This window comes from Prunus avium, chromosome 2, assembly GCF_965620075.1.
Source record: "Prunus avium chromosome 2, drPruAviu1.hap1.1, whole genome shotgun sequence".
Lineage (NCBI taxonomy): Eukaryota > Viridiplantae > Streptophyta > Magnoliopsida > Rosales > Rosaceae > Prunus > Prunus avium.
This window is the reverse complement of record NC_142285.1, coordinates 30,361,687-30,616,378: the sequence shown is the minus strand read 5'-3', so window position 1 is coordinate 30,616,378 and position 254,692 is coordinate 30,361,687. Positions and strand designations below refer to the sequence as shown.

Below are 254,692 nucleotides of genomic sequence, written 5' to 3'. Positions count from 1 at the left end.
GGAATCGACCTCGCACTTACATATGCTATACTACCAACGGTTCGTGCACTTGCGAGTATCACAAGTTGAGGATGCAGTTTAATCCATTTTGGTGGAGCTAAATCTACGCAACAAGTTTTTGGCGCCGTTGCCGGGGATCGGTAACATTGTTTGATTCTATTTGGCTTTCCTACTTTATTTTTTTTTTCTTAACTGGACAATTTCAAGTTTTAAAGTTAATGACATTAATGGACAAGTTGTGTTTGTAGTCCAACAGAAAAGGACAATTGCCCAACAAGCAAGAGAACTGGGTTTAAGTCCCAGCTTACACAACCCATTGGTGCTTGTTGCTTTGAAGCATGGAATTGGACATATGTTGATTTTTCCTTTTCATTTTTAGTTTTTTTTTTTATATTTCGTAATCCTTTAATTCTGTTTCAAGTTTTTTGTGTTCGTTTTAGCAATTTATGATAGCTTAATAAAAATGGAGAGAGATGGCAACCTCAATCATAAGAATGGGGAGTGTGGAGCAGTGGGAGAAGTCGCGACCTCCAAATGCATCATGCTCGACCTAATCGCTTCAAGGGGGAGTATTCCAATCCTTTCTCTTTAGTTGTTTTGTTATTACTTCAGTAATTTTAATTTTCTATTTATTTTATTAAAAAAAAATTAAAAAATATTTTTTATATTAGCTGACTCGTGGTAACTCCAGTGAGCGTCTCCGTCAATACAGTGTCTAGGAGTTCTTTAGGCGACACCTTTGGTGTCTAAGAAGTTTGGGTTTTAAGTGGGACCTTTGTGACCCCTCCAACCTTCCCGGATCCCCTGGCTGTGTTTTCTGAGGCCCTTAACTGGTCATCCATGAGTTGCTTGTATATTTGTGTGTTTTTTTTCAAAAAAAACAAAACAAAACAAAACAAAAATTAAAAAATTAAAAAATTAAAAAGTTTAAAAAAAAATTGAAATTTGAGTTTTTATTTAATTTTCCTTGTAAATTGCAATTTGGAACTTCTTTGTTGTTTTTTTTTCTTTGTGTGGTCAGTTAGTTGTAAATAATAATAAATTTAAAAAAAAAAAATCAATTTGGAAGTTCTTTGTTTTCTTTTATGTTCTTTTTTTTGTTAGGTTAGTTTATTTATTTACGTGGTGTGGTTAGTTAGTTTATTTCTGAGTGTTAAAAACACATTTTTATTTCATTTCAAACATTACAAACAAAGAAAAAAAAAAGTAAAAAAAAACAAACAAAAAAAAACAAAAAAACAAAAAAAACATTCAAGTAAATTAAAAATAAAAACAACTTCTTCATCTTCATCTTCATCTTCATGGCATGCCTCTATTGTCTCTTACTTGCAGAATCTGCAGCAGCTCCACATGGTCCTCATTTTTTCTCTGCAGTGCTTCCACGTGCTGATTGGCACAGTAGAGCCGCTTCTGCAAGTCCGCCACCATAGCCTTCAAGGAAGTTATTTCCTCGCTCATCGCGGCACACTCCCGTGTTCTCGCCAGCAATCGCATACCCAAATTGGTAGCCGAGACCGCATGGAGAACAGTTAAATTATTGGACTCCTCCACCGCTGCTTTGTCAGACCTCTGTGCCACATGCAGATGATCTGTCGGTGTGAGCTTGCTGCCAATCATGCCTCCAAGCAGCGCTGCTCTGTTCGGCATTGCCTCAGAAAAGTTCGGTATTACCTCAGCAAAGTTTGAGGCCGTACCGTGATGATATGTGGAGTTTGGGAAGACATGGTTTTGAGGAGCCCTTATCTGCGCATTCGGTGGTGCAAGGGACAGTTCAAGGCTAAGATCATCAAGGTGAGTGCATGAGGATGCCATTGTTTTGTTTTTGGATTTTTTGATGTTTTCTCTAAATTTGCAGGAAGAAATGCGGGGTGCTCTTCTACTTCACCGAGATGAGTTTAAATAGACTTATGCAGATGAGGGAGCCGAAAGCACTTCGGATCTCGAGGGTGCTATCCTGTGCTCTTTTCTCTCGGATCCCTTCATTTCTGGCGCAAATTGCGAGCACGTTTTTTTTTTAAAAGGGAGCATGTCTACACTTTCACTTACTTTTGCCTCCCTGTTTTCTGATGTTTGTGTTTTTGCTTTTTCAGTTTTTATTTTATTTTATTTTATTTTATTTTATTTTCAATTATTTTCTTCTTGTTTGACTGGTTTCTTAATAATGTAGTTGGAAGAAGAGACAAAATTAAAGATGCGTCTTGGACACCTGGTGCAAGAATCCCAACTCTTCTTTTAAATTATTGTTTGAATTGCGTGTTTATTTCAGTTTATTTATTTATTTATTTATTTTGTTTTTTATTTAATTAGGTAGTATAATTTAAAACTCATAGGATATTCTTTGAAGGAGCTAAATTTTTGGTAACTCCAGTGAGCAACCGCAGTCTATACAGTGTCTAGGAGTTCTTTAAGGCGACACCTTCGGTGTCTAAGAAGTTAGGGTTTTAAGCGGGACCATTGTGACCCCTCCAACCTTCCCGGAACCCCTGGCTGTGTTTTCTGAGGCCCTTAACTGGTCATCCTTAAGTTTTTCTCTTAAAAGAAGAAGCAGTTATTTGTGTATTTACTTAACTAAAAATAAATAAATAAATAAAAAAAAATCTTGTTTGGGTCTTCGTGTTTTTGTTTGATTGTCGTTCTTTACATTTAGGGTCAATCGTTTCTTTGAGATAGCTAACGTTTTTATTTCCCAATTAAAGAAAAAAAAAAAACACACATACACTTTAAAATTAAATAATAAATAAAAACTGAAATCATTTCTTCTTGGCGCTCGGTGTCTCGACCATAGGAGCTTTGAGTTTGGCCCTCTGGCTGTCCTCTTCCGGGGCTTCACGCACAGCCTCTTGGGGCTCATCACTTGAGCTCCCAAAGATCGCAATCTTAGCTTGAGCGTAACTACTCTCGCGATCCGCTTGCTTGCGTTTACCCGGTCGGTCTAGGTCCTCCAGTTGCTTTCTCATGTCGCGAGAGTACAACTCTACCATCTTTGATAGATTTTTATTCTCGTCTCGCAATACTTCTAGCTGGTGTCGATTCACCTCCACAATCCTTGACCTCTCCCTTTTCAAGCTTTTTATAGCACTCTGACAGTCTTCAACCAAACTTCGCTCCGCCGCCAACTGAGCTTTAAGCACCTCTACCTCATGGGACTTCGCAAGTAGGCGATGACCCAAACTTGCGACACATGCTGTACTCTGCACGCTCAGTGCCAGGGCATCACTCGTGACCCGGTTGTCATCCCTTGTCCCGAACACACGTATATCTTTGGGAGTCACTAAATTTCTGCAAACTCCAATGGCAACATCGTTGTCCAGGAGTATTGAGTCATTGACAGTCACAGGCCCCCGTGCGGAGGCAAAGTAGGGCATCCATACTGGTGCTACTGCTTGGCCTCGTGTCTGAGTCGGTGGAGCTAGGTTGAGATCTAACGAAAAGGGGTAGGAAGAAGCCATTTGATTTCTCACTTTTTTTTTCTTTTTCTTGCTTCTTTTCTCTTTTGTGTTTCTGAGTTTGTGTGTTTTTTGTTTTTTGTTTTTTTCCCTTCTTTTTCCTTCTTATAGATGTAGTCTTTGACAAACAAACCCTAGCCGTTGCAGCGTCTAAGCGTTTTCTGAATATCCAGCGTTCCTCGAGTCCCACAACCTTCTCACTTTCCAACCGTTTCCAACTCATTTGTCACGACTTGCTTTGTCTGAACGGACGCGTTCAGCAAAGTCGTCGCGCCTTTCCATGAGCCCGTAATTTTCGCTTGTGGATCTGCGGCGCCTCTATGCGTCGACACGTGGCTCCTGCTTTCTGCCCGTGACTATCCATGAAACGACATCAGGGACCACATTCCCTCTTTTTAGAAATCCCGCTTTGCGCTCATAATTCACGTTTTATCTTTTTAAGAAAAAAATTAAATTTAAACGTGTGGGCTTCAGATTTCATGTTGGGTCGGGTTTTACCGTTGTTGGGTTAATTTCATTTTGGGTTGGGCTTTCAATTGTTTGGGTTTCAGTTTGTGTAAGACTATCTGTTAGGGCTTACTGTTTTGAGTGTTTTACTGTTTCGTGTTTTTTTTATTTTTTTATTTTATTTTATTTTATTTGATTGTTTGTTTTGTAATTTTTATTTTGTAATTGTTTTATTTTATTTTTGTATGTTTTGTGATTTTTATTTGCTTTAATACCCTTCATTTGTTGTTATGACATTGGTTGTGGCTAATTTTTAAACATTGAGGACAATGTTCATTTCTAGGTTTGGGGGTATTGGAGTTTAGCAAGTAAATTTGGTTTTTCTTAAAATTAAAAAAAATAATAATTGAAAAAAATTTTTTTTTTTTTTTTTTTGCTTGTTTTTATTTTAAGTATTGTTTTGTTTTGTTTTTGTTTTGAGTCACTTTCCGAACACTTATGATGAGATAGTGATAAATGTTTGCATGACTTAAATAAAAATTGGATTTCATTTTATTTTAGTGTTTTTTTTTTCTTTATTAAAAAATAAAAAAAAAATTTGGCATTGTTCTAGCATGATATGTTTGAAACCTTCTTTACACTTGCCATTTGTTTCATAATTTTCCAATTAAAGGATTTGCATGACCCAAAGAATTGTATCAAGCACAAATTAGACTTATATAACCATATAAAGTGAGCTTTTGAGCCTTGTACTTCAATTCATGAGTGTTATATACATACTCTTATTTTCTTGTCATCAAAGTTGTTGTTTGATCTCATTATTTATTGATTTGGTTGAACACTTAAAAGTCATTCATTCTTATGCAATTTGACTTCACGACATTTAAGAAGTGATATTAAGGCCCTCTTTGGATCGTTTGTGCCTTTCAAGCTAACCTTATGCATGCTTAAGCATGATTTTCCATTGTTAACCATTTTGAGCCTACATGTAAACCTTTTCTTTCATTTAACCAATTATATTTCCTCGCCTTAGCCTGAAAAACAAATATTTACCTTTCTAAAGAACTCATGAGCTTTAATTGGGATGTGTTTTTCATACTAAGTTTGGGAATTTCGAAGAAAAAAAAAAATCACACAATTGGTGAAAGAAAAGAGAAAAGTTGTGATTAAGTGGTGGTTGAATGAAATTTCATTTTTGGGCCTTCAAAATAAATTGGTGGTTGTTCAGGAAAGGAGTGAATCAATGTAAATGAAGGGTATAAGGAGTTTTGATCAGGTAAAAGAAAAAAATCTAATCGTGATGATTCGAAGTCTTGTAAACAATTATTTTATGCTCTTGCATTGCGAGTTCCTTGGACTTTGTATTATCCATATCCTTCATTTCTTACTCACCTTACACCCTTGGCCCCATTACAACCCATGTTAAAGACCTAAATTGATCTTAAATGTCATGTGGTTGAAATGCATTCATTTTTCTACTTTTAAGTGTTTGACATCCTTCTTGAGATCATATTAATGCAAGTTCTTCATATTTCTATTGCGAGTTAAGTCCCTTATGGTTTAACTCTATTCTCATGTTTATAACTGAGTGTGCATTATAGCCCTCTTCTGAGTGATTCATTTGTGAGAGGACAACTTTGGTGAGATTTGAAGTTGAACTTATGCTTTGTATGATTTTTGAAATTGTGTGAAAACTAAGATTGGGGAATTTGTTGCATTTGGCTATCACACTACTACACTTTGAGCATATTGTGTTTAGAACTTTGCCGCTTTGTAAATAATGTCTAAAAATTGAGCTTTTATTGTTAAAACGTTTAAGTCATGTGCATGAGTCATTTCTCTTCAGAAAATGTTCGGAAAAATTGTTTTAAGTTCTTTGTGTTTTTGTGTTTGTTTTTGTTTTTGGTTTTGCTTAAGGACTAACAATCTTTAAGTTTTCTAATTACTTTGTTTTACAGAGTCAGTAAAACGTTTGTGGGTATCGTATCTGTTAAACCCTCAGGAGACACAACTCCTCCTACTAGGGATGCCTAGAGGTTTAAAGGCTTGTTGCATATGCTAAATGCAATCGAGTTACCTACGAAAGTGGTTTAGTTAACTTCTAGTTTTGTTTTTAACTTTGTTTTGTGTTGTTTTGCTCGAGGACTAGCAAAATCTAGGTTTGGGGGTATTTGATCGGTTCATAATTGTATATTATTTCTTACCCTTCTAGCTTATGATTTGGTTATGTTTTTGAGTTAAACTTGTGCTTTTAATCCTTTTTGTGTTTATCTTTCAGTTAATTGAGCTTTAGGTAACAATGATGGCTTTGGAGAACATAATTCATGCAATTCAAGCATGTTAAGGCCTAATTTGGATGAATTGATGAAGAGCTTAAAGACAAATTCATTATGGCTACAGCCCCCTGCCAGTCCAGTTCCGTAGGTCATATTGCAAGCTTTGTTTCAGCAACCTACATAGCTCGGATGAGGCCACATTCTTCATGAAAGTTGCTCCAATTGGTATGTACTATAACATATCCAAAATTCAGCCCCATTGGATAAATCTGGAGTCCGTTACCTAGCAAACACAGAACCATGCTCAGGATGGATCTTATCAGCGCGGAAAATGAGTTAGCAATTTGTTTCGACCTTAACTTCTTCCTCCGACCTTGGATTGGCCCAAATAACATATGGCTGGAAAGAAGACATTCTGAACTTCAATTTAGAGTGCTTAAAGTCCTAATTTGATTAAGAGAAGCCCAAGTTGTAAGCCCTTGAAGTTGCTGGTCATGCTGACCTCAGCATGTGCTGGTTGGATGCTTGGTCATGGTGAGCTAGGTATGAGCTATCATTTCTGGTTGGAAGCTTGGTCATGGTGACATGAAGATGAGCTAGGGCTGCTGGTGGGATTTATTAGTGAAGTGCATCAACCATTTCAGATTTTATAATGGAAGTGTTGTATGCATTAGTGAAGTGCATCAACCATTTCAGATTTTATAAAACAAGTGTTGTATGCATTAGCCATACTTAATTCAGATTTTCAGCTTCCTTAGGCCTATATATAGTGAGGTTTCCCAAGCTTGTAAACACACCCCAAGGGGGGGAGCTCTCAAACACTTCTCTAGAGCTCCCTTCCCTTCTCTCCCTCAAATTCTCTTAGTTTCCCTTTGTAGTTCTCAATTGTTGTAATAAGATCATTCTATTAAATTTTCTTTGTACTAAATATCAAACACTTTTCCTTTCTCTTCTTCTAATTCTCTAAAGCTTTCAAACACATGTTCTTCCAAAATCCTCAAAGTTCTCAAACATCTCTCTACTTCCCTTCTCTTCCAAAAGTCTCCATGTCTCAAACACTTCACAAACACATTTCTCTTCCTTCCCTAAGTTCTCAAATTCTCCAAGTTCACAAACATCCTCCAAGTTCTCAACCACTCTCTTCCAAATTCTCAAAGTTCCTAAACACTCTCTTCCAAAATCCACAAAGCTCTCAAAACACCTCTCTACTTTCTTCTCCAAATCCTCCAAGTTCTTAAACACTTTCTTCTCCCTCCTCAAAGTTCTCAAACACTTCCTTTCTTCCTCAAAGTTCTCTTAGTTTCCTTAATGTTTTCTTAGTTGTAATTTATTTTTCTTTGTTATGTAAATTCTTTTCTTAAGTTTTCAAGTTGAATTAGTTTCCAAGTTTCAATTATGGTTTTTGTTCTTATTCATTATGCTTATAAGTTAATATGCTAGTTTGAATGATTGATCACCATTTAGGCTTGCATGTTAGCTATCTTGGTTTGAATTAAGAGTATACACCATGCTTTAATTCGAATTGAACTATGAATAGGAAGAGTATGTATGGACATTCGACAACAGGGATTAGATACATACTTGGTTGTTTAAAATGTTCTTCTATGCTTAATGGGTTCCTAATGCTTAATTTTAGGTTAGACAACAAATGATCAAATTAGGGAATTAGGAACACAAGGTTATGACCACACACCATGGCTTAATCATACTTTAGCTAGAATCAATCCATTAATCTAAATTGAACTTGGGAACTTATTTGCTTGAGTTACTTATTTCTTTCTTCCTTGTTTTATGTTCTTTGTTTTTGTTTCTATTTTGTGTAGGGAAACTAAATTGGATCATTCAATCACCAATCCCTGTGGAATCGACCTCGCACTTACATATGCTATACTACCAACGGTTCGTGCACTTGCGAGTATCACAAGTTGAGGATGCAGTTTAATCCATTTTGGTGGAGCTAAATCTACGCAACAGTATCTACTAGTGTAAATATTTTAAATTGACGATCGAATGCAATCATTGTATTCATAAAGGGTCAAGGAGTGTAGCTGTAAAAAATCATCAAAATCAGGGTTGAAATAACCGTTAAATCATGATTTTTGGTTTATAACCGTCGAAATGTTTTGTCCCATTCATTGATCTCTTAATGTTTATTTTTTCTGAATTTTGGTGTATATGATCTCGAAGTATAAACAAACAAGTTTGACGGTTGGATCGTTGAGTAGCTTTAAATTTATTTATTTTGTACGTATAACACTTAAGAAATTGAATAGTATATGTATTTATTACTAGCTTTAAATATTTTTTAAGACTTTGTGCGACCAATTGGTATTTCATCGCGCAAAGTATACTCTCAAAATTTGGGCGTGTACCAAAAATGGGAATTTAAAAATAATAAAAAAATTTCGACTTTGCGCGACCAATATATAAATATTCGTCGCGCAAAGTATACTCTAAAAATTTGGCGGGCACCAAAAATGGGATTTTTAAAATAATAAAAAAATTTCGACTTTGCGCGACCAATATATAATTATTCGTCGCGCAAAGTATATATTCTAAAAATTTGGCGGGCACCAAAAATGGGATGTTTAAAAAAAATATTTCGACTTTGCGCGACCAATATATAAATATTCGTTGCGCAAAGTATACTCTAAAAATTTGGCGGGCACCAAAAATGGGACGCGGGAATATTTTGGTCGCGCAAAAGTTTGGGCGACCAGAAATTCGTCGCGCAAAATTGAAAAAATTTGGCGGGCACCGAAAATGGGAATTTTTTTTAAATTTTTTTTTAAACACTTTGCGCGACCAATATATTGTTTCGTCGCGCAAAGTGATACTTTCTTTAAAAGCAAAATAACTCCTCCACCATTTTCTCAATGTCTTCTAAATCCTACCATTTCTCTCTTTCCCACTCCCCAAATCCTACCATTTCTCTCACACTCACTCCTCTCACTTAATCTCTCATCTCTCTCTTCACTATCTCTCTCTCTCTCTCTCTCTCTCACTCACTCTCTCATCTCTCTTTTCATCATCTCTCACTCTCACTCACTCTCTCATCTCTCTCTCACTATCTTCTCTAATTCTCTCACACTCACTTCTCTGTAAATTTTAATTTTTTTTCATTAATATGTGTTTTTGGAGTTAGTTTTGAGTTTATGCCAATTATTTGTCATTATTTTATGTTATTGTTTTGTTATTTGACAATATTTGTTTCTTTTTTTTTGTAGGGAATTGTTGAGGCTTTGATGGCTAAAGTTGAGGATTTGATATAAGAGGCTTGTAGATTTTATTATTGTACTTTGTTAATTTAAGTGTACATTTTGAATATTATGTATATTGGATAATTTGACCACTATTTTTCTTATGTAATTTTATTTTGAATATGTCAATTTAAATTAAAGTAATTAAGAAAAATAAAATCATACAATTAAATTAAATTTAAAAAAATTAATATAATGAAATTGATATAAGATAAATAATAAAAAAAAATGTCAAAAACCTTGCGCGACAAAATATTTCATCGCGCAAACTATTAAATTAGTTTATTTTAGTTTAAAATTTTCAAAAAACAAAAATTAAAAAAAATGAATATTTCGTCGCGCAAACCTTTGCGCGACGTTCACATTCATCGCTCAAAGTACACTTGCGCGACATTAACTTTCGTCGCGTAAAGTAATTAATATTCGTCGCGCAAAGTTTTCAGGATTCGTCACGCGAAGTAATTAATATTCGTCGCGCAAAGTTGTTATTTTCGTCGCGCAAAGTCGTCATGATTCGTCGCGCAAGTTGTTATCCTTCGTCGTGCAAAGTGGCTTTGTGCGACGAATAATTTTGGCCGTCACGCAAACCCTTTCTCCACGAGTTTTGCGCGACAGAACTTGCGCGACCAAAATTTCGTCGCGCAAACTTTGCGCGACGAAATTTTCCTTTGCGCGACCAAAAATCATTCGTCGCGCAAAGTGGTTTTTGTAGTAGTGTGAATTATTTTTCCCTAATTTGGAGAGATTGAAATAATTAGGTGTAATCAAATCCCCAATTATGGTAAGAATCCCCAATTTAATTAAATAAATCTAAGATTGATTGGATTAATTATTTGACCTAGGGTTGGAAAATATTTGCTTCCACACATGGTTTCAAAGAAATGGATTGAAAATATCTGATTGCATTACAATGCTCTATTTTCGATTCCAAATTCCATTTTCTTTTCCTTTGTTTCTTCAGCTCCAGACGCACTATAATTCAATGAAAAACTAAACAGAAATTTCCCCATGGCAAACCAACTTGGTGTTAGGACATGTTTTAAGATCAAAATACAAGAATTTGGCATAACACTAGCATGTTGTGAGTGGTGCAGAGAAGATAAACATGTTATAACTTAGAAGGATTAGTACTTATTCATTTGGTGGAATTTTGGCCGTGATGGATTTGGAACAACTCGATTAAAGTATGACAGGAATCCCATTAGCAGTGGGTGTAGTTGGCAATTAGTAGTATATGACAAGTTAACTAGTTAGTATCCGTGTGCATTTAGTTAGTACCAATTTATAGTACCTGATATGTATCTCGATGTTTTGTTATATCGAAAATGTACACTGGGTATTGTAGACTGGTACTTGTGCTAAACAATTATTTATCGTTAAGTAGTGATTATCTTGTCACTTAATGTCATGATATGATCCTATAATCATCTTAGAACTTATAGGTCTTTTTCCCCATCGACCTAGTGTCGAATTTTCTAGCAAGCAGAATCTAGATTGAACTGAAAACCAAATTTTTGTTCTAATGAATTTGACAGTGTATGTGCATTTAATGAATTCGCTAATTTGAATGACATGAATTTTTGATCAATATGTGAGGAGTATTCGAAATTGGAAACTACTAAACTAACAACTAGTTCATGAGTGACGAGAATTTGATAATCTCATTCATGTCCCTTGTTACACACTTCCATTATTATAATAAATTTGATAATTTGAAAAATGTAATAGCATAGTTTATATTTTTCTTTCACTGAAAAAACAATGAAACTTGTAGTGAAATCATTTGTGTGTGTGTATGTGGTTTTTTTTTTTTTTTTTTTCTTCAGAGAGCCATTGCAAAGGTTGTTGGTAGTGTTGGACTTGATCTGAGTTGGTTTGGTTTTGGGCTCAACCTTGACACCGAATCGGAGGTCTAGGGTTGGCTATTTTGGGACCATACACTGAGCCATTGCAAAGGTTGTTGGTAGTGTTGTGCTTGCTCTAGTGGTAAGAGGACTTGATGCTAAGGAGGTATGGGGTTTGAGCCATCATGGAGGTAATTTTTTTTGTAACATATGGTTTGTGAACTGTGACCAGTTTGGTTTGGGTAAACCAATCAATTTCAAAACATCAAACTATAAATTGGACCGAACCAACTAGTTTGGTTCGGGTTGAAACTAAATTAAATAAAAAAACAAAATAAAAACTAGACCAAACCAACTCGATCGGTTTGGTTCAGCCAATTTGTCAGGTTCTTGGTCTGATTGCCCACCCCTAGTTGTTGATATGTGATGTGGCCTTATAATTAGACTTCGCTCCAGAAAATTATAAATGTAAAATAAAATAAAAACCCCAAAACGAAATTGCATCCAACCCAAAGACAAATTTGGATCGGGTCACAAATTCTCACCAGCATTTGGAAATAATTAAAAAAACTGCAGTTCAAAATTACAACCAAGCATTTGAGATAGCAATGTGAACCAGAGATTAACCATGGAGATGCGCCGTGCCTTTAGCCGGAGGCCCAAAAAAGATGACACGTTCCTCTGTGATTCTTTCACTCTTCCTAGAAATCTTAGGCAACAACTAGGGTTTCAAGTCGAATGCTTAGACATTCACGGCCGGCATTAGCCAACTCGTATGGCTTAGATATTTCCACTTGGGAAGAACAACAACTTAACATGCATGTTATTCAGATTGGGTTGTGCTTAGTTCTGTAATGTATGCCCAAATTTGAGAATACAGTTCGTGCAAGCAAGGTGTTCGATGAAGTGATAGAGATAATTCGAGTGTTGTGGGCAGCACTTAATTGGAGGCTATTTAGAGTCAGGAGATATGGGATGGCTATTTTCTTTAGAATGCTGCTATTTTCACCCATTGTTCTATTTCCTCACCCATCTTATCTTCAAATTTTTAAAAACAAACTTATTCCTTTGTAAAATGACTTCTAAGCCCCCCTTCTCCCTCACGAAACCCCAACAGCCCCACCACCCAGCCACACACCGGAACCCCACCTTCTCTCTCCCTTTTTTTCTCTCTTCCCCCCCTCTCTCTCTCTTTTCAACAGGCAGGACCCACCCTACCATCTGTCTCGCCCCACGCACCAACCCTCCTTTTGTCTCCCTAGTTCTCTCCTCCCTCCTCTCTTTCTTCAACAGCCACCCCCTACGAATGAATTGATTCTCTATTTTTTTTTTATCTGTTATTTGGTATGATTTTAGGTTGAATAACTCAAAGGGTTGTTGGGTTTTGGATTGGCGGGGGGTTGAAGGCTTGAAGCATGCTTGAATGAAAGCAAGGGGCATGTTGTATGGACTTGGGACTAAAGGGGTGTCTTTCGGGATTTTTTCTGGAATTGTGATTGAAGAAGAAGAATGGGAAGATTTTACCGGGTTTGTTTGGTTTATCTTTTTTAATTCTTTGCTTAATTTTTGAGTTTTGCTTAAATTAATAATTAGAGAGTATTTTAGGAATAATGGTGTGTGGAAAGATCAGGTAGGTGGAAAAATATGAAGGGTAGGAATAGCAGCACTCTTTCTTTATTATAAAAAGAAATTTATATTTGAAACATTTCACCATATATAACTAACGTAGTCATTCTGGAAGGATTATACATCCATGCAGAGTAGAACTAGATGGAAAGAAACAGCACAAGGAAAAAACAGAAAGGTACACCAAATGCATATCCTAATAAACTGAGTTTCTGGGTCCCTTGCTCTTCCTCCTTTTCATGATTATCAGTCTCATCCTTCCAACAATCTCGAGGAACCACTCACGCCTCCTTGTGATCGCTACATCAGCAAGCACCACTCCCATTACCAACCCACTTCCAAATCCTGCCAAAGCAAATTTCCAATCAAGTTCAAATCCAGAGCCTGAATCGTTTTCTTCTTTGGTTGAAGGTGGCAGTTGAGAAGCATTAGGATCTTCACATTTCTTTGGCAACACATCTCCACACAATCCCGGGTTTCCCTCATATGAAGTGACATCGAATGTAGTAAGTTGGCCTCTATATGGTATAGGACCTGTGAGATTATTGTGAGAGACATTGAAACTTGAAAGGAATGTAAGCTGCGTAAGTTGTTGTGGGATCTCTCCTGAGAGCTTGTTCTGTGAAAGGTCTAACGATTCAAGCAGTGTTAAGTTGGCCAAGAATGATGGGATGCTACCAGTGAGAATGTTATTGGAAACATTGAGCAAGCGAAGGCCCTTTAGGTTCCCAATGAATTCAGGAATCTTCCCTTCAAATTTGTTGCTTGAGATATCAACGACTCCAAAGTCTTCTTGAATCTTCGAGTAGTATCTATAAACACCTTTATTTGTTACTTTGATTGAGAATTCATAGATGTAAGACACTGATGTACCACCGACAGGAAGAATTGAGATTGGGTCCATATATGTGCGTTGGCCTAGAGTGATGATACCTCTCATGGGATTTCCAGAAAAGATGTATTCAGATGGAAACTCGCCTCTGAAATTATTGTGAGACAGATCAAGAATGCGCAACTTAGGGAAATGAAAATTCCTTTTTTGTTTCCCAATCACACCATAGAACCCATTATGGTGCATTGACAAAAGTTTCAATTCTGGGAGAGTCCCCAACCAAAAGGGGAAAACATCATGGAATTCATTGTTTGACAGAATAAGAGATTCAAGCATCACACAATTAGCCAAACGCCTTGGCAACTGCCCCTGCAATTGGTTAAGGCTAACATCAAAAATCCTCAGGTTGCTTGTGTTGGTGTATGCTTGAGGAAGAAAGCCATGAAAAAAATTATTCTGAACATTTAAAACTCGTAGATCATCGCTGAAGTTTCCAAGACACGGAGGAAGCATACCACTCAACTTGTTATTTGACAAATCGAGCAACTGAAGAGCACTCAGATCACAAATCCATGGTGAAATCTCTCCAGTTAAGTTGTTTTCTGAAATTACGTAGGATAAGATGCTTGGTTGAGGTATCGGTAATGGTCCTTGTAGCATGTTATGGTTGAGTGCTAAAACTTGTAGGTTGACCCAGGGAAGGATAACAGGCGAAGATTGACCAAAGCCGGTAAGGGAGTTTGTAGAAAGGTCCAAAAGCTTCAAAGTTTCTGTGCTTACGTTCAACATCCATTTCGGCACTTGGCCAGCCAATTTGTTTCTAGAAAGGTCCAACCAGAACAAGTTTTGTTCATGTCTTAGGAAGTGTGGGAACTCTTTTATGTTGCAGGAATGCAATCGGAGAACCCTAAACTTCGGAAGAGTTGCATTCATAGTTATAGATTCAGTGAGCACTTCCAGTTTGTTATCAGATAGATCAAGAACGGTGACATTTTCTAGCTTAAGAATCTCCACTGTACCATGCAGATTATTAGACAGTAGAAAAAGGCTTCGGAGATCCATAAGATTGAATATTGACTCGGGAATTGAACTGTTCAATCTATTATGGGAAAGATTTATGTAAGCTAGCCTGCTAAGATTACCCAGCCAAGATGGGATTGGACCGGTTAGTTGATTAGAAGGAAGATGAAGATAAAAGAGCTGTGTGAGGTTTCTAAGAGAAGACGGGATGTAGCCACTTAGATTGATGTTTGCAAGGTCTAGATAAGTAAGTTTGGTTTGCTTACCGATCCAAGACAAGGGACCGCCATTGAAATTGTTACCAGAAAGTGACAAATATGTCAATTGGGTAAGGTTAGCAAACCAATCAGGGATTGGACCACTGAAGTTGCATGCCCTAACATCCAGCTCCTGTAATGAATCGAGGTTCCTGATTGAAGACAAGGTTCCTGAAATGCTGCTGCCGCCAAGCTTCAGCGACACGAGACGACTGCTTCGATTAAACTCAGGCAAATAACCAGTGAGATCTTGGTTAAATGTCACATCAAGAGTTTCAAGGTCTTGCAACTCAACAATCCTTGCCGGAAATTTTCCAAACAAGCCACAATCTTTGAGGAGGAGAGATGTCAAAAATGATAAATTTGCTATAGAATCGGGTATTGTTGAAGATATGTTAATGAAACTGAGGTGAAGCTTTTCTAGAGTGGTTAAGTTTCTAATGAGGCTTCTCAAATCGGATTCTCTAATACTCAACAATCCTTCATGAAATGGATCCAGATTGAGAGATAGATCAAGGGATGACAACTTGGACAACTGTGAAAGCTGGGATGGGACTTGACCAAAAAAGACAGAGGCAGAGAGGTTGAGGTACGTCAGCTGTGGAAAGTTCCCAAGGGTAGTAGGAATTTGAGAGTAATTGAAGTTATTGTGACCAAGGTTGAGCCTCTGGAGATGAACAAGACGGAAGAGGCTACTGCTGGAGTTGATAGATCCATAGAGACAACTGCTACTAAGATCAAGGCTGATCACATGACCCGTCCTCTTATCACACTGGACGCCGGTCCATGCACAGCAATTGCTAGTTCCTCCTTCAGCCGGGTTCCACGATGAAACCTTTGGATAAGCACAATTACCCGAAGCAGATTTGTCAATAGCAAAGCCCTGCTTGAATTGCAGCAAGGCGGCCCTCTCCTCATCATGGCAAGAATACTGTTTTAAAGAGGAAAAAGAGCTAGCAGCCACGACAAGATGGAACAAAAGAAGTTTCAAAAGCACACACATGGACGACCCCATAATATATGTTTTGGAACTTTTGATTTTGGACTTGAATGTAAAGAAAGAATTGAAGTGAAACTGAGGGATATATGCTCAAACTCTTGAGCAGTATATATCGCAATATTCTTCAAACAAGTTGAGGATAGAGATGTAGAAAACCGTGTGCCTTGCAATTTGCATAGACTTGTAGAACAAGTTATTGACTTTGAAGAAGACCAAGTCAAGTCCGCGCCCAACTTATGAAATGGGGTGAGATGAGAGGTTAATATGATCACATCTTTTATTTCTTGTCCTTTTCACGTACACTAAGTCAAGGAGTATTGACTACTCTGTTTCTTAAAAGTCATCAAGAAAACATGCAATAAATTTCATCTTTGCAACTTGCAAGGCAAGATTTCTAACTCTACTTCTATTAGTCTGGGGTTGTTTTGTCCTGTGGCAGAATTTTTATTTATTTATTAAAAATAACATGTTTTTACCAGGCCCGGCCCTGATCAGGGGACTGACCTGGGCCCATTATTTAGGGGGGCCCCAAAATTTTATTTTAATAATTGTTATATTATATTATTATAAACTGATTTAATATTTTTGAGAGAAAAACAAAAAATAGCATTCAGAACGACGACTTCTTCTTCTTCTTCTTCTTCTTCTTTCTTCTTCTTCTTCTTCTTCCTCTGCGAAATTCTTCTTCTACCTTACTTTACTCTTGGAATTGTTCCTCTGCGAAATTCTTCTACCTTGCTTTCCTCTTGGAATTGTTCCTTTGCGAAATTCTTCTACCTTGCTTTCCTCTTGGAATTGTTCCTTTGCGAAAATAACCTGGGTGATTTCCTATTTTTCTTGTAAGATGAATCAAAATTAAATAGACATTGTTTTCCATAATTTAGGAATAGGATATTGAGATGAATCTGAAATTTTGGAACAAAGGACCCATGACGAGAGTTTTAAAACAAATTCTTTGATATTGGCTTGACTTGCATTCTTGAAATTCTTTGATATTGGCTTGACTTGCATTCTTGAAATTCTTTGACTCACTAGTATGGTATCTATAGTTGGACATTTGTTTTCATTATTTAGGAATATGGAAGAATAGCTCAAGTCTATAAACATTTTGGAATAAATACTTTCTAAAAGAACCAATGCTTAGTTGATAAAACAAGAAGTATACTAGTGTTAGTGATTAATGTGTGTAGGGCACACTTTAGATTTTCGCCCTGGGCCTTTGAAAACTCAGGACCGGCCCTGGTTTTTACTTCCAAAATTATTTATGGTTCTTCTTCATTTGGTGGAACTTTGGACATGATGGATTTGGACGATGAATCTGCTGTCCTTAGGAGATGGTACGAACAAAACTTAATAATGGTGATGATGATGAATGTGCACCCCCCTAATAAGATGGCTGTAACTGTTAGCAAAATGGCAAGTCAAGGAGACAAGTGAACAACTCAACTATAGTATGATACGAATACCACTAACAAGGGGGTATATGGTTGGCAGACAAATGTATCGACAATGTATTGAGTATATAGGGTTTCTTACAACTTTAGAGTTCTTTTGTTTCTTATTTAAGCCAACTTATGTAGTTGTATTGGGATGTTTTATAATATTATCAATAAAATTCATAAATTCTATATATACTAAAACCCAATCCAACTGATCCCTGTAGCTAAGCACAGTGAATTTACGAAAATGCCCATATTTTTAACTATTAAGCCAACTCCTTTTCTTTGTAAGATCACGATTTTATCATTGGCTGATTGCTTTGTGTTTTCCCCTTTTTGCCCCCCTCTCCTTCGAGTCTAAGCATGCGCTTGTTCCTTCTTGAGAGGCGCATGGTTCTGTTTGAACTAGCTGGTTCGACAGCTTCAGGGGCAAAGCGGATATCAGGATATGTGATCGGAGATTTTCTTTTGTTTTTCCTCGGTTTTCTCCGAAACCAAACAAGGGATGCGACAGAGTATGTATAAAGTCTTCTGGTACAATTCAGCGGAGATCTCTAAAGGCGAGAAGTGTCATGCTATTACAGGAGCTTCAGAGTAACCAAAAAAAAACTAAAGAAGTAAGGAAAAGTAAACCTTTTTTGTTGTTTGGATTTTCCTTGCTTTTGTTTCCCGCGAATGGAAAAGGAGAATTGATTTTTTCTGGGATTCAAGAATCTGTTGAAACCCGAGAGTGGGAGGCAGAAAATTTGAAAAAGACTCCGGCTTTTTGAGAAAAGCACCAGAAACAACGAGAAACAGAGGCAGAGGAAAACAGAGTGAGAGAAGATATTGCTGTACGTTTACCGTCTGCACAACTAATATATATATATATATATATATATATGGAGAGAGAGAGAGAGAGAGAGAGAGAGAGAGAGAGAGAGATGTCTGTCTCTCTTAGTCAGTATGGTATGGTTGTGGTTCTGTGAACGTGAACTTGCAAGTGTTTTGCTCTTTTTTTTTTTTTTTTACATTTATTTTGGTTTGTAGAACTCCCTGGTTCGTGTCAGCTCCTATAATTGATTGCCTTTTTGAATTCAAGTGGGTCTGGGTTTCTTTCTTCTTAAAAAAAATTATTTGCGTGATTTTAGCTAATTATTTGAGTGGTTTTTAGCTAATTATTTGAGGGATTTCAGGTAATTATAAGTCGGTTAATAAGTGACCAAAGGGAAGCTGGTAATCTACTCCTGCGCTGGTGTTGTTGGAGTGCATTTGAGATTGCTTGGCACTGTAAAAGCGTTTTCAAATGACAGAATATATTTTCTTTTAAAGATTTAAAATAAATAAGTAAAAGTGTACATTTGAGTTATAATTGTACTTTTTTCTAAGAAGGCTTTTTTTGGGGGGGTGGGGGGAACCAGGAAAAACATTATGGGACGGATCTAGGAAATTTTATAGGGGTGGACTAATATTTTTTAATGGGAGATCTATTATATTACCTTTTTTTTTCTTTTTAAAAACAGATTTACATGGTTAATTGGCTATAGGCTAAAGGTTTTTTTTTATATGCAAAGAAAATGAGTGGTAGCACCTATTATTCAATTAACAAATTTTAAATTTTAAGGGAGTACACATAGTATATTATTAAAAACTATACATCTATATATAATAAGTATTTATCTAAAAAATTTACACATTTTAATATCCTTATAATGTTTCTTTATCAAATTGCAAGATGTTTTTGGACACATTACTGGAATACAGCCATTGGAACAAAAAATGGTTGGCAATGAGAGGCTTGAGAATAAATGTGAAGTCAACATTGAAAATATCAGGTACAAATTTTGACAAAATGTTTATAATTAAAATTTTAAACCATTATGCCTCTTTCTAAAATATTTTTTTCTCCACATCTAATCATTCAGAAAAGAAGATGTTAGAATAATCCTGTGGGGAGACACTGCAAAGACTTTTGATTCCCAGGCTTTACAACAATTGACATCGCTAATATTTGCAGCTTTTACAAGCTTGAAAGTTAAACAATTTCAAGGTATCCAATTTATTTTCATTTTTTTCTATTTATTTACACTTCATCTCAAATAAAAACAAATCTAATTTACTATTTATCAACATGTAGAGGGAAAACTATTCTCAACAGCAGTGTCTCAACATTAATTTTTATCAATCCAGATATACAAGAATTGGCGGCCTACAAAATGATGTATGAATTTTTATCATTTTTGTTTTAACATATAACTTTGTTTCCCCATTTTCCTAAATTAACACCTCTTTTTTATTATATAAAAATAACAATAACCACAGCTTTAATGACTCTACACATCCCATTAAAATGATGCCTTCTTCCGTCACTCAACTAATGACACCTCAACATTTAGAAGCTGCTAAAAAGCTATCTGTTCAAGAGTTAAATGTTTTTGACCTAGATACACATAAGGTAAATACACTAACTTCTTTCTTTAATCTCTTTATTATTCGTATTTTAACATACAATTTTATAAATTATTTAAACTAGATTTCACTTTATTTTTCTCTTATCACTATATATTTTATAATTGTTTTTACTATATTAACAAATTTCTTTAAATATGTTTTAGGACACTCCCATTTTATGCAGAGCAGCTATTACGTGTTTTGACACACGTAACGACTGGTGGTATAAAGCATGCCCATCTTGCTTTAAACAACTTAGAACTGTTGCCCACCATTATGAACTTTTGTGCCCAAAACACAATAATCAAATTCCTCTCCCTTGGTAATACAAATCTCAACAATTAGTTCATTTTATTTTTTCATAAAGTTTAAACACAACTACTTTAAATTATTAAAACATTACATAAATTTTACATACAGGTCAAAGTGGGCTTAGTGCTTGAAGATTCAACTGACGAAACAAATGCAATCATAATTGGAAGACCAGCAGAACAATTGTTTAGAATTTCTTGCAATGAATTGGTTGTTCAAAGAGGTTTTACCAACCAATAACAATTGCCAGATGCAATTCTGCAAACAAGAGGACAATTTAAAAAATTTCAACTTCGATTTGGGAGCATGAGAAGTGATTCCAACATAAATGATCTACTCATTCAAGCAATCTTCGATGACACATGCCACTTCTTGAACCAACATTGCAATCATTTGATAAAAGTTTGGCTACACATGACAAAGAAAACATTGCTTCCTAAATGGTTCCACCCATTACCCCGCTTCTCTCAAAGCAAATTCCAAGTGCATATTCCACAGGCTCAGCTGATCCTTCTACAACAGAGGTTACCCCAATTTCAAAAAAAAAGATATAAAGACGCTGTCAAAAGAGCTCTCTTTACCTTTCACCCATAAAAAAAACCAAAAAAGTTAGAATTTATATAACAATTAACTCATTTATATCAATATTTACGCATTTTTTAACATTTACCAATTTTTTTTTTTCCCTTCCATTTAGCATTTCTCTAAGTCATGTTCGAACCAAAAACAAATCTGAAGAAATTGTTGCTACAAAAAGCATGGAAGAAATTGTATCAGATTCTGATTTACTAATCATTGGCTTAAAGAAGAAAACAAGCGAAGACAGTTTGACAACCAGTTCTCCTACCCTGAGATTAGAGTTTGTATTCTCTCTTTTACAATTCACTCATCTCATTTAAATATATATTACATGCGTAATATTCAATTATTCATATCTTCATTCCTCACTCAATCTTTATATATTAAATTGTAACTAATTGTGTTGAATTTGACAAAATCATCATTTTTCTGATATTCTGATTTATACTTTGTTTTAATATTGGGTTCCTTTGAATTAAGGTATTATAAGATTATCTCTACTTATTTTATAGGTCTAAAAACCATTTAAACCACTATTGAATTACTTATAAATGAAATTTTTGCATGCTGAACGTTTGGGATTACTATCAAATTGTTATATTTACAGGTGAATTTTTTTAGGAAATGTCCGTTTTGCAGGGGAGACTCTACCCGTTTTTCAGCAGAAATGTCAAACTCTTAAGTAATTTTAACTTGAAATAAGGGCAAAAGACATTTTAGTCATATGTGCCTAACACATAAAAGAATTAAAAGCTTAAGGATTATATTTAAATCCTTTTCTTCAATTTTTCTTCAATACATCCAACCATAATTATTTTAGCTCTTTTCAACTTTTCCTTTAGATGAACACAGAATTTAAAATATGTTTACTTTGTGTTACTTCAATTGGAAAACCATCTAAAACTTGCTCATTAGTTCTCTTACTCCAACATTAAAGTTTGTATTCTCTCTTTTTCAATTCACTCATCTCATTAAAATACATATTACATACATAATATTCAATTATTCATATCTTAAAAGAAAAGAAAAACATTGAGTTCTTATTTAATTTCGTTACTTTGTGTTTCTTCGATTGGAAAACCATTTATAACTTTCTATTAAATTGATAAATTATATTATTCTTGTTTAAACATAATTCGATGTTTATGATTATTGTCCTAACTCAATTTTCCCCATTCATCAACATTAACACTTGCTATTTTCCCACTTTTTTTTTTTATAACAAAGTCAAGACCTCCATCAAAGAGAAGAAAAGTCATGAAAAAATTGGAAAACAAAGCCCAACCAATTAAACAACATGCTGCTCAAAACTATCCAAATTTTGCTATTTTAATAGCTGCTTCCCACTATTAACATCTCAATGTATATACAAACATGTATACTATTTTAACATAACAAGTAGTCTGTAAAATATGTTATTACTTCCTTTTTTGCCACTTATACTTCCTTAGTTAAGTATAATGCTACAAGTTAAATCTCATTGTATATATAAACAATCTTATTTTGTCTACGTAATTTCAAAACCCGCAGCATCGCGGGGGCTTTTTTGCTAGTTTTTCTCTATTTTCTGGTGGATTCCAGTTCTTCTTTTAGGATTTGACATTTGTCGATCTCTTTTATCGTATATTCATGCTTTGTTTGTTTGTTCATTGACTTCCAATTCTCATCAAACCAAAGTTGTCCTTCTATAACATTCATTGTAGAGGAAGTTCGCCTATTCATAGTGGGTGGGTTGTCCTTACTAACTCGGGGCATAGGGCGCGATTAATGCAACCTCACACACCAAATGGCAGTGACATTTTTTTTTTTTTTTCCTTTGGTCTGAAGGCAGTGAACAGATTAGACCATCTTGGATTTTGCCCACTTAATTTAGTCTCCATCATACGCAATCACTCTACCCCTGAACTAAACGGGTGATTATACTTTGATGTTTGGCTATCAAAATGTTGCAATATAAACCCTAATATTTTGGCTCTTGGGCATTCGATAAATTTTCCATTAATCTTGCCAATGTGATGGCATGTGTGGGCTCCATCGAACATATGCGTACCAGGTGGGCATAGAAATTAAAATTAGCAATAACATTGACATTTCTTTTGTTGAAAAATTATAAAGACCTTTTTTTTTCGCTAGGAGGTGTATCCAATTCATATTTATAAAGATTTTTTTTAAAGTGAATGACTTTAATAAAGTTTGAATTGGATACACTAGAGTCTAAACCTAAATTGAAACCTCACCCGACCAAATTTATATGATTTGGGTCGGGTCTCAACTCCCACCTGTACAAAACCGACATCCTTGCAGAAAAAATTTATTTAAAATAAAAGAAGAGAAACCCCGCCATTCAAATGACAGGGAAGCTAAACGGAGAGAGAGATGTATGATGAGAGAGCAAGTATGGAGGTGGAGCTCATAGAAAGAAAATGCTTAGACCTTCTCCAAAAAACGAAAACAACACCCTCGCTTCTCCAAATACACGCTTTCATGCTCCGAAACTCCCTCGAAACAAATGTCAATCTCCTCACCAAATTCATCACACCTGCGGTTCCATCGCCCTTTTCGCCTCTCATCAAAACCCGCTAGCTCTGATTCGACATGGTCCCCGCGTCTTCAATCACAGACCCAATAAAGATGACACATTTATCTGTAACTCTATGATCAGGGCCCACATGGATATGCGCCAATTCGCTGAATCTTTCACTCTCTATAGAAATCTTAGGAAGGACACGGGTTTCAAGCCCGATGGCTACACATTCACAGCTTTGGCAAAGTCGTGTGGTTTAGATGTGGCAATCTGGGAAGGGCAAGAACTTCATTGTCATGTTATTAAAGTTGGGTTGTGCTTAGATTTGTATGTGTCGACTTCATTGGTTGATATGTATGCAAAGTTTGGGAGGATGAGTTGTGCAAGTAAGTTGTTCGATGAAATGACGGAGACAAGTCGAGTATCGTGGACAGCTCTCATTTGTGGGTATGCAAGGTTAAGGAGGCTTTATGCCTGAGAAGGACTTGGCTGCATTTAATGCTATGATTGATGGTTATGTCAAATTGGGAGATATGGGCTCGGCTCGAAGTTTATTTGATGAGATGACGGATAGGAATGTGGTATCTTGGACCAGTATGATGTATGGTTACTGCCATCATGGTGCTGTACAATCTGCTAGATCACTCTTTGATGCCATGGCCGAGAAGAATCTAATTTCTTGGAATGTGATGATTGGGGGTTACAGTCAAAACAAACAGCCCCATGAAGCCTTGAAATTATTTCATGAACTGCAGTCAAATACGTCTCTTGAACTGGATGGCGTGACTGTTGTTAGCATTCTTCCAGCTATTGCAGATTTGGGCGCGTTGGATTTAGGTTGTTGGGTTCACAAGTTTGTACAAAGGAAGAAGCTTGATAGGGTAATCAACATCTGCACTGCGCTTGTTGGTATGTACGCAAAATGTGGTGAAATTACAGAGGCCAAAAGACTTTTTGATGAGATGCCTGAAAAGGAAACAGCTTCTTGGAATGCCTTGATAAATGGGTTCGCAGTAAACGGCCATGGCAAGGAGGCACTGGAGGTATTTTTAGAGATGCAGTGCAAAAAGTTTATGCCGAACAATATAACCTTTATTGGTGTTTTGTCTGCTTGTAACCATTGTGGTCTGGTAGAGGAAGGGAAAAGATGGTTTAAAGGAATGGAGGGCTTTGGGCTTATCCCGCAAATTGAGCATTATGGTTGTATGGTTGATCTTTTGGGAAGGGCAGGATGCTTGGAGGAAGTCGAGAAATTGATTGAGAGCATGCCTTATGATGCTAATGGAATAATTTTGAGTTCTTTTCTTTTTGCATGTGGCCATTCTGAGGATGTCAAAAGGGCCAACAAAGTTTTAAAGAAGGCAGTCAAAGTGGAGCCATGGAATGATGGAAATTATGTCATGCTCAGAAATGTATGCTAAGAAGAGAATGTGGAGTGATGCAGAGGAAATTAAGAGGTTGATGAGGAAGAATCTAGCAAATAAAGAGGTTGGTTGCAGTGTGATAGAGGTTGATGGTAGAATCAAGGAGTTTGTGGCTGGTGACAGGGTGCATGTGTATTCCGAAGCTATACATTTAACCTTGCGGCAGACTTGGAAGCACTTGATGGGTGATTTTATTGAAAAGGGGTGAATTGCTTCAGTGTGGAGAAAAAAAAATATGCATAACCTCTACCAACCGCTCCCCTTTCATCAGTCGTAATTTATGCCGAGTATACAGGGTAACCTGAAAAATATGTAAGGGCCCTTTTGAGGAACTTTTCAAATGGCAGCCGGGCATGGGGTTTATTGAGAAAGGGATTTGGAACTTGGAAGCTGCACGATACCTTTACAAAATGAGAATACCAGTTACAACTGCAGAAGGCTGCCCGAAGCCAACAGTTGGTCCCAAGCTCAAACCTCTGTGTCACTCTCTCTCTCTCTCTCTCTCTCTCTAAAGAATGGGAATGACTATGAGTTTCATGGAATTGGGAGGAGGTTGGTTCATTAATTTCTTTTCCATTTTATATAGATTGCATTTGGAGTTTTAGTTTTGTGTTTGTCCTCTCATTATCTCACAAACTTTGCTTCTCTCTCAAATTTGTCTTCGCAGTAGTTTTTTCTTTCCTTTTTAGAAGAGTCTTTGAATAATTTTATATAACATTTGTAATCATCTTGAGCTGGTTATTTGCATTATAGGGAAGCCATCCGCCGAGATGTTCAACTTTGCAATGGGCACGGTGGTGTCCAAGCAGTTCATAGTGAAAGATATCAGAGATTTTGAGATCTTCCACATCGCCATTGTTGATATTATCAAGTAAGCGTGTATAAGTAAACTGTTAATTACAATATGTACGATGTTAAAAATAATAATGCAAAATATCTTAATTTAACTCAAATCATCCAAACACTATATTGTGCTTTGAACTTTAATTGTAAAGAAAAATAATGAATACAAATTATAAGCAAAATTTATTAAAAGCTTCTAATCCTTGCCCCTTAACACTAACAAGCTCTCTCTAACACACTAACAATTAGCAGGCTGTATTCAAACAATGGAAAAAAGCCAAAGAGGAAGACAGGAAGAACCTCCTCATCGAATTTCTGAAGAAAAATGTGAAGCTTAGCAAGGTTGATGACACTACTACCATGATAACAGGAATACTAACACCTCCAACGGCTATGGCTGCTAAAAGAACCGTGGAGATTGTTCTCCAGCTGAAAATGATCGAGGCCATTCCAGACGTACTTTTCGTACCATCAGTATACCTCCAACAGTATCCGCAACCATGATGGCGCAACCATTTCAGACGCCCTTTTCATAATATCCGAAAGCAAGGTACAGCTGGATATTCCCACACCATCCCCGTACATCGTTCAATAATTCATTCACTCAAACATAAAGCAAGGTACATTCTGCAATGCCCTTCTGCTTGTACAACTGACGCCAGCAAAAGCCAATCTCCATCAGTTCTGCTCACGGAAAAAGTCCAGAAAACTCCTTGAAGATCAAATTTACTTTCAATTCCAAGACATATACAGTTATGTACATGAGAAATAATTTGGAAAAATAAAGCAATTGAACATCACCTAGCCGACAATCAACCCTATTTCCGCCACAAAAACAGTTCATTATACATAAGAGAGATGCTTAGAAGAAAGCATACACAGACGTCAAGTATCTGTCAAAACATAGAGAATATTGAGAGAAGAGAGTGGAAAGAGTAGAGAGAATGAGAGTTGTTGAATATTTTCTGATTTTCACTTATGTTCATTACTTACAATCAACACATATATATACAAGTTCCTAAGACATTAGTCAAGCCCCCCAAGTTAGGCAACCAACCAAGTTAGGCAACCAACCAAGTTAGGCAACCAAACTAATTAGGCAACCAAACTAGTCAAGCCCCCCAAATATTGTAGGTGCCAAACATAGTAGGTGCCAAACATTAATTGACTATTACTAGCCACATTAATTGACTACTAGACAACATAATTAACATAGACAAATTCAACATATGACAACTTCTAACATTCCCCCTCAAGTTGGTGCATAGATATCACCGATGCCCAACTTGATCAGTGAGTTGTGGAATACTCTGCTAGAAACTGCTTTTGTCAAAATATCTGCCAGCTGGTCTTCGGACTTGACAAACGGAAGCTGAATTTCTTTATTTTCAACTTTCTCTTTAATGAAGTGTCGATCCACTTCAACATGTTTGGTGCGATCATGTTGAACTGGATTGTGTGCAATGGATATTGCAGCCTTGTTATCACACTGTAGATGCATTCCTAATGTAGGTGCATATCCAATCTCTGTAAGCAATTTTCTCAACCAAAGAAGTTCGCAAATTCCTTTGGTCATTCCTCTGAATTCCGCTTCTGCACTAGACAAAGCAACAACATTCTGTTTCTTGCTCCTCCAAGTAACCAAGTTACCTCCCACAAATGTGAAATACCCTGATGTTGATCGTCTATCAGTGACATTCCCTGCCCAATCTGCATCTGTATAGCCACTGATATTCAGATGACCATTCTTAGAGAACATAAGTCCTTTTCCTGGTGCGGACTTCAAATATTTAAGAATCTGAAGAACCGCATCCATATGATCTTCACTTGGACAATGCATAAACTGACTAGCAACACTTACAGCATACGCGATGTCGGGTCGGGTATGGGATAGGTAGATCAGTCGTCCCACCAATCTTTGATATCTTTCTTTGTTAGTGGGTACTTGATTGGGATATTCCCCAAGGCGGTGATTCTGAACAATTGGAGTGTCCACAGGTTTGCAATCTAACATTCCAGTTTCTGCCAATAAATCTAGAACATACTTCCTTTGTGAGAGGAATATGCCTTGCTTTGCTCGAGCAACTTCAATGCCCAAGAAGTACTTGAGTCCACCAAGATTTTTCATTTCAAACTCCTTTGCCAAACATTTTTGTAGTTGAGAAATTTCCTGCTTATCATTCCCAGTAATAATCATATCATCAACATAAATGATGAGAGCAGTTACCTTTCCTCCCTTGTGTTTTAAGAACAGAGTATGGTCAGAATTACTCTGCTTAAAACCATAAGTCTTCATTGCCACGGTAAAACGCCCAAACCATGCTCGGGGAGACTGTTTCAATCCATATAATGCCTTTCGCAATCTGCACACCACATTAGCAGGAGTAGATGTAACGTATCCTGGTGGGATATCCATGTAGACTTCTTCTGTGAGTTCTCCATGGAGAAAGGCATTCTTCACATCAAATTGGTGGAGAGGCCAATCGAGATTTGCTGCAATGGACAATAGCACACGAACGGTGTTAAGTTTTGCAACTGGGGCAAATGTTTCTTCATAGTCAATACCATATGTCTGCGTGTATCCCTTTGCCACAAGTCGTGCTTTGTATCGTTCAATTGACCCATCAGCATTGTATTTCAAAGTGTAAACCCATCTGCATCCGACAGTCCGTTTTCCTTGAGGTAAATTCTCCAGTGTCCATGTGTGATTTTTCTCCAGAGCATGCATCTCCTCCCTCATTGCTTGAACCCATTTTGGATCCTTCAATGCCTCACTCACTTTGGTTGGAATATGAATTGCGGATAACTGGTGTACAAAGCCTTGGAGGGGTGCAGATAATTTTTCCGCAGAAACATAGTTTGCAATTGGATACTTTGATACCTTGCCATTATCCGGTGAATACCGAATTGGCGGTTTTCCACGATTCTGTCTATCAGGTAATTTATAACTAACAGTTTCATCAACTAAAACAGTAGATGTAGTAGAATCACGTACCTCAGGAGTATTCTCAGGAGATTGATCAGCTGGTACTGAGATGTGAGGGGGGTCTTCATCATTATCGTCGGCGAAGTAGGAAAAAATATTGTGCTCTCTGCTGTGGAGCGACCGGTCGCTGGGCTCCTGGCGACCGGTCGTTTTTGTACAGATTCGAATTTCAGCTTCAGCGCTTGGAAGCGACCGGTCGCTGGGCTCCTGGCGACCGGTCGTTTCTGGACAGATTCGAAACTCAGTTTCAGCGCTTGGAAGCGACCGGTCGCTGGGCTCCTGGCGACCGGTCGTTTTTGTACAGGTTCGAATTTCACCTTCAGAACTTCTATGCGACCGGTCGCTAGGCTCCTGGCGACCGGTCGCTTTTGGGCAGGTTACATTTTCTTCTGGACTTTTGGGATCCGTTTTGCTCCAATCTTCAAGTTCTTGAATTTCCAGGGCCTCCTTGCCCAGTGGTTCTCTTTGTATGTCTCTGTGAGGCGGAGAGTTGGACATCGGATCATGAAAAAACATTTCCGATTCCATAAAAGTGACATCCAAAGTGACATATGTACGACGACTGGAGGGGTGATAGCATCGGTATCCCTTCTGATGGGCAGCATAGCCTACAAACACACATCTGAGAGCACATGGATCAAGTTTGCCACGTTGATTCTTATGGAGGTGGACGAATGCTACACAACCAAAAACTCGGGGCGGAAGCATCTGAACGGAGGGCAAGGGCCCATGTTGGGCAAGTGATTGTAATGGAGTCCGGAAGTCTAAAACTTTGGAAGGCATTCGATTGATGAGGTACACTGCGGTGACTATAGCATCATCCCAATGGTGGCGAGGAACATGAGCGCCAATCAAAAGAGCTCGTGCTGTTTCAAGGAGGTGTCGGTTTTTTCGTTCCGCAACACCATTCTGTTGGGGAGTTTGAGGACAAGTGGTCTCATGGATGATGCCATGTATCTGGAAGTAAGTCTGAAAATCATGGTTGATATATTCACCCCCATTGTCAGAACGAAGGACTTGAATCTTGGTAGAGAATTGAGTTTCAATTTGCTTGTGAAATGACTGGAATATAGGGAACACATCAGTTTTATTTTTCATCATGAAGAGCCAAGTCATGCGGGTACAATCATCTACAAAGGTGATAAACCACCGGAAGCCAGAAGTTGTAGAGATAGGTGAAGGACCCCAAACATCAGAATGTATCAAAGCAAATGGAGCAACACTTTTATTTGTACTTGATGGATAAGAGACTCTGTGACTCTTGGCTAAGATACAAGTATCACATTGGAAATCAGTGGTACAGGAATTCGAAAACAAATCTGGAAATAGATGTCTCATATAGCCAAAAGACGGATGCCCCAAACGCCGGTGCCATAACCAAAGTTGTCGATCCTTCCAAGTCGATGAGTGCTTCACACTATGTGCCCTTCCCATACTGAAATCATCCACATAGTACAACCCCCCTCTCTTAGTACCACGACCAATGATCTCCTTGGTGAGAATATCCTGAAATAAACAAAAATCGGGATACATGAGTACACAACAATTTAGTTGCTCAGTAGCTTGGCCAACAGATATCAATTTATTAGACAACGATGGGACAAGCAAAGTATTTTGAAGAGTAAGGGATGGAGAGAGGCCAATGGTTCCAGCACCAATCACAGGAGAGGTAACACCATTTGCGTTGGCAATACTTGTTCGTTGTGGTGTGGTTGTGCTTAGAAAATCGGTTGGATCAAACGTCATATGATCTGTGGCTCCTGAATCAATAATCCAACCTGTGGAGTCACTTGTATATGATGTATGAAATACATATCCACAGTTACCTGAGTTACTGAAAGATGAAGAGTCCTTTTCTGATGTTGAGGTAGACTCTTCATGAGGAATTAACGTTACCAGAGGATCCGAGGTGACAAGGGCAGCACGACCCGTTCCTCCAGCAGCAAGTTTACGAGCCTTGAGACCATCCCACCAATCTGGATAACCATGTAGTTTAAAACAAGTTTCTCGAGTGTGCTTTGGATTCCCGCAGTGAGTGCAACCACTCCCATCTGTGGGAGCCTTGGGTCGAGAAGGTGGAGTAGTCTTATTGGCAGCTGTCTGTAGCTGGAGATGAGCAGTTGGAATTGGGCGAGAGGGTCGGTATGTTCCTTTTGTTACCAATCCTACTCCGGTTGGTGTTGGAGCTCCTAACATCACAGTTTGTCGGATATCTTCTCGTCGAACATGAGCATAAGCTTGCTCTACTGTAGGAAATGGACTCATTTGGAGCACATCACTTCGGGCTTTGTCTAGTCGATCATCCAAACCATCCAAGAAAATATAAACTCGATCTTCTTGGATGATATCATAGTATTTTTTGATATCCAACTCGCACTTCATCTCATTTGGACGGCGAAAATCGATTTCTCGCCATAAGCCTTGGAGATCATTGTAGTAAGCTTCAATCGAACCTCCCCCTTGTCGCATACGGGAGATTCGCCTTTTAAGATCATACACCTGGGAGGTGTCAGAGCCATCAAAGTAAGTTGTGGCTATTGCGTCCCAAACTCCTTTGGCCGTCGAGAATCTAATGAAGTTGCCAATTAACCTTGGCTCCATGGAGTTGATTAGCCACCCTTTCACGATTGCATTTTCTGTTCGCCATCGGTTGAATGTCGAGTCCGTCTGAGAAGGTGCTGGGAGTTCACCAGTGAGATATCCCAGCTTATCCTTGCCAGCAACATACATCTCAATAACTTGAGACCATAAGGCATAGTTGGAGCCATCCAACTTAATGCCAATTTGTGCAGGAGAGGTTTCGTAGGTAATAGTCGGGGTCGGGGTCGTATTCGATGTTGATGCTTGTATCTTCATCAACTCAGCCATTTGAGCAGCAAATTCGGTGAAAGTAGTAGGATCGGTGGTGCTACTTTCAACATGGGAAAAATCATCTTCTCCCATGATGGAAACAACAATTCAAGACTAGAGTCAGCAAGATCGCTGCTCTGATACCATGTCAAAACATAGAGAATATTGAGAGAAGAGAGTGGAAAGAGTAGAGAGAATGAGAGTTGTTGAATATTTTCTGATTTTCACTTATGTTCATTACTTACAATCAACACATATATATACAAGTTCCTAAGACATTAGTCAAGCCCCCCAAGTTAGGCAACCAACCAAGTTAGGCAACCAACCAAGTTAGGCAACCAAACTAATTAGGCAACCAAACTAGTCAAGCCCCCCAAATATTGTAGGTGCCAAACATAGTAGGTGCCAAACATTAATTGACTATTACTAGCCACATTAATTGACTACTAGACAACATAATTAACATAGACAAATTCAACATATGACAACTTCTAACAGTATCATATTTGATTAGATGTGTAGTTTAGCATAGACTTCCCATTTCTGTCAGCTAAGTTCTTAAAATCTAGTCTAATTTGAATCCAAGATAATTCAACTTATTATATGAAGACTGCAAACCCCATCTAAAGTATCAAATTCACTCAATCACAGAAACTTGCTCCAACTTTAAAACAAATTGGAACCAGATCGATCCATAAAGGGAGAATTTAATATGACAGACGGATTCCTCCAACCAAGAACTTACCTTTGAGAGTTTTGCATAGATGAAAGAGGTATTATTCAATTAATCAAAGAAACATGGAAAGGAAACAAAATCGAAACATACTCAAAACGATTTCAAGTCAAAAATCACAAATTAAATAAATAAAATCTTTTGGGTATTGGTTGACAGAGATGTAAGACTTAATGTTGTCTTAAACTTAATCATGAAGAGGTCAGAGTATACCTTCTCTGTTTGTGTTCTTGTCTTAAATCTAATCTAATACCTTGGTGGGAGAATTAGTTTCTTAAAAAATTTCACAAAACACTTTTATAAATTTATATCTAGATAATCAGTGGGTAATAGCCATATTTCTAGTAGTGTTAGATATTTCCATCTGGGAAGAACAACAAATTCACATGCATGTTATTAAGCTTGGGTTGTGCTTAGTTTTGTAACGTATGCCCAATTTGAGAATATGGTTTGTGCAACCAAGGTGTTCGATGAAATCACAGAGGCAATTCGGGTGCGGTGGGCAGCACTTAGTTGGAGGCTATTCAGGGTCAGGAGATATGGGATTGCTATTTTCTTAATTATAAAATGAAATTGTTATTTGAAACATTTCACCATATATAACTGATGCAGACATTCTGGAAGGATTATACATCCATACGGTACAGAGATAAATGGTACAACAAGATGGAAAGAAACAGCACAAGGAAAAAACAGAAAGCAACACCGAATGCATATCCTAATTAACTGAGTTTCTGGGTCCCCTACTCTTCCTCCTTTTCATGATTATCATTCTGATCCTTCCAATAATCTCAAGTAACCACTCACGCCTCCTTGATATCGCTACATCCGCAAGCACCACTCCCACTACCAACCCACTTCCAAATCCTGCCAAAGCAAATTTCCAATCAAGTTCAAATTCAGAGCCAGAATCGTTTTCTTCTTTGGTTGAAGGTGGCAGTTGAGAAGCATTAGGATCTCCACATTTCTTTGGCAACACATCTCCACACAATCCCGGGTTTCCCTCATATGAAGTGACATCGAATGTAGTAAGTTGGCCTCTATATGGTATAGGACCTATGAGATTATTGTGAGAGACATTGAAATTTTCAAGGAATGTAAGCTGCGTAAGTTGTTGTGGGATCTCTCCTGAGAGCTTGTTCTGTGAAAGGTCTAACGATTCAAGCAGTGTTAAGTTGGCCAAGAATGATGGGATGCTACCAGTGAGAATGTTATTAGAAACATTGAGCAAGCGAAGGCCCTTTAGGTTCCCAATGAATTCAGGAATCTTCCCTTCAAATTTGTTATTTGAGATATCAACGACCCCAAAGTCTTCTTGAATCTTCAAGTAGTATCTATCCACACCTTTATTTGTTACCGTTATTGAGAACGGAAAGATGTAAGACTCTGATACACCACCGACAGTAAGACTTGAGTTTGTGTGCATATATGTGGGTTGGCCTAGAGTGATACCTCTCATTGTATTTCCAGAAAAGATGTATTCAGATGGAAACTCGCCTCTGAAATTATTGTGAGACAGATCAAGAATGCGCAACTCAGGGAAATGAAGATTCCTTTTTTGTTTCCCAATCACACCATAGAACCCATTATGGTGCATTGACAAAAGTTTCAATTTTGGGAGAGTCCCAAACCAAAAGGGGAAAACATCATGGAATTCATTGTTTGACAGAATAAGAGATTCAAGCATCACACAATTCGCCAATGGCCTTGGCAACTGCCCTTGCAATTGGTTAAGGCTAACATCAAAAATCCTCAGATTGCTTGTGTTGGTGTATGCTTGAGGAAGAACGCCATTTAAAGAATTATTCCGAACATTTAAAACTCGTAGATCATCGCTGAAGTCTCCAAGACACCGAGGAAGCATGCCACTCAACTTGTTATTTGACAAATCAAGACACTGAAGAGCACTCAGATCACAAATCCATGGTGGAATCTCTCCAGTTAACTTGTTGTCTGAAATTATGTAGTGTAATATGCTTGGTTGAGGTATCGGTAGTGGTCCTTGTAGCATGTTATGGTTGAGTCCTAAAATTTGTAGGTTGACCCAGGGAAGGACAACAGGCGAAGGTTGACCAAAGCCGGTAAGGGAGTTTACAGAAAGGTCCAGATACTCCAAAGTTTCTGTGCTTATGTTCAACATCCATTTCGGCACTTGGCCAACCAAGTTGTTTCCAGAAAGGTCCAACCAGTGCAAGTTTTGTTCATGTCTTAGGAAGTGTGGGAACTCTTTTATGTTGCAGGAATACAACCCGAGAACCGTAAACTTCGGAAGAGTTGCATTCATAGTTCTAGATTCAGTGAGCACTTCCAGTTTGTTATCAGATAGTTGGAGATGGGTGACATTTTCTAGCTTAAGAATCTCCACTGTACCATTCAGACTATTAGCCGATAGATAAAGGATTCGGAGATACATAAGATTGAATATTGACTCGGGAACTGAACTGCTCAATCTATTAAAGGAAAGATCTACGTGAGCTAGCCTGCTAAGATTACCCAGCCAAGATGGGATTGACCCAGTTAGTTGATTAGAATAAAAACTAAGATAAGAGAGCTGTGTGAGGTTTCTAAGAGAAGACGGGATGTAGCCAATTAGATTGATCTTTTCAAGGTGTAGATAAGTAAGCTTGGACTGCTTACTAATCCAAGACAAGGGACCGCCACTGAAATTGTTATCAGAAAGTGACAAATATGTCAGTTGGGTAAGGTTAGCAAACCAATCAGGGATTGGACCACTGAAGTTGCATGCCCTAACATCCAGCTCCTGTAATGAATTAAGGTTCCTGATTGAAGACAAGTTTCCTGAAATGCTACTGCCGCCAAGCTTCAGCGACACGAGACGACTGCTTCGATTAAACTTAGGCAAATAACCAGTGAGATCTTGGTTAGATCTCACATTAAGAGTTTCAAGGTCTTGCAACTCAAAAATTCTTGCCGGAAATTTTCCAAACAAGCCACAATCTTCGAGGAGGAGAGATGTCAAAAATGATAAATTTGCTATAGAATCGGGTACTATTGAAGATATGTTAATGAAACTGAGGTGAAGCTTTTCTAGAGTGGTTAAGTTTCTAATGAGGCTTCTCAAATCGGATTCTCTAATACTCAACAATCCTTCATCAACATCAAGAAATGGAACCAGATTGAAAGATAGATCAAGGGATGACAACTTGGACAACTGTGAAAGCTGGGATGGGACTTGACCAAAAAAGACAGAGGCAGAGAGGTTGAGGTGCGTCAACTGTGGAAAGTTCCCAAGGGTAGTAGGAATTTGAGAGTAATTGAAGTTATTGTCAGCAAGGTTGAGCCTCTGGAGATGAACAAGACGGAAGAGGCTACTACTGGAGTTGATAGATCCATAGAGACAACTGCTACTAAGATCAAGGCTGATCACATGACCCGTCCTCTTATCACACTGGACGCCGCTCCATGCACAGCAGTTGCTAGTTCCTCCTTCAGCCGGATTCCACGATGAAACCTTTGGATAAGCACCATTACCCGAAGCAGATTCGTCAATAACAAAGCCCTGCTTGAATTGCAGCAAGGCGGCCCTCTCCTCACCATGGCAAGAATACGGTTTTAAAGAGGAAAAAGCGCTAGCCACCGCCACAAGATGGAACAAAAGAAGTTTCAAAAGCACACACATGGACGACCCCATAATATATGTTTTGGAACTCTTGATTTTGGACTTGAGTATTAAGAAAGAATTGAAGTGAAACTGAGGGATATAGACTCAAACTCTTGAGTAGTATATATATCGCAATATGCTTCAAACAAGTTGAGGATAGAGAGTGGAAAACAGTGTGCCTTGCAATTTGCACAGACTTGTAAGAACAAGTTATTGACTTTGGAAGTACACTAAGTCAAGTCTGCGCCCGACTTATGAAATGGGGTGAGGTGAGAGGTTAATAAAATCTCCTCTTTCATTTCTTATCCTTTTCATGTACACTAAGTCAAGGAGTATTGACTACTCTGTTTCTTAAAAGTCATCAAGAAAACGACATGCAATAAATTTCATCTTCGCAACTTGCAAGGCAAGATTTCTAACTCTACTTCTATTAGTCTGGGGTTGTTTTGTCCTATGGCAGAATTTTTTATTTTATTTTATTTTAAATAACATATTTTTTACTTCCAAAATTATTTATGGTTCTTATTCATTTGGTGGAACTTTGGACATGATGGATTTGGACGATGAATCTGCACCCTCTAATAAGATGGTTGTAAGACTGTTGGCAAAATGCCAGGTCAAGGAGACAAGGGAACAACTCAACTATAGTATGATAGGAATACCATTAACAAGGGGGTATATAGTTGGCAGAAAAATTAATGTATCGACAATGTATTGAGTATATTGGGATTCTTACAACTTTAGGGTTCTTTTGTTTCTTATTTAAGCCAACTTATGTAGTTGTATTGGGACGTTTTATAATAATATCAATAAAATTCACAAATGTTTCTCTATTTTCTGGTGGATTTCAATTCTTCTTTTAGGATTTGACATTTTTCGAGTATTTTCATGCTTTGTTAGTTCATTTACTTCCAATTCTCATCAAAACCAAAGTTGTCCTTTTGTAACACTCATTGTAGAGGAAGTTCGCCTATTCATAGTGGATGGGTTGTCCTTACTTACTCGGGGCATAGGGCGTGATTAATGCAACCTAACACATCAAATGGCAATGAACAAATTTTTTATTTTTTTTGGTCTAAAGGCAGTGAATAGATTAGACCATCTTGGATCTTGCCCACAACACAATCACTCTACCCGTAAAATATTTTGGCTCTTGGGCATCCGATAAATTTTCCATTAATCTTGCCAATTGGTGGCACATGGATTTGGTTCCTCCTCATCTGTAACTCCTTGTTAGGTGGGTTTAAAGTTGTACTCTGTCTTTTAACAATCTTGTAATACTTGTGTTTAGTTGGTGTTGTTGTTTTAGTCTCTGTATTGCAAGAACCTCATGGATGTGTTCTTATTGTTGTATCTGGGCTTGTGCCATATTCCTCAATGGATTCTATACTGTTTCGCCAAAAAAAAATGTGATGGCATATGTGGGCCCCATCTATGCTGATAGTAAGAGGTTAATATGATCTCATCTTTCATTTCTTATCCTTTTCATGTACACTAAGTCAAGTAGTATTGACTACTCTGTTTCTTAAAGTCATCAAGAAAACGACATGCAATAAACTTCATAATTGTTTTGTCCTATGGCAGAATTTTACCCCCAAAAAAAAATTGTTTTTACTTCCAAATTATTCATGGTTCTTATACATTTGGTGGAACTTTGGACATGATGGATTTGGACTAGAGGTGTCAAACGGGACGGGCCGGCCCAGCACGGCACGAGTCCAGCCCATTTAAATGAGGCACGGCACGGCACGAGCACGAATATTAATGGGCCGTGCTCGGCACGGCACGAAAACTTGGGCCGGGCCGGGATCAAAAAATAGGTCCAATGGACCGGGCCGGCCCATGGCCCGACATAGGCCGGGCTTGGCCCGAGCCCGCTTCAAGCCCAGGCACGAGCCCAAGCATGGCCCATTTAGCATTTTTTTTTCTTCTCAAAAAGTCAAAATGCAATAATTTGACATCTAATGTCATTGTTTATATGTTTTTTTCTTTTTTAAAATCATAAACATATATTTGATGTCTTTCATTTTAGGGAAATTACTTGGGTCCTTAGTTAATTAAACATACCAACTACAAATTAATTCAACAACATTGGACTTGATATCTAATCAATACATATGACATATACGCTTCTCTTATAATCAAAGCAAAACATTTCTTCACATAAAAAATAATAATTTGTTTAAAGATGAAAAGTTCAAGTGGACTTAGTGGAGTTAGACACTTTTTGCCCTCCGCCCCTTCATATTGTTTGGATGTTTGATTGATTAGTGTTTTCAAATAGTTCATAATTTCTTGCCTCTAATTATATTTTTAATGTTTATAATTTGAATTATCCAATGGAAAAAAAAAATCAAGTGAAAAAAATTCAAATTAAATGTGGTGGTTCTTGGGCCCGAGTATGGCACGAGCACGAGCACGGGCACGGCACGAGCCCGGCCCGGCCCGTTTAAAAATGGACATGGGCTTTGGGGCGGGCCGAGATCAATGATTTTATTAAATGGGCCGGCACGGCACGGCCCGATAAATTAAATGGGTCGGGCTGGCACGGCACGAAAATATTAAAAGCACGAGTTTAAATGGGACGGGCCGGCCCGGCACGGCCCGTTTGACACCTCTAATTTGGACGATGACTTCGCTGTCCTTAGGAGATGGTATGGTATGGATAAAACTTAATAATGGTGGTGATGATGAATTTGGACCCTCTAATAAGATGGCTGTAACTGTTGGCAAAATGTCAAGTGAAGGAGACAAGTGAACAACTCAACTATATAGTATGATAGGAGTACCATTAATTAACAAGGGGGTATATAGTTGGCCGACACAGGGTCGAAGCCACCTTTAGGACAGAGGTGGCCCTACCCCTCCAATGTTTTCTAAGTTTTCACCAATGAAGGCAATGTATTGTAAAATATTTAAAGAATTTTGCATGTTTGAAGTAATGGCCACCCTAATAAATTCATTTTGAGTAATAATGTGAAGTTATATTGGCTTTTCTTTGCTGATTTTTATATCTTTCTCTTTTGGGTTCTAGTAGATATTGATTTCTCTTTTGGAAGTACACTACATGAAGTCCACCGCCAGCTTATGAAATGGGGTGAGGTGAGAGGTTAATATGATCTCATCTTTCATTTCTTATCCTTGTCATGTGCTTTAAGTCAAGTAGCATTGACTACTCTGTTGGCGAGTGCTTATTTAGTTAGGATTTTGGTTACTTGCCATTTATTTAGTCCTATTATAAATGAGATTTATTTCCTATTGTAATTTAGATATATTTCCTATTTTATTTAGGGTTAACACATCTTTATACTTGTATAAATACCTCCATATTGGAGAAGAATAATAATATGAGCCTAATTGAATATTTGCCATACTTTGTTTGACTTGGTATCAGAGCCAGGTTCTCTTGTGACCTGTGCTTGCATTATCCTTGCAATTGAAGTTATGTTGTTGTTGCTATTACCGTTGACGCTACTACTGCTGTTAACGTTGCCTTTGCTTGCTTTGCTTTCAGTTGATGTGGTCGTGCTCCTAGCCTTTGCTTTGCATTTGTTTGCCCTTACTTTGCTTTTGCCTTGCCTTACCCTATTTTTAGGAAACCTTGCCTTTGTCGTGCTCATAGGGTTTCTGTATTCTACCTTATCTACTGCCGTGCTCACATGGTTTCTGTGTTCTGCCTTACCTACTGCCGTGCTCATAGGGTTTCTGTGTTCTACCTTACCTACTGCCGTGCTTACAGGGTTTCTATGTTCTGCTTTTATGTGTTCTTCTATGTACCCTATTTGTTAGGGTTTTTATGACAAGGCCTTCTCTATAGTTGTTCGATTGGTCAATGTCAAGTATGGTGTTCTATGACTCGCTTGTCAAGTTGGGCATGCGAAATATCTTTGCCCCAACTTGAGGAGGAGTGTTGGCGAGTCCTTATTTAGTTAGGATTTTGGTTACTTACCATTTATTTAGTCCTATTATAAATTAGATTTATTTCCTATTGAAATTTAGATATATTTCCTATTTTATTTAGGGTTAACATGTCTTTGTACTTGTATAAATACCTCCATATTCAAGAATAATAATAATATGAGCAAATATGAGCATAATTGAATATTTGCCATACTTTGTTTGACTTGGTATCAGAGCCAAGTTCTCTTGGGACCTCTGCTTGCATTCTCCTTAAATTGAGTGTTCTCCTCTTCAAGGGGGGGGGGGGGGGGGGGGGTGGGGTGGTGGAGTGAAAAAGATATGTTTCTCTTTCTCATGGATATATTGCCTCTTTAGGGGGAAATGAGGATTGAAGAGAAGTTATGTCTATGTGAATGCGCTAAAGTTGATATGGAAGAATTTTTCGTTGTTGTTTTCTGCTGTTGTTGCTATTATTGTTGCCGCTACTACTGCCTTTAGCGTTGCCTTTGCTTGCTTCGCTTTCAGTTGATGTGGTTGTGCCCTTTGCCTTTGCTTTGCATTTATTTGCCCTTGCTTTGCTTTTTCCTTGCCTTACCCTATTTTTAAGAAACCTTGTCTTTGCCGTGCTCACAGGGTTTATGTGTTTTGCCTTATCTACTGACGTGCTTACAGAGTTTGTGTTATGTTTTATCTACTGTCGTACTCACAAGGTTTCTGTGTTCTGCCTCACCTACTGCCGTGCTCACAGGGTTTCTGTGTTCTACTTTTATGTGTTCTTCTATGTGCCTTATTTGTTAGGGTTTTTATGACAATGCCTTCTCTACAATTGTTCGATTGGTCAATGTCAAGTATGGTGTTCTATGACTCGCTTGTCAAGTTGGGCATGCAGAATATCTTTGCCCCAACTTGAGGGGGAGTGTTGTCGAGTCCTTATTTAGTTAGGATTTTGGTTACTTACCATTTATTTAGTCCTATTATAAATGAGATTTATTTCCTATTGTAATTTAGATATATTTCCTATTTTATTTAGGGTTAACACATCTTTGTACTTGTATAAATACCTCCATATTGGAGAAGAATAATAATATGAGCATATATGAGCCTAATTGAATATTTGCCATACTTTGTTTGACTTGGTATCAGAGCCAGGTTCTCTTGTGACCTATGCTTGCATTCTCCTTGCAATTAAAGTTATGTTGTTGTTGCTATTACCATTGACGCTACTACTGCCATTAATGTTGCCTTTGCTTTCTTTGCTCTCAGTTGATGTGGTCGTGCCCTTAGCCCTTGCTTTGCATTTATTTGCCCTTACTTTGCTTTTGCCTTGCCTTACCCTATTTTTAGGAAACCTTGCATTTGTCGTGCTCATAGGGTTTCTGTATTCTGCCTTATCTACTGCCGTGCTCACATGGTTTCTGTGTTCTGCCTTACCTACTGCCGTTCTCACAGGGTTTTTGTGTTCTACCTTACCTACTACCGTGCTTACAGGGTTTCTATGTTCTGCTTTTATGTGTTTTTCTATGTGCCCTATTTGTTAGGGTTTTTAAGACAAGGCCTTCTCTATAGTTGTTCGATTGGTCAATGTCAAGTATGGTGTTCTATGACTCGCTTGTCAAGTTAGGCATGCAAAATATCTTTGCCCCAACTTGAGGAGGAGTGTTGGCGAGTCCTTATTTAGTTAGGATTTTGGTTACTTACCATTTATTTAGTCCTATTATAAATTAGATTTATTTCCTATTGAAATTTAGATATATTTCCTATTTTATTTAGGGTTAACATATCTTTCTACTTGTATAAATACCTCCATATTCAAGAATAATAATAATATGAGCAAATATGAGCAAATATGAGCATAATTGAATATTTGCCATACTTTGTTTGACTTGGTATCAGCGCCAAGTTCTTTTGTGACCTGTGCTTGCATTCTCCTTAAATTGAAGTGTTCTCCTCTTCCGGGGGGGAGTTAAAAAGATATGTTTCTCTTTTCTCATGGATATATTGCCTCTTTTAGGGGGAAATGAGGATTGAAGAGAAGTTATGTCTGTGTGAATGCGCTAAAGTTGATATGGAAGAATTTTTCGTTGTCGTTTTCTGCTGTTGTTGCTATTACTGTTGCCGCGACTACCGCCTTTAGCGTTGCCTTTGCTTGCTTCACTTTCAGTTGACGTGGTCATTGTCGTTGATGTTGATGTGGTCGTGCCCTTTGCCTTTGCTTTGCATTTATTTGCCCTTGCTTTGCTTTTTCCTTGCCTTACCCTATTTTTAAGAAACCTTGTCTTTGCCGTGCTCACAAGGTTTCTATGATTTGCCATATCTACTGACGTGCTTATAGAGTTTGTGTTCTGTTTTATCTACTGTCGTACTCACAGGGTTTCTGTGTTCTGCCTTACCTACTGCCGTGCTTACAAGGTTTCTATGTTCTACTTTTATGTGTTCTTCAATGTGCCTTATTTGTTAGGGTTTTTATGACAATGCCTTTTCTACAATTGTTCGATTGGTCAATGTCAAGTATGGTGTTCTATGACTCGCTTGTCAAGTTGGGTATGCAAAATTTCTTTGCCCCAACTTGAGGGGGAGTGTTGTTGAGTCCTTATTTAGTTAGGATTTTGGTTACTTACCATTTATTTAGTCATATTATAAATGAGATTTATTTCCTATTGTAATTTAGATATATTTCCTATTTTATTTAGAGTTAACACATCTTTGTACTTGTATAAATACCTTCATATTTAAGAAGAATAATAATATGAGCATATCTAAATATTTGCCATATATTGTTTGACATCTCTGTTTATTAAAAGTCATCAAGAAAATGACATGCAATAAACTTCAGAATTGTTTTGTCCTATGGCATAATTTTATTTTTTTTTATAAAAAAAAAAAAAAACATGTTTTTACTTCCAAATTATTTATGGTTCTTACTCATTTGGTGGAAATTCGGACATGATGGATTTGGACGATGAATCTGCTGTCCTCAGGAGATGGTATGGACAAAACGTAATTATGGTGATGATGATGAATTTGCACCCTCTAATAAGATGGCTGTAAGATTGTTGGCAAAATGTCAAGTCAAGGAGACAAGGGAACAACTCAACTATACTATGATAGGAATACCATTAACAAGGGGGTATATAGTTGGCAGACAAATGTATCGACAATGTATTGAGTATATAGGGTTTCTTACAACTTTAGAGTTCTTTTGTTTCTTATTTAACCTAACTGATGTAGTTGTATTGGAACGTTTTATAATATTATCAATAAAATTCATAAATTTTTCTCTATTTTCTGGTGAATTTCAATTCCTCTTTCAAGATTTGACATTTGTCAATCTCTTTTATCATATTTTCATGCTTTCTTTGTTTGTTCATTGACTTCCAATTCTCATCAAACCGAAGTTGTCTTTTTGTAACACTCATTGTAGAGGAAGTTCGCCTATTCATAGTGGGTGGGTTGTCCCTACTAACTCGGGGCATAAGGCGTGATTAATGCAATCTCACACACCAAATGGCAGTGAACAAATATTTTTGTTTTTTTTGGTCTGAGGGCAGTGAACAGATTAGACCATCTTGGATCTTGCCCACTTAGTTTAGTCTCCATCATACGCATTCATAATGCAATCACTGTACCCTGAACCATACGGGTGATTAAACTTGCCAATGTGGTGGCACATTTGGGCTCCATCCAACATATGTGTGCCAAGAGGGCATAGAAATTAAAATTATCAATAACATTGACATTTTTTTTCCCCCAAGAGGTGTATCCAATCTATATTTATAATTTTTTTATTTTCTTTCAAGTGAGTGACTTTCATAAAGTTTGAATTGGATACACCAAAGTCTAAACCTAAATGAAACTTTACCCGACAAAATTTATGTGATTTGGGTTGGGTCTCAACTCTCACCTGTACAAAACCGACATTCTTGCAGAAAAAAATTATTTAAAATAAATAAAGAGAAACCCCGCCATTCAAATGACAGAGAAGCAAAACTGAGAGAGAGATGCATGATGAGAGAGCAAGTATTGAGATGGAGCTCATTAGAAAGAAAATGGTTAGACCTTCTCCAACAAACGATAACAACACCCTCGCTTCTCCAAATACACGCCTTCATGCTCTGAAACCCCCTCGAAACAAATGTCAATCTCCTCACCAAATTCATCACAACTGGTCCATTGATTTTGGAGGCCCTGTGCAAATATGGATGTCGAGGCCCTACATACACAAGTAGAAAAAGAAAAAAAATTTAATCCATATAGAAACAAAATTTCCTGACACGGGAAGAACACCTTCAGAAGGAGCTTCCCAGAAATATTTCTTTAGTCCCTCTTCCAACTCACAAAGCTGATAAATTGATTTTCCAATTTCAATGGTTGGTGAATTCTCATGTGAATGAGGGAGGGAGAAAAGAACTGTGATTTTGGGAAAAGGGCTAAAAATTGGGTTTTTACAATCCAAATTTTGATGGAAGAGGGTGGTGCTGAAGAGAAATGGCTTTATTTTGATGGAGGGGAGTCTAATATGAGAGAGAGAGAGAGAGAGAGAGAGAGAGAGTGAAGAGCAGAGATGCACACAGCACACCTTTTGACTTGCCGAAGAGTAAAGAAGACTTTTTGTGTTTGGACGGAAGACGGAAGAATCAAGAAGGAACAAATATCTACCCGTTAAGAAATAATAATAATATTTTTAGAATAAAAATATATATAATATATTGCAGGGCTTCTAAAAACATTTTGAGGCCCCTAAATTTTGGGGTCCGATGCAGTCGCACAGCCCGCACATGCTATGGGCCGACTCTCACAACATGTGGTTCCATCGCCCTTTTCACCTCTCATCAATACCCACTAGCTCTAATTCAACATGGTCGCCGCGTCTTCAATTACGGACCCAATAAAGTTGACACATTTCTCTGTAACTCTATTATCAGAGCCCACACGGATATGCGCCAATTCGCTGAATCTTTCACTCTCTATAGAAATCTTAGGAAGGACACGGCTTTTAAGCCCGATGGCTACACGTTCACAGCTTTGGCAAAGTCGTGTGGTTTAGATGTGGCCATCTGGTAAGGGCAAGAACTTCATTGTCATGTTATTAAAGTTGGGTTGTGCCTAGATTTGTATGTGTCGACTTCATTGGTTGATATGTATGCAAAGTTTGGGAGGATGAGTTTTGCAAGTAGCTGTTCGATGAAATGACGGAGACAAGTCGAGTATCGTGGACAGCTCTCATTTGTGGGTATGAAAGGTTAGGAGATATGGATAATGCAAGGAGGCTTTTTGATCAAATGCCTGAGAAGGACTTGGCTGCATTTAATGCTATGATTGGTGGTTATGTCAAATTGGGAGATATGGGCTTGGCTTGAAGTTTATTTGATGAGATGACGGATTGGAATGAGGTATCTTGGACCATTATGGTGTATGGTTACTGCCATCATGGTGATGTACAATCTGCTAGATCAATCTTTGATGCCATGGCCGAGAAGAATCTAATTTCTTGGAATGTGATGATTGGGGGTTACAGTCAAAACAAACAGCCCATGAAGCCTTGAAATTATTTCATGAACTGCAGTCAAAGACGTCTCTTGAACTGGATGGCGTGACTGTTGTTAGCATTCTTCCAGCTATTGCAGATTTGGGCGCCTTGGATTTAGGTCGTTGGGTTCACAAGTTTGTACGAAGGAAGAAGCTTGATAGGGTAATCAACATCTGCACTGCGCTTGTTGATATGTACGCAAAATGTGGTGAAACTACAGAGGCTAAAAGACTTTTTGATGAGATGCCTGAAAAGGAAACAGCTTCTTGGAATGCCTTGATAAATGGGTTTGCAGTAAACGGCCATGGCAAGGAGGCACTGGAGGTATTTTTAAAGATGCAGTGCAAAAAGTTTATGCCGAACAATATAACCTTTATTGGTGTTTTGTCTGCTTGTAACCATTGTGGTCTGGTAGAGGAAGGGAAAAGATGGTTTAAAGGAATGGAGGGCTTTGGGCTTATCCCGCAAATTGACCATTATGGTTGTATGGTTGATCTTTTGGGAAGGGCAGGATGCTTGGAGGAAGTCGAGAAATTGATTGAGAGCATGCCTTATGATGCTAATGGAATAATTTTGAGTTCTTTTCTTTTTGCATGTGGCCATTCTGAGGATGTCACAAGGGCCAACAAAGTTTTAAAGAAGGCAGTCAAAGGGGAGCCATGGAATGATGGAAATTATGTCATGCTCAGAAATTTGTATGCCAAGAAGAGAAGGTGGAGTGATGCAGAGGAAATTAAGAGGTTGATGAGGAAGAATCAAGCAAATAAAGAGGCTGGTTGTAGTGTGATAGAGGTTGATGGTAGAATCAAGGAGTTTGTGGCTGGTGACAGGGTGCATGCGTATTCCGAACCTTTACATTTAACCTTGCAGCAGACTTGGAAGCACTTGACGGGTGATTTTATAGAAAACGGGTGAATTGCTTCAGTCTAGAGAATATGCATGACCTCTACCAACCGCTCCCCTTTCATCAGTCGTAGTTTATGCCGAGTATACAGGGTAACCTGAAAAATATGTAAGGGCCCTTTTAGGAACTTTTCAAATGGCAGCCGGGCATGGGATTTATTGAGAAAGGCATTTGGAATTTGGACGCTGCACGATACCTTTACAAAATGAGAATACCAGTTACAACTGCAGAAGGCTGCCCTAAGCCAACAGTTGGTCCCAAGCTAAGAAGCAGATACCTTGCTTGGACTGACTAAACAGGACATAAACTATACCCTCAAACCTCTCTGTCACTCTCTCGCTCTCTCTCTCTCTCTCTAAAGAATGGGAATGACTATGAGTTTCATGGAATTGGGAGGAGGTTGGTTCATTAATTTCTTTTCAATTATCTCACAAACTTTGCTTTTCTTTCTCAAATTTGTCTTCGCAGTAGTTTTTTCTTTCCTTTTTAGAGGAGTCTTTGAATAATTTTATATAACACTTGTAATCATCTTGGGCTGGTTATTTGCATTATAGGGGAGCCATCCGCCAAGATGTATGTACAAGCAGTTAAAAATAGTGTTAATTACAATATAAACGTGTATAAGTAAAATGTTAATTACAATATGTACGATGTTAAAAATAATAATGCAAAATATCTTAATTTAGCTCAAATCATCCAAAATATCTTAATTACAATATGTACAATCAACCATATTTCCACCACAAAAACAGTTCATTATACATAAGAGATTCTTAGAAGAAAGCATAGACTTCCCATTTTTGTCAGCTAAGTTCCAAGACATACACAGACGTCAAGTATCATATTTGATTAGATGTATAGTTTGGCATAGATGTTCGGTTCATTTTTACACATGATTTTTCATGTTATTCACCTATTATTTTGAGTTAGTTCTTGACATTTTATAGATTTTTACTTCCTTTTTGTGTTTTCTTAGATTTTACCTTTGTTAGAATAAAAATGAGCTAAAAATGCATTATTGGTTATAAATTCTGTTTTTGTTCATTTTCGTAGGTCAACTTCTTGGCCTGGGATCAACATGCTCTGATGCTCGGATGAGGTGAAGATCTTCATGAAACTTGTTCCAATGGATGTTGACTACAACATATCCAAATTTGAGCTCCATTGGACAAGTATTGCCTATCCAACCAATCCAGCATGTTACCACAGCTCTGGAAATCCGAAATTGGCCAGCTTTTACCTCCATTGTGTCATCTTGATTCTTCTTGTTACCATAACACTTGGTAACAAGAAATTACCTCAGTAAATGAGATATTTTCTGAAGCAATTGGCATCTTTGTGAAGACAAGGCTTCATCATTGCTAAGGGGACAATGGCAAAGACTTTAACTAAAGCATGAGTTTTATATTATATCTTTGAGCTGGAATTGATGGGCAAAAGGCACATGGGAGTGCAATCTGAAGTGGGAAAGGCTTTTGAACGTGGGTAATTTTACGAGGCTATTATTCTACACATTGGGAGCAGATTTTGGAGAGCTTGGAGCTCGAGAAAGCCAGGGTGCAGTCAAGCAAAGTGGAGAAAAAAGCTTCCACCATTGAAGACCTTGAAGCTTTCACCATTTTCTCAAAATCTATAAACTCTTTCTAATTTTATTTTGAGTTTGTATTTGGAATAAGTATGAGCAACTAAACTCCACAGCTAGGGCTTAGGTTGAAGCCCTAAACATGATTACCTTATTATTTTGATGCTTGAGTGTATGAATTTCTAGATATTGTTGATGAATTCCAATTCACCAAATTAATCTATCCTTGATGTGTGTTTTTCCTTGGTTGGCCATCTTTGAAAGCATGCTTCTTGAGATTGTTGGGATTATGTGTATCTTCATGTTATCCTAAGCAATAAATGGATGAAGTAAGAATCATCCATGTGAATTGGTTTCTTGAATACCTAATGTAAACACCATGCTATTAGGATTCTTGTGATGTTCATATTCTCTTTGAACTTAATGGGTTTTCCTTGTAATTGAATCGAAGTACGAACCATACCTAGGTTCGGTTATGGGGAGGGCACAAGTATTGTAGCACGAACCATGCACTTTACGTATATTAGAGAGAATCAATGCGTCTTGAGCCACGACCCATGGTCTTGAGTGCGAACATCTTCATCAACACGTTTAGAGTTCATCACTTGAGTATCCATGAACATGGGTAGAATTGTTTATGGTGGATTTCGAAACCCTAGTGTTTGTTACTTGGTACTTTCACATTTTGATAACTCATCTCTGCCATTCTCATTTAAATTCAAAGTCCATTTACTTTCATGCAATAGAAATAGGTCACTTGAACCAAACCAAACCCCCCCCCCCCCCCAATGTGTGTGTGATCGAGTTGTGTGTTTGATACGTTGTGTGTCTTGTTTACTGAAATTTATTTGTTTCCGTAATTATTTTTAACTTTTGGTCCGCATTGTGTTCTTCCATTTTCTGTGCTGAATCCAACCGTATAAAGAACGTGAATTTTGGACAAACGGTTGGAAAGTTATAGGTCAAAAACTGGACAGAGGTCGAAACTGAAAAACAGAGAAAACGACTCTATGCAAAAACGACCGGTCTCTTTTACTTCATGACCGGTCGCTCATCACGCAAAAATTAAGTTTCGACTCTGTGCTAAAACGACCGGTCGCCCTGTTCATACGACCGGTCGCCAGACACTGTTCACGCACTATTCACGCACTGTTTACAGGTGATACAGTGGTGATAAAATGGTGATAGAAAATGCTGTTTGTGTTTTTCTTTTGTTTTCTTGTGTTGTTTCATTTCTTTTACACTTCTTTACTCATTTTTAATTTCCATTTTGCATTTGTGCATTTGTGGTGTGTCAAATAAGTGTTCTTTACGTACTCAAATTAGAACTTATAGGAAGCCGACAAGTTCTTCGTGGGATCGACCCCGTACTTACATAATCTATACCTCTATAGATTCGTGCACTTGCAGGTATTTTTAATTGGTTGTTTGCACATTAATTTGTGTCCTTTTACGAGTACAACAATTTTTGGCGCCGTTGCCGGGGAACTGGCACGGCTGCTTATCTGTTTCAATTGAGTATGTTTAGAGTGCTTTGTTCGTTTTCGTTTGTTGTTTGTTGTTTCATTTTATCTTGATTTGTTTTTTGTTTCTTTTTCTTACAGGAATATCCGACAAGTCACCTCCACCATCACCAATGGCGGCCACAACTGAAATTGTGGAACTTACTATGCAAGAATACTTCAATAAATCTGTGATGGAGGAAGCAAATGCATTTGGCTCATTTCAGAATGATTTGCCTATCAATGAATATTTCCCACAAATATACAATCCGGAGTGGAGAAATTATTTGAACTTCTGGTGGACCGACAATCCAAATTTTCAACAAGGGCCATATCAACCATATCAAGGCCAACATAATACTTGTCCACCTCATGATCAACCTCAACATTACACTCCACCACAATCTCACCAACAACCTCAAGGACCGACTTTGGAAGAACTTGTTGCTTCAATGGCTAGAACCACAAATAGTTTTATCAAGGAGACAAAAAGCTACATACAAAGGAATGATGCCCACATGCAGAAGAGAGATAATGCCATAGCCAATTTAGAAAATCATGTGGGGCAAATTGCCACAGCATTGAGTCAAAGGGAAGCTGGGATGATGCCTAGCCAAACAGTGATTAATCCAATTGGGCGTGAGCATGTTCAAGCAGTTACCTTGAGAACTGGTAAGGTAAATGGTGAGGTTGATAATTCTGAAAGTCTAATTAAAATTGATGATGAGATACAGGTTGAGCAAGTGATTGTGCCTAATGAAAAGGATGAAATGAACATGGAGAAAGAAAAACAAGCAGCATCTTCACCTGAGTGGATCCCAAAGCATGAAATTGCAAGAAGGGCAAGAAAGGAGAAGGTATGTCGTGAACCTACTGATGAAGATATCTTACATGCTCCTTTTCCTCACGGGTTGATGAGTTCTAGGAAAAATCAACATGCCAAGGACATATTGGAAACTTTCAAGAAGGTGCAAGTCAACATTCCCCTCTTGGATGCAAACAAGCTCAAGGAATACGAAACTGTTGCATTAACGGAAGAGGTTTCTGTTGTTTTGCAAAGGAAGCTTCCTCCCAAGTTGGAAGATCCAGGAAGTTTCACAATTCCATGTGTAATTGGTGATAAATTGTTTGAGAAACCTTTAATTGATTTAGGTGCTTCAATTAATCTAATGCCTTATTCTGTTTTTGAAGTACTAAAGGAAGACAAGCTGAACATCCATGTTCCAAGTACCAATCATATGTTCAATGTCATTCCTTCTACTCAAATGAGAAGGCCACCCAATCCTAAATATGTGCCTCATCCATCCAATCCACGTATTGAAGAGCGCTTAAAATTGCTTTTGAAATCTACTCATGCGCATAAAAAGAAAAGAATTCGAAAGTGGTTGATTAGATGGCAAAGAGATTTGAAGAAACTTCATGTTCGGCACAAGGAGGCGATTGAGCCAAAACCTCCCAAGTGACCATAGTATGTTGGAAGTCCGGCAAAAGACTTTAAACTTAGCGCTTCTTGGGAGGCAACCCAAGATGAATAGAAGAAGTTTGTTGTCGTCCTAATCGCTTCAAAGTGGAGTTTCTCTAGACTCAAACTTTTTTTTTTTTTTTTTTTTAAATTTTAATTTTAAATTTTTTTTTGAGTTAGGGTTACAATTTTCCAACCAAGGTAATTTCAAATTTCTTATTGTTTCTCTTTGTTTTTCTTACTCTTTCTTTCTTTTATTGTTTGTGTTTCTTTTTTGTTAGTAAGTTTGGGAAGTGGTTTGCTTCATGATTGCACACTCTGAAACTTGACTCGAATGCTTATTTCATTTCTTAACATGTGATTACAAATATAAACTTGAAAATGCATACATAAATTTCTCAATCACATGTTTCTTTTTGCATTCTGAGCCACTCGAGGCATCTGCTAATTGCCTCTATCTGCTCGCACTTGTAGAATCTGCAGCAGCTTTACATGGTCCTCAATTTTCCCCTGCAGTGTTTCCACATGCTGATTGGCGCAGTGGAGCCGTTTCTGCAAGTCTGCCACTTGAGTCTTCAGGGCAGCCACCTCCTCACTCAGAGCTCCACACTCTCGCGTTCGTGCTAGTAGGCGCAAGCCTAGATTTGTGTCCGAGACCGCGTGGAGCATGGTAAAAGTGTGGGACTCCTCCACTGCTACCTTGTTAGACCTGTGCGCTATATGCCAATGATCTGCCGGTGTGAGCTTGCTGGCAGTCATGCCTTCTGGCAGTACTACCCTACTCGACACTGCCTCAGAGAAGTTTGAGGCCGAGCCATGGTGATAGGAAGAGTTTGGGAAGATAGGGTTTGGAGGAGCCCTTATCTCTGCATTTGGTGGTGCAAGTGACAACTCAAGGTTAAGGTCATCAATGAGCATAGCTGAGGATGCCATTGTTTTGTTTCTAGATTATTTGATGGTTTTCCTTGAGTTTGCAGGAAGAAATGCAGGGTATCATCAATTTACCGAGGTGTGGTTTAAATAGACATCTGCTGATGAGGGATTTGCAGTCCAGCTATTTGCCCTTTTCTCTCGATCCCTTCGCATCACGAGCAATCTGCCGTTCGCATCCATTACAGGGGAGCATTTCTACCTTCACTTTACTTTTTTTCCCCTCCCTATTTTCTGGTGCTTTGTGTTTTTGTCTTTCCCTTTCGTCTGTCATCTTTGTTTTATTTAAGTTTGGGAAGTGTGTTTTCTTTTAAGTTTGTCGTCTTTGTTTTATTTAAGTTTGGGAAGTGTGTTTACTTTGTTTTTGTCTTCGTCTTTTGCAACTTTCTTTTATTTTATTTCTGAAAAAAAAATACAAGGGAAGGGCAACACAAACAGGCACACCAATAATACACTAGAATCACTTTTTCACAGTGCTCGGTGTCTCGACCATAGGACCTTTGAGTTTGGCCCTATGGCTATCCTCTTCCGGGGCTTCACGCACAGCCTCTTAGGGCTCATCACTCGAGCTCCCAAAGATCGCACTCTTAGCTTCAGCGTAACCACTCTCGCGATCTGTTTTCTTGCGTTTACACGGTCGGTCTAGGTCCTCCAGCTGCTTTCTCATGTCCTGAGCGTAAACACTTACCATCTTTGAGAGATTTTTATTCTCCTCCCGCAACGCTTCCAGCTGGTGTCGATTCACCTCCACTATCCTTGCCCTTTCCCTTTTTAAGCTTTTAATAATACTCTGGCATTCTTCCATCATACTTCGCTCCGCCGCCAATTGACCTCTCAGCACCTCTACCTCATGGGACTTCGCAAGTAGGCGATGACCCATACTTGCGACTGTTGCCGTGCTTTGCACGCTTAGTGCCAGAACATCGCTCACGACCCGATTGTCATATCTTGCTCCCAGCACACGTATATCCTTGGGAGTCACTAGATTTCTAGCCACTCCAAGGGCAACATCGTTGTCCAGCAGTATTGAGTCATTCACTGTCACGGGCCCCCGTGCGGAGGCAAAGTAGGGCATCCATACTGGTGCCACTGCTTGGCCCCGAGTCTGAGTCGGTGGAGCTAGGTTGAGATCCAACGAGAATGGATAGGAAGAGGCCATTTGAACTTTCTTTTCTTTTGTTCTTTCTTTTCTCTATTGTGTGTTTATGAGTTTGTGTGTTTTTCCCCAACTCTTTCTCTTCTTCTTTTATAGAGTTAGTTTCTACGTAACCCTAGCCACTGCGCTTCTGCGTTTTGCGCGGCCCTTACGGCCTATCCCCTTAGGTCACCTCACCTGGTCCCCAACCCCTTTAATTACAGTTCTGCCTTTCAGCGCTTTCAAGAAACGAAAGTCGTCACGTCTTCCTATGAAGCCAATAATTCTGGCTTGGGAATGTGAGAGGGACCTCTGCTTGTCGACACGTCCCTCGCTTGGTTGCCTGTGACTCACAGGTGCCGAGACATCGGGGCCCACTTTTCCTATTTTTCTGAGTTCTCGCTCTTTGTGCTTCTGACTTGGTTTCTTTGTTTTATATATTTTCTTCGCTTTTGGGCTTTTGTTTGGGTTGGGCTTTCATTTGGTTTGTGCGTTTCATTGGGTTGGATTTCTGCATGTGTAAGACTGTTGTTAGGGCTTACTGTTTTATTTGTTTATGTTTAGTTTCGTTTTTGTTTTTGTTTTTGCAACTGTGCGTAGTTTTAATTCTTGCTTGTTCTTGTATTTACTTGATTTATTCCCTTTTTTTTTCTTTTTTTTAACATTGTTGATGCCTAAATTCTTCAACATTGAGGACAATGTTTATTTCTAAGTTTGGGAAGGGATAGCAAGTCTTTTTTCGCTTCACTTAATTTCTTGCTTTTTCGTTTCACTTAATTCCTTGCTTTCTTTTATTTTGTTTTCTTTTCAGTTTTGAGTCTTTTTATTTTCAAGTCACTTTCCGGACATATATGATGAGATTGTGATGAATGTTTACATGACTTGATTGAAAATGTTTTTAAAAAAATTAAAAAAAATTATTATTATTCACTAAATGGCATCATTCTAGCATGATATGTTTGAAACCTTCTATGCACTTGCCATTTGTTTCATAATTCTCTAGTTGAGGGACTTGCATGATCCAAAGAATTGTATCAAGCATGAATTAGACTTGTATAACCATATAATGTGAGCTTTGAGCCTTGTGCTTCAATTCATGAGTGTTATACACATATTCTTATTTTCTTGTCATCCGAGTTGTTGTTTGATCTCATTATTCATTGACTTGGTTGAGCACTTAAAAGACATTCATTCTTGTGCAATTTGATTACATGACATTTGAGAAATGATATTAAGGCCCTCTTTGGACCGTTTGTGCCTTTCAAGCTAACCTTATGCATGCTTAAGCATGATTTTCCATTGTAACCACTTTGAGCCTACATGTAAACCTTTTCTTTCATTTAACCAATTATCATTCCTAGCCTTAGCCTAAAAAACAAGAATTTACCTTTCTAAGGAACTCATGAGCTTTAATTTGGATGTGTTTTTCATGCTAAGTTTGGGAAGGGTTATTACATTTCGAAAAAAAAAAAAAAAAAAAAAGAAAAGAGTACTTCACTCAAAGGGTGAAAGAAAAGAGAAAAGTTGTGGTTATTTGGCAATGAATTCAAATTTCATTTCCATGTTTCTTGGTTGGCCTAAAAAAAAATAATAAAAAAATAAAAATTGGTGGTTGTTCAAATGGAAGAAAGGTGTGAGTCAAAATTTTTGGAGGTATAAGGCTTTGTGGTCTAATTGATCACATATAAAAAAAAATGAATGAAAATCTCAAGCGTGATGTTTCAAAGTCTTTTAGTCAACAATTATATGCTCTTACATTGTGAGTTCCTTCGACTTTGTTGTATCTATATCCTTCATTTCTCACTCACCTTACACCCTTAGCCCCATTACAACCCATGGTAAAGACCTAAATTGATCCTAAATGTCATGTGGTTGATTTGCACACATTTTTCAGCTTTTAAGTGTTTGGCATCGTTCTTGAGATCATATTCATGCATGTTTTTCATCTTGCTAATTTTGAGTTAAGTCCCTTATGGTTTAACTCTATTCTCATATTTACTATTGAGTGTTGCATTGTAACCCTCTTCCGAGTGATTCATTTGTGAGAGGACAACTTTGGTGAGATTTGAAGTTACATTTGTGCTTGGTATGATTTTTGAAGTTGTGTGAAAACTGAAATTGGAGAATGAGTTCCATTTGGCCATCACACTACTACACTTGAGCATGTTGTGTTCTGAACTTTGCCGCCTTGTGACTAATGTCTAAACTGAGTTTTTCTTGTGAAAACTTTTGAGTCGTTTGCATGAGTCGCTCTCTCTTTGCAAAGTGTTTGGAAAGTTTGTTTCGAGTCTTGTTTTAGTTTCTGCTTTGCTCGAGCACTAGCAAAAGATAAGTTTGGGAAGTTTGTTCGGTTCATTTTTACACATGATTTTTCATGTTATTCACCTATTATTTTGAGTTAGTTCTTGACATTTTATAGATTTTTACTTCCTTTTTGTATTTTTTTAGATTTTACCTTGGTTAGAATAAAAATGAGCTAAAAATGCATTATTGGTTATAAATTCTGTTTTTGTTCATTTTCGTAGGTCAACTTCTTGGCCTGGGATCAACATGCTCTGATGCTCGGATGAGGTGAAGATCTTCATAAAACTTGTTCCAATGGATGTTGACTACAACATATCCAAATTTGAGCTCCATTGGACAAGTATTGCCTATCCAACCAATCCAGCATGTTACCACAGCTCTGGAAATCCGAAATTGGCCAGCTTTTACCTCCATTGTGTCATCTTGATTCTTCTTGTTACCATAACACTTGGTAACAAGAAATTACCTTAGTAAATGAGATATTTTCTGAAGCAATTGGCATCTTTGTGAAGACAAGGCTTCATCATGGCAAAGGGGACAATGGCAAAGACTTTAACTAAAGCATGAGTTTTATATTATATCTTTGAGCTGGAATTGATGGGCAAAAGGCACATGGGAGTGCAATCTGAAGTGGGAAAGGCTTTTGAACGTGGGTAATTTTACGAGGCTATTATTCTACACATTGGGAGCAGATTTTGGAGAGCTTGGAGCTCGAGAAAGCCAGGGTGCAGTCAAGCAAAGTGGAGAAAAAAGCTTCCACCATTGAAGACCTTGAAGCTTTCACCATTTTCTCAAAATCTGTAAACTCTTTCTAATTTTATTTTGAGTTTGTATTTGGAATAAGTATGAGCAACTAAACTCCACAGCTAGGGCTTAGGTTGAAACCCTAAACATGATTACCTTATTATTTTGATGCTTGAGTGTATGAATTTCTAGATATTGTTGATGAATTCCAATTCACCAAATTAATCTATCCTTGATGTGTGTTTTTCCTTGGTTGGCCATCTTTGAAAGCATGCTTCTTGAGATTGTTGGGATTATGTGTATCTTCATGTTATCCTAAGCAATAAATGGATGAAGTAAGAATCATCCATGTGAATTGGTTTCTTGAATACCTAATGTAAACACCATGCTATTAGGATTCTTGTGATGTTCATATTCTCTTTGAACTTAATGGGTTTTCCTTGTAATTGAATCGAAGTACGAACCATACCTAGGTTCGGTTATGGGGAGGGCACAAGTATTGTAGCACGAACCATGCACTTTACGTATATTAGAGAGAATCAATGCGTCTTGAGCCACGACCCATGGTCTTGTTTGCGAACATCTTCATCAACACATTTAGAGTTCATCACTTGAGTATCCATGAACATGGGTAGAATTGTTTATGGTGGATTTCGAAACCCTAGTGTTTGTTACTTGGTACTTTCACATTTTGATAACTCATCTCTGCCATTCTCATTTAAATTCAAAGTCCATTTACTTTCATGCAATAGAAATAGGTCACTTGAACCAAACCAAACCCCCCCCCCCCCCCAATGTGTGTGTGATCGAGTTGTGTGTTTGATACGTTGTGTGTCTTGTTTACTGAAATTTATTTGTTTCCGTAATTATTTTTAACTTTTGGTCTGCATTGTGTTCTTCCATTTTCTGTGCTGAATCCAACCGTATAAAGAACGTGAATTTTGGACAAACGGTTGGAAAGTTATAGGTCAAAAACTGGACAGAGGTCGAAACTGAAAAACAGAGAAAACGACTCTATGCAAAAACGACCGGTCTCTTTTACTTCACGACCGGTCGCTCATCACGCAAAAATTAAGTTTCGACTCTGTGCTAAAACGACCGGTCGCCCTGTTCATACGACCGGTCGCCAGACACTGTTCACGCACTATTCACGCACTGTTCACAGGTGATACAGTGGTGATAAAATGGTGATAGAAAATGCTGTTTGTGTTTTCTTTTGTTTTCTTGTGTTGTTTCATTTCTTTTACACTTCTTTACTCATTTTTAGTTTCCATTTTGCATTTGTGCATTTGTGGTGTGTCAAATAAGTGTTCTTTACGTACTCAAATTAGAACTTATAGGAAGCCGACAAGTTCTTCGTGGGATCGACCCCGTACTTACATAATCTATACCTCAATAGATTCGTGCACTTGCGGGTATTTTTAATTGGTTGTTTGCACATTAATTTGTGTCCTTTTACGAGTACAACAATAGACTTCCCATTTTTGTCAGCTAAGTTCTTAAAATCTAATCTAATTTGAATCCAAGATAATTCAACTTATCAAGAAGAGCCTGTGTGACTGCTGTGGCACTCTTTCAATTTTTATGTTTAGTCTTTGATTTAATCCGGTGCAGCTACTCCTCCTCCCCACTTCTGGACACGGCTCTCTGCTTCCTCCAACCAAGAGTTTAATATACTCAATTAATCAAAGAAAGATGGAAAGGAAACAAAATCGAAACATACTCAAAACGATTTCAAGTCAAAAATCACGAATTAAATAAATAAAATCTTTTGGGTATTGGTTGACAGAGATGTAAGACTTAATGTTGTCTTAAACTTAATCATGAAGAGGTCAGATACCCTCTCTGTTTGTGTTATTGTGTGAGTGGAGCCGAATGGGCTAGCTGCAGATTACTTTGACAAGTTGGGACTGACCAAAAGGCCCAAATATTAAGGGAAAATATTGAAAATCACTTTTTTGTATCACACACCAATTTCTATGCCAAATACCTTTAATAGGCACACGGTGGGAGAATAAGGGCCTGTTTGGTATTCAACTTGAATCCAACTTTTTAAACTCAAAAACAAAATTTGAATCCAAAACAAAGAAAACCTGTTTGTTAGCACTATTTTTAAAAACTCAAACTCAAGAACAACTAAAAAACACCCCAATTATTAAAAACAAAAAAAAACAAAAATCTGTTTTTTCAGTTTTTTTATAACAACCCACAAGTTCTCAAATTTTTAAGATTTGAAAATAGTTTTCAAGTTGCATACCAAACAAGTTTTTGAATCTTAAAATTAGATATAAGAACTCCTTATTTTTAAGAAAAATAAAAGTTTTTGAGTTCCCTATTTGAATAGGACACCAAACGCCTCCTTAGTTTCTAAAAAAATTTCACAAAACACTTTTATGAATTTATATCTAGATAATCAGTGGGTAATAGCCATTAGATATTTCCATCTGGAAGAAAAACAACTTCACATGCTTGTTATTAAGCTTGGGTTGTGCTTAGTTTTGTAATGTATGCCCAAATTTGAGAATATGGTTTGTGCAACCAAGGTGTTCGATGAAATCACAGACGCAGTTCGAGTGCCGTGGGCAGCACTTAGTTGAGGCTATTGAGGGTCAAGAGATATGGGATGGCTATTTTCTTTATTATAAAATGAAATTGATATTTGAAACATTTCACCATACATAACTGATGTAGTCATTCAGGAAGGATTATACATCCATACAGTACAGAGATAAATGGTAGAACTAGATGGAAAGAAACAGCACAAGGAAAAAACAGAAAGCAACACCAAATGCATATCCTAATAAATTGAGTGTCTGGGGGGTCCCCTACTCTTCCTCCTTTTCATGATTATCAATCTGATCCTTCCAACAATCTCGAGGAACCACTCACGCCACCTTGAGATCGCTACATCCGCAAGCACCACTCCCACTACCAACCCACTTCCAAATCCTGCCAAAGCAAATTTCCAATTAAGTTCAAATCCAAAGCCTGAATCGTTTTCTTCTTTGGTTGAAGGCGGCAGTTGAGAAGCATTAGGATCTCCACATTTCTTTGGCAACACATCTCCACACAATCCCGGGTTTCCCTCATATGAAGTGACATCGAATGTAGTAAGTTGTCCTCTATATGGTATAGGACCTGTGAGATTATTGTGAGAGACATTGAAATTTGCAAGGAATGTAAGCAGCGTCAGTTGTTGTGGGATCTCTCCTGAGAGCTTGTTCTGTGAAAGGTCTAACGATTCAAGCAGTGTTAAGTTGGCCAAGAATGATGGGATGCTACCAGTGAGAATGTTATTGGAAACATTGAGCAAGCGAAGGCCCTTTAGGTTCCCAATGAATTCAGGAATCTTCCCTTCAAATTTGTTGCTTGAGATATCAACGACTCCAAAGTCTTCTTGAATCTTTGGGTAGTATCTATCATCACCTTTATTTGTTACTGTGATTGAGAACGCATAGATGAAAGCCTGTGATATACCACCGACATTAATAGTTGAGTTTGTGTCCATATATGTGGGTTGGCCTAGAGTGATACCTCTCATGGGATTTCCAGAAAAGATGTATTCAGATGGAAACTCACCTCTGAAATTATTGTGAGACAGATCGAGAATGCGCAACTCAGGAAAATGAAGATTCCTTTTTTGTTTCCCAATCGCACCATAGAACCCATTATGGTGCATTGACAAAAGTTTCAATTTTGGGAGAGTCCCCAACCAAAAGGGGAAAACATCATGGAATTCATTGTTTGACAGAACAAGAGATTCAAGCATCACACAATTCGCCAATGGCCTCGGCAACTCACCCTGCAGTTGGTTTTGGCTAACATCAAAAATCCTCAGATTGCTTGTGTTGGTGTATGCTTGAGGAAGAACACCATGAAAAGAATTATTCCGAACATTTAAAACTCGTAGATCATCGCTGAAGTCTCCAAGACACCAAGGAAGCACGCCACTCAACTTGTTATTTGACAAATCAAGAAACCGAAGAGCACTCAGATCACAAATCCGTGGTGAAACCTCTCCAGTTAACTTGTTGTCTGAAATGAAGTAGTTTAAGATTCTTGGTTGAGGTATCGGTAGTGGTCCTTGTAGCATGTTATGGTCGAGTACTAAAATTTGTAGGTTGACCCAGGGAAGGACAGCAGGCGAAGGTTGACCAAAGCCGGTAAGGGAGTTTAAAGAAAGGTCCAGAACATCCAAAGTTTCTGTGCTTATGTTCAACATCCATTTCGGCACTTGGCCAGCCAAGTTGTTTTCAGAAAGGTCCAACAAGTACAAGTTTTGTGCATGTCTTAGGAAGTGTGGGAACTCTTTTATGTTGCAGGAACCTAAATCGAGAACCATAAACTTTGGAAGAGTTGCATTCATAGTTCTAGATTCAGTGAGCACTTCCAGTTTGTTATCAGATAGTTGGAGATGGGTGACATTTTTTAGCTTAAGAATCTCCACTGTACCATGCAGACTATTAGACTCTAGATAAAGGAATCGGAGATACATAAGATTGAATATTGACTCGGGAATTGAACTGCTCAATCTATTAAGGGCAAGATTTAAGTGAGCTAGCCTGCTAAGATTACCCAGCCAAGATGGGATTGGCCCAGTTAGTTGATTAGAATAAAAACTAAGATAAGAGAGCTGTGTGAGGTTTCTAAGAGAAGACGAGATGTAGCCACTGAAATTGTTATAAGAAAGTGACAAATATGTCAGTTGGGTAAGGTTAGCAAACCAATCAGGGATTGGACCACTGAAGTTGCATGCCCTAACAACCAGCATCTGTAATGAATCAAGGTTCCTGATTGAAGACAAGTTTCCTGAAATGCTATTGCCACCAAGCTTCAGCGACACAAGACGACTGCTTCGATTAAACTCAGGCAAATAAACGGTGAGATCTTGGTTAGATCTCAAATCAAGAGTTTCAAGGTCTTGCAACTCTAAAATTCTTTCCGGAAATTTTCCAAACAAGCCACAATCGTTGAGGAGGAGAGATGTCAAAAATGATAAATTTGCTATAGAATCGGGTATTGTTGAAGATATGTTAATGAAACTGAGGTGAAGCTTTTCTAGAGTGGTTATGTTTCTAATGAGGCTTCTCAAATCGGATTCTCTAATACTCAACAATCCTTCTTCAACATCAAGAAATGGATCCGAATTGAAAGATAGATCAAGGGATAACAACTTGGACAACTGTGAAAGCTGGGATGGGACTTGACCAAAAAAGACAGAGGTAGAGAGATTGAGGTACGTCAGCTGTGGAAAGTTCCCAAGGGTAGTAGGGATTTGAGAGTAATTGAAGTTATTGTCAGCAAGGTTGAGCCTCTGGAGATGAACAAGACGGAAGAGGCTACTGCTGGCGTTGATAGATCCATAGAGACAACTGCTACTAAGATCAAGACTGATCACATGACCCGAACTCTTATCACACTGGACGCCGCTCCATGCGCAGCAGTTGCTAGTTCCTCCTTCAGCGGGGTTCCACGATGAAACCTTTGGATAGGCACCATCACTCGAAACAGATTCGTCAATAACAAAGCCCTGCTTGAATTGTAGCAAGGCGGCCCTCTCCTCATCATGGCAAGAATACGATTTTAAAGAGGAAAAAGCGTTAGCCGCCACCACAAGATGGAACAAAAGAAGTTTCAAAAGCACACACATGGACGACCCCATAACGTATGTTTTGGAACTCTTGATTTTGGACTTGAGTGTTAAGAAAGAATTGAAGTGAAACTGAGGAATATAGACTCAAACTCTTGAGCAGTATATATATAGCAATATTCTTCAAACAAGTTGAGGATAGAGAGTGGAAAACAGTGTGCCTTGCAATTCGCATAGACTTGTAAGAACAAGTTATTGACTTTGGAAGTACACCAAGTCAAGTCCGCGCCCAGCTTATGAAATGGGGTGAGGTGAGAGGTTAATATAATCTCATCTTTTATTTCTTATCCTTTTCATGTACACTATAAGGCAAGTAGTATTGACTACTCTGTTTCTTAAAGCCATCAAGAAAACGACATGGAATGAACTTCAGAATTGTTTTGTCCTATAGCAGAATTTTTATATAAAAAAATACATTTCTTTACTTCCAAATTGTCACTTAATGTCAAGATATAATCCTATAATAATCCTAGAACTTATAGGTCCCTGTACTTTGTACTTTTTACTTCTTCCCCATCGACCTAGTTTCGAATTTTCTAGCAAGCAGAATCTAGATTGAACTGAAAACCAAATTTTTGTTCTAATGAATTTGACAATGTATGTGCATTTAATGAATTCGCTAATTTGAATGACATGAATTTTTGATCAATATGCGAGGAGTATTCAAACTTGGGAACTACTAAACTAACAACTAGTTCATGAGTGACGAGAATGTGATAATCTCATTCATGTCCCTCGTTACACACTTCCGTTATTATAATAAATTTGATAATTTGAAAAATGTAATAGCATAGTTTATAGTTTTCTTTCACTGAAAAAACAATGAAAGTTGAAGTGAAATCATTTGTGTTTTTTCCTTCTTTTTTCAGAGAGCCATTGCAAAGGTTGTCGGTAGTGTTGGACTCGATCTGAGCTGTTTTGGTTTTGGGCTCAGCCCTGACACCGAATTGGAGGTCTAGGGTTGGCTATTTTGGGAAACATACACTGAGCCATTGTAAAGGTTGTTGGTAGTGTTGTGCTTGCTCTATTGGTAAGAGGACTTGATGCTAAGGAGGTATGGGGTTTGAGCCATCATGGAGGTAATTTTTTTTTTTGTAACATATGGTTTGTGAACTGTGACCAGTTTGGTTTGGGTAAACCAGTCAATTTCAAAACATCAAACTATAAACTAGACAAAACCAACCAGTTTGGTTTGGGTTGAAACTGAAATAAAATAAAATAAAATAATAATAAAAGTTAGACAAAACCAACTCGATCGGTTTGGTTCAGCCAATTTGTCAAGTTCTTGGTTTGATTGCCCACCCCTAGTTGTTGATATGCGATGTGGCCTCATAATTAGACTTCGCTCTAGAAAAATTATAAATGTAAAATAAAATAAAAACCCCAAAAATGAAATTGCATCCAACCCAAAGACAAAAATTCGGATCGGATCACAAATACTCACAGCATTTGGAAATAACTGAAAAAACTGCAGTTCAAAATTACAACCAAGCATTTGAGATAGCAATATTTTGGAACTCTTGATTTTGGACTTGAGTGTTAAGAAAGAACTGAAGTGAAACTTAGGGATATAGACTCAAACTCTTGAGCAGTATATATCACAGTGTGCCTTGCAATTTGCATAGACTTGTAAGAACAAGTTATTGACTTTGGAAGTACACTAAGTCAAGTCCGCGCCGAGCTTATGAAATGGGGTGAGGTGAGAGGTTAATACGATCTCATCTTTCATTTCTTATCCTTATCATGTGACTAAGTCAAGGATACGGTTTTGAAGAGGAAAATGCGCTAGCCGCCGCCACAAGATGGAACAATAGAGAAGTTTCAAAAGCACACACATGGACGACCCCATAATATATGTTTTGGAACTCTTGATTTTGGACTTGAGTGTCAAGAAAGAATTGAAGTAGGGATATAGACTCAAACCCTTGAGCAGTATAATATATCGCAATATTTTTCAAACAAGTTGAGGATAGAGATGTGGAACAACAGTGTGTGTTATATGATCTCATCTTTCATTTCTTATCCTCGTCATGGGCACTAAGTCAAGTAGTATTGACTATTCTGTTCATCAAACCAAAGTTGTCCTTCTGTAACACTCATTGCAGAGGAAGTTCCCTACTCATCAATAACATTGACATTTCTTTTGTTGAAAAACTAGCCCCATGGCACGCATGTGCCATTTGATTTTTTTTTTTTAGGCTTTTTATCACAAATGGTCCCTGAGGTTAACGAAATTATCACCTTTCGTCCTTAATGTTTTTTTGTGACACTAATGGTCCCTAAGGTTACTCTCCGCACATCAAAATGGTCCCTGCTGTCAATTTTTCTGTTAAAATGCTGATGTGGCACATACATGGGCCACACATCCAATAATATAAAGCCACATGGTATTAAATAATATATTTAAAATAAAATTACATTTTAAAAAAATATTAAAACTTAAATTTTAAAAAAAAAACCTTCAGCCATCCCCTTCTGGCCCTTCGCCCTCCCCTGCGTCTACCCCTCTACCATTTCTCCCTCTCCTCTCTCTCTCTCTCCCCCTCTCCCACTCCCTCTGTTTTTCCATGCCCACTAAGAAATCCCTCCATCTTCCCATTCAATTAAAAAAAAACCAACAAGAAGAAACCAACACAATTTCAAATTGTAAAGCATGTACACTGTAATCACAAAAGCTTCATCTCTCTCAGCAGCTCCGACTAAAAAAGAAAAAAAAAATCCAACCATCATAGATTCACAGCCACTTCCTCCACCCATTCAGACCAACTAAACCCTTTGCCCATCATACCCATTCCAGATTTGGACCCCATGCCTTCCCCAAATATCGAAACCAATTATGCCCTTGCATCAGATCCATTTACCCAGCCAGATTCCGACCCAGTTCTTTGCTTGCCTGACCATCACCAACGAATCTGGGGAGAAAGAGAGAGAGAAGAGGGAGGGGTGAAGGAGGTGGGTTGGCAGGTTGGAAGGAGGAGAGAGGTAGGAGGCGAGAAACAACTTCATTTTTAAAATTAAAATAAAAAATTTAAGTTTTAATCTTCTTATTTTTTCTAAAAAAAATTAATTTTTTAAAAATATATTATTTAATGCCACATGGCTCTATATTATTGGATGTGTGGCCATGTATGTACCAAGTCAGCATTTAAACAGAAAATTTAACGGAAGTTAACGTTAGGGACCATTTCGATGTGTGAAGGGTAACCTTAAGGACCATTAGTGTCACAAAAAAACATTAAGGATGAAAGGCGATAATTTCACCAACCTCAGGGACCATTTGTGATAAAAAGCCTTTTTTTTAATTAAAAAAACGTAACAAGGGTAGTTATGTTCCATAAAAGTAGGACTTATTATCTGATTTTGTTTTTACTTTTGATTTTTTAATATGAAAAAAAAATGTGAATTTACCATATTATCCTCATTTAATTAATAATTTCAATTCTTAATATTTGAATTAACCAAAGATATTTTATGATATTTGAATGCTTCACCATTCTCTGCCTTTTGCTTTATATATATAGATTATAAAGACTTTTTTTTTTTTTGTCAGGAGATGTATCCAATCCATATTTGTAAAGACTTTTTTTAAGTAAGTGACTTTCATAGAAATTGGATACACCAAAGTCTAAACCTAAATTGTTACCCGACCAAATTTATGTGATTTGGGTCGGGTCTCAACTCTCACCTGTACAAAACCGACATCCTTGCAGAAAAAAATTATTTAAAATAAAAAAAGAGAAACCCCGCCATTCAAATGGCAGGGAAGCAAAACTGAGAGAGAGATGTATGATGAGAGAGCAAGTATGGAGATGGAGCTCATTAGAAAGAAAATGCTTAGACCTTCTCCAACAAACGAAAACAACACCCTCGCTTCTCCAAATACACGCCTTCATGCTCCGAAACTCCCTCGAAACAAATGTCAATCTCCTCACCAAATTCATCACAACCTGCGGTTCCATCGCCCTTTTCGCCTCTCATCAAAACCCGCTAGCTCTGATTCGACATGGTCGCCGCGTCTTCAATCACAAACCCAATAAAGATGACACATTTCTCTGTAACTCTATGATCAGAGCCCACATGGATATGCGCCAATTCGCTGAATCTTTCACTCTCTATAGAAATCTTCGGAAGGACACGGGTTTCAAGCCCGATGGCTACACATTCACAGCCTTGGCAAAGTCGTGTGGTTTAGATGTGGCCATCTGGGAAGGGCAAGAACTTCATTGTCATGTTATTAAAGTTGGGTTGTGCTTAGATTTGTATGTGTCGACTTCATTGGTTGATATGTATGCAAAGTTTGGGAGGATGAGTTGTGCAAGTAAGTTGTTCGATGAAATGACGGAGACAAGTCGAGTATCGTGGACAGCTCTCATTTGTGGGTTTGCAAGGTTAGGAGATATGGGTAATGCATGGAGGCTTTTTGATCAAATGCCTGAGAAGGACTTGGCTGCATTTAATGCTATGATTGATGGTTATGTCAAATTGGTAGATATGGGCCCGGCTCGAAATTTATTTGATGGGATGACGGATAGGAATGTTGAGGATAGAACAAGTTGTTGACTTTGGAAGTACACTACGTCAAGTCCCCCGCCAGCTTATGAAATGGGGTGAGGTGGAGGTTAATATGATCTCATCTTTTATTTCTTATCCTTTTCATGTACTCTAAGTCCGCCGCCAGCTTATGAAATGGGGTGAGGTGTGAGGTTAATATGATCTCATCTTTTCTTTCTTGTCCTTTTCATGTACACTAAGTCAAGGAGTATTGACTATTCTGTTTCCTAAAAGTCATGAAGAAAACGACATGCAATAAATTTCATCTTTGCAACTTGCAGGGCAAGATTTCTAACTCTACTTCTATTAGTCTAGGGTTGTTTTGTACTATGGCAGAATTTTCTATTTTATTTTATTTTAAATAACATATCTTTACTTCCAAAATTATTTGATGGATTTGGACGATGAATCTGCACCCTCTAATATGATGGCTGTAAGACTGTTGGCAAAATGGCAAGTCAAGGAGACAAGGGAACAACTCAACTATATTATGATGGGAACAACTCAACTATAGTATGATAGGAATACCATTAACAAGGGGGTATATAGTTGGCAGAAAAATGTATCGCCAATGTATATTAAGTATATAGGGTTTCTTACAACTTTAAGGTTCTTTTGTTTCTTATTTAAGCCAACTTATGTAGTTGTATTGGGACGTTTTATAATATTATCAATAAAATTCATAAATTTTTCTCTATTTTCTGGTGGATTACAATTTTTCTTTTAGGATTTGACATTTGTCAATCTTTTTTATCGTATTTTCATGCTTTGTTTGTTTGTTCATTGACTTCCAATTCTCATCAAACCAAAGTTGTCCTTTTGTAACACTCATTGTAGAGGAAGTTCCCTTTTCATAATGGGTTGGTTGTCCTTAGTAATTCAGGGCATAGGGCATGATTAATGCAACCTAACACATCAAATTAGAGCTGGGCATTTGGACCCGAAACCCGACTAACCCGCCCAAACAAATTTGATCGGGTCGGGTTGGTTTGGTTTTTTGTTTTGTTTTGGGACATTCGGCTTGTGGAGTCAAACCAACCCGATACTTTTAGTTCGGTGATTGGGGCCCATATACTTAACCCACGGTTTACCCAACCCAACCCGATTATTTTAATTATATTTTAATATTTATTTTAATATACACGTGTAAGTCATTCGTTGGGGGTTATTATGTTTCCCATACACCCTCCACCACTGGATACTCCCCAACTAAACAAATACCCTAGCTTTAGCTTATGCGTGCTTTCTTCTCCATCGCCGCCATGTCTCCATCGCCAGATCTCTTCTCATCGCGAACTCTCCGTCGCGAGCTGTCCGTTTTTAAAACCCTTTGATTTTGATCTCATCTCTCATCTCTCATCGAATCAGACTCTCTAACCAACATTAGATTGGATCTCACTCACCAACACCAATTACGATTTGCTCTCTGCATATTTGCTCAAAAGAGGTAATTGATTTATTTACAGTATTCTCTACATATTTGTGTGCATGTATTAGAGCACCTCCAGCCTTTACCCAAGACTGGGCAAAAGGCCCCCCAAGGCAGCCCAAGACAGCTCCAGCGGAAGAAAAATGGCCCGGGCAAATGGTGGGTCCCATCGAACTGGGCAAGCCCACGGGCAGATCTTGCTTGGGCTGCAGCCCGAAGGCGCTGACGTCAGCGCTGATGTTACGCTGACGTCAGCGAGTAAAAAAAAATCCAAAAAAATTTCAATTTTTTTTTTTAAAATACCAAAAAATTATAGATATTTTCCCTATAAATACATAACAATTTTATTCACTTTCTAAATTGTTTATATTTTGTTGCATAATCTTCTTTTTTTTCTTGCCCTTGCCCTAGCCTTCCAAGGGTGGAACCAACTAAGGCAAGGCTGGCACTATTCATATGAATAGTGGCAGCCCTTGCCTTGCCTTAGCCTTGCCTTAGCCTACATGGGTGGAGGTGCTCTTAGGAAACCACATCTCTCACCAATCCAAAAAACTTTGTTGTCCTTTTTTGTTTCCTACGATGAATTCGATGCCTTTGTTTATTTGAAGTTTCTGCAGACTAGAAAGTTCAGTTACCTAAGTAGATGTATTACCTTTTATTTTTCTGGATTTTCTAATCTTTTTACTATTTCCATACAGTCAAAAGTTTATTCCCAGACAAGGAATAATCATTATAGAGCATATGTTCCAAAAAAATAAAAATAAAAAAATAAAAAAGCCAAGGAATAATCATCTCTTCTGTTATGGATAGCTATTAATTATCTCATGTTACTAAAATAAATGATATCCACACTTTCATCTTCTCATCCCTAAATGAAGATTCATATGCAGATAGGTAAAAATTAGAAAGGCATTGAAGCAGTAACTGTGGCCTGCATTGATATATCACAAGTTCACAATATGTCAAAGAACATGTAAAATTAAAACAAATTATAATCTGTTATGTGCTTGGCTCTACTCCCAATCTAAATACTGTACCAAAGTTGATATTTATATTGAATGATTACTTCACCTTTTTAGTTGATATTGATTGATGAGTAAAATTTGGGTTACTGTAAACGTGCTTGATATTATTTTCCTCTTGCTTTCTCTACTATTGTCTCTGTTATTTTCTTTGTTTTCAATGTCTGTAGGAAAAAGTGAAAATCTGTGTATATATATTTATCTTGTGTTTATGAATCTTTTCTTTGTGTAAATCTGTCTATAGACTTGAAAATACAAAGTATGGAAGGAAGTTCTCAAACTCCTACCATTAACACATCTCTCACCAATCCAAATGAAAGTCCTAGTCCTATACCGACCACTGCTACCACTAAGCCACTTGTCCCAATTCCTAAGAAGAGAGTACCCGTTAGGAAAGCATCGGAGGTTTGGAAGCATTTTACTAAAGACATGGTTGAACCGGGGAGTGATATAGGACATGGAGCTTCTTACAATTATTGTCATCAATCTTATGCATGTGATCCGGTAAGAAATGGCACATCTATATTGTTGCAACCTTTGAAAGTTCAATGCACGGGGGGTTCTCCATTGAAAGAGGACAACAAACAAAAGGTTCTTTCATTTGATAAGGGAGGCTTAGTTTCACATACATATAGCAAAGAGAGAAGTAGACTTGCTTGTGTGAAGATGATAATAATTGATGAGCTTCCTTTTAGGCATGTGGAAGGGATTGGGTTTAACTTTTTTGTGAAAGAGCTACAACCAAGATTTGATCCACCTTCTTGAAGGACTATTGCTAGAGATGTTTGGGGTCTCTTTCAAGAAGAAAAGGCAAAACTCAAGAGTGTCATATCTCAAAATTCACAAAGAGTCTCTCTTACCACGGACACTTGGACTTCACTACAAAATGTGAATTATATTGCTCTCACAGTCCATTTTATTGACGATGGCTGGAATTTGCACAAAAGGATCCTAAACTTTTGTTAAATTACAAATCACAAGGGTGATGCTATTGGGAGACTTGTAGAGAAGTGTTTGAGTGATTGGGGCATAGAAAAAGTCTTCACTATCACACTTGACAATGCATCCGCTAATGATGGTGCTATTAGGCATATGAAGAGGCAATTGGGCAAATGGGGCACTCTTTTGTTGAATGGGGACTTTTTACATATGATGTGTTGTGCTCACATCACTAATTTGATTGTGTTTGATGGGTTGTGTGAGTTGAATGATTCAATCAAGGGGATTCGAAAAGCTTGTATGTATACAAGATCCTCACCATCTTGATTGGACAAGTTTAGGCAATGTTTGATGTTGCAAAAGATTGATAGCAAAGGTCTATTGCCTTTCGAGTGCAAAATAAGGTGGAATTCAACCTATGAGATGCTAGAAGCCACCTTAAAATTGCAAAAAGGTTTTGAGAGGTTGAAAGAGAAGGACTCAAACTTTGCATCTTACTTTGAGGAAACCCTTGGATACCATGAGGATGAGAGGCCAAAAAAAAAAAAAAGAAGGCTTGAAACGCAAGGGAGTTTAAGAACAAAATTGAGCCCCCCAAGTTTAGTAGATTGGGAATATGCAAAGGTTTTTGTGAAGTTCTTGAAAAGGTTTTATGAGGCTACCTTGAAGCTTAGTGCTTATAAGATGGTAACTTCCCATGTAGCCTTCCATGAGATGTGCTCTATTGTTGATCTCTTGAAGAAAATGATGACAAGTGAAGATCCTTTTATGAAAAAGGTGGCCACTTCAATGAAATTCAAGTATGACAAGTATTGGGGTAATATTAATTAAGGATGTGAACCAACTCCTAATAGTGGTTGTGGTTCTTGATCCCCGTTACAAAGTGGATTATGTCCACTTTAGCTTTGGTGATTTGGAAGAGGATGCTTCCAAGGTTAATGCGATGATAAGTAGGGTGAAGGATCTTGTAATGAAGTTGTACGAGGCGTACAAGAAAGAAGATCCAACTGCTGCCCAAGTTTATGTGGAGACTAATTTCGAAGGTGATGGGGAAACAAGTATTGTTGACTGTGATGAAAGGCTTGAAAAATTTATGAGATCAAGAAAAGAGAAACAAGTGGTTCAAATTAGGAATGAAGTTGATAAATATTTGTTGGAGCCTCCTGAGAATCCTAAAAATGCTGGGTTTAATTTGTTGGATTGGTGGAAAGAAAACCATCCAAGGAATCTGGTATTATCTAAGGTTGCAAAGGATATCTTTGGTGTCCCTGTATCAAGTGTTCCATCAGAGGCTGCCTTTAGTGCTGGGAAAAGAATTGTGGATCCTTTTCGGGCTTCTTTGACTCCAAAAACAGTGGAGACCCTTATTTGCTCCAATGATTGGCTAATGGCTGTTGGCTTTAACTTCAACAAAGAACCGACTGAAGATGAATTGGAATTTTATATGACTTTGGAGAAAATGGAGAAAGGTAAGGGCTGCTTTCTTGCTTTGTATTGTTTTTTCAGGTATTTGGTTTTGTTTTGACTTTGTTTATATTAATTTATGTTTTTCAATGTGGTAAAAATGGAAACATTGCAAATGGTTGGAAAAGAAAACATATGTACCAATCATTCTGTCCCTGCCTTAAATTGAAGACTTTGAGTCCTGTAGCAGCATCAACAGCAGTCAAGATGAAGGACCATTCATTAGACCTAGCAAACATGTCGTTTTAACGGGTTCGGGTCGTGTTCATATTAACCGGTTAAGATAACGGGTTGAACACGACACGACCCGTTAACTTAACGGGTGAAAAATATCAGACCCAAACACGACCCATTACCATTCGCGAAAAATCCACATGACTCGTTAAAAATAAATAGGAAAAATAAAATTTATTGCCCAAAGCTAACTCTTCTTCCCCCAAACCCGAGCCCTAACTTTTCTTCCCTCTTTCCCCTCTTCGTTTCAGCCCTAACCCATTCTCTCTCTCTCAAGTATCTTACAAAATTGGTCCCTCCATCTCAGTGGCGGATCCAGAATTCAAAAGTCAAGTAGGCGAAACTTACCTTAAAAACTCGACGGTACAAGTGAATTTCATTCATAAAAATAAAAAGATATACTTAGTCAAGGAGACATAATGAGCTTTACCCTCAAATATACATCTCTATACATAAATAAAAGCTTAACAAAAAAAAACAATAAATAAATAAATGCAATGCAACACAAAACTAAACTATTTAAATCTAAAACTTTACCCCAAAGTATAATTTATTCATAATTAAACCCTAGAATACTCAATTTCAAATTAAAATTAAGATGCATGCATTTATTTTAGGAAAAACCCAATAGAAGAAGATAATTAAAGAGAAGACAATAAGAAGAATACTTGTTGCCTTAGATATGAAAAGATGCTGCTGCCAAGAGAGAAATTTTTTATGTGTTTGGGTAGGCATGGGTTCACACCATCACATGGGCTGGGTAGGAACAGCTTTGCTTACATATAGGTTTTTTTTTGGTAAAAAAATTTGGGGTAGGCGGTTGCCTACCTTGCCCTTGCTGTAGGACCGCCCTTGCTCCATCTCTCTCTCTCTCTCTCTCTCTCTCTCTCTCTCTCTCTCTCTCTCTCTCGGGTAACCACTTTCACAGTCACTCTCATTCAATCCAAACTTAAAACCCAACAACAACAGCAAAAACAGAGGAATAAAGAGAGATGGGGAAGTACATGAAGAAATCCAAAATCTCAGGTGACGTCGCCGTGATGAAGGTCTCCGTTTCACAACAATCTTCTCTTGGCTGGGCTGAGTCTTTTGAGCGGAGAGAAGAAGAGAATTTTTTTTTAAATAAAGGAGAGATAAAGAATGACAGAAAGAGGAAGAAGAAAATGAAAAAAAAAAAGAGCTAGAAAGAAGGGGAAAGAAGAAGAGAAAAAGAGAGAGATGGAGTGAAGGGGGAAAGAAGAAGAAAAAAAGTGAAGTCACGGAGAGAGAATGGGTTAAAGGAAAAATAACATTTAAAAAGAGAGTGGGAAAGATGGAGAGATAAAAAATAACAGGAAAAAAAAAAAGAAAAAAAAGAAGCATCTGTTTGGTGTTAGGAATTAAGATATGTTTTAAAAAAACATTTTGGAAAATTACAAAAAATAACCTCCTGAACGGGTGGATGCGAATATTCGCGAATTGACCCGACACGACCTGTTAGCTTAACGGGTGGCTAACGGGTTCACCCGTTTTCAACCCGACCCATTAAGCTCAACCCAAATACTGATAATTTCGTGCGAATTCGTGTTGTGTTAACGGATCGTGTGTAATATTGCCAGGTCTACCATTAATATGTTCCATTACATTTTTTGGAGATATTTTGTTTTTGTAATGTAATGGAACATATTAAACTGCCCTTTGTTTGGTTTGTAATCTAAATTGGGGTTGACTGCTCATGTGTTTGCCTTTAATTTGTAGCTGCCATAGTGGATGGGAACTAGATGAGTGGCATGAATATTGCATGAAGATATTGATGCTCTATAATGGGATTGAACCTTTTATTTGATGATGGATATTTTGGAGGATGAATGGATGCCCAGCTTTTCTATGTATAAGATAGATGGAATGTGCTTAAATATGATTTTTAGCTGCCCAGGTTTGAGTAAAATATCATGTTTTGTGCTGAAAGAAATGGGCAAAATTTGAAGTCAACAAAACTGCCCATTTACCCCAAACCAAACCAAACCGAACCATAAGGTTCGGTTACCCAAAGTGTTTGATTTTTCACTTATGTGGTTCGGGTTCGGGTTGAAAAAAGAGCACACCAAAGTGTTCGAGTTGGGCTCAAACCCTAACCAACCCAACCCGAGCCCAGGCCTACATAAAATGGCAGTGAACATTTTTTATTTTTTATTTTTTTATTTTTGTTTTGAAGGCAGTGAACAGATTAGACCATCTTGGATCTTGCCCACAACGCAATCACTCTACCCGTATAATATTTTGGCTCTTGGCCATCCGATAAATTTTCCATTAATCTTGCCAATGTGGTGGCACATGTTGGCTCCATCTATGCCGATAGTGACAACATATGTGTGCCAGGAGGGCATAGAAATTAAAATTATCAATAACATTGACATTTCTTTTGTTGAAAAACTAGCTCCATGCCACGCATGTGTCATTTGGTTTTCTTTTTATTTATTTATTTAATTTTCAAAATTAAGAAAAGGTAACAAGGGTAGTTATGTTCCATAAAAGTAGGATTTATTATCTGATTTTGTTTTTAATTTTAATTTTTTAATATAAAAAAATATGAATTTACCATATTATCCTCATTTAATTAATAATTTCAATTCTTAATATTTGAATTAACCAAAGGTATTTTATGATATTTTGAATGTTTCACAATTCTCTGCTTTTTGCTTTATATATACTAGCCTCTCTGCACGCGCTTCCTCGCTTGCGAGAGGTTTTATAAAAAAATAATAAATTTATTTTAGAATTAAAAAAGATAATGAGTAGTTTTGTTCCATAAAATTAGAATCCATTATCTAATTTTTCTTTTAATTTTAATTTTTTTAATATGAAAAAAGTGAATTTACCATATTATCCTCATTTAATAAATAATTTCAATTCTTAATGTTTGCATAAACCAATGACATTTTCTGGTATTTTGAATGTTTCACCATTCTCTATCTTTTACTTTATATATACTAGCCACACTGCACGCGCGCGCGAGAGGCTTTTTTTTAATTAAGCGCACTACGCGCGACTTACAAAGTTTCGTAAATATTTTTTCGCAATTGTATTTATATAGATGTCTGTTTCAACAGTTTCATATTTTAATCGTGCACGTGTGATAAATCGTCGTCTTATTCCTTTATTGCCTGTATCTTTCTAGACATCCATCTTAACAGTTCACATGCTATAAAAGACAAAAAAAAATGCTAAGATGGACGTCTAGAAAAATACAGGCGATAAAGGAATAAGACGACGATTTATCACACGTGCACGATTAAAATATGAAACTGTTGAAACAGACATCTATATAAATACAATTGCGAAAAAATATTTACGAAACTTTTTAAGTCCTGCGTAGCACGCTTGATTAAAAAAAGGCCTCTCGTTAATCTATATATATAAATAATATCCAAAGCAAATCCAACATTAATAGGAAAATCTCAAATAATTTAAGTAAAATAATATTTTCATTCTACACAGTTTTAGATTATAGACAAATATTTACATAATATGCACATAGGAGGAAGACATGCAACGATCAAGACCATTTGCGCCATCCTTTCCTCTCTAATTGATCTTTCACTTTTTCATTGTCAATCTATACATAAATAACATGAGATGAGACCAAGTTTAAACATATGCTTTTAAATTTGTAATTGACAAATTTTAACATAATTTGGGAACACGTATACTCACCTTCAATTTTGATAGTTTGTTCTTTGCTACATGCCTACTCCAGTTATCGGAAGAAAGTTGTATCAAAAATAGCATGTTAAAAAAAATTTACCGAATTTACCGTGTTAAAAAATTTCTCCCTTGTTTTTTCTTTTATTATTTTTGTTTCATTTTCTTCCTTTTGTTTCTCAGCAAAGAAATTATCATTTCAACTGTTGTAGTCAAACAAATTCTTTGACCCCATTGTTGTTAGGAAACAAACATTTAATACAATACAACACATAATTTTTTTATGAATATAACAAGGCTGATAAACCTCAAGAAGTTGAAGACCCACACGTGCAGCCGATCTATCTACCACAACGATGAGAGAATAATAACTCCTGCACAACAATTATCGTGGGTTTGATAATTCATGAAGCCAGTAGCAAAAGAAAACTTTTAAGTATAATGAAAAAAAACCAGAAAAACCTTTCCTCCCTTTTCCTCCCTCCGACTCTTTTAATTCCTGTAGCAAATGGATCCCCTGAGAAATAAAAGAAAACCAAAAAGAGGGATAAAAAGAAGGCATCAAACCAAAGCGTCATAAAAAACCAAACCAAAAGAACTGAAAACTGGAGTGAAGGCAGAGAAATAAATGTATAATTAAAAGATAATCAAAAGCTTTTTTTATTGAGCCTATTAAATGTCAAATGTCACAAAATGCACAAAATCATGAGAAAGAGAAGTACCTGAGAGGATTGGCGAATTAGTTAGACATCACGATTTTGTACCCCAAACCCAAACATATGATTCTGTATTCAGAAGGAATAAAACTATGAACCAAAAAAAAACAAAATATATCACTTAAGTGGTGTAATGAAAATATAGAATAAACAATTATTTTAATGTAATCGGTTTTGTTGAAAGCAGCTCACCAATTCCTCTGCAAGCCTCCTGCACTTTGGGAAGTTGAACCCCCCTTGAAAACCTACAATGTTAACAATTCACATTAAGGAACGAAAGTAAAAGAAAATAGCCATTTAAACGAAATTTGAAACAGATGCAATAACTAATTGCATACGTCTTTATTTAAAACCAATCTCAATACATCAAGGTCTAATTGCATACGTCTGCTTGTACATCAAAGCCTCCAGCTGCTGTCTTCTTTGTCTCCAATTTAACTATCAAAGAAACAAACCTCTAAAAAAAGAGAAGAAACACAGCATGGCCAGTAAGTCCTTTAGCAGTTTTCCTCCCCTTGAACTCCCTCCATCTCTATCATCCTCATTTTGCTTTTAAGTCCTCTACCAAAGGAATCCCAGGAGAAAAAAAAAATAGAAGGAAAAAAATCATAGCATAATCTGTATACATGCGGTCCTCCTCTTCTTAGAACGCTTTCACCCCGTTCACCTTCCTGGCTTGGGTTTCATATCACAGTCATGGCCAAAAGAGATGCTCTCACCTACCAACTGCTCCACATAACCAAGTAGAAATATAGCAATAGTAGTCATTGTCATCAGTTTAAGACAATCTATAAGTTATGGCAAGTTTAAATCTCAATTATATATGAAGAGCCAACAATACACAAAAAGAGGGTTGCATTTCCTCGAATGCAGTAATGTATATGGATGAAACTATGTTTCATTCTTACAAAAATGCAATCATTGCAGCAACCATAAATAGATTGGCAAAAAAAGAAAAACAACATAAACAGATTGCTTCTTTATATAACCTGAGAAGAGAACCAAACAATGCACTCAGTAAAGAAATAACATAACAACAAATACACAAAATTCGTGATGAAAGAATAACAAAACCCACCATTTCATAAAATGAACGACCAAAGAAACAAATATGAGACTTGTTGCAACATCTCTCTGTTTTCTCTTCAAAGTATTCTCTGCAAAAGAGTGAAGAAAAACAAAACTCCACCATGTCATTTGAATTCGTAGAACAAAACCAAACACATTTTATCAAACACCTACCCTGCGAGTTAACCATGCGAGTAAACACCTGCCCTATTCTTGGAGTTGCAGCAACTGTTCTTGAATAATCGAGAATCCAAATATAAGTTGAGTAACCAAACTTTCATTCATATCTTAAATTTCATACCTACCATTTCATATAGCAAATAAAAATCAATCCGATAAATGGTGGGCATGCAGCAAAAGGAGTAAGTTTCTCAAAAATCTCTTACCCACTGTAATTTACCGTTTCATTTGGACATGGGTCTGATATGAACACAAAAGCCATGAGAACCGTTCAACATACACGATAGAGAAATACGGAAAATCATCAACAAATATGAGGTAAAGCTGTGTTATAATGGAATAGCCATTGCCACCACAATAAATTCCCACACTAAATATGCATCATAAAATGGAACTGAAAACGCGCATCCCAAACGAACCAATCCTAGATGACAAATAGCAAATTGAGGCACTTCGTCATCCATAGAGCAAAATCAATCAGACCAATAGAAGTTTCATCCAAGCATGAAGTAATTCACAGTTAAAATACAGAAATTTCCAATCTCTCTAATTACTAAACTTCACAAAATCAGTCACAGGTTAGTGAAATTATCCTTCTCAAATGAAAATCATACAAAAAGACAAACTAGTCAATAACAAATACAAAGCCCACCTTAGAATCACTCGTTTTGCGCACAAAGCCCACCTTTTGTCTGTACATATCTCAAATAAACCGAGTTCTCTACTTGAAAATACCTCTATGTTCTATTCTTGTTATTCTTATATATTTCAAAAGGTTTTATCTACAATGGTCGGTGATGCAACAACATCCAAAAAATATAATGTAAGGTTGGCTTATATCTATTTAATATATCTGTCACTTGTCAATGCATATGTGATTGTATGTGAAATTTGATTCTTCTAGGTAGAAATTCACAAAGAAGTTGAGACACTTGAAAATCACGTTATTATTCTCATAATTAGCGTCAATCCTTGCGTTGAGAAGAGGGCAAAAGCTATTCAAGAATTTTAGGAAGGGGGAAGTTTGTCGCTGCCAAAGTAATCTTGTGCAGTATGTAATTCTTGAACAGCTTTTGTCCTCTTCTCAACGCAAGGATTGACGCTAATGATGAGTTAAGGTTCAGGTTCAGCCCCAAGAACCCTTTCCCACCTCACTCCATATCGATGGATTAAACTAAATGATTCATATCTTAAATTGAAGTCCAATTTCAAGATAGCAAGGGTGACTACTTCAATTATAGCCACTCTTCAATGGCCAAAAATTACATCCAAATATGCAGCAAAATGCAAATACCATCTTAAAACAGAGTAAAACATACCTCTCAAACATACCTCTTAAACACGAAATTGAGAAAAACTAAGCAGCAGTCCTTACAACCATCACAGGAGAAACCCATAAACCCTAAACCAATTTCAGACTAACCCCTAAACCAATTTCAGAGAAACCCCTAAATTGTAAACCAATTTCAGAGAATCCTAAACCAATTTCGAATAAACATCTAAACCAATTTCATAGAAACCCATAAACCCTAAACCAACTTCAGACTAAGAAAATGACGATAAACAGTACCTTTTTAAGGTGAATGATGGAGTTGAGCTTCGATGAACACACACCGCTGAGGGAGAAAGAGCACTGCATCAGAGAGAGAGAGAGAGAGAGAGAGAGAGAGAGCTGCGTAAGAGAGATTGAGAGCAGTGTGCGATAGAGAAATAGCGAAGAGAGAGAGAGACCTGAGCGACAGAGAGAGCTGAGATATAAGTCAATTTCAGAAAAAGTGATATTTGGGCAATAAGTAGATAATAAATATATATTTATAGGTGGTATTTGCAAAAAAATTGAGGAGGGCTGGTATTTCCACTTAAAACTAAAAAACTGGTGGCATTTTAGGCTATTTCCCTTTTTTTTACTTAATTAATATATTAAGTTAATACACGCTGTAAATTCTATATATCAATTGGAGATTCTACTTCAATTTCTTGCCTTAGTTGGAGCAGGCCGCTGTGTATTCAATAAGAATTACCTTTTTTATTAATATATTAACACATGGACCTTTATATATCGTACAATAATAATTTCTACACATAGACCTATATATATTTATAAATTGTTATAGTTAAATAAGAATTAGTTGTACAATTTAATTATATTATATTATTTATAATTTTTTTAAATAAATTAATGTTTAAAATGCATACGCCTCACTGCTTCAAGGCTTACGGCTCACATAACGTGACTAAAATGCCTCGCCTTTCAAAACATTGGCGATAATATCAGAGGCGATAATTTCAACACTCATGTATCTTACCATATAATGTATAAAGTGTAAAATATTGTAGTAATTCATAATATATAAATGATTATGGTGTGTTTAATCTTCTTTCATTTATTACTATATATTTTCTACACTCACAATGTTTGCCAGCTCGCTATATAATCAACTTAAATCAGTTAAATCCATCATGCAATGCATTTCCTTCCAATTTTTTTGTGATAAACTAATAGATAATAGACTAAATAAACATCCTGCAAGGTTTCAATAAAAATTCCCAAGTTTTTATTACAATTTCCGTGGTTTTTATTCAATTTTTATCGATATCGATAATATATCCCGATATTTCCATCAAAATTTCCGTATTTTTGGACTACCGATATTTCCGATATCACCGATATTTTAGACCTTGCTCTGGAGTGAGGGTCTGTACCTTTTTTCTTTTCTTTTTAATTTTTTTAAAGTTATGCGTAATTGTTCTTTTACAATTATATCCTGCTTTAATTAAAATAAGTGTGTTTTAATATTAGTTTCCCAAGGATATTTTCGGGGTTTTTGAATGTTTCACCATTCTCTTTTGTTTTATATATATAGATAGATATAGATTATAAAGACTTTTTTTTTTTTTTTTTTTGGTTAGGAGATGTATCCAATCCATATTTGTAAAGACTGATTTTCATAGAATTTGAATTGGATACACTAAAGTCTAAACCTAAATTGAAACCTTACCGGACCAAATTTATGTGCTTTGGGTCGGGTCTCAACTCTCACCTGTACAAAACCGACATCCTTGCAGAAAAAAATGATTTAAAATAAAAAAAAGAGAAACCCCGCCATTCAAATGACAGGGAAGCAAAACTGAGAGAGAGATGTATGATGAGAGAGCAAGTATGGAGATGGAGCTCATTAGAAAGAAAATGCTTAGACCTTCTCCAACAAACGAAAACAACACCCTCGCTTCTCCAAATACACGCCTTCATGCTCCGAAACTCCCTCGAAACAAATGTCAATCTCCTCACCAAATTCATCACAACCTGCGGTTCCATCGCCCTTTTCGCCTCTCATCAAAACCCGCTAGCTCTGATTCGACATGGTCGCCGCGTCTTCAATCACAAACCCAATAAAGATGACACATTTCTCTGTAACTCTATGATCAGAGCCCACATGGATATGCGCCAATTTGCTGAATCTTTCACTCTCTATAGAAATCTTAGGAAGGACACGGGTTTCAAGCCCGATGGCTACACATTCACAGCCTTGGCAAAGTCGTGTGGTTTAGATGTGGCCATCTGGGAAGGGCAAGAACTTCATTGTCATGTTATTAAAGTTGGGTTGTGCTTAGATTTGTATGTGTCGACTTCATTGGTTGATATGTATGCAAAGTTTGGGAGGATGAGTTGTGCAAGTAAGTTGTTCGATGAAATGACGGAGACAAGTCGAGTATCGTGGACAGCTCTCATTTGTGGGTATGCAAGGTTAGGAGATATGGGTAATGCATGGAGGCTTTTTGATCAAATGCCTGAGAAGGACTTGGCTGCATTTAATGCTATGATTGATGGTTATGTCAAATTGGGAAATATGGGCTCCGCTCGAAGTTTATTTGATGAGATGAGGGATAGGAATGTGGTATCTTGGACCAGTATGATGTATGGTTACTGCCATCATGGTGATGTACAATCTGCTAGATCACTCTTTGATGCCATGGCCGAGAAGAATCTAATTTCTTGGAATGTGATGATTGGGGGTTACAGTCAAAACAAACAGCCCCATGAAGCCTTGAAATTATTCCATGAACTGCAGTCAAATATGTCTCTTGAACTGGATGGCGTGACTGTTGTTAGCATTCTTCCAGCTATTGCAGATTTGGGCGCCTTGGATTTAGGTCGTTGGGTTCACAAGTTTGTACGAAGGAAGAAGCTTGATAGGGTAATCAACATCTGCACTGCACTTGTTGATATGTACGCAAAATGTGGTGAAACTACAGAGGCCAAAAGACTTTTTGATGAGATGCCTGAAAAGGAAACAGCTTCTTGGAATGCCTTGATAAATGGGTTTGCAGTAAACGGCCATGGCAAGGAGGCACTGGAGGTATTTTTAGAGATGCAGTGCAAAAAGTTTATGCCGAACAATGTAACCTTTATTGGTGTTTTGTCTGCTTGTAACCATTGTGGTCTGGTAGAGGAAGGGAAAAGATGGTTTAAAGGAATGGAGGGCTTTGGGCTTATCCCGCAAATTGAGCATTATGGTTGTATGGTTGATCTTTTGGGAAGGGCAGGATGCTTGGAGGAAGTCGAGAAATTGATTGAGAGCATGCCTTATGATGCTAATGGAATAATTTTGAGTTCTTTTCTTTTTGCATGTGGCCATTCTGAGGATGTAACAAGGGCCAACAAAGTTTTAAAGAAGGCAGTCAAACTGGAGCCATGGAATGATGGAAATTATGTCATGCTCAGAAATTTGTATGCCAAGAAGAGAAGGTGGAGTGATGCAGAGGAAATTAAGAGGTTGATGAGGAAGAATCAAGCAAATAAAGAGGTTGGTTGTAGTGTGATAGAGATTGATGGTAGAATCAAGGAGTTTGTGGCTGGTGACAGGGTGCATGTGTATTCCGAAGCTATACATTTAACCTTGCGGCAGACTTGGAAGCACATGATGGGTGATTTTATAGAAAAGGGGTGATTTGCTTGAGTCTAGAGAAAAAAATATGCATAACCTCTACCAACCCCTCCCCTTTCATCCGTTGTAGTTTATGCTGAATATACAGGGTAACCTGAAAAATATGTAAGGGCCCTTTTGAGGAACTTTTCAAATGGCAGCCAGGCATGGGGTTTATTGAGAAAGGCATGTGGAACTTGGAAGCTTGAGATTGCTACCAATTATTTGGCAGAGAAAAGTTTTGAACAGTCCAAATACCAATTTTCTTTGAACTTGTGACTGAGAACATTCCTTTCTTACTGTACTCTCTCTACAGTGTAGATCTATTGGTGTATACGGAGAGGTTAATTATATATCAATTTATACGGAAAAACGTTGGAATATATAAGGGGAAGTAGACTCTTCCCACTAATCAGTTTCCGAAAGAGGTGTTGTTTACCAGAACAAAAATACTGCTTCTATATTCGTAAGCTCGTTGGCCAAACCACCTTGCTTATGCAAGGAAGAAGAAATATAGGGCAACAACAGCTGCAAGATACCTTTACAAAATGAGAATACAACTGCAGACGCCTGCCCTAAGCCAACAGTTGGTCCCAAGCTAAGAAGCAGATACCTTGCTTGGACAGACTAAACAGGACATAAACTACACCCTCAAACCTCTGTCTCTCTCTCTCTCTCTCTCTCTCAAGAATGGGAATGGCTATGAGTTCCATGGGATTGGGAGGAGGTTGGTTCATTTTCTTTTCCATTTTATGTAGTTTGCAGTTGGAGTTTTAGTTTGTGTTTGTCCTCTCATTATCTCTCAAACTTTGCTTTTATTACATGAAGTGTGCAAACCCCCGCAAACCCCTTCTAAGTCGAACTCACTCAATCACAAAAATTTATTCCAACTTTAAAACTAAATTAGAACCAGATCGATCCATAAAGGGAGAGTTTAATATGACAAACTGATTCCTCCAACCAAGAACTGAAACCTTTGAGAGAATTGCATAGATGAAAGAGGTATTATTCAATTAATCACAGAAACATGGAAAGGAAATAATAATGGAGAGGAAATGATAAAAGAGAATTGCTTAATACCCTACGCATGCTATTTAAAATAAGTCAAGAGTATCGATATGATTACGATCGAATGAAGTTCCAAGTTCAAGCAGAAACCATTTCCAATTGCAGGTAAAACCTCTTTGAAGATTAATTAAACACAACCAAATTACATGTGATAGATATGTACATATATAAGCATATGCACCAAACCTGTAACAACATAAAATAAAAATCCCCACAATCTCAAAATCCAAATTCAGATATTCCAAAACCAATAACTAAAGAAATCTATATATATATGTTCTTAAGACAATCTCTTTATACAGGCAAGATTACTTTATCATTTCTTCTTAAGACAATGTTTCTTTTCCATATGTTAGTCAAGCCTGTATAAAACCAGTACCAGATATAGAAATGGTCAACAAACCTCTACACGTATATCATTTGCAATTTCAATACAGGACCGGCGGACCACAAATTGAACATTAATTACGGCTGTATGGTAGATCTTTTGGGAAGGGCAGGAGATGCTTTCAGCAAGTCGAGAAATTGATTGACAACATGCCTTATTATGATGCTAATGGAATAATTTTGACCTCTTTTCCTTTTGCATGTGGCCATTCTGAGGATGTCACAAGAGCCAACAAAGTTTTAAACAAGGCAGTCAAACTGGAGCCATGGAATGGAATGATGGAAACTATGTCATGCTGAGAAATTTGTATGCCAAGATGAGAAGGTGGAGTGATGATGCAGCAGAGGAAATTAATTAAGAGGGTTGGATGAGGAAGAATATCAAGTAAGTAAAGAGGTTGGTTGTAGAAATATTTTGAAGATATACATTAATTTAACCTTGGTTGACGTGAGTTAACCTAATAAATCAAGGAGATTTATTTCCTAAGTTAATTAGGTGATTTATTTCCTTTTTTCAGTATAGTTGAAAATCCTTGCATAATTAGGACATATTCTCCTAATTAATTCATGTATTCATTTCCTTGTAAAGCACACTTGTAAACTCCTATATATTCCTCCTTACGAAGAAGAATACAAAATTATCTAATATTCAAACCTTATTCATATTTTAGCATGGTATCAGAGCGGCCGATCCTAGGTCGTCTCTAAGCTTTCACTTCAATCCTCATACCCTCACACTCAAACACACCCTAAGCAAATTCCTCGAGTCAAATTCCTAAATCAAATTCCTCAAATCAAATTCCTAAATTATCAAATCAAAACCCTTTATCAAATCCCTAACTCCAAACCCTTTCCCACAATTCCTACACACAAACTCATATCAAATCTTACTTTTGTGCAGGATTGCGGTCAATCAAGTTGAACAGGCTACACGGGCTCTTGATTTTATAGCCATCACCAAAGGTTCTGCTTTCAACACCTCATCTCAAAAACACACATGGATTATTGACTCAAGTGCTACAGATCACATGACATTTGAGCCTGGCCAACTTATTACTCACAAATCATCCACACAGTCGGTGGTGTCTAATGCTAATGGTACCTCCTCCCTGTGGTTGGAGAGGACTCTCTATCTCTCTTTAACTTCATACATATAGATTTTGTGTTGCTTGTTCCATCCTTGGACCATAACTTGTTGTATGTTGCACAAACTACTACTACTTTGGGTTGTACTGTAACGTTTCAGCCGAATCATTGTGTTTTTCAGGACATCCTCACTGGGAAGACGATTAGTTATGGTACTAGTGTGGCAAACTCTACTACTTGGACTTAGCTCCAGATAGTGAGACCAAGGTTGGTCTAGCTTACACAACAAGTGGAGATAGTTCCAAGAGGCAGAGAGACAAAGTTTAGTTATGGCATAAACGTCTTGGCATTCCTCGTTCGGTTATTTGAAGAAGTTGTTTCCATCATTATTTTCATGTTTTGATGATTCCAGCTTCCAGTGTGATACGTGTGAATTGGCTAAGAGTCATCGTGTTCCGTTCCCATTAAGTACACATAAAAGTTTGGTTCCCTTCTCACTTATTCATTCTGATGTTCGGAGGCCTACTTAGCAGCTACTCAGGCTGGAGCTCGATAGTTTGTCCCTTTATTGATGATTGCACACGAATGACCTGGATTTCACTTCTCAAGACTAAAGGAGAAGTGAGTTTGAAGTTTGAATAATTCCGCAAAATGGTGGAGACACAATTCCAAGCTAAAATTCAAACTCTGCATTCTGACAATGGAGGGGAATTTCTCAACCATGATCTACATAAGTTTCTTCAAGATCATGACATCATACATCAACACTCGTGTCCATATACTCCCAACAAAATGGGGTGGCTGAGTGCAAGAACCGACATTTGCTTAAAGTTGTTTGTGCCTTCCTCTTTGATTCCAACCTGCCTTGGTCATTTTGGGGAGAGGCAATCATATCTGCAGCTTACTTATCAATCGAATCCCTTGAAGTATCTTTAATTTCCAAACTCCTCTTCAAACACTTCATCACTATATCTAAATACCTTCTCCCCCAAACCTTGAACCACGGGTTTTCGGCTGTGTTATTTGTGCACTTACATGAACACCAACTAAGCAAATTCAATTCTTGAGTAGATAAATGTGTTTTCACTCGCTATGCCGCCCATCAGAAAGGATACCTATGTTACCACCCACCCAGTCATAAAGTATATACATCCATGGATGTTATGTTCCACGAACACGACATGTATTTTTCTGAAGCACCGAAAGACAGTTTGGAAACACTCGATCTGGCGTAAAACGACCAGTCGTCTCCCTCACTCAACCGATCGATTATGGAGTTTCACATCCATGAGGAGTCTCGGCTCGATTCCGACCGGTCGCCTCTCTCATGTGACCGGTCGCCCTTTGTGTTCATTGAAGTGTTGAGGCTCTAGATGAAACTGACTGGATCACTTATACCCAGCGACCAGTCGTCTACCCGCTGCCAAAATCAAGAGAAGGAAGTTGACCCGTTTTCTAAAATTTTGCTCGCTCCGTACCCTTTTTCAGCCACAGTACCTGTCACAACCCAACTCTACTAGCAAGATATTGTTCGCTTTGGGTCTTCCCTCACAATTTTGTTCTTGAGCTCAAGTTAAGGCTATCTTGCCCAAAAGGCCTCTTACTAGGAAGAGAAGTGTCCACACATATAAGGCACTTCACCTTTCCCTCCTCGAGCAATGTGGGATTGCTCACTATTCTTGCTTCCCAAGCTCAAGAGAGGATGTCATTCAAGTAACATCTTCCCCTTAAACTAATAATACTCATGCAATATATCATGATGATTTAATTTCAAAAAGCATAAAGGATATAGATGCCCCTATATACCAACTTCCAAAGAGGAAGAACCGTGGTAAACCTCGAGTACAGTATGAAGCATATCCTAAAGCCCAATGAAAATACCTCATCAATAATTATATATCTCTAAGAAGATCATTAGAGTCACATGTACATGTTGTGAAGTAGTTGGACGATATATCTGTCCCAAGTAGTGTAAATGAAGCACTAGGAAACTTAAAGTGGAAAGAAGCCATGAATGAGGAAATGCGAGCTCAATTCGATTGGCCATTAGAGTCCTACTGTCTCTAGCAGCAAATCTAGATTGGCCACTACATCAGTTTGATATTAAAAATGTCTTCTTACATGGAGACTTGGAAGAATATGTATACATGTATTTACCGCCAAGATGTAATCTAGCTCATGCCAAGTAAGATCAAGTTTGCAAGCTAAGAAAGTCATTATATGGGTTAAAACAGTCTCCCAGGATGTGGTTTCGAAGATTTACTAGTTCCATGCAGAATTTTGGATACACTCAAAGTAATTCAGACCACACCTTGTTCCTAAAGCATGATGGAGGAAAAATCACTCCATTAATTGTCTACATATGGATGACATGGTAGTAACTGGAAATGATGAAGGAGAGAAACAAAAGTTACAAAAGTATTTGTCTCCAGAATTTGAGATGAAGGATCTAGGTCTCTGAAATACTTCCTCATAATTGAAGTAGCTGCCCTAAGAGCTAATACATTTGTTGTAATCTCCTTAGAATACATATCGTTTATGATAATAAAAGACAAACTTATTTTGTTATCTTTTACATCGATTAAAGAAACAAAGTTCAGGGAATACTAAATAGGAGATAGAGAAATCTAAAGAAGATTAGGTTCAAGAGACCCTTGATCTCTAACTATAGTATCCCAAAATGTTCCTAATCATAGGGTTATCAAATGAGCATTGATAAATCGTCAAGATTGGCACATATTATGTATGTTCAATAAGAAGGATGGTTAGTCTCAAACCATTTATTTAGTTGACACTAACACAAGTATGTGGGTGCTCATTAGTGAATGAGTACACTAAACTTGATCAACTATAGTTCCCGTATGGAGTTTTATCTACATGTCAAATGAGAATTCATAGTTGCAATAATGCAAATTAGTCCTTAGAATTGAGGCATCATGGTTGTCCGTGATGCGTTATTGATCTTTGATAGCTCGTAAAGGCAAGTCGTAAAAGATTTACCTTATGTGTTATTGGGATCTCTTAATTCATCATAAGGGCATGTGAATGTACAATTAGGAATCTCTACCTTTGATAAAGAAGGAGAATGTTTCGAGATGTGATTCAGTAAATCTTTAGCCAAAGTATTTTGAGGTTGATTTAGAATGTTGTTCTTAATCATGTTCTTTTGAATCACATGTGGTTATAAATCATATTAGGGGTCTGACATAATCAATATGTACCATAATAATATGATTTGAAACATTTTATAAGAGAAAGACCGTATTGCATTGCAATTCCAACTGAATAGGTTCTTCATCTATTCTAGTTAGCTTGGGTAGACTTGATATATTGCTAGATGTCACTCTTAACTCGTGGAAGTCCTAGGATTGATTGTGATTGGTTCATATAAAGGAAGAATTAAAAAAGGATTTTAATTCTAGTTGATTAGAAATAGTTCTAATATTCCCACTGCATTACTAATTAGAACCTAATGGATCGCACACCTTAAATGGTTAACTTTGAGTAATGCAAATGAGAATGAGAAAATCAATTTGATTGATTTGATGTGGATGATTTACTACGTATAAAAACGTATTTAGGCCTCTGTAATAGTTAACGGGAAGCCCAAATGGTTGGATATCAAGCCCAAGGGCTTAAGATCACCTAGATATTACGATTTAAGTGTCACAAGGCCTAAAATTGGAAGAACCCATTGAGGTTTGGCCGAAAATGCTTAAGTAAATGTGTATGGGAATTTTTTTTCCATAAGCTAATTTAACATAAAAACACAATCCAACATCAACAAAATAGCTTTGGGAGATCAAAGAGAGATAAAATAGAGTTTTCAAGAGTGAACATTTTCATCTTTTAAAGGGTTTAGATTGAAACCAATCTTGAGAATCTTGCACTAGCATCCTTGTATTCTCAAGATACTTCCTCTCATCTCAAGGTTCCATTGGTGGAGAGACTTAGTGGCTATATACTTTTGTGGCTCACATGGAGGAGAAAGATCAAGGAGCAAAGATCAAAGATCAGAAAGGAGATCAATAAAGAGGAAATCATCAAGAGAATACCAAACACAAATTGGTTCATATAATTGCTTCAAGGGTAATTAGTGATAGGATTTGAATCTCTTTGATGCATTTCATTGATAAACAGTATATGAAATATATACATAGCCTTTACTTGGTGATTACACAATGTATCTCCTATTCTAGGTAAGGAATAATGTCTTGATTACAAGGAGGATATACAGGAATAAATACATATAATTGGCAAGTAAATCATATCTCAATCTGATCAGGATTAACATCCATTACACCCCCGCAAGCTGACAGGGCGGTGGAGCACATGCAGCTTGGACAGAAGTAAGGAGAACCGAGTAGGTGATAAACCCTCAGTAAAAATGTCAGCAAGCTGATCAACAGTAGAACAATACGCAACAAGTAACTCATTCCGCACCACCCTTTCATGAACAAAATGATAATCCACCTCCACATGACAAGTGCAAAAGTGAAAGACCGGATTAAAAGCCAGAGAAAGAGCACTAATATTATCACACCAAAGCTTGGGACAAGGAGTTGGAAGATGAAGATCGAGAAATAAAGCATGGAACCATAAGAGAGTGGCGGCAGTGTAGGCAAGCTGGGGATATTCCCCCTCAGTACTGGAGCGAGAGACACTTTGTTGCTTCTTAGAACTCCAGGAGATTAAGTTAGTACCCAAGTAAACACAATAACCACCAGTGGACTGACGGTCATCAGGATTCTCTGCATAATCAACATCAAAGAATGCACTGAGAAAGAGAGTGCTAGGCGAATAGAATAACCCATGAGTGAGCGTGCCATTCAGATAACGAAGAATACGTTTGACAGTGAGCCAGTGAGCAATAGTAGGTGGATGCATAAATTGACACACTTGATTAACAGCAAAGGCAATATCCGAACCAGTGAGAGTTAAGTACTGAAGAGCCCCAGATGTACTACGGTACTCAGTGGGATCAGGAAGAGGATCCCCATTAGAAATGCTAAGACGACGACCACTAATAGCTTAGGTAGGCACATGTTTAGTTTCATGCATGTTAACACACTTGAGAAGGTCGACAACATACTTGGTCTGGGTAAGAGAGAGCCCAGATGAAGTACAAACAAGCTTCATGCCCAAGAAATAGTTGGCGGGGCCAAGATCCTTCATAGAGAACTGGCTGCCCTAATTAGAGATAAAGGTGGTGATGTGAGAAGGATCGGAGCCAGTGACAAGAATATCATCCACATAAATCAACAAATAAATGTGAATAGATCCTTGAGTGTACACAAAGAGATGAATCAAACTTAGAAGCAATAAAACCTAACTGAAACAGGTGAGAAACAGTGGAACCAAGCGCGAGGGGCCTGCTTAAGACCATAAAGGGAGCGTTCGTAAGCAACAGATATGATCAGGATATGTGGGATCAACAAAGCCAACAGGCTAGCGCATATAAACCTCCTCATCAAGATAGCCATGTAAAAAGGCATTCTAAACATCCAATTGACTAACATGCCAACTAAACTACACATAAAGAGCCAAGATAAGGCAAATAGTAGAATGATTAACAACAGGACTAAAGGTTTCACCATATTCGAGGCCCGGCTGCTGATGAAAACCATTGGCCACCAAGCGAGCCTTATAACATTGAATAGTACCATCAGAATTTCGCTTGACCCGAAAAACCACTTATTTAGCAACACATTCATAGCGGGAGTACGAGGAACTAAAGTCCAAGTCACGACACCAAGAAGAGCATTAAACTCATCTGCCATGGCAAGATGCCACTCCTTAAGCTTATTAGCATGTGAAAAAGAAGTAGGCTCAAAAGAATCATCAGTAGAAACCAACGCATGATGCGCATATTTAGGATTAGGTTTACGAACACCAGCTTTAGCACGAGTAACCATTAAATAAGTATTGGATACACTTACCAGAGAAGTATCATAGGGAGGAGAAGATGTACCAGATGGAACAGACATGACAAAGGGAAATACAATTTTGTTGTGCAGATCTTTAGAATATGTGTGAGAGAAACGAGAATGAGGGGGTGTAGGTAAGGTGACTGGGGCTGGCAGGGCAGGGAGGAGAAGGCAGACCTGAGGGGATAGGGGACGACACAGGTGGTAAGCTCGGAGGAGGAGCGGACACGGCACGGGGTGGTGCAAGGCTGGAAGGAGGCGGGTCAGGGGAAGCAGGTTGTGCAGTGGCTGGAGCCCGCAGAGAGGGCTGGGCCTGGAGCGTCGGAGGAGTGAGGCTGGAGGAGACAAAGCTGCAGGATTAAAAAGTAGGGCCAGGGAGAAGTAGAGGCAGGTCAGTTGGTGATGACGGAGAACAGTCTGAAGTAGGAGTAGCAGAGGCCTTGTGAAAAGGAAAAGAAAGTTCATCAAACAATACATGACGAGATAAAAAGACACGATGCGAAGAAATATCTAAACAACAATAACCTTGATGATTTAAAGAATAACCTAAAAATATACACTTAGAGGACCGAAAATGCAATTTATTAGAATTATATGGGCGTAAGTAAGGAAAACAAGCACACCCAAAAGTTTTGAGAAAAGAATAATTAGTGACTTTGTGAAATAAGATTTCATAAGGTGATTTATGATTAAGTAATTTAGAAGGGAGACAATTAATTAGATAGACAACGGTATGCATAGCCTCATCCCAATAGGAAGGGGGCATAGAGGCATGGGCCAAAAGTGTGAGACCAGTATCGACAGTATGACGGTGCTTGCGTTCAACTAAGCCATTTTGCTCAGGGTGATGGGGACAAGAGAGACGGTGATGAATGCCATGATGAGATTTTAAAAAAAATCCTTAAATAAATGACTAGTGTATTCCCCACCCCCATCAGATTGAAAAGCCTTAATTTTAGTAGAGAACATATTTTCGACCAATGCCTTGAATTTAACAAAATGAGAGAAAAACTTCAGATTTTAACTTCATTGGGTAAATCCAAGAATAACGGGAAAAATCATCAACAAAGAGAACATAATAAGAAAAATCAGAAATTGATTTATTTGAATAACTCCACACATCGAAGTGAATAAGTTCAAGCGGTACAGTAGAAACAGAAAGAGACAGACTAAAGGGTAACTTAACACTTTTACCCAATGGACATGACTCACAAAAAAAACAAAAAAAAAAAGGAACTAGGGTGAGAGCTAGAAAACGACAATTTATTATGAGAAAACAAAAATTGTAAAGTAGATGAAGCATGATGACCAAGAAGAGAGTGCCAGACGGAGTGACTGACATGAACACCTGGCAAAGCAACACGATCAGGCAAAATTTGAAATGACTCATTTGGGGAGAAGGAAAACGCATATAGGCCATTGCTACTCTTGCCCTGGAAAAACAATCTTCCCCATTGCCAAATCCTGGATAAAATAGCAATTAGGGAAAAAGGTGAAGAAACAATTGTTATCAGTAGTGAATTTATGAACAGATAAAATGGGAAGAGAGGCATCGGGACAGTGAAGAATATTATTAAGAGAAAAGGAAGAGTTAAGGTGAGAGATACGAGAGTGACCAATATGAGTAATAGGCAAACCTGTTCCACCAAGCACACCTCCAACATTGTTGGAACCATGATACTCTCTAGCAAGGGAAAGATGGCTTAAGTGATTGGTGATGTGGGTGTTAGCCCCAGTATCAGCAACCCATTGTTGTGCGCCATCATGGGACAGATGGTGAACGGTCATGCCTTGAAGACGAGTAGGAGGAGCAAGCACGGAAGTAGCCTTGGAAGGACACACAACAGCAACATGTCCAAAACCATGACAATTGTAACATTGCAAAGGCTCACGAAAAGAAGAATTGGACCCAAAAGATGAGTTATGATGGCCCGAGGGAGGAGGCCCAAGAACACCTTGACTAGAATTTTGGTGACGATGTGGCTGTGAAGAAGAATACTGCGAGAAGCCGTAAGACCCAGAGCTTGAAGAAGAACCAAAATGCAGAGCAGAGAGCGAGGTGTGACGATCCGAAGCACTGCCAATGAAGCCACCATGATCACCAAAGTTGCACCCACCACGGCCACCGCGACAGCCACTGGAAGCAACCATAGTCGTCACACCAGAAGAGATAACCAGAGAAGACGAAGCCTGAAGACGTCGTTCAGCCGACAAGAGAAGGGCTTCAAGGTCATGCATGCTGATGGGTGTCTCACGAGCTTGAGCGGTAGCAACCATATTCTCATAAAGCGGACCAACTTTATTCATAACCACAGCAAGAAGATTAGATTCATGAACTGGAGCACTTGCCAAAGCCAAGTTATATGTAATAGAGTGAATACGATCCAGAAAATCAGTAATGGAAGAATCACCATAGGTAGTGCGAAGCAAATCGCTACGAAGGTGAAGAAGACAATTTTGATTCGGAGAAGCGAAATGGGTTTCAAGAGCCACCCAAGTGTCACATGCGGTGGTTTTGGTAGCAACAGTAATAAGAACCTTATGATGAAGAGAACCATTGATGAGAATGAGAGAGAACAAGCTGATCTTTCTGAACCCAATCCTCATATTCGAGATTGGAGATGAGAGACGGAGGAGAAGACTCACTTTCCTTGGCCTTGGGGTCTAGAATAATGGAAGAGGGACTTGGGTAGCTACCGTCGACATAGGAGAGCAAGCAACAGTTGTGAAGAACAGGAACAATCTGAGTAAGCCAGGTCAGGTAGTATCACGTTCAAGATGAACAGAGATAACGTGACTAATGCTAGGAAGGTCAAGAGCAGAGGAGGAAGCCATGAGATCGAGAAAAGAAAAAAAATTGACGATGTATCGAATACAGTAACTCTCAGGCTCTTGATACCAATGAGGATATACAGGAATAAATACATATAATTGGCAAGTAAATCATATTGCAATTAGATCAAGATTAACGCCCATAAATTAGATCTTATCATTTCTCCTGGAATTTCCATTTATGAAAAACATATCAATGTTCGTGGCTTAAGAAACTTGGAAAGAAGCTTTGATTTTGAATTTAAACAAGCACCATTGACTTCCGCAGCGATTAATTTGATTTAATGCATTTTTAATATTCAAATGAACTTCTTAAAATTGTTTTAAATCCTACAGTAGCAAGGTCAAAGACTGGTATTTTTCTGTCTCAATAGAAGTATGTGATGGATCTGCTGACAAGAATGCTAGGATGTAAGCCTGCCGACACACCCATTGAGATGAATCACGAGTTGTGTGAAGACATGGACCACTTGCTAACCAATAAGGAACAATACCAGCGCCTTGTTGGAAGGTTGCATAAGCAAAGTATCGAGGTATGGCCAAAGGAATTCATGAATTATTGTGGATCAAAGGCCTCTTCATAGAATTGAGTTTTAAACCGGAGAAGCTCATGCAGTTACATTGTGACAACAAGTCAACGATTGATATTGCTCACAATCCAATTCAACGTGATCGAACAAAACATGTTGAGGTGATAGACATTTCATCAAAGAAAAGTTTGAGAACAAAATCATCTGCCTACCCTTTGTAAAATTAGAAGATCAGTTAGCTAATGTCTTGACAAAGGCTGTCTCTAAACGAGTGTTTCATAACTCACTTATCAAATTGGGCATTGGTGATGTGTATGCACCAAATTAAAGAGGAGTGTGACATGAGTTAACCTAACAAATCAAGGAGATTTATTTCCTAAGTTCATTAGGTGATTTATTTCCTTTTTCAGTATAGTTGACAATCTTTGTATAATTGGGAGATATTCTCATAATTAATTCCTATATGTATTCTCCTAATTAATTCATGTATTTATTTCCTTGTAAACTCCTATATACTCCTCCTTAGAAGAATACAAAATTGTCAAATATTCAAACCACATTCATATTTTAGCAACTTTGAGGCAGAGTTGGAAGCATATGATGGATTTTATAGAAAATGGGTGAATTGCTTTTGAGTCTAGAGAGAGAAAAAAAAATGCAGGGTAACCTGAAAAACATGTAAGGGCCCTTTTGAGGCACTTTTCAAATGGCAGAGAAAAGTTTTGAACATGCCAAATACCAATTTTCTGTGAACTTGTGAGTCGTGACTGAGAACATTCCTTTCTTACTGTACGTTCTCTACAGTGTAGATCCATCAGTGTATACGTGGAGGTTAATAATTTATCAATTTATACGGAAAAACATTGGAATATATAAGGGGAAGTAGAGACTCTTCCCATTAATCAATTTCCAGAAGATTGTTGTTTACCGGAACAAAATGCTTGTATATTCTTTCGTAAGCTCATTGGCCAGACCACCTCGCTTGTTAAGCAAGAAAGAAGAAAAATATAGGGCAACAACAGCTGCAAGATGCCTTTGCAAAATGAGAATACCGCTGCAGATGCCTGCCCCAAGCCAACAGTTAGTCCCAAGCTAAGAACCAGATACCTTGCTTGGACATGACTAAACAGGACATTTACTGTACCCTCAAACCTCTCTGCCACTCTCTTTCTCTATATCTCTCTCCCTCAAGACATATATTATATATACATACACATTCATAGTTATTGGACCTGCTATGACAAGGTTTCTAAAGAATGGGAATAGCTATGAGTTTCATGGGATTGGGAGGAGGTTGGTTCATTTTATTTACCATTTTATATGGGTTGCATTTGGGGTTTTAGTTGTGTTTTTGTCCTCTCAGTATCTGATAAACTTTGCTTTTATCTCTCATATTTTTCTTCGCAGTTGTTTTTCTTTCATTCTCAATAGAGCATCTTTGAATAATTCTATATGACACTTATAATGATTTGGAGCTGGTTATTTGCATTACAGGGATGCCATCCGCCCAGATGTTAAATTTTGTAATGGGAACGGTATACAAGCAGTTCATAGAGAAAGATATCAGCAACTTCGAGGAATTCCACATCGCCATTCTTGATATTTTCAAGTAAGCGTGCATAAATGTAACCACAAGAAAAATGTTCATTACAATATGTATGACGTTAAATAATCATGCAAAATGCATATGTGGGTTAGACTAGTTGACTAGGACAATGAGCCGCAACATAACTCTTTCCTTTTTATTTTTAATCGGCCTAAAGCGTATTGTTGTAAACAAACAAAGAACTAGTCTCTAAAGCATGTTCTTTCATAAATATTCTCACCAAATTTCAGCGGATTTCCTAAATTTTGGACAAAAACTATAAACTATAAGCATGTTTTTTTAAAATTTATTTTTATTAAAAGCTTCTAATCCCTGCCCCTTAACACAATCTTATCCAGCACTTTTAACGCAGCTTTGCCTGGTAAGCACTACGATGCGCCACCACACAATGAAATAGAGGTCAGTTAAAATTACCCATGCATCTTCACTTCACTTTCCAAGCTCTCTCTAACACATTAACAATTAGCAGGCTGTATTCAAACAATGGCAAAAAACACCAGAGGCAGACAGGAAGAAGCTCCTCATCGAATTTCTGAAGAAAAATGTGAAGCTTAGCAAGGTTGATGGCACTACCATGATAGCAGGAATAGTAACACCACCAGTAGCCATGGCTACTAAAAGAGCAGGGGAGAATATTCCCCAGCTGAAAATGATCAAGGCCATTCCCGACGTCGTTTTCGTACCATCGGCAACTGTGCTGGTGCTCATTTCTGTTAAGATCTCCAGAAGGGTTTTCATGGGGAAAATAGCATCTTGATCATAATCTATACTTTATTGTAACATAAGGGCATGTACAATACAATTGCTACAATAATACAATTTATGTTGCTGAAATATTTCTCATCAGAATAAACAGAAATGGCTGCAAACCAGAGTGTGAGACTTTGATGCAGGGCAGCGGCTATAAGCTGCTGTCCAGCGACCCACAAATACTCAAAATACAAAGGATACAAGGATAAAGCAGTAGAATCGAAGTTGGAACAAAGATAACTGAGTTCTAGGGCAAAATCCCAATAGAAACTCTATTGACTAAGTCTAAAATTATATTCATCAACAAAAACTAAATACAAGAGTCTCTTAATAGCCTATTTATACTAGAATATAGAAAACCTAATTGACATAGGAAATTAAAAACCTAAACAGGAAATTAAACCAAATCCTAGTAAGAATAGGAAAACAAGTAATAAAATAACCTATTAATTTAATATTACTAAAACTTAGCCTTATTGGCTGATGCCCACTTAGATTAGGAAAGTCTAATAGATGCTCCTGCATCAGACACCTATATTCATAGAATTTGCCCCATTCACTTGACACTGAAATTGCTCTTTACACAGACTTGGAAATGTAAGCAATTAATTTGATGCTAATATAGCACCCCATAATTCAGGAAAAATGCCCAAAATCAATTGATCAAAAGCATCAAACAAAATAATAATGTTTCCACCAGAGTAGAGTGTGTTTGCCTAAATGAGCAGCATGTACAGTTGAAATCATATTTGCATGTATGAGAGCATGTACAGCAGAATAAGCAGCATATACAAGATATCATAACAAAAGTAATATTATGTCACTTCTAATCCAGCTAGCTTTACGATTTCCGGCTCAACTTATATGCATACGAGCCAGGTTTTCTCCTCCCTCGATTTCTTGTGTTCCAACGGAAATTCGTCCTGGTGGTGGAATCTGATTCATGAGTTGCATTAGGTACACTGGAACTTGTCGGCAATGCAGTTTCCGAAACCGGAACAGGAAAGTTTGTGGCCAACTCAGTTTCTGAAACCGGAACAGGAAAATTGGTTTTCTGCTCTTCAAGTGATATGTGAGGCTTCTGGATGAGCTGATCTTTAACTTCAAAATTATATGGCTCATCCTTGACAGCAGCATTAGGTATAAGGTACCCATCCTCAACCTGAATATATGAAGGAAAAATCAGTCTGACATATCGTGTGTCACAATACCACATAAGGGTTACAGTCCATCTTCATGATTGATCCAGTATGATGATTTACAAGACTCGGTTTTAATTATTATTACATGACCACGTAACAGCTAGCAATTGGTACAACCCTATGAAATTGGACGGTCAAACTAGGGAAAATTAATAACAGTATTTTTTTTGCTAGTTGTAACATTGAATCGGAACATGGCCAGGACCCAAACCCAGCCAGCCTGGGAAAAGTTAGCATGAAGAAGCCCACAGAGTTGTCCCCTTAGGGACAATAACAGGATACTAGGTTAACTTGTTCACCTTGTAAACATCGACTAACAGAGAGTACAATGGTCACCGAGATTTTCACCAAACTGGGGTTTAAAGCAAGATTACTGCATGTCTATTCTTAAGACAATTCTTTTCCATGGGTTAGTCAAGCCAGCATAAAACCAGTACCAGATATATAATGGCCGAAAACAACGCTTATCATTTGCAATTTCAATATAGAACCAATAGAAACAAGAATGCAAGTGTATATATATATATATATGTGTGTGTGTGTGTGTGTGTGTGTGTGTGTGTGTGTGTGTGTGTGTTGACTGCAAGATTGAAACCCAAATCAATAAACATGCTCATACTCATGAATATACTACCAACAAGTGTAAACCAACAAATGAAAAGTGTTGAAATCAGTTCAAAAAATAAAAACTTACATTTTCAAGTACATTGCCAAGCCAAGGCTGATCTGTATTTCCAGTCATACCAGGAAGAGGGGTCAGCTCTTCATGACTTGAAACTGCACTCTGAGGTAAAAATAGATTTCCAATGTTAAACTCGACATGCTGAGATGCAGTGGATAAAGTTTCCACTAGTAATGTATTTCCATTTTCAGGAGGAGAAGCAGGATTTTGAGCAGAGCCATTCAATGTATCACATGGTATTAGGAAATGGTTAGCAGACAAGTTCCCTGGATTTTCCTGCACGACCTTGTCAATTCGTGTCTTCAACTGCCATACTTGTGAATGTACCACTTCAATCTTCCAAAGAATATCTTCCAAGGAACTATTACCATCTCTGAACTCGAGAGATGACCATATATCATTTGTCTCAAACTCATTATGGCCATAACTAGTTTTACCTCCTGCTATAGTGATGAAAGATTTAAAAGGGAATAAAAATAATGAACAAATATTATTAAAACAAAAACAGAAATTGGACGCTTTAAAGTGGTACATGATCTAATAATAGATTTAAGCATTCAACGATAATATATAGAAGATTAAATAGCATGAAACCAAAAGACAATTCAAAGTCTCAACATTTTCAGGGAACAAATCAAATGCTTTTAAGTTACAGAAAAAATATATATAATATGCAATTAACATCTTCACTTTCAAATTTGCAATTGGGGATGTGTTTGTTCCACTATGTAAAACAAAATTGACTTCATTATGGGAACTAAATAAATGGATACACAAACAGACACACATGCACATACATTTATTTGTCAAAGACGGTCTGCATATGAAAAATATATGCATGCAGATCCATATGAAGTCAAATCGATATTCCATACTTACCGAGATCACCCCAGTCTTCCTGCATGCAAACACCATTAGCAGCAGTCTTCTTACTTTCAGGAACTAAGAAAGAACAAAAAACACAAGTCAGACGTGTAGTTGCAAATCAGACTTGTAGTTAGCAACAATGAATCAAGAAAATTTTGGGAAATTAATACCATAGGAGAACAGATTATGATGTGACATATACGATGCTATGTCAGTAGTATCTTCAACTCTCTTTCTTTTCTTCCTTTTCATCAACTTTGGTGTTGGCATTGCATCAAAACCTTCTGATGTGAAGCCCTCAAATGCAGACAGCTTTTCTTTGTCATACTTTGCAAGTTCTGACTCATACTTTTGGGTCTGGGACAGAAGTTCCTTAATCTGCAGTTCCAGCCATTTAAGCCGCCACATTTCAGGACGTATAAACTTCCTCCACTGGGGGGTCAACTTCTTCTTCCTAGAAAATCAGATGTACACATAAACCATGTGAATGTGACGTACAAATACAAAATCCAACAAAGAGTATATAATCATGACAACAATATGGTGGGCACAATCATCAAAAATAATGAAGAAAGTAAATCCTTTGCATCAAAATAATTTTGCAACTATGCCCTTTTTTTATATTAAAATTGATGTTCAATAAAGTGGTAACAAAGTTCAACATGTGTAGCTGACCATGACTGAAACATGTGAGATGAGAAGCACCGTATGAAAAGAAAAGAGATACACGCACATCCAAACCTTGCCCTCATCCTAAAGGGGAAATGAAACCCATTACCCATCCTTACCTACCCCTACCAGACATGTAAAGTTTTGATATCTTTTTAAAATTAACACATAGAGAAATTTCATATAGTTTCTTTTAAATGTAATTTAAAGACATTAGAGGTTCAAATGACCAAGCATAACATAACTAAAACAGGAAAATTACAACAAAAACAAATATCAAGCACTCACTACTAATCAACTATGAAACAAAATTATTAGTAACACTAGAAATACAAGTCAAACTTAAAGATAACAGTTGTTTAAGAGTGGTGAAACATCCAGAAACACAGCCTCCATAGTTAACTATTTTAAAGTACAACCAATGTAATTTACCATCCAATTCTACCACCACCATCCTTGAATCTCAAAGAATATCCCAACAGACTTTCACACCAAGAAAAAGTTGAGAAGAGGAAGAAAAGTAAAGAAATAAAAGGAGGGCATAAGTTAAGCAAAAAAAAGCTTTTGTAAATATCAAAAGATATGCATACAACCCAGGGCCAGAAGGAAGGATTTAAACCCATGCCCGTCCAGCAAGCAGAAATTAATGCTCACCTTGTTCATTCCCATCCCTCTTTTTCCTGGTAATGCAGCTTGGAACCCAACCAATCAGGCACAAATTTCGATCCTAAGATTTATTTACACAGAAATTCAGACTTAAGAAATTTTCCAAAGAATGACACCAGCCACAATCCCTCTCAAGGCCTCAAGCTAAGGAAATTCAAACATCATAAATGTCTGAAAGGATAAGTTTTTCTTTTTTTGGTACAACAAAATGGGAAACCCCATTTGACAAACTTAATCAGAAAAACTTCTATTGAACTTCACTACATGTTTCAAAGTGTATAATCAATATTTTGACAACTGAGCACTAAATTGCAAACAAGAGATTACCTTTACAATTGTATTCTAGGCTTGCAAATCATTCAATGCTACCCTATAGAAAAGATTTAAGTAAGACATAGAAGAAATCATTAAACCACAATGTACCTTGTTTGAAATGCACCAAAATATCCATCATATACTGAAGCGAACTCATTTTCACCTAACTGTGAATCAGCTTCGTCACCATCCAACGTTGAACCATCCTCTGTCCCAGAAATTGTATCACCAAAAGAACTCGAATTCTCTGTCAAATCCCCACATTCACCTTCAAGAATCTGAACATCATCAGGACTTGTACCACCAGTTCTGTTTAGCTCCGCATTCTCCTTTTTATTTGAGGCAGTAGTTTGTCCAACCAATGTTTCTTCCATTTCCAAGATATTATCTTTGTAGTTACTTACACAAGGCATAAACTTATCGTCTACGTCATGATGGGTAGTTCCATCCTTAGCAACTGAAACTTCCATAGCAGCTCCCGACTTTGGTTTCACCTCCAATTCAGGGCCCATCCTGCAAATTCATGTAAACGCAATTCCTTCCTTCTGGCAATCAGAAATTAATTAAAAACCATTTATGTCAATGTCAATTCAATCTATAACAACAACTGCAGCCATAAGAATTCCCACATCAAATTAATTAAAGAACCATGCAACTGCCCCTACCCCATTTCTTTATTTAGTAGTTGTATCCAATCAAACAAAAAGAAAATTAAAACTCAAGACTTCTGGTTTGTAACCTACCAAAACTAATCCTTCAAATACATTAAACAAAACCAACAGTCCCTTCCCCACAACACAATCCCTAAATCTTGTCATAATATCAAAAGACTAAAAATTTTAAAAATAGCAAATTGATAACACCAGAATAAAGTCTCGATTTTCAATACAAATCATAAAACCCTAAACCCTAAGAAAATTTTCAGAAGCAAGAGAGCGAGAGAGCTACCTGGGATTGAGGAAATCTGTTGTGGGTAGGAGCGCGAAAGAGCATGTCACCGCCGGCCCAGTTAAGCGGCGGAGCCGGTGACAGATAAGTGAGACGTGGGCGTGGCGAACTCTGATTGGGGCCCAAGGGAAGGCTCTCTTGGTGGCACTTTTTCTCGCTCTCTCACAGTCACACACAGTCGCTCTCTCTCACTCTTATTCTCTCTCTCCGGAATTAAAGACAGTCCAATCACTAATGTGGTCGGATTTTGATGAAATCGTGGGCCGCACGTGTGGGTCCAAATAATATGATTGATGAATTCACATGTGCAGCCTTGGTTTTTTTTTTTTTTTTTTTTTAATGAAGGTTTTTTTTAAATGAGAAAACTAAAAACAAAATAAGCAACTAACTTCTGTCTCACTGGTTAATCGCTGTACCAAGTTTATATAATTCATTGTATTAAATTATGAATGAAAATTGTTTTAAAATTCAACTTATTTATTTATTTATTCTTTTTAAGTGGATGCTGCTATTGGCATATTACATCATTATAGGTATGATGTGATAGGATTAGAATTGAAGATTTTCCCTTTTTTTTCACTCCATATTAATAGCACTTTGACCTTAAAGTCCTCAAGCTAATTTGTAATTTTTTTTTTTTTTAAAGGACCACAAAATCTGAAACCTATGTGAATTTGGAGCCCTCCCTTAATAGGATTTTATCACATGAGCACTTACCTCTTTTCATATTGTAAATTGGATTAATTATATGAATAGTTGATTTTATACTCATTTCTTATTTCCTGATTCATAAATTTTCCGATTTATGACTTTCTTGTTTCAAGTAATTTTACATGGCACTAAAGTTTTATTCTTATTTAGATACATGGATGGTCACACACACACACCTGCCATTCTCACACTGTTACACAAGCTATTAACCAAAACGCTTTGACTTTAATTTGTCTCTTCATTTCCTTTTCTCTTTATTTTCCCCAGCAGAATTTGTTTTTTCTCATCTGGAAAAACAAAGAAAAAATGTACTTTTAAACAACATAAGTAAAAGGCAACCCTCTCATTTATGAGATTTGATTTGAGTCCCACATAATTGTTTTTTTAAATAAAAAATTTGGGTCCCACAAAATAAATAAAAGTTAAATGCCACCAACAGATCATTAGCAAAAGACCAGAGAGTCGTTGGTAGAAGTGTGTCTTTTGTCATAGGAATTATAACTCAAAATGACATTTGGATGAGATTGGGTTGCCTTGCCTCTATGGCAAATAATAGTCAGCTGCAGGAAGGGTAGTTGGCATGTTCTTCTGCTTCCAGAATAATCAACCCAACTTCTCTTCTTTCTCTCTGTAAACATGTCAAAAACCATTTTCTCAGGAGTCCTACTCCACCAAAATCCTTGAGACTCCGAACCTTTAAACCTCTCTGGAATTCCAAAGCTTTTGGCAACTTTAAGCAAAAACCCATTTAGCAACAATGGTTTCTCCACCAGTATCAATCATTTTCATCTTCTTCTTCATCATCACTCTTATCCCACTAATCTACTCTGTTCCTTTCATTGTTTTTCATGGTAAATCTCTCATCCTTTTGTTTTTCTTTTCAATTTCATGGGTTTCTGCAGCTCTTAATGGGTTTTTAGTGAATTTTGTTGCTGCTTATTATGCTCTTTGACCCATTATAGTAATCTAGTAGCTCTGTTTTTGTGAATAAGAGCAAACAATGCAATGACCAAGTTGGAATTTTTTTATTGAGAAAAAAGGATATTCTCTGCGGTTTAGTTTGCTTCTATTTCTGTTGCACTGCTAGCTTGTTTTTCTTCCCTATTTAGCAACAGTATTAGCATCTATAAATTTCTTTTCTTTTCTTTTCTTTCTTTATTTTGGGCTGATGCTCACTGTCTAATGTTCGTTTGTCAGTGTATTCCTTGCTGTTTTCCATTTCTGAGTTGGTGCGGGAATGTTGAAATGAATTCATCTCCCATAAGATCATTGACAGTTTAGCTCTGTTTGTATGTGAGGTAGTGTAAGGAATAACATTTGTGGAAAATTGGCCTTTTGGTTTCATCTTCTTTGGTAGCTAAGAAACTCTAGGCAAACAAGAGGGCATAAATTTTGGGCCTTATTTGTGTCCAAAGTATCTGTGAAGCTGTAAATTGTATGAGAAAGACTCTTCTTTAAAAGTACATCCATCTAGTTAGGTAGCTACCATGTATGTGCACGTTTGTCTTAAACAAATGGCGGAAAATAGTAGACAAAATGAAGTAGTTGGTACTTATGAAGAAGTAGACTCGGTCATATGCATGCTTTAATTTTCATACATAATCTGCGGACTATGTACATACTTATTACTGGGCTAAAGAGACTGACAATTTGTCAAAGAACTCTGTAGTGACTTTGTTCTTTGCTTCTCCCTTTAACTTAGGAAAACTATGTGATAGCATTGTAGATCTGTGTTCAATAATTATCTTTCAAAATCTGACTTTTTGGGCTGCTGAAACAAGTCGGTAACAAAAAGTTTCTTCAAAATATTTTCGTGCTTCTAAAATATACTTGGACTTTGTCTCTCATACACTCTGATGGTAGACTTGTGTCTACATTGGCTATTTTGAGAAATGAATTTTTGTATGATGTTGGGAAGAGTTAGTTAAATCATTATAAAGCTGGGATTTTATTTATTTATATTCTATGACAGGCATTGGAGATAAATGCAGCAACCGAGGAGTCACACTATTTACTGAGCTCTTAAGCAACTGGTCTGGTTCTCAAGGATACTGCATGTATGCAATTAAAACTTGTCCTACTATATTTATTCTCTAATGGTTATATCCCAGCTCTAACCCTAAAAAGCTAAGGAATTCACATTCCACACTTCCCTTATGCTGCTTGCACAACACAGTTTTGATTTGTGGGACTCTCCTAAGCCAGCTGGAGGCATCATCAAACCTGTGCATTAAGTTAATCAAATAGAGTAAAAATCCAACACACTAGTCTGAGTTTCAGGTCCCAGGAGGAACCTCTTTAAGGAACACATAAATGCGCTACTGAACTTTTGTGGGTCATCAACGAGTCTTTTTTTAATAGCACAGAACTCTCGTCATTAATTTGGTATGTTTCTCAAAATGTTTCCAAACTAGTGCTGTTGCCTATCAAGACATAACAAGCTTAAACTCTGCTGTCAAAAGGTTTTCAGAGTTATTTGATGAACTGAATATTTCCCAATAGGAACACTCTGTCAGAAATTGTGACATGTATGAATGTGACGTAAACTTTGTATCAATTTGTTAAGTTCACTGTTATTGTTTGCTGCTCTTCTGTTAAACATCAAATTGTGCACCTCTGATCAGGCTAACATCTAGTGCATGATTAATGCAAGTCCTGTTTCTGATTTCATTTTTCTCTGTAGAGAAATTGGGGATGGATCGTGGGATTCCTGGACTGTGCCCTTATTGGAACAGGTGACTCTTGAACTAATAGTATGAGTACTTTCTATCAATAATATATTAATATTCCATATGTAGTTTCGAAAATAATTTATTATACTTCTACTTGCAGACGACCATTGCTTGTGAGAAGGTGGTGAAACAGTTTGGTAATACATTTTAATTCTTCATTCTGGAAATTAAATTATAACACCCTTCTTAACAAATTTCCATGCCAATTACAGGTGAAAAATATAAGTGAATTAAGTGAGGGTTACAACATAGTTGGACTTTCTCAGGTGATTGACAGGGGTTGTAAAAGTTATTTGTTTCCACTTGTGTTTTTCCTTCATAATCTGCTGCTACTATAAGATATTTCTTCTCCATCCATGGACCCTCTGCATGAATGTAAGAATTATGTCTATTTTTTCAAAGTAAAAAGAAAGAAATATAATGCTTCACATGTGTTCATTTAAACTTCAGCTGGTGAGTGTTTAAGCTTTGGCTTATTTCTTACATTTACCAGCTCCATGAGTCATTCTTCTGTATTGCTGATGGTCTCTCCTAGCATTCTTTTTTTTCTTTCTTATTTTGCAATTACTATGAAGTACTTGTACCCTTGATGGTTCACAAGCTGTGAGGTCACAATATTGAAGAACACCTAGCATACAGATGTACATACATACAGTTGTAACTGTCTTCTCAGTTTTATTGCAGTTGAATGATTGTATAAGTGCCTTCATGAAAGGTGGAGAAATTTCCATGTAAATTTAGGACTTTTAGTTGCCTTATAATTTTTGGTGATTAGATTGCATTCATCCATTGTAGTTTTTCCATTTAGTTTTCAACTATTCAACTTTGTATTGATTCTAATGGTTTAGTTGTTGATAACATATTCCGCATTCGTTATGTTTCACAGGGTAACATGGTTGGTCGAGGAGTAGTTGAATTTTGTGATGGGGGACCTCCTGTAAGAACACATTGCCTTTTCTATTATTTTTCTTAAACATTATTTTTTATCAATATTCATGCATAATCATAATCCTTAAACATATATTGTTTTGTACATGATTGTAAAGCATGAAATGGTTTCCTGGTAAAAGAAATTCATCTTGATCTGGTAACTCGATATAATAGGAAAGTGTGAAGGCATATTTTTCCTTTATTAAGCTCCACAAAAGTGTTGTTACTTAAACCTGTTTATTGCTATTTTCAGCATTCCTAGTTTTTGTTATTACAAATATAGTGCGTCACTGCACTAAATGTAAAGTGGTTCACAATTCTATAGGACTGATTCACATTTTCTCTTCAAAAGTGTGGTGGGCTTCTGTTACTGTTCGTACTCATGTATGATGAAAGCACCTCATCCTGTTACTCTCAACCTATCCATTTCAAAAAGCGCTTGTCTAATCCCTATGGATTTTGTGTCTTTCCAAGTCCTTCCGAAACCTTCCTTTAGTTCCATCCATCTAAACTCTTGTAGTCTTCTTCTAAAATCCCACATCAGTTATTGTAACTTTGTAAGTCTTGCATTATAATATATAAAATTATGGGCCTTTGCCAATTGGTTTTAGGTTCGATGCTTTGAATTTAACACAATATCAGAGTGAGCGTTCATCCACATGCCAGGCCCAATTGGCCGCATGTGCTTCACGTTACCTAAGTATATTGATCCACATATTTCGCTCATTCCAACCACATATAAAAATCTCACATCGGGTAGTCTAAGCCTTGCATAAGAATACATAAAATCCTAGGCCTCTTCATTCATTTCAAATGGTTTTGGGTTGGATGCTTAAACTTTAACAGATGGATTAGACGCCAACCATACTAATCATCTCAGCCTCTTTACCCTACTAGCAATGATAAGACCAAAAGGGTATTCTGTTGATTGTAGGGAGAAGATTGTGTGAACCTAACATTACCTGATCGGTTTTTGCCATCTTCATCAGTGTTGTCCTTTGTATTTCTTTCTCTACCTTGTAGCACCTTTTGTTATTACATGTGCTGACTTATTTTTTCAGTATCAATTTTCTAAATCGCTAATGTTCCATTCTATATTTATATATGTGAAACAGGTTAAGAATTTTATATCACTAGCAGGTCCCCATGCTGGTACTGCTTCTATTCCATTTTGTGGAGTATGTGCTTCTTCCTCTTCTCTCTGGTTTTAACAAAAAAATTATCATTTTGAATCATTTTACTTACAATGTATAATAAAGTCATTTTCAAGGTTTTTATTGTATTTGGAATGCACACTTGCTTAAGTAATTAGTTTAAACACAAAATCCTGATAAACAGGACAAAATCTGTTAGGATGAAATAAAGACCTGGTTATTTCCCTCATATATGAGATAAACATATTGTGAATCAACCCAAGTAAAATATTTCAATATGATGTCCCATATGTAAACTGAAAGCATCCTGAATTTAGAATATTCACAGTTGTGGAGCGCTGTTCAGAAAGATAATGATGTTTCCTTTTGGAGTTATTAGGACTTGAGCTATTCTATGCAATATAACTTCATTCAAGTATTTGTCTACATTGAATCCCGTTAAAACTAAGTTACATGTGTGGTATTTGTTGTATGACATTGGTGCTTCACCATTCATGTTACTTCAAACTTATTTCCATGGCAAAATTATTATCTTTCGTGAATTTAAAACAACCAGAATTTGTGTCATGAGAACAGACCAGATATTCTGTTGTTTTCACCTTCCCTTTCGACTTTGTAAAACATGAAGTGACAGAATCAATATTCTATTTCCATCCCATGCTGATCAGAAAGACACTGAAATGCATTTTTGTCTTCGGAATCCTTGGCAACAGAATTCAATATTGATAGACTTAGAATATGATGGGGAAATAAGTAATATCAGTGGAATAAGTAATATCGAATATATGTTCTATTACCTCAATTACCAATATATTAGTTATATATTTTACGTTTTGCAGTCCGAATGGATTTGTGTGCTTCTGGACAACTTAATCAAGTCAGAGATCTACAGCAGCTATATCCAGGTTTAAACTTATTGACTCTCAAGTTCTTAATTTTTTCCTTTTTTCTTTTGTATTTAAGTTTCCGAAACAGGAGACAGTAACATTTGCCTCAGTAAAATGGTATCTCTGTTGAGATTCTTGCGACCAAGTTGTCCTGTTTCTCTCTTGTTATTTATCTCTGTTGGAAACTCGCCAATTGAATTACCTACTTTTGATGGGTTGCAGGAACATTTGTCTCCAAGTGGTTATCTTAAAATCCCTACTGTGAGTATAATCCATGAGTTAGCTTAAAAGATTTTTTGTACTGTCTGTAGGTTCCATGCACCAAGAGTTAAAGTTCATCAACTTTTCTTTTCTCCAGGACATTGCTGCCTATTTAAAAGGGTGTAGGTTCCTTCCAAGGTTGAACAATGAAATAAATAATATGAGAAATTCCACTTATAAGGAACGGTTTTCGAGCTTAGAGAAGTTGGTACTAATTATGGTGAGGTTTAGAGTTATATTTTCTCTGGCCATTTGAAACGATTCAGTTTGTAGTTCTAAATTTTATTTCTCCTGGCGTCCATGGTTAGTTTGAGCAGGACACTATATTGATACCCAAGGAGACCTCCTGGTTTGGATATTTCCCAGATGGGGCCTTTGATCCTATTTTGCCCGCGCAAGAGGTAACCTATCTACTCCATAGTTCTTGCTCAAGTACTGAATAATAGAAGTTTGTGCTTTATAATCTGAGACCATGGAGAGAAGTCCATATTCTTGTTGCCTAGTGCTTTTTGGCTGTCAATATACTATACTTTAAAGCTTTAGGATTTCTGAACATTGTATTATCCTGCAGACCAAGCTGTACACTGAAGACTGGATTGGCTTGAAAACCTTGGATGAAGCTGGAAAAGTTAAGTTCATTAATGTGTCAGGGGGCCATCTGCACATCTCTCGAAGCGACATGAAAAAGTATGTTGTGCCATACTTGGAAGACGAAGCCTCAATGCAGCCCAAGATAGCAGAGCCTTCATCACATAAATCATTTTCATCCATCTGGAACAACTTCCTGGATCTTCTCGGGCTCACAGAGCATCGGCAATTGGTGCTGACTGTGGTTTAATCTGAGTAAGAACACGGGATATACAGAAGGCGGCTGTGAAGTCATTGTTACCGCATATGTTGTTTTCATTTTTAAACAGTACGTGCTATACTAGAATTGGACTTCTTGTGTCTGTTTATTATGCCTCATTGGAGAACGGAGAAGTGGGTTTTGCACTGCAGAGAGTGGCAATTGCATTTGACGAGGTTCTTCCAAATGTTACTTCATAATTTTTTTTTCTTACGAGATTGCTAACTTAGTGTATCCAAATAGCATAAACCGAATCGTTTTCTTTTTGGAGTGATAATAATATCATATTTGAGGAACGAAAGTTAAACTCTATTACCTTGTTTTAGAATTGAGTTTTTGTTCCAATACCAAATTTGAGGTTATATAAACGACCGAAGAGAACAACTCTTGCCATTTCTCCAAAATTTTGGGACTACTTAAAGCTGAATGGGGAAATAGGCATAGATAGCACCAGTTTCAATAGTCTATGCAAGAATAGTACAATGTGAAAACATTGCATAACTAGAACGTATAAATACAATTCTATTTCAAACCCTAGTTCTCTATTTCAGACCCCATTGTTTCTCAAATTTGCTTGGTTTTCAAAATTATGTTATTCCTGCATAAACCATGGAACCGGTGTTATCTATCTATGCCTATTTCCTTAATATAGGGTTTAGTTGATATTAGTTGAAACAAAGAGATAAACATGTATTTTATTCACAAAATACATCCTCAGAGGCATCACCTCGGAATACTGCCAGTACTAAAAAAACATTCTTAGATTATTAGTCCATTTCTTCAAAGCTGCAACTAAAAAGAAATGGGCAGAGAATCAACTAATGCAATTTTTCATCAGATTGTTGCCAGGACGAGTCTCAAACAGCTTTAATATATATCATTATATAGGAGACATCATCACAAAGAATACGAACAAAAATTGAAAATGGTTAAGGATACAAGTGCTTAAACTAATCCCCCATCTAAACAAACCTTTTTTTTCTTTATATGATTTGGTACAAAGGGGGTGGGTTACTTGAACCTAAATTAACCATCTTTATGCCTCAGAAATGGGGGACAGAAGAAAAAATGAAGATCAAGCTGATTTGTTGTCGGGGGAAGGTTTAGTTCTTTTACATGAAAGATTACAGAGAACAGCATGCATCCTTGTGGTGCGACATCCTGCTGTCCACGGAAGCTCATAACAAAGCATTAAATCAGCCTCCATCAACAACCCTAAACGGAGATGTTTTGCTGACAGATGAATTAGAGTGATGGTTCTATATGGTGATGCTCAAGATTGCGAAGCACAATTCTAGCAAAGATTTTGGCTTCAAGTGGAGCAGTTGCCGCAGCAGCTGCAGCCCGCAGAACGCGTGCTGCTCCTGCATTCTGCATAAGGCTGGCATGGTGCATGGCATGCCGGCCACCAGGAATGGTAAACTGCAGTTGAAAGAGTGCATACATAAAAGATTGTTCTCCTTAAATAAATATAGGATATCTGCATTGGCGGTGAACACCACCTGGAAATATACCCTTTCTCAAAGAGGGAGAGTCTAAATATGCACAATTACCTGAAGAAGAGCAAATGCAGCACATGCCTTGAGAACAGATGATGGATTCCGTAGCATGGTAACAAATCTTCCAATTTCAGCCCCGCTGACAGTACAAGGAAAAGTCAAAATTCTGACAGAAAAAAAGCAAATACTATGGGGAAAAATAAAAGTAGACCTCTCAATTGACAATATAAATGAACTTCCTGGCTAGATATACATAAACCAGAACAGTAAAGCAATCTTTGCACAAACATCAATCACTATAAGATAAATAAATAATCAATCGACACCCATAAACCAAGGAGATAAAAGTAATACTATCAAAAATAAAGTATCAAGTAATTTGGATTATATTTTAATGTTATTTGATAAATTTCAACCATAGCAAAAAGGTTCAAAGGTCCTGGAAAACATTGGAACTACGACTGTTGAATATGTTATAGATGACACATGATTTCCACAAAATGCATGGTATGCAGGAGTAACAATATTAATAAACTACGGACAGCTAACAGGCATTCAAGGGAACCAAATGAGTGGCTTAGAAGTTGGATGATTATATGCGTGTATAACCAAATGAAAGAAGATGAGAGGAAGGCCAAAGGAACAATGAGTTGAGTGATTATGGAAAAGGATCAACATGGCCAGAGAGAGAGAGAACCTGCATCTCAGATGTCCTGCTTCTTGAATACGAGCACCTTCAGTCACTTGTGCCAATGCTGCAGGGGCTGATGATGCTGCAGCAGCAGAAAACGTTTGTTGATCAGAAAATGTGAGGACAAAGGCCTCAATGTGCTTAAGAGCCATCCTTCTAGAGCCATCTAAGCTCACACTCTTTGAGATGCTTTCTGATGAAGTCCCTATCAAGGCAAATTCATCCATTCTGCACAGAGCATTAACTAACTTTAACATAAGAAGAAAAAAAAAAATTAAAGATGCATGTTACTCCCAGAAACAATTTTCATCCCAGTTCCATAGTGAGAAAAAATTTACTTCCCATGTAAATAATCATTATCATATACCTATGCCGTAGGAGACAGCAAAATTTCAAAAATGTCACAAAAAAATAAGCATAGCCACCAACTTCACATACTCTGACAGGTCGAGATGCGCACTCTAATAATATAGTGTGACTTATAAGCTGTAGGTATTTTTTAAATCAAGGTTTTCAACCAATGCAAGTTTTCTATATCTCTTTACTACAAGATATTCCTATATAACACACAAGAAAGTCAAAATTCCCAAAAAAATAAAAGGAAAACACTTCAAAGGATAAATTCCACCCATGGAAAAAATCTGAGGCATGATATTTGAATCAAAGGCTTCTACACCGAAATCATCTTGTCAGAGCTACCAGCAAAACCAGGTTTCCTTAAAAAGAATAAACCATAAGACTCAAAAGGATATTTAAACCCCATTACATATAGAACAAAAATCCAGGCATTCAAAAGAATCTTGAAACAAAATAAAGAGTATTATCCACACAGAAAACAACAAGGCTACAGTCACACTACAACAAGTACCTGCCATCAAACATGTACGCCAATGCCAATGCAGCCATGAAGCGAGCCATTTTTGACACCGATGAAGAACAAAGATTAACAAGCGCAGGAACACCTCCTTCTTCCACAATACGGAGAGCATTACCAGGGTTAAAAGCAAGATTCCAAAGAGCACCTGCAGCCGTTTCATGGACATCCTGAAAGTTGAAGAAAAAATTAAAATCATATCACTTTCATATTGTATGAAAAAGTAAAATCAAACAAAAAGAGGTTGATAGGAGACATGAGCAGATATCTGTAAGTACATGCACTAAACTCAATGAAGCATACCCCCTGAAGGACTATATCCACAAACCTTGAACAAAGACAAAGGTTAAATAACTAAAAAACTTTCTAATTGGAACACAAGTGAATTTATATGCAAGGCCCTGAGAAACTATACGCTTGAAAATATGTTACAGGTGTTTCCAAACAAGACCCAATATTCAATGACAGATTCATTATTTTGGAACTTTGAAGCAATATAAAAGCCTTCAAGCATCGTGCTGTTATTCAACACTAAATGGAAACCAAATAAAGAGTAAATGAATATAAGAACTTTCCTAATTTGACTCACAGCGAATACCGGATGTAGAGATCTTAGCTTCGGTTTCCAAAATTTCTAATATCTCATTATTTTACAGATTGTCGGCTATTATCTACTATAAAAAAAAGACACGCAAAACTACTCAAATACTATACTGTTTCATACTTAATTTCAAACTGAAGCACGCACTATCACTAAATTCGGCTTCTATATTTCATTTTGGAAAAACATATGTTCCCATAAATTGAGTAATCAATTCCAGAGCCTAGATGAGTGCAATCCACAACGACGGAGTACTATTAAACTTATTTCTGAAACAATCTTAGTAGTCAACGCAACTATCATTCTGTAACTATAAAAACCATCTGCAATTTTGATAAAATAAAAATAAAAAGATAATATTAAAATTTGCTTAACAGTGCTTCATTTCCCCTTATTGACCAAGAATATTCTGTTTACATAAGATAATTTTTCCCTTATAAATGTTTGTTTTACCAATTCACCCTAAATTTGGAAATTTCAAACATACTTGGCTTGTTTAAGAAATGTAATGCCATTATAAGAATTTCCGGATCAAGTTTTAGTGGCAGAATAGAAATTTCGTCATTTTTTTTCAAAGAAACCAACTTTTATTAAATGACGCAAGAAAGATACAGCAGAAGTGGCCAAGCAGGCCACAACCGAAAACAACAAACATCTAAAACGTCTAACACTACATGATTTGTTCCATTTGACGATATTTACTAATCTTGAAAATAACTACTGCTGCATTTGCCAACAAAGTTAAGACAACAGTTTAAAAATGGACCTTAAAGATTTCGAATGATAATTGAAAAAATAAAATAAATACTTACTGCAGCTTCAGAACGTGCCAATGCAATCAAAGGCACAACACCTCCTTCCCGTCCAATGGCAATGCTAACAACGAACAAAAAGTGAATATCAATAATTCCAGCATTGAACGAATAGTAAATATCCATATCATTGAAAGAACATGGGAGTCTTAAGACTACGATGGAATTCAAAAAACAACAATATGTGACTGGAGAACAAGGATATTTAGCAGATCACTAGTTATTTGATCCATTCATAAAAGGCATAAGTGAGTGATATTCTTTAAGAGCATAAGAATTGAGTAATTTTGAAAGGAATCATTCCAGAATGAAAAATGACCCCATTACCCAAATGAAGCATGATCAAGTAACACAACTAATTATAGGCATTCATCTTAATAAGTCCTTTAGATGGAATCTGGGTTCTAATAATTGCTCACAGATTAGATACTCGCTCGAGGTTTTCATGTATATTACACTTCTTTTTTCATGCGAGTCTACATAACCTGCCAGTTGACCCAATGGACAGCACACACACCGACCTCCCCCACCACCACCATTTCCTTCCTTTTATACATTCTACGCTTGTTTGGCAGCAAAAGTTTCAAGAAACTAATCATCACTGTCTAGCACCAGAGTGAGACCAGATATCTTACATTACATTCCAACAAGTTCAGTAATGATATAAGATACATACATTTGAAATAAATAAAAAACAATAGCTCCAAAAAGACATGCATTATCAGGCCAAACTCTATGTCTCATGTTAGTTTTTGAACTAGTCATTCCTAGTTGTGTTAAGAAGAGCAAGCACATACCTATTGGCTTCTGACACTGACAATCCCCATAGAGCACCAGCAGCCCTTTCTTGAAGACCTGGGGAGGCGTTTGAGCAGCCTTGTGCAAGAGCAACCTAAATAACCCACGTGAGATACATACAATGCAACTTTCTGGCGTATAATATAAAAAAATTGCACTTTAGCTAGTCAGGTCACTTAAGCTTAAACAAAACAACAATTTCAAAGTATCACTATTTTAGCTCAAATGAAAGATTGACCTGTTAAATTGTACCAAAACTTTTAAACAGTTTATATTTCCCTACTCAACTTGAAATCAGCATTTTCTCACATAAATGGGCATATACCAAAAAAAAATTGTGTCAAAATGCATCTGTTGGTGCAGCAAAAATGAAATGGGCTAGCATTACCAACATTCACATTTTTAACTCAAACTGACAAGAAACCAACTGGACCCAGATTATACGTTTGGATTTAAATTGTAATCTTGCATGACAAAAAACTAACAGTACATAAACAAAAACACACACAAAAATTGCTAGAAGTTATGCATGTTGGAAGGGTTTTCCCATCCTTCAGCTTAAAAATTGTGAGTCCAAATGCCATTCAAATTATCACCAAAAGGCTTGATGCAGATATGAAATGGTTCACACAAAGAAACTTCTAAAACCATCTGTTTTAATCAATTTCCTTTGATATTCTCGTAGATCCAGACCAGAAAGGTAACAAGTTTTGGTCAAACCCTAAAATGTGACATAGCTCTTACTAAAGACTCTTTCATAATAAAATAGCATTTATTACAGCATAGTAACAACCTATTAAATTCTCCAGAGAAAAGAAATAGTACATAAAAACAAGGGAAAAAGTTCAGCTTCAAGCAAAAAAGTTGAGAAAACTGAAATTAGCATACATATATATTTTTGAAAACCTAAAATAAAATTATATGGTTACAGTTTTGAATGAGCTAGGTCCCCTCACAGCATATCAGGGTAATACACTGCTTTCAAGGACAAAGACTGGGTTCAAACTTGGGCATTCTCCTCTAGTAGAATATCTTAATAAATTTAAAACAAATAAATGGCTTTTCCACTAATAAATAGAGAACAGATTTTAATGCAAAAACAACCTTTCCCATGAATCTCAAAAACAAGAAAAGGCAAAATCACTATACTTTCCTTATCAACTTCGGCCGACAGGAACATCTTCCATACGCACTCTTCATTATGCATCATAGTGAAAAAATTGGTATTTTCAATTATCATTTTCAACAAGTAGTAATTTTTAGTGCAAAGAGTTCCAATCAATTATTTTTGTTGCCCGAGTCAGCAAGCAACCTCTATGACAGAAAGCATTAAGAGATTAAGAAGCTATTTCTACATAGGACCAAACAATTTTCTTCCTCTAAAGCACATCAAGCAATATACTTATCCAGAAACACTTTCTTTCTTTTAGGGATTTGAATGAGAAGCTAGCATGGATACTACTGGCATTATAGGGTTGTGATCAATGAGGGTAAATAATATATCATACCAAGGCCTCAACACCGCCGGCTGCAGCAATTGCTTCTCGGTTTCTGTCATCGAACGATAGATTCCACAATGCACCAGCTGCCTCTTGCCTGTTAAACAGGAAAACAAGGTATAGTTTTACCTTGGTTGCACAGATAGAAGTTGACAAAGCTATAAACAAAATGAAGAGAGTGAAAAACCAATTGGTCATGAGTTGGAGAGGCCTAAGACATTATATTGTAACACTAGGCTTTACACTCCCAATGTGGGATATACTCTCAACATGCCCTCTCACGTGTGGTAGCCAAACACAGATAACTTATATTGGGTGACGTAGGAGCGTGTTTGGCCGCTAGGCCTAACCTGTGAATTTCTTGCCTAATACTATGTAGAAGTTAGGGCATCCAACCCAAAACCAATTTGCCATGAGTGAAGAGGCCTTTTCACATTATATGTTGTAACTCAAGACTTTGCATTCCCGAAATGAGACCCTCTCAACAAGTCTAAAGCTTAAGCATACCAATGAACATTTCTTAACAATTGAAAACTTTCTTATTACTTTTGTTCCTTAATTGAGATTCTGCTTCCTTTTATTGTGGTGTTTGGTGGAGGAGGAAGAGGAAGAGGGAGCAGAGGTACCTTGTTGCATTGGTGTGTATACAGAATTAATTAAGAATAAAAAAATTCACTGGAATGAAAGTATATGTAGATGACAAAAAAATATCAAGCGAATACAAATAAATTCACCCAAAATATTCGAGTAGCTTAAACAATAATGTAAAATGTAATCCACAGTAAACTACCTGACACCTTCATGAGGAGATTGTGTAAGCTGAACAAGTGCTTCAAGAGCACCTGCCTCTTGTCCAACTGCAGCATTATTACTATTACTATCTCCATGAGCAGCCAAATTCGCCAAGGCACGGGCAGCCTGATATAGCCAGAAGTGCATTAAATAATTTGCTAGAAAGCAACGCACAATGCACAAGTACACTAGCACACACACAGGTGCATAAACAAGAGGGAAGTAGGGGAGAGAGAGAGAGAGAGAGAGAGAGAGAGGATCCCATTGTAAGATGCACACCAAACTAGATAATATTTGACATTTGAAAATACATTTTAATTAAGAAATAAAAAATTCCTAGCCCATACCATTTTAGTACCAAAGTGCTGAAAGAAAAAACATGTGGGGTTAGGTATTATCGATGAGGCTGAATGAAAGGGAATCCAATACAATAGTGAACGGATGTCACTAGAAGATCCAGTCAATACATAGAATAAGGAAAACTTTTCATAAATTTAATGTTATACTGCCTGCCATAAGTCCAAGCCATGAATTGGCACTTAGATACGGAGGCACACCATATGAGCCTTAGACCGAGACAGGCTTTCAGAATCATAAGAAAATAGTATGAGATTCTTATAAACAAAGGACAAACCAGTCACCACAACCTGAATCTTGACGAGGTGGGTGTCAAGGTCAAAACCACAATAATCAAGACCAGATTTGAAGGTTTCTTGAAAATATGCTTTTCCTAAAACGTCAACCATCTTTAGCTATACAATAGATTATACACAAGCTCAAGTTGAGTCTTTGTTGAGTTGTCATTTGGAGCTTAGCAATATTATAAGATCAAATGATCCAATTGAGCCCACCAAACTTATAGCAATATTTAAAATAAGTAGTGAGAAGGCTTCTAAGTTAGTCTAAAGAAACAAACATGTAGGCATCAAGAAAGCAAGCAACATTGATTTCTGAAATTTTATTTACAAATCACTTAAGTGGGCATCCTAGAGATTTCAGTATGCACATCCAGGATACTGTGACAATGAAAAGATTTACTACCTGCTCTTGCACTCCCTCAAACTTGCAGTTACGAGCAAGCATCACCAAAGCCTGCACACCACCTGCCACTGCAACCTCTGTGCTACACTTGTCATCAGCAGCTAAATTCGCCAGTGCACCAGCTGCACGTTCCTGAAATGACACACATGGGAAGCAAGCCACAACTTTAATCACCATGCAACAGAACCCCAAGTGTATTGCATGACATGTTAGCCTTGTATGGAAAGAGAAAAATACGGGACAAAAAGGTAATGTACCAGAACTCCATCACCACCAGAGGACCATTTGAAGATAAGATCAACTAAAGCTTTTACTCCACCAGCCTCCGCAATGGCACCCTAACCAGAAAATTTAATTTATTACAAGGAAAATTTTGGGGTATATGTCGGTGAGAAAACAATAGATTGTAAACTATCAAACCTTGTGCTCTTCTCCAACGGAAAGATTCCAGAGTCCTCCAGCAGCCTCTTCTGCAACCAGCCTGTTCATAGACCTTGCCAAACCAGCAAGAATATTGATTCCTCCTTCCTCAGCAACAGCTTTTGCAACATTGGCATTAACAGACAAGTTTGCTATAGCCTATTCAAATAACAAATAGGAAAAGGAAAGTCAGCCTAATTCCACATCTACATCACCTAATAACCAGTTCCTATACTGACCAAATAAAACAAGTATTAGTTCAAAAGAGGAGTATCCATAATTACATGAAGAAGAAGAAAAAAAAATAACCTTAGCAGCCTCTGATTGGAGCCCTTCCCTCCAAGATTTTGCTAGGTTTAGGAGAAGGCGTATGCCACCATCCCGCATAACTGCTTCAGCCCTCCCGCAATCTATGCTAGCATTTTCATCATCAATAACAACAAAAGTTGCAAGTCCTGTAGCTGCCCTTTCTTGAACATCCTCTTGTGAGCTTTGCATTAAATTGAGCAACAATGATGCGCCCTGCTTGAGCCAAAAAACATCTAAACCCTGTTGATTGCTCTCGGCAATGCGCAAAAGAGTATGAGAGAGAATCCACTCAATCCAAGTCATTATGTCATCCAAGTTCTTATCCTTGTTCTTTGAATTCCTCCAATCCAAAAACACATTCTTCCCTTTCTTTGTAATGTCGACTAATAAAAAAGCTATTTCTTTCATAATTTCTGTAAAACGGGCAAGTAACAATTTATTTTTATATTTACGAGGAGCAAAGTTGGTGTCTTCTTCAAGCACAGGACAATTCAAGGCACATAAAACCTTCAAGCTCTGTGATGATGATAATAACCGTGAAACAGCTGCCGAACCAATATCAGTTCTTGAAACATCTAGCCCAGTCAAGTTAGGCAACTTATGCCAAAGATGTGAAACCACACCCCATTTCATATTTGACGTCCCTGCTACAGAGAGAAAACGAACTGATAAAACATTTCCCAATGCCATCTCGTCAATGTTCAGACAGTCTATGAACCCGATATCAGTCAAATTTTGACAATTCTTAGTTAAAGCAATAATAGCATCAGCGTGAACATCCCTAATTCCCGAAAGTCGGAGCTTTTTCAATTTAGGACAGCAAATAGCTATTGCTTTTATAGCATCACTGCTAATCCTTTCACAGAAATCTGGCCCAAGCTGGAGGCTTTCAAGTGCCTCGTGCCGAGCCACAATCACAGAAAGTGTAGCATCAGTTATTTTTCTGCAGTAATCACCACTTATTTCACGTAAATTCCTGGCCCGAAGATGCAATATTGCATCAGCAGATTCTGCTCCCCGAAACCGAAGCTTCTGAAGATTCACACATCTTGCAGCAAGTGAAGCTGCCATGGCATCATTGCATTTGTGTGCCCTAAGATCCAAAGAGGTCCACAAACATGGAGAAATTCCAAGAACTCTCCATGTTTTGCAAGTTGATGATAAGCTTGCCCGATCACGATAGTTCAGGCACGAAAACAACTGGATTACTGTATCATCTGGCAAACTAGTCCAATCAACAATCCAATTTTGCACTGAACCTGAAACTTCTTCTTCAATTTCTGGATAACAAGGCAAAACCAACTTCTCCTTACCCTTCCTAGCCACCTTCCGCCGCACCCTACGACTCATATCTCAATCAATATACACAGACCCAGAAACCAATAGTCCAAAACCATTCAACTTCACAATACCCAAATCTTATGACCAGTGAAGAAACACGCACAGACCCAGAGACATGTAACCTTTAAACTCAAATCCCAAGTTCTAAAACCAGTAGGGAGAACACGACAAGCCCAGAAACCAATACTGTTCGCCCCAAAAACCCTAATGCTCAGACAAGAAAGTAATTGTATATGTAGTAAACAAAATTAAAAGGTTAACAATATACAACAATCCAAGTCTACCGATTTCAAACACCCAACGAAATCTGGTATCCTAAATGCATTACACAGAAGGGATTATATGGTTTCTGTCAAACCTGCGAGCTGAGGCTATGTGGATACCCTTAAATCTTCAAGCTTTCCAACAAAATCATATGCCTTTTATAGAATTGCTTTCTAGAAGCTGCAAATAGAGCTTTTGATTGATGAGAGAGTGAGCGAGGGAGAGAGGAGATAGAGCTGAACAAGGGTCGGAGAAAATTCAGGTGTGTTTTGACAGAGAGAAAGAGGATAGCAAAGCCAAACCCTCAAAGCAGGTATCTACCCCTCTCCCCAATAGCCTTCGCTTCTTGTTTTAGTGCACCAAATGAGAGAGAAAGAGGGAGGAGGGTATGCCTGTGGAGATATTGGGATAAAAGGAGAGAAGAATTACAGCATTGAGGTGTGAGGAGCCAGAGAAGAATGGTGTGAAAAACCATATAGCTCATCAAGGAGCATCAAAAATCAATAACCTCCATTATATAGTTTGCAATATTTGGTGCTTCGGAAAACAACAATTTTTGGGTTTTGCAATTGTTGGACCAAAAAAAAATTGTATACAATCCTTATTCTTTATCAATTTTTATTGTTTTACCAAGGAAATCAAATAGATATAAAATCTCATGAAAACAAATGCATTGGGAAATCCCTCTTCTTTTTACCCCAAATTTTCATTCCCTTTTTGTTTTTAATTGTGGATTTCAATATACTTCTAATGCATCCGCTTAGACAAAAATAAAGATTGGGTCGAGCTCTTAGTTTGTGTCAAGGTAATAATTGTGAATAGTCATTGACTCCTAGGGAAAAGGTGGAAGAGTGAGCCCCATTATGTGACATACAGTTACATCATCTTTTCATATGTAATGTGAAAAATCATACGTCTTCTAAGTCCCATATTTTTAATGTTGGCATTGTTTTGTTTACATGAACAAGCATGTGCACGGCTAGGGGTTTGTTGGTCAAATGAGTAAGAGCCTTTATCCTTACATTCGAAGTCCTAGGTTCAATTTTCTCCACGTTTCAATATCGCTTGTTAAAAACAAGCATATGTATGTATTTAGGCTCACAAGGAACACAACATTCCTCCATCATGTTGATTCTCAAGTTGAGAACTAAAGCATCTACAATTCTATTGATTCGTTCTTGTCATTCCATTTTTTTTTCTAATTAATACAAAGGGAACTCTTTTCATGAGCTAACAACCAATGGTCAATTGGTTGATATATCCATTGTTCTAAGTATTACATGCATGCATTCATTCATCAACATTGTCTACTTTATTCTTTCACTTTTTGTTTCATTTATGAATAGTATTTTCTCTTAAGTGGTGAATGATGTATTTATTTCCAACTACAGTTCTTGATATGAATTTTATCACTTGAATTTTTTGGTGAAAGAAGAATAGGAACCTCAAATACACTATATCTTACTTGACATTGTCCATGCGGATCCCATAAAGATAGGAACTTTCGAGAACACTCTCAACTTTATCATCAACCCCATTTTATAGAGCATGAAACCCTAAAAGACTAGGAAAATCAAATTATCAACCGAGAGAAATTGGAAGAAAAAAAAAGAGGTAAGTAAAACATAATATAGAAAAAAATCTAAAACTACTTAAATTCAACTCAAAAATCCTAAATTCAATGGAAAGAAGAAACTGTAAATAAAAATATAAAATTGGAAAGTCTGCATGGCCAGCGATTATATACGGAAATATTTTTGCTTACTACTTTAACCCAAAGTGTATTCTCACCAGTATTCTCAATACTTGACACACGTGTCCATAAACATAATCATGGTTAACTTTTTACTTTGTATTTATGGAATCATAGTTATCTATATGGACATGTGTCAAGTGTTAAGAAGGGTAGTGAAAATACACATTGGGTAAAGTGGTGAGCAAAAATGCTCTCATCATATACAAGAGGTTGCTTCCTTAATCCATCTTACTCTTTGAATATTCTTTCGTTTTATGGCATATTTACTAATTAGGAATGATAGTGTAAAGAATGGGATCCCCATTCAAGGTCATTCTAGTATTCACTAACACTTCGAGAATCAAAACAAGAGTGGGACTCGTATAAAATCAGCAATCACACCCATGCTATTTAAAGAGTGAGACTCCATAGTGAACAGGTGGTAATTGATGGTAATCATGGATCATCAGTAATCACTCTAATTAATACTCACTGCTATTCCAAGTTAATAAACATGTCATTAGACTGCATATTATCATACGTGACTTATCGAGTGTATTGAGTTGCATGCCAAATTGAATTTATAACTAAACCATAAAGAAATTTTCAGTTTTTTTTCATCAACTAAGTGTTGAACACAACACATTTTAAGCTCCCGATCCACGGCCCATGCTTCCAATCGTAAGTCAAGGAACAAAAACCTTTCCACTTAAATTTTTGGATGTATTTGTCTTCTTCGAGCTTTAAATGTAAAATCTCTCATTGTCCCTCCAAAATTTGTTTTACTGATTCCTTGTACTCTCGAGTTGCTAGGATTTTTTGTGTGTGCCTAATCTTATAGAATTTATGTCATAGTTTGGAGATCAAAGACTCATAAAACCCTTTGAATGCTATAATTTCCTAATGTTGGGAAAAATCCCAAAATTTTAGTCAACCAATTATTGAGGTTGTACAAGTTGTGTATTGATATATGTTTGGTCAACTTTGCACTACTTTACGTGAAATTTGATGCATTTATTCGTACTTGTTATCTTTCATACCCTTGGGGTTGATTTTTTTTCCTAATATGGAAGAATTGTAAAACAATGGTCAACCCTATATGTTCACATTCACGATTAGAGTTCGATTCTAGCCGTCTCCTCGTAATGGCATAGTTTTATAAATATGCTTGTTTACATGATACATCAACTATTGGAAATCTATTCATAGTCGTTCCCATTTGTTTTATTAACTTACATTATCTATTTCATCCCCGTAACTCGGATGGCCAATTCTTCATTTTCTGTTTGCAACTCAAATTTTCTTCCTCAAATTTCTTTCAAATAATGCTTTGAATTTGGCTTCCTATTAAAGCATACATGGTTGTAAACCTTTTCTCCTAATAGATAGCTATAGTTTGATACGGTTTCATTAAACCCTACTAGCGTCGTTGTAGCTGGAAGAAACGTTTGCTTCTATAGTTTCGAGAGCCTACCTGGTTGTAAATGGGATGTGTAGGCATAATTGTGAAGGAAATTAAAGCACCAATGTTTCAATCATCTTGGAATTGCTTGTGCCACGGCAAAAATGTTTTCCATCCTTGTTTTTTAGATTCTCTCCTATATGTTCCAATGAAACTTGTAAGCCCCCTTAGTCATCATCGGATTCGGATTATTTGTTTCCATCAAGTAAAAGATACTAAAATTTGGCACAAAAAAAAGTAGAAGATACTAAAAGAGGAAGCCCCATTCATAATATTGCATCCAACAATGGTTATGAGTTGTCTGATCTACTCCGGTGCCCCATTCTCATTAAAGCTTGAGTGTTTCAAGCTCCTTGTGGAATCTTCTTGCAACGAGGGACCGTTAAATTGAAAAAATAAATAAAAAATTGCTGGCGCTAGAAGTTGGGTCAACGAGGTAGGCCTGCTTCAAAACACACACGCACTCCAAAAATCCGGTCGATGTATTGTGGTCAACCCGAATGGGCTGCGTCCACATTAGGTTGTATCAATTTTATTATTATTATTTTTTTTAATGAGCTGGGGTTGAAAGTAGATTGCTAGCTCGAATTGATGGTATTCATAAAGCTTTGTGTAAAGGTCCTAATATTTTTGGGCTTCTAAGATATAGGTCCATTTTCATCAAGATGTAATGAATGCAGTCCACATGCTTTCGCTTTTCAATTGCAGTCCACTCTCACCAAGTAATCAATTAGTATGTCCATAATTTTTAAAGAATTTATAGTATATGCCATTATCATAAAAAAGGAATTATATGAAAACACTTTCTTAAAATTTGGTGTGTGTTTCCTTATATACGACGTTTCCTCTTATATATATATATATATATACCTTGGAAATTAATCTTGTTCAGGATTTTAATAATGTGCTTGAGCAGGAAGCTTTATTTTGGAAGCAGAAATCCAGAGTTACTTGGCTTCATGAGGGTGATAGAAACACAAATTTGTTTTCTTCTTCATCTTGCTACTATTATTAGACGGAGGAGGAACAAGATTGAGAGATTAAAGAATAACAGTGGTGATTGGATTGTGGAGGCTATGGGCATGAAGACTTTGGCTGTTGATTATTTTGATGGTCTTTTTTCCTAATGATCGTGTGATTGTGAAAGATATAGATATTCCTAATTTTTTTTCCTAAAATTGAAGTTGATGATCTGAAGTATTTGGTCGTTTCAACATTAGAGGACTCAAATCTCCTAGGATAGATGGCTTTCCTGCTTGTTTCTATGAGAATAAGTGGCAGCAATGTGGTGAAGATATTTAAGCAAAGGAGGCTTTCCAAGATTGTCAAGTTCATGAGAAACTTAATCGGACTATTATCAGTTATCACTTTGGTGCCTAAGGTGGAAAGTCCTATTTCTATGGTGCATTTTTGCCTCATCAGTCTTTGCTCTACTTTGTATAAAGTTGTCTCCAAGATTATTGTTGCTCGGCTTAGGCCAATTTTGCCCGATCTTCTCAGCCCCAATCAGGTCAGTTCTATCCGTGGTTGTCATTTCACGGACAATATTATTATTGCTCAGGAATTAATACATAAATTTAAGATATCCAAAGGGAAGAAAGGTTTTATGATATTTCTATGGAAAATTGATCTTTCTAAAGCATACGATGGATTAAACTTGAATTTTGTTTAATATGTGCTTGTGGAGTTGAGTCTGCCTTCCAGCATTATTAAGTTGATTATTAATTATGTTTCCACTGTGGAGTATCAAATTTGTTTTAATGGTGAGTTGACTAACTCTTTCAAACCTAAGAGGGGTATTAGACAAGGAGATCCATTGCCTTTTTATTTCTTTGTTCTATGTATTGAGAAGTTGTGTCACCTAATACTTGATGCTACTAGAAGGGGAGATGGAAACCTGTGAAATCCTCTCAATTTGGACCAGTTGTATCTCATCTTTTCTTTGTGGATGATTTGGTTCTGTTTGCTAAACCCAGTTCTCATCAAGCAAAGGTGTTGAAGACTTGTTTGGAAACTTTTTGTCAAGCTTCTGGTCAAACAATCAATTTTGGTAAATCTTCTATTTTTTTGCTCTCCTAACACTTGTAAAGAGATAGCTAAGGAGATAAGATTTATATGTGGTTCTCCTCAAGACTTTGGGAATTATTTGGGTAATGCTTCTACTTCATTATCGATGTAGAAAGGCTATCTATAACTAGTTGGTTGATAAAGTGCATAGAAGGCTTGCTGCTTGGAAGTGTAAGTTCCTCTCTTTATCTGGTAGAGCTACTTTAATTCAATTTGTTACTGCTATTGTTCCTATATATGCAATGTAGATAGCCAAATTGCCTAGCAGTCTTTGTAATGATCTTGATGGTTTGAATCGCAACTTCTTTTGGGGTGGGAGTGAGAAGAAGAGTAAGATCCATCTTTGTCAATGGGATCTAGTTTGTAGGCCTAAAAGCAAAGGTGGATTGGGGTTTAAAAGGTTGTTTCTATGAACCAAGCTCTTTTAGCTAAGATTGCTTGGAGGGTGGATGTGAAAGACAAGGGTTTATGGGCTCAGATATATGATGCTAAGTATCTCAAAGGCAATTCTAGTTTAGATGATTATGTGTCTTATAGGCAGGATTGTTCCTCTACTTGGAGAGGTGTGCTTCATGGGGCTGAGCTTTTAAGGAAATGTATGGTTTGGAGGATTGTTACAGGCGTAGTACTAAGTTTTGGAAGGATAATTGGATCAATAATGCTCCTTTGATGCAGCTAAGAATATTAGTGATGTGAATTATACCGTTTCCAGTTTATTTAAGGATGGTTGGTGGGATATTGATAAGTTAAGCGGGGTTTTGTCTGATGATATAGTACAAAAAATCATTAGTTCTCCTGTGTTTAAGAGTCATATGCAAGATTCTCAAATTTGGAGCTTCTCTTCCAATGGACTTTTCTCTGTGAAATCTGCTTTTATTATTTTTCTCTCGTTGCTCTCCTTGGCCTGATTCTGATTGGAAGTTTTTGCGGCTGTAAAAAATTTCTGATTGGTGCTTTCTTTCATTGGCCTATTGAATTTGTTCTTCATATCCTTCGTGACTCTTATAAGGCTAAGGCTGTGTGGGAGTCTATTTTATCTCGTCTCTTAATCACTGTGCTGATTTCTTTCATATGGATTTTCAGCCTTGGCAGAGAATTAATTTGTTGTCTAAGATGGTTTCGGCTGGGGGTGTGCCTTGGACTCAAGTTTTTTATTTTACTTGCTGGTATATTTGGAAATGGAGGAATTTCCAAGTGTTTAATGATGATACAAATTTTTTTTTTTTTTTGGGTAAATACCAAGAGGTGTCCCCACACCCAACAAGTGGGATTAATCCCTGCTCGGGGTTCGGCTTGTCTTTGGCCACAAAGTGCTTCTAACGGGTTTCGAACCCTGCCATTGAGGCATTAGGTAGCTCGCCAGATGAAGGTGGCAGTTTTCCAACCGCACCACACCTTGTGGTTTGTGATATAAATTTATCCATTGACCCTTTAAAGAGTATTATTAATGTTGTGCAAGAGTGGTTTCAAGCTTCTCATATGCTTACGATTGAATCGTTTGAGGTTCATGCCTTTTTTGCTTGGGAACCTCCTATGTTGGTTTTTAAAAGTTGCATGTTGATGGCACTAGGAAAACTGGGTCGGGACTTATTGGTGCCGGAGGGGTTATTCGAGATGCTTATGGGAATTGGTTATGTGGTTTTTCAGTGAATTTAGGTCAGGGGCAGATCCTTGAGGCTGAAATATGAGGTTTGTTTTTTGGTTTGAAATTGGCTGTTGAGAAAGGTATTGCTAATCTCATTATTGAGATGGACTCTGCAGTTGCAGTTGATCTTGATCTTCATCCTCTTGCATCTTTATTGCCTAGCTGCTGGCAGTTAATGCAGCAAATAGATAGATGCAGCCTTCACCTTATATACAGGGAAAGGAATAGTGCTACTGATTGGATGGCTAACAGAGACTCGGGTAATGGCCTAATAGTAATGGATAATGCTCTAAACTTCTCTTATCAAAAAACGACAATGGGGGAAAAGTATAAAAGAAAAAGTGGATCCCTATATATATAAAGAGTATAGCCTATTTATTAAAAAAAGAGTAATGTTATTTGGACACACAACATTGACACACTTAATTGACACCCGCTGATGTGTCAATGTATCATTCGCTGAACAGAAAACGAGGAGAAAAGAAGAGCAAATGATACATTGACACATCAGCGGGTGTCACTAAGTGTGTCAATGTTGTGTGTCCAAATAGCATTACTCTTAAAAAAAAGTAAAAAAAAATAGAGTCAAGTAAAGTCGTCCCACTATACTAATTTTTAAAAATAGGAAAAACCGAGTATAGCCGCGCGGCTATACAATTTTTAAAAAAATATTAGAAAACCGGCTATACTATTTCTTTTAAAAAAAATTGAAACAACGTTAGTATTTCCGGCCGACTACACTATTTCTTTTTTAAAAAATTTGAAAAAACCGAGTATAGCTGCTCGGCTATACTATTTCTTTTTTCTTTTTTTAAAATAGAGTATAGCCGCGCACGACTATACTATTTCTTTAAATAAATAAAAAAAATAGAAAACCAAGTATAGCCGACCGGCTATACTATTTCTTTAAATAAAAAAATTGGGCTAATAAAAAAAATTAAGCAAAAAGGACCCTTGAAGTTGCATTAGTTTATATTTTATAGATATTAAGTTGGTATAACCGTGTGGCTATAAAAATAAAATACGTACGTGTTTTATTCCGCAAAATTTTGGCAAGTTACAACTTAAAAGTTCAGCCACTATATAATATTTTCACATAATTTATTTAACTATTTGCATATATATTATTTGTATTCAATAATATGTGAGAATTATGTGTATAATACGTGAATTTTTTGTTTATTATTGAAAAGTTAGTGCAAAATAGGTGTATTAAACATGAAAAACTCATACATACATGTTCAATACGAGTATTGTATGTTTGATTTTTTTTTAAAAGGTGAATTTTACTGAGTTTTTAAGACGTATACAAAGCACGAATGTAATATTGAAAAATAAGTACGTACCTGTATTGTTGATACCTCATACAATCACCATGAGCCGAGCCTATTGTGAATGACATTCGATCATAGTAGGCTAGGTCACTCACATACCGACCCGACCACATATGATACCGTCGGTGTCAACGATGAAGCTCTTCGGAGATAATATGATGAAGCAGGAGTTGAACCAGTGATCGGAGGTCTAGTAGCCGACCCTACCACTGTGGATCTATGTCTTTCCACCAGAAGAGCTTTAATGGAACAGCCTGGCAAGAGGGAAAGGTCGGTGAGTGCACGTCCCTTCCTTGGCCAGGTGTCGACGTACCCTTCATTCTCGGGAGAACAGGCCAGTGATGAAGAGAGATCATTTAATAACACCTCCCATCCTTACCTACCTGTCACTTCGCCACTTGACCCCTGTCAAGAAGTAGGTTGATCAGAAGCAGAACATTAAATATAACTCAATCCAGGGGATAGAGGATAAAAGATCTATTTCATTAAAGATCTTGATCACTATCTTCCCCCTATAAATACCCCTCACCAATCTCTAGACAAAGGTAATAAATATTCTCATTGTGAAAACTCTACATCCATTCTCCTGAGCCTAAACCAACTCCTGACTTAATCATCGGAGAGGCTCAACTGGGATCAACCCCAGTTCGCTCTTATTCTGATACTGTTCCAATTGTGCAGATCTTCTCCTGGAGTCAGCCCTATCACGGGATCGGATACAAGCTCAGGCCCCAGCCCAAGTACTTGTCACTTACACGAGAAGGATACGCGGTTTACATGTATAATACAATATTAAACGTGAAAGTGCTACATTCTTTATACGAGTAATAACTCTGAAAAAGTAAAAAATCAAAAGGCTATAATAGAGACTTGGGTAATGGCCTAATAGTAATGGTATAACCGCATGGCTATAATAGTAAAATACGTACGTGTTTTACTCCGCAAAATTTTGGCAAATTACAACTTAAAAGTTCGGCCACTATACAATATTTTAACATCATTTATTTAACTTTTTACATATATATTATTTGTATTCAATAATATGTGAGAATTATGTGTATAATACGTGAATTTTTTGTTTATTATTGAAAAGTTTGTAAAAAATAGGTGTATTAAACATGAAAAACCCATACGTACATGTTCAATACAAGTATTGTATGTTTGCTATTTAAAAAAGGTGAATTTTACTGAGTTTTAAGACGTATACAAAGGACGGATGTAATATTGAAAAATAGGTACGTACTTGTATAATACAATATTAAACGTGAAAGTGCTAAATTCTTTATACGAGTAATAATTCTGGAAAAGTAAAAAAATCAAAAGGCGGCAATAGAGACTCGGGTAATGGCCTAATATTAATGGATAATGCTCTAAACTTCGCTTATCGACAAACGAAAAATCGGGGAAAAAATATAAAAGAAAAAGCAGAACCCTATATATATAAAGAGTCTAGCCGCTCGGCTATACTATTTATTTAAAAAAAATTTATATATAAAAAAAAAAGGAGACCAGTAACGGCGCCCGGCTATACTAATTTTTTTAAAAATAGGAAAACCCGAGTACAGCCGCTCGGCTATACGATTTCTTTTAAAAAAATATTAGAAAAACCGCCGGCTATACTATTACTTTAAAAAAAAAAAAATTGAAACGGCCTAGTATAACCGAGCGGCTACACTATTTCTTTTGGAAAAAAAAATTGAAAAAACTAAGTATAGCCGCGCAGCTATACTATTTCTTAAATGTTTTTGGAGAACAGAGTATAGCCGCACGGCGGTACTATTTTTTTTTTTTAAATAATAAAAAGAAGGGCTTGTCCAATATAGGTCCCTACAATTTCTATTTCCTAGACATACCAATCATTCTATAAATCTATGTGTAAAACCCAATTTCAAACTTAAATGACCAGTAAGACATAAGAGGTCATTGTATTCCTGTGTTTTTACATTCTTGCCATCAGACTTCATATTTTATTTATTCCAAACATTTCATTAACTGCCGTAATTGTAATTAAAACTCCCTATTAATAGCATATCAATCACCCCATTTCTTTTAGTTGCCATTCCCTCTAACATATGACCCCTTAAAATTGCAAATAAAAAAAATATTCATATCCAATAATGTACATATGAAAAATATAAATAAAAATATAAACGTATAAAAATATAGGTATATTATTTACCAAAAAAAAAACAAAAATAGGTCAATTACTTTGTAATTGAAATTTCCGTACATTTTTCATAAATTAAAAATAGGTACACAATAATTTATAGAAAATAGGTACATTGTATAATTGAAATTTATGCACATTTTTTATAAATTAAAAATAGGTACATTATTTAGAATAAAAAAATAAGTTCATTATACTAGGTAAAATGTTTTACTAGGTATACATTATTGGAGAAGAAAAAAAATAGGTACATTATTTAGAGAAAAAAAAAGTTTCACTATACTAGGTAAATTGTTTTACTAGGTACATTATTTGAGAGAAAAAAAAAAGGGAGTTTCACTAAAACACCCAAAATGGGGGCTGAAATTATAAAAAAAACCCAACACCCAAAACACTTTATAAACACACCCAAAACCCATCATTACACACACTCAAAACCCATTATAAACACACCCAAAAAATATACAATTGTTGATTTTGGGTGTGTTTCTATGTTTAAATAGTGTTTGGGTTTTTTTTTATAAATACATGTCCAGGATTGGGTTTATTTATAAATTTCTCAAAAAATAAATAGGTACATTATTTTGAGAGAAAAAATAGGCTCATTTTAAAAAAAAATTGTTTTCATAAAACAAACAATAAAAAGATGATCAAATTATTTTTCATAAAACAAGTAATAAAGAAAAAAAAAAGGTACAATATTTGGAGAAAAAATAGGTTCATTAAAAAAAATGTATTAAAAAAAACAATAAATAGATTATCAAATTATTTTTCAACATAAATAGAATGTACACTATTATTCATAAAACTATAATAAAAAAGAATACTGGTCGTATAATTCATAAAAAGAAAACAACATTAATTCCTAAATTTAATATTGAATTTAAATTACTAATACTTTAAATAGATTACTAGTCGTAATTCATAGAAGGAAAACACCATTAATTCAAAAATAGATTACTAGTCGTAAAATAGATTACTAATACTTTAATGTGGAATTTAATATTTAATTTCAAATAAGTTTGTAAATTAGTTCCTACATCCATTACAATTATTTGGAGATCTTTCCAAATTCAACGGGTGTCATTAGTTACACCCCCCATAACACATTAACTTATAAATATGGGTAGTTTTGGAATCCGAAAAATACAATAAATCAGATTTTAAGTTATATTAGGTAACTTGCTTAGTTGGATCCTAGTCATTGGGTATTATTTGAAAAAATTGGGTATTTTAAATAGAAAACTAAAGGAAAGGGTTGTAGGTGATTTAAAATGAATTTTATGGGTCTAAGCTCAATTTACTATAAAAAGAAAAATTGGGTATAGCTACTCGACTATACTTCCTATTTCTTTATATAAAAAAAGGGTTATTCGCAGCAATGGTCCCTCAACTATACCCCAAGTTACACTTTGGTCACTCAACTCAAATATTAGTTGCAGAGGTCACTCAATTAGGTGTTTTGTTGCATCGTTAGTCCTACCGTCAAGTCTGTTACTTTTATTGTTTAAAATGATGACGTGGCAAGCATCTCTTAGATTATTGATGGGCAAATGTGACTTTTCAGTTAAGATTATTTGTAGCAATGATCCCTCAACTATACTCGAAGTTACATTTTGGTCACTCAATTAGGTGTTGTGTTGCACCATTAGTCCCTACCGTTAGAGAGACTTGACGGTAGGACTAACGGTGCAACAAAACACCTAATTGAGTGACCTCTGCAACTAATATTTGAGTTGAGTGACCAAAGTGTAACTTGGGGTATAGTTGAGGGACCTTTGCTGCGAATAATCCTAAAAAAAATATCAGAAAAACCAAGTATAGCCGACCGGCTATACTATTTCTTTAAAAAAATTTGGAACAACCTAGTACCTCGCGGCTAAACGATTTTATAAAAAAAAAATTAAGCAAAAAGAACCCTCGAAGTTGCATTAGTTTATATTTTATAGATATTTATTTGGTATAACCGCGTGGCTATAAAAATAAAATACATACGTGTTTTATTCTGCAAAATTTTGGCAAATTACAACTTAAAAGTTCGGCCACAATATAATATTTTAACATAATATATTATTTGTATTCAATAATATGTGAGAATTATGTGTATAATACGTGAAGTTTTTGTTTATTATTGAAAAGTTTGTAAAAAATAGGTGTATTAAACATGAAAAACCCATACGTACATGTTCAATACGAGTATTATATGTTTGCTATTTAAAAAAGGTGAATTTTACTGAGTTTTTAAGACATATACAAAGCACGGATGTAATATTGAAAAATGGGTACGTACTTGTATAATACAATATTAAACGTGAAAGTGCAAAATTCTTTATACGGGTAATAACTCTAGAAAAGTGAAAAATCAAAAGGCGACAATAGAGACTCGGGTAATGACCCAATATTAATGGATAATGCTCTAAACTTCTCTTATCGACAAATGAAAATCGGGGAAAAACTTTAAAAGAGAAATAACTTGCAATCCAAGACAGACTATTCATTGTTCGTCTGAAACCATGATGGTAAATTCGTTGCCCTCCTTATCTATGTTGATGATGTTATTTTAGCATGAAATAACTTGCAAGAAATTAAGGACACCAAGGCCTTCCTTATGAAGCAATTCAAACTAAAATACCTTGGGCAATTAAAATATTTTCTAGGCATTGAAATTGCTTGCTCTAGCAAGAGAATTGCTCTCTCACAACGCAAATATACCCTCGAAATACTTGAGGATTCTGGCTATCTTGGTGTAAAACTAGACATTATTCCTATGGAACAAAATTTATCGCTTAGCAAGGACGAGGGTGGCTGCATCTAGGGGTGGGCACGGTACAGTATGGTACGGTATTGAGCCCGTACCGCTACCGATACCGGAAATTTAAATCGGTATGGTACGGTATGGGATTATCGTTTGTCAAAATTGGTACCGTACCATACCGTACCGTGTCGGTATCGGTACGGTATCGGTACCATTTCGGTACAAAAATGACACAACTAAAAAATGAACCAATTCAATATTCAACATATTCATTTACCAAAATAAGTGATGCCTAAGTTACAAATTCAAAGATTCAACATATTCAATTATCAATATCCAAATCCTAATCAACATATTCAATATCCATCAACATATTCAATATCCAAATCAACCAAATCCTAATCAACATATTCAATATCCATTGAATATAACATATTCAATATCCATCAACATATTCAATAGAAAATTATATATCTGAATAGTATTCGGTACGGTACGGTATTGATCGGTACCAAATACTTGATACCGCTACCATACCATACTCTATTGGTACGGTACGGTACGGTACCGAATATTGATCGGTACCGAATGAAACGGTATGAAATCGGTATGGTACGGTTCGGTTAGGGTACGGTTTCGGTATTTCGGTTTTAGATGCCCACCCCTGCATCAGTGACCCTTCCTCTTATGACAACTTTTTGGTGACTAATTTACTTGACCATCACACGACCTAATTTGGTTTATGCGGTCCACATTTTGAGTCAGTTCATGGAAAAGCCATGAAGTCCACATTTAGAGGTAGCTCATCGAGTTCTACAATATGTTAAACACACACCATGACAAGGTATTTTTCTCTCTGCAAGCATCCCAATTCAACTAAATGCCTGTTGTGATGCGGATCGGGCTTGATATCGTGACACACACTCCACCACTGGATATATTGTGTATTTCTTGGAAACTCCTTAATTTCTTGGAAAACCAAGAAACAAAACGCCGTATCACGCTCCAGTGCTGAAACGGAGTATTGTTCTATGGCTGCAACTTGCTGTGAGATCACTTGGCTTAAATGTATTTTACAAGATTTGGGCATCAAACATACACATCTTGTCAAACTATACTGCGATAATCAAGCAACACTTCACATTGCATCAAATCCGATGTTTCACGAGCGAACCAAACATATATATAGAGATCAATTGCCATCTCATACGAGAAAAGGTTCATTGTGGAGTGGTCAAGACAGCTCACATATCCACATCGGAACAGCCAGCCGACATCTTTACAAAGGCACTGGGCTTACAGCAATTCATGACTTTAATTCGCAAGTTGGGAATCATTAACATCCATTCCAACTTGAGGGGGAGTGTTGAGGAAAGTAAAGTCAGTCAATCCATGACTTAAGAAGTCTATCTTCTAAATGGTTGTATAATCATCTTAAGTGATTACCTTTCATTCACGTAGGAATGTAAATCAAGTAATAGCGTGTATAGGCCTTATTTTCAGGATCTTGATTGATCTTTGTATCTGTATAAATCACATGTACCTATTTGATATTTCAATACAGAATATTTTTCACACAATATTGAGTTCTTACAGTCTAGTAGGGGAAGGAAGAGGAGCAATAGAAGGATGGAGGCCACCGACCACGAAGGGGCCGAAGGGGGTGACGGTTGAAACTTTTCTCACCTTGCAAGCTACTTTCTTGCAATTTTAAACATCCCACAAGTTATAGGTCATCACTTTGCCTTCTTTTTTTTTTCTTTTTTGGTAAGGAATATATAGTCAAATTCATGTTACCTCTTCCTTTCTCCTTTGTCTTTTTGTTGTTAAACAATAAAGATGAATTTGGTTATAGTAAGAAAAACATATATTTTGCTTGTGTGAATTCGTTCAGATCACGTAAACAACTGGCAATCGTTGATACTTGATTGATGTAAATCTCACCTACATGTCACACTTATCAAGACTCAAACTAGCAAAATGGTAAGAGAGCCACTATACCTCCTTGATTCACTTGAGCCTATTGGGTGAGGTGTGCCTAAAAAGGCAAATTAGTAGACATTCCAAGGGGCCTTAATTAAGGAAAAAGTGCTATGCAGTCTAACATATTTTGATATGGGGTTTGTTGTATCTGGCTATAAATTTTTGGTCAAAAGATAAGGGTAGGTATTAATACCATGAAAATTTCCGCAAAAAATCATGTGCTCAACTTACCACAAGAATTGCAGGGTTTTTTTTTTTTTTTTCTTCCCACTTTTGTTATGGATTTTAAAGAGTGCTACTATTTCCAACCTCATGTCCTATTTCCCCACCCACCTTATTTTCCCACTCACCATATAAATTAAATAAAAATAAAATCTTATCTTTCCACCCACCATTATTCCTAAATCACCCTTAAATTATTAAAGTAAACTAATAATAAAATAACATTTTAAAAAAATAAAAATACAAAAACAAAAACCCTCTCTCCCCCCCTTCCCGATGCAGCCCCACCCCCTCAGCAACACACTAGCCACCAGCCCCTCCCTCACCTCTTCACCCTACTCCACCATTACTTGAGCAAAATCCTCAACAACAAAAAAACTTGGTTATTTGTGCAGAGCTTCTTCAACCTCAGCGCGAAATTTGGGTTCAGGGGCGAGAGCTGCAAGACGAAGCCACTATTAATACCAAAAAAATGCAAATTCACCTCTACAGAAAAATCCTGCGAATTCACCTCTAGTCTTATATCAATCTGTCAGAGACAAATAACCCAAATAAGAAAACACTAATTCACCACGAATTCAGAAGAGAAAAAAAAAACGTAAACAAAATTCTAGAAAGAAAAAATAGTAAAGAAGCAGAGGGAGAGGCTTTAAACTCATACACCAAGTGAGTTTCTTTAAAAGAGAAACGATTGTATTAAAAGGGTGGATAAGGCATCCACAACAATTGATTTTTTTTTTTAAAAAAAAAAATTAGCAACCACAACCAACAAAAAAAGAGACCACACGAAAGAATCGATTTAAAAAAAACAGAGGAAACGAGGAACATAGATTCATTTAACTGCTGCCACCAAATCCAACAAAATGAAAAAATGTTGTTTTATTTTTATTTTAGTTTATTGTTTTATTTGAAATGCTTTAAAAAAAAAGTTTTTTTCTTAGGTCCTTAGACATCATTTTACAAAGGGATAAATTTATCTTTAAAATTTTGAAAATAAAGTGGGTGGGAAAATAGGACAGGTGGGTGGAAATAGCAGCACTCATTTTAAATTGTACACAATTAAAATAATTATTTAAAACCTTTTTTTTTATAATGATTGTTCAACTTGTAAACATTTTTTAAACATTAAACTATTTTTAAAATATTATATATTTTTTATTAAATCTACATGGCAATGTTTTATTGGATAATGCTCCATGTTTCGTGAACCTCATGATGTTTTGTAATAATAATCCTTTTAAAAATGGAAATAAGTTTGCACACCACTTTAACCCAAGGTGTATCATCACCACCATTCTCAATGTTTGATTCGTGTGGATTCTAAGCCTCTGCATTTAGCATCGGTGCATTTACACGTATTTACATGCATTTAATAAAATATTAACCATTAGATTAATCTAATGAATTTTAATGAGTCCACGTACGTCAGAATAAAAATAAACATTGAAATAAAAAATAAAAATTCAAATCAAGCAGCAACCACCTCTCTCCCCAACCCAGCCCCCACACTGCCAGTCAATTGCCGACCCTCACTCTTTTTCCTCTCTCACACGCACATAGGTAGACTTGGATTAATTTGCAGGTTTAATTGTAGTAATTGTGCTACTTATTTTTCATTTATTTGCAGATTTGTTAATATAACCATGGAGAGAGAGAGAGAGAGAGAGAGAGAGAGAGAGTTAAGTGTGACAACCATGGATGGTTGGGGAGCTACCGCGGGGGGATTGGGGGCTGGGTCAAAGAGTTAATGCTTGCTGAGACATTTTAATCTAATGGTTAACGTTCATTTAAATGCGTGTAAATGCACCGATGCTAAATATAGAGGCTCGGGATCTTGACTCGTGTCCATTGGCATAATTATAGTGAACTATTTGCTTTGCATTTATGTAACCATGGTTATGCCCATGAACATATATCAAGTATTAAAAATGTGATAATGGTACACCTTAGATTAAAGTGATGAGTAAAAATGCTTCCTTTAAAAATAGAGAGCATGATTGGTGATGTTTTAAGAAAATTCTCTTGCCCTTTAAACATCCCACGATTTGTAGTGTCATCACTTTATCTTTTCTTTTTTGGTAAGTAACAAATAGACAAATTCACGTTACCCATACTTTCTTGTTTGTCCTTTTGTTGTTAAGCAATAAAAACATATTTGGTCAAGTGAAAAAGAGACATATGCTCCTACCACGAGTCCATTCATTTCACATTACTTAAGCAATTGACCATCGTTGATTGATGTAAAGCTATTCCACACATGTCAATAGACTAAAGCTAGAACAATACCAAAAGAGTCACTATCACTTGAACCTATTAGGTGTGCCTCCAAAGGGAGGTTAGTAGACATTCCAAGGGGCTATCGATCTTGGTATGGCAAGTCTATGTGCTGTATAAATTTACTTCAATTTCTACACAATCCCGAAAAAAGATTAAATGTACATATCTTGATATGGGGGTTTCTCTCTGGTTATAAATTTTTGGTCAAAAGATTGTGTAGGTATTTAATACCATGCAAAATTTTCTGCAAAAAAGCATGTGCTCAATCTACCACAAGAAAATTTTTAGAAAAAAAAAGGTGTGTGAATATGAATGGGTGCACAGTAACAGTCCACATTCAATCACTGGTTTTCAGTATCTAAAAGATTCCGTACATTTACTCTCACTTTATTACACATTTCACTTCGTGGGCCCCACACTTCTTAGCATAAATACCAGACGGACTTCTTCGTCCACTGCTCGCAAACAAAATTAGAAACCCAGAAAGAAACGATGGGAGGTGGTCAGAGGCGGACGACCCAGAATCAAACGACGTCGTCGGCGTCGTCGTCGTGCTGGTCGCATTTCTGGTCGTCGGCTTTAAGGAGCAAACCCTTGGGCTCTCCATTGGAAGTTGCCGTCCGCACGAACTCCGGCGACGGCCTCGTCCGTCGCCTCGGCATGTTTGACCTCATACTCCTCGGCGTCGGCGCTTCTATCGGCGCCGGAATATTCGTCGTCACCGGCACCGTCGCCCACGACGTTGGCCCTGGTAATAATGATCTGAAGTCTAACTCTTCAATTTTAATCTGTATGCTTAATATTTTATTGACTAATAGTTCAGCTGAAGAAAAGCTGGATTATTTGTTAATTGCAGTATGAAATGGATTAATGGGCAGTTTTTAGAATCCCAATTTATCATCTTTTCTAGATAAACCATAATCCATGATAAGCTGCAAATGAATTGTCATTTCTTGAAGCATACCCAAGTACATATTTCAAATTGAGTTTTTAGTAATTTTTTTTTTCCGTCTAAGAGATTGTGTTGGAATTTATAAATTTATAAAAAAAAAATTTGTGCCATGTGCTGTTAGCTTCAGCTTTTTGGAGATTTGGAAATTTATAATTAGTGTTTTTTTTAATTAGTAATGCATAAGGATCTTAGCAAAGCCAATTTTGTTTATGTTGGGTTCTCTTTGAGTGGATTAATATGAAGTTTGTTATAATGATGCAGGAGTGACTATTAGTTTCATTCTTGCTGGAGTTTCTTGTGTGTTAAATGCACTCTGTTACGCTGAGCTAGCTTCTCGCTTTCCTGCCGTTGTTGGTGGAGCATACCTTTACACATACACGGCTTTCAATGAGCTCACTGCTTTTCTTGTTTTTGCACAACTTATGCTCGACTATCATATTGGAGCCGCTAGCATAGCCCGAAGCTTAGCAAGCTATGTAGTTACAATTCTAGAACTATTCCCAATTTTTAAGGAAAACATTCCAGACTGGATTGGACACGGTGGCCAAAATTTCCTCGGAGGAGCTATATCGATCAATGTATTAGCTCCTATTCTCCTTGTGCTTCTTACTGTAATCCTTTGTCGGGGTGTAGGAGAATCCGCTGCCGTAAACTCATTTATGACTGCAACAAAGGTGCTCTTTCCATGTAATTTAAGTGAAGCATTGCACTAAAAGTGTTTTCGATTCAAGCAGGTGTATTTATATTATGCCAATTTTCCTGCAGGTTATCATTGTTATTATTGTCATCTTCGCTGGTGCTTTTGAGGTTGATGCTTCAAATTGGACCCCTTTTGCCCCAAATGGTTTCAAACCAATATTGACTGGAGCAACAGTTGTATTTTTTGCATATGTTGGATTTGATGCAGTTGCTAATTCAGCTGAAGAATCAAAGAGACCACAGGTATGCCACGTTTGGAGTGATTAAACTTCTTTTGTAGCCAACTAATTTAGTTAATCTGATGAGTATTCTGTTTATATGTGTAGAAAAGATCTTCCACGCCATCTTATTCTATAAGAATTTCTCATCATTTTTCTTTCAACATTTATATTTCAGCGGGACTTGCCAATAGGAATCATCGGCAGCCTTCTAATATGTATTGCATTGTATATTGGTGTCTGTTTGGTGATCACTGGAATGCTACCTTACTATTTACTTGGAGAAGATGCTCCATTGGCTAATGCTTTTACATCCAAGGGATTGAAATTTGTTTCAATCTTAATAAGTGTAGGTGCTGTTGCTGGACTTACGACTACCCTTCTAGTTGGTCTGTATGTTCAGGTGAGCCATTTTATCCCTGACTTAGTTGAAGTGACCTCTCATCATGTAGCATGTGCCAATTTAAATGATGGATTGTTTCTCATGAACAGTCTCGATTATATCTTGGGCTTGGAAGAGATGGTTTACTACCTTCAGTGTTTGCTAGAGTACACCCAAGACGCCACACTCCCATTCATTCTCAGGTCTGGGTTGGTATTGTTGCTTCCGCCTTGGCTGGCTTGTTCAATGTGCATATTCTCTCGCACATTCTTTCAGTTGGGTCATTGGTAAGTCACTGTCCAAATTTGTTTGTAGCATATAGAGGATGTTAAATGAATGTGCTTTAAAATATGGGTTGAGGCTGGTTCATATATTTTGAAACTACTATAAAATATATCATTTGCCAATGACATAATTATCTAGCGTAAGTTCTATCAAAGATGAACTAGCAGTGGCACAGTGCACAGCATGATGTGATGGATAGCTATAGAACTGTAGGAAATAGTTGCATGGCTTTTGGGGTTTTGTACTAAGATTGGTATTATCAGGCATTTCTTTGTTGCTAATACTTTCGGGTGTATACACCTCACCTTGTACTTTGGCTTGTTTCAGACGGGCTACTCTGTTGTTGCTGCATGTGTTGTTGCTCTTCGTTTGAAAGATAAGGCATCAAGTCAAGTGTCTTCTTCTACCTGGCGGGAAGGTGTCATCTGCCTCTTAATAGTGGCATGTGGTGGTTTTGGTGCTGGACTCTGCTACAGGTTCAGTGTTTCAATTGTTTTTCTGGTGGTAGCTGTAGTTGTGGCAATACTTGCTATGGGTGCTCTTTGTTTCCGCCAAGTAAGTGACCATTATGTGCTGTTATTTAATTGGTTGCAGGATTCATAATACTTGTTGGTAAATCAAAATCTGAAATTTTTACTGACTACCTAGTCTCCAAGAGTTAAAAGTGTGTGTCCAACCTTATGCAAAAATGAATCATGGATGGGCTGCATGACCATACCTCTTTGTATACTTTAAATCCCCTTTTTCATCTTTATTTTTTTCTCAGGTTTATGCTGATCTGCCAGGGTTTTCTTGTCCTGGTGTTCCTATTGTCCCAGCCGCATGCATCTTCTTCAACATGTTTCTATTCGCCCAGGTACTCTTTAGTTCACCAGAAAAGTGGTAATGAAACAAAGAGTTCAAATAACAAAGCAGATGAGTGATAAGTAATTTATTCTTTTGCAGATACACCATGAAGCATGGGTGAGATTTGTCATCCTTTGCATTATTACAGTTGGTATTTATGCATTTTATGGGCAATATCATGTGGATCCGAGTTCAGAGGAGACTATTATTTATCACCGAGCATCAGGAGAAGAACGGTAAATAATTTCTTTAGTAAATGGGCCGTGCATTTTGGTTTGGCACCTGTTACAGTGTTAGTTGTATGTACTTGTTCCACAGTAGGTTGTAGTAAGATGTATCATTAATTCATAGTCCATTAATTTTTCCAAATAACTTTGTTGGAAAGAATACCACTCATTATATTCATTGAGAGATGTATAGAAATAAATACATATTATAGATTGTTAATACTCATTATAATTATCTGCTTAAGTCTGGTGTTGAAGGTACTTCTGTATTTATGAGTTATATGAAACAAATATTTGGTCAATGATAATTAGATGTAATAGATCAGTACTCTGGATGGATTTGAATCTACGTTTTTGATAGACTAATCGTGAAGCTTCATCACTAATGCTGCAAGCCATCACTAATGCTGCAAGTGCAAGGTATTTGGTGTGCAAATTCTGCTTTCAAAAGCAATTGGAAGTCCTTTTGAAATGCTATCTGGAACATCTGAGTTCTAAACATTGTATTTGTGGTCCATATTGGATAAAATTCTCAATCTTGATCCTCTCCTCTAGACCCAATTTTCATTCCACTTTTCTATGTTATGTTTGCTTGTGGTAATCATCCTTGATCTTCCAGGTCTAAAGCTACTGCAGCAACAACGGAAGGGACATCGACTGAAAGTCTAAAGCCTACTCAAGCTTAGTGTGATCCTAGCCTTAGAAGTTTGAAATATCCTGCGACTTCTGTATAGCCCTTAGGGAAATATTTTAGCACACCAGAGTCCACCATGTTAACCTCAGAATCTAAGACCACAATGAAATTATTAGTTTCTATAAAAAGGGTATTATAGGGTACGGCCAGGTTCGACAATGTACTTGTGTAAAAGTCTAAGATCAAAATGAAAATTATTACTGGAATCAAAAGTTTCTTTCAAGGGTTTCAATTTTGGTTTTCTCTTGTTGACCTACACGGCACAGCTTATAGCCAGCACTGAGGCATTTTCATCTGTATCTTTTGTAATGCAATTGAAGTTGGACAGAGCTCCAGTCTTATTTCCCTGTCTTGTTTCCAAACTGTACCTGCTATTCCCCTTCATCTTCCCCTTATTCCCAACCATAATACCAACCCCTGAAGAACAAAAGAACCCAAAAAAAAAAAAAAAAGGAGCTACCATGTCAAATAGGATCGATGGGTGACAACAATAGCACCACTCTTAAAATCCCTTTACCAATTGGTTTTTGTAATGAAACCCTACAATAGAAAGGTGATTTGTGGACTACAGTAATATTCAACAAATTTACATGCAAGCAACTCAATTTGTATTTGTGAACACAATACATGAACTATTCTTAAAGAATTTTAGCCTCATTAGCCTCATCCCTTATTCTGCAGCGAAATTTGAAATTCATTCGACAAAAGAACCAAGTGTTGGCCAATTCAGAGAGTGTAGATATGTCCAGATGCCCAAATGGGCAAAATGTTGCCTCACCACTTATTCGCATACAAAATCAGAGTAAAAAGCCAGGACAGTCCTCCTTTGGCAGTTTTGAATGCTTAGCAGTTCCACATCAAACACTTCGAACTGTTTGGAGCTGAAAAATGTAGAAGGTCCTACCTGTAAAACGGATCGCATGTTATCAGTCAAGTTAATTCAGATACTAAAAATATGGAAGTTTAATACAAATGCATATGATTCCCAAAAAGAGAAGAAAAAAGAAAGCACAACAATCCAATTTCTTCATCAAAGAATATGCTTATGTTATGATAGCTCTGCATCTCAGGACCCAAGCTGCCTGCAATGTAAAAACAATGACATTTTGTTGAAACTTGAATCTTCCAATTCTTAAGTCCTGAGATTTCAAACAACAGATCAACGCCATAGGGTTGAATAACCATAGACCGAAAGTTGGCTTCAGGGGCTCAGATTTTGCAATATATCAAATCAGGGTGGTCAAATAAAAATAAGATAATTAAGAATTCAAGGCATTAGTTAGAACCTTAACAACTAATCACTGTACAGAAGAATGCCTCCAAATCAAAGCAAATGGAAAGGATCACAATCACAACAGAAACTTGCAAATGCAAGTCTACTAATGTTTTGCCTCTTCGGCCATGCCAAAAATATCTTAGGTGAGGTGAATTACGTAGGAAGAAAAGTGAGAGAAGTACACAAATTACTAGTAGAACATTTTGAATAACTGTGGAGTCTTTCTTAGAGCAACCATATTTAGTATAATTCAACATTTTATAGTCTTTATAGTAACTTAGTAAGGGAATCAGAGAGATGAGTAACTGACCGGGGGTCCAAGTTCTGGTGGAATGATTATTCTTCTTTTCCCCCCAGGTTTCATGTCACGAATTCCTTCTTCAAATCCTGTAGTAGTTCCTAGTTTAGCAACTTCAACTACTAGTTATCTTTCCTCCTCCCCCTTCTCCCTTCCTATTCGGGAGTGGGGTAGAGGGGCCAGGGCAAAGGAGAAAGTACACAAGATTTTATGAACTCTAGAATTGATTTCACTTTTAACCTGGGACCAATGCATTAGTGCCCATGCGGATTCTGGCAGGAGAACCCTGTGTGTAGCTGCTGTCAATACGACGGCCTGACTCATTGTAGCCAACATAGTGGAACATCACCTGCAAAGTATCTTGAATCAGAGTAGGTCATGGTTGGAGAAGAGTTTTATCAAAAGTTTCAGTGATTCACATAAATTTAATGTCAATTTTTAAAATTTAAAAAAAAAAAAAACCAAAGTTAAAAGTTGGAGGGACTTTCTTTTTCCAAGTAAATTTTTCAAAGATGTCTTACAGATGACATGGCATAATCCTCTCCCCAAATTTTGATATTGCTTCAACCGTAAATGTCAAACTGTGATATATTTTGGAAAAGAAAACGAAAGAAAAACCTGCTGACCAGCCTGTGGGAAATCACCTTCACCAACTACAAAATCATGATATATAAGCCCTGAGTCACATTTTGTGTAGTTCTCTGGCGTTACTACCTGAACCTGAAAACCTGATACACATGTTCATACACACATGTTGGATCCGCCGGGATGTTTAGAAAAGCAACAACAATGATTATGACATAGCTGGTGAGAGGTTCTCTAATTGAGGCTTGAAATTTTATCATAGTAACAGATGACCAGGAAATGCAGTTATTGAGCAGATGATTTATGGAAAACAATATGTCAGTGTTTGTATTTGCAAATGTAACAGTGGCACAAACCTTCTCTAATGAAACTTGGAAAGTTTTCAGGTGCATTATTTTCTTTCTGTATCCGCTTGTTTTGTTCAAGTAAGCGTCTTTCGTCAAACTGACTTTTACTCTTTGTCTTTCCAGAAGAAGATAAAGTTGGAAACAAGCTAGTTGTGACTGAAAGAAATAGGAGAAGCCTACGATTCACATTCTCTTCATAACGAGACATGCCGCCACTCTTTGCCCCGGACCTGCAAATCAAAGATTTGTATAAGTGACATATATATATATATATATATATATATATATATATATATATATATATATATATATATATTATCAACAGAATAAGGTAGGTAAACACTAATCAAAATTTGTTAACCAATTAATCAAAACCTAACCTGTCATGTCTCAAGTCGTGAATTGAGCAGCATTGTATTATTTGCTTATTCTGATTAAAATGAATCCTTAGTAGGGAAGCTGGAAGAATTCTGTTTGTCAGTAAGTAGATATTGACAAGAAAGATAAGTAAAACATAATTATGCTCACGGTTTGGCTGCTGATAAAAGAAGAAAGAAAAACTTCATAAACTCAATGCATTATGTTAAAATAGTAAGAATCTGCTCATAATTTCATTCATTCTGTCTGGAAAGCAAATGGAGTAACACGGGTTTCTTCTGCAATAATTTGAGAACAGCAGAGGAAGTGTTGGCATGTTAACCAAGATGAAGAATAAATTTCTTTTAAAAGACATGTATATACATAATTATAAACAGGGCACACATCTATCGCGTGTAGTTACGAATATGCTACATTGCACAACACGATCGGATGTGTTTACTGCATAATGCAGTCAGCGAAACCACATGTGTCAGGTCATGACCAGGCAAAAAAGGGGCCCTAGGAAGTAAACTCCTTGTTACAATTGTTCACTCATTTCCTAACCACTTAAAACTTTTGGGGTAGTCTAAAATGATATCAGCTCTGGTTCTGGGAGATCTTCTCATCTTCAGTACCCAGCTATGTGTTAATTTTCTGCAGTGCAAGATGTTCGGCATATGTATGTGTGTGTGTGTGTGTGTGTGTGTGTGTGTGTGTGTGTGTTCTCTCCACAAGCAAGATTGGGCTGCACATGAGAGAGTGTTTGTTTGATACACATTGTTAGCTCATTCCCTAATACGTTAAGCTTTTGGGGCACAATAGTAGTCTACCATGGTATATCGGAGCTTTGGTTTCAAGAGGTAATGAGTTCAAAACCTCTCACCACACCATTTTTCAGTTATCTATTATTCTGTTCAGGACAGGGTTGGACGCGAGGAGAGCGTTAACTAGATATAGATTGTTGATTCATTCCCTAATATCTAGTGTTTGCAGTGTGAAGCTAACAATAACAAATGCGATTGAATAGTCCTGAGACTCATTAAGAACTACAAAATTTCAACGATCTAGAGACCCAATTTTACCATGAGAACATGAAACAGAACTAATATAAAGCAGAATAACTTCTTATGTCATGGAATGGCTGAGAATTTATTTGTAAACAAGAAGGTGAGAATTTCAATTGCAGTTCTTCATGTTATCATGGAAACTGAAACCTACACTCTTGAAGTATTTTTCCCATATAAGTTAGAAAAGCTCATTTAGTGATTGACAAAGACATTAGCTTTGTATATGCTGCAAACAAATAAGTAGAGGCAATTTTTCATAACCAATTTCTGGGTCTTCTCATAAACTAAGAGCTGCAACACCAAAAGAAAAAAGCACTCTTAAAAAACCAGAGTTTCGAGAAATCTACACTTCTGGGTTAAGTGTAAAGAAAGCAGAAATTCAAATTTTGAGCAACTAACAGTATCCTATTCCAAATGCACCCATGTGTATATTATAAATATACCGAGAGAGAGAGAGAGAGAGAGAGAGAGAGAGAGAGAGAGATTACAGGGTTTAAAAGAGAGAGATGAGGGAATCATCAGCATGACGTCTCTTGGGTTTTAAGCTTCCGGCATAAATGGAGTTAGACAACGAGCTAAAGACACCCAACACACAAACACACACACACACACAGAAAGAAACCGTTTGCTGTTATTTTGCTTGCTGATGTTATCTGTTCAGTTTTCTGGAAAGAGGCAAACAAATATCATTCCACTCCCATTGGTTCTTGTAATATCATTTGCTGCCCATAAGGTTCTTCAATATTGCTAGGGGGAACCATAAAAATCGGCCAAGCTGACCCAAATGATCTTTACTTTTGTTTGGGTCCAATTCGATCCAAAGGTATTTTTGGGTTGAGAAGAGCCGAAGGAAAATAGCGAGTTCAATCAAGGCTATGTTTGGTCCAATGGGCCGAATAAATTTGGTTTGGTTCAATTTATTGCCAATTCTTAAATAAATAAATAAAATCCTCAAAATACCGATTTTTTATTTATTGGGGAAGGGGATTCGAACACACGACATCAGATGCATGTGTAACTGCTCTTAACTACTTCAACTACAAACCCTTTCCTCAAAATACCGATTTTACTCTGAATTAAAATAAAATAACTGAAAAAGAAAAACACCCTGCCCCAACAACCTTAATTCTACCTTAACCCAAGTACAAGAAATGATCTTATTGTGTTGGTAAGAACCGGATCACATGCCTTGCTTTGCACAAGTTTTAGCTTCTAAAGCTGATTTGCAAGCTTAAGCCTAATTGGCGCCAAAACTACCCAACTAACTAATTGATAACAACCATTAGTTAGTTAACAACCCAGCTAATTGAACAATGACAATTCTTGACACATCATAGGTGACCTGGACCAATCGCAAGTCCAAATCATGCTGACTAAGCAGCTGACATGGCATGATCCTAACATTACCCCTCCCTCACAAAATTAACCTTGTCCTCAAGGTTGAAAACCCAGGAAACCTGCTAAGCTAACGATATCCTGCCTCAGCACCTTCTCAACAATTTAGGCTGCAACTTTCTGCTGGGTGCACCCATTAGAGTATTGAAGGTGGCAGGCAGCTGTGCCTTTTGATTTCATCCCAGCAAAGAGACAAGCTTCTTCAACTTGGTTGGAAATACAAAAAGCACCTATTAGAGTATTATACACAATGGCATTGGATGAGATTCCTTTCTTCGCTCTTGAGCACCCAAAACTTCTTTTGATTCCATTTGTCGCATGTTCTACTCATTCTCTCAAAGGACTGCGTCGCCATATGATAGTAATCTTTACTTTGATCTTTTGAACTTGTTACCTGTTTCTTGTTCTTTGGAGATCTCTGTTTTATAGAGCCTTGAATGTAACCATCGCTGGTCTTTTGATCTCTATATGATTATATACCATGAGAACCATGAGGCAATCAAGTTACTGTTGCAGATTATCCAGCCCATATTTAAAGTTACTGTTGCCGTTAAAGTAATAAAACAGAAAGTGGAATTCTAGTCGGAATAGTATTTTTAGTGGTGATTTTGAGATAGAGAAAGAGAGAGGGGAGAAGGGGGTCGCTGGGGAAAGGGGAGTCGCCGGAATGGGCCCATGTGGCCACGCCACGACAGAGGTGATCCGGTGGGTGCCTGGCTGTTGGGTGTTTTTCTTTGGAGGGAGAGGTGGGTGTGGTTTGAACAGATTGAGGATGTCAATAAAATTCCCCTCAAAATATTTATAACTTCTCTACTTAAGTTCTAATTAAAGAAAAATGGATCGTGGCATTTAGAGGAACGTGTTTCCAAAATGCAACAGAAACTATAGGAAAATAGTAGGGTGATTGAAAATGCTTTCTAAACATCCACCTGGTCTGGTACAGCAGAGACAAGAAATGCTCATCAAATGAATAAAGTGTAAATAAATAGATAAATACTTTAAGCTAGAACAGGATGAATGATCCATCTTCCCACAACTCTATTGAGCATTATTAGTATTTTATATATGATCACCTAAAGAAATTACCACTGGTGCCTAGCCCTCTTGATCTGTCAAGTGATGCCACTTTTTGAAGCCTTATCTGCTCTCGAAATTTGGCTATAAACTCACCGGCCTTCTTATCAACCTCGGAGTCTGGTCCTGCAACATTGACGGAGTTACATGTAGCAGCAGCAGCAGCAGGAGGAGGATCAGCATCTTCATCTTCTGAACTTACTAGAAAGTTTTCGGCCTCACTTTCCGAGTCGTCTTCAGACTCTTCGGCAACAACATTGCCATGAAATTCTTGCATCTCTTTCTTCTGATACTTGGGAATTGTTGGCTTCGGCATGTGCAAGGAATTGCCAAGATCAAGCTTACCAGTTACATTGTCAAAAAACTTCTTGTCGGTTCCTCCATTTTGAATTATATCTTTCCTCATAGATATAGCTCCACCATTATCACACATCTTTTCAACCTTGTCATCAGTGGTCAGTCTACTTGGTCTGATTGTTCTAACTGATCTTCCCCTTAATGAAGCTTTAGTGAGGCTTGCAGGTTTCACATCTGATCTCAAAGAAGCTGGCCCCAACTCTTTGTTACCCAATTGATCCTCTTCACTTCCACTTCCACTCAAGTCCTTGAAATAATTTTCTGAGCTTCTCCTCAAATCCTCCTCATGGAAAGAACCAATGCTATAGCCCCGAGAATGCAGTGTACTCATTGAAACTTTTTCAGTAATTGGTTTTGGTGGTGATGAGGGTAAGCCTGAAGGAGATGACCCTTGAGAACTCTTCCTTTTCTTCAAATTATTCACTTTTGAATTCAGAGCTTCTGAAGATATAGAGCGCGCAAAAGACTCCTCTTTTGGTGAAGAAGACATGGAACTAGTTTGAGAAGACTCGGAAGAGAAAGACAATGTGGACTGGAAGGACCGAGTTTTCATTGATTCAAACTGAGTTTCATCAACTGACAGTGGCCTAAAATGTGAAGGACGACCACTTCTACCTACTCTTTTCCCCATTTCCATCCTTCCAGAACTTGAACCCCGATGAACTGGGAAAGGTGCTGCAGTAGCTTCATTGAATTCCTCTTCCAAATTTAGAGGACCCAAATCACCAAATTTCCCAGTTCTACTCTTATCAGAACTATTAGGTGAAAAATTAGAACTTGAACCAGACTCACTCCTAGTCACAAATTCAGAACTATCCTGGTCTCTTACCCTTGATTTCAAGCTCCGAATAGGCAACCCTAATGGCTCAGTATCAACTATTGATCTGGGTTTACCCCATTCATCAAGACCATAATTTGGTTGAGCTACAAATACCATTGGTTCACCCTGAAAGTACTGAGAACTCCAAGCTTGAGTTAGATTATTCTCCTTGTACCCATATGAATTTTCAGAACCACGTTCATGAACTGGCAAACTGGGTTTGCACTGGGCATCAAACCCAGTGCTTTCATGAGAAGATACAGTAACAGGGTTACCTACAAAATACTGAGAATTCCAACTCCCAAGCCCAACCACTCTTTTCTCATCAGACGCACATGGGTTTTCATATCCGTCATCAAAATTTGATGAAACAGGAAAAATTCTAGGCATATAAGACTCTGAACTACCAAGATTTGAGGGATTCTCAAATCCCCTTTCAACATTTCTTCTGCTAAACAAGCCATAGGACACAGCAATGCCAATGAAAACAAGGTGAATAAGCTCCCAAAACTTGGTGAGTATGGTGTGGTTGATAAATTCAGGAGCTTGTGAAGGAAATAGTGGAAGAACCATAATAACAAGGGCAAAGAAGAGAGCTTTAAAGAGAAAGTGCATCATGTAGGACTTACCTTGTTTGATGGGGTTTGGATGAATTGCTGAGTTTAGCTCTGAATATGGGAAATGGGGTTTTCTGTAAGGGCTTGTGTCCTCCATTGATTAACAGGTGAGCCTCTGAGGAGCTTTTTGCTTCTGTATGAAATGGAGATGGTGAAGAAAGGAAGACTTTGAAGCCAAGGAAGAGAGAGACAGACACAGAGAGAGAGAGAGTGGAAAAAAGTGTGAGGAGGGGAAGAAGAATTCAAAAAGTGCGGTGTCAATCATTATGACCGTTTAGTCTAAATGACGATAATGCCCCTACATTTTGTTTGATTTTACAACCTTTTATAGAACGTGGCCACCTTATCTCTTAGGTCTTGGAAGTCATTTGATCGAGACAAAAGCAATTTACCAAACGGTGCAAAACGACAGCGTTGATTATAATACTTTAATTATAGCCCTGGCCCAAATTGCACGAAAATACTTCATGATTGACATCAAAACGACACAGTTTTAGTCGCCAGGTGCGTCACTTTCTCGGGAAAATGTTTCCCCAGGTCTTTTCCAATTGGCAGATGAGAAAATCACAGTGAAAGAGAAAAAGAGAGAGTGTGTGAAAAATGGCAGGAACAGAGGAATTTGTGGAAGCAGATAATGCAGAAGCCATAATCACCAGAATCGAACAAAAATCTCGAAAGATCGAAAGCTTACTCAAACAGTAATTTTCTCTAAAACTGCTTAATTCTTTGATTTTCGCCAAAAACCTTAACTGTTTAATTCGTTCTCCATTTAGATACAAACCAGTCGAAGCTCTAAAAACTGCTCTTGAAGGCTCACCTCCCAACACCCGAGACGAACGCTGCAAGGTTTGTCTTTCTCTTTTTCCCATCTTCTGTTTGGCTGTCGAGAAAATCTAACAGGAATAGAAAATTGAATTGCAAGTTTAGAACTTTAGTATCCTTTTTGTAGTGTTTTCCTGTGATTTTCTTGGGGACCAATCAGAAATGTCTCCGTGTTTAATTTTACTGCTGTTGGTCTGTTTGGTGTAGAAATGAAGAGAAAATGATGAGAATTTTTGGCGTTTTGCAGTCTGCAAATTGGATAATGGTGCATAGAGCTATTATGGCTATAAAAGATGTTGATGGAATGTTTTCTTCTTTGGATCCTGAGTACTATGACATTCTTATGAAGTGAGTGCTCCCCAATTTCTTTTTTTCTTAACTCTCATTATTTACTACTTCCACTGTACCATATTTCATAGCTTAAAAATTATCATCAGATATTGCTTCCGAGTCTTTTCTTTATTGAATTGAAATTTGTGTTGATAATAAATTGTGTTCTTACGGACTGTTATAGCACTGATATTTGGTATTAGTTTTATGCACAGACTGCCTAATGTTAGTGCATGTTCAATGAGCTTTTAGCCATTTGAAGTTCTTTAACCAAATATAGAAGTACACACAATGAGAGCATACTGCAGTAGTTTCAGTTAGGCTGGTCAAGAATTTTCCTGTACGGAGAAACAAAGTATCTTGAGCTATAGAAATGAACTTGAATTTGATTTGGTACGTAGGTCTGATATTCTGGATCATGGGGTTGGCTCTTTTTTGCATGCACTATCGATATTTTTTAGATGGTGTTTTTTACAGGCAAGTTACCTATATTTGTGTTTGTTAGGCAATGAAGAAACAGGGACCTTCACTATCCGTCATTCAAGCCTTTGAGAGATTAATTTGAATCAAGTAGGGCAGTTAAGTATCTTATATCTCCAAAGGATTCTAAATTGTGTAATTAGTAAATGAGACTGGGGAAAATAAAGAACAAGGCCCCTTGTAAGTCTGCGACAGCATTGCATTTTATCCGTATGCTCTTTCCTGGCATTTAACAAACACATTTGTCTGTCTACATTTCACAGCATTTTAATCTTGAGAGTGGAATTTTTTGTGAAACAAATGGTCACGTTCTTGGGTGGTCAAAATATTGGGTCCAAAAATGTCTACAAGAGAATAAAATATCTGAAGCTGCTTCAAAGTAAAAATTGGGATGTATATCTTTTTTGTTTCTTCTTGTTGTTTTTTATGTTTCTAGAAGTCAGGTTATAGTCATTAGGGCATTTCTTATATATGTGGCTTTGTGTTAGCATCATATAGGCAAGTATTTCTCCCCAAAGTTTTAGAAGATTTTAGGTATATATTATTTCTACATACATTTCCAATTTCTTGCTGTTGTTCTCAGTAGTTTTCTTTATTTCCTTTCCCTTCTTCATAAATAGTGATCTTTGGGATATTTTACAAGTTGTGGGTTTTCATCTTTGAAGGTACTTGTATAGAGGCTTGTCTACTGGAGATCGGCCCACGTGCGACCAGTGCCTTCGGATTCATGAAAAACTGACAGAGAGAGCTGGTTTGGGATGCATACTGCGGTCCCTTGCAGACACTGTCAATACAGTTTGATCTCAAGACAAAGTTAATATCCTCACTTTGCAAACTACAACACGCAGTGTCCTCTTGTTGATTATTGAAACTTCACAGAAAGTTCTTGTCCAGAATCTTTTGTATGTTATTGATTTCTCTACTTCAGACAGTTTTGTGACACAATATCAAATCCCTCAATGCATTTGTCCTTGCAGGTGCACATGATTTCCCAGGACCCTGTGGTCTTTCTTGTGTCTCCTCTTTTCCCCCCATAGCCTTTTCCCTTGTTTTTGTTTGTGTTGGCTTCAGAGGATTCATAACCATTAATATGACAGATATTTCTACAACCTCCATAGAAAAAGAAATGTATTTCATCTTTGTTTCTATTTTAATGCAGAGAAAGTGAGGTGATCAACTTATTGGTGAACCAAATGTTAAAGATGTGGTTAATCTTTAGCTTATTGGTTGATGGTGGAGACTAATGTAGGTATTTAAATACATTTAAGTTGAAAATGCGTTCAACTCTTTTTGTAAAATAGACTAAACCCTTTTTCCATTTTCATTAGTTGAGATTAAATTTTGGTTAGGTAGCTAATTACTCTCCAATGTTTGGCATCTTCTAACCATCATTATATTGGTTGCTATTTTCATAGCTAGTCAAGAAAGGGAGAGATTAGCATGAATTGTCGACAATTAAGTCAAAATCTAATGGAATAGGTTACAACAATTGACATTCAAAGGCCAACTTTTCCACTAAAATTATCATTAAAAAAATCCAGGTTCTCCTGTTACCGCTGAAATTATCCTACCAACACTTCCCATGTATAAACATGACTTTTTTTTAACTTGGTCACCAACTTTTTACTCCTCATCTCCATCTCACTTTCATAACTTTTGCTATAACAATTGGTAAAAGCCCAAAATTTGAAGAAACAAGGGGTGGCTTCTATTGACAAAACCTTGTCCACTACCACTACCACATCTTTTCCCTTCTCCTTCCATACACATTCTCACCCATTTTCCTCCTAATAACCCAAACTATTCTTCTAAGTCATCAGCTTTCCCATTATACTTCCAACCAGAAGTTACGACTTGGGTGCGGATGCATCAAGTGGTCGGCGTTGGATCGGCAATGTAGCCCATGGGCTGATAGGAATAGGCCGCTGGACGTTCGGGACACCACTTTGGCAGGTTTGGCCATTTGCAGGAGCTGTGGAAGAAGCAGCGGCAGATGACGAGGATGAGACGGCCACACGCTCGCATGAAGGGCACATGGTGAGGGTTGTGGGAGGGCTCATTTGCATGTAGAGCTGTGGTGAAAGCTTGAGTGCTCTAAGCTCTTGCACTTCCTTCTGCAACCTCCTGTTGTCTTCTGTTAGTTTCTCACAGCACCTCTTTAGCAACTCACAATCCACCTCTGTTTGCTTTAACTTAGTCCTGCATTTTATTTAACAGATTTAACAATGAATGCAAATTAGCAAGGTGTTATTTTGAAAGAAATGATTGGTTAGTTAGAACCCATTTTAGATTTTACCAAAAACCAAACAAATAATCTTCCAAATTCTAAATTGGAAGAGGCACCTAGGAAAACCCAAAAGAGCAATGAAGTTGGTAGACATGATCATCAATGTCTCATTTAATTACAGGCAACATGTTTGGGGAATATTATTTATGGGAACCAACCAGATTTGGCCTCATCTCATTCAATGCAAACACATGAGAATTGTGAAAGCAATTAATGTGTTACCAAAACCAACTAGTTTAAATGACAATTCTACCCCTGGTTTCCCTTTGATTCCCAACAATGCCTTGAACTCGGTGACGAATTTTTCTCACCTTGCCCTCCTGTTCTGAAACCAAACCTCCACTTGTCTTGGTCTTAGGTTCAGCTGCTTTGCCAACGCTTGCTTTTGCCTCTGAACACAAAAAGATAAAAGAGGGTGAACAAAAACCGCCCTTGGTTTACCATCAAAACTACACAATTGCCACTGAAGAAGAGTGAAGAACATAAACCCCGAGTCGAAAAGACCATAATGCCCTTGTGAAATCATCAAAATAACCCCAAGAAAAAATAGCGACTGACCGGATTCAGAGTGTTGTGCTCCTTGAACGTGTCCTCGAGCAGCAAAGACTGCTCCTTTGTTAGCCTGAGCTTCTTCCTCGACAGGTCGCCACCATTGCCATCTTCATCGTCACTTCCGTGGGAGCACGAGGTCCTCTCGGCCTCATTCTCATCGCCAATGGGCTCTCTCTCGCTCCTCTTCCCGCTCAGGCTCGACACCGTGCTGTTAGGAGACGAAACCCCGTTTTCTTCTTCAAAATCCGCAGCTTGGTTCACGTCGATTCCTCTCAGACACGATCTGGCATCTGGGTTTCGATCTGTCAAGCGATTGAAAGATGTAAAACACCAATACAAATAGCAAGGCTGTAAATAAAGATGTCATTGTGGTGATTTCAGAAGTTAAAAGTTGTGAGCTTTATCATAAAAATACACAGAAAACCTTAAATAGAACAGATCTGACGGCCCAAAAAATTTCCCTTTTGATTTCAGATTGTGTTTTGAGGAGAAAAAAAGAAAACCCAGAAGAAGATTCAAGGAAAATGTGAATAAAATAGACAGAGGAACAAAAAATTACCAGGAAATTGAAAGATTTCATTCCAGGAAGTTCTGTGTTGATGATTTTGCATGGGCTGTGAAGGCTTCTCCATGAGATTCAAGCGCAAAGAAGACTCATTCTCATTGGGTTTACATCCCAAGCTCAAACTCAACCCTAACCCCAACCCATCATCTTTCTCACCCATTTTTTTTATCTTCTTCTCTCTCCTTTACCAAAAGAGCCAAACAGGGCAAGAAAGCAAGCTGCCAGAAAACAGAGAAAAGCAAAACAAAGACTCTTCCTTTCCTTGTTCAGATATCTGGGTTTGCGTCTGATTCTCTACTGTTTGGATTCCAGGAAAGCGAAATGGAAAGAAAGGGTAGAAAATGGCTGGGCTTTGCAGCAGAAGGTGTGGCTCAGAGTTTTTTCTTTTGCTTTTTGCAGTACAGTAAAAGGAAGATGGGACTCTTTGTTTATATACAACAATAGATACAGAGAGAGATACATGGGAAGGGTATAGAGTTAATCATGACTTGTATCAGAGAGACAGAGAGGGCTATTGCCTATTGCCTATTGCCTATTGGCTCTATCAATGATGTGATGTGATGCCTCCAATAGCTCTCTCTAGCTTGCCCTGCTAGACTCATTTACCAACAATTTTAACCATGATTAGGTGTGTGTTTAACTGTGGTTAAAATGAGAGTAAGTTTCGGTTTCTGGGATGAGAGAGTTTAAAAGTTAAAGTTTTTCTCTCTGTTTTTTTCCTTAAATAATGAATTAGTAAATTAAAGTTGCTTTTAAAGCTGTAACTGAGTTCTAATTCTAAATGGAAATTACTGAAATTTTTAATGTATTTTAAAGAACCCCATTTTAAAAAAATATAGGTAATAATAATAATAATAATAATTTGAGAATTTTTACAAAAAAAATTTCATGGGTATTTTCTGAACTCTCCGTATATTGTATTTATAAAAATATATTATTTTAATAATTTTAATTTTTTATATACAAACGATAGTCTAAATTATTTTAAATTAACAAAAGAAGACTCGAACTTGAATGTAAAGAGTGAAATCACTTGTCATGACCAACTGTTAATTTAAGTTTTTCATTATTTGGCAAAAGAAAAATAAAATTAGATGTAAATGCTTTTCATGGCTAGGCTTTATAATAAGCTTCGGTTAAGAAAGCAACTTTGTCGCTAGTTGACCTTTGACTAGAAGATTTATGCATTCTTTAAATACCCACGCGCCTCTCGTGCTATGTGACTGATAATCTCTTTATCCCCAGATACAGATGGGACCCCCAAATTGAATGGAGCGCGTGAGGAGCGTGGTGTATTAGGTGGAGAGAAATTAATTGTGAGGGTGGTTTTTGATTTGGTTGGGTCAGAGAGAAATGATGTTGAAAGTGTAGGTTACATAGAGAGATGGGGTTGGGGCATTTGTTGGCATTTAGTTAGGTTTTTGGGAAAACTGCATCCTATTCATGGGGATGGGGGGAAGTAAGAACATGGAAATGGTTTCCAAATTGAAAGCAAAATTAAATGTGAATTGAAGTCAAAGACTCAATCAAGACAATTGGTCAATTGATGTTTCACATTTATGAATTCCATCTAAGAAATGATGCCTTTCTTCCTTAATTGAATCTTTATATTTATAAATAAATAAATAAAAACCCCTTATTGGTTACTTTTTAAGTTCATACACTATGTGTATATTATAGAAACATAAATAATTTTATACCATGTAGTCGTATTTCAGTAGGTTGAACTACACATAGCAACCCAAATTATTGGTCATTTTTTGGACCCATCCACTTACGCATTTAACGGAGTTATTTATAAATTGTTTCAAGAGTCAATCGTAACTCCCTAATCTTAAAGGCCTAAAACCAAATATATTTATGCGAATAATATTAAAGACGAAAATACAAATTAAATACAAGATCTCAAATGTATTGTACTTTAGCTACAAGCATTTTGTCTCCCCCTAAATTTATGTAACATAGGTAAGTTTGTAATGCAATGTTGAAATTCTTTTGAACAACCTCCTATAAATCTACATCAAGTGATGAGGTGTACGCCTTCTGTCTTTCCCCAATCCACAAAGGAACCAACATCTCCACGTTTACAATTTGAAGACAAGCTTAAATTATTAAATAGAGCATACATACTTATGCAACATTATACGAGGCTTCTATGTTTCCAATGTACTAGTACACCATCGGTGACAATTTGCACTTTTCACCGGTGATGCTTAAGGAGTCGGCGTGGAATGGGTTGTAGGTGGATATCGGGTGGTTTAGTCTGTACAACGAAAGGGTGAATGCTCGAATTGCTATTCTAGCAACCTTCTCTCTAACCTTCTCTTTTGGGCCTTCTCCCTTCTTCACATGACATGTGTCATTTTCTCTACACTTAAAACAATGACATTAATGCATTTAGACAATATATCTTTTGTTCCCAAATTTACCCTTATTAGATGTATTAACTTTATATTTCCTTCAATTTACAACTTAACTTAAACAATTAAATTTAAAAAATAAACATTAAAAGTTCAATTAAATAAATATTTGAAAATAAAAACGAAGTATACTTCCCTAAAAAAAATCTTTTTTTGGTTCCAAAAATAAGTTTTACAATAAAACAGTTAAAAATTATGGAATTTTTTTTAAAAAAATACAGATAAATATTTTTAAAAAATAATGAACATTCTAATTGATTAAAAAAAGTTAAAAGAAAAAAAGAAAAAGAAAAAAGAAAACCCAAACCCATTGCAGCATATATATATATATATATATATATATATATATATATATATATACAGAAATTCTCTTATGCGGACATCCGGACGTTATTATCGTGCGGACGCAGTGTATTTTGTACTACCCCTCTCTGTTTTCCTGCCTGTTTACAATAGGATCCGCACGATAATAACGTGCGGACATCCGGATAAGAGAATAATATATATATATCAGCATCTCTCAGTCCCCTCCCTTGGCCAAAACAACGAGAGAGACTTACCTGCACCGGGGATAGGGCTACAGTCCTATCCCCCTCCAATCGCAGCCCGCCACTTGTCCATTTTCTGACAAAATTGGACACGTGGCGGGCTGCGATTGGAGGGGGATAGGACTGTAGCCCTATCCCCGGTGCAGGCAAGTTTTTTCCCAAAACAACGGCCCCCATCCCTGCCCAATCATCACCATTCCTCCCAATCCAAAACCCCACCGTGCACTGTACTTCTCACTCTCCTCCTTCATTTCCATACCCCAAAACCCATTCTCCCTTCCCTCACCAAAAATAGAGTAGTAAATAGAATTTTTTTAATTAAAAACAAAAAAATTGACGTTAATTTTGTGGAAGATTTTAAAATTCTCTTTTAATTTTTTAACAAGGTGGAAACAAAAGTTAGTTTGTCCAATGCATTTAACAAGGGTAATTTTGGAAAACAAAACATACATTGTTTTAAGTGTAGAGAAAGTGACACATGTCATGAAGAGAAGGGAGAAGGTCCAAAAGAGAAGGTTGCTAGCATTCCTCTAACACTTAATAGTCAAGAATCTCATGGTTGTTGAGCTGTTGACGAAAAGAGGGGGAGAGCAGGGGCGGAGGCATGTGGGGACCTATGTAGTCACTGCTCGCACTAAAATTTTATTATTTTTTTTAAAAAGTACTAGTATGCAGCCCAATTTCCTCTAAGCTAAAAGTCATTTACCACATGGGTCATACCCAACATCCCAAAGTACTATGCAGCCAAAACTACATTACCACACGGGCCCTACTAGCCAGCCAAATTTTCTACAACCATACACTACCCATTCCCAAAAGGATTAGAATTATTATTATAATTATATATTTCCTTCTTGTAAAAATCAATAAACCTAAACATTTTTCTATTTTCTTGGGGCAGAAATAAGATCGGCCAGCTACTTGCGAGTTTTTTTACTTCTCAAATTCTAATTATATCATCAAGTTTTTTTATTTCTATTGATTTTAATGGGTCTTTCAATTTATGTGTAGATTACCAAAGGGGAAAGGCTTTGGAGATATTTGGTAACTTGCTATTCAACTCCAAGTATGTATTTGTCTATCCCTTGTAACTTTTCTTACATAGTATGTAATTGTTTATCCCTTTAATGCAATTGTGAACTTGTGTTGATGAATTTTTTATTTTATTTTATAAATTTCTATACATATATAATTCTCTATTGGCTTGATTAATATATTGCTTTGAATTGAATGCCCAATTTTTTTCAATTTATAAGTTTGAGAAAATGTTCATAATTGTTTCAATTTAAATTTAGTCCATATATGTGTTTCAGTTATGGAAAGATTTTTCAAAAGAAAATCAAAGTATGATTTTCAAAATATGAAAACTCGTCGAGGATAATTATGATTCTAATGAATAGACAATATAGACAATATGATTTTTGATATTTTGACATCTTGTGAGCTCATTTATATTTTGTGAGAGGCCCCCAAACACATGAAATCCTAGCTTCGCCACTAGGGAAGAGGGAGGAAGAGGAGGAAGAGGAGGAGAGAAGGAAAGAGTGGGTCGAGGAAGGGCGAATCTGTGGGTCAGATGAGGTGGCTGGGAGAGAGGGAGTTTTTTTTAAGCTATACTTAAAAAATATTAGTATTTTAAAAAAATAATCCTAATGTTTTATTATTTTAAGAATTTTATTTTTATTTTTATTGACAAATCAGCACAAAAGTGAGTCCCTCACTTGCCACGTCATCCATTTAACATAAGACTAGATGGTCAAAGTAACATAATGTGTAAATTGATCGAATCTTAAAACATTGGGGGTTTAAATTGATGAAATTGAAACCCCGATGCTCAAATTGAGAATGACCCCAAACACTTAAGGGGTGTTTTGCCATTAGCACCAAAAAAAAAAAAAAAAAAAACTACAAAGCCCACATTACTAAATTAAGCATGATGTCCAAGCCCACAAACTCAAAGCAAACCAAAACACTAAAACAACACATAAGCCTAAATAAGCACAGTAGGAAATTAGGAATTACTAATTATAATGGGAATCCTTGGTATGCAAGGAAAGAAAGTCAATGGTCTACAAGTCACACCAACACTCCCCCTCACGTTGATGCATAGATGTCACTAATGCCCAACTGATCCAATGAATTGTGGAACGCTCTACTGAAAATTGCATTTGTCAAAATATCCGCCAATTGATCCTCGGACTTCACGAAAGGAAACTGAATCACTTTAGCCTCAAACTTTTGTTTGATGAAGTGTTGATCCAACTCAACATATTTAGTGCTATCATGTTGAACCGGATTATGTGCAATAGCTATAGCAGCCTTGTTATCATAAAAGAGATTCATTGTGGACGTAGGTTTATACCCAAGTTTAGTAAGCAACTTCCTTAACCAAAGGAACTCACAAATTCCTTTAGTCATGCCTCTGAACTCGGCTTCTGCACTGGATAAAACTACTACCTTATGTTTCTTGCTCCTCCATGTCACCAAATGACCTCCCACGGATGTGAATTAACTCGATGTGGATCTTCTATCTGTTACACTACTTGCCTAATCTGCATCTGAATAACCATCAATATTCGAATGGCCATATTTTGAGAACATAAGTCATTTTCCTGGTGCAGAGTTTAAATATCTAAATATCCGAAGAACTGCATTCATGTTGGTCTTCACTTGGAGAATGCATAAATTGACTGATGACACTCATCACATAAAAAATGTATGGTTGAGTATGTAACATGTAGATCAATCTTCCCACTAACCTTTGGTTTTTTTTTTTTTTTTTTTTTTTTTTTGTTACTTGGAACTTGATCTAGGTATTCTCCAAGATAATGATTATGAACAATATGAGTGTCCACAGGTGTGCAATCTAGCATTCATGGCGCTCAAAAAATGATGATTCGTCTTGGTTGACTGGTGCTCAAAAAATCATTCGGATCAAAGGTCATATGATTAGTGGCGTCATACTCAATTATCCAACCAATAGAGTCACTTAGATTAGAAGTATGAAATACATAACCACAGTTACCTGAGTTATCGGGAGGCTCGAAGCCATCATTAGAGTCCACCTGAGGTCCTATAGAGACAAGCGCAGCATGTCCGAAACCACTGGCAGCGTCTCTGAGCTTTCGAGCATGTAGTTCTTCCCACAATTCGGGATAACCATTCAACTTAAAGCAGTGTTCGCGGGTATGCTTGGGGTTGCCACAGTGGGTGAAACCACTGTCATCAGTCAAAGCCTTGGGACGAGAAGATGGAATGACTTTACTAGGTGGTGCACCATGAGCAATAGCATACGATTGAATCTGAAGGTGAGTCAGTAGAGGAACTCTGGGACTATCCAGCTCGACCATTTGGACAGATCGAGGAGCATTCTTTGTAGTAAAACCGGCGCCAGTGGGTGTGGACGAACCCATCATTACAATTTATCGAACGTCTTCATTGCAAACATAGGAAGAGTCATCTGAAGAATATCGCTTCATGCCTTATCAAGGCGGTCATCTAGGCCATCCAAAAAGATGTAAACTCGATCTTCCTACATAATATCATTATAGTGCTTGATATCACATTCATACTACATCATATTGGGACAACGGAAATCAATCTCTCTCCACAAGCTTTGGAGAGTATTGTAGTAGGTTTCAATCGAGCCACCAGCTTATCAAATACGGGAGAATCATCGTTTCAGATCATACACCTAAGAGGTGTCAGCACCATCATAGTAGGTCGTAGCAATTGCATCCCATACTGCTTTTGTCATCGGAAAGCGAATGAAATTGTTAATCAAGCTCTTCTCTAGAGAATTGATGAGCCATCCTTTCACAATTGAGTTTTCGGTTCGCCATCGAGGAAACGTCAGAGCAGTTGTAAAAGTGTCTGCCGCGCAAATCTCACGGCCTGGAGTTCCGGGCCGAGGGGATGTGCGTTAACACGCAGTTTTCTACTTTTGGATGCGGTGCAGTTGTGCGCGGGCGTGCCAGCACGGTCTACCGTGCGTCGATGTGTTGATGAGTGTTGGATGGATAAGTGGTGCGCCTGTTTGAACTGTCTTCCTAATCAAACGATTGTAGCCGAGAGAGGAACTGGTCTCGGCTGTTAGATTCACGGCCTGAACTACAAGGCCGTTGAGTGATGGTGTTGGTGGTGGGTTTTAGGCGGTGCTCCGGCGCGCTGCTCAGGGAGCGATGGTCGTGTGATATATGGGGTGAGTGAACGAACAACAAGGATGGTGCTCCGGCGCCTTGAAAATCAAGGGTCGTATGATATATTGATGAATGGATTTTCCTTAAAATCTAACACTTCTCCTAGGAAAGCAAGTAAAGATATTGAAAGTGCATTACAGGAAAAAATAAGTTGCTCCGTGGGAGGCTTTGTTTTGGTGTTGAACCTTTTGAATGTAGCTCGAGTCTTGTATTTATAGGAAGAGTCTCTGGAGGAGTAATCGAGGCTAAAAATCCGCATGGTGGAGTTGGATTGGAGCAAGTGGGCAGTCCAATCGACATTTGGGATCGTGAAGTATGGTGGTGTGACCCCAGAAATCCCGGTGAATCTCGGCCGCCGCTCTTGATCGTGGGTTCTGAGCTTCTGGCCGTGGAGACGCATTTATGGCCTGGATAGCTGGTGAACCAATATCTCAGGCTGTCAGAATTCTTGTGAGAATGTCCACGTCTAATCACTCTGATCCTCATCACCAAATCCTGACTTCAGTCACTTCCCACCTTCCCTCATGCATTAAATGCTTCTTTGTGGTCAGTGGGTTTGCTGCATTAAACATGCACTACTTCATTAAATGAAGCCTGGGTCCCTGCTATCACGTGATGATCTGACTTTAATATTTCCGACCGCGATTTTGTTCGGCCTCGGCCTCGGCCTGCGCTTGAGGCCGAGATGATCATGCCTTAGCATTTCTTCTTTTGTCTTTAGGAAGGCGAAGTACCCTGGCGAAACGCTGCGTTTCATTTTTTACGAACAAGTGCCAGGGCCGAGAGAAGGGGCTCCTTCGGCCAGCTTATGGCCGTGATTTATCAGGCACAAACAAAAAGGTGGTGGAAGATCTTCATTAATATATCCCAATTTGTCTTTGTTGGAGATATACATCTTGACAACTTGTGACCATAAGGCATAGTTGGTGCCATCCAACTTGATTGATGTCAATTTGTGTAGTGGAGGCTTCATAGGAAATCGTTGTCAAAGTCGTTGTCGGAGTCGAGGTTGGGGTCGTCGTCGACGTCAGGGTGAATGGTCATCAGGATAGGATCCTGATTCAGGATCAAGTTTGAGGTCTGAGTATGCATCTTTAGGAGCTGAGCCAGCTCGCACTCAACTCAGCTATGGTTGGTTTAGAAGGAAATGAGGAATCGGTAGTGATCTTTTCAACCCTCATCGCAGCGGCTAAGGTTTGAAACTAGAGTCAGCAATCTCAAGATCGTTGCTCTGATACCATGCTAAACTATGAGAACTATGAGATAATATTTATTTGTGGGAATTTTCTGTATATTCATCTCCTTGTATGAGGTCATATTTATAATATAACGGAGCCTTAGTGGCCAAGTAAATAATAAATTCTTAAGTCTATTTACAGTAGGAAATCAAAAAATAAAGTAAATCAATTACAATTATAATGGGAATCCTTGGTATGCAAGGAAAGAAAGTCAATGGTCCACAAGTCACGCCAACAATATCCTATCGATCATTAAAGACCAATACAAATTGGATTTAGGGAGGGTTTGGGTGATGATTGGACTGAGAAATTAGCTAAACGAATATAATGATGGACTCAGATTTGAACATGACTAAGATAAAGTCACCATAAGGAAATTGTTATTCATTTACCCAAAACAAAAAACAAAAACAATAAAAGAAGGAACAGAAAGAGAAGGGAAAGAACTCATTATACATTACTTGTGTTAACATGTTTAATAGTAATGAGTAAAACGTTAAGGGAATGTGATTTATATTTACAATCCTATGTGTCTTTTGGTATTATTTTTATTTTAAAAGAATAAGTTTATAACAAAAATGAAACTTTAATTAGAGCACTTTCAGTGGTTCCTTTTTCCATGGCAAAAGGCTCTCTGGACTGGCAAAACACATCCCACCAAGCAAATCCAGCCCGGGCAAGAGGTGGGCTCCACCAAGACTAGGCAGGCCTGAAGGCAAGATCAGCTCGAACTGCTGTTTGAGCGCGCTACGTCAACGAAGAAAAAAATTGGAAAAAATTCTTAAAAAATACAAAAAATTTCAGATTTTTTTTTATAAAATACCTAGCAATTTTTTATGGGAGGTGATTTTCCTATAACCATTTTCTCAATTTACACACCCTTTTTTTAAAATCTCATTTAATAAATTATGTTTTTTTTTTGTTCTTTATCTTTACTATTCTATCCTTACCCTTTCTTTGTAAATCGTACTTCACTTTTATATTATTTCTTTAACTTTTTACTTTATTTTCCAACTTGCACTAATTTTTTAATATATTTTTTTCCTTTCATCGTGTAAGAAGTAAGGCTAAAAACCAAAAATCCATTAGCATTCCCGATATATTGCCCCTGCAACTCCCCCTCACCCTTGCCCTCACCCTCACCCTCACTTTGTTCTTTAAAAAAAAAAAAAATCATTTTTCAAAATTTAATAATTTATATTGAGTTGATGATTCAAATGAATCAGTGGTTTGGAAATTAGCTAGCTAAGGTAAAAAGTAATTAATCAATCCAAAAGAAAGAAATAATGGTGCATTAATTGGCATATGTGGATAATGGATTAATCAATCCAATAGAAGACAATGCATAGCTTATAGGTGGCCAAAGCTTGCTTTGTTGTATGCCTAGTTAATTTACATGGGATATAAATTTTGAAAAATAGGAGGGGTTGAGTTTTTTTTCTTTCTTTTTTTAAAAATTTGATTTTGAAAAATGAAGTAAAAAAAAAGAAGAAGAAATAATATTAAAGTGATGTATGATAAGGGTAGAATAGAAAAGAAAAGAAACAAAAAAGAACAAAATTTATTAAATTTATTAAAAACTAGCCTCTTCGCATGCGCTTCCGCGCCTGCGAGAGGCTTTTAAAATTTAAAAAAAAAATTTAGAATTAAAAAAGATAATGGGTGGTTGTGTTCCATAAAAAGAGGATCCATTATCTGATTTTTCTTTTAATTTTTTTGTAATATGAAAAAGTGTGAATTTACCATATTATCCTCATTTAATTAATAATTTCAGTTCTTCATGTTTGCATTAACCAAGGGCATTTTCTGGTATTTTGAATGTTTCACCATTCTCTGCCTTATGCTTTATATATATAGATATATAATGGAGTGTAAGTGGAGAAAAGATGAGTGGAAAAATCAACTCCCTTTTTATTTATTAATCTCATACGTTTAAACAAAATTAATCTCATATGAATAGTATTTGTTCTTAGGTTGCCATGGTAATAGGTGGAAAAAAAAGAAGCTAGGATACTATTTACATGAACAGCAACCGCACTTACTTGTCCTTGCCTTTTTTCAGGTTTTTGTAGAGAATGTGGTACCAACCTTCGAACCCAAGACCACTATGAGTTATTACTAGCACTTAACCACAAAGGCCATTTACTTGCCTCTGCCTTTTTTTTTCTTAATTTAGTCTGATACTTGCCTTTGTCTTTTGCCTTGGCTAAAGGGGTGGGATAGAGTGAAATCACGTGGGGAGAGCTTCACGTGCACCAACATGCCTCTCATCACCACGTGGCCCCATTATTGCACTCGTGCGTGTCACTTTGGTCTCTCCCTAACCAGACACGCATTTCTCTCAATCATTGGATACTCTCTCTAGTTTTCTTTATTTCCAAGCTCATTATACCCACGCCCTCATCCAGCAGTATCATGCACGCGCTTGTCTCATCAACAGCATCCATATCCCCAATTTTCATATTAATAATTTAGTAAACCAAGTTGGGCATGAAATTTTTAAGCATTAGGATTAGCACATGAGGGTTTTGGTCGGCCATGATTAAGATCTTCCCACGTGTGTATTAGCTGTCACACGTGTGCATCCTCCAATTATGGATTGCACTAACAACCCGACAAATCCATCCATTACCCATGTAGTGTATATCTCTTCTTTTGTCTTTGTTTTTCATCCGAAATTGTTGTTGTTTTGTTTCTTCTCTTTTAATTTTGTTTGTCCCAAGTAATTAAGATGCTACTTATTTAACATATTAATTAAATAAAGCATCGATCTCTAGATGTTGATGATAATCATCATAGGACCGACATGTCATGCCATTCGCATTCTTAGTTATTTTATTCAAATTCATGTGGATATTGAATCTATACACGCCCTATAACTTTATTAAAATTTAAGTTAAAAAAACTAATTTTTAATTTCAACTGGTTATCATGATTAAAAGTTTCTCTCAGTTGTATAAGATCAACTAACTCTTATTAGTTTAATGACATTCCTTTTTCTAATGTTGAAAGAAGTTTTAAATTCGAATTTCTCGTTTCTCATATCACACAACTCACAACCCACCCCATACAGTACTCATCTTTTATATTGCTCTCCCTCAACTCCGTTTTTACAAAAATATTGAACAAGATTTCTGTCAAAAGTACACTTTAATCAGATTGTTGCATGCCCCTTTATTTCTACTTTTTAAAATACTCTCCCAAAGAGTACAGTGTAAGCAAGCATATTGGGTGGAAAAAGTAGAATTTGTAGAAGGATATTGAGGCATGAGGTGCAAGAATTGTTCTTTAAGTTAACCTACGAAAAATGCAAGGAACAAAGCTCCAGCAAGACACACGTGTGCATGTGGGATCACATGCATTGCTACTCAAAATCCAGCTATAATACCATAATGATAGGGTGGGGTGATCATTGCACGTGTGGTAGTGTTGGATTTTAAGAATTTGGATGTTGGAGTTAGTTATTCAAGTCTTTATGTAACACATAATCATAGTACTCCCCAAAAAAAGGGCAGTCATCATGTTGAATTATTATTGGCATTTTGAAAAAGTTATTCTGCGCTTATTTGTTATAAAAATATATATATATAAGAGAAATTATAATTTTCAGAGTGTCGATGAACTTTTTAGAATGCAAATAATAGCTCTCAAAAGAAAATCGTTGAATTTTTGGCTTCAAAGTCTTACATTCAAAATTTTGTATAATCTCTTTTGTTCAATTACGTACCAATGATCATGTTGCCTATATATACATATTAAGGGATGAAATAGTAAAAGCATAATATTTTCAATTAAATAATAAACAATAAAAATCTTACAAATTAAAACAACCAATGTAACCAATGTACGCCACTGGGGTTTAGCCCAATCGAAAAGTGCTTTGATTTACAAATCCAATGACACCTTGCAATAAGGTGTACGTGAGAAGGACCCGGATCCTTTGCTCTGATTTTCTCTGCCATGATCTGCTTTACTTTTGTTCTTCATATGTCACATCATTAAAATTTAATCTAAGGGATATAAATTGGACACATTGACTGTAAAATAAAACTCTAATTTACTCCTAATTAAAAATGATTAAAAAACCATAACTTGACTAACACCTAAACTTAAGGTCGCTGGAATTTTATTTTTTCCTTCTTCCTGCTTTGCATGTTTGCATCGCTCATCAATCTTTTCTTTCTCCAATCTTAGAACACAAAAACATTCTTACCAAGAAGAGTATGAACATAACAAGAATCCTATGACACATCGAATAAATAAGAAACTAGCTCCAAGGGCATAGGAAATTAAATCATTAAGTTTAGCCAAATAATTGAAAACCTAGAGTGAGAAAGAACATAAGTCATGTAAAGAAAATATAGAAGTAAACTCTAAGTTTTCAAAGAAAAAACAGGGAATTTATGCCCACAAATGATGAAGAGAGACAATTCCACTTTTTGTTTGCGAGGTTTTGTTATTGCATTTTGTTCCTCATTCAAATGCCATGTTCAGTTGTTGAGAAATTCCGGAAGAGAAACTAAAGTTTGGAATTTGAATCTCATCTGGTTTGGGGGTTGTGATTTCTCAGCAACGAAATGGAGCATGTGCTCCCGATAATTGTACATTTGAGAGAAGTTAATTGCATTGGGTACAATCATCATATCCCACATCACCTAATTTGCTGAATTATTTAGCATTTGCCAGTTGTGTAATTTGGAACAATATTTTGAAAGGCGAGGCGTTGATGTAAGGCGTTTTAGTCATGCTATACGAGGCGTAAGCCTTGAAGCACTGAGGCGTATGCCTTTTGAACATTAATTAATTAATTATAAAATTTATAAATAATACAATATAATTAAACTGTACAACTAATTCTTATTAAACCATAACAATTTTTCTATATATATAGGTCTATGTAGAAATTATTGTTGTACTATACAACAAAAAAAAAAAATCTCTATATATAAAGCAAAAGGCAGAGAATGGTGAAACATTCAAAATACCAGAAAATGCCCTTGGTTAATGCAAACATTAAGAATTGAAATTATTAATTAAATGAGGATAATATGGTCAATTCACACTTTTTCATATTTAAAAAAATTAAAAGAAAAAGAAAATTCAAATAAAGGATGCTATTTTTATGGAACACAACTACCCATTATCTTTTTTAATTCAAAATAAATTTAATTTTTTTTTAAAAAGCCTCTCATAGGCGCGTGCACAGAGGCTAGTATATATAAAGCAAAAGGTAGAGAATGGTGAAACATTCAAAATACCAGAAAATGCTCTTGGTTAATGCAAACATTAAGAATTGAAATTATTAATTAAATGAGGATAATATGGTAAGTTCATATTTTTTCATATTAAAAAATTAAAATTAAAAGAAAAATCAGATAATAGATCCTATTTTTATGGAACACAATTACCCATGATCTTTTTTAATTCTAAAATAAATTTAAAAATTTCTTAAAAAAACCTCTCGCAGGCGCGGAAGCGCGTGCAGAGAGGCTAGTATATATAATAGAAATTTAGTTATATACCCATTCTTAACACTAGTATTATAAATAAACCCTACATCATTTAAAACCCATAAACACACCCAAAAAACACCCAAAAATTGACAGCTGTCCTATTAACTTATATTGTATTCTGATTTTACCCTTTTAGCATAAAGTATAGAGGAAAACCCATGATCGCCAGCTCACCTTCTTTGAGAAACGTTGAATCCATAAAAGCATGCGAAAAATAAAACAAAAAACAACCTGGAAGCCATAAAAGTTGGTATCCCGAGAAGACCAATTGCTACTTTTTCTCAAATCTCAACCCAACTAGCTGATTTAAAAATTATTCTTTTTTATCATTTATTTAATAACAATTACTTTGTGGATTGAAGAGGAATGAGAAGAAGAAGAAGAACATCGACCATGACGATGCGCGAGCTCATGACTGGTGGAGTAGCTTGTGCGGTTCCAAGCTCATCTTCTTCCGCCAATCCTTTCGGTGCTCTAGCCAACGCTCTTATCGGCTCTTCTTTCAAGACGTAGGTTTGTCGTCTTCCTCTTCGCTCATTTCACTTTCAATTTCTCTTCTCCATTTAGAATTTTCAATCCTCAATTTCATCACCAGTGGCCTCATCGGCGTCATTTTCTCATGTTTTCGTTCGATTCACGAGCAGGAAAGGTTGAAGGTTGTCTTACCTTCAAACCCTCATCTCTCCTCTGTTCTCTCCCTTCTTCCCTCTCTCTGCCTTCAAAGTAAACCAAACAGTCTCAGAGCCATGGACCAACACAAGACCGACGACAATCTCCGTTACGTCGATGGCCTCACACATGTTCTCGCCGCCGATGCCTCCATTTCCTTTTCAGGTTTGTTCCATCTGTTTCAATTCGTTATTATCCTTTTGGTTTTTGCTTAATTTACTTGAATTTTGACTCGATTTCAGTTTCTTCGTTGAATTTGGTGCTAATTTCCATTTTTTTTAGATATGAACATAGCTAATGGTTAAGCTCGCGGATTTGAGGTGTCAATTGCCGGACGAAGGCTTTCAGAACGCCAACGCCGGTGGTGATTGCGAGAAGAACGAAGATGAAGACGATTTCTCTTTCACCTGCACCAATCTCGACGGATCGCCAATTTCCACCGACGATATATTCCAAAATGGCCAGATCCGTCCAGTGTTCCCGATTTGCAACCATGATCTCCTATTCGCTGATGCCGACTACAATGATACTTCCAGATCCAGAGGGGCTGCCGCTTCGTCTTCCTCTCTGCGGTCGCCATTGAAGAAGCTCTTCTTTGAAAAGCTGGATACGCCGACCTCGGCAACGTCGTTTTACAACTCAGGAGGTGAACTCGAGTCCTGATCCATGAGATCAACCAGCTTCTGAGTTTGATCATCAACACCTATTACAGCAACAAGGAGATCTTTCTCCGTGAGCTCATCAGTAACACATCTAATGTACGTATTTTCACAGTTTATTCTTATGATGATTTCCCATTTCAGTATTTTTCTAGTGTTTATTGTATGAATCGTTGTGTTTTCTGTTTGTGTTTGGCTTATGAACGTTTTAAATTCAACGACTTAGTTTGTATGGTGATTTCATGGTGATCTCACAGTGTTATTACCCTATATTGGAACTTTATCACTGTAAAGTTCCAGTATAGGGTAATAACACTGCTTGTTTGCTATGAAATTTTATTTCTAATGCATGTCTACCTCTGTAAAGTTCCAGCATAGGGTAATAACACTGCTTGTTTGCTATGAAATCCTATTTCTAATGCATGTCTACCACTATAAAGTTCCAGTATAGGGTATTAACACTGCTTGTTTGCTATGAAATCCTAGTTCTAAAGCATGTCTACCACTGTAAAGTTCCAGTATAGGGTATTAACACTGCTTGTTTGCTATGAAATCCTATTTCTAATGCATGTCTACCACTGTAAAGTTCCAGTATAGGGTATTAACACTGCTTGTTTGCTATGAAATCCTATTTCTAATGCACGTCTACCACTGTAAAGTTCCAGTATATGGTAATAACACTGCTTGTTTGCTATGAAATCCTATTTCTAATGCACGCCTACCACTATTAAGTTCCAGTCTAGGGTAATAACACTGCTTGTTTGCTATGAAATCCTATTTCTAATGCACGTCTACCACTGTAAAGTTCCAGTATAGGGTAATAACGCTGCTTATTTTCTATGAAATCCTATTTCTAATGCACGTCTACTAGTGTTATTACCACATACTGGAACTATACAGTGGTAGACATGCATTACAAATATGATTTTAGAGGAAACAAGCATTATTAATACCCTATACTGGAACTTTACAGTGGTAGACATTCTTCAGAAATAGGATTTCAGAGGAAACAATCAGTGTTAATACCCTGTATTGGAACTTTACAGTCATTAATCAGAAATTTCAGTGAACTAGCGACTAAAATAATGATAGTAAGCAGTCAGTGCAATAATGAAATCCAATATAGTTTCAAGATTTTGTCTTTGATTCGAATCTAAAATGCTGTTATTACCCTAGAATGGAACTTTATATAAATTTATCAACATTACAGTAAGTTCGGTGTTGAATGTCTTACCTTTGATGCGTTTTCGTGTTGAAATCGTTCTCTGAACTTTTCTCTTGGTTTTGAAAGCGAAGGTCACTGTGTCGTATTTGTTCTTGGTGCTTGGTGGTGGTTATGGAGTTTCTGTCTGATTGAAGATGAGGACGCTTTGATGAAGGTGAACGAAGTGACGTTTTGCAGAGAAGTTAATAAAAGCACGTGCTGGAGGTTGAGTTACTGTTTTTTTTTTGGACAAAAGTTACGATTTTCTAGAGGTTAAAATGTTTGGGCTTGTTTATAAATTTGGGCTGGGTTGATTTTGGGTGTTTTTTGAGTTTTTTTTTTTCTGTTGGGCTTATCAATGGCAGCCTTGTAATATATAGGAACTTCAACACTAATTTGTTATTTAATAAATGGGTTTTGGGTGTGTTTATAAAGTGTTTTCCATATGAGGTTTTTTTATAATTTCAGCACCCATTTTGGGTATATCAGTGAAGCTCCCTATATATAAAGGTCCATGTGTTAATATTAACAAAAAAGGTAATTCTTATTGAGTACATACACAGCGACCTACTCCAAACTAAAGGCAAGAAATTGAAGTAGAATCTCCAATTGATATATAGAATACACAGCGTGTATTAACTTAATATATTAATTAATTAGAAAAAACGCAATAAAAAAAAACTGAACGTGCGTTTCATTTAAGTAACCTCAGTTTTAAAAGGGCTGAAAGTGAAACGACGTCGATTCATACAACCCTAAAAAAATTCACACGAACTCTTCTTCTTCCTCGCGCCGCTTGGAGAATACACAGGGTTTAGGGTTGCAGCACCTCATCTGCCTGGCCACGCCTTGCAGAGCCTTCTCACGCCTTCCCACGCCTCACTGCTCTAAACGCGCAACTTGCGAAACAGCCGACCACCTCAGGCGATTTCCTGCCGCCTCGCTACGACGCGCGCGAAGGTATGCCTTTGAAAACACTGATTTGGAATGAATTGATGCGAGTTATGCAAGTTAAAGTTAAAAAGGTATTAGTTTGCTCCTGTTGTTTCTGAGTTTGCAAGACAGCCCAAGCTATTTTTTTTCCTTTCAATAATATGTATATGTGTTTAACTTCCACCGATTCCACTTTCTGTAGAAGAAGAGAGATGAGCGATAAGATTTTGGGGGTGGGGGCAGACGTGTAGAGAAGGAAGAAGGGAAAAAAAAAAAAAAAAAAAAAAAAAAAAACTTCCAGAGACGTTAAGTTAGGGTTTCTTAATCATTTTTAATTAAGAGTAAATTGGGTTTTTATTTTACAGTTAGATGTGTCCAATTTATAGTCCTTAACTTCAATTTTAATGAGGTGACATTCGAAGAACTAAAGTAAGAGAAAATCTGAGCAGAGAATCCGGATCAGTGTGAGAAACCCTCTCTTTTTTTAGATTAGATTATCATTTGTATTAAAAAAAAAAAAAAACCAACGTACAGTTACTCGATATTTATCTTAATTTGTTTTCTCTGAATTTATAAAAACCATAAAAGTCCATTTTAGAATAATAAATTATAAAAATCAGTTTTTAAAATACTAAAATCAAGTTTTTAAAATGAAATAATTTAAAAAAGAGAGAATGCTGAATCTGGACCTACATCCATTATAAATGGGCCCAAACCTCCACTTAAAGCCCAAACTAAATACTAGCCTCTATGAAAGCTTAAACCCCCAAAACCCACGGCGTCTCAGACTTCTCTGCCTCTCTCTCAACTGTCGCCGTATTTCTTCGCCGTCTTTCTTATTCTTTCACCTTCGAAAGGTTAGGGTTTCTTTCTCCCTCTCTGTTGCATTTGTTTGGTTTCTTAGCTGAGACAAGGAAAATTCGTTAACTTTAGAATTTAGGATTTCTGAATTGGTTGCGTATTTGCAATGAGATTGTATGTCCCATTAAAGCTAAAACTTTTGTGGAAGTAATTATATGAATACCCAAAATTTATAGGAATTGGTTGCTTAAATATTTAGGTTTTGGAACTCGTAGGGGCTCAGAAGTCAGAAAAATGGGGGTACCTTCAAAGCAGAAGAGAAAGGCTCGTGACAGTGACAGTGAGTTTGAGGATGATGACGATGTAAACAGTGACGAGCTAATGGTTAGTTTGTATCTATATTCTGTTATTGGGTTTTGGTAATCATTTTGGGTGGTTGTGTTGTTAATTGATGATTGTTATGTAGATGGAGCAGGAAGAGGATGACTTTGATGATGATCAGGAGGAGAAAGAAGAATCAGAAGATGAAGAGGATGAGGATGAAGAAGAATCAGAAGATGAAGAAGAAGAAGAGGGGGAGGGGGAAGAGGAAAATGGTGATGGGCAAGATGATAATAAGGATGCTGAGATAGAAGAACTTGAGAAAGAATACATGAGTCTTCGTGATCAGGAGCAGTAAGAGACTTCTGTTGACAAGCATTTTATTTTTGTTTTTACTTTTTAAGTTTGTTATGCTTAATTCGAATTAAGACATACTATATTGGTATGTGTGAGTATATGCTACTGTTAATTACATTGATGTTCTGTCTCAAATTTCAAACCATTGTAACGCTATAATATTGCATAAAGTTGCATTTTCATGCAGCACCTAAATAATATGAAAGTTGGGGGAATATCAGGTTTGAGGAAATTTAGTATTATGCTGAAGAAGTCACTAAATAAATTACATAGTTTGTGACCGTATCTATAGAAATTGAATACTGGTGCTATGTTCATCTTAGCTCTAGGCTAAGTTTCAGTAATTATTTAATTTTGTTATTGTAAAAGGACAAACCAACAGGAACATGCATTCATAAGCAAATCCTAGTGAAAAATGGTATTTAGTCCTGTATCAGGGTTATTCAGTTGTATGTGTATGCAATTTGTCTGTTCTTGATAAACAACAGAAGAACATACATACTTCAGCTAACATATGAAGTTAATTTTGTCCTTCGTTTTTTTTTTCTTTCCATGCAGAGATATTTTAAAGAATCTAAAGCGTCACAAGGATGAAGATCTTCTTAAAGGTCAAGCAGTGAAGAACCAAAAGGTGTGTTTGCAAATAATGTCTCTTATAATTTCCACAAAATATGTTTTATTCGTCAATGTGAAATTATTGTTCCTTATTTAATGCTTCTTTTTATGTGTCACCTTAAAGTTGACAAAAGGATTTATATAGCGAAGTATAATCTGATTGTTCTTCATTCTTACCCTTGTTTCTATGCTATTTTTTTTTTTACTTTTGTCGGAAGGCTCTTTGGGACAAGACTCTTGAGTTCCGATTCTTGCTTCAGAAAGCATTCTCAAGTTCAAATAGATTACCACAGGTCTGTTTCAGCAGTTTTCCTTTTCCCATTTTCCTAGCTTTTTGTCATGTTAAATATTATGTTCATACTTGAGAGGTTATCTGCAGGAGCCAGTTAGGTCTTTATTTTGTGATTCACATGAGGGTGTCAAAGCAGCATATTCGGATCTATTTAACTCATCAAAGAGAACTTTGGATTCTCTAGTGGAACTAGAAGAGGTATGACCGTTATACAAAATTATAATGTCTACTTGGTGGTTACCTTCGTAGCTTGTAGTAATATGTTAAGTAACTTATACATTATTATGGTTTTGCTAATTTTGCCATCTGTGTATACTAACATTTATCAACATCATGTTACTTTTCTTGTTACAGGCTTTACTTGAAAAGAACCCATCCATTGTTCAAGCAACAGATAGTATGTATAAACTACATTCATCATACTATTGTATTTATTTTGTAATGCAAATTGGCCCTCTACATTGGTGTGGATAAACTACCATTTTCTGTTAACAATTGCCAATATGCGAAAGGTTTTGCAATGCTTGGTGTATTCTGTTTTCTGCGGTTGAAGTTTTTAATAGCCATTTTGTGCCTCGTACTAAAGAGTGTTTAACTTATAAACCTACAATTAGCTAAGATAGAGTTAGATATGATCAAATCGAACTTTAAGGAAATGCTTCAAGTTTCCTCCCTTTTATATGATTGTGGTGTTCCACAAATTTGAGAACTTCCCTTGCAATAATTATTCACTATAATTAGTCAGATTATGTTGGTACTAAGCTAGTTACTACTAAGGGTGTCAATTGAGAGGAATGCTATAACCCACAATACAATTAATAGTTTAACGGATAGCTATAGGCCACGATCAAAGTATACTACCAGTTGTCTACGTACAGGTGGAATAGCTCATTGTGGAGAAATCTAATACAATTGTTCTGCTGGGAGTGCTTATTCAACTTAATTGATTGCAGTGGGGGAAAGACATAGAAATGATAGGGAACTGTAGCCAAGTGGTTGGAGTGGGCTCTGCCATTTCCCAAGCTCAGTCCTTTCCCAAGCTCAGTCCAAAATGCAAAGCATTGAGCTTGAGCTTGAACCAGCTCAATTTTCAAATCTAAATCTTTGCCCTTCAGCTTTGGGTCAGCTGAACTGGAGTGACGTTTGCGCTGAGTTCTGATCGAGTTCGAGTCAGCCTAATAGCTAATGGTTTTAGAGCCTATTAGGTGTGAAATTCAGAGTGGTCCTGTTGGTATGAAAAAATAGTTGTCTCTAACAAAATTTAGACACTTTTTGAATTTGATTATAGCCTTCAAGGTAACATCACTTTAGTCCGATTAAGCCAAACAAATCCGGCTTTTGGGCTATTTTCACTTTCATCAACTTCATACTGCATGTGTACATTTATTGCTTGTCCTAATATGTTTCCTGTTCTTAAGGTAAATCTGCTCGGTCAAAGCATTCAGAATCATCTAATAACATTGATGCTGATGGTGATGAGGATTGGTCACGGATTTCTCAGTTGCTTTCAAGGTACTCGGATCATATTCTAGATAATTTGAGAAGAAGGATCATACTCTGCATATGCTCTTGTTTTATTGAAATCGATCTGAACTTGTGTAAAACTGAATATATTAAATTTTGAGTTCATGCAATACCTGGCTGATCCATTTAGAGCAGCAAAAAGAAACTTGAAATTCTTATCCCTGTTTTCTTTTGGAATTTCTATTAAATGGTAGATTCAAGTATCTTAGTATTTTTTTCTCTAACTCAATCCTATAGTGTATATAATTTTTATATTTTTTTATTAGGTAGTTGACAATTAATACCTCATTAACTGTTACAGATGAGATGTACCAAACAATAGTATTTAAAGTTGGTTGATATTTTGAATTCAACTTATGGAAGTGGAGTATATTAGTATGTTTGCGAAAGGGGCTGGCAAAGGACCATGAAATGCATTTATCTTCCTTAAAAATTCTATGGCGACATATGTATACACTGAGATGTAATTATACTTGTGTGAAATTCTACTATCAAAAATCTTATACTAGCAGTCATGGTGCGACTAGTTCCCTTGCATGTTTTGTGGCATTTTGTTCTACTATGTTCAACATTTCATTATTGTGTGCATTAAAAGATTTTAATGCAATTCATTCTATAGGGGTAACTTTGTCTAACTAAGACCTTTCATGTTGTATCTTGTAGCATAGCTACTTTTAGAAACAAATCAATAGACAAATGGCAGAGGAAGACACAGGTGACCACAGGTGCTGCTGCTATTAAAAGCAAGCTGCATGCTTTTAATCAGGTTTGGCCCTATGATCGAACTTTGTAATCGACCTATGAGTAGACTTATAGCCATGCTTCGCCAGATATTCAATAGGAATGAATTTTCCTTTCCAATTGCAGAATATCAGTGAACAAGTTGCTTCTTATATGAGAGATCCAAGCAGAATGGTTAAGCAGATGCAGATGAGGCGATCGGCAGTTGGTGTATTTGGCACTGTAAGATATTAAAACTTCCCTCTAAATTGAGTTCCCAAGGTTGCATGGGCATGCTCAGACAGAATTGTGCTTCATTTATAACATCATAACAAGATAGGTTTTTCTTAATTTTGTACATCTAGTAATTAATACCTGACATATGGATGGGCAGGTTCCTGAGGGGGAGAATACTCCAAAGGGAGAGGTAATCCTACTCTTCTGAATATAATTGGCTTCACTAATGCTATGCTAATTTGAGGACCCATCTGTAGATTACATCGCAATTTAATGTCCCATGGATTTTAAATTTTTCCCATGTCGCAAATGAGGTACACATCTATTGTGTTGGATGGGTGCCAGTTTATAAATTGTTTGAACAATTTTTGGGTTGTTTGGGGTGTTTTCTTCAATTTTCTTCACATGGCCCCAGTTCTACTTCATGAGTTTGTTCCTTTGACTGCTATATACGAATGAACCATGCCATCTGTGTGTGTGAGGGCTGTTAGTTTTTTTAGTACTCATCATGCGTCATTAGCCTTAATTGTATCTTTTAATTAATATTTTGCTTCGTTTGCCACTTTGATGTGCTTGTGTGGTTTGCATTAATTTCCTCCTTGATTTGTCATGAAAGTTATGTTTCTATTTGCACAAATTGATTAATTTTATTCCTTTACTCTGTTAGGAGACACAATGTGATGCTGGTGCACAAGCTGATGGCGACCCAGAACTTTTAGACGACTCCGAGTTTTACCAGCAATTACTGAAAGAATTTTTTGAGACAATTGACCCAGCATCATCTGGTAAAGCTATTGGGGCATCCTATACTTCATACATGAATCTTTTAAATGTGCGCTTATATGGTTATACCCAATCTTTAAGAGTTCCTGTAGTTTAAAACAACAAATGCAATCAAATTGCATTGAAAAATTCGTGCATTTTCAATTGTTTAATATTGTATCTCCCCAAGTGGTCAAAGTCAATAAGGTCACTGCATTTTCTCTGTTATGGTGGGTTTGGAACTTAGTCGATCCTCAACTCTATTATTCAAGTTGCTAGAACGTTCAAAATGGAGCGGTCTGGCATAGTTGTTTCCTGTTATTGCCAGCATATTATTTAATGATTCTGATTTTCCACTATTTGGTTATCCACAGAGACGGCCTTTTATTCTCTGAAAAAGTTGCATACTAAGAAGAGGAAGATTGTGGACAGACGAGCCTCTAAGAGTCGCAAGATAAGGTATCAGTATAGGTTAATTCTTTGCTTCCCTATGTGGACCTGCTATGATTTGTTTTGGAAATTAATAAATATGCTGTTGCAGGTATAATGTTCACGAGAAGATAGTAAATTTCATGGCTCCGGAGCCTATGACCCTTCCAACTATGGTTCCAGACCTCAATAATTTGTTTGGGTTGAAGAACAAGAAACGAGCTTCTGTAGTATAGTGTATAGGCCTTTGGATCCAGGCTCTGAAATTTTGTCTGTTATTTAAATGATTTGAGTATGTTGTCCTGATATTTCTGTAATCCATTCCATACCAATTTTTGCAATGTTAGCCTCGTCTTCTGAACGCATAGCTTTGTTGTAAATCACAGTGAAGATCTGAATTGGACAGTTGCCAATTATTGGTTCAATAGAAGATGTATTTGATGCTATGAAACGAATACATTGGATGTATATATATATAAAGGGAGAAAGCCACTCTGTCGGGCAATTAACCAGCTGTTGAGTTGAGATGTACAAATAATTCAGCCACGGCTTTCTGACTGTTGCTTCTGTCTGCGTGAGAGAGAGAGCGTGAGGTTGCAAGCTGCGGTGATGAGCACTTTCCAGCCATGGAGGCAGCTGCTGCAGTTATTACTGCCTGTGGGGGCTGCAATTGAGCGATCATCCTGTTGCTCTTCTTCATTGTCTGAAAAACATACAAAAATAACATAAAATCCCAATTTAAATTATTTTTCAAATGAAATATGGATCATCAAATGCGTCAATAATTTATTAGGGGTCTTTTAATTTTTATTCTTATAATTTAGTTTGTTTTGGAAATAATTGGAGTAAAATCATCAAATGCGTCAATAAACAACACACCTCCTATATCTTCATCATTGAACAAGTATTCTGCGCTGGGAATCTCACATGGATCATTAGGATAAATGGTACTCATCAATGTCATCAGATTATGACTCTCTTGTTCCACGTGCACAAACTGGATCCCCAACTCCTTTACCTGAAAGCAATGTGCCATACGTACTGAAACCACCACTTGATCGCCACCTTCTAAGTGCTCATCCTTAAACTTCCAGTGGCTTAACCATGTAATGTGTTGTCCATCTGGAACACCAAAGTGTTCTGGTAAAGAGTACCACTTCAGACCCTTGCTCTTATTTCTGACTCTAGTAATCATATGCCCAGCAATACCTTCAATACCATCCCAATAATTGTAAAGAAATTGAGAGCTAGAACTCGCATAGACAGCACAGACGTTCAAGCCATTAATTCTGTGATTATCAAGCAAAGGCACAGTAAAAGATATTGAGGACCCTCTACTTTTATGGCTGAATTGGCCTGGAACCTCATTCCCACCAAAAAATGTGCTGAATATACCTTCCTCATACCATCCCTATATATATATGCAATGGAAATGACAATATTAGTCAACCATTTCCTGTGATCATTAGAGAGAGAGAGAGAGAGAGAGAGAGTACCCGGACGGGACGTACGGTAGGATTCAAATAAACCATTGAAAGAGAAGATGGTTCGCGCATCCAAATGGGTGCCATTGATTCCAACAAGTTGCACAATCCCAAGAGGTTGATCATTTCTGCATCAACTCTACCAATGGGTTTGTACCTGTACTCCCACTCAACTAGGTTGTAGTTGCCACCTTCTGATAAAGAAAGTGTGAAGTATGAAGAGGATTGATACGTTATTTTTTCCAATGATATGCAATCTACGATACGCAAGTGACCATGTTTTGGTAAACCCACAAGCGATTTGAGCCTTGTACACTTCTCAAAAGAGAGTTTATCGAGCCTTGTTAAACCTTGGATGCAATTTGGCAGGCTACAAATTGGATTATTCCCTACGTTTAGTCTTCGCAGTGAAGATAGATTACTAAAATCCCTAGGAAAGTTGTCATTCGAAAGATTGCACCCCCAAACACTTAAATTTACTAAAGAGCATGGTAAAGAACTCCAGATACCTAAACTTCTTCCTCGCCATACTTGAGTTATCTGGATTTCATCTATCTTAAGCACTTTCAGAGATTCCATGTTCCTTAATATCTCAATTGATAACCTATTAAGATTTGTGCAACCAGATATAATAAGTGTTTCAAGTGATTTTAGCATAATCATGTTCTCTGGAAGCATCCTAATATTTTTGCAATCCTTCATAGTCAAGTACACAAGTCTCTCAAGGTTCCCAATGGATTCATTGACATCAACCAGTCTTTCACAATCTACAAGAATCAATTTCTCTAGATTTGGGCAAAATGAGAAGTTGGTGATTTCTGTAAGTGAATGAGAATGGCTGAGATCAAGGATCTTCAATGATGAAAGACGCTGTAGGGGAAAAAATGAACATAAGAAAAAAATTGTGGGGAGTTACTTGTTATAGATATATATATATTTTTACGAAACTAAAAGCCAAATGAAAGGGAAAATTGAAAAGCGTAGAGTAACATACTTTTGTTCCTTTGAAGACTTGACTCAAGCGGCTATATTGCATTTCAAGAACAACCAGGCTCCCCAAAGGAAAATCTGTGGGTATAGAATCCAAAGGAAACTTATTCCAACACAACCATCTTAATCTTGTACAAAATTCTGCATAAGATCCATCGAGTTGTACATGATTAAGATGGAGTAGTTTTAGTTCACGCATCCTTGCAAATGCATTGGTTTCCAAGACTATCTCCGTTGAGTTTATGTGACTGTTTCTAGGGAGCATGTGCATGTCGAGGACAAGGCCTTCAATTGAATATGTACCCTACAGAAGAAAGGGGAAAACATTTGAAAAATATTTACATATGAAAAACATATATGTGTGCATATACGACATTTTTCTTACATTCTTTTTTGTCAAGATATTGAAAGCATCCTTATGTTGCCACACTCTACTACGCTTCCAAGGCTTCTCTGATTCTAGGCGAACAATTTCTCTTCCCATTCGACAGATCATGTCATGCATCTGCACCTCCTTACCAACAATACTCACCAAACATCTATCGATGAGATTTTGAATGCCAACAATTGTATAGAAATCACATCCATCTAGTATGTTAACAATGTAGTCTTTGTCCTTTCCGATAAAGAAACAAGCAATGTGGAGGAATAAATTTCGGTCATGGTCATCTTGCAAAGAGTCATAGCTTACTCTTAGTTTATTTACTATTTCACCATTTGGAATGGCTTCTAACTTCTCCAGTGCACTTTTCCATACATCTATACTTTCCCCCAACAACGAAGAACCTATAACTTGAAGAGCTAATGGAAGTCCTCCGCAATGATCGACTAGCTTCTCCGAATATTCTATGTAATCTTCAATGGGATGGTCTCGGCCAAAAGCGTGCCAACTTAAGAGCTCCAATGATTCTTTGCTATCCAAAGTTTGAACTGCATGCATCTTAGTACTTTGATGAGCCTTTAACAATCTTGCACGTCTAGTTGTTATGATGATTTTACTTCCTTGACAAAACTGATCTTTCATCCCAAGCAGCGCATCTAATTGGCTAATATGATCCACATCGTCGAGAACAAGAAAAACCCTTTTAGAGCTTATCGCATCTTTTATCTCAGTCATTCCCTTGCTAACACTGTGTATTTTTACTTTTCTCCCATACAAAATATCCGAAAGAAGTTGCATTTGTATTTGAACTAGGCCATTGGGCAGTTGTGAAATTTCTCTAATGTTTTCAAGGAAGCTGCTTGCATCAAATCTTCTAAAGTTTGTATTATAAACAGACTTTGCAATGGTTGTCTTCCCTATTCCACTCATGCCATAAATTACAAGTATGCCGACATCATCTGATCCATCTTGTAACCATAAATTAAGTTTGTTGACTCGAGAATGCATTCCGATCATAATGTGGGGAACACTTAGGGGTTTACGCCTTAGTTTTTCTCCTATCACTTGAACAATCTTGTTGATAAACTTTGACTCGTGTCTGAAAAGTTGCAATCCAAATGAAAAAAGAATTCAAAAATCCTTGCAATAGTACAATCCGTAAACTAAGTTGATTTTTTCCATCAATTTTTGCACATGTTCTCATTTGAAAAACCCAACTTTCAGATTTGCTTGATTTGCTTAAAATGAGCTTGGGGTTTCTGAAAAACATTCTTATGGAATTGTAAATTTGTGTTCCATTTTGATTTTCATGGATTAGGCATCAAAACTTTCTTCGGATTTGATATTGAAAATTTGGGAGTTTTTAAAATGAGCTTGATGCTTCATGCATATTTTGTAGTACGCTTCGTAACTAAAATCCACGAATGTACACCTTTTTTTTATAATCAATTTGTACCTATGTTCAAATTTGAGCTTCCATTTTTCTAATTTTAGTTATCACACCCTGATAGAGAAAAATCATATTAAATCTCCATTAATAACCCGTCCGAAGGAATTATATTTAGTTTTAGGAGTGAGTGTGCAAAAAAAAATATATCCTCTCGACTGATTTTGTAAATCATATTAAATCTCCCTGCCAGATCTGTAAATAAAAGAAGTGGTAGGAAAGAGATTACCCATCAGCTTGATTTTGTAAGACCATCCCTGCCAGATCTGCAACCTCTGCAAGTGCGTCCTTCCATGCCTTCACCTTCTTCGGGGGTTGAGATTTTTGGTGTCTAGCAAATGCCCTTGCAAGACTTCCTGTCTGCTTCCGCAAATGGGATGGATTCACGTCGTAGAAGACAGGTAAAACGACATAGTCAGGTGAGGTCCTCTTGCGTTCAAGGATCATCACAAGCTCGTCAAGGCACCATCTGGACGACGCGTAGTCTTTCGAAAACACAATAACAGAAGTTCTTGAGTGTTTGATTGCTTTCTGGAGTTCGGGCTTAATATCTTCTCCTCTCTCCAGCTCATCGTCGTCTCGGAAAGTGTGAAATCCGGCATTGACCAAGGCTGTGAAGAGGTGGTCAGTGAAAGTCTTGCGAGTGTCTTCACCTCTGAAACTGAGGAACACGTGATAACGACAAGATCGAGAAGTATTAGAAGAGGAGGTTTGTTGAGTTGCTCTCACAAGTGCCATGGATGAGGTGTGGTGAAGAAACAAACTGTCTGAATGGAAATAAATTATAAGGTTTTGGGTAAACAAGCAGCTCATGAATGACCAAATGAAAGGATAGCGCATCCATCGACTTAAAAAGCAATTATTTTTAGTCAAGCAAATGAAACAAAGATGTCTTTGTCTAGAGGGCGGCCAGAGTTTTTTACTTGTTTTAAGGTAAACAATTAGCTACTTGGCGACAGTGACAAGTTGTAGTCCTTTATTAATTAGTATTGTTCACTTTCTAATGTCATTACGAGTTGTTTGTTTTGTCCAGAAATATAAAATAAAGGAGTAGTTGGAGTTCTGTGTCTTTTATAAAGATATGGCCACTTGAAAACTGAGTAATGGCGAACGACAAAGTCTCAGTTCATACCATGGACTGAGTAAACCTCTCCCTATTATCGCTTTGGTCTTGATGGATCACATTTATGCGCCAATATCCTGCTAATTCTCAAATACTAGAAGTGTCATGCACAACTTGCAGGGAGTGATCACTGAGGCAACTGCTTCCAAAAACGAGGAGGACTATGCTAAATCTAGTTCAACCCAATCTAACTTCATACTATTGTTGCCTGAACTTTTTCAGATCTGATGAATATGGGAAATCCAAACTGATTTGATTTGTTATGAATTTTTTGTTGGAATTTGAGAGTGTTATTAATTCCAATCTAACTTCTAACATTTATTGTAGAAAAATAGACAAGAGAGAAGTTTGGGTTGAATCACTCGATGATTTGATTCATGTTGAGATACACCATATATACAGGATTCTGGCGGTGGTCAACTATAACAAAAGAGGAAAATACATGATTACAGGGATTTGTACATAAATTATACCAATCACGTTGTGATGGGAGGTTGACTTGAGATAGTGGGATTCTTGGCTTGATTGTCGTTCTCTTCAATCACATCATGCTACTTTTGTTGTTGTTACAGGCTTTACTTGAAAAGAAAGAACCCATGCGTTGTTCAAGCAACAGATAGTATGTATAAACTACTTCATCATACTATTTGTATTTATTTTGTGGGAAAATGCTAGGCTTACCACATTTTTCATACCACCTCTCTAATAGAGGTGGGCCCCATTGTATTGGTGGGCTCCACATCTATTAGAGAGGTGGTATGAATGTGGTATGAAAAATGTGGTAAGCCTAGCATTACCCTTATTTTGTAACGCAAATTGGCCAATATGTGGAAGATTCTGCTCTGCTTGGCGTATTCCGTTTTCTTATTGGGTACTTATGAATCTCAAATTAGAAACGAATCCACATATACATATATGTAATATGTATGCCTATAAATGAAAAAATATATATATAAATATATATAGATCTTGATCATCATTCGAATAATGTTAAAATCCCCTTTGTAAATTAATCTATTGCATATTTCATATAATACTCGTGAGAGCCTAAGAACAAGTCAAAAAATGTCGAAGATAATTTCAATAATTTCAGTAATCAGTATATAATAAGTTGTATATTATAATTAGGAATCAACACATTTTCCTTTTAAGCAACGAAGGAAAATGAAAATGTTGTAAATTCTCTAACAAATAATATATTAAACTCCTTTTAAGCAACACACGTGTATCTTTTACAGAAATGAGTTGTATGCCTATTATTCTCTGTGGGACTAGCTTACACTCAATTGGAAATGAATGCTTATTACTACACGTGTGTTTGTCTTTTCAACAAAATAAAGTGGTTTTTCAAGATGGTTTCCAAGTGTTTGTCTTTTAGTGGTCCAAGATTCCAAGTGGTGTCAGAGAGATGTCAGCTGTATGAAGCAGGCATACATCAAACAAATTGACTGTCCTAGTTTGTGCTATTTTCACTTTCATCAACTTAATACTGCATGTGTACATTTATTGCCTGTCCTAATATGTTTCCTGTTCTTAAGGTAAATCTGCTCGGTCAAGGTATTCATAATCATCTAATAACATTGATGCTGATGGTGATGAGTATTGGTCACGGATTTCTCAGTTGCTTTCAAGGTAATCGGATCATATTCTAGATAATTTGAGAAGAAGGATCATACTCTGCATATGCTCTTGTTTTATTGAAATCGATCTGAACTTGTGTAAAACTGAATATATTAAAGGAAAAAGTACAGTAAATCCCTCAACCTATAGGGTCACTTACGAGTTCATACCCGATTTTGGGAACATTTACGAGTACATACTCAACGTCACGGAAAACCTACAAATGGCCCTCTCCGTTAGTGAGATCGTCAGAAAATCTGTTATCTGCCTACGTGGCATTTGTGGGACTCATTTTTTAACTGATGTGGACTTATAGGTGGACAAATAAATAATAAAAAATTATGTACATGTTAAAAATAATTTTAAAATCATATTAAAATTATTAAAAAATGAAAATAAAAAAAATCTCCTCTCTTCTCCTACCCAACCAACCCTCTCTCCCACCTGACTCAACCCCACCTCTCAGCCACCCCTCTCCCGTCGCCCACCCCCAAACCCAACTCTCTTTCTCTCTCCTCCTCCCTCCCAACCTACCCCAACTTCTCCAGAAACCTGAAATTGGGGCTTTTTAGTGTTCTGCAACCTTCAAATTCGAATTTGATCAATAAATTGACCAAGTACAAATGAGGTTTTGAAATCAATTTGAGTTTGGTGGGTTATGGCGACTGGCCTGGTTTTCTTGATTTTGATTTTGATTTCTTTTTTTTTTTGGTAGGGGAAGATGGGTTCAGTGAAGTTCACGGAGTTGGTTGGGTGTGTGGCGTGGGTTCCTGGAGGAGAGATCCAACAACAACACCTCATCCGCCATTGAAAACTTAGATTTGAATTGATTGATACAAAAACTTACAAAACTTAGCTTAAGTATGGAGCTGTGGATGGTGGTGGTGATGGTGTGTGTCATTATGAATATTTATGGACAAACATTCAAAGCAGAAGCAATCAGAGTACGTCATTGCAAAGCTCATCCTTCTTCTCCCCAAATTTAAACCCATTTTTCAACAACATTAGGAAATACAAATCGTCAAGAAATTTGGAAAAGAAGAATATTGGTAAAGTACTGTGATAGGTTGATTTCCAAGACAAAATTCCTTAAGAAACTGATAAACCCAGAAACAAGATTAATTTTTGGAACAAAATGACAAAGTTCAAACAAACATAAACTTGAAAAAGAACAGAGGCCAAAAAGGCAGTTACTTCACCAATAACAAACGATGAAGATACTTCCCCAAATGTATTGTTCTAGCTATAAGAACGAAAAAGACGCATATAATTCCTCAAATTTAAACTCATTTTGCAGATCCTAATATTGTTCTAGCTCCGGCGAGATCTGAGGAACGACGACGAGCTCGCAAGGTCTTGAAAACATCCCCCATGGCGTGTCGCGAAGACCCATTTTGCAGATCCTAATATTGTTCTAGCTCCGGCGAGATCTGAAGAACGACGATGAGCTCGCAAGGTCTTGAAAACATCCCCCATGGCATGTCGCGAAGACCCAACCACCTGGGTTTTACAGATCAAAGATTTCTAGGTCCAAAGGAAAGAGAGAGAAAGACGACGAATCTGGCGAGGAAGCATTGAGGGGCTGGGTGTTTTGGCCGCGGTGTTAGGTCTGGTACAGTAGTAAGACGCCGATTGAGTTTGGTGGGTTATGGAGGTCAGGAGAAATGGGAGAAGATGAGTTTTTTTTTTTTTTTTTGGGTTTTTAGATTTTTTATTTATTGTTTTTTCATTTTTTTAATTAATTTTATTTCTTATGTGGAGTCCACGTCTGTTAAAAAATGGGTCCCACAAATGTCACGTAAGTAGATAACGGATTTTCTGACGATCTCGCTAACGGAAGGGGGCAATTTGTGGGTTTTCCGTGACGTTGTGTATGTACTCGTAAATATTCCCAAAATCGGGTATGAACTCGTAAGTGACCCTATAGGTTGGGGGGTTTACTGTACTTTTTCCTATATTAAATTTTGAGTTCATGCAATACCTGGCTGATCCATTTAGAGCAGCAAAAAGAAACTTGAAATTCTTATTCCTGTTTTCTTTTGGAATTTCTATTAAATGGTAGATTCAAGTATCTTAGTATTTTTTTCTCTAACTCAATACTATAGTGTATATAATTTTTATATTTTTTTTATTAGGTAGTTGACAATTAATACCTCATTAACTGTTACAGATGAGATGTACCAAACAATAGTATTATAAAGTCGGTTGATATTTTGAATTCAACTTATGGAAGTGGAGTATATTAGTATGTTTGCTAATTAAAGGGGCTGGCAAAAGACCATGAAATGCATTTATCTTCCTTAAAAATTCTACGGCGACGTATGTATACACTGAGATGTAATTATACTTGTGTGAAATTCTACCATCAAAAATCTTATACTAGCAGTCATGCTGCGACAAGTTCCCTTACATGTTTTGTGGCTAGTCTGGTTTGTCAAGGCATCTTGAAATTGTTATTTGGTGTTTGCCACTTGCTACTTCTTTCATGTTGTATCTTGTAGCATAGCTACTTTTAGAAACAAATCAATAGACAAATGGCAGAGGAAGACACAGGTGACCACAGGTGCTGCTGCTATTAAAAGCAAGCTGCATGCTTTTAATCAGGTTTGGCCCTATGATTGAACTTTGTAATCGACCTATGAGTGGACTTATAGCCATGCTTCGCCAGATATTCAACAGGAATGAATTTTCCTTTCCAATTGCAGAATATCACTGAACAAGTTGCTTCTTATATGAGAGATATCCAAGCAGAATGGTTAAGCAGATGCAGATGAGGCGATCGGCAGTTGGTGTATTTGGCACTGTAAGATATTAAAACTTCCCTCTAAATTGAGTTCCCAAGGTTGCATGGGCATGCTCAGACAGAATTGTGCTTCATTTATAACATCATAACAAGATTATTGGGGCATCCCGTACTTCATACATGAATCTTTTAAATGTGCGCTTATATGGTTATACCCAATCTTTAAGAGTTCCTGTAGTTCAAAACAACAAATGCAATCAAATTGCATTGAAAAATTCTTGCATTTTCAATTGTTTAATATTGTATCTCCCCAAGTGGTCAAAGTCAATAAGGTCACTGCATTTTCTCTGTTATGGTGGGTTTGGAACTTAGTCGATCCTCAACTCTATTATTCAAGTTGCTAGAACGTTCAAAATGGAGCGGTCTGGCATAGTTGTTTCCTGTTATTGCCAGCATATTATTTAATGATTCTGATTTTCCACAATTTGGTTATCCACATAGACGGCCTTTTATTCTCTGAAAAAGTTGCATACTAAGAAGAGGAAGATTGTGGACAGACGAGCCTCTAAGAGTCGCAAGATAAGGTATCAGTATAGGTTAATTCTTTGCTTCCCTATGTGGACCTGCTATGATTTGTTTTGGAAATTAATAAATATGGTTTTGCAGGTATAATGTTCACGAGAAGATAGTAAATTTCATGGCTCCGGAGCCTATGACCCTTCCAACTATGGTTCCAGACCTCAATAATTTGTTTGGGTTGAAGAACCAGAAACGAGCTTCTGTAGTATAGTGTATAGGCCTTTGGATCCAGGCTCTGAAATTTTGTCTGTTATTTAGATGATTTGAGTATGTTGTCCTGATATTTCTGTAATCCATTCCATACCAATTTTTTGCAATGTTAGCCTCGTCTTCTGAACGCATAGCTTTGTTGTAATTCACAGTGAAGATCTGAATTGGACAGTTGCCAATTATTGGTTCAATAGAAGATGTATTTGATGCTATGAAACGAATAGGTCTTGGGAAGACATTGGATGTATATATATATAAAGGGAGAAAGCCACTCTGTCGGGCAATTAACCAGCTGCTGAGTTGAGATGTACAAATAATTCAGCCCCGGCTTTTTGGCTGTTGCTTCTGTCTGCGTGAGAGAGAAAGCGTGAGCTTGCAAGCTGCGGTGATGAGCACCTTCCAGCCATGGAGGCAGCTGCTGCAGTTATTACTGCCTGTGGGGGCTGCAATTGAGGGATCATCTTGTTGCTCTTCTTCATTGTCTGAAAAACATACAAAAATAACATAAAATCCCAATTTAAATTAGAGGAAACTTATTTTTCAAATGAAATATGGACTCACCTGGTGAATATCCTATCCTAACAACACAGATTGTGATGCTAATTTAATTTATTAGGGGTTTTTTTTTTTTTTTTTTTTTTTTTGTAATTTAGTTTATTTTGGAAATAGTTGGAGTACTAGTAAAATCATCAAATGCGTCAATAAACAACACACCTATTGTATCTTCATCATTGAACAAGTATGCTCCTGGGTGATTCACCAGTGGATCAACAGGATAAACGGTGGGACTCATCATATTATGACTCTCTTGTTCCACCTGCACAAACTGGATCCCCAACTCCTTTACCTGAAAGTGTTCCATACGTACTGAAACAACCACTTTATCGCCACCTTCTAAGTGCTCATCCTTAAACTTCCAATGGCTTAACCATATCATGTCTTCTCCTTCACCTGGAATGTCGTAGGCTGATGGCATATAGTACCACTTCAGACCCTTGCTCTTATTTATGACTCTAGTAGCCATCTGATTGTAAGGAAAATCAGAACTCGCATAGACAGCACAGACGATCAAGCCTTTAATTCTGTGATTATCAAGCAAAGGCACTACAAAAGATATTGAGGACCCTCTACTTTTATGGCTGAATTGGCCTGGAAACTCATTCCCACAAAAAAATGCGCTGAATATACCATCCTCATGCAGTGCCTATATGCAATGGAAATGACAATATTAGTCAACCATTTCTTGTCATCATGAGAGAGAGAGAGAGAGAGAGAGAGAGAGAGAGAGAGAGAGAGAGAGAGAGAGAGAGAGAGGAGAGAGAGAGAGGCGCACACCTGGATTGGAATTGGATCAACCTTTCCTAAATATCTGCCATTTGTGTACACCCGAATGGGTGCCATTGATTCCAACAAGTTTCTCCATCCCGAGTGGTGGTTGATCATTTCTACATCTACACTTCCATTGGGTTGTAACTTGTAATTGTACTGCCACTCAACTAGGTTGTCGTTGTCACCTACTGTGGTCCTATGTTTCAGGGATGAAGAGGATTGATACGTTATTTTCTTCAATGATATGCAATATGCGATATTCAAGCCCTTTAGTTTTGGTAACCCGAGAAGTGATTTGAGACTTGTACACTTACAAAAAGAGAGTTCATCGAGCCTCGCTAATCCTTTGATACAATTTGGTAGGCTACTAATTGGATTATTCCCTAGATTTAGTCTATGCAATGAGGACATTTTACTAAAATCCATAGGAAAGGCATCATCTGAAATATTGCACCCCCAAAGACTTAATTCTACTAAAGAGCATGGTAAAGAACCTAAGATACTCGAACTTCTTTCTAGCCATAATTCACGTATCGGAATTCCATCGGCCTCAAGCACTTTTAACGAGTCCATGTTCCTCAGCATCTCAATTGATAACTCATTAAGATTTGAGCAACCAGATATAATAAATGTTTCAAGTGATTTTAGCATACAAATGTTCTTGGGAAGCATCCTAATCTTTTTGCAATCTTTCATATTCAAGTAAATAAGTCTCTCTAGGTTTCCAACGGATCCATGGACATCAATCAGGCTCGTGCAGTCTACTAGAACCAATTTCTCTAGATTTGGGCAATATGAGAAGTCAATGGTTTCTGTAAGTGAATGAGAATGGCTCAGATCTAGGATCTTCAAGGACAGAAGACACTGTAAGGGAAAAAATGTACAGAAGAAAACAAAGGGAAGATAATTGTTATAAATATATAATTTGTTATCAAACTAAAAGCCTAATGAAAATGAAAAAGAAAATGAAAAGATTAGAGAGTAACATACTTTTGTTCCCTTGAATACTTGTCTTAGACCACTGTATTGCATTTCAAGAATAATAACGCTTTCCAAAGCAAAATCAATGGGTATAGAATCCAAAGGAAACTTAGTCCAACACAACCATCTTAGTCCTGTACAAAATTCTGCATAAGATCCGTTAAGTTGTACATGACTAAGATGGAGTACGTAGTTTTAGTTCCCGCATCCTTGAAAATGCATTGGTTTCCAAGACTTTCTCATTTTAGTTTATAGTAGGGCACATGTGCATGTGGAGGACAAGACCTTCAATTGTTTCCGTACCCTACAAAAGAAAAGGAGAAAAACATTTGGAAAATATTTACAAGAAGAAAAACATATATGTGCACAAAGAATGCATATTTCTTACATTCTTTTCCGTCAAGATTTTGAAAGAGTCCTTATGATACCATACTCTACTACGTTTCCAAGGTTCATTTGATTCTAGGCGAACAATTTCTCTTCCCATTCCACGAATCAGGTTGTGCATTTGCACCTTGTCCCATTCATCAATAATCATCAAACATCTATCGATGAGATTTTGAATGCCAACAATTGGATAGAAATCACATCCATCTAGTATTTTAACAATGTAATCTTTGTCCTTTCCGATAAAGAAACAAGCAATGTGGAGGAATAATTTTCGGTCATGGTCATCTTGCAAAGAGTCATAGCTTACTCTTAGTTTATTTATTATTTCACCATTTGGAATAGCTTCTAACTTCTCCAATGCACTTTTCCATAAACATATACTTTCCCCCAACAAAGAAGAACCTAAAACTTTGAGAGCTAATGGAAGTCCTCCGCAATGATCGATTAGCTTCTCTGAATATTCTATGTAATCTTCAACAGGATGGTCTTGGCCAAAAGCGTGCCAACTGAAGAGCTCCAATGATTCTTTTTGAGTCAAAGTTCCAACTGCATACACCTTAGTAACTTGATGAGCCTTTAACAATCTTGCACGCCTAGTTGTTATGATGATTTTACTTCCTGGATAAAATCGAGCTTTCATTTGAAATATTGCATCTAATTGGTCCATATGATCCACATCATCGAGAACAAGAAGAACCCTTTTAGAGCTTATTGCATCTTCAATCTTAATTAATCCCTCACTAACATTGCTTATTTTCATTTTTCTCCCATTCAAAATATTAGAAAGAAGTTGTGTTTGTATTTGAACTAAGCCATTGGGTTGTTGTGAAATTTCTCTAATGTTTTCGATGAAGCTGCTTCCTTCAAATCTTCCAAAGTTTGTATTATAAACAGACTTTGCAATGGTTGTTTTCCCTATTCCACTCATGCCATAAATTACAAGTATGCTGACATCATCTGAACCATATTGTAACCATAAATTAAGTTCGTTGACTCGAGAATGCATTCCGATCATGATGTGGGGAACACTTAGGGGTCTACGTCGTAGTTTTTCTCCTATCACTTGAACAATCTTGTTGATAAACTTTGACTCGTATCTGAAAAGTTGCAATCCAAATGAAAAAAATATATCAAACATCCTTGCAATAGTACAATCCGTCTAATTAATTATTGGACTTCAACTCTATTGTGAGAAGTTTTAAAATACGCCTGTATTAAAGTATAAATAATTATACTATCCTTGCCACACAAAAAAAAAAAAAAAAAAGGGAATATTCTTACTGTTAAGTTTATATTGAGGAAGAAACATTTTATGAAATCTCCATTAACAGAAATTACCCATCAGCTTGATTTTGTAAGACCATCCCTGCCCGATCTGCAACCTCTGCAAGTGCCTCTCTCCATTCCTTCACTTTGTTCGACGGTTGGGTTTTTTGGTGCCTAGCAAATGCCTTTGCAAGACTTCCTGTCTGCTTCCGCACATCGGCTGGATCCACGTCGTAGAAGACAGGTAAAACGACATGGTCAGCTGAGATCCTCTTGCGTTCAAGAATCATCACGAGCTCGTCAAGGCACCATCTGGACGATGCGTAGTCTTTCGAGAACACAATAACAGAAGTTCTTGAGTGTTTGATTGCTTTCTGCAGTTCGGGCTCCATACCTTCTCCTTTGTCGACTTCATCATCGTCTCGGAAAGTGCGAAATCCGGCGTTGACAAGGGCTGTGTAGAGGTGGTCAGTGAAAGTCTTGCGAGTGTCTTGGCCTCTGAAACTCAGGAACACGTGATAACGACAATATCGAGAAGTACTGGAAACAGAGGAGGTTTGTGGATCGGCTGCTCTCACAAGTGCCATGGAGGTTTTCGAACAAGTAAACTGCCTGCATGGATTGTATAAACAAGCAGCTTATGAATGACCAAATGAAGGGATCATCCATCCATTGACTTGAAAAGATATGGCCCCTTGAAATGAGAGGTGAGAAATGGCATGACAAATTCTAAACCTCTTCCTTTTATCACTTCGATCTTGCTGGATCCAAATTTTTTGCTCCAATAAACTATGGGCTACTTGCGATTTTGAAATTAAAATTAGTTCTCATGTTGTATGTTTTATTCCTCGATTTGTTATGGGTTCCCTTGTTTGGGCCTTTGGTTTTCTTGTTTGGGCTTTTGGCACGAAGAGGGTATTAAATTCATGGCTGTAGAGCCTGATGGCCCTTCCTTCCCTCCTATGGTTCCTGAGCTCAATAATTTCGTTGGGTTGAAAAACCAGAAACGAGCTTCTGTAGTATAGTGGGGATGCATGGTTGAGCCGGCTCTGGTTCCACAAGCTGCTCATTCTAAATTGGCAACGGTTATGATTTCACTCCTTTTGTCTTTTTTATTCTAATGATTGTCTTTTTTTAAAAAAAAACTTATGGGGTGACGTTTATTTGATTTATGATAATACTAGCAAAAACTGCCCGCGCGATGCTGCGGGTTTTTAAATTGCGTGAAATGTGTATAAAGCGATGAAAATAGACAGGGAACAACTCAACTACCCAATTGCCAAAACACTATATATTACAGGTTGTGTTACTGCAACTGTGGGGGAAAAAAAGGAAATCATAAAGAAGCTGCATACAGAATTCAAATGAAAACATATCCAGAAGTCTATAAGCTTGGGATTTTTTCTTTTTCTTTTCTGCAGACACAAAAAGAATCTCTTTCAGAAGATACAATCAATAAGGACCAGTTAACCATGAATTAAAAAAATTAAAAATTAGATGGGGAAAAGAAAACTTATATGGTTAAACAGAAATAACCAACTGGTGAAATGGATCATCGCTATATGTTATAAAAGAAAGATATTCCATGAGATTCAAAAAAAAAATATACAAACATGAATGAATTGAGAATATAAAATAATTATTGACCTGCATCTTATTACAATACTGTGAATGGCAACAAACCAACCAATATTATCACGCTAACTACGCCGGAGATCCTGGGTTTAAATTCCTAAGACTGCAACCTTCCAATATAAGCTCAGGATAGAGGTGTACATCTGAGGAGTTAGATATATTCACCATGAGAGAATATTGAATTGAAACTTTGGGGGGTTTCTATACCCCAGATACCTTTTTCAAACTCCTCACATTTGTCAGTCATTAAACAAACTTTGGGGCAAAATGTTCATGTTAGGCGGTAAAGTAAGATTTTACACTCATATATCAAAATAGAACAACACACTCATATATACAAAGGTACAAACTTGGACTGAAATAACACAAAAAGATGCATAATTTCACTCACACAACCAAACCCAATTCCCTCCACTTCCATTTATACCCCTCAAATTCACTAAAAGCAGAAAATTTAACAACTAATAGGCACAAAGTCTTACTTGCTCTCCAAAAAGGGAACGCAAGATAAGTACGAACAGAAAAAAAAAAATTAAAAAAAAACAGCCACACGGAAAATCTATAACCACACGCAAATTTCCAATGGCTCCACTTATTTTTTCAGAATTGTTATTGGCTATAGCGCGGTGTAAGGCTCATTCTGCAAGCTCCTCATGGTACATAACCTTAACCATAAAGAATACTTCAAACTCTCTATCTGTATCAGCCAATTGGCACCAAGTCATATTCCAGCAACAAACTTACTTTCTTCTTGTTTTGCAACTTCCATCAATGAAGCCCACTTCATAAAGCGGAAACCAAAACCACAGAACCATTTTCCACAAAATACTCTACTTGTACATAAAAATAACAAAAAATGAATCGTTTTCCCACTTGGGTACTGGCCATTTTGATCTTTCTCATCTTTCCAATGGCTAATTCAGAAGATCAAGACTTGAAGCAACTCACGCAAGTACCGGTGCAATTCATGGACAAACTTTCACCAGGAAATTCAGTGAGAGATATCAAAATGGGGTTGGAACATGAGTTCAGACCATTGCAGAGACCAATGGGAGGGTGTGACATGTGATAAACATAATTATGTGAAGAAAATAGTTCTTGAAATGTCCAATTTAACTGGAGTCATAAAAAGGGAACGCAAGATAAGTACGAACAGAAAAAAAATCAGCCACACAGAAAATCTATAACCATACGCAAACAGAAAATCTATAACATCTATTAGAATTATAATTCTGATCTGGAGTCATAAAAAAAAAAATGCAGGAGTCTATAACCACACGCAAACAGAATATCAGCCACACAGACATCAATTACCAGATTGATGAGCAGACTGGGGGTTCTCATATTGATTACTCCAGTTCTTTTTCCTTAGATCTTCCACTCTGTAATAACAAACCAAACTCAATTTCTGATTTACTTCTCAATTTTCGACATGACAAATGAATAAACCAACCTAGAAAACCAAAAGAACGTTAAAACCAACCTTTTTTAACGAAACCCAGAAATCCTTTGAGCTAAAACCCGTGCGATGAGAAGAATGATGAAGCGCATCTGGAACGGCAAAACACGAACGCAAGATCTGAGAGGAGAACCGATGAGATAAAGACCAAAAGGGCGGCTGGATTTGCAGCGCCCCTCCCCAAACGAAAATCGACGGCCCCCACGCATGCAGAACAGTGAGCTTTGATCTTCCATGGCTGCCCCTAACCAGCCCAACCAACTGGTTTGAAACGGACTGGAAAGCTGAGAGCGAACGAAACTTTCGAATTGAAAGAGATGCAAATGGGAAGGGGCAAAAAGGGAACATAAGGGAAAATTCAGTAAAGGGCAAAATCGATAACTCACTATTCCTAAGCTACAGTCTAGGAACAGTGACTTTTGGATTCGTTTAGTATATATATAATTTTGCAAAAACAAATTTTCAAAATACTACTACTGAATTCTTAGATCTGTCTCTCTTCTGTTTGACTTCTGATTGTCATCTATTTTGTCACTTTAACTCCTTTTCTCTTCGCAATGGGCATTACATGCTTTAATCTGTGCTTCTAATTTTTTTAGAATATTTTTTTTGGTCGAAAGTAATGCTTCTAACATTAGGCGAAAAGATCATGTTTAATCATATCAAATTGATCCTTGATTGGTGATCCGAGTTTGAATGATTCCATTCCAACCTTAGAAATCATGAACTTTCACTTTCTTTTTTTTCTTTTTTTTTTAGCAGCAAAGCTATAAAATATAGAGCCTTATGTTGGTCAGAGTTTTGTTGTACTTGATTAAGCCTCTTTTTTGAATTGCATAAACAAGTACCCAAGGCCTTTTAACAAACTCATTTTCTATCTCTTTTTGCTTGTGTTTAAGGCCGGGCTCGTGGAGAACAAAAGAAAGGTTGTGTTGCTCATGTTCTAAGTGCTAGATGTCTTGGTTCAGTTATAGTACTTTTAGTTTTAAATTTAATTTTTATTGTAATTTAAATATCATTGTATCTAAATTATATATAGTGGATGTGCAATTTAAATTCTCAATTTATTTTACTATTAGCTTTAATTCCACTTTGCTACTGATTGAGTTATCAAGCTTTGTAGAAGTGAATTGACATAAATTAACCAACAGCCCTTTGGTTATGTTGGTGGTTGATTGATTGCAAATAAAATCAGATGCTGGTTTTTGTATCATGCTACGTGCAATTGCGTAGTCTATTTAAGCCTAAATTGGAATAAAATTCATTTTTAATGACTTTGTAAATCAGTATATGCAATTATTGCCGGTAATTGCATGTTTGCATCAAGGTCATGTTTCCCCTGCAATAGTTATTCACTACAATTCAGACTATAATTATGTTCGTGCTAAGTTAGTTAGTTACTACTAAGTGTGTCAGAATGGAGTCCCAAGCTTGGTCCAAAATGCAAAGCATTGTGCTTGAGATCGAACCAGTTCATTTCAAATATAAAGCTTGGCCCATCAGCTTCTTCGGCCAACTGAACTGGATTAAAGTTTGCGCTGAGTTCTGATCAAGTTCGAGCTAGCCGAATTTCAGATGGTTTTGGAACGTGTTGGTATGAAATACAGCTGTCCATAACAAAAATTTAGACACTTAGTGATTTTGATTGGGCCATGTTTGAGGTAGGTATATGTTACAGTGGTCAAAAGCAAAATATGTGAATAGAAACCAAATCAGATTGGGCCATGTTTTGGTTGATCTGATAACATTGATGCTGATGGTGATGAGGATTGGCCACGGATCTGATAACAACAACTTCCCATGCATGATTTATGGCAATTTGTTCTACTGTGTTCAACATTTCATTATTGTGCGCACTAAAAGATTTTAATATACAGGTGACATGGCCTAAGACCTTTCATGTTGTATCTTTTGGATGACTCCGAGTTTCTGGGCACAATGAATTTGGATTTGATTAAATTAATTGAAGAAATTTGTGGCTTAAAAGGTTGTCATAAAAAATACAAAGTACCTGCCTAATTGTAATGGGCCACATAATCAACGATTCCGTAAGGAATAAGAATGTAATTACAGTAAAACTAATTATGGAAAAGTTATGGGCATCTAAGTAACTTTTAACCTAACCAGAGCAACAGTTGGGGGGTTGGTTAGAACTTAGAGAGTATAGTAAACTAGGGGCGAGGTTAAGATTTTGCAGTTCGACGCCAAGCTATGGGCAGTGCAGCCCGCAGAGACGAAGTCACGCAGAAGAGCAATTAAATAAAAATAAAAAAGCAGACCGTTTTATCTGACAGCGTTTCAGAATAGTCAAGCGACCCTTCTCCCACGTACTTCCGTTTTGACACGCGCACACACACAATCGCTTCTTAAATTCCACGTACGTACGCTGTAAAACGCTACCAACTCTCCTCAGCCCCTTGTTTTGTTAATTTCGTTTTATTTTTAAATATAAATTATGCGATAATTAATTAGTTTTGTCTAATACGGAGGAGGAGATCAGAGATTAGCTGTTTTCACTCGAGGGATATATTAGGTAAACTTAGTTGATCCTGAACTCTATTATTTCAAGTTTCTATAATAGAGTTCAAAATAGAGCACTCTGTCATAGTTGTTCCAGTTAATCAAGACCTACACTGCCAGCATATTATTTAATTATTCTGATTTTCCACTATTTGGTTAATCACAGAGACAGCCTTTTATTCTCTGAAAAAGTTGCATTCTAGGAAGAGGAAGATTGTTGACAGACGAGCCTCTAAGAGTCGCAAGATAAGGTATCATTATAGATTCTTTGCTTCCGTATGTGACTGCTATGATGTTGTTTTGGAATTCTTTTGGAGAATCTGTTATTAGGCCAGAATTAATGTTGAAGGTTCCTGCATTAATGAATATGTTTTTGCAGGTATAATGTTCATGAGAAGATCGTAAATTTCATGGCTCAATAATTTGTTTGGGTTGAAGAACCAGAAACGAGCTTCTGTAGTATAGTGTATGGGCCTTTGGATCCAGGCTCTTAAATTTTGTATTTGATTAGATCAGTAGAAGATGTATTCGATGCTATGAAACGAATTGGTCTTAGGAAGACATTGGCTATATATAATTATATATGCAAAGACAAAAGTTTGGTGTTGATTTATATGAAGGAAGAAAGCCACTCTGTCGGTCAATTAACCAGCTGTTGAGTTGAGATGTACAAAAAATTCAGCCACGGCTTGTGGACTGTCGCTTCTTTCTTTAAGAGAGAGAAGACCGAGTGATTAGAGACAGAGTGACAAAGAAGCAAGCTGCGGTGATGAGCACCTTCCAGCCACGGAGGCCGCCGAATTTATTGCTGCCTGTGGTAGCCGCAATAGCGTGATCATCCTGCTCTTCTTCTTTGTCTGGAAAACACAGAAAATCCCAATAAATTAGAGGAAGCTTGTTTTTCAAATGAATATGGACTGGCCTGTGACGAGCATAGATGATTATCTGATCCTAACAACATAGATTTGTGATTCTAATTTAATTTGTTAGGGGTCTCATTTTTTATTATTTAGTTTATTTTAGAAACAGTTGGAGTAAGATCAAATGCGTCAATAAGCAACACACCTGTTGTATCTTCATCAGAGTCCTCATCATTGAACAAGTATTCTCCTGGGTGAATTTCACTAGAATATGCACGAAGGTGAATGGTTTTGCGTTGGGTACTCATCACAGTATTATGATTCTCTTCTTGTTCCTGCACAATCTGGATGCCTAACTCCTTTACTCGAAGGAAAGGTTGCGTAACAACTGAAACAACCACTCGATCGCCGCCTTCTAAGTGATCATCCTGAAACTTCCAGTGGCTTAACCATATCATGTCTTCTCCTTCACCTGGAATACCGTTGTGTGTTGGGCTATAGTACCACTTCAGACCCTTGCTCTTATTTCTGACTCTAGCCATCACATCCGCATTATATTTAAAACCAACCATCAGATTGGGAGTAAAATTAAAGCTAGAACTCGCATAGACAGCGCAGATGACGGCGAAGATGACCAAGGCTTTAATTCTGTGTTTATCAGGTAAAGTCACAGTAAAAGATATGGAGGACCTTCTACTTTTATGGCTGAATCGGCCCGGAACCTCATTCCCGGCAAAAAATGTGCTGAAAATACCTTGTTCGTACACTCCCTATATATATGCAATGCAAATGACCATATTAGTAAACTCTTTCCTTTGATCAAATGAGAGAGAGAGAAAGAGAGAGAGAGGCGCACCTGGACAGGACTTCGATCTATTGCACTACAGAATGGTTTTCGAATCCGAATGGGTGCCATGGATTCCAAGTTGCACAAGCCCAAGAGGTTGATCATATCTACGTCAACTCTTCCAATAGGTTCTACCTTGTAAGAATCCTCCCACTCAACCAGGTTGGGGTTCCCATTCGCACGGGTAGATGGCCAAATATGATGTGGAAAGTAATAATAGGCATGCTTATAGCGTGGAAAGTACTGATATGTTATTTTTTCCAATGATACGCAATGTTGGATATCCAAGTCATCTACTTCTGGCAAACCCACAAGCGATTTGAGCCTCTTACACATGGGAAAAGAGAGTTTATCGACTCTTGCTAAACCTTGGATGCAATTTGGTAGGACACAAATTGGATTATTCCCTACGTTTAGTCTTCGCAATGAGGATAAATTACTAAAATTCCTAGGAAAGTCATCATCCGAAAGATTGCAACCCCAAACACTTAAATATACTAAAGAGCATGGTAAAGAACTCAAGATACATGAACTTCTTCCTCGCCATAATTGAGTTATCGGAATTTCATCCATCTCAAGCACTTTCAGAAATTCCATGTTCCTTAACATCTCAACTGACAACTTATTAAGATTTGTGCAACCAGATATAATAAGTGTTTCAAGTGATTTTAGCAAAAACATGTTCTCTGGAAGCATCCTAAGATTTTTGCAATCCTTCATACTCAAGTAAACAAGTCTCTCAAGGTTCCCAATGGATTCATTGACATCAACCAGTCTTTCACAATCTACAAGAATCAATTTCTCTAGATTTGGGAAAAATGAAAAGTTGGTGAGTTCTGTAAGTGAATGAGAATGGCTGAGATCAAGGATCTTCAATGATGAAAGACGCTGTGGGGGAAAAAATGAACAGAAGAAAAAATTGGGGGGAGTTAATTGTTGTAGATGTATATATTTTTTTATGAAACTAAAAGCCAAATGAAAGTGAAAATTGAAAAGCGTAGAGTAACATACTTTTGTTCCTTTGAAGACTTGCCTCAAGCTGCTATATTGCATTTCAAGAACAATCAGGCTCCCCAAAGGAAAATCTGTGGGTATAGAATCCAAAGGAAACTTATTCCAACACAACCATCTTAATCTTGTACAAAATTCTGCATAAGATCCGTCGAGTTGTACATGACTAAGATGGAGTAGTTTTAGTTCATGCATCCTTGCGAATGCATTGGCTTCCAAGACCATCTCCGTTGAGTTTATGTGACTGTTTCTAGGGAGCATGTGCATGTCGAGGACAAGGCCTTCAATTGAATCTGTACCCTACAGAAGAAAGGGGAAAAACATTTGAAAAATATTTACAAATGAAAAACATATATGTGTGCATATACGACCTTTTTCTTACATTCTTTTCTGTCAAGATATTGAAAGCATCCTTATGTTGCCATACTCTACTACGCTTCCAAGGCTTTTCTGATTCTAGGCAAACAATTTGTCTTCCCATTCCAAGGATCATGTCATGCATCTGCACCTTGTCAAATTCATCAATTGTCACCAAACATCTATCGATGAGATTTTGAATGCCAACAATTGTATAGAAATCACATCCATCTAGTATGTTAACAATGTAGTCTTTGTCCTTTCCGATAAAGAAACAAGCAATGTGGAGGAATAAATTTCGGTCATGGTCATCTTGCAAAGAGTCATAGCTTACTCTTAGTTTATTTACTATTTCACCATTTGGAATGGCTTCTAACTTCTCCAGTGCACTTTTCCATACATCTATACTATCCCCCAAGTACATAGAAGAACCTAAAACTTCAAGAGCTAATGGAAGTCCTCCGCAATGACCCACTATTTTTTGCGAATATTCTATGTAACCTTCAAAGGGATGGTCCTGACCAAAAGCGTGCCAACTAAAAAGCTCCAATGATTCCTTGGAATTCAAAGTTTCAACTTCATGCACCTTAGTAACTTGATGAGCCCTTAACAATCTTGCATGCCTAGTTGTTATTATGATTTTACTTCCTGGATAAAACAGATCTTTCATCCGAAATACTGCATCTAATTGATCCCTATGATCCACATCGTCGAGAACAAGGAGAACCCTCTTAGAGCTTATTGCATCTTCAATCTCAGTTAATCCTTCACTAACATTGCTTATTTTCATTTTTCTCCCATTCAAAATATCAGAAAGAAGCTGTGTTTGTATTTGAACTAAGCCATTGGGTTGCTGAGAAACTTCTTTTACGTTTTCAAGGAAGCTACTTCCTTCAAACCTTCCATAGTTTGAATTATAAACAGACTTTGCAATGGTTGTCTTCCCTATTCCGCTCATGCCATAAATTACAAGTATGCCAACATCATCTGATCCATCTTGTAACCATAAATTCAGTTCGTTGATTTGAGAATGCATTCCGATCATGATGTGGGGAACACTTAGGGGTCTACGCCTTAGTTTTTCTCCCATCACTTGAACAATCTTGTTGATAAACTTTGACTCGTGTCTGAAAAGTTGCAATCCAAATGAAAAAAGAATTCAAACATCCTTGCAATAGTACAATCCGTCTAATTAATTATTGGACTTCAACTCTATTGTGAGAAGTTTTAAAATACGCCTGTATTAAAGTAGAAATAATTATACTTAATTTTTTATTTTATTTTATTTTAAGGATAGTAGAATATTCTTACTGTTAAGTTTATATTGAGGAAGATACATTTTAAAGTAAAACAAGCCATACGAAAATTCAGAAATATTATATGAAAATTCAGAAAAAGTAAGTCTATTTTCAGTATTTTAACTTTAGAAAGAGACTTACAGATAAAAGAAATTACCCATCAGCTTGATTTTGTAAGACCATCCCTGCCAGATCTGCAACCTCTGCAAGTGCCTCCCTCCATTCCTTCACTTTGTTCGACGGTTGGGTTTTTTGGTGTCTAGCGAATGCCTCCGCAAGACTTCCTTTCTGCTTCCGCAAGTCGGATGGATCCACGTCGTAGAAGACAGGTAAAACGACATGGTCAGCTGAGAGCCTCTTGCGTTCAAGGATCATGACGAGCTCGTCAAGGCACCATCTGGACGACGCGTAGTTTTTCGAAAACACAATAACAGAAGTTCTTGAGTGTTTGATTGCTTTCTGCAGTTCGGGCTTGATACCTTCTCCCCTCTCGACTTCATCGTCATCTCGGAAAGTGCGAAATCCGGCTTTGACAAGGGCCGTGTAGAGGTGGTCAGTGAAAGTCTTGCGAGTGTCTTGGCCTCTGAAACTCAGGAACACGTGATAACGACAATATCGAGAAGTACTGGAAACAGAGGAGGTTTGTGGATCGGCTGCACTCACAAGTGCCATGGATGAGGTGTTGTGAACAAGTAAACTGCCTGGATGGATTGTATAAACAAGCAGCTTGTGAATGACCAAATGAAAGGATCATCCATCCATTGACTTAAAAAGCAATTATTTTGAGTCAAGCAAATGAAATCATCATGTGTTTTTTTTTCTTTCTTTAAGATAAAGAAGGGAGAAAGTAACAAAAGCAATCCAACTAGTGGGAGCTTTAATTGTGTCTTTTAAAAAGATACACACCATGCCATTGCCAGGAAATTCTAGGTAATGGCATGACAAATTCTAGGTACACACCATGCCATTGCCAGGAAACCTCTGCCTATTATCACTTCGATCGATCTTGCTGGATCCAAATTTTATGCTCCAATAAACTAAGTGCTAGTTGCGATTTTGAAATTAAAATTAGTTCTCATGTTGTATGTATTATTCCTCGATTTGTTACGGGTTCCCTTGTTTGGGCCTTTGGTTTTCTTGTCTGAAACTCAGGAACACGTCATAATGAAAATATCGACAAGTATAAGAAGAGGAGGTTTTCCGAGCTGCTCGCACAAGTGCCATGGATGAGGTGTTGTGAACAAATAAACTGTCTGCGTGGAAATTAAATCTTCTATCAAGTTTTGAGGTTCCTATTCCTACTGTTGGAATTGGCTCAAATTTGATGGCGTGTGATGTGTTTTGTTGTGGGCACCTACCTTGACTTTGTTGGCTTCAAAAGTGCTTTCGGTGGAATTGTCTTTTGAATTATAAAATTATGTGCATGGGATATTGTGTTCCCTTGGCTCCATGGCCAGTACCCGAAAGCAAGACGGAAAAGAGGAGTAAATCATGGTGCCGTCCACTTTTAGAAAGAATTGATTTCTTTGTCTTTGTTTAATAATTGATACAAGCGTTATTAAGAGAATTTGAACACAGGATTTAATGTGATATTTAATGCGCTGCAACACAATTATGTTCCCTCCAATTTTTTTTTGAGGTCATCTCTTGTTTCTTTAATCTATTCAGCACACTCATTGATTATTATTATTATTACTAGTCCTTGGCACATGACAATTGATTTTCTTTTTTCTTTTTTCTTTTCTTTTTAGAATTAAGAAAAGATAACATGTGTAGCTATATTCTATAAAAGTAACTATATTCTAAAAAATGTGAATTTACCTTATTATCTTCATTTAATTAATAATGTCAATTCTTAATGTTTGAATTAACCAAGAGTATTTTTTGGTATTTTGAATATTTCACCATTCTCTGCCTTTTACTTAATATATATAGAATTTTTTTTTTGCACTATTATATATAGGAATTTGTTAATTAATTATGTCGACTCCACGTTGGCAGATCTCGCGCAATCACTAGTAAAAAAAACCCTTTGCGCGACCAAATTTTGCGTGACGAAGTGTGGTTCGTCTCGTAAAGTCTTTACAAAAATAAAGAAAATAAAAAAATTATTTGTAAAAATCTTTGCATGACTTTGCGCTACGAAACAATAAAATTCGGTGCACAAAGTCTTGCGCGACGAAGTGTATTTCGTCTTGCAAAGTCTTTACAAAAATAAATAAAATAATTTTTTTAATAAAAATCTTTGCATGACTTTGCGCGACGAATTTATAAACTTCGTCTCGCAAAGTCTTTACAAAAAAAAAAAAAAAATTAAAAAAAAAAATTATTTTGTTAGAAAAATATAATATTTTAAATGTATTATATTTTAAATTGACGATCAAATTGGTTCATTGTATTCATATAGGGTCAAGGAGTGTAGCTATAAAAAATCATTAAAATCGAAATTGAAATAACCGTTAAATCGTGATTTTTCATTTATAACCGTCGAAAATTTTGTCCTATTACGTGATCTTTGAATGTTTATTTTTTCTGATTTTTAGGGTATACGATCTCGAAGTATAAACAAACAAGTTTGACGGTTGGATCGTCGAAACTAGTTTCATAGAATACATATGCCATCAAAACAATATATTCACTAACAATTAAGAGTTTATTTATACTTTCATTAAATATAACATAAGATTTTGTGGTATCCACTAGTGTAAATATTTTAAATTGACGATCGAATGCAGTCATTGTATTCATATAGGGTCAAGGAGTGTAGCTGTAAAAAATCATCAAAATCAGAGTTGAAATAACCGTTAAATCTTGATTTTTCGTTTATAACCATCAAAATGTTTTGTCCCGTTACTTGATTTCTGAAGAAAAAAAAATTCCCGATTTTTGGCTTATATGATCTCGATGTGTAAACAAATAAGTTTGATGGTTGGATCGTTGAAACTAGTTTCATAGAATGTGTATGCCATCAAAACAATATATTCACTAACAATTAAGAGTTTATTTATACTTTCATTAAATATAACATAAGATTTTGTGGTATCCACTAGTGTCAATATTTTAAATTGACGATCGAATGCAGTCATTGTATTCATATAGGGTCAAGGAGTGTAGCTGTAAAAAATCATCAAAATCAGAGTTGAAATCACCGTTAAATCTTGATTTTTCTTTTATAACCGTCGAAATGTTTTGTCCCATTACTTGATCTCTTAATGTTTATTTTTTTCGAATTTTGGCGTAGACAATCTCGAAGTATAAACAAAAAAGTTTGACGGTTGGATCGTTGAGTAGCTTTAAATTTGTTTATTTTGTACGTATAACACTTAAGAAATTGAATAGTATATATATTTATTAGTAGGTTTAAATTTTTTTTAAGACTTTGCGCGACCAATATAATAATTCGTCGTGCAAAGTATACTCTAAAAATTTGGGTGGGTACAAAAAATGAGAATTTTTTTTAAATATTTTTTTACGACTTTGCGTGACTAATATATAGTAGTTCGTCACGCAAAGTATACGCTAAAAATTTGGCGAGTACCAAAAATGGGAATTTAAAAAAAAAAATTACGACTTTGCGGGACGAATATATGATTCGTCGCGCAAATTTGTGCGGGACGAATATATAATTCGTCGCGCAAATTTTTGCGGGACCAATATATAGTCGTTCGTCGCGCAAAGTATACCCGAAAAATTTGGGCGGGTACCAAAAATGCGAAATTTAAAATTATTTTTTTCCAACTTTGCGCGACCAATATATACTAGTTCGTCACGCAAAATATACTCTAAAATTTTGGGCGGTACCAAAAATGCGAAATTTTTTTAATTTTTTTTTCCAACTTTGCGCGACCAATATATACTAGTTCGTCGCGCAAAGTATACTCTAAAAATTTGGGCGGTACCAAAAATGGGAATTTAAAAAAAAAAATTTACAACTTTGCGGGACCAATATATAGTCGTTCGTCGCGCAAAGTATACCCGAAAATTTTGGGCGGGTACCAAAAATGGGAAGCGGGAATATTGTGGTCGCGCAAAACTTTGAGCGACCAAAATTTCGTCGCACAAAACCCTAAAAATTTGGGCGCGCACCAAAAATGGGAATTTTTTTAAATAAAAAATTTCGAGACTCTGCGCGAACAATATATTGTTTCGTCGCGCAAAGTGATACGGTTTTTAAAACCAAAATAACACCTCCACCATTTTCTCAATGTCTTCTACTCTTACCTCTCCTCTCTCTTTCCTTCTCCCCAAATCCTACCCTTTCTCTCACACTCACTCCTCTCACTTAGTCTCTCATCTCTCTCTTCACTATCTCTCACTGTCACTCACTCTCTTATCTCTCTTTTCATCATCTCTCACTCTCACTCACTCTTTCATCTCTCTCTCACTATCTTCTCTATTCTCTCACACTCACTTCTCCCTCTCATTCTCACTCACTCAAAATCTTGCCAAAAGGTATATTCTCTCCAAAGTTTAAATTTTTTTTTCTTCATTAATATGTGTTTTTGGAGTTAGTTTTGAGTTTATGCCAATTTTTTGTTATTTTGTTGTTATTTGACAATATTTGTTTTTTTTTTTTGTAGGGAATCATCGAGACTTTGACGGCTAAAGTGGAGGATTTGGACGCTATCGAAACATATCCTCCACCACTACCACCACAATAGGCTTGTAGATTTTATTATTGTACTTTGTTAATTTATGTGTACATTTTGAATATTATATATATTGGATAATTTGACCACTCTTTTTATATGTAATTTTATTTTGAATATGTCTATTTAAATTAAAGTAATTAAAAAAAAATCATACAATTAAATTAAATTTAAAAAGTAAAAATTTGAAAAATTAATATAATGAAATTGATATAAAAGAAATAATAAAACAAAATGTCAAAAACCTTGGGCGACAAAATATTTCGTCGTGCAAACTATTAAACTAGTTAATTTTAATTAAATTTTTTTAAAAATAAAAAATGAAAAAATTGAATATTTCGTCGCGCAAAGATTTGCGCGACATTAGGATTCGTCGCGCAAAGTGTATTTGCGCGACGTTAACTTTCGTCGCGCAAAGTTGATACTATTCGTCGCGCAAAGTAGTTATAATTCGTCGCGCAAAGTATCTTTTAGCGACGTTAGTATTCGTCGCGCAAAACCTTTCTTTACGATCTTTGCACGACAGAACTTGCGGGACCAAAATTTCGTCGCGCAAACTTTGCGCGACGAAATTGTACTTTGCGCTACAAAATTATTTCGTCGCGCAAAGTGTTTTTTGTAGTAGTGAATGTAACAGTTTACGGGCCTCAAATTAATAGAAATTAAGATAAGAACATAAAAATATGTACAGAAAAACGGCAAGTCTTTGTTAGCTAGCCATATGTGCCATCAAGATCTTGATCACCATCCGAATAATGTTAAAATCCCCTTTGTAAATTAACCTTTTGCATATTTCATATAATACTCGTGAGATTCTTGAACAAGTCAAAAAATGTCGAAGATAATTTCAATAATATGTATAGCTCAGTAATCAGTATATAATAAGCTCTTAAAACTAATGTTTGTCAAACCAAAATTATAATATTTTGATTAAAAAAAAACAAATTAAAATTAAAATTTATATACAATTTCTAGGCACATATCCCATATGCATAGAAACCAAATCAGATTGGGCCATGTTTTGGTTGATCTGAGGGTAGACCAAGATCAGCCTGAATTTCAAATCTGGCCCAAAATCCTTCCAGCTTTATCGTATAAAGCTTAGTCCGATTAAGCCAAACAAATCCGGCTTTTGGGCTACCTTAGTCTAATTGACTGTCCTAGTTTGTGCTATATTTTCACTTTCATCAACTTCATACTGCATGTGTACATTTATTGCTTGTCTTAATATGTTTCCTGTTCTTAAGGTAAATCTGCTCAGTCAAAGCATTCAGAATCATCTAATAACATTGATGCTGATGGTGATGAGGATTGGTACTCGGATCATATTCTAGATAATTTGAGAAGAAGGATCATACTCTGCATATGCTCTTGTTTTATTGAAATCGATCTGAACTTGTGTAAAACTGAATATATTAAATTTTGAGTTCATGCAATACCTGGCTGATCCATTTAGAGCAGCAAAAAGAAACTTGAAATTCTTATCCCTGTTTTCTTTTGGAATTTCTATTAAATGGTAGATTCAAGTATCTTAGTATTTTTTTCTCTAACTCAATACTGTAGTGTATATAATTTTTATATTTTTTTTAGAGTGTTGCTAAACGAACCCTAAAATTAACTGAGTACACCATACTACCAAATTATTTATTGAATTACTCATTTATCCCAATATAAAATGACCAAAAAGGTATCTACTTTTCTTCTTCTTCTTCTTCAAAAATCTGAGAGTCCACAAAACCCTCAAAACCCCATTTTTATTTATTTTATCCCATCACCTTTCTTTCTACTCTCAACTTGTAGAAATTATTTTATTCTCAATCCCATTATAATTTATAAGCCAGTCTGTTAAAACTCCTATTATTTTTTCCATAATTTTCAATTGAGAGAGTAAAATAGAGGTGCTAGCTGGATTTGAAATGAAAAGAAGAAAATATGGAAGACAAAAAAATACACGATATTTGCAGTTCCTTCTGGTTATGTTTGTTAGGGCAATACTTTACAATGAGCAGCACTTCAAATAATAATAAGAATAATAAAAACAACCAGGCCTCCTCCAACACCTACACCGATTACAGGGAATTCTACCTTAAACAAAATGCTCTACAACCTCAATCCCACGCATTCATCTCCTCCCACCTATCGCACTCACAGCTTGTTGCCATCATGGAAGTATATGCGGGATGGATTATTAATTACGTTGTGAACCAGTCAGATTGGTGATCATTTTTTTTTTTTTGGACAACGAAGCTTTCATTGAAAACAGAGGAGGAATACAAACAGACAAAAAGCTAAAACTCAGGGAAAGTTGCTAAACTCGCAGAGTCTAGAAACCAAAACTCTCCCCACAGAGACAAAACCAGCAAAAATACAATTAAGGGGGACTTGGAAGTCCATCAGAAGCCAGAACACGCACTAGGGACGGAGGTGGCTGGTTAGCCCATCCTTGCGGACACACCACCCTTAAACCTATCGCTGCGGTCACATGAGCCGCTCGATTTGCTCCACGAGGGATCCAACACCATTCCACATCAGAGAAACCTGCACTCAGGCGCATGATCTCATCCAGCAGAGGGAGAATGGTCCATGCCCTCGTGCAACCTTTACCCTTGATATTATCAATGAGGACTTTAGAATCTGATTCCATAACTAACCTTGAGTAGCCTCTCAGACTTGCGCATCTCAGAGCCTCAATGGCTGCTTCGGTTTCTGCTATCAAAGGACTATTACAGTAGCGTTTACTTGCAAAACCATAGCAAAAATCCTTATTCTGATTTCTCATCACCACACCCAAGCCTGCCTCATGATTTTTCCAAGCAGCATCGAAGTTTATCTTTATTGCACCACTAATAGGGGGTTTCCATAAACCAGCTGACGGGGTCAGAGCAGTAGCCCCATATCTGGTGGAGTCAGCTTGACACCTAACTGCCTCGAACTCTTCTGCTGCTGAAACAGCATATTCCACCACACTTATGGGATCGATTTTAAAGTCCTCAAAAAGAAATTTGCATCTTGTTTTCCATATCTCCCACGAGATAAAACTCACCAAAGACAGAACCCAAACTCTTTGGAATTTGGTTAACATATGACTATTTAACAGCCCATTGTACCAGCAATCAATCATGGTGAGGCTTTGTGGGTTCACTCGGTAATTTAAAGGGGAGCCAAACCAGACAGCTTGGGACCACGGGCACAGAAAGATAGCGTGCTCCTCAGATTCTTCATACTGATTGCATATGGGGAAAATTGGAGTCGCAATAATCCTTCTGCGATACAGATTAAGTCTGGTAGGCAAGGCCCTATTCATCATGCGCCAGAGAAAAAACTTGATCTTTGGGAGAGTGGGAGTCGCCCAAATACCTTTCCACACACCTCTTTCAATTACATGGGACGAACGGTTATTTACCCCACTGGAGGAAACAGAGACCACCTGCAGATTATAACCAGACTTTACAGAATACAAACCCGATTTGTTCCAGGGCCACACAACTCTATCATCCCTGTGCAAGTTACCTATAGGGACCTCACTGATAACCTTAACAGTGTCCTGGCTCACATACTGAGCAAGAGCCTGCGTGTTCCATGTTCTGGTATGTCCATCTAAGATCTCACTAACCATTTGGGGGGCATTCGACGGCACAGGGGTCATAGGCACCACAAAACCATGGTGAGGAGGAAGAAGCCAACGGTGCTGCCAAATCTTCGTATTTAGACCATTGAAAACTTGATGCCTTACATTTTCCTTAATTACTTCTCTTCCTTCCAACAAACTAGCCCAACCCCAAGAGGGGCGATGACCTGCCACGGCGTTCAAAAAGTCACAGTTTGGAAAGTACCTGGCCTTAATCAATTTTGCCCAGTAGGAGTTAGGATCATGGATCAGTCTCCATGCTTGTTTACCAAGGAGGGCTAAATTAAAGGTATTGAGGTCTCTAAAACCCAGCCCACCCTCAGTTTTAGGTAGGCATAAAGTAGACCATGACTTCCAATGTATCTTTACATCGGAGTCTTGCTTTCCCCACCAGAAATTGGCCAGCTCACTGTTGATCTCATCACATAGACCTTTTGTAAAGGGTTTAGGCTAAAGAAGGGTTTTTTTTTTTTTTTTTTCTTTTTCTGGCTAAAATTGGCATCATTGAGTTTCATACTTGGGATTCCTTGAATCTATTTCTGAAGAAGATAATTGACAACGCTAGCTTTTGTCCGTTTGGCAAAAATCCAAGCAGATGATTCAGATCCATTAAGGTGTTGTGTGATAGAGTGTACTATGGTGTACTAGGGGTATTTTTGGTAGTTAAATAGGGTGTACTTAGTTAATTTTACATTTTGATTAAAATATTAAGGTGTACTTAGATCATAGGGTGTACTCAGTTAATTTTAGGGTTCCTTTAGCAGCACTCTTTTTTTATTAGGTAGTTGACAATTAATACCTCATTAACTGTTACAGATGAGATGTACCAAACAATAGTATTATAAAGTCGGTTGATATTTTGAATTCAACTTATGGAAGTGGAGTATATTAGTATGTTTGCTAATTAAAGGGGCTGGCAAAAGACCATGAAATGCATTTATCTTCCTTAAAAATTCTACGGCGACATATGTATACACTGAGATGTAATTATACTTGTGTGAAATTCTACCATCAAAAATCTTTTACTAGCAGTCATGCTGCGACAAGTTCCCTTACATGTTTTGTGGCATTTTGTTCTACTTTGTTCTACAAATCAATAGACAAATGGCAGAGGAAGACACAGGTGACCACAGGTGCTGCTGCTATTAAAAGCAAGCTGCATGCTTTTAATCAGGTTTGGCCCTATGATCGAACTTTGTAATCGACCTATGAGTGGACTTATAGCCATGCTTCGCCAGATATTCAACAGGAATGAATTTTCCTTTCCAATTGCAGAATATCAGTGAACAAGTTGCTTCTTATATGAGAGATCCAAGCAGAATGGTTAAGCAGATGCAGATGAGGCGATCGGCAGTTGGTGTATTTGGTACTGTAAGATATTAAAACTTCCCTCTAAATTGAGTTCCCAAGGTTGCATGGGCATGCTCAGACAGAATTGTGCTTCATTTATAACATCATAACAAGATTATTGGGGCATCCCGTACTTCATACATGAATCTTTTAAATGTGCGCTTATATGGTTATACCCAATCTTTAAGAGTTCCTGTAGTTCAAAACAACAAATGCAATCAAATTGCATTGAAAAATTCTTGCATTTTCAATTGTTTAATATTGTATCTCCCCAAGTGGTCAAAGTCAATAAGGTCACTGCATTTTCTCCGTTATGGTGGGTTTGGAACTTATTCAAGTTGCTAGAACGTTCAAAATGGAGCGGTCTGGCATAGTTGTTTCCTGTTATTGCCAGCATATTATTTAATGATTCTGATTTTCCACTATTTGGTTATCCACAGAGACGGCCTTTTATTCTCTGAAAAAGTTGCATACTAAGAAGAGGAAGATTGTGGACTGACGAGCCTCTAAGAGTCGCAAGATAAGGTATCAGTATATATAGGTTAATTCTTTGTTTCCTTATGTGGACCTGCTATGATTTGTTTTGGAAATTAATAAATATGCTTTTGCAGGTATAATGTTCACGAGAAGATAGTAAATTTCATGGCTCCGGAGCCTATGACCCTGTTGATTTTTGATATAAAACTTTATGGTTAGCAACAAACAAAACCTTTTGTTAGCAACGTATGCAGAGGAGAGAAAACTCAGAGAGGATAATTGTTTCAGTATATTTTCTTGTATATTCAACAGAGCCAAGAACACAGAATATATGCATGACTCATTCTGTCAAAAACAGATCCTAAAAATATCTAGGACACTAGGATTCATCTCCAGCCTTTCAAGGTCATTGGAGGCTACGATTCTTACACCTAGGCAAGGAATCGTTACGACAGATAGGACTAAGACAGCTAAGAAAGACAGCTGTAGAGTTTCCCAAAATAGACAGAAAACTAGCCGTTGGACATAACCTTTAACGGCTATTGCTATAAAAGGAAAGTTCTTCAGCTCCTTTGATTTCTTCATCCTCTTCACTGTTAATCTGCAGGCTTAACTTCTGCAGCTTGATTCAAAGCTAGTATGCAGCTTAACTCTCAACAGCCTCTCCTAAGCTGCTTACTGGTTTCACTCCAAGTTTCAACCTCAAGTAATTGAATCGATCTTTGGGCAGAGCTTTTGTAAAAATATCTGCCAACTGTTCTTCACTTATGCAGAACTTCATGTCAAGCACCCCTTCTTGTAAAGCTTCCCTTATGAAATGATACCTTCGGTTTATGTGTCTTGTTCTCTGATGGAAAACAGGATTTTTAACCATTGATATTGCTGACATGTTGTCACAAAACAATGGCGTTGCATCAGATTGCATTTCACCAAAATCATCCAACACAAACCTTAGCCAGATAGCTTGAGCTGTTGCTTCAGCAGCTGAAACGTATTCAGCTTCTGCAGTTGACAATGCAACTGTGTTTTGCTTGACTGAAGCCCATGAAAAAACTCCACTACCAAAACTGAATGCATATCCAGATGTACTTCTACTGTCATCTTCACTGCCAGCCCAATCAGAGTCACAAAAACCAATCAGAACAACATTTTTGTCCCTTGTAAATTCAATGCCATAGCTGAGAGTGCCTTGAATGTATCTGAGAACCCTTTTTGCAATTCCCATGTGCTTCTTTGTAGGGCTGTGCATGAATCTTGATAACAGACTGGCTGCAAATATTATATCAGGTCTGGTTGCAGTTAAATATAACAAGCTGCCAACAATTTTTCTAAACAGACCTTCATCGGCTAATTCACTTCCATCAACTTTCTTTAGTCTTTCACCAGTGGGAAGAGGAATTGTAACTGATTTACAATCCTCGAGGCCAAACTTCACAAGCAAGGACTTTGCATACTTGCTTTGATGAATAAACACCCCTTTTTCAGATTGTAGAACCCCCATTCCTAAGAAATGATGTAGGAGTCCAAGGTCAGTCATTTCATACTTTTGCATCATGTCCCTTTTAAACTCATTGAGCAATGCATTACTGTTTCCAGTATACACTATATCATCAACATATATAGAGACAATGATCAATTTTCCCTCTTCATCAGTTCTGGTATATAAGGTGGCCTCACTAATGCTTCTTTGAAACTTGCAGCTAGTGAGATAAGAGTCAATCTCACTGTACCAGGCTCTGGGAGCTTGCTTCAAACCATAGAGAGCCTTCCTTAGCTTATAAACCTTATGACTAGCCTTTTTCACTTCAAACCCCTCTGGTTGCTCAGTATAAACCTCCTCCTCAAGTACTCCATTCAAGAAGGCTGACTTCACGTCTAGTTGAAACAACTTCCAACCCTTTTGTGCTGCAAGTGCAATCAAAGTTCTAATTGTATCTAACCTTGCCACTGGGGCAAAGGTTTCATTAAAGTCAATACCAGGTTTCTGAGCATACCCTTTAGCTACAAGCCTAGCCTTGTGTTTTTGAACCGTTCCATCCAGATTAAGCTTGGTTTTGAACACCCATTTGACTCCTATGACTGGTTTATGAGTAGGCCTTTCCACCAGCTCCCAAGTTCCATTCTTTTCAATAGTTTCAATCTCAGCTTCCATTGCTTCCTTCCATGCTTTGTCTTCAATAGCTTCATAATAATTTTCTGGTTCAATAATAGTCATATGACATCTTGCATAGATGTCCTCCAAGCTTCTCAACCTTACTGGTGTATTACTTGGAGTTGAGCCTTGACTAGAACCACTGCCATTGCTCTCAGGGACATGTTCATCATCTGAGATTAATTGATTTTGATTTGGGGAATCAATGCTGTGAGTTTCATGAGAGGTTTCCTCTGCTTCAGTTATCTCAGAATTTCCATTTTCAAAAATAAGAGGCATGGAGACAGTTTCAACTTGCTTGCTTTCCCAATTCCAGGATTTGTTCTCATCAAAAACAACACTTCTTGAGAGTATAATCTTCTCAGTTTGAAGATTATAAATCCTGTAACCCTTCTCACAGCTGCCATAACCCATAAAGATTCCTTTGCTTGCTTTGTCATCAAACTTCTGTCTAAGATTTGATGGAATGTGACTGTAACAGATGCTTCCAAACACTCTTAAGTGTTTTACACTAGGTTTTCTTCCTGTGAAAGCTTCAAATGGTGTTTTGTCTGTAACTGAAGTGGTATAGCACCTGTTTTGTAGATACACAGCAGTACCAACTGCTTCAGCCCAGAACTTTACAGGAATTTTCTTCTCAGTCATCATTGATCTTGCCATTTCACAGATGGTTCTGTTTCTTCTTTCAGCAACTCCATTTTGCTGAGGTGAGTAGGCAATAGTCAGTTGCCTCTCCATGCCAAGATCACTGCAATACTCAAGGAATTCATGTGAAGTGTACTCTCCACCTCTGTCACTTCTGAGTTTCTTTAAATTGAATCCACTTTGTAGCTCAACAAATGCTTTGAACTTTTTGAACACACTTATCACACTTGACTTGTTTCTTAGAAAATATACCCAACACATTCTTGAATAGTCATCAATGAATGTGATGAAGTATTTATTTCCTCCAATGGACTCATTTTGCATTGGACCACATACATCTGTGTGTATCAACTCAAGTGGACTGTTGGCTCTCCAAGGCTTCTCATTCTCAAATGGTTCTCTGTGGCTTTTACCATACACACAGCCTTCACATACTCCTTCCTTTTCTGAGAAATTAGGCAAGCCTAGCACCATTTGTGTTTGCTGCATTTTTTTCATGCTTGCAAAGTTCAAGTGCCCCAATCTTCTATGCCAAACCCATGGATCTTCTTGTACTGCTCCTTTCATTGCCATTGAGCAGATAGATTCCATAGATAATGGAAAACATCTATTTCCAGCCATTTCAACTTTGGCAACAACATTATCAAGGCTGCTGTCATCACATATTAATGCATGATTTCCTCCAAATAGAATGTAGTACCCATGCTCCAGCATTTGTCCTATACTCAACAAATTCTCATTCAGACCAGGGACAAGCAGCACTTCATTTATGTATCTTCTTCCTTTTCTTGTCTCAACTACAAGTGTCCCTTTTCCTGTGGCTTGAACAAGATCACCAGTGCCCATTTTCACTTTGCAGGTCACTGACATATCAAGATTGATCAATAAAGACTGTTGAGAGGTCATGTGGTTGCTGCATGCACTGTCAACAAACCACACAGACTTGCTTGATGCAATTGAACTTGCATGACAAGCATAAAACATTGTTCCTGTGGTTACCTCTTCTTCCTTTGCACAATTTGCAACTTGTTTACCACTTTCACAGTCCTTTGTTAAATGGCCAAATCAACTACACTTCTCACATTTTGGTTTTCCTTTATATCTGCAAATACCAAAATGGTATTTCTTACATACTTGGCACTGTGGTTTCACACCACCTTGACTGCTACTTCCTTCTGATTTGTTTTGTGAATTGAAGCTGTTGTTCCAATTCCCTCCAGAGCCATTATTCCAATTTGAGTTTCCACCTTGAGACCAATTCGAGCCTTTTTTGTTTTGTCCTTGCCATTTTTGATTTTGCTTTCCCTGAGAACTTTTGTTAGCTCCAGAAGCTTGATTATTTCCAACTCTGAGGCTGCTAAAAGCCTTCTCAGTTCCAGCCAACTTATCCCTTTCATCATGCAAATCCTCTCTTTTATCATAGACTTTGACAGATGCAAGAATTTCTTCAACTCTAATAGTTTCAAGGTCTCTGGTTTCTTCAATGATTGACACTATGGACTTGTACTTCCTACTTATACTCATCAGCAATTTTTGGACAATCCTTTTCTCTATTACATCTTCTCCTAGAGATTTCAAGTTGTTTACAATTCCAAAAAATCGAGCAAAGTAGTCATCCAGAGATTCAGCATCATTCATTCTTAAATATTCAAAATCAGCTCTAATGGCTTGTAATTTCACAGCTCTTACCTTTTTATCTCCTCTGAACTCTCTTCTCAGAATTTCCCAAGCACCTTTTGCAGTCTTCTCATTTCTGATGCGAGGAAAGAGTTCATCAGTTAGTGCTCCTTGAATAAGACTCAAAGCCTTGGCATTTTTTATCTTATCTTCTTTGGACATAGTAGGTGCTTCCACTGGAATTTGCACAGTCTCATATTCTTCTTTTACAGAGCCTTCTTCTCCTTCAGAACTCTCTGGTTCTTCCTCCTCAAGAATCGGCTGTGGATATACTCCAAGCTCCACTGCATCCCATAGATCATATGCTATGAGAATAGTCTCCATTTTTACTGACCAAAAATCATAGTTTGCACCATTAAACTGTGGAGTTCTTAAATCTCCACTTGAAGAACCTGAACCCACCATTTTGAGTGAGTCTCAGTGAACCAGACACTAAAAGAGCAACCTTTATCCCTTTTGGAAATTTCTCAGGAAAGCCCTCTTTCTCACAGCTCACGCCCCTCTCTGAAATCAGACCCAGAGCTCTGATACCATGTTGATTTTTGGTATAAAACTTTCTGGTTAGCAACAAACAAAACCTTTTGTTAGCAACGTATGCAGAGGAGAGAAAACTCAGAGAGGATAATTGTTTCAGTATATTTTCTTGTATATTCAACAGAGCCAAGAACACAGAATATATGCATGACTCATTCTGTCAAAAACAGATCCTAAAAATATCTAGGACACTAGGATTCATCTTCAGCCTTTCAAGGTCATTGGAGGCTACGATTCTTACACCTAGGCAAGGAATCGTTAAAACAGATAGGACTAAGACAGCTAAGAAAGACAGCTGTAGAGTTTCCCAAAATAGACAGAAAACTAGCCGTTGGACATAACCTTTAACGGCTATTGCTATAAAAGGAAAGTTCTTCAGCTCCTTTGATTTCTTCATCCTCTTCACTGTTAATCTGCAGGCTTAACTTCTGCAGCTTGATTCAAAGCTAGTATGCAGCTTAACTCTCAACAGACCCTTCCAACTATGGTTCCAGACCTCAATAATTTGTTTGGGTTGAAGAACCAGAAACGAGCTTCTGTAGTATATGTCAAAACATAGAGAATATTGAGAGAAGAAAGTGGAAAGTGTAGAGAGAATGAGAGTTGTTGAATATTTTCTGATTTTCACTTATGTTTTCATTACTTACAATCAACACATATATATACAAGTTCCTAAGCCCCCCAAGTTAGGCAACCAACCAAGTTAGGCAACCAACCTAGTCAAGCCCCCCAAATATTGTAGGTGCCAAACATAGTAGGTGCCAAACATTAATTGACTATTACTAGCCACATTAATTGACTACTAGACAACATAATTAACATAGACAAATTCAACATATGACAACTTCTAACATTCCCCCTCAAGTTGGTGCATAGATATCACCGATGCCCAACTTGATCAGTGAGTTGTGGAATACTCTGCTAGAAACTGCTTTTGTCAAAATATCTGCCAGCTGGTCTTCGGACTTGACAAACGGAAGCTGAATTTCTTTATTTTCAACTTTCTCTTTAATGAAGTGTCGATCCACTTCAACATGTTTGGTGCGATCATGTTGAACTGGATTGTGTGCAATGGATATTGCAGCCTTGTTATCACACTGTAGATGCATTCCTAATGTAGGTGCATATCCAATCTCTGTAAGCAATTTTCTCAACCAAAGAAGTTCGCAAATTCCTTTGGTCATTCCTCTGAATTCCGCTTCTGCACTAGACAAAGCAACAACATTCTGTTTCTTGCTCCTCCAAGTAACCAAGTTACCTCCCACAAATGTGAAGTACCCTGATGTTGATCGTCTATCAGTGACATTCCCTGCCCAATCTGCATCTGTATAGCCACTGATATTCAGATGACCATTCTTAGAGAACATAAGTCCTTTTCCTGGTGCGGACTTCAAATATTTAAGAATCCGAAGCACCGCATCCATATGATCTTCACTTGGACAATGCATAAACTGACTAGCAACACTTACAGCATACGCGATGTCGGGACGGGTATGGGATAGGTAGATCAGTCGTCCCACCAATCTTTGATATCTTTCTTTGTTAGTGGGTACTTGATTGGGATATTCCCCAAGGCGGTGATTCTGAACAATTGGAGTGTCCACAGGTTTGCAATCTAACATTCCAGTTTCTGCCAATAAATCTAGAACATACTTCCTTTGTGAGAGGAATATGCCTTGCTTTGATCGAGCAACTTCAATGCCCAAGAAGTACTTGAGTCCACCAAGATTTTTCATTTCAAACTCCTTTGCCAAACATTTTTGTAGTTGAGAAATTTCCTGCTTATCATTCCCAGTAATAATCATATCATCAACATAAATGATGAGAGCAGTTACCTTTCCTCCCTTGTGTTTTAAGAACAGAGTATGGTCAGAATTACTCTGCTTAAAACCATAAGTCTTCATTGCCACGGTAAAACGCCCAAACCATGCTCGGGGAGACTGTTTCAATCCATATAATGCCTTTCGCAATCTGCACACCACATTAGCAGGAGTAGATGTAACGTATCCTGGTGGGATATCCATGTAGACTTCTTCTGTGAGTTCTCCATGGAGAAAGGCATTCTTCACATCAAATTGGTGGAGAGGCCAATCGAGATTTGCTGCAATGGACAATAGCACACGAACGGTGTTAAGTTTTGCAACTGGGGCAAATGTTTCTTCATAGTCAATACCATATGTCTGCGTGTATCCCTTTGCCACAAGTCGTGCTTTGTATCGTTCAATTGACCCATCAGCATTGTATTTCAAAGTGTAAACCCATCTGCATCCGACAGTCCGTTTTCCTTGAGGTAAATTCTCCAGTGTCCATGTGTGATTTTTCTCCAGAGCATGCATCTCCTCCCTCATTGCTTGAACCCATTTTGGATCCTTCAATGCCTCACTCACTTTGGTTGGAATATGAATTGCGGATAACTGGTGTACAAAGCCTTGGAGGGGTGCAGATAATTTTTCCGCAGAAACATAGTTTGCAATTGGATACTTTGATACCTTGCCATTATCCGGTGAATACCGAATTGGCGGTTTTCCACGATTCTGTCTATCAGGTAATTGATAACTAACAGTTTCATCAACTAAAACAGTAGATGTAGTAGAATCACGTACCTCAGGAGTATTCTCAGGAGATTGATCAGCTGGTACTGAGATGTGAGGGGGGTCTTCATCATCGTCGGTGAAGTATGAAAAAAGGTTGTGCTCTCTGCTGTGGAGCGACCGGTCGCTGGTTTCATCGCGACCGGTCGCATTTGGGCAGTTTCGAAAACTTCCAGCAATTTGGGGCGACCGGTCGTTGGGCTCCTGGCGACCGGTCGCATTTGGACAGATTTGATGTTCAGCTTCAGTACTTAGATGCGACCGGTCGCTGGGCTCCGGGCGACCGGTCGAATTTGGACAGAGTCGAATTTCAGCTTCAGTACTTCTATGCGACCGGTCGCTGGGCTCCTGGCGACCGGTCGCTTGTGGGCAGATTACATTTCCTTATGGACTTTTGGGATCCGTTTTGCTCCAATCTTCACTTTGTTGAATTTCCAGAGCCTCTTTACCCATTGTTTCTATGTGGATGTCTCCTTGAGGCGGAGAGTTGGACATCGGATCATGAAAGAACATTTCAGACTCCATAAAAGTGACATCCAAAGTGACATATGTACGACGACTGGAGGGGTGATAGCATCGGTATCCCTTCTGATGGGCAGCATAGCCTACAAACACACATCTGAGAGCACATGGATCAAGTTTGCCACGTTGATTCTTATGGAGGTGGACGAATGCTACACAACCAAAAACTCGGGGCGGAAGCATCTGAACGGAGGGCAAGGGCCCATGTTGGGCAAGTGCTTGTAATGGAGTCCGGAAGTCTAAAACTTTGGAAGGCATTCGATTGATGAGGTAAACTGCGGTGACTATAGCATCATCCCAATGGTGGCGAGGAACATGAGCGCCAATCAAAAGAGCTCGTGCTGTTTCAAGGAGGTGTCGGTTTTTTCGTTCCGCAACACCATTCTGTTGGGGAGTTTGAGGACAAGTGGTCTCATGGATGATGCCATGTATCTGGAAGTAAGTCTGAAAATCATGGTTGATATATTCACCCCCATTGTCAGAACGAAGGACTTGAATCTTGGTAGAGAATTGAGTTTCAATTTGCTTGTGAAATGACTGGAATATAGGGAACACATCAGTTTTATTTTTCATCATGAAGAGCCAAGTCATGCGGGTACAATCATCTACAAAGGTGATAAACCACCGGAAGCTAGAAGTTGTAGAGATAGGTGAAGGACCCCAAACATCAGAATGTATCAAAGCAAATAGAGCAACACTTTTATTTGTACTTGATGGATAAGAGACTCTGTGACTCTTGGCTAAGATACAAGTATCACATTGGAAATCAGTGGTACAGGAATTCGAAAACAAATCTGGAAATAGATGTCTCATATAGCCAAAAGACGGATGCCCCAAACGCCGGTGCCATAACCAAAGTTGTCGATCCTTCCAAGTCGATGAGTGCTTCACACTATGTGCCTTTCCCATACTGAAATCATCCACATAGTACAACCCCCCTCTCTTAGTACCACGACCAATGATCTCCTTGGTGAGAATATCCTGAAATAAACAGAAATCGGGATACATGAGTACACAACAATTTAGTTGCTCAGTAGCTTGGCCAACAGATATCAATTTATTAGACAACGATGGGACAAGCAAAGTATTTTGAAGAGTAAGGGATGGAGAGAGGCCAATGGTTCCAGCACCAATCACAGGAGAGGTAACACCATTTGCGTTGGCAATACTTGTTCGTTGTGGTGTGGTTGTGCTTAGAAAATCGGTTGGATCAAACGTCATATGATCTGTGGCTCCTGAATCAATAATCCAACCTGTGGAGTCACTTGTATATGATGTATGAAATACATATCCACAGTTACCTGAGTTACTGAAAGATGAAAAGTCCTTTTCTGATGTTGAGGTAGACTCTTCATGAGGAATTAACGTTACCAGAGGATCCGAGGTGACAAGGGCAGCACGACCCGTTCCTCCAGCAGCAAGTTTACGAGCCTTGAGACCATCCCACCAATCTGGATAGCCATGTAGTTTAAAACAAGTTTCTCGAGTGTGCTTTGGATTTCCGCAGTGAGTGCAACCATTCCCATCTGTGGGAGCCTTGGGTCGAGAAGGTGGAGTAGTCTTATTGGCAGCTGTCTGTAGCTGGAGATGAGCAGTTGGAATTGGGCGAGAGGGTCGGTATGTTCCTTTTGTTGCCAATCCTACTCCGGTTGGTGTTGGAGCTCCTAACATCACAGCTTGTCGGATATCTTCTCGTCGAACATGAGCATAAGCTTGCTCTACTGTAGGAAATGGACTCATTTGGAGCACATCACTTCGGGCTTTGTCTAGTCGATCATCCAAACCATCCAAGAAAATATAAACTCGATCTTCTTGGATGATATCATAGTATTTTTTGATATCCAACTCGCACTTCATCTCATTTGGACGGCGAAAATCGATTTCTCGCCATAAGCCTTGGAGATCATTGTAGTAAGCTTCAATCGAACCTCCCCCTTGTCGCATACGGGAGATTCGCCTTTTAAGATCATACACCTGGGAGGTGTCAGAGCCATCAAAGTAAGTTGTGGCTATTGCGTCCCAAACTCCTTTGGCCGTCGAGAATCTAATGAAGTTGCCAATTAACCTTGGCTCCATGGAGTTAATTAGCCACCCTTTCACGATTGCATTTTCTGTTCGCCATCGGTTGAATGTCGAGTCCGTCTGAGAAGGTGCTGGGAGTTCACCAGTGAGATATCCCAGCTTATCCTTGCCAGCAACATACATCTCAATAACTTGAGACCATAAGGCATAGTTGGAGCCATCCAACTTAATGCCAATTTGTGCAGGAGAGGTTTCGTAGGTAATAGTCGGGGTCGGGGTCGGGGTCGTATTTGATGTTGATGCTTGTATCTTCATCAACTCAACCATTTGAGCAGCAAATTCGGTGAAAGTAGTAGGATCGGTGGTGCTACTTTCAACATGGGAAAAATCATCTTCTCCCATGATGGAAACAACAATTCAAGACTAGAGTCAGCAAGATCGCTGCTCTGATACCATGTCAAAACATAGAGAATATTGAGAGAAGAAAGTGGAAAGTGTAGAAAGAATGAGAGTTGTTGAATATTTTCTGATTTTCACTTATGTTTTCATTACTTACAATCAACACATATATATACAAGTTCCTAAGCCCCCCAAGTTAGGCAACCAACCAAGTTAGGCAACCAACCTAGTCAAGCCCCCCAAATATTGTAGGTGCCAAACATAGTAGGTGCCAAACATTAATTGACTATTACTAGCCACATTAATTGACTACTAGACAACATAATTAACATAGACAAATTCAACATATGACAACTTCTAACAGTATAGTGTATAGGCCTTTGGATCCAGGCTCTGAAATTTTGTCTGTTATTTAAATGATTTGAGTATGTTGTCCTGATATTTCTGTAATCCATTCCATACCAATTTTTGCAATGTTAGCCTCGTCTTCTGAACGCATAGCTTTGTTGTAAATCACAGTGAAGATCTGAATTGGACAGTTGCCAATTATTGGTTCAATAGAAGATGTATTTGATGCTATGAAACGAATAGGTCTTGGGAAGACATTGGATGTACAAATAACCAGCTGTTGAGTTGAGATGTACAAATAATTCAGCCACGGCTTTCTGACTGTTGCTTCTGTCTGCGTGAGAGAGAGAGCGTGAGGTTGCAAGCTGCGGTGATGAGCACTTTCCAGCCATGGAGGCAGCTGCTGCAGTTATTACTGCCTGTGGGGGCTGCAATTGAGCGATCATCCTGTTGCTCTTCTTCATTGTCTGAAAAACATACAAAAATAACATAAAATCCCAATTTAAATTAGAGGAAACTTATTTTTCAAATGAAATATGGATCATCAAATGCGTCAATAATTTATTAGGGGTCTTTTTATTTTTATTCTTATAATTTAGTTTGTTTTGGAAATAATTGGAGTAAAATCATCAAATGCGTCAATAAACAACACACCTCTTGTATCTTCATCATTGAACAAGTAATCAAAGTCACTCATAAAATATGGATCAACGGTGGTACTCATCATATTATGACTCTCTTGTTCCACCTGCACAAACTGGATCCCCAACTCCTTTACCTGAAAGCAATGTGCCATACGTACTGAAACCACCACTTGATCGCCACCTTCTAAGTGCTCATCCTTAAACTTCCAGTGGCTTAACCATATAATGTCTTCTCCATGTGGAATACCAAAGTGTTCTGGTAAAGAGTACCACTTCAGACCCTTGCTCTTATTTCTGACTCTAGTAATCATATGCCCAGCAATACCTTCAATACCATCCCAATAATTGTAAAGAAATTGAGAGCTAGAACTCGCATAGACAGCACAGACGTTCAAGCCATTAATTCTGTGATTATCAAGCAAAGGCACAGTAAAAGATATTGAGGACCCTCTACTTTTATGGCTGAATTGGCCTGGAACCTCATTCCCACCAAAAAATGTGCTGAATATACCTTCCTCATACCATCCCTATATATATGCAATGGAAATGACAATATTAGTCAACCATTTCCTGTGATCATTAGAGAGAGAGAGAGAGAGAGAGAGAGTACCCGGACGGGACGTACGGCGGGACGCCAAAAATGCCTTGAAAAATAATCTGGTTCGTGCATTTGAATGGGTGCCATTGATTCCAACAAGTTGCACAATCCCAAGAGGTTGATCATTTCTGCATCAACTCTACGAATGGGTTTGAACCTGTACTCCCACTCAACTAGGTTGTAGTTGCCACCTTCTGATAAAGAAAGTGTGAAGTATGAAGAGGATTGATACGTTATTTTTTCCAATGATATGCAATCTACGATAATCAAGCGACCATGTTTTGGTAAACCCACAAGCGATTTGAGCCTTGTACACTTCTCAAAAGAGAGTTCATCGAGCCTTGTTAAACCTTGGATGCAATTTGGCAGGCTACAAATTGGATTATTCCCTACGTTTAGTCTTCGCAATGAAGATAGATTACTAAAATCCCTAGGAAAGTTATCATCCGAAAGATTGCACCCCCAAACACTTAAATTTACTAAAGAGCATGGTAAAGAACTCCAGATACCTAAACTTCTTCCTCGCCATACTTGAGTTATCGGGATTTCATCCATCTCAAGCACTTTCAGAAATTCCATGTTCCTTAACATCTCAACTGATAACTCATTAAGATTTGTGCAACCAGATATAATAAGTGTTTTAAGTGATTTTAGCATACACATGTTCTCTGGAAGCATCCTAATATTTTTGCAATCCTTCATACTCAAGTAAACAAGTCTCTCAAGGTTCCCAATGGATTCATTGACATCAACCAGTCTTTCACAATCTACAAGAATCAATTTCTCTAGATTTGGGCAAAATGAGAAGTCGGTGATTTCTGTAAGTGAATGAGAATGGCTGAGATCAAGGATCTTCAATGATGAAAGACGCTGTAGGGGAAAAAATGAACATAAGAAAAAAAATTGTGGGGAGTTACTTGTTATAGATATATATATTTTTTTACGAAACTAAAAGCCAAAGGAAAGTGAAAATTGAAAAGCGTAGGGTAACATACTTTTGTTCCTTTGAAGACTTGCCTCAAGCCGCTATATTGCATTTCAAGAACAACCAGGCTCCCCAAAGGAAAATCTGTGGGTATAGAATCCAAAGGAAACTTATTCCAACACAACCATCTTAATCTTGTACAAAATTCTGCATAAGATCCGTCGAGTTGTACATGATTAAGATGGAGTAGTTTTAGTTCATGCATCCTTGCAAATGCATTGGTTTCCAAGACTCTCTCCGTTGAGTTTATGTGACTGTTTCTAGGGAGCATGTGCATGTCGAGGAGAAGGCCTTCAATTGAATCTGTACCCTACAGAAGAAAGGGGAAAAACATTTGAAAAATACTTACAAACGAAAAACATATATGTGTGCATATACGACGTTTTTCTTACATTCTTTTCTGTCAAGATATTGAAAGCATCCTTATGTTGCCACACTCTACTACGCTTCCAAGGCTCCTTTGATTCCAAGCGAACAATTTCTCTTCCCATTCCACGAATCTGGTCATGCATCTGCACCTTCTCACATTCAATACTCACCAAACATCTATCGATGAGATTTTGAATGCCAACAATTGTATAGAAATCACATCCATCTAGTATGTTAACAATGTAGTCTTTGTCCTTTTCGATAAAGAAACAAGCAATGTGGAGGAATAAATTTCGGTCATGGTCATCTTGCAAAGAGTCATAGCTTACTCTTAGTTTATTTATTATTTCACCATTTGGAATGGCTTCTAACTTCTCCAGTGCACTTTTCCATACATCTATACTATCCCCCAAGTACATAGAAGAACCTAAAACTTTAAGAGCTAATGGAAGTCCTCCGCAATGATCCACTATTTTTTGCGAATATTCTATGTAACCTTCAACGGGATGGTCCTGACCAAAAGCATGCCAACAAAAAAGCTCCAATGATTCCTTGTCATGCAAAGTTTGAACTTCAAGCATCTCAATAACTCGATGAGTCCTTAACAATCTTGCATGCCTAGTTGTTATTATGATTTTACTTCCTGGATAAAACTGATCTTTCATCTGAAATACTGCATCTAATTGATCCATACGATCCACATCATCGAGAACAAGGAGAACCTTCCTAGAGCTTATTGCATCTTCAATCTCAGTTAATCCTTCACTAACATTGCTTATTTTCATTTTTCTCCCATTCAAAATATCAGAAAGAAGCTGTGTTTGTATTTGAACTAAGCCATTGGGTTGCTGCGAAACTTCTTTTATGTTTTCGAGGAAGCTGCTTCCGTCAAACCTTTCATAGTTTGAATTATAAACAAACTTTGCAATGGTTGTCTTCCCTATTCCACTCATGCCATAAATTACAAATATGCCAACATCATCTGATTCATCTTGTAACCATAAATTAAGTTTGTGGACTTGAGAATGCATTCCGATCATGATGTGGGGAACACTTAGGGGTCTACGCCTTAGTTTTTCTCCTATCACTTGAACAATCTTGTTGATAAACTTTGACTCGTGTCTGAAAAGTTGCAATCCAAATGAAAAAAATATATCAAACATCCTTGCAATAGTACGATCCGTCTAATTCATTATTGGACTTCAACTCTATTGTGAGAAGTTTTTAAAATACGCCTGTATTAAAGTAGAAATAATTATACTCTCGTTGAAAAAAAAAAAAAAAAATCGATAGTAGAATTATCCTTAATTTTTTTTTATATTTATTTTAAGGATAGTAGAATATTCTTACTGTTAAGTTTATATTGAGGAAGATACATTTTAAAGTAAAACAAGCCATCCAAAAATTCAGAAATATTATATGAAATCTCCATTAACACACCTTAAAAAGTGAGTCCATTTTCAGTATTTTAACTTTAGAAAGAGACTTACAGATAAAAGAAATTACCCATCAGCTTGATTTTGTAAGACCATCCCTGCCAGATCTGCAACCTCTGCAAGTGCCTCCCTCCATTCCTTCACTTTGTTCGACGGTTGGGTTTTTTGGTGTCTAGCAAATGCCTCCGCAAGACCTCCTTTCTGCTTCCGCAAGTCGGATGGATCCACGTCGTAGAAGACAGGTAAAACGACATGGTCAGCTGAGATCCTCTTGCGTTCAAGGATCATGACGAGCTCGTCAAGGCACCATCTGGACCACGCGTAGTTTTTCGAGAACACAATAACAGAAGTTCGTGAGTGTTTGATTGCTTTCTGCAGTTCGGGCTTGATACCTTCTCCTCTCTTGACTTCATCGTCGTCTCGGAAAGTGCGAAATCCGGCTTTGACAAGGGCCGTGTAGAGGTGGTCAGTGAAAGTCTTGCGAGTGTCTTGGCCTCTGAAACTCAAGAACACGTGATAACGACAATATCGAGAAGTACTGGAAACAGAGGAGGTTTGTGGATCGGCTGCTCTCACAAGTGCCATGGAGGTTTGTGAACAAGTAAACTGCCTGGATGGATTGTATAATAAACAAGCAGATTGTGAATGACCAAATGAAAGCAATTATTTTGAGTCAAGTAAATGAAATCATTATGTTTTTTTTTTCTTTCTTTTAGATAAAAAAGGGAGAAAGTGACAAAAGCAATCCAACTAGTGGCAGCTTTATTTGTGTCTTTTCAGAAGATACGGCCCCTTGAAATGAAAAGTGAGTAATGTCATGACAAATTCTGGGTACACACCATGCCATTGCCAGGAAACTTCTGCCTAGTATCACTTCGATCTTGCGGGATCCAAATTTTATGCTCCAATAAACTATGGGCTAGTTGCGATTTTGAAATTAAAATTAGTTCTCATCTTGTATGTATTATTCCTCGATTTGTTATGGGTTCCCTTGTTTGTTTGGGCCTTTGGTTTTCTTGTCTGAAACTCAGGAACACGTCATAATGAAAATACCGACAAGTTTAAGAAGAGGAGGTTTTCCGAGCTGCTCTCACAAGTGCCATGGATGAGGTGTTGTGAACAAATACACTGTCTGCGTGGAAATATCGACAAGTAGATGGCATGTGATGTGTTTTGTTATGGGACCTACCTTTGACTTTGTTGGCTTGACAAGTGCTTTCGGTGGTATTATCTTTTGAGTGATAAAATTATGTGCATGGGATAATGTGTTCCCTGGGAGCGGATCGGCTGTCCCAAAATTACATGCACCCTTGTCTTTCCTATCTAATTGTTTGACACATGTCCACCCACTTAACCCTGAATTAACTCCGTTAACTTAATAAAATTTAGAAAGAAAAAACTCTTCCCCTTCCCTGACCCCCTCCCTCAACCACAAAATCACCATCACGAAGGAAAATCATATACCAGTACACAATCCCAGAAACCGAATTTATCCTTCTTCCCCTTCCCTGACCTCCTCCCTCTCAGCAGCACCCACCTCTTCCCGTCCTTGTGATTTCTTCAAAATGCGAACTACCTCAAGACCCTTCAATTCATTCAATAAAATTATCAAATCACCGATTCAAGCCTTTATTTTTGGGTGCATGAATCCTAGAAACCCAATTGAAAGACTAACAATATTGAAACCCTTCCAATTATAAAACCCAAATTTGAGGGGGGATCGGGAAGAAGAGGAGGAGGTGGTAGTGGAAGAGAAGTGGGCAAGAGGGTGGAGGTTGTGTGTGGCTTAGGTGAGGGGGCTGGAACCAGCGAGGTTTGGGGCTGTCGAGGTTGGGTACTTTGTGACTGCTGTTTTTTTTGTTTAGGATTTAATTTTTTTTAATTTTTAATTTATTGAAAATTAACAGTGTTATTATTATGATTAAGTGGGTGAACACGTGTCAACAAATTATACAAGGGACACGAAGAGACATGGAAAAATAGGGACAGTGGATCCCCTCCCGTGTTCCCTTGGCTCCATGGGCAGCAGCCGAAAGCGAGATGAAAAAGAAGAAGAAATCATGGTGCCTAAACAATGTATAGTTTTAGACATTATTTTATGGGAGTGTCCAATTGATTGGTGACATGTGTGCTACAACATTTGTGAAAGACTTTTGGGTTCTTTGTTTGTCCGTTCAAGCCGTCCACTTTGAGAAATAATTGGTTTCTCTCTTTGTTTAATAATTGATACAAGCGTTACTAAGAGAATTTGAACACATGATCTAGAATTGGATTTAATGCGATGTTTAATAATGAGTGTTGCTAAACGAACTCTAAAATTAACTGAGTGCACCCTATGATCTAAATACACCTTAATATTTTAATTAAAATATAAAATTAACTAAGTACACCCTATTTAACTATCAAAAATACCCCTGATACACCTATACACTCTATCACACAATACCTTAATACCAATCATAAACCAAATTTCTCTTTTTACATGAATTTGTGCCCTATGTTTATATTTATAAATGTATTGAATTTATAGACACACACATTGAACTTATTATTTGATTTCACAAGTTATATGAAGGAATTTTCATGGGCCCTCAACATAATATTTGGATCTAAACCAGAAAAGCTATAAAGGCATTTCCGATGTTTGTAGCAAGTCTGTAGCATACCCACATGGTCATGGATCTCTTCAAATCATCAATATTAAACAACCCAGAAATTGCTCCCTTTGAAGAACAAATTAAAACCAATTTCCAGAGAAAGGTTACAAAACATTGTTGGCAATGAAGAACAAATCAAGACAGTATAACCCATTTGATAACAAAATCAAAATGAGATTTACCAATATCAGAGGACCATAATGCCATTATAATGGTATGATGACGGCATTTTTGTAATGGTGGAGAAGCGAATGCGACGACGGTGTTAGTGTGACGGTGGAGGAGACGATGTTATGAAGGAGGCGTTATGTCGGTGGAGAAGATGACAACGGTGTTTGGGATTTAGGATTTAGGGTTCATAATTCAATATATCCTTTTTGGTCATTTTATATTAGGGTAAATTAGTAATTCAATAAATAATTTGGTAGTAGGGTGTACTCAGTTAATTTTAGGGTTCATTTAGCAGCACTCTTTTTTTAATACTCATCATGCGTCATTAGCCTTAATTGTATCTTTTAATTAATATTTTGCTTTGTTTGCATCAATTTCCTCCTTGATATGTCATGAAAGTTATGTTTCTATTTGCACAAATTGATTAATTTTATTCCTTTACTCTGTTAGAGCACTTCCAGCGCTAGGCATTAACCCGGGCAAAAGGCCCCCCGAAGCCCAGTTTCGCACTCCAGCGCAGCACCTGCAGCCCGGGCAAGCCATGGGTCCCACCAGCCCTGGCAAGCCCAAGGGCAGATCTTGACTGGGCTGTTGCCCTCGGGCTGCTGACGTCAGCAGCTGATTTTCAATTTTTTTTTAACTGTTGGACCCACCAGCCCACATTGCCCAATGGTTACAAGCCATGTGGCTTCTCCTGGAGCCTCCAATCAAAAAATCTTGCACAATCCAACGGTTGTCCAATTTTTGGCTAAAAAAAATTGAAAAAAATATCAAAAAATTCTTGAAATTTTTTCTATACATACCTACCAATATTACCTACCAATATTATTCACTTTCCAAAATTTTATTAACTAAAAATTTCAAAATTTTATCTGAAAATGTTATCTTGATTTTTAAGTGAGGATTTTACTATAAATATTAACACTTGGGAATTGAAAATCTTATCCAAAAAGCTTATCAAAATCAATGGTTTAAGTATAAAAAATAAAAAATAAATTTAATTGAATAGTAATTGCCTTAGACTTGCCCTAGACTTAGCCCTCATGGGTGGAACCACAAATGGCAAAGCTGACACTATTCATGTGAATAGTGTCAGCCCTTGCTTGCCCTTGCCCTAGACTTAGCTCTTGTGGGTGGAGATGCTCTTAGGAGACACAATGTGATGCTGGTGCACAAGCTGATGGCGACCCAGAACTTTTAGACGACTCCGAGTTTTACCAGCAATTACTGAAAGAATTTTTTGAGACAATTGACCCAGCATCTTCTGGTAAAATTATTGGGGCATCCCATACTTCATATGAATCTTTTAAATGTGCACTTATATGGTTATACCCAATCTTTAAGAGTTCCTGTAGTTCAAAACAACAAATGCAATCAAATTGCGTTGAAAAATTCTTGCATTTTCAATTGTTTAATATTGTATCTCCCCAAGTGGTCAAAGTCAATAAGGTCACTGCATTTTCTCCGTTATGGTGGGTTTGGAACTTAGTCGATCCTCAACTCTATTATTCAAGTTGCTAGAACGTTCAAAATGGAGCGGTCTGGCATAGTTGTTTCCTGTTATTGCCAGCATATTATTTAATGATTCTGATTTTCCTCTATTTGGTTATCCGCAGAGACGGCCTTTTATTCTCTGAAAAAGTTGCATACTAAGAAGAGGAAGATTGTGGACAGACGAGCCTCTAAGAGTCGCAAGACCTGCTATGATTTGTTTTGGAAATTAATAAATATGCTTTTGCAGGTATAATGTTCACGAGAGGATAGTAAATTTCATGGCTCCGGAGCCTATGACCCTTCCAACTATTTGTCTGGGTTGAAGAACCAGAAACGAGCTTCCGTGTATAGGCCTTTGGATAAAGGGAGACAGCCACTCTGTCGGGCAATTAACCAGCTGCTGAGTTGAGATGTACAAATAATTCAGCCACGGCTTTTGGACTGTTGCTTCTGTCTGCGTGAGAGAGAAAGCGTGAGCTTGCAAGCTGCGGTGATGAGCACCTTCCAGCCATGGAGGCAGCTGCCGCAGTTATTACTGCCTGGGAGCATCCTGTTGCTCTTCTTCATTGACTGGAAAACATACAAAAATAACATAAAATCCCAATTTAAATTAGAGAAAACTTATTTTTCAAATGAAATATGGACTGACCTGGGAGCATCGTAGATGATGAATATCCTATCCTAACAACACAGATTGTGATGCTAATTTAATTTACTAGGGGTCTTTTTATTTTTATTTTCATAATTTAGTTTATTCTGGAAATAGTTGGAGTAAAATCATCAAATGCGTCAATAAACAACACACCTATTGTATCTTCATCATTGAACAAGTATGGTTCTGGGTCCACCCATGGATCAACAGGATAAACGGTGTTACTCATCATATTATGACTCTCTTGTTCCACCTGCACAAACTGGATCCCCAACTCCTTTACCTGAAAGCAATGATGTACTGAAACAACCACTTGATCGCCACCTTCTAAGTGCTCATCCTTAAACATCCAGTGGCTTAACCATATCATGTCTTCTCCTTCACCTGGAATGCCGTAAAATGATGGCCCATAGTACCACGTCAGACCCTTGCTCTTATTTCTGACTCTAGTAGTCATATCATAGTAAGGAAAACCAGAGCCAGAACTCGCATAGACAGCACAGACGATCAAGCCTTTAATTATGTGATTATCAAGCAAAGGCACAGTAAAAGATATTGAGGACCCTCTACTTTTATGGCTGAATTGGACTGGAACCTCATTCCCACCAAAAAATGTGCTGAATATACCCCTTTCATACAGTCCCTAAATATATGCAATGAAAATGACAACATTAGTCAACCGTTTCCTGTGATCATTAGAGAGAGAGAGAGAGAGAGAGAGAGAGAGGCGCACCTGGACAGGACTCTCTATTGATGAATTACTGTTTACATTGTGCATCCGAATGGTTGCCATGGATTCCAAGCTGCACAAGCCCAAAAGGTTGATAATTTCTGCATCAACTCTTCCAATGGGTTCTAGCTTGAAACTATGCTCCCACTCAACTTGGTTGCGCTTGTCAGACATATAGGTATGCGTTTTCCATGGAATGTACTGATATGTTATTTTTTCCAATGATATGCAAAGTTGGATATTCAATTCATCTACTTTTGGTAAACCCACAAGCGATTTGAGCCTTGTACACTTCTTAAAAGAGAGTTTATCGAGCCTTGTTAAACCTTGGATGCAATTTGGCAGGCTACAAATTGGATTATTCCCTACGTTTAGTCTTCGCAGTGAAGATAGATTACTAAAATCCCTAGGAAAGTTATCATCCGAAAGATTGCACCCCCAAACACTTAAATTTACTAAAGAGAATGGTAAAGAACTCCAGATACATGAACTTCTTCCTCGCCATAATTGAGTTATCGGGATTTCATCTATCTCAAGCACTTTCAGAGATTCCATGTTCCTTAACATCTCAATTGATAATCTATTAAGATTTGTGCAACCAAATATAATAAGTGTTTCAAGTGATTTTAGCATAATCATGTTCTCTGGAAGCATCCTAATATTTTTGCAATCCTTCATACTCAAGTAAACAAGTCTCTCAAGGTTCCCAATGGATTCATTGACATCAACCAGTCTTTCACAATCTACAAGAATCAATTTCTCTAGATTTGGGCAAAATGAGAAGTCGGTGATTTCTATAAGTGAATGAGAATGGCTGAGATCAAGGATCTTCAATGATGAAAGACGCTGTGGTGGAAAAAATGAACATAAGAAAAAAATTGTGGGGAGTTACTTGTTATAGATACATATATTTTTTAACGAAACTAAAAGCCAAATGAAAGTGAAAATTGAAAAGCGTAGAGTAACATACTTTTGTTCCTTTGAAGACTTGCCTCAAGCCGCTATATTGCATTTCAAGAACAACCAGGCTCCCCAAAGGAAAATCTGTGGGTATAGAATCCAAAGCAAACTTATTCCAACACAACCATCTTAATCTTGTACAAAATTCTACATAAGATCCGTCGAGTTGTACATGACTAAGATGGAGTAGTTTTAGTTCATGCATCCTTGCAAATGCATTGGTTTCCAAGACTATCTCCGTTGAGTTTTTGTGACTGTTTCCAGGGAGCATGTGCATGTCGAGGACAAGGCCTTCAATTGAATCTGTACCCTACAGAAGAAAGGGGAAAAACATTTGAAAAATATTTACAAATGAAAAACATGTATGTGTGCATTTACGACATTTTTCTTACATTCTTTTCTGTCAAGATATTGAAAGCATCCTTATGTTGCCACACTCTACTACGCTTCCAAGGCTCCTTTGATTCCAGGCGAACAATTTCTCTTCCCATTCCACGAATCTGGTCGTGCATCTGCACCTTGTCCCATCCATCAATAATCACCAAACATCTATCGATGAGATTTTGAATGCCAACAATTGTATAGAAATCACATCCATCTAGTATGTTAACAATGTAGTCTTTGTCCTTTCCAATAAAGAAACAAGCAATGTGGAGGAATAAATTTCGGTCATGGTCATCTTGCAAAGAGTCATAGCTTACTCTTAGTTTATTTACTATTTCACCATTCGGAATAGCTTCTAATTTCTGCAGTGCACTTTTCCATACATCTATACTATCCCCCGAGTACATAGAAGAACCTAAAACTTTAAGAGCTAATGGAAGTCCTCTACAGTGTTCCACTATTTTTTGCGAATATTCTATGTAACCTTCAATGGGATGGTCCTGACCAAAAGCGTGCCAATTGAAGAGCTCCAATGATTCTTTGTAATTTAAAGTTTCAACTGCATGCACCTTAGTAACTTGATGAGCCTTTAACAATCTTGCACGCCTAGTTGTTATTATGATTTTACTTCCTGGACAAAATCGATCTTTCATCCGAAGTACTGCATCTAATTGGTCCATATGATCCACATCATCAAGAACAAGGAGAACCCTCTTAGAGCTTATTGCATCTTCAATCTTAGTTAATCCTTCACTAACATTGCTTATTTTCATTTTTCTCCCATTCAAAATACCAGAAAGAAGCTGTGTTTGTATTTGAACTAAGCCATTGGGTTGTTGTGAAATTTCTTTGATGTTTTCAAGGAAGCTGCTTCCTTCAAATCTTGTAAAGTTTGAATTATAAGAAAATTTCGCGATGGTTGTTTTCCCTATTCCACTCATCCCGTAGATTAGTAGTATGCCAACATCAGTTGATCCATCTTGTAACCAAAGATTAATGGTTTCCACTCGAGAATGCATTCCAATCATGTTGGGGGCAATACTTAAGGTTGTGCGACTTAGTTTGTCTCCGATCACATTAACTATTTTCTTGATAAACTTTGACTCGTACCTAATAAATCGCAGTCAAAATGAAAGATTCAATCAAAATAAAGCATATGGAAATAAGTTCAGAAAGTTAGAAGGTATACAAATATATAATAGATGAGTGCTGAAAGAGTTAGATAGAACTTAAAACTATGTTTGCAATAACAGCTGGATAATAGGTATTTCTCTGTCTTTGCATCTCAGTCCCGGATACCTTTAGAAGAATCTTTATTGCTCAGGGTGTCTTGAGTGTTTTTGTGGATGTGCTGGATATTAGGGTTATTAAAGAATCTATGAATATTTTTTATTTTTTTATTTTTTTAATTTATTTGAAAGGACAGAATCTATCAAAATTTAGTCCAAAAGCACTAAAGCTCAACCAAACGTAAACAAAAACAAATAATTTCAAATCTAGATCAAACATATTATTAATCGATCAAATATACATTTTTGTACGAAATACATATTAATAACGAGATACTAATTCAGTTGCAACCAAATAAAGAAACTAATTCAGTTGGTAGTAGGAATGAAATTACCCATGAGCTTGATTTTGCAAGACCATCCCTGCCAGATCTGCAACCTCTGCAAGTGCCTCCCTCCATGCCTTCACCTTCTGCAGCGGTTGAGTTTTTTGGTGTCTAGCAAATGCCTTTGCAAGACTTCCTGTCTGCTTCCTTACATGGGATGGATCCACATCGTAGAAGACAGGCAAAACGACATGGTCATCTGAGGTCCTCCTCTTGCGTTCAAGGATCATCACCAGCTCGTCGAGGCACCATCGGGACGACGCGTAGTCTTTCGAGAACACAATGACAGAAGTTCGTGAGTGTTTGATTGCTTTCTGCAATTCGGGCTTGATACCTTCTCCTCTCTCGACTTCGTCGTCTCGGAAAGTGTGAAATCCGGCGCTGACAAGGGCCATGTAGAGGTGGTCAGTGAAAGTCTTGCGAGTGTCTGGGCCTCTGAAACTCAGGAACACGTGATAACGACAATATCGAGAAGCATTAGAAGAGGAGGTCTGTGGATCAGCTGCTTTCACAAGAGCCATGGATATCGACGACTTGAAGTGGTCAAGAACAAACTAGCGTTTGCTGGTTTCTCTGATGAGCTGTGGAAAATTAATTTAAAGCTTCAATTGAAAGCCAAGCATGTTATGATGAATTGCAGAATTCAATGAATGAAAAAAGACAGCCTACCTATAACCCCATTGACTTGACTTGAAAAGCGATTAGGCTAACATAGCACACAGAAAATTCATGTCACTACTACAAAATAGTTAAACCACGACACAAAATAGACAACAGTGCATCTTAAAACTGTCGTTATGTTTTAAAAGACGACGGTGTTTTCAAAACCGTCATGATATATCATCTTATGCACTACTAGCGTTAGATTGATTTTTAAAAGACGACACTTGTCACTAACAAGCGTCGTCTTTTAAAACACGCTGAATAAAAAAAAGGCCACTTGATTTTTAAAAGACGACGCTTGTTAGTGACAAGCGTTGTCTTTTAAAAATCAAGTGGCCTTTTTTTTGGTAAAGACACGGTTTTTTTTAAAGAACTGTCGTTTATTATATGTAAAGATGACGGTTTTTTTTAAAGAACCGTCGTCTATTATATGTAAAGACGACGGTTTTTTTTATTTAAAAAGGGTCGTCTATTGTATGTAAAGATGACGGTTTTTTAAAAAAAAGGGTCATCTATTATATGTAAAGATGACGGTTTTTTTTAAAAAAAAAGGGTCGTCTATTATGAAGTAAAGATGACGTTTTTTTAAAAAAAAGGTCGTCTATTATATGTATAGATGACGGTTTTTTTTAAATAACTGTCGTTGTTTTGTTATATAGACGACGGTTTATGACAAAAAATCGTCGTTGTTTATAGGTAAGGACGACGTTTTTGTTAAAACTGTTGTTAATTGTAGGCAAAATACAACGGTTTTTATTTGCAAAAAAAGGCCACTTGATTTTTAAAAGACGACGCTTGTCACTAACAAGCATCGTCTTTTAAAACACGCTAAAAAAAGGCCGCATAAGTGAATTCGCGCTAGACAAATTTTCAGATTTTCCCCCGTCTCTGAAAACCTTATCTCTCCCTCCTTGAAACCCTACTGAGCTCTCTAAAACATTCTCATGAAACTCTCTACAAAGTCATCAGAAAATCGATATCAATGAAGGAGTTGATAGATTGAGGTCTTCGCAGATCCATAAGATAGAGAGGGAGGTTCTGTATTTGAGAATCAAAGCTGGTTTGGATGGTGAAGATCTCGATCTCCACGCTCTTTAACGATGATCTCCATCTCAGGCGTTCAACTCTCTCATCAACCTCAGCGGCTTGGTCCGATTAGCTTTCCAATTTCGTAGCCGCGATCTAGAAAGACTCGTCAAAATCTGTCGCGCAGGCCACTTCAGGCCCATGGCTGTCGTCACCACTTCAGGCCCTTGGCCCGAGCACTCCTCTGAAGGTCCAAGCCCTATAATTGTCCTATCTCCTGATAATTGTGAAGATCGAAACCCTAGCCTCCTACCTTTCGAAAGGTTTGATTTGAAAGTCACATAATCTCTCAATACCCTTCTATATCTTGCTAGTGAATTCTTGATTAGTCTATTTGCGTTTCTGGTATGTTCTTTGTCTCCCTGAGATTATTTCGGCTGTAAATCGTGATGGTTGCACCAAGTTGTGAACCTTGTTAATCAGTTATGACCTTTTCAGCCATATCTATTGCTCTTCTTCTCTGATTACACTTTAAGGTAATAGCTTATCCAAGTATATTACTATTGTGCTTCTTTTGAGAGATCATGCTCTAACTCCTTTTTTTTTTTTTTTTTGCAGATTTATAACTTTTTTTTTTACAGGTTTTCTATGGTCTTTTCTATGTGAGTCATATGTCTTTTTGTTGTTGAAAATTTGTTACCTTCTCTTTTCACCATCATTTTATTTATATATTTTCCCTTTTGCAGGTTCTCGATGGTCTTTTTTATGCTCATTTTACAAGTTTTCTATGGAAATATGGTCCAATGGTAAAATTTCTCTTCCACCTAATTTTATATGTTTGTAATCTTAGCTTCTTTTTTTTTATTTTTTTAATCTCTATCATTTTGATTTATTTACAGGGATGATGGAGGAGACTTCGGTTGTGCATCATTTGTATGTTTGGATGAGGAAGACTTGGATTAGGAGTACGTAGGTCTTGTTAGGAAAATATTGTACTACTTAATTACCATATGTATCAATTGAATATTTATATTTAATTGGTAGGAATTATGTTTGTTGTAGAATAAAGTTTTATGAAAGAAACTATTTTTGAGTGTATATATTCATTAATAAGCATTATGGTTGGTTTTCTAGTTAAAATCACTGTATAGCATCATAGGAAATAAAAAAGAACTAAAATGTAGCAGTTTGGGAACTTATTAGATGACGGTTTTTATAATAAATCATGGTATTTACAAATAATTAATGACAGTTTTTATAAACCAACCGTTGTCTTTATAGATAATTAACAATGGTTTTTATAAAACAACCCTCGTCTTTACAAACAATCCACGACGGTTTTCATAAAAAACCGTCATCTTAACCTATAATACACGACGGTTTTATTAAAAACCGTCGTCTTTCCTCCTATAATTAACAATCTTTACCTCTAAACAACGATGATTTTCTTTAAAAACCGTCGTCTTTATAGATAAATAACGACGGTTTTCAAAGCATTACAACGACGGTGGATCCCCGTCGTCTATTTCGTTTTTTGCAGTAGTGTGTTTTCTCAAATGTCTTCATTAGAAAATGACCATAATGTCACATAACAGTGATTAAATACCAAAATTAATTTCTCATTGGCTGAAGTCTCTTCATCTTATCACGTCCAATTCCTTACACTTGACTCCAAAAGAAATAATGTCATTGTTGTAACCATTTCTCTATTAGGTTATTAGTCGTCGTCTTGCCTATTTTAATTGCTGGAAAACTGGCAATTGAGGTTCAAATGGGAGGTGCTGGTGGTTGCGGTTTAAGGATGGACGGGACAGTTGGGCTTTAATTGCTGGAAGAGTGAGCATTTGTTATTGGTATGCTTGTATTTCTCTCTCTGCTTACCCGTGTATTTGGGGTCAGGAAAGTAGGCATGAATTTTGATGGCCCCAAGCAGCCCAAAACTTCCACTATCTGATCCCTCAACGGGCCTTATGGACACTTGTAACCATCCACACCACAAACCGCTTAGCAAGCCCCAGGTATGTATGTGGCTTGGGCCCACTTAAGCTTGTCTGGTGGTTTAGCATATGATAATGTATTGGCATGGCATGTACATTATTTATATATTTATTTAATGGATAAATTCCTAAAATACAGCTTGGATTAACGTATAACCAACATTATATGTTATATTGGGCTTTAAATATTATTGGGCTTCTCGTGACATTTTGGGCCTCAACATATTGTTATTGCTATCACGTGGCTGCTGTGGATGATTCCCAGCAAGGACATTGGAATTGCCCATGGTGAAGACAAAGGAGTGAAACCCTCAAAAGTTTCAAAAGAAAATAAGGATGCAAATCACGAGCCACCAGATTGGTGCTCTGATACCATGTAAAGAATAAAAGAGATGGAATAATCGTTATGTACATAATACTATCCTTTATATACTAGGTACAATCTCCTATTCTAGCAATGTAAAGAATAAAAGAGATGGAATAATCGTTCTGTTATTGATATGCTGCTGTACATAATATTATCCTTTATATACTAGGTTTACAATCTTCTATTCTAGCATAATTCCTAATTAAGGCTACAATCCGGGTTCGACCCATAAACCTTGGGGTCTAATATAGGAAAGACAATTACAATATTTACAATCCTTCAATTACAAGATTTGATTTCCAACAGGTAGTTCTTGGAAATTTCATAATGATCGCTTTCATGGTTGATAACGAAGGATTTGATATGAAAGCCTGCATACTTTTCTTGGTCTATCAGCTAGCTAAGCCTACCCACCTTATACAAAGACTTGTAAAACTTATCAAACACGTTTTTTTTTTTTTCCTATCAAATGATAGGAATATCATTGATAAGTTAGAAGACTCGATTACAATAGCCACATAAGTAATCAATCACTTGAAACTCATATTTAGACTCAAATAAGACCTAATACAGGTTTGAATAGGAGTACAAAAGATAATAACGGCTACGATACACCCATATCAATAAGGGTAAAAGATAATCACGACTATGGTACTCTCACCAATGGAATACAAAAGATTATCCAACACGTTCATGCTCTAGTTTCGTACTGATTTTGAAGTGATGATTAAAAGGGAATTGGAACTTGCTTACTTATATATTTACTGTCCGTATGTCTATTTGACTGTGTTTTGGCTTTCAATTTCGATGCATGCCATATGCGGGTCAGTTTCTGTCTTGTATGATTCTATCCAGGACAATGCATGCCATATAGTAGATACTCGATCGAGATTGCAAGGCTAGTCATGCATCAATCTCACCTTTTTCCACATCAGTTTTGGCTTCTTTTTCTTTGATATTTCTTCAACTTCAAGAATCTCTCAAGTGGGTCGTCCTCCATTTGACTATCGAATGGCTATAACTTAAGGCAGCCTTTCAGGGAAAAAAAAGAAAAAGAACAAAGACTTATGATTTCATTGACTTGATTAAGAGTCGTTTCTACAACAGATCCAAAATCATTTTTGGCATCATCTTCATCTTAGTGTGTGGAATAGATTCATGATAATGATATAATCAATTCGAACCCCCCTCATTAATGTAAGAGTATCAATGATGATGATATTGCCAAGTGTCAACAGATCAATGAGTAAGCTATTAGAATGTGGTTAGAGTTGTTAGCAAAGTGAGTAGCCAGCTAAGACTGTAGTTAGGCTGATATAAAGATTGTAATGTGCTCAGTTAGAGCTTAATGAAATACAGAAACCTACAATTCCTTTTCTGAAATTCTCTCTGCTTCTACAGTTTCTTTACTCTGTTCTTCAATTTCTCTTCATCTTAACATGGTATCAAGAGCCATGGATCGATCCTGAGTTCTTCTGCTTCCGCTTTCTCTGCCTTGATATTCTCTTCTGGCCCTCCATGGAAATCGACGTCAATATCTGCTTCTTCCATATCATTCTTGGATTCTCAATTTCGTCAAACTGAATCAAGGTTTGGGTTTCTATTCAGCTTGCTATTGGGGATTTGGGTTTCAATAGGGTTTTGTCACTGTTTTGGGAATTTCCAATGTTCTTGATCGATTGCTAGTCAGTTTTGGGGCTTTTATATGAGATTGCTGATTTCAAGCCTTTGAATTGGGGATTTACGAATTCATCTCTGCTTCGAGTAATTCTCCATTGATTTGCCAATTCAAAGACCCATCGATTGGGATTTGTTGTTGTTTTCTGTAAGAATTACTACTCAACTTGTAGCTGCTCAGATTGATTCGACTCGCTGACTTCAATTCCATGTTTGCCTACGAAGGTTCTATTTCCTCAACTATGGTGGATTTCAGATTATTAGTTGCATTCCTGCTATTTGGATCCTATGAATGTTCTTTTGGTATGTCTGTTGTTCATCCTCTATCTCTCTGATTTCAATAATTAGAGAAATACTATGTTCAAAGATTCCAGCTTTCTATCCACCTTTGATAGTTATTGTAGCTGCTCCCAAATCAACTATTGAATTCCTTGCTATAACATCACCTTCCTGTTCTTGAATACATCACCATGGACCAAATATTGATGATTCATTTATTATTTGCTTTGTCAATTTTTCTCGTTCATCCAAAATCTCAGTACCCCTATTCTTGACTCTTAAATCCCACTTCTTTGGAGAACAAGAAAATCTTCAATCACTCAATCCTTACATGATTCTGTCACAATTCTCTTCTCACTCTTCTTATCTCAGGGGACAAAGAATTTCCCATTTCTCATTCTCTTCTATCTCTTTTCTCTAATATCTAAGGCAACAAAAGAATTTCTCAATTCTTCCTCTTTCCTATCTCCTTTCTACAATCTCTAAGGGTACAACAAAATTTCCCAATTCTTCTTCTTTTCTATCTCCTTTCTACAATCTCTAAGGGTACAACAGAATTTCCCAATTCTTCCTCTTTTCTATGTCCTTTCTACAATCTCTCTGATTAGGGAACAAATGCATTTCCCAATTCTTCTTTCTTTCTATCTCCTTTCTTTAAATTTTCAGGGAACAAAGAATTTCCCTCTTCTCTTATTCTATCTCTTTATATATGTGGGAGGTCTGATTTCTTATTGAGGATGCAATTATTTGGCAAATTTGGGATACTTGGTGGTTCATACCTTGAATCAGTTGGTAAATCTCATAGGCACACAGTTAATCATTTGTGGTACTAAGGTTGCGAAATTTGTGGACTAGAAGAGTTGCTGGAGTCTCTCAATGGTTTACCTTCAGAATACAACACTTTTAGGTGTGTTATGTGATGTCAAGAAAGTATGCTCTCATTCCAGGAGTTTCACTGTCAATTGCTTGCTGAAGAAATAATGATTGCATATTCTGGTCGTGCTTGCTATGGAGGTTCAGATCTATAGCAGCCCTTGCAGATTCTGTCATGCCTCCCCTACAGCATGAGTTTTGCCTCTCTTTTTTCACATCACTGTTCCAATCTTATGCTTGGCTCCTCCAAGCATGAGATTGAGGGGGGATGTAAGAGTATCAATGATGATGATATTGCCAAGTGTCAACAGATCAATGAGTAAGCTATTAGAATGTGGTTAGAGTTGTTAGCAAAGTGAGTAGCCAGCTAAGACTGTAGTTAGGCTGATATAAAGATTGTAATGTGCTCAGTTAGAGCTTAATGAAATACAGAAACCTACAATTCCTTTTCTGAAATTCTCTCTGCTTCTACAGTTTCTTTACTCTGTTCTTCAATTTCTCTTCATCTTAACAATTAATGGGACGGCTAATTAGTCTAGAAGAAGAGTATGATCAACCCCTTCAATCTAATGGGTTTTCTTAATTACACTTCAAGCAATCTTTCACTCTACAGATTGTGATAAATTTTTGTAACCAACCTTCAAATGTCGCTTTTTAAACAATAAATTAAAACTTGTTTATCTATATATATAAAGCAAAAGGCTGAGAATGGTGAAACATTCAAAATACAAGAAAATGCCATTGGTTAATGCAAAAATTAAGAATTGAAATTATTAATTAAATGAGGATAATATGGTAAATTCACACTTTTTCATATTTAAAAAAATTAAAATTAAAAGAAAAATCAGATAATGGCCAATTTTTATGGAACACAACTACCCATTATCTTTTTAATTCTAAAATAAATTTTAATTTTAAAAAAAAAACCTCTCGCAGGCGCGGAAGCGCGTGGAGAGGCTAGTCTTTATAATATTGAAAGATGCCCTAAAATTTGTATCCAAACTATGAAATCGCAGAATTACAAAGTAAGCCAACGTTGCAAATTTGTTTCATTTTTTTTTTTTTGAACGGGCAGAGTAAATCTAATTATAAAAACCTAGAATATTTAAGCTTTACGTATGAGGTCTCAAGTTCATATTAGTCAAAGATTCTCAAGCGTGTATGCTCCATTTGGGACTAATATGTCAAAAAACGTCGCCTAACCCAATCAGTTGCTGCTCCAACAAATACCACTCTTTACATTATTTTTCTTGAACTTATTTGTTTAGGGACTAATTAGGCGATTAGTTCAACATAATCATAAATTAAGCAGGCGTATTACTCTGTTTTCACTCTGTGACCTTTGTTACTCTGTTTTCCGAGAGTTTTACGTTATGGGTTCCCTTGTTTGGGGCTTTGGTCTTCTTTTTTGGGCTTTTGGAACCAAGACCATATTAAATTCATGGCCCCAGTAGCTGATGGTTTTGTTACATTGGTCAAAAGCATAAGATAGGCATAGAAACCAAATCAGATTGGGCCATGTTTTGAGTGATTGTAGAAGACCCATGGGTGTGCTGAGCATTTCTGTTAGTGCAAGAAGAATGGGTGTGTAAAGGAGATTTGTGAGGAACTTAGTCGATCCTCAACTCTATTATTCAAGTTCCTATAACTTTCAAAATGGAACGCTCTGGCATAGTTGTTTCATTTATTAATCACTATTTGGTTGTCTATAGATTTATTCTCTGAAAAATTTACATACTAAGAGAATGTTCTTGATATGCATTGACTGTTCTTGATATAGAATTAAACATATGGTACTGAGATTTGTAATGCGCTTGAGATTTTGGCTCTTTTCAGCACCTGTCATAAATTAATTTTATAAAATGAGCAGCTCAAAGAATCAAAAGAGAACATTGCATTGCGTGATACATATTCGAAGAAGATCGATGCATTTGATGCTAGGAAATGAAATAGGTCTTAGGAAGGAAAACATTGGATATATGCAAGAAACAACTGTATGCAGTTCGGGTACAAAGTTTATCCACGGCTTGTTGACTGTCGCTTCTTTTGTGTGAGAGAGAAGACCGGGTGATGAGAGAAAGCGTGAGAAAGAAGCAAGCTGCGGAGATGAGCACCTTCCCCTTCCAGCCACGGAGGCCGCCGGATTTGCTGCTTGTCGTGACTGCAATTGTCTGATCATAATGTTGCTCTTCTTCTTTGACTGTAACAAAATAAAAAATAACAGAAAATCCCAACAAATTAGATGAAACTTAATAGTCGGAGTAAAATCAAATGCGTCAATAAACAACATACCCGTCGTATCTTCATCATCAGAGTCCTCAAGGATCTTATTAAACCAAATCGGATCTTCCATTTCATTTCTGCTAAAAAGCAAGTATACTCCTGGCTGATATTGACCCAAATTTCCACTGCTGACACGTGGATAATAAGAAGCATCTGTGGAAACAGTCATCATATTATGATTCTCTTGTTGCAGCTGCTGCACAAGCTGGATGCCAAACTCCTTTACCTGAAGCCAAGGTTGCATAATTACTGAAACAACCACTTCATCGCCACCTTCTAAGTGAACCTGCTCCTCCAACTTCCAGAGGCTTAACCATATCATGTCTTCTCCTTCACCTGGAATACCATAGAATATTGGGCAATAGATCCACTTCAGACCCTTGCTCTTATTTCTGACTTTAGTAACTAGTGGCCCAGGTGGCCCAGGTGAAGCTCCAGCAGAATAATTAGCATGCAAGTTTGTATAGACAACGAAGACCTTCAAGCCTTGAATTCTTTGATTGTCAAGTAATGGCACGGTAAAAGATATCGGGGACTTTGTACTTTTGTGGCTGAACTGCCCTGGAACCTCATTCCCAGCAAAAAATGTGCTGAATATACCCTTTTGATATAGCCCCTGTAAATCACAATATTATAAGTAAATTCTTTACTATGAGAGACAGAGACAGAGACAGAGACAGAGACAGAAAGAGAGACAGAGAGACAGAGAGAGATAGAGACAGCGAGACAGAGAGACAGAGAGACAGAGAGACAGAGACAGAGACAGAGAGACGCTCACCTCGACGGGATTCCAAACATCCTTTGCAGACGTCCAATTTCGTTTGCCCATCCGAATGGGTGCCATGGATTCCAAGTTTGACAAGCCCAAAAGGTTAATCATTTCTGCATCAACACTTCCAATGGGTTCTAGCTTGTACATATTCTCCCACTCAACTAGGTTGCGATTGTTTAACAACATGGTACGTGTTCTGGACCGACGGCATTGATATGTTATTTTTTCCAATGAAAAGCAATCTGCCACATTCAACGTGGCCACTTTTGGTAATCCCTCAAGCAATTTCAAACTCCCACATCCCCAAAAAGAAAGTTCATTGAGCCTCGTTAAACCTTTGATGCAATTTGGTAGGCTACAAATTGGATTGTAACCTACATTTAGTCTTCGCAATGAGGATAGATTACTAAATTCCCTTGGAAAGGCATCATTCGAAATATTGCACTTCTGAAGATTTAAATCAACTAAAGAGCATGTTAAAGAACTCAAGAAACATGAACTTCTTCCTGGGACTAGTTCACCTATCAGAATTCCATCCGTATCAAGCACTTTCAGAGATTCAATGTTCCTCAACATCTCAATTGATAACTCATTAAGACTTGTGCAACCAGATATAATAAGTGTTTCAAGTAATTTTAGCATACATATGTTCTCTGGAAGCATCTTAAGATTTTTGCAATCCTTCGTATTCAGGTAAACAAGTCTCTCAAGGTTTCCAATGGATCCATGGACATAAATCAAGCTCACACAATCTGTAAGAATAAGTTTCTCTAGATTTGGGCAGAATGAGAAGTCAGTGGTTTCTGTAAGGGAATGAGAATGGCTGAGATCAAGAATCTTCAATGATGGAAGACACTGTTGGGGGAAAGATGTACAGAAGCAAAAAATGTGGGGAGTTAATTGTTAATAGATACAGAATTTTTTTTATGAAACGAAAAGCTTAATGAAAGTGAAAATTGAAAAAAATAAAATTAGAAAAGCGTAGAGTAACATACTTCTGTTCCTTTGCAGACTTGCCTCAAGCTGCTATATCTCATTTCAAGAACAACCAGGCTCCTCAAAGAAAACTCGGTGGGTATAGAATCCAAAGGAAACTTAGTCCAACACAACCATCTTAATCCTGTACAAAATTCTGCATAAGATCCGTTAAGTTGTACATGACTAAGATGGAGTAGTTTTAGTTCCCGCATCTTTGCAAATGCATTGGTTTCCAAGACTATCTCATTTGAGTTTATGAGAATGTTTGTAGGGAGCATATGCATATCAAAGACAAGACCTTCAATTGTTCTCGTACCCTACAAAAGAAAGGAGAAACACATTTGGAAAATATTTACAAGAAGGAAAACATATATGTGTACATATAACACATGTTTCTTACATTATTTTCCGACAGGATTTTGAAGGAATCCTTATGATGCCATACTCTACTACGCTTCCAAGGCTCCTCTGATTCTTGGTTAACAATTTCTCTTCCCATTCCACAAATCAGGTCATGCATAAGCACCTTGTCAAATTCATCAATTGTCACCAAACATCTATCAATGAGATTTTGAATGCCAACCATTGTATAGAAATCACATCCATCTAGTATTTTAACAATGTAATCTTTGTCCTTTCCGATAAAGAAACAAGCAATGTGGAGGAATAATTTTCGGTCATGGTCATCTTGCAAAGAATCGTAACTTACTCTTAGCTTATTTATTATTTCACCATTTGGAATGGCTTTTAATTTCTCCAATGCACTTTTCCACACACCTATACTTTCCCCCAACAACGAAGAACCTAAAACTTGAAGGGCTAATGGAAGTCCTCCGCAATGATCGGCTAGCTTCTCTGAATATTCTATGTAATCTTCAATGGGATGGTCTTGGCCAAAAGCGTGCCAACTGAAGAACTCCAATGATTCTTCTTGAGTCAAAGTTTCAACTACATACACCTTAGAAACTTGATGAGCCTTTAACAATCTTGCACGCCTAGTTGTTATGATGATTTTACTTCCTGGATAAAACTGATCTTTCATTCCAAGCACCACATCTAATTGGCTAATATGATCCACATCGTCGAGAACAAGAAAAACCCTTTTAGAGCTTATCGCATCTTCTATCTCAGTCATTCCCTTACTAACACTGTGTATTTTTACTTTTCTCCCGATCAAAATATCAGAAAGAAGTTGTATTTGTATTTGAACTAGGCCATTAGGTTGTTGTGAAATTTCTCTAATGTTTTCGATGAAGCTGCTTCCTTCAAATCTTTCGAAGTTTGTATTATAAACATACTTTGCAATGGTTGTCTTCCCTATTCCACTCATGCCATAAATTACACATATGCCGACATCATCTAATCCATCTTGTAACCATAAATCAAGTTCGTGGACTCGAGAATGCATTCCGATCATGATGTGGGGAACACTTAGGGGTCTACGCCTTAGTTTTTCTCCTATCACTTGAACAATCTTGTTGATAAACTTTGACACGTGTCTGAAAAGTTACAATCCAAATGAAAAAAATATATCAAACATCCTTGCAATAGTACAATCCGTCTAATTAGTTATTGGACTTCAACTCTATTGTGAGAAGTTTAAAATTACGCCTGTATTAAAGTAGAAATAATTATACTATCCTTGCAAAACCAAAACCAATTGGCAAGGAGATAATAATTATACTACCCTTGCAAAAAAAAAAAATTAATAAAAACAAAGTAGAATATTCTTACTGAAATTCAGAAATATTATATGAAATCTCCATTAACACACCCTGAAAAAGTAAGTCCATTTTCAGTATTTTAACTTTAGAAAGGGAATTGTAAATAAAAGAAATGGTAGGAAAGAAATTACCCATCAGCTTGATTTTGTAAGACCATCCCTGCCAGATCTGCAACCTCTGCAAGTACTTCCCTCCATTCCTTCACTTTGTTCGACGATTGGGTTTCTTGGTGTCTAGCAAATGCCTTTGCAAGACTTCCTGTCTGCTTCCGCACATCGGATGGATCCACGTCATAGAAGACAGGTAAAACGACATGGTCAGCTGAGATCCTCTTGCGTTCAAGGATCATGACGAGCTCGTCAAGGCACCATGTGGACGACGCGTAGTCTTTCGAAAATACAATAACAGAAGTTCGTGAATGTTTGATTGCTTTCTGCAGTTCGGGCTTGATACCTTCTCCTCTCTGGACTTCATCGTCGTCTCGGAAAGTGCGAAATCCAGCGTTGACAAGAGCCGTGTAGAGGTGGTCAGTGAAAGTCTTGCGAGTGTCTTGGCCTCTGAAACTCAGGAACACGTGATAACGACAATATCGACAAGAATAAGAAGAGGAGGTTTGCTGAGCTGCTCTGACAAGTGCCATTGTATGAACAAGCAAACTGTCTGATGAGTGGAAATTAAATCTTCTATCAAGTTTTGTGGTTCCTACTTCCTTCCTGGATTGTATAAACAAGCCGCTTGTGAATGACCAAAGAATGAGCAAACTGTTAGGCTTCCTGCTTCTGTTTGTGCAGACCTAGACAAGGCTAATAGGAACTTCCTCTGGGGTAGTACTGTGACTACTCGTAAGGTACATCTGGTGAACTGGAATATTGTGTGTAAGCCAAAAAGGCTTGGAGGGCTTGGGATTAAAAGGTCTACCTCGATGAACCAAGCGTTGCTTGCCAAGGCTAGCTGGAGAATTACCAATAACCATGATGGGCTTTGGGCTAACATGATGAGAAAGAAATATTTAAAGGGGACTACGTCCTTTGATAACTATAATGTGAACTCTATTTGTGCATCCAGCACCTGGAAGGGCATTCTATTTGGTGCTGAAATCCTAAGTGCGGGCAGGAAGTGGAGAGTGGGAAATGGGAATAGAATTAATTTTTGGACAGATCCTTGGGTTTTGGATGGCATCCTAATTGACTCTACGCCTCTCAATATTGAGGAGATTGATGTCCATGAAGTGGTTGCCAATTATTTTACCCAATCTGGTTGGAATATTCCCAAACTCCTTGAAGTGTTACATGTTGATGTGGTCCAGAAAATTATTAGCACTCCTGCTGACTTTGATGGTTCTTCTCCTGACACACTTGTTTGGGGTCCTAGTCCCAATGGGGAGTTCACAGTTAAATCTGCTTATAATATTTGCTCCAGCTTGTCTCAAGGGGATGATGATAGCTGGTATTTTATTTGGAAGCTTAAGATTCCTCCCAAACTAAAAGTGTTTCTGTGGCTATTATCCCAAAATAAAATTCTGACCAATGTACAGAGAACAAGAAGAAAAATGACAAATAATTCAGCTTGTCCGTTTTGTCATTGCCATATGGAATCGCTTCAGCATGTGTTCATCCGTTGTCCTCGAGCTCAAGCAATATGGAACTCCTTCTCCTTACCTGATTGTGTTAAGGTATCCTTTGCTACTGACTTTAATTGTTGGTTGCGTTTAAACCTAAAAACTGCTGTTGTTAATTCTTTCAACTTGAGATGGTGTAATATTTTTGCGACTGGTTGCTGGTTCATATGGAAATGGAGATGCTGCACTGTCTTTGACTCTTCCTTCCACTATCCTGATCGACCCAATGAATGGATTTTGAGGTTTCTTGTGCAATGGGACTTTGCTAATAAAAAGGGTGGGTTCCATAGGCTCAAGATGCAAACGTTGCTGGCGTGGAAGCCTCCCCCTGTTTCTACCATGAAACTGAATATTGATGGGTCTAGAATTGGTTCTAGTGGCGCTATTGCTGCTGGGGGCCTTATTCGCAATTCTGTTGGTGAGTGGGTAGCAGGTTTTTCTGCTAATTTGGGTCTTGGGGAGATTTTGGTGGCTGAACTGTGGGCGTTGTATCATGGTCTTAAGCTAGCTCAATGTTTGCAAGTGACAAAGCTTATTGTTGAAACTGATTCTACTCTTGTTTTGCACCTTTTGAATGCTAAGGTGGAGCCATATCACCCCCTCCTTACTTTGCTAAACATGTGCAGAGTCTATTGGAAGAGTTCCTGGGACTGCAGCATCTTTCATGTTTTCAGGGAGGTTAACTTTGCTGCTGACTCTCTGGCTAAGATGGGGCATGAGATGGAATTGGGTGTTCATTGCTTTGGTTTGCCTCCTGGTGGTATTACTGGTGTCCTCCAAGAAGACAGGGATGGCCTTTTAAGGTCTAGGTTGATTTATGTTTAGTTGTTGTTTGGGCTTAGCCCTCTTTGTTACCAAAAAAAAAAAAAAAAAAAAAAGGATCATCCATCCATTGACTTAAAAAGGAATTATTCTGAGTCAAGCAAATGAAATCATTATGTGTTTTTTTATTCTTTAAGATAAAAAAAAGGGAGAACGTAGCAAAAGCAATCCAACTAGTGGGAGCTTCTTGAACATAAAAGGACAATACGATTTGGAGACTTATTTGTGTCTTTTATAAAGACATGGGCCCTTGAAATGAAGGCATGACAAATTCTAGGTTCACACCACGCCATTGCCAGGAAACCTCTGCCTATTATCACTTCGATCTTGCTGGATCCAAATTTTATGCTCCAATAAACTATGGGCTAGTTCTCATGTTGGAAATACAAACATTTAGAAATACCACACCTGTTGGGCCGAATATACTATTCAAAGGGTAATCATGGCTCACTAAGTGACATTTTGTTGCCGGGCTAGGCTCTAGCGAGAACGTCTTTTTGCGAACAATTGGTGCAAACTTCTATATACACCGTTGGATAAGCTTTGACGGTTAAGATTATAAGTTGGGTCCAATTAGATTTCACGTAGAAACGGGTATTAAAAAAACCCATGTATCCGGATCATATTCCTCTCTTTTTTTTTAATTTTTCGGTATATGGATATCATCTTCCTCTCTTTCTTCCACCTTCTCTCTTCTCCATATTTCTCTCAATCTCTCTTACGCAGACTCCACCCAACACGCCACCCTCCCTGATCACCACCTTCTCACCATCTTGTCCAGCCACGTCTCAAGGCATCCAAACATCACACCCACCGCCACTCTCTCTCTCTTCCCTACCCACTGACGCCAAGCCCAGCCCCGACACCCAAGCTGCCACCACCTAAGCCTCCTTCCCAGCACAGTCATCCCGCCGCATTACCCATCCCTCTTCCTTCTTCTCTCTCCCACTTTCTTTCTCTGTTCCCCTTATCTCTTCGACATCCCAAGTTCCAGTTATGAACACTAGTAAACTAAAACCCCCAGATTAAACAACAAACTCGGCCAACACCATAGCTCCCAACCTCATCCCAATCGCTCTCCCAACTTCCAAACCTTCCCTCCAAACCTTCCCTCCCCATCCCATTCCCTCTTTATTCGACGATTCGGCAGACACCAACCCCAGCCCATTCCACCACCATCCTCCCAGGGCCGGTCCTGAGTTTTCAAAGGCCCAGGGCGAAAATCTAAAATGTGCCCTACACACATTAATCACTAATACTAGTATACTTCTTGTTTTATCAACTAAGCATTGGATTTTTTGAGAAAGTATTTATTCGAAAATATTTTTAGACTTTGAGCAATGTCTTCCATATTCCTAAATAATGAAAACAAATGTCCAATTATGGATACCATACCAGTGAGTCAAAGAATTTCAAGAATGCAAGTTAAGCCAATATCAAAGAATTCTTTTAAAACTCTCGTCATGGATCCTTTGTTCCAAAAATTTCAGATTCATCTCAATATCCTATTCCTAAAAATTTTGGAAAAATATTAAATCAATTTATTATAATATAATATAACACTTACTATAATAAAATTTGGGGCCCCTGGAATAATGGGCCCAGGGCAGTCGCACTGACTGCCCCTGGGCAGGGCCGGGACTGCATCCTCCCTCTCTAATCTCCGCCACCCACCCATTCTCATTGGTGCTGAAAAGAGAAAAGAAGCGTGAATTTTTTTAGGATGAGGGAACAAGAAGAGGGTGGGGCGAAATTAGAATTTCACCCAAAAATAGAGCGCCAACGAAAACAAAATAGGGAGGAGAAATCAAAGTCTATGACGCACATGCCATGTCATAGAAATCAATGTCCAAGCCTCTGCCACATTTCAATCTATTATACTTCATATTATTTCTCTATAATTTAATTTCTAAAATTTATAATAAATAAATTAAAAATCATAAAAATACACAAAAATTCTTATGAATATCTTGTCATATTCTCTTCTCCTTAAAGCTCCAAAATGCTAATTCTAAATTATAAAAATACAAATCAATAATAAAAACTCAACTTTATTTATAGATATAAATCAAACCATTCTATCACATGTACTCTTGCTTCCTTGATCAAATGATTCTCATTAATTTAAATACATGAAATCATGATTTTAGATCTTCATAATGGAATGCTATGTCATAAGAAATTCGTAGCAATTTTTGGTATATTTTTCTGATTTTTATAAAAGTTTTTCAGAATTGTTTAAGATAAAACACAATAAATTACAAAAGCATGACACGTGTTACCATCTTATATGGCCACACATGAGAAATGCTCACAGGATGGAGTAATTTTTGGTTGTTCCGGGTACACCATGTGGCTGGTGTACCATCCAATAGACAGAGGATATATGAAATATTTCTAATGCAGCTCGCCACATATTATAAAAAGAAATGCAGTAAGTTGGACAATAATTCAACATGTCCTATGTTTATTGGATGGCACACTAGCCACGTGGTGTATCCGGAACATATAAAAATTTATCCACAGGGTGCTCTTTAAAAGCTGCCATGTGTCATATTATTTCCCTATGATTTGACTTCTAAAATACACCCCAAAAAAAGTGTATTTTCCGACATACTTTGAGACTTTTTCTAAGAGTACTTTTACAGTCGGAAATAAAATGCATCATGGTGACATATTTTCAACAGTTAACCTTTTTTAGTCGAAAAAAGTACATTTTCGACGACATTTGGGCCCCTTGGGAAAAAGTTTGTTGTAAATGACAAATTCTTTTTTTGGTAGTGAGAGATAGAACCAGAGAGACGCAGAGTGAGAGTGGGTGTGGGCTCTAGAGGAGAAAGATTGAGTGTTGTTTTGATTTGGGGCTGAGAGAGAAGCGCGAAATTTTTGTTATGTCGCGCGAGAGGTTGTATTAGAGTAATGTTCTATGTGAAACTAATATCTATATACAAAAACAAACTATAATATATGAAATAGATATCAATATATAAAGTAATGTTCTATTTCACTGTTGTGACCTTATTTTTGGAATGTCCACGTTCACAATTTCTCAACATATATACTAAATTATCTTATCAAGTATACTATATTTCTAAGTTGTATGATGTATTCTTAATAATTTATCAAAGTCAAGTTTCCTTATATACTAATATTGTGATCATTACTCTTCCACA

The 254,692-nt window shown here is 37.2% G+C and overlaps 19 protein-coding genes, 2 long non-coding RNA genes and 7 pseudogenes across 30 annotated transcripts; 12 read left to right on the top strand and 16 right to left on the bottom strand.

The window, feature by feature from the left end:
- Window positions 1-13,185: 13,185 nt before the first annotated feature.
- Window positions 13,186-16,092, bottom strand: LOC110762020 (receptor-like protein 6; annotated as a pseudogene).
- Window positions 16,093-19,157: 3,065 nt separating this feature from the next.
- Window positions 19,158-21,379, top strand: LOC148296833 (replication protein A 70 kDa DNA-binding subunit B-like; annotated as a pseudogene).
- Window positions 21,380-22,984: 1,605 nt separating this feature from the next.
- LOC148296832 (pentatricopeptide repeat-containing protein At2g44880-like) lies at window positions 22,985-24,935 on the top strand (annotated as a pseudogene).
- Window positions 24,936-25,185: 250 nt separating this feature from the next.
- Window positions 25,186-26,447, top strand: LOC110745312 (uncharacterized; annotated as a pseudogene). Its single transcript, XR_002524795.2, has 3 exons — window positions 25,186-25,268; window positions 25,470-25,587; window positions 25,812-26,447. The product of XR_002524795.2 is annotated as an uncharacterized LOC110745312 (transcript).
- Window positions 26,448-32,703: 6,256 nt separating this feature from the next.
- LOC110745311 (receptor-like protein 7) lies at window positions 32,704-35,874 on the bottom strand. Its single transcript, XM_088247735.1, has one exon. The coding sequence runs from the start codon at window positions 35,778-35,780 to the stop codon at window positions 32,847-32,849; it is 2,934 nt and encodes a 977-aa protein (XP_088103861.1). The 5' UTR covers window positions 35,781-35,874; the 3' UTR covers window positions 32,704-32,846.
- Window positions 35,875-42,593: 6,719 nt separating this feature from the next.
- On the top strand, window positions 42,594-47,886 carry LOC148296831 (pentatricopeptide repeat-containing protein At2g44880 pseudogene; annotated as a pseudogene). Its single transcript, XR_015833719.1, has 3 exons — window positions 42,594-42,634; window positions 44,411-46,480; window positions 47,135-47,886. The product of XR_015833719.1 is annotated as a pentatricopeptide repeat-containing protein At2g44880 pseudogene (transcript).
- Window positions 47,887-58,392: 10,506 nt separating this feature from the next.
- LOC110745447 (receptor-like protein 6) lies at window positions 58,393-61,605 on the bottom strand. The gene has a single exon (XM_021945533.2). The coding sequence runs from the start codon at window positions 61,400-61,402 to the stop codon at window positions 58,538-58,540; it is 2,865 nt and encodes a 954-aa protein (XP_021801225.2). The 5' UTR covers window positions 61,403-61,605; the 3' UTR covers window positions 58,393-58,537.
- Window positions 61,606-65,035: 3,430 nt separating this feature from the next.
- Window positions 65,036-65,950, top strand: LOC148296830 (pentatricopeptide repeat-containing protein At2g44880-like). Its single transcript, XM_088248645.1, has one exon. The coding sequence runs from the start codon at window positions 65,177-65,179 to the stop codon at window positions 65,948-65,950; it is 774 nt and encodes a 257-aa protein (XP_088104771.1). The 5' UTR covers window positions 65,036-65,176.
- Window positions 65,951-79,670: 13,720 nt separating this feature from the next.
- Window positions 79,671-82,394, top strand: LOC110745171 (pentatricopeptide repeat-containing protein At2g44880 pseudogene; annotated as a pseudogene).
- Window positions 82,395-94,621: 12,227 nt separating this feature from the next.
- On the top strand, window positions 94,622-95,869 carry LOC110745174 (calcium ion-binding protein). Its single transcript, XM_021945253.2, has 4 exons — window positions 94,622-94,722; window positions 94,924-95,038; window positions 95,374-95,434; window positions 95,505-95,869. Exons 1-4 carry the CDS (start codon window positions 94,686-94,688, stop codon window positions 95,790-95,792), a joined length of 501 nt encoding a protein of 166 aa, XP_021800945.2. The 5' UTR covers window positions 94,622-94,685; the 3' UTR covers window positions 95,793-95,869.
- Window positions 95,870-96,420: 551 nt separating this feature from the next.
- Window positions 96,421-101,359, bottom strand: LOC110745175 (uncharacterized). 2 transcript variants are annotated; one of them, XM_088249556.1, is made up of 6 exons: window positions 101,135-101,359; window positions 100,295-100,731; window positions 98,707-98,990; window positions 98,549-98,611; window positions 97,682-98,112; window positions 96,421-96,947 (listed from the first exon to the last, which is right to left on the bottom strand). In XM_088249556.1, the coding sequence occupies exons 2-6, from the start codon at window positions 100,696-100,698 to the stop codon at window positions 96,627-96,629; spliced, it is 1,503 nt and encodes a 500-aa protein (XP_088105682.1). In that variant the 5' UTR covers window positions 100,699-100,731; window positions 101,135-101,359; the 3' UTR covers window positions 96,421-96,626. The 2 variants fall into 2 exon arrangements, with proteins under 2 accessions (XP_088105682.1, XP_088105683.1); XM_088249557.1 differs by having other exon boundaries at window positions 97,682-98,109.
- A 1,006-nt stretch (window positions 101,360-102,365) lies between these two features.
- LOC110745257 (alpha/beta-Hydrolases superfamily protein) lies at window positions 102,366-108,968 on the top strand. The gene is made up of 12 exons (XM_021945343.2): window positions 102,366-102,696; window positions 103,818-103,902; window positions 104,529-104,580; window positions 104,678-104,698; window positions 104,790-104,843; window positions 105,464-105,514; window positions 106,623-106,685; window positions 107,501-107,566; window positions 107,771-107,809; window positions 107,907-108,029; window positions 108,118-108,210; window positions 108,381-108,968. Exons 1-12 carry the CDS (start codon window positions 102,603-102,605, stop codon window positions 108,645-108,647), a joined length of 1,008 nt encoding a protein of 335 aa, XP_021801035.2. The 5' UTR covers window positions 102,366-102,602; the 3' UTR covers window positions 108,648-108,968.
- A 507-nt stretch (window positions 108,969-109,475) lies between these two features.
- On the bottom strand, window positions 109,476-120,100 carry ARABIDILLO-2. The gene is made up of 12 exons (XM_021945249.2): window positions 117,993-120,100; window positions 117,684-117,842; window positions 117,521-117,601; window positions 117,264-117,395; window positions 116,221-116,348; window positions 115,440-115,527; window positions 113,931-114,025; window positions 113,134-113,197; window positions 111,715-111,890; window positions 110,853-111,074; window positions 110,210-110,294; window positions 109,476-110,078 (listed from the first exon to the last, which is right to left on the bottom strand). Exons 1-12 carry the CDS (start codon window positions 119,340-119,342, stop codon window positions 109,902-109,904), a joined length of 2,757 nt encoding a protein of 918 aa, XP_021800941.2. The 5' UTR covers window positions 119,343-120,100; the 3' UTR covers window positions 109,476-109,901.
- A 17,590-nt stretch (window positions 120,101-137,690) lies between these two features.
- On the top strand, window positions 137,691-141,779 carry CAT9 (cationic amino acid transporter 9). Its single transcript, XM_021978960.2, has 9 exons — window positions 137,691-137,995; window positions 138,458-138,870; window positions 138,962-139,138; window positions 139,292-139,516; window positions 139,606-139,782; window positions 140,108-140,335; window positions 140,547-140,636; window positions 140,726-140,862; window positions 141,473-141,779. The coding sequence occupies exons 1-9, from the start codon at window positions 137,737-137,739 to the stop codon at window positions 141,537-141,539; spliced, it is 1,773 nt and encodes a 590-aa protein (XP_021834652.2). The 5' UTR covers window positions 137,691-137,736; the 3' UTR covers window positions 141,540-141,779.
- Window positions 141,780-142,014: 235 nt separating this feature from the next.
- On the bottom strand, window positions 142,015-146,179 carry LOC110771192 (FKBP-like peptidyl-prolyl cis-trans isomerase family protein). Its single transcript, XM_021975444.2, has 7 exons — window positions 145,969-146,179; window positions 144,434-144,512; window positions 144,063-144,283; window positions 143,740-143,849; window positions 143,362-143,470; window positions 143,134-143,210; window positions 142,015-142,451 (listed from the first exon to the last, which is right to left on the bottom strand). Exons 1-7 carry the CDS (start codon window positions 146,003-146,005, stop codon window positions 142,329-142,331), a joined length of 756 nt encoding a protein of 251 aa, XP_021831136.2. The 5' UTR covers window positions 146,006-146,179; the 3' UTR covers window positions 142,015-142,328.
- Window positions 146,180-147,822: 1,643 nt separating this feature from the next.
- On the bottom strand, window positions 147,823-149,968 carry LOC110771193 (cotton fiber protein). Its single transcript, XM_021975445.2, has one exon. It carries the CDS (start codon window positions 149,838-149,840, stop codon window positions 147,945-147,947), a length of 1,896 nt encoding a protein of 631 aa, XP_021831137.2. The 5' UTR covers window positions 149,841-149,968; the 3' UTR covers window positions 147,823-147,944.
- Window positions 149,969-150,220: 252 nt separating this feature from the next.
- Window positions 150,221-152,409, top strand: LOC110771188 (actin-related protein 2/3 complex subunit 5A). The gene is made up of 4 exons (XM_021975440.2): window positions 150,221-150,441; window positions 150,517-150,589; window positions 150,813-150,913; window positions 152,041-152,409. The coding sequence occupies exons 1-4, from the start codon at window positions 150,344-150,346 to the stop codon at window positions 152,174-152,176; spliced, it is 408 nt and encodes a 135-aa protein (XP_021831132.1). The 5' UTR covers window positions 150,221-150,343; the 3' UTR covers window positions 152,177-152,409.
- A 455-nt stretch (window positions 152,410-152,864) lies between these two features.
- Window positions 152,865-155,276, bottom strand: HAT3 (homeobox-leucine zipper protein 3). Its single transcript, XM_088249561.1, has 4 exons — window positions 154,774-155,276; window positions 154,221-154,516; window positions 153,974-154,053; window positions 152,865-153,574 (listed from the first exon to the last, which is right to left on the bottom strand). The coding sequence occupies exons 1-4, from the start codon at window positions 154,937-154,939 to the stop codon at window positions 153,223-153,225; spliced, it is 894 nt and encodes a 297-aa protein (XP_088105687.1). The 5' UTR covers window positions 154,940-155,276; the 3' UTR covers window positions 152,865-153,222.
- Window positions 155,277-171,953: 16,677 nt separating this feature from the next.
- On the top strand, window positions 171,954-178,675 carry LOC110747192 (uncharacterized). 5 transcript variants are annotated; one of them, XM_088248785.1, is made up of 14 exons: window positions 171,956-172,189; window positions 173,239-173,347; window positions 173,430-173,638; window positions 174,200-174,272; window positions 174,475-174,549; window positions 174,636-174,746; window positions 174,903-174,945; window positions 175,967-176,060; window positions 176,736-176,838; window positions 176,940-177,035; window positions 177,187-177,219; window positions 177,697-177,814; window positions 178,166-178,250; window positions 178,333-178,675. In XM_088248785.1, the coding sequence occupies exons 2-14, from the start codon at window positions 173,258-173,260 to the stop codon at window positions 178,454-178,456; spliced, it is 1,254 nt and encodes a 417-aa protein (XP_088104911.1). In that variant the 5' UTR covers window positions 171,956-172,189; window positions 173,239-173,257; the 3' UTR covers window positions 178,457-178,675. The 5 variants fall into 5 exon arrangements, with proteins under 5 accessions (XP_088104915.1, XP_088104911.1, XP_088104912.1 ...); XM_088248786.1 differs by having other exon boundaries at window positions 173,223-173,347; XM_088248788.1 differs by lacking the exon at window positions 171,956-172,189 and adding an exon at window positions 172,767-173,019.
- Window positions 178,570-183,402, bottom strand: LOC110771185 (disease resistance protein RPV1-like). Its single transcript, XM_088248784.1, has 6 exons — window positions 182,753-183,402; window positions 181,080-182,175; window positions 180,699-180,998; window positions 179,717-180,574; window positions 179,100-179,631; window positions 178,570-178,923 (listed from the first exon to the last, which is right to left on the bottom strand). Exons 1-6 carry the CDS (start codon window positions 183,361-183,363, stop codon window positions 178,760-178,762), a joined length of 3,561 nt encoding a protein of 1,186 aa, XP_088104910.1. The 5' UTR covers window positions 183,364-183,402; the 3' UTR covers window positions 178,570-178,759.
- Window positions 183,403-189,066: 5,664 nt separating this feature from the next.
- LOC110747125 (disease resistance-like protein DSC1) lies at window positions 189,067-190,838 on the bottom strand. Its single transcript, XM_088249222.1, has 3 exons — window positions 190,134-190,838; window positions 189,513-190,002; window positions 189,067-189,280 (listed from the first exon to the last, which is right to left on the bottom strand). The coding sequence occupies exons 1-3, from the start codon at window positions 190,821-190,823 to the stop codon at window positions 189,117-189,119; spliced, it is 1,344 nt and encodes a 447-aa protein (XP_088105348.1). The 5' UTR covers window positions 190,824-190,838; the 3' UTR covers window positions 189,067-189,116.
- Window positions 190,839-191,448: 610 nt separating this feature from the next.
- LOC148296829 (disease resistance protein RUN1 pseudogene) lies at window positions 191,449-193,452 on the bottom strand (annotated as a pseudogene).
- Window positions 193,453-194,706: 1,254 nt separating this feature from the next.
- LOC110747123 (uncharacterized) lies at window positions 194,707-196,510 on the bottom strand. Its single transcript, XR_002525122.2, has 2 exons — window positions 195,883-196,510; window positions 194,707-195,781 (listed from the first exon to the last, which is right to left on the bottom strand). It is a non-coding gene; the product is annotated as an uncharacterized LOC110747123 (long non-coding RNA).
- A 1,887-nt stretch (window positions 196,511-198,397) lies between these two features.
- Window positions 198,398-199,289, top strand: LOC110748652 (uncharacterized). Its single transcript, XR_002525504.2, has 2 exons — window positions 198,398-198,629; window positions 198,758-199,289. It is a non-coding gene; the product is annotated as an uncharacterized LOC110748652 (long non-coding RNA).
- Window positions 198,969-203,640, bottom strand: LOC110748651 (disease resistance protein RPV1-like). The gene is made up of 6 exons (XM_088249715.1): window positions 202,909-203,640; window positions 201,479-202,580; window positions 201,097-201,396; window positions 200,095-200,973; window positions 199,444-200,008; window positions 198,969-199,235 (listed from the first exon to the last, which is right to left on the bottom strand). The coding sequence occupies exons 1-6, from the start codon at window positions 203,421-203,423 to the stop codon at window positions 199,090-199,092; spliced, it is 3,507 nt and encodes a 1,168-aa protein (XP_088105841.1). The 5' UTR covers window positions 203,424-203,640; the 3' UTR covers window positions 198,969-199,089.
- Window positions 203,641-223,507: 19,867 nt separating this feature from the next.
- On the bottom strand, window positions 223,508-228,868 carry LOC110746197 (disease resistance protein RPV1-like). Of its 3 annotated transcripts, XM_088249716.1 has the most exons (7): window positions 228,617-228,868; window positions 227,848-228,387; window positions 226,365-227,463; window positions 225,983-226,282; window positions 225,000-225,857; window positions 224,400-224,916; window positions 223,508-224,212 (listed from the first exon to the last, which is right to left on the bottom strand). In XM_088249716.1, the coding sequence occupies exons 1-7, from the start codon at window positions 228,622-228,624 to the stop codon at window positions 224,049-224,051; spliced, it is 3,486 nt and encodes a 1,161-aa protein (XP_088105842.1). In that variant the 5' UTR covers window positions 228,625-228,868; the 3' UTR covers window positions 223,508-224,048. The 3 variants fall into 3 exon arrangements, with proteins under 3 accessions (XP_088105842.1, XP_088105843.1, XP_088105844.1); XM_088249717.1 differs by lacking the exon at window positions 228,617-228,868 and having other exon boundaries at window positions 226,365-227,576; window positions 227,848-227,975; XM_088249718.1 differs by lacking the exon at window positions 228,617-228,868 and having other exon boundaries at window positions 227,832-227,971.
- Window positions 228,869-232,376: 3,508 nt separating this feature from the next.
- LOC110745537 (disease resistance protein RPV1-like) lies at window positions 232,377-236,961 on the bottom strand. The gene is made up of 6 exons (XM_088248644.1): window positions 236,450-236,961; window positions 234,834-235,935; window positions 234,452-234,751; window positions 233,485-234,327; window positions 232,903-233,394; window positions 232,377-232,669 (listed from the first exon to the last, which is right to left on the bottom strand). The coding sequence occupies exons 1-6, from the start codon at window positions 236,959-236,961 to the stop codon at window positions 232,523-232,525; spliced, it is 3,396 nt and encodes a 1,131-aa protein (XP_088104770.1). The 3' UTR covers window positions 232,377-232,522.
- Window positions 236,962-245,259: 8,298 nt separating this feature from the next.
- LOC110745536 (disease resistance protein RPV1-like) lies at window positions 245,260-249,719 on the bottom strand. Its single transcript, XM_088248643.1, has 6 exons — window positions 249,211-249,719; window positions 247,756-248,854; window positions 247,373-247,672; window positions 246,384-247,232; window positions 245,615-246,221; window positions 245,260-245,522 (listed from the first exon to the last, which is right to left on the bottom strand). Exons 1-6 carry the CDS (start codon window positions 249,717-249,719, stop codon window positions 245,260-245,262), a joined length of 3,627 nt encoding a protein of 1,208 aa, XP_088104769.1.
- Between the last annotated feature and the right edge of the window lie 4,973 nt (window positions 249,720-254,692).

Coding starts and splice junctions, on each gene's coding strand:
- LOC110745311 (XM_088247735.1), bottom strand. CDS start 35,780: ATGGGGTCGTCCATGTGTGTGCTTTTGAAACTTCTTTTGTTCCATCTT.
- LOC110745447 (XM_021945533.2), bottom strand. CDS start 61,402: ATGGGGTCGTCCATGTGTGTGCTTTTGAAACTTCTTTTGTTCCATCTT.
- LOC148296830 (XM_088248645.1), top strand. CDS start 65,177: ATGATGAGAGAGCAAGTATGGAGATGGAGCTCATTAGAAAGAAAATGC.
- LOC110745174 (XM_021945253.2), top strand. CDS start 94,686: ATGGGAATAGCTATGAGTTTCATGGGATTGGGAGGAG. Junction 95,039..95,373: donor GCCATTCTTGATATTTTCAA/GTAAGCGTGCAT, acceptor AATCTTATCCAG/CACTTTTAACGCAGCTTTGC. Junction 95,435..95,504: donor CACCACACAATGAAATAGAG/GTCAGTTAAAAT, acceptor AACAATTAGCAG/GCTGTATTCAAACAATGGCA.
- LOC110745175 (XM_088249556.1), bottom strand. CDS start 100,698: ATGGGCCCTGAATTGGAGGTGAAACCAAAGTCGGGAGCTGCTATGGAA. Junction 98,612..98,706: donor TCATAATCTGTTCTCCTATG/GTATTAATTTCC, acceptor GTTCTTTCTTAG/TTCCTGAAAGTAAGAAGACT. Junction 96,948..97,681: donor TTGGCAATGTACTTGAAAAT/GTAAGTTTTTAT, acceptor TCATATATTCAG/GTTGAGGATGGGTACCTTAT.
- LOC110745257 (XM_021945343.2), top strand. CDS start 102,603: ATGGTTTCTCCACCAGTATCAATCATTTTCATCTTCTTCTTCATCATC. Junction 102,697..103,817: donor TCCTTTCATTGTTTTTCATG/GTAAATCTCTCA, acceptor ATTCTATGACAG/GCATTGGAGATAAATGCAGC. Junction 103,903..104,528: donor GGTTCTCAAGGATACTGCAT/GTATGCAATTAA, acceptor TTTTCTCTGTAG/AGAAATTGGGGATGGATCGT.
- ARABIDILLO-2 (XM_021945249.2), bottom strand. CDS start 119,342: ATGAGTCGTAGGGTGCGGCGGAAGGTGGCTAGGAAGGGTAAGGAGAAG. Junction 117,843..117,992: donor TCCAATCAGAGGCTGCTAAG/GTTATTTTTTTT, acceptor TTATTTGAATAG/GCTATAGCAAACTTGTCTGT. Junction 111,891..113,133: donor TGGCACGTTCTGAAGCTGCA/GTAAGTATTTAT, acceptor TTCAACTTTCAG/GATGTCCATGAAACGGCTGC.
- CAT9 (XM_021978960.2), top strand. CDS start 137,737: ATGGGAGGTGGTCAGAGGCGGACGACCCAGAATCAAACGACGTCGTCG. Junction 137,996..138,457: donor CGCCCACGACGTTGGCCCTG/GTAATAATGATC, acceptor ATAATGATGCAG/GAGTGACTATTAGTTTCATT. Junction 140,637..140,725: donor ACATGTTTCTATTCGCCCAG/GTACTCTTTAGT, acceptor ATTCTTTTGCAG/ATACACCATGAAGCATGGGT.
- LOC110771192 (XM_021975444.2), bottom strand. CDS start 146,005: ATGCTGATGATTCCCTCATCTCTCTCTTTTAAACCCT. Junction 144,284..144,433: donor CACGACTTGAGACATGACAG/GTTAGGTTTTGA, acceptor TTTGATTTGCAG/GTCCGGGGCAAAGAGTGGCG. Junction 143,211..143,361: donor CACTAATGCATTGGTCCCAG/GTTAAAAGTGAA, acceptor GAACTACTACAG/GATTTGAAGAAGGAATTCGT.
- LOC110771193 (XM_021975445.2), bottom strand. CDS start 149,840: ATGGAGGACACAAGCCCTTACAGAAAACCCCATTTCCCATATTCAGAG.
- LOC110771188 (XM_021975440.2), top strand. CDS start 150,344: ATGGCAGGAACAGAGGAATTTGTGGAAGCAGATAATGCAGAAGCCATA. Junction 150,590..150,812: donor CCCGAGACGAACGCTGCAAG/GTTTGTCTTTCT, acceptor GGCGTTTTGCAG/TCTGCAAATTGGATAATGGT. Junction 150,914..152,040: donor TACTATGACATTCTTATGAA/GTGAGTGCTCCC, acceptor TCATCTTTGAAG/GTACTTGTATAGAGGCTTGT.
- HAT3 (XM_088249561.1), bottom strand. CDS start 154,939: ATGGGTGAGAAAGATGATGGGTTGGGGTTAGGGTTGAGTTTGAGCTTG. Junction 154,517..154,773: donor TGAAATCTTTCAATTTCCTG/GTAATTTTTTGT, acceptor ATCGCTTGACAG/ATCGAAACCCAGATGCCAGA. Junction 154,054..154,220: donor AGCACAACACTCTGAATCCG/GTCAGTCGCTAT, acceptor TTTTGTGTTCAG/AGGCAAAAGCAAGCGTTGGC.
- LOC110747192 (XM_088248785.1), top strand. CDS start 173,258: ATGGGGGTACCTTCAAAGCAGAAGAGAAAGGCTCGTGACAGTGACAGT. Junction 174,273..174,474: donor AAGCAGTGAAGAACCAAAAG/GTGTGTTTGCAA, acceptor TTTTGTCGGAAG/GCTCTTTGGGACAAGACTCT. Junction 177,220..177,696: donor AGAATACTCCAAAGGGAGAG/GTAATCCTACTC, acceptor TTACTCTGTTAG/GAGACACAATGTGATGCTGG.
- LOC110771185 (XM_088248784.1), bottom strand. CDS start 183,363: ATGCGCTATCCTTTCATTTGGTCATTCATGAGCTGCTTGTTTACCCAA. Junction 180,999..181,079: donor ATATCTTGACAAAAAAGAAT/GTAAGAAAAATG, acceptor TTTCTTCTGTAG/GGTACATATTCAATTGAAGG. Junction 180,575..180,698: donor AAGTCTTCAAAGGAACAAAA/GTATGTTACTCT, acceptor TTTCCCCTACAG/CGTCTTTCATCATTGAAGAT.
- LOC110747125 (XM_088249222.1), bottom strand. CDS start 190,823: ATGAAAGATTGCAAAAAGATTAGGATGCTTCCCAAGAACATTTGTATG. Junction 190,003..190,133: donor TTGATCCAATTCCAATCCAG/GTGTGCGCCTCT, acceptor CATTGCATATAG/GCACTGCATGAGGATGGTAT. Junction 189,281..189,512: donor CAATGATGAAGATACAATAG/GTGTGTTGTTTA, acceptor TATGTTTTTCAG/ACAATGAAGAAGAGCAACAA.
- LOC110748651 (XM_088249715.1), bottom strand. CDS start 203,423: ATGGCACTTGTGAGTGCAGCCGATCCACAAACCTCCTCTGTTTCCAGT. Junction 201,397..201,478: donor ATATCTTGACAGAAAAGAAT/GTAAGAAAAAGG, acceptor TTTCTTCTGTAG/GGTACAGATTCAATTGAAGG. Junction 199,236..199,443: donor CTCTGATGAAGATACAACAG/GTGTGTTGCTTA, acceptor TGTGTTTTCCAG/ACAAAGAAGAAGAGCAGGAT.
- LOC110746197 (XM_088249716.1), bottom strand. Junction 226,283..226,364: donor ATATCTTGACAGAAAAGAAT/GTAAGAAAAACG, acceptor TTTCTTCTGTAG/GGTACAGATTCAATTGAAGG. Junction 224,213..224,399: donor CAATGATGAAGATACAAGAG/GTGTGTTGTTTA, acceptor TATGTTTTTCAG/ACAATGAAGAAGAGCAACAG.
- LOC110745537 (XM_088248644.1), bottom strand. CDS start 236,961: ATGGCTCTTGTGAAAGCAGCTGATCCACAGACCTCCTCTTCTAATGCT. Junction 235,936..236,449: donor TTGCAAAATCAAGCTCATGG/GTAATTTCATTC, acceptor GCGATTTATTAG/GTACGAGTCAAAGTTTATCA. Junction 234,752..234,833: donor ATATCTTGACAGAAAAGAAT/GTAAGAAAAATG, acceptor TTTCTTCTGTAG/GGTACAGATTCAATTGAAGG.
- LOC110745536 (XM_088248643.1), bottom strand. CDS start 249,719: ATGGCACTTGTCAGAGCAGCTCAGCAAACCTCCTCTTCTTATTCTTGT. Junction 248,855..249,210: donor TTACAAAATCAAGCTGATGG/GTAATTTCTTTC, acceptor GTAACTTTTCAG/ACACGTGTCAAAGTTTATCA. Junction 245,523..245,614: donor TGATGATGAAGATACGACGG/GTATGTTGTTTA, acceptor ATTTTGTTACAG/TCAAAGAAGAAGAGCAACAT.